We start from the raw sequence: 288,358 nt of genomic DNA, 5'->3' as shown, positions 1-288,358 counted from the left end.
AGAAAGTCAGCTGAATGTCTGTGGGCAAGTCGTTTAACGTTACCTGACACACAAATCATGGCTGGACTAGTGTTGTGTGGCTCGGTCCGAGCCACTTTGTTTGTTTCCCATTTACAGAGCTGTGTACTAACACCGGATTATATTTCAGTTATTTTTCACACTGAACGGACAGCTAGCGGACGGTGGGGAGATTTTCGCTGAATTTCACAAGAAGATGTGTATTGGATTAAAATCGCAAAAAGTATATCTGTGACAGCAGAAAGGCAGTTGACAGGAAAGATCTTAACATGTAGTGATGCAGTTATGTATTCAGAATAAATGAATCCAATATCTGACTTTAACTGAAACTGACACTGAGTAGCCTCTACAAGTCTGAATCTACTATAAATTGGTTTCTAGGGTTGAACTATGTAAATTTCCTGAATTTTCCTTGGAGACAGGACGTGTACTGCTTGCCCTCCTCCTTCTCGGTTAGGAGCAGTTCCCTCCCCCATCGGTCAGTCATATTGATAAACTGTCATCTATCATGTGTCTGAAGTAAACAATGTCCTTAAGGCCTCTAAATTTAATCTGAGACTGTTGAGCAGTGTGTTTCCGAACATTCAGCTTCTTTGTCCTTCCTTTACCTCTAAGTTGTTGTTGGCAAGCTCACATGATGATATGCCCACAGGAGGTGAAATATGCCCCAGAACATCAGCGTATGACTGAAATTCAAGAAAACAGGGGAGGCAGGCTGAAAATGCAAACTGCAGTGTAATTATCTGTTGCATCAGTATAATTAAAGATACATATTGCAGCTTTTAGGTACAGTCATGTTTTGTTCCTCTAAAAGAAGGATATATAGATGTCCACATTTGGTATCTGCACTTATACTTCCCAGATTCAAAAGGCTTCAACCTCGAGCTCCAGCCAAAAGCCACACAGGCGCCACACACCAACGCGCACGCACGCAACACCGCTGGTCTGAGGCCAGCTTCCTGCACTGCCTGTTTGTGCCAGCGCTGTCATCGCCGCTCCAAACACGCTGCTTGATAACGCCGGAGAGAGACAGAGAGGGCTGCTGCCAACACAGTATCTGATCTAACTATCGCTTCATGCTATTAAACCACAGTGATCGTCTTATGTAGAAACCTGGCATTAGATGGTGTTAGAGGGGGAGGTGGGGGAGGGCATGTAAGTCATTGGGTTATTCGATTAGGCTCCGCCCATCACAGATGCTTCATTGATTTAGTCCTGCAGCACCTCCAGAAGGCTCAGCAGTGATTTTCATTATTTCACTTAATAACCTGTGACACTTTTACACAAGAAAATGTCTGTTTTGCTCTTTTTTTTTTTACAGCACTGGAAAATCTTTGATAAAGGTCCTGAGGAACGTCTTTGTGGTTTCTGTGTGTAGTTCGGATGTCAAACTACCAAATATCTTATATATTTTGATTAAATTAATTAGTTTTTTGCTTAAAACTGTCATTCTTGAAGATATTTGGTGGAAAAAGTGTCAGCCTTCAAAACCCACCATGTATAATTCTTGAGCAATCAAAGTACATAAACTGCTCCTCAGGTTGTTAAAATCTCAAATTCCCAGAAACAATACTGAGAACATGACCTTGGTGTCCTCAGTGGTTGTTGTTTTTTTCAAACTACAGTGCTGTAGTTTTATAGGTTGGACTTGGGGAAAAAACAGTAAACACACGAGGCCTTCTAGGTAGTAAAAGTAATTAAATTTTAACATTAAGATACATTTATCAGTGACATTTATTGATAAACTGCTGTCTGTTCGTGGTTTTTATTTCTTTGCCACTTAAAAGTATTTAATAATGCTGCTTAGTTGTGACTAACGTTGTGTTCAGGTGCTTGAATTTCACCAAACAAGACCTTAAAAGGGCTATAATTCGCTGTCCAAGTGAACTCAGAAGCCCATGTTCAAAAACCATGTTAAGTTTCCTAATTTGTCTGGAATAAAAAGTAGAAGAATTTGGGCATTGATAGCTTTCATGGGTGAAAAGAGCGCAAAACAGAGAATAGAGCGCCACCTACATTTTTTTCCCTGTGCCATTTTGTGTAAATGGTGTGAAAAGTCTAATTCAATCAACCAAATTCCAAAGATGTCACAGTCCCACCCATACCCACGCAGTTTGATTGACAGCTCATCCCTGGTATGAAGCTTTAAAATGCAGCCTGATAGAATTTAAAATAAATTGCTGAAGAAGACTTTTAATCAATCTACTCTGTCTCACAAAGAGACAGCTGAAACAACTAATCCTGATGGCTGGACTGGGTTGCAAACTATTCTCAGTATTGACCTGAGTATGCAGCTTATCCTCTTTCCTTTTATTCATTATATTTACAATTTTTCTACACCTTGCTCTCGACTTCTTACTGCCTTGATCTGCGTGTAACCTTGATTTTCGCTGTTCTTATTCCTTCGATTCTCCTGCAGCAACTTCCCCTAGCATCATTAAAGTTTAATCCCATCGGTATTTGCACATTCCTGAATGTTTGGCAGGGAGAGATACAGATGTTTTGTTGCTGATATTGAGCTGCATGTTCAGTAACTGCACACACACAGACTGTAATTTGGTTGACTCTAATTCCAGGCTCTGACTCTCTCTCTCTCTCTCTCTCTCTCTCATCGTGAACACAATGTACTTTCTTAAAGGGCGAGTGATGCTAATCATATCTGTGTGTGTGTGTGTGTGTGTGCAGCAGAAAAGCGATGCCTGGTTCACCTTCTCCTGACTGAAAGGAAAAGTGAAACAAGGACACAACATGGCTGCCGTTTGTGCTGCAGCTGGCAACACTCTCTGTCGGGTTAAACAAGGCCAAAGGTCATTCTGTCTATCCATCTATCTATAGTGCTCCTAAAATCGGTCTGGTCTGTCTGTTTCCATCAGTTCATCTTTCATGGAACGACTGGTGGGTTCATGTTGGGTAAAAAGGTTGACACACACACACACACACACGCTCACAGAGGTTGAAGCAGAGCGAGGCTGACAGCTTTACAGCCTCGCTTGTGTACAAACAGCGTCCCGAAGCATCAGTGACCTCGAGAGTTGTTTATCCTTTTTAGATATTGTCACCATTGCCACTGTTTCTTCAAATGAAGACCACGTTTCCCATCAGCTCCACTGATTCTTTTCTCTGCTTGTATGAAAAAAAAAAAAAAAAACTTTTTAAAAATATGATATTCTTTCAAGTCAGCTTTCCACCACCTGCTGTCATCAGAATCTCAGAAATCTTTATGTTGGGCAGATCAATACCACACTAGATGAATACTTTGATACTCAATGGCTTTTGAAAAGAGATGATGGTGAAGGAATGCTGCCTCTGTGTGTGCTGTACTGTCCCACTGTCCCTTATGGGTGGAAATTACAAATCACTGAATTGTTTAATTCAGTTCGTCAAGTTATCTGCAAAGAGACTGCAACAGAGTTATCGCATCATGGTTGTTTCTGTGGATTTTGGACTTTCAGTAAAATTTTTTTACATCACAGACGTGGGCTAAAGGAAAAGATGGCTGACATTTGATCAGATAACTTTTTGGAAACTGTGGCCTACCTACCTGAATGTGTTGTCTTTTGAGGAGTTTCATTTTTCTATTTTTTCTATTTATTTGGCAGTCAGTGTGTGAAACATGGGGAGAGAGGGGGGTGTGACATGCAGCAAAGGTCCCCCGGCCGGGAATCGAGCCGTGGATGTTGCGACGATGTGGTGTGCGCCTTAACTATTAGGCTACGGGGCTGCCTGCCAAACTGAATTTCTAAGAGCACTTTTTTTGTGTGCAATGACAACAAAGTTTAATCCAATCTAATCTGATCTGACAACGGTGCTTTTAGCCACCAGTGAGAGGAGCTAAAATGCTCAAAACTACTGATTCGGACAATGACAATGGTGATTCAGTTTGTTTGTCTATGTATTAAACACCTCTAGAAGCTCTTTTTTGACATTGCGTACCTCAAAGTTTCACTTGAAAAGAGAGCAAGAGTGACCTTTCAGCCACAAAATGAAGATTGAGAGCTTAATGCAAAACATTTGTGAAATTAAAAACCTTGGACAGATGAAAACCATCAGACGGCAGTCAACAAATGCACTTTTTATCAAAGATTGCAGCTAAACTAGAGTCAGAAAGTTGTGTATTAGATTTTGCAGCTCTCTCCTTCAGCTGAGAGTAGAGCTAAACTGATGTGATGTCAATACAGAATGTGTTTTCTACAGACGATCAGACTCTTCTTATTACACACGTCATAGTGGAGGGTTTGGACGTTTGAACCGAACACGACTCGACCTTGTGACCCCTGTTCTCGAGGTAAGATTCAGCCTGTGCCGCTCTGAGCCAATTCCCACACGTTAAACTCTGCGACAGACGCTGCTGTGAAAGCTCGTGTCAGAGACCAGGGGATTGGCCCGTGGTGACGTAATGTACCTGATGAATGCATCCGGCTCCTCCTCCTCCTCCTCTTCCTCCTCGTCCAGGCAGCAGGCCAGGCAGCATGAGCTCATACGTCCTTGGGAAAAAAAAGGGCGGGGGTCATCTTTCATCCTTAAGTAGCCCTTTGACAAATGAAATGGGACTGAGCCACTTTTTTTCATAACACTTCAGAGAATAAGAGCACTGCTCCGTTAGGCTCCATTTACATCTCCGTGTGGTAGTGAGAGACTCTTATCAAAGGCAACAGTAGGAATAAAGCTGCAGTTCCTGCAGCAACATCATTTGGAGCAATAATAACTGAAGACATGAAGCATCAAAGCAAAAGCCAACAAGAAAATCTCATACTTACTTGTTGTATTCACCTGTTACTTTTTGGAATATTAAGATAAAATTGTATCACTGAAAAGAAGCAACCACATCTAATCTCAAATTTATGTCACTCTAATTTGAGCTAGTGATCCTTTATCAGTTCATGTAGTTGACACTTGTCACACATTATTTCAACACTGTGAGGTACACTGTCAAAACATGTACATCTTCACAAGTCACTGGGTTTATTTCTAAATACTAAAATACCTAATTTACATTAAACAAGTGGGGAAATCTGCCAACTGTGGGATATAGTCACGCTTTCTCACATTCGTTTGTCTGGTTTTATGAAAACGTTTCCATCATTTCTGCATTCATTTCTAGAAAATCCCTGAACAAGTGAAACTGCCCTGCAAACAAGAGGAATCATCTCTCTCCACTGGCAGACTTTTCTGCTCTTTTGTTCATGAAAAATAAGGTTTGAAGACAGAATATGAACCTGAATGAATGCTGGATACGTATCATTTGATAGGAAACTGTTCACATATTCATCTGCTTATGTAGACACTTGAACAGCCTGTTGACCTTGACACTAGAGAGTTATATTGAATGATGAATTTATAATGTTTTTTCCCTCAAATAGTTCATCCAAATTACAAAAGGAATCTTATTAATACAACACCAGCTATTAATTTGCTGAAACACAGTATGGGTAATAAATTCTTAAAGCTAAAATAATTTAGTTATCCCATCTGAATGTGAGTTCTGCATTGGAAGCATGATATTTTGTTAAACACTGACATCTGGTGGCTGAATATTTCAACTACACCAAAACACCAAGCGTGCTGAAAATGAATACACACTTTAGCTCAAACACTGTAACATCATTATAACACAAAGCATAAAATTAACTGTCCGTACTGGTATAATAACAGCTGGAGTACATGTTAATTTATGTAGCAATAAACTCACTATATTTTAAAACAACACATCACTCTCAAATGGAGGAAATAATCTGTGTGATGAAATACTACCACCTAGTGGCCAAATTAAGTCAGCCTCAGAGTCAGAATCAGTTTTATTGCCAAGTAGATTTACACATACGAGGAATTTGCTTTGGTATTTTGGTCCAGCTGGACCGCAGCCTCCTTGCGTCTGAAACAGTTTGTGTCCGGGGTGGGAGGGGTCAGCCACAATCTTTCCTGCCTGCCTCAGAGTCCTGGAGGGAAGGTAGATCGCAGCCAAATGATGGTGCCCAGGACGCGGAAGGACTCCACAGTGTCAACAGGGGAGTCACACAGGGTGATGGGGGCGGGTGGGGCCGGGTTCTTCCTGTAATCCACAACCATCTCCACAGTCTTAAGAGCACCGAGCTCCAGGTTGTTCTGACTGCACCAGCTCACCAGGTGGTCAATCTCCCACCTATAGGCGGACTCATCCCCATCAGAGATGAGCCCAATGAAGGTGGTGTCGTCCGCAAACCTCAGGAGCTTGACGGACTGGTGACTGGAGGTGCAGCTGTTGGTGTACAGGGAGAAGAGCAGAGGGGAAAGAACGCAGCCTTGGGGGGAACCGGTGCTGATGGTCCGGGAGTCAGAGACCTGTTTCCCCAGCCTCACATGCTGCCTCCTGTCAGACAGGAAGTATGTGATCCACCTGCAGGCGGAGTCAGGCACAGTCAGCTGGGAGAACTTGTCCTGCAGCTGAGCCGGGATGATGGTGTTGAAGGCAGAGCTGAAATCCACAAACAGGATCCTGGTGTAGGTTCCTGAGGAGTCCAGGTGCTGGAGGATGAAGTGGAGGGCCATGTTTACTGCATTGTCTGCAGATCTATTGGCTCTGTGATGGCCTTGAGGTGGGACAACACAAGGCGCTCAAAAGACTTCATTACCACAGAGGTCAGGGCGACGGGTCTGTAGTCATTTAGTCCTGTGGTCCTTGGTTTTTTGGGGACAGGGATGATGGTGGAGGATTTGAAGCAGGCTGGCACATGGCATGTCTCCAGTGAGGTGACGATGTCTGTGAACACTGGAGACAGCTGATCAGCACAGTGCTTCAGGGTGGATGGAGAGGCAGAGTCTGGCCCAGCTGCTTTGCAGGGGGTTCTGACGGTGATGCATGACGTCACAGCCTCATCCAGACTGTTGGTACCAGTCCTGAAAACATCCCAGTCAGTACAGTCCAAGCACGCCCGAAGGTCCTCCATAGCTTCACTGGTCCACTGCTTTGATGTCCACACAACAGGTTTACAGAGCTTTCATTTCTGCCTGTATGCAGGAATCAGGTGGACCATGACGTGGTCAGAGTGTCCCAGTGCAGCGCGGGGGACGGCCTGATAGGCACTGCTTACTGTAGTGTAACAGCGATCCAGAATATTCTCCTCTCTGGTCGGACATTTAATGAACTGTTACCCTTGTTAACGTCACCGAGGACAGTAACTAAGGAGTGATGTTGCAGTTTGTCAATGTGGAGCCAGTTTTTAGATACTTTGCATACTACTGGGTAGATTAGTAGTATAGTACTGCATCATATCATACAGGCATATCGTGTGTTTTTTTATGTAAGTGTCAAATAAATGTAGTGGAGTAAAAAGTACAATATTTGCCTCTGAAATGAAGTTGAGTCGAGGTATAAAGTATCAGAAAATGGATATACTCAAGTAAAGTACACGTATGTCAAAACTGGAAGTTCAGTACTTGAGTAAATGTAGGCTACTTAGTTACATTCCACCACTGAGCAGGATTATGAATGCATGGCTTTTTACTTGTAGCAGAGTATTTATACAGTGTTTTATTGGTACTTTTACTTTAGTAAAGGATCTGAATACTTCTTCCACCACTGATTACTTGAATCTAAGTCAGTGTCCTGACCTTTGATTTTAAAACACAAACAACTGAATTACTGCTGCTTTCCCTTTACGTTTCCTTCATTTAAAATTGGGAAACAATATGCTAACATCATAACACATTACTGCCCACCAACAAGTGTCGAACAACACAAAATTAAAAAGGCAATCCCAGGTTTTATTTATTAAGCAGTGCCGTCAGTGCAGTCAACGTTTGGTCACGTGCACTAACATTAGTGATGAAGCGGAAGCATCACAGGTGTGCGGACTTGACAATTAGCAACTGTCTAACGTTACAGGAAATAACCTGAATAAATATTAAATATATATCGATTTAATAAAGTCCGTCATCTTTTACGGTCGAAGAAGAGCCTCTTTATCGACATAGACACGACCTGGAGTTTGGTGAGTTGTTTTATATGACCCGTACAAAATGTTAATTGTTAACTTATTTATAGAGTTGATAGTAGCCATGTTAAACTTTGGCTAACTTTCCCTAAACATAGCACTTATTCACAGTTATACTTAACGTTAGTACTACCCTAAAACAGTATGCTGATCAGTTTATCTTAAGTTACATAACCATAATACAACAAATATAAGCCCAAGCAGTGGTGGAAGTATCAAAGTGGGTAAATACCCCATTAAACTACAAGTAAAAGTCCTGCATTTAAAATATTACTTTAGTAAATGTAAGCCAAGTATTATCACCTAAATGTACTTAAAATATCAAAAGTTAAAGTACTCCTTTTGCAGCAAAATGGCTCCTCTCTGTGTTTACATAAATATGTTATGCTATTGTTTATTATTACTGGGGCTTTAAGCAGCATTAGCTGGACAAGTTGGAGCTAATTTCTAACTACTTTATATACTTTTGAGTGGTTTAATTGATAAAAAATGCATATTTTATAAGCTCATCATGTGTGTTAAATGTCATTCTGCAAAGTAAGTGTTAATTTAGGCTGTCAAATACAATAAATGTAATGGAGTGATAAATACAAAATGTTTCTCTGAAATGTAGTGGAGTAGAATTAGGATAAAATGGAAGTACTCAACTAAAGTACAAGTACCTCAAATCTGTACTCAAGTACAGCGCTGGAGTAATTGTACTTAGTTACTTTCCACCACTGCAGTCTGAGTCATTGTTGGATTAAAAAAAACAAAACATTTTTTTGTACATTTATTTTCTCAATTGTGACATTAAAAAAGAAATTCCTATAGGAAAAGGCTACATTTTAATCTGGATACAAGCTAGATACATATATTGTGTAAATCTAGAGTAGCTGGTAGAGTACCTTAAGGAAGTAAGTATTGTTCTACAGATTTGTAAGTCTGTTATTGCACATTGCACTTGTTAAAACCCATTTTTGATATGGAAATAATGAATCAATCACCCCTAGTGCACGACTGGAGGAGGGATGAGTACACCATACCTGGCTTGAATTTATCTCCTGTTAACAATGATCTCTTGATCACAAGGCTGCAGATTATCATCATTTTCTCTTTGTTATTCTATAATGTAACTGATACAGTATCTATTTGTTTAAGGGGGGAAGCCCAGACTAAGTGAGATGTCGGATTTGAGCGCCACATTATACATGTAATAACAGTTTAAGGATACAATCAATCACTGCTGTCCTCTGTCACATCAGCCAGTGGAGGAAGGAGAAAAAAAAGTTGATCCGTCTCCCTGGGTCATCGTTTTTCAGCATATTAGATGACAAATAATTGGTCATTCATCAATAGCAATAGATGAAAGATGAAATGATTTATTGCCTTTACAACAAAATTGGGCTGCCCCTGCATGGAGCTCTCTAGTCAGTCAAGCAGAAAGAAGAGAGGGAAAGGAGGGAGGTACATAAAAAAATAGATGAGAGCAGGGAAAAAAGGGAGGAAGAGAATAAGGGAGAGGAAAAAGTGAGGGGACAGACAGGAAAGTAAGGAGAGGAAGAAAGGAGAGGGAGGAGAGGCAGTGCAGGAGGGAAGAGGAAGAAGAGAAGTTTGTGATGGAGGAAGAAGAATAAAGGGGTGTGGAAAATGAAAGAAGAAAAAGAGGTGGATGAAAACAGGGAGCATAGAGAAAAAGAAGAGAATGAAAAGAAAAGGTAAAGAGAAGGGGAAGAGGAGAAGAAAGGAACAGGGATAAGGCAGAGATTAATGGAAAAAGGGAAAAAAGAGACAAGGAGGAAAATGAGGAACAAGCGAGAGGAAGGAAGGTTTAGTGTGGACTAAGAGGAGGGAGAAAAAAGAGGAGGAGGGTCAGAGAAAGATGACAGAAGAAAAAGCAAAGAATACTTAGGAACATAATTAAATAAGAAAACTGTACATGCCTGCACAGTATAGCACTTTGAAGTGGGATGTTTTAATTTAAAAAAAAAATTGTATGTTGCCTTAACTGACCTTAATTCTCCCATTCTTAATGACCATAATCTCCCAATAAAACATGATAAACTGTCAGTGCAGTGAGAATATTTCAGCCTGTTTGCAATAGAAATACACTTGTTTCAGGAATTGGTTAGAAATGAGTGTCTTGAAACAAGATAGAATACAGTGCAACGTACATACCAGCAGTGTGGGACAGCATCAACTCATTTAGAGCATGTCACTTGATGCCCTTAGTGAACACCAGATGGTCAGACAGACAAAGTAGTCAAGGTACAGGAGCTGGGAAGTGCCAGTCAAGCTATGAATTTGATTTAAATAGCAGCTTTTCTGGATAGATGACACTGTTGGTGCTGGGAAATAGTGAGTGAGAGTGGCGTATCCTGACACATGTCATCCCGAGTTGACGTGTGTCAAAGCACCGCTGGTGTGGGGGCTTACATAGAAAACAATAGGTGTGGGTGTTTTGTCCTTGAGGCAGTTTGCTGCAGCAGAATCAAGAAAAATTAAATGTGATTTCTGAAAACACTTAACACAAGCTGATCATGTTAGAGACAGGTAGAAATATTTTTAATGGAATTATTTTCCTTATTTTTTTTAAGGACTCAATTACAGAAATACAACTCTAAGGAGTTTTTACATGTCAGTTTTAAGTTGACAATTTTATGTTCTTTGTCTTGGCTTTTCCTGCACACTTGGCTCTTGATTTTTTTTCTCTTTTCAGACAGACAAACAACACACAACTTCTCCAATAGCAAGATCCTTTGAAAAGCACACACACTATATTATACCTCTTTCACTTATTTAGTTCCGGCTGCTCTGCCATTGACCATCGTTCTAGTCATGATGGATCGCCCCAACCTGATAATCCTGCACAGTTGCAAGATGTGAACACAGTGCAACCCTTTTATAGATCGCTTCAGTGAAACACAGATTCCCTGCCTGATTACCACCTTGCTGTGATACTGACAGAGGGCTCTCCATCTTCTGCTATCAGAGCTCGTCCCCTGGGACTGTTCTGGCTGAGGTTTGGGGTTCAAGCTGGGTGATAGACTGAACATGTGAGGGTATCAACATGAACAGTCACTGGCTAACTTAATTTTGCTCATGTTAGTATGAGCTTGTGCTTTCAAAAGCTGTCAAGCGTCATCCATGCACATGGTTCTGCCACGCCATTTAAAGTCCTGTCCTGTCCCAAGTATTCATGGGAAGAAATGAATGGGGATTCATGGTGAAAAAGATCCTTTAAAGGTCATAAAACAATTAAACAGATGTGATTGAAATATCTCAGCAGTTAACAGTATTCACTTATGTTATTACAGTTACCTGTAACTACTTAGCACTGATAAATTGGAACACACAATTGGTTTGGTGAGCTCATTAAGCCTTGAACTTCATAGACAGGTGCATCCAATCATGAGAAAAGGTATTTAAGGTGGCCAATTGAAAGTTGTTGTTCTCTTTGACTCTCCTCTGAAGAGTGGCAACATGGGGGCCTCAAAACAACTCTCAAATGACCTGAAAAAAAGATTGTTCTTCATTATGGTTTAGGGGAGGCTACAAAAGTTATCGCAGAAATATAAGCTGTCAGTGTCCACTGTGAGGAACATAGTGAGGAAATGGAGGACCACAGGCACAGTTCTTGTTAAGGCCAGAAGTGGCAGGCCACATAAAATATTGGAGAGGCAAAGGCGAAGGATGGTGAGAACGGTCAAAAACAGCCCACAGACCACCTCCAAAGACCTACAACATCAACTTGCAGCAGATGGTGTCACTGTGCATCGTTCAACAATTCAGCGCACTTTGCACAAGGAGAAGCTGTATGGGAAAGTGATGCGAAAGAAGCCTTTTTCTGCACACACGCCACAAACGGAGTCGCTTGAGGTAATGCAAACACACATTTGGACAAGCCAGCTTCATTTTGGAATGAGGTGCTGTGGACTGATGAAACAAAGATTGAGTTATTTGGTCATAACAAGGGGCGTTATGCATGGCGGCAAAAGAACACAACGTTCCAAGAAAAACACTTGCTACCCACAGTAAAATTTGGTGGAGGTTCCATCATGCTGTGGGGTTGTGTGGCCAGTGCCGGTACTGGGAATCTGGTTAAAGTTGAGGGTCGCATGGATTCCACTCAATATCAGCAGATTCTTGAGAATAATGTTGAGGAATCAGTCACAAAGTTGAAGTTACGCATGGGCTGGATATTTCAACAAGACAACGACCCAAAACACTGCTCAAAATCTACTCTGGCCTTTATGCAGAGGAACAAGTACAATGTTCTGGAATGGCCATCCCAGTCCCCAGACCTGAATATCATTGAACATCTGTGGGGTGATTTGAAGCGGGCTGTCCATGCTCGGCAACCATCAAACCTAACTGAACTGAGATGTTTTGTAAGGAGGAATGGTCCAAAATACATTCATCCAGAATCCAGACACTCATTACAGGCTATAGGAAGCGTCTAGAGGCTGTTATTTCTGCTAAAGGAGGCTCTACTAAATATTGATGTGATTTTTCTGTTGGGGTGCCCAAATTTATGCACCTGTCTAATTTCGTTTTGATGCATATTGCACATTTTCTGTTAATCCAATAAATCTCATTTCACTACTGAAATATTACTGTGTCCTTCAGTTATTTGATAGATCAAAATGAAATTGCTGATCCAAACACCCAAATATTTATAAATGAAAATCATGGAAATTAACAGGGGTTCCTAAACTTTTGCATACAACTGTATATACTGTGTCTGCTGTCCATGGTTGGCCATAGGTAGTTAGTGGGAGTATAGTTTACTCTAGGTGAGGGAAGATTTTGTATTTCTGAACAGAAAACAACTTGCTGGCAGCCTTAAACTGTAGAAAAGATTTGCTTTTCAGACAGCAACAGGACAAAATGTGTACACATACAAACCACGCCATCAACAAAAAACAAAACATCCCACATGTTTAAAAAAAGATGCATGAAACTTGAAGTTAGATTAGTTGGGGAAATGATCTTGGAAAGAAGCTATGAACAAATCTATTGATAGAAATTTGATGATTGATTTACATTATACACACTGCAAATGTAAGATTAACCCAAAAAGGACCAAAATACATCTAACAATTAGATCAACAGGGCAAAAAGAAAAAAAATCTGGATAAACTAATTTTGTAACCCTGGAAATTTGGATTATAAGGGTTGGAAAAACCTAAATACAAGATACTGGTTATCAACGTGTGTGATTGTCACCTTTTGGGATGCATTTTTCTTTAAAATGAAATAATCTAAATGTAAAAATACATTGGTTACATAATGTATGGTAGCTTTTAGAATATAACAATGAATTACATTGTGAGAGCAGTTTTTGTCATGACAGTCTGCCATCAAACTGTGCAGTTGGATGTACTGTGTAGCAGCCATTTTGGTAGATGATCATTGAGACTCTTGTCTTGTCAAAGAATGAATAAATAAATCAGTGGACAAGCCTGTTCAGATTTGGAATAACATACTTTGTAGAAATTAAATGGGTCTTTTTATCCACAGGATTTGGCTGCATGGCTGTTAATGGACAGAAGTTATGATGGAGTCTTCCTGGCATGAAGATCAATCTTGTGAGTTAACATGACAGTCCCTTTAAACAGTAGACTGCCCTGCTCTCCACTAACACCCTGAATTTGATTCAGGTTGATGATAAGTAAATGTCCTACTTTTATTGTGGTTGTATTCAAACAGTTGGCTGGCCTGTTTGTCACAAAACTAAATGCCAGGTGAATAGTTTGCGAGAGATGTCTACAAAACATTTGAAATGATAATGTCAAAAAAATCCTTGCTGTCACCAGTTGAGTGTTTGATTTTCTAAATCTTCTTTTTTTGTATATTATTTTATGTTTTTATAATAATAATTTTTAATCAATGGATAAATAAAAAAAAAAAAAAAGCTGTAGCCATTTTTCCACACAGTCAAATCATGGATAGATCCTGTCAGGTGCTTTAAAAATACTCAACAAAACAACAGAAAAGTTTGACACCTGACTTTCTGTCCATAAATGGTACTGCAGCTGCTTCCTTCCTTCTAAAAGTCAGGGAGACACATTTCTTTTAGCCGTTAATTTGTCAAAGTACTTAATAAATGTATAGTGGCAGGGTGAAAGGGCCTCAGTCCATCTCAGAGCTTTTTTCTCATCACCGTCACAACAGCTACTTGATCTGAGCTGAGCGCTCAGCCAGACAGTGTGTCGCAGTTATCAGAAGTCATAATCTCTGTATTTATCTGGCCAGTAGCCGAGCTGGCATGTCTTCAGTCACAGAACAAACTGGATCCATGACCTGCCAAAGCATCGTCCGAATCAATAGATCCAGTTACAGTAAGAGGCTGTTTATCTCGTCATCTCGGGAGGAATTACAGCCAGGCTCGTTCAGTCACTCTCTCGTTGCATTCTGGGAAAGCTGACAGACACTGGGAGCTCTGTGGTGGACTGTTGTTGGTTCTCTAGGTAGCGGTCCAATTTTGAGGATGAGTGATGGAGTGATTTTACAGCCATGGCAAGAGGCGGCTGGCAAATCATGAAATCTGAGAGGTTTCGCTTGCCTTCTTTCCTTACTTCTTTCCTTCAATGTTTCTGCCCTCGTTTCACCTCCTTAATCCACTTCATAGCACTATATTTCCTTCTTCCTGTACATTAAATCTTTATCTGCCCCCTTTCTACTCTCTACTCCTATTCTTCATTGATTTATTTTCTCCATTTCCTTTCATTCTTCCTCCCTTTTTTCCTTCCTTTCTTATTCTCATTTGTCCAATTCTGTCATTTTAGCTTGCTTTCTTTCCTGCTTAAATTGATTCCAACCTTCTATTCTGCCTTCCTTACTCCCTCTGTCCTTTACCGTCTCACTAACCTCCTGTCCACTCCCTTTGTCCTCCCTCCTTTCATCTGTCCTTCCTCTTTCTTTATTTATTCATTATTCTTTTCTTCCTTCCTTCCATCCATTTCTTTTGACAATCTCTCCTTCTTGCACCTTTTTGTTTCCTCTGTCATGTCCCTCAGTCAGCATGTGACCATGTCCATGCGGTGGCCTGTTTGTTTAAACTTCTTTTAACGTATTAATTCAAGTAAAATTAGTTTTAACATTCTTTCAGTAATGCGGCAAATTGTGAACTTTGCAACCAGCAACCAACTGTTCCTTAAATTGAACTTTTCTTTTATTTCTCTCCATTCTTTTTGAATTGTTATTATTTTGTACTGATATAAACAGCATAGCAATAAAGCTTTTTGAACAGTGAAAAAATGTTTTCACTCGCTCTGGAATATAATATTAAAAAATATATTTTTTTGTCATCTCATAAAACAGATAAAAGATACATAAAAAAGTGATAAAAGTCCAGAAGCAGTACCCTTATTCAGTTAACCTCCCCTCAAATATAAAGACATTATAAAGAACATTAATACTCATAAATAAAATCAAAATAAAGGAAAAATAAGAGATGCATAAAACAAACAGAGCAATGCAAAATCCATCAGCTGATAATCATATATAATGTCTTAACACTTTTTGTTTCCTTATTCCTTTGATGCTTATATACATCTTTATGAATGTTATTGTGGACCGGGGAAGATTTCTGCCTTCTTTCCACCTTTCTTTCCTCCCTCCCTTGTCTCCTCACTCCTTCCCTCATCTGTCCTTGCCTCCTCTGCCCCCGGTGTCATTTGGACTTCCTTGCAGATCACAGTCTCCTCTCTTCTGCTTCTTTGACTTCTGTAATTCTGTTCACTCTCCCTTTCCTGAGTAATTGAAGTAATTTCCCACCTTGGCTATGATGAATGTGTCCTGCGCTCCCGCCGTGCCCTTCTACTTTAGCCGGCCTAATTAAAGAAAACACTCCATGATTGCCTATTTTTCCTCGAGCGTGACAACCTATTATTCTCCCCAGCACCTGATTAGAGAGTTATTATGCTTAGATTTAGATTGATTTAACCGGGCAGCCTAATAAAAGACTACTTGGGGTTTGATTTAAAGTGGGGGAATTGCAGGTTTTGGAGCCAGTCATGGTGTGTAATTGTTATTACTGGTTCATGATATGGGCTGATTCGCGGGGAGGGGAGTTCTCGAAATTGAATTAGAAAATTAGAAGGTCACTCTGCATACAACAGGTGACATTTTGGGACATTCTTGCCACGATAGAGCTGTCAGGAGAAGGGGCGTTCAGGCACAGATTTGTCCGCAATGATAAATCACATCCATCACAGCCTGCAGAAACTGACATATTTCTATCAAAGCAAGATTAATCTCTCCATCAAATGCAGATCATAATAATCCACCGGAATTGGATGCAAAATGGGTAAATTGACTGGTGTTTGTGTTGTGGTGCTCTGCCCTGGGTTGATACTGTCTCAATAGAAGCTTTTGTAGGTTGGTACTAAAACCCTTTTGTAGATGTTTTGTTGTAGTTCAAGGGTCAAAGTGTCTCCAGTTTTCTTATAGTGCTTTTTCGCAAGAGACTGTGATCGCATTGGAAAGCTTCCGTGTTGGAAAAGTAAATAAATGTAAATAAATAACAGTATGAACATGCATTTATGAAAACTTATGAACACATATCATCATTTTAATAAATTCAAACATTTATTTCAACTAAGAGTGCTTTTTAGGCAAGCCACAGTCCAGCCCTTTTGTATAAGAGATTCCAGTTTCCTGCACAGTCAACATGGAAACTAACAAAATGGAGCTGTTTTTAAAATGAGTTTTTATTTAAGATGTTTTGGCTGGATACTGAATGTTGCATAACGAAAACCAGTCCTTCCTAATCTGTGCCTCAGTAACATACACATCTTTAAGTATTAAGTATAATTTTTAAGTATTTAAAATTACCTAGAGTAATATACCTAATATATAAATACTAAATCTAATATATTTTCCGATACCGTATTGCTGCTACTGTCCCCCTACACATCTGCAATTGTGTAGTCAGTTTTCAGCATCTGCCTTAAGGACACTGCAGCAGGGTGTGTTATTGTCTACACAAGTGTTTAAAACCTAATCTTGCAGTTAAAGGCTCTTGTACTCTGTATGCTTGAACCTCAGAACACTACACTAAAATCTGCCTTTGTCTTGTAGTTGCAAAAAGTGACATTTTAAAACTGGAACTGACACTGAAAATATTTGATTGGTACCTACTGTAGCTAAGATTTGTTTTGGACCCCCCCCAAAGCTGAATCATGGTTAGTCCTCTCCATGGCCTCGCTCAGATCTAGTTAGCATAACTGCACTTACTGACACGGCTGAGCAGCATTTTGATAAATGGCACGATTAGAGGTAAAATGAACAATTTGACTCGGGCCATGCCATGAAAGCATAGAAGCTTTACACTTGCTGTCAGAGGGGTGAATCAAGTCCATCTTTCATGTCTGAAATCCAGCAGTGTCAGAGCGAGCTCAGTGTAAGTTGTCTTTGACATGTATTCACTGTTGAGACTATTGGCAGTCACTTCTTCACTGTCACTGTGAGTAATGGCTACGTACTGTAGTGCAGCTTATAACTGCATGGATAGATTGATATATGAATAGATGAAAAGACTGATGTGTAGATACATAGATACTGTAGGTGAATGAATAGATATTTCAAATAGATTAAGTAATATTATGTTTGAAATAGATTGATGCTATGGGAATTGCACAATCAAACAAATCCATTGATTTGTTTTTTTAGACACTGTGTCATCCTGACAGAAAACAGAAAACAGAAAACAAATCTTGGTTGAAGTTAAAAAATGTCAGTCTTGTAGATGAATGTGTTTAAAATTGCTCATGACATGTTCATTAGACCGAGGATGGGATGAAATATGTTGCATACACATATAAAATATTTTCACACAATTCTTTGTTCAGCTCGGTGTCCATTTAGGCGTTAAGCTTACTCTTAGGAAGGATTTGACTACAGTTCCTAGGACACAGCTGTAAAAGCAGGGGGTCAAGGGTCAGATCTACAGTATATTGCCTTGTCAAGCCCCACATGTCTTTGCTGTACAAAAATGTAACCCAGTATGTTGCAGTCATGGGTAAAAATTAAGTTTTAGTAATACTGGGGAGGTGTTTTTTGTGGTGTATATTTGAGATAATAGTGTATTACTTCAGAGAGTGGTTGCAGAACCATTTGCATTCCCAAGTTAACCCTTAATTAGGGAAATGAGTAGTTACTAAGGTTAATAAACTAGTTACAAAACAACTGCTGTCTACAGCAATCAGTTGAATCCAGTGGCGTTTAAAAATGCAATATTTCCATCTGAAATGTAGTAGAATCAGAATAAAAAGTCTTGCAAAACTCACATACTCAAAGTGCCAATAATTCTTCTCAATTTTACTTGAATAAATATTGAATATGTACCTACTTTACAACTTTCCTGCATGATGAGATCTCTCAAACATTATCTCATAATTCTCATAATGAAACAGGAATGACTTTATTATTATTTTTATTTATGACATGCACAACAAAGTCAAGATTTTTACCAAAACACACATGACAGGCGAGATCCCCCTCCACTGAGGAGTTGGTGTTCATTTGGAACCAAATCGTGTGAATTGCCTGGCCAGCCAGCCTTTCTTCTTTTTTGACTTTTTTCCCAACATTTCCATCATTCTGCACTCAAGATCATCCATCCTTGAGCCCATGTCGCTCTCCCTCCCAGACCACTCCTGCTGCTTCGCCTTCAGTATTTGCTGGAGCCCTTCAATTGCTTTCCGGAGAGAGGACCTCTCGTCCTGCCACTGTTTCAGATGGACCTGCAGCTGCTCCTCTGCTTTCTTCTGGGCTGCTGCGACTTCAGAGTTCACCCTTTTCAGGTGCTCCATCTGAGCCACGTAGGAGGCCCGTGTTTTTTCTATCTCCTCCTGAGCTTCCTCTTTCATCCTCAGTAGATCTTTCTCTAGCTGTCCTACTTTTAATTGTGCCTCTTCCACAGCAAAATTCTCTTTGCAAAGCTCAACCTCCAGTTCCAGGGCCATTGTCTCATTTTTTATTCTGAGGGCCTCTTCAGCACTGAGTTTTTCTTTGAGCTGCTGTATTTCAAACAGAAGAACATTTTTGTCGTTGTGGTTTTTGCCAGCCTCCTCTGCCAGATTCTGTTGATCTGTTTTGAACTGCGGCTCTGAAACAGCAGCATCCATACCCCGCCTCTCTGCTGTCTCGTTGAGCTGGTCAGTCTGTTGCTTATGGTCCCTGTGGGTTCTGTACCACTGGTACTTTGTTGGAGCCTTTTTCTCCTTCCTACTAGGTTTCAGACTCAGGGCATGCTGCAGCAGCTGCATATGAAGCTTCTGCAGCTGGAGATTCATCTTCTCAACCTCTTCAGCCTGTGCAGACTGGGTCCTCTGGCTGGTGCATTCGCCCTCAGTGTTGCTGGGAACAAGCTTGATGGCCTTTTTCATCAGAGTTACTTGTTCCTGCTGCAATTTTATACTGAGATCCATGATGCCCTTTTTCAAGGCCTGGACCTTCTCTTGCTGCTCTTGTTCAGCATCCTCAGTATAGTCCACACTGGACTGGAGTTTGGCTGTGCACTTCTCCAAATCTTCATAAGCCTTCTGCAGCTGCAGAATCAGCACAGAGATATCGCACTCATGAGTCTGTGAAGCCTTTGTGCACTGATTGGCGGCAGAAACCCTGCTTAAATTTGCAGCAACAGCACTTTGCTGCTTCTGTTTTGCCACGTCCATTTTGGGATTAAGACTGGCAACTTTGTTTTCAGAGTTGACCAGGTCACGGCGTGCCTCCTCTAGCTGGGTCTTCAGTGCCGTGATGCTCTTCTCTGCAGCTACTAGTTTACAATCAGAGAGGTGCTGCTTGAATTGAGTCTTCCAGCTGATCTCTTAAAAGAACATTTTCTTTCATCAGCTTTGTCAGTTTGTCCTCCTAGACACAAGAATCAGACAAAAGACACGACCTGACAACCGAACTCTTTGGTGTTTTCTTATTGTGGCTTCCAGTTCTTTCTTTTGCTGGCCCTCGATTTTTCGTCTCTTTGGTTTTTGTACTTTACGGTTTAGGAATCATTGGCAGTGAAACTACTGACTGAGCAACAGAGCTCTGCACCAGTTTAGTGCCTCAACATTCCATCTGCATCATAGAATGTGAGTTCACAATCTGTGGATTCTTTTTTAGAATTCATTTTGAGTGCAGATGTTAATTTATTTTTAAACAAAGTTGTGCACTTCAGTTTGCTCTGAAATCAATAATCAAAACGACATATCTGCATCAGTCAGGAGTTTGTGCCTCATGTTTAATCATACTTTTCATATTTTTAATTGATAATTACATTCAATTATTGTATTACTGTATATTACATGTTATCATCAATGCCAGATATTCCAGTATCAAAATAATAATCAGTTACGAGCCACAGACTGAGACTTTAGCTGTATCTGTATTAGTACCAGTGAGTACCAGTGAGTTTCAAATCAGTCTTGTTTCAGTTATTTGTGCACCAGGCACAGCCCCTTAATCCTGTGCGAGGTTTCACTGTGAAAAGAGACATGAATGTATGTGTGTGTGTGTGTGTGTGTGTTTTAGGCCTGTCACCTTTTTTATTTGAACTTTTGTTTGAACACAGGAAAACATTTAATATTCAAACTGTAATGACCTGTCAAAATTTGCAGTCTATAAGCGCAACAGACCGTTGGAAGTAGTTTGCCTTGTGGTCCAGCAGAAGGCGCTCTTAAAATTCACCATCAGCTTGACCATGCATGCCCCACTGACCTGATCAGTAAACTAAACTAATAAATAAAAATTGAGCAGGACACGAGCAAAGATGTGCAGATCGGATAGTCACGACACTGAAGCATCTTGTGTGGAGGTATTTTTCTACACTTACAATTAAGGCTGTTTTCAGACAGAATTACACAGTATGGGTTGTGTTGTTTGAACTTGACTTTTTGAAAAAGTGACAGCCCTATTGTGTTTGTAGCCTATAGCCAAATTGTATTTTGAAGATAATAATAATAATAGAACACAAAGTTGCAGAAGCATTTGATTTTGGGAGGTTATAAAGCTTGTATGTATGGAAAGGTAACAGGAGTCAGTAAGTTTTGAGGTGTATGTTATTTGCTCTGCACACAAGTGTAAATGTGAATATTAGTTGTCAAAATACATGAAGATGGCCATTTATTGATTTTTGAAGTTTTAAACTTAAGTCTGCACTTTGTTTTCCTGTGTAGGTAATTCAAACCCACAAGCATGTATTTCTTATGATGGAAATGTAAAACCGTGATTGTTTTCCCCAATTCTTTGATTTGTAAGTTTTTAAAAATAAATTTTGTCTCAGCACCTGAACAAATTAAATTGGTTTGAAGTGGAATAAATCATTGCCGGTACAGTAGACACAACTCCTCATGTGTAAAATAAAAACGTATATAACTTATTTTGTTTGTTTGGTTTTGATCACATAAATTCATGTGATTACAATATGATTCCACAGAAAGTTGATGAATGACAGTACTGAATTACTGACCAGCCCTAATATCATGCCTCTTTTCATGTTCATCCATGTTCTTCTCGTCTCACTGTCTGTCTATGGTGGCGTCTGTGGCGTGGGTTGCCAGTTATGTGAAAGACCTGGTCACATTCCCCCACAGTTTATTTGTTACATTGGTTATTAAAGCTGTCTGCCGCCTGGCGACAGAATGAATGGGAAGAAAATTGTGCACAGATAGATCCTCTATTTGTCCAGTCAAGCAGCAAATATAGACTTGAAGTGGTGTGAGATATGGAATGAAGGAGGGAGGATGGTAAAGAACGGGAGATGAGAAGAGAGGGATTGGAAAAGGGGGGAGGAAAGAGGAATGAGAACGTGGGTGAAAACAAAAGCACAGGGTGAGGCAGGAAAAGAGGGCGAGAGATGGGTGAAGGAAGAGGGATGGAAGAGGACATGAGGAGGGTGAAAATAGAGGATTTGGAGACAGCGAGGAGGAAGAAAATGAAAACATAATGCATTAAAACAGACAGAATATGCAGCATAAAGCTTTAAACATGCAAAGAAACAATTAAAAAGAAATTAAAATAATTAAAACAGAAATAAACACAAGTTAGATTGAAATGTAAGTACACGGTGGATAATGAGTGATTAAGGTTCATTCAAAGTCAGCGATGAAAATAGAAGTTTTTAATCTGGATTTAAAGTTAGTCAGAGTCCAGGCAAGTGTTGTATCTTCTTGATGTTTGTTTCAGCTCTGAGGTGCATAAACTCTAAATGCTGCTACTCCATATTTAGTTTTAACTCTAGGAACAGTTTACAGACTATCTGATGTCCTTAAACGGAAGGGTTCGTATAGTTGGAGATGCATTCTATGGTCCAAAAATGTATAGATATATAGACAAGCAGCGGCACTTCAATCTCTATTCTTTGGAAAACTGGAAATCAGTGCAAAGGACTGAGAATAGTGGTGTGATGAGGCTGAAAAAGGCGAAGAGATGGAGGGTGAAGAGAATGAAGGAAAAAAGAGGGAGAGTAGGGGAAAAAGGAAAGGAGATAGGAAAAGGAGGATGGTGCAGAAAGAAATGAAAGGGGGAGTGGGATTATGAAACGGAGAAAAAGGTTGAAATGGGAGGAAGGAGAGATGAGAAGGAGAGCATGGGATAGAGGAATGAAGGAGAAAATGGAGAAAAAAAGAGGGTGGAGGTGGAAACACAGAAAAAAAAGCATGAAAACAAAGGCAGAAGAGCAAAAAGGCATGAAGAGGGAGGGAGGGATAAGAAAAAGTTCAGTGGTATATGAATTTGGGGAGATGTAGGAAAGAAATTAAAGTAAGTGACATCGGAGTAAAAAAGCAGAAAGAGAGAGAGACCTCACATATGCATGATGTTTATTAAGTCTAAGGGTAAATGAGATGTTGCAGCAGCTGGCTGGACGATAAAGCTAAACATTAAAAATAAAGAGATGATTTCTTTAAAGGATTAATAGCACTCTGAAGTCATTGAATGATCACTCACTGAAGACTTCATTATTCCAATTAATGGGCCCCTCCGCTGCTTGACCCGACCGTCAAAATTAGTGGCAAGGAACCTTTAAGTCAGATGGATGAACTGCCACAGTCTCAGCGGCTAATTGGCAGCCACAATCAAGAGCGAATATGTATCAGGAGAAGAAGAGGCTGAATATATTAGCAAAATAAGAGGAGAAGAAGAAAAATGAGGCTGTAAGCAACATGACAGCACCAACTGTCTTGATGTCAGTGGTGGACAAATGGTGATGGGGGAGGAGATGGAAGAAAAAAATGATTAAGAAATCAAAGAGAGCAAAGCTAATATTTTCAAGGAGTTGATCAGAGTTTTGAGTATCATAGACATATGTCTCAGTGTTGAACAATTTATAATAATAATAATTTATAATTTTGTTCAAACTTTTCATTTAGAAGCAAACTACCAAGGCTGCACTCAAAATCACAAAGCCTCATGAATTTCAGTATTTTCTAATATAATAGCATCTAGGATAAAATCCATCTACTTTCTCACTTGGAAGTGAATATGACAGTTCTTATGCAAACCATAACAACACCAATACTTGTGGGGTGTCTATGTTGCGAATGGTTAATGAAATTCAGTCACAGTTTTTATGTTCTTACCTACAAATAGGTTGGTCAAATGATCGGATTTCTATATAAATTTTTGTTTGGACAGGACAGATGATGATGGCCATGTTTTTGCGAGTGCTGTTCATAATAAACTTCATAAAAACCTTTTTTTAATACATAAAAATATAAGAAAAAATTGCCTATGAAAATATAATAAATACAACGAAAGAGGGAACAAGAGCCCATTTTAACATAGAACATTTTAACATAAAATGACTTAAAATTTTGGCACGGTCAGTTCACAAACACTGGTGTCTGTATTGGCCTCTGAACGTCAGATACATGGCCCACTTCAGCAGCAAAGATTACATATGAGAATATTGCACAACACACACCTGCTGCTTCAGTTAGATGCCTGCTCTGTAAGCGATGTGTAGGGGTCGAGTTGATACTACCAGTGTGGGTGGTGCATTCAGGGCCCTCAGGGGCTCCACAGAGCAGAGATGAACGGGGCCCAGGTGAGTCGTGTTGCGTGCAGACGTGAGCTTGTTTCCCCGCTAAAGCAAACATAACCGATGGCCTCTTCGTGTCCTGCCATCGATTTTCTCTTTCAGGGGAGAGCGGGGAGGAAAGGGATAAAAAATGGCAGCCCACTCTCCTTCTCATGCATCAGACAAGTCGGGCATAAAATAGTCCGTTTGGATGGGTGATCATGAACTGGCAGTAACCGGGGAAGTTTACTAGAGCTAAATGGATGCCCAGACTCCACTTTTTATCTGTCTTCCACCTCGCCTTACAGCTGTAATTTATGGTAATAATATCCGTTGAAATGGTGGGGGGAAAAGAAGCAGATGAGAAATGGGCCTCCTCACAGCATCTTTACATTGCCTATATGTTTGGGGTGGGGTGCAGGACTTAAAGCGCTGTAGGGGGGAAGCGGTATCTCCTCAGGTTTCAGTGAGCTTTAGCCATTAGAAGCATTGCTCAAGTAAATTCAAATGATCAGTGGCCCTGTTTGCTGCACTCTTCTTCTCAGCATGGGCTGTCTTGTATACCATGTTGTTACTATCGCTGACTTTATGTTTGTATGCTGGTCGTGTGGTCACTGTATCAGCTTATGAGCATTTTTTTTATCATTTTAGGGCCTCACACAACACATTTTTCTGTTTTTGTAAAGTTTGTGTCCATGTTTGTATACGTGGTCTTGTCTGTTTCTTCTACTTTCTCTTTCTCTGTAAAGCACTTTGTAAGTGCTGTTATGAAAAGTGCTTTAAAATAGCAGATTACTTAATCACCAACTATTGATGAGCTTGTGTAACTGCAGGTATTTTTCCTAAGAAAACAGCCAAAATGTTAAAAGTGCAGTAGATGATATCTTCATCTGTTTCCAGTTGATCGAAACTCTAGTAGACGTCGTTAGGTGATAAATCATGTAGGTTTATCTGGTTGTGAGCAGCCCACGCAATGCACACAGTCACCTGAATGTACAAGCCTCTCCTGTCTTTAACTATAAATGGATCTTCTGTAACAGTAGATCCTACTCTTAATACTTAGTTTTTTGACAGTATCATAGCTCTTAACCATTTCAGCCCCAATTTCCTCAGTGAATATTGCCAAATTTTAACTTCCCCCTTAATTAGCGTGCCACATTTTACAACAATGCCTCATATATACAGTGATTTAATAGGTATTTTTGCAATTTCCAAAATTATGTTGTTCAAATTCATACAGCAAACTGTCATCAGCATTTTTACTAACATATTTTTTTACAACAGAAATTACATTTTTGTTATTATGGAAAGAGGAACGTACCGATACCGTTACCTGGAATTTGGTACCGTTGGGTAACTGTATCGGTTCAAATGTTAATGGTACCCAGCCCTAATATTTACGTACATCTGAGAAAAAAAATCGTATTAATATTGTCGTATTGATTTCAACCATATTGCCCAGCCTTAAAATACAGTATAGTCTGTATCTGCTTGTTCCAACAGTTCATTGAAGCCTCATCACACAAGACAAAACACCCTTTTTTGTGGCTGCATCACTATGTCAAATTGAAGATTGATGGTCCTGTGCATCATTTCTTGCAAAATTCCCAGCATGGCATATGTCATATCTTTGTCAATTCAATTCAAGTCTGTTTAATGAACACTTTAATTGAAAGCACCTTTCCGCAAGATAAATGCATAATGTGGTAGGCATGGCTGGTCTGTATAAGAGTGAAACCACTCTGGCAGGGTTGTGGTCTTGCTCTAACCATTGACCAGAACCAGTTCATCCTGTGATCTCAAAAATGGCATTTTTAGCAAAAGAGAGTGACTCATATGAGTGTTGGAGGATCCAGCGCATCAAGTGCCTCCCTTCTCCCCATCGTGGCCCTATAACTCGTGACAGCAGACAGAGAGCTAGTTAAGATCATTTACATCCTGGCCATCAAGAGTTTGAGATGGCTCATTAGCCTCTAGCATGTAGATAAAGCTCCAAATTGACAAGTGCAAAGTATGGGCTGCTCCTTCAATTTGGAGAGAACAGGAGGAGGAGGAGCTGAAGCCCAGGAGATTGATGATCTTAACGTCGTCTTGGCTCTGCCTTTGCTCTTCCAGAAGTCCTGTGGCTGGGCTTGGTTGTCCGTTGGCCATGTGGCTGCTCGTACAGACAGACCGCCACCATCCGACTTGAATGCTTTCAGACAGAAGGCCAAATGTGCTCTAACTGTAACTGCTCCATTACTATGGTGATTTATGAAGTTGTCAAAAACTCCAACACCGATGCCTCTCCCTCCTTGATTTTTATTTTTATTCAACCCACTGCCATTTTTTTAAAAACCATTTTCCAAAATGTTTCATCAAACTAATTTATTCTGATTATGCACACCGCCTACTTCTGTGCTGTGTTCCCCAACACCCAGCTCCCCCCACCCTGCTCTCCTTAAACCTTTTGGTGCAGATTAACGTAACAAAAAGTCTATTAATTAATGTTTTGTGGCTTTTAATTTCTGGCAAGGATGCCGTCTTGATGCAGCTGCCTGTCGAGGCCCGTCACTGTTGAACCCGTGCCAGGGAAGTGCAGATGTAATTCTGTTATCGCTTGCTTAGTCGTTTACGCAAATTAATTTGAACAATTAGCCCTCTACCGGCCTTTCATGAATCATGCAAGAGAAGCTGCCAAAAAATTAATTTCTATTTCAAAATGAGATAGCTCCCATTTTGGGGAAAAAAAAGTTACACCTGCTCTGGTACAAAATTAAACAGATGTTGGGACTCACAAAATCACATGTGGTTACTCTAGTCCTTGGTGGATGAATGTGAATATGTCTAGAGGCTCAAATCACTGGATTTAAATTAAATGATGAAATCAGTTAATAAACATTCTTCCTATGATGACTGTCTGAGACTGATGGGCTTTTCAAATCACCTGTGTGATACGTTGAGATTTACTTTATGAGGTCTTTACAAAAGAGAGGTTTATCACCAAATACCGAAGCAGATGAATACTAAAAAAAAATAAATAATTAGAAGCAGGGAACAATGTATCCCTGAGTTTCCATTATACTAATTCAAATAGCTGCTATCCTTAAAGGATTTTAATTAGTCTGTGTTTTACTGTCCCACAATGGTCTTAATGCTTTATCAGGAGCTTTTTCACCCCAACAAAATTCTGGGGTGTTACCTTGAATGGTAGTTGTCTTTTGCATGAAAATTGTCAAATATAAATGTACTAAATATCTACACAAAATACCATCTAACGTCACCTTAAAAGATCATGAAATCATAAAAGCAAAAGAGAAAAGAAATAATACAGACATTACTTCCAATCATTTCACCATGTAAGAATGTGTGACTTTTCCTCTGTACAAAGCTCAGATCATGCGTAAAAAGGTTGGCATAATTTTCCATTTCCCCTACGAATTCGCAGCTTTGTTGGCCTTTTAGTCAAATCTACTTAACATACTGTACCTGCAAAACAAAGAGGAAATAAATAGGTGTAATCGGTTGGTGTAGTGTTTGCATAGGAGAGGAAATTCACCTCTAGAAATAAATTCCTATCAGGTGCAAACTCATGCATTTTCTTTGTCTGCTTTTTTGTAACTGTGTACATTATCTGTGGCAGAAAAAGTAATATATTTGCTCGAGTGGTAAAAACGTAAAGTTTGAAATGTACTACAAGTGTGAGGAGAATAATGTTGGATGTAATCTTTCCCCCAAGATCATGCAAAATAGTAGATTTTATTAATGTGAAATCCTGGAAACAGATTATAAAATAAATAGCACAAAAATAAATACGGATGAGTTATTTTCTCCAGTGACTTATTGCTCACTGCTAATGGCTCCACTTCCTCTGATATAGATTCTGTTCTATCTAAAGGACGTCACTTCAGATGTGTAGTGAAATAAATATGCATCACTGATGTCAAAATTACTGAGAAAAATACAAGTACTTTAAAAAGCTACTCGGTTACAGTGAGAGAACAAGCTTATGGTGATTGAGATCCACTTTTGTTTTGGTGCTTTCCTTCTAAAGGCCAGCAGAGGGCGGCTTCCCTCTACTGCTGAGCTGCTGCTGTAGCTCTACTCAGATCCTGTCCTGGCTGCAGTAGAAACAGGCCTTTCTTGGACATGGAGCCGCAGTGTGTGTGTGTGTGTGTGTGTGTGTGTGTGTGTGTGTGTGTGTGTGTGTGTGTCATTAATGGCTGACTTTCAAGCTGTCAGCCCTAACGAGCCGATTGCAAACGGAAATTAAGGTTTGAAATGTAACTGAATAAGCAGATTCTTGCTTTCACTGAGTGGAGGGAGGACAGGAGGGTGGGCAAGACGACACCCCAGCATCCTCCTCTGCATTATCTTTAAACACGGGGCTAACCACATTTTAAAAAAAGAGGCCATTAAGCAACAATGAGTGGATCCATACGATCAGCTCAATAATGACATGTAATTTTGTGACAGTTATGCGTTCTTACGCAAATGTATGGGCCAAGGCTTCTCTCCTGTAAGTGCCCGCTAACTCAATTGTGCTTGTGTATTTCTTCAGCTCTGTGTTTAATGCCCATTAAGAGTTGAGAGACGGTGACTGAGGAATGTAATGGTGTCCTGTAGCATAAGCCTGTGGTTTTGTTTTTTCTGTTACAGACTTTTAAAAGGACAATTTACTGAAAAACCTTGACTTGTTAATTGTATCATCAATTACACAGCATCCGCTTAGCTTTTTCAGGGTTATTCAATTAATAATTAACCGCATTTTGCTCACATAAAACAAGCCAGTTGTTTAGGTAGGATTGATAACCTCAGTAAAATGCCCTTTCAAATGCCCAAACAAGTGACCTGCATCACATACTGGAGGGGTTTTGTTTTTCTAGGCAGGAACTTATTTGGATGTCCTTGACTGGTGCTGCGTAGAGCAAATAATTTCCAGTGACATAAATTTGATCATTTTCATGCCAGACTAATACAGAAAATGACATGGATTCAGTGTGGATTCAAGAAATTATTTGTGGTTCGTCAATATAGCCAGAATTTTGAGAGAGAGAAAACTTTCTATAATTTGGGTGTCATATCACCGCAAGAAAGGATTCAGTTTAATGTTTGTATGGGTAACGAGTACTTTCTGGCTAAGTATCTAAGTATATGGAACACGTGCAAGAGGTCAGAGGTGAGTAGAAAGTGTTGATGGCAACCTGAACTCATTAAATTCAATTACAGTTCAAATTTTCCATCAAATTTGTATACTCAAAACCAGAAGCTGCTTCTTTTATCATGCCCATTAAAGTACTCAGCATTCAGTGACATGAGAAGAGGGAGCCTGTTCTCATAAAGATAACACAACCTCAGTTACTCACAGTATAATTTTTGTCCTCTTGACTTTTGACTTTTTCATGTTGGTTATGTCACTAGAAACACTACGAAGGTCATAGATGGGAAAGTAGTTTCAGTGGACAGATGTTTGTCTTGGTGAACTCATCAAACAGTTATTTCTAACTTAACTAAATTAAGTTCTAAATTTGAGGAATAGATGGCAATTTATGAGTTGTAAAAGAGGAACAATTCTTTAGATGTTGAAGACGTTTCAAAACCAACTGCAGAATCTGAAAAATTAAGGCTGGGGCTTTAATACATACAAGGTTTTCAGTGTACCATGAATATAGTTCAAAGAGTACTTTTTTAAGTATTGGTGGCCCCTTTGGCAATTCAGGCCATAACCTTGGCAGTGTTAGTTCTTTACTCTGTTTGGAGAGCTCCACAGTGAATTCAACTTCTGGGCTTTGACTAATAAAGTGAAGCTGATATCAACTTTTTATTGAATATCAGATAAAACTAAGTCAGTTTCGTCTACCTCTGATCTGATGCTAGATCATTCGAGAATGTATTTATAAAAGCAGTGAAGAAAATCCTAACAGGACATTCAACTGAATTATTGATTTATTTGTAAAGAAATTATATATATATTTTATGGAACCAAAAAGGCAGTAATATATCAAAGAATTTGCTCTACTCTTCAGTTTTACTTTAAGAACTTCCAAAATGTATTTCATTATTGCATGTCAGGAGGCTTGTAAAAATGTAATTCAATAGCATGTTTATTAAATGACAAGTCCAACTTTCACCACAGGCTTTGTGAAGTTTATCGAGAATGGTCATTTTGTGAACGGTGTGAACAGAGCAGATTTGTTGTCTTTTGAAGAATTTAATTATTCTTGGATTCAGTGGAAACTGGTTTTAATGCTGATTCACAACCAAGCTCATATTTTTCTACTTAAAACTATAAGAATTAAAATAATAAATGGCTTCCTTCATTGGCCCAAATCATCCCAAATTAATCAAACGTATAATAACCGCTAACCTTGGTATCTTGACCTGGTTTGAAGGCTGGCGTTAAACGAACAGTTCACAGGAACGCTAATGACAATGAGCAGCAGCAAGCCATAGTCAAAGACATAAATACACTCCTACCATACTCTATTAAAAAATAAGTGGAAGAATAAGATCAAGCCAAATAAAGTGCATTTCTAGGTAAGATAGGTACGCAAGTCTCAGTATCAGCTCTTGCTCTCACCACTGAGCTGCACACCAGCTAACACCAGTCCAGGTAGAGTAAATGTTAGCGTATCATCATCTCATCATTAACATACACAACACCGCTCAGGCTCTTCTCATTGACTGTAATCGCCTTAATGCAAAAAGCTGATGAAGTTGCCAAGGCGCAGAGTGCTCTGTCTCAGACCTTTTCTCTTTTTTGTGTGTGTTTTTGTAATGGCACTGTCATAACTGCTCTGCTCCGTCTGGGCTTAAGTGAATCTGAGGCGCCATCTTTTAAACGAGGCTAACAAATGAACACGTTTTCCCCCCATCAAACGGCTCCTGACAGTGATGCATGGGCTTCCAGATGAGCTCTGAAAAACTGATGGATCTGCGACGGTACAAGCGCTTAGATAAACTAATGCATGTAATTACGTTTTCCATTCCCTCTCCATTGCGAGGCATCTTATTACAATATCATTAGTTGAAATGGTCGGCAAAAAAATGATATAGTTTGCAAATTTCTTTTTCTTTCTTCCTTTCTCTCTTTCTTTGATTTTTTATTTTTTTTTGCCATGTGGGGTAATTACTGGAAGTTTATTTCTTTGACTGGAATAAAAACGAATTCAATTTGTTTGCTTCTCGGGAAGACATTATTGGGCATCTCTGTGTAAGTGTTAGTAATTGTTGGAAGTCTTATTCACCGCTGTCGAGAATAAGGAGATCATCGAGATGGTTAGAGATGCCCTGTGTGGGGTGAGCCACATACATGAGATAGATGTGCAGTGGGTGTGATGTAGATGTATCAGGCCTGATTCTTATCCCATTTTTATAATTGATTTCAGTTCTTGTCATATCCTCTCTTCGATTCTTGTCACGTAATCCGTGTATGCAAAGAAACCAAAATAGTCCTATGTTAAAAGCAAAACACACCTTTGTTTTCAGCAGATGTAGGCTGCCATGAACAGTTTTTTTGTCACAAGTTATGATAAAATAATAAAACTATATAAATATTATCTCTCTTGCGATGCAGAAGTTAAATGTGTTGGTACATTGTAGTATTAGCTGATTCCGGGTGATTATGGCTGAGAACATCAACAATGCTGCACTTATATGCCAGACTTTGTGATTACATTTCATTGTATTGTCACTGTATTGCTAAGCTTAGCCACATTTTTGGAGATTGCACTGGTGCATGATGCATGTGTAGCTGGTAGGGTGGAATTTTTACAATCGACTCAAAACTGTTGATTCATTTTCTGTTGACTAATAAATCTATGGTTTCAGCTCTATTAACCGGTGCTGCAGAGTAAGATGTTAAAAGGTCCTCTTGGCTCCTAGTAAGAAAGATCTGACCTGGGGCTTGAGTTGGTCTGGGTCCATTTTAGATTTGTTGAAATCAAGTCCAGGTACAAATCAGGTCCAGTTAGATTATCTCAGGTCTTGGGTCTGTGTATCGGAGAGTACGAACTGTGAAGTGCAGAAAAATGACGTGTGTTGCTGCTCTTTCCGACTGAATCATGCTGCGTTGTCGTTATCGTTCTGTTTGGATCTGTTTCTGTTTGGACCAGGTTTCTGTTCAGGCGATCTGACTTTTATTTTGAAAATGAATTTATTCACATCAGGTGATTAGTTTTTGATCAGACCCATTAATACTTCAGAAATAATTTGGGTCCATTTGGACACAGGTGTTTTATCTCATCCAAGTTTCTACACGTTTTTATCTCATACACTCAGGACTGTGTAATGTTCTATAAGTCCATGCTACAGATGTAGTGTGTGTGTGTGTGTGTGTGTGGCTAGCGTTTATAAGTGTGTTTATGCATGCATATTGCATCTCTCACTCGCTCCCTCATGCTCTCGCTCTAATAAATGCTCTCTCTCCCCGTGTTGGAGTTGGCTATGCAACAACTGTGAGGTGTGTGTGTGAGTGTAAGGACTATTTTTGCATCCATGTACATATGACTGTGTGTGCTTGTTAGTCTCGGACTGTGTTTGTATGTTTAAACATGAATACTGCTACTCTCTAAGTGTGTAATGTTCGTGTTCCATGCTGCAGCTGTGCAGAGTGTGTGTTTATATGTGCCACTGCTCTCTCGCTTGCTCCGTCTGCAAGTGTGTGATGTTGTGGAGGAGCGAGGGCTCATGTTGGAAGCAGTAGTGGAGCTCATTAGGGGAGTACCAGGGGAGCTTGGCTGCTGCAACCCCCGGCTCCCAGCGCTCCTCTCCGGGCCGCCGTGCCGCCTGGCCGAGCCCTTAGCCGCAGCCCTTCATCTGCACACATCACACTGAAGGCTTGTGCACGGCACAGTGGCAATATGCTGTCATATGGTGGGTGACGGGTGCACTTCACACCAGCGTCAGGCTTGTTTGTAGTGTAGATTCTGGCTGGCTTTTGTGCAGGGTTTCAGAAGAAAAATCTAATCTTACGGAATTTTGAGCAATGAGCAAGGTGTTTTTTAAAATTGAAACAAATATGTGTTAGAGCGGCAATTAAATATTATTTTCATTTGTCTTTTTAATCTGGCAATTACTTATTAATCATTTATTTGTTTTGTCAAAAAATTTAGGAAAATAGTGAGAAATGTCCTTCAGTTTCCCAGAGCTCAAGGTGACTTCTTAAAACTGCCTTTTTGTCCCAACAACAGTCCAAAACCCCAAAATAGTCCGTTTAAAATTATACAAATCAGAGAAGAGCAGAAAATCCTCACATTAGCTGAAATCAAAGTATTAGATTTTCTTTACTTGGCAAATGACTTAAGTGATTAATCATCAAAATCTCTCAGCCGATTATCTAATCGATTAATTGGGTAATTGCTTCAGCAATGTGGCAGAAAGTTTTGCCTATCAGGAAAGATTTTTATGGTGGAGTCATAACTAAAACAGGAAGTAGATTACAGTAGAAAGTAAGAGTTTGGAGGTTGGGTGCAGGGAAGTTTTCATTTTCAGAGAACCACTTTTTTGACCTAAACCTAGACTTCCTATGAATTAATATGAAACAAGTTATTTAAGATTTTAACTTTTATCTCACATCACCATCGCCCAGGCCAAAATGACTCAAGTGTTTAATTATTGAAATAGATATTTTTGGCATTATTGGTGTCCGCACCACAAAGTTTCTGTAGCAGCCTCCCAAAATTATTCTTTAGAGATACAGCTGATGTTTGTTGATGGAGAGACAAGTGGTTATTTATATAATTTAATTTAAATATTTTGTAAATGCGATGACAAAGGGATGTGGGGGAATTGGGTCACCGCAGCATTGGCTAATACAAAAAAAGCAGGACATGAACAGAAAAACGAATGAATAGAAACGTGTAGCTGACTAATTAAACACTACAGGAGGTTTGCATGCTAATATTTTAAAGGAGTAATGCAGCACAGCAGGAAATCAGTGAAATATCACTGTATACTGTATACAGTTGTCCATCTCTATCGTTGTCTTATCCATCACATGAGCCAGAGCCTGATACAGATCGTCATTGTCATTTTGTGATGTCATGTGATACCATTGGCTGTGACAAGCATGATGGAACTGTGTTACATTTGGATATTCATGAGCTCAACAGAGAGAAAGATGAATAGTTTTCTTATTCAGTTTTTTTTTTATGTTTCCGGGTCGCCCAGTAGTGAGCTGTTAGTGGACACTTGAGTCTAAAACCCTACTCACTTGACACTGCACTGTTGTAGAGAGACCTGTTTTCAGGTCTAAGCCTGGTAACAGCTTCTTGAAATTACTGTGACATGCTTAGTCCAATATCCACTGAAACATAGGCATCTCATTGATCACAACATGAATGCATCCAGTAATGGCAGGGGCCGGAGGTGAGAACACAATGACCCAGTGAGAAACAAAGTCATCCTGTTCCAGACTTCATTTTACAAGTTTTTCAAAGATTGTCTTCTTGATATTGTTAAAGCTCAAACGGCTCCAAAACATCTAAAATAAACCGTGCTGAAGTTTAAAAGCAAAATAGAGCAACTTATTCACTCAAAAAGTTAACTGTTTCTTTGGGCATGATCTTCAGGAAAGTCTGAAGCTGTTTTATTTATATATATATATATATAATTAAAATATTCCCCAGCCCACAAGTCGAAGTGTCCTTGGGCAAGACACCGAACCCCAAATTGTTCCCGAGGGCTGTGCCTTCGGTGTTTGACTGTGTATGAATGATTAGTTACTTTGGACTGATGAGCACTTGTTATGCCATCAGTGTATGAATGTGTGTGTATGGGGTGAATGTGATATGTAGTCGAAGCGCTTTGAGTAGTCAGAAAAGACTAGAAAGGCGCTATATACTATATATGTACTACTATAAGTACAGTCCATTTACCATTACCATTTATTTATATATACATATATAAAAAAACAGTGTTACGAATACAAACAACTGTTATATTATGGACTGAACTGGAAGCTCTGCCTCTCTCTTTGTTTGACAAATGAGACTTTCATTGGACAATTATCGTTTTAGGGATCGCAAACGTGCGAACAGAATTTGTCACTGTCACTTTGTGTGTTTAAGGGCATATTAATCAAGTGATTAATTGCCAGATATTACCCACTGAACACGGACTGTGTTTCCATTCAAGTGCTACTTTGCCTTTGAGCGTGATAGGTTAATGATTACGTTTTGGGTTTTGTTTGCAGAGGGCTGAATAGATTTATTTAATGTTTACTGGCATGTCTGAGGGCAGCTCTACATTTTGACAATTTTTGATATTACAGATAAAGACTGGAAGATATTTTCATTTCCTGGACTGAAAACTGGGAGCAGCATCATGTTTTGACAGTATTTTCTCTAATCATTTAGATAGGTCCACTGTTTGAGATGATAGAGGCTGAGTTTCTGATGGAGCAGCGATTTTTGGTATTATAGCATTAATTACTGTTCCAGTTGTAATGCAGTTTTATGTTGTGTTAAAAGAGACATTAGTTGGTAGCTTAATGGCTGGACAGTTAACGTCTTTTCTGAATTATGATACTGAGAAATTAAGATAAAGTTGGTCACTTTCATCACAGGTTTTAATTTTAGCTACAAATATGTTGCCATTGTCCTTTTTAAATGTGTACATTCAGTTGTCAGTCACAGTTTATCTTTCTAGTTTGATAACATTTGATCTCATGTAACAGCGAAAACACTCCTTAAGGGCTTCATCTCACTTAGGCTTTAATTGTACATCTTTAAAAATAGCTGTGCAATACTGGCATTAAGTGTCCATTAGATATTTAAAATTGAATCACAAAACCTTTTTTCAACCACTAGGTACAGTGAATAGATATCAAATTTCTCCAGCTCATCTTCTCACTGTTTACCCGGTGAAAAGTAAAAGTAGATCAACTTTTAAATAAGGAAGAAAGAAAATAAAAACCTGAATACATCACTGGAGTTGCTCCTAGTGATAAATGACATGACGAAAACGATAACGAAACATGGACACATCGAGCCACACTTCACCCATTACTTTGCTTATTTTTAGACACTATGAAGTAATAGCATGCAGTATTTTTTAGAATAAAACCTTGCTATCACAAGAAATCGGGCTCTTTCACGCAACTACATTAGATCCTATTACTTGTATAAGCAGCTTATTTCAAATAATAAATTGTTTGAAGTCATCCTGAATCATCCCTAACCCCTACATGTCCACATTTGTCTTACTTAATAATGAAAATTAAAACATGTAGTACTGTAGAAAAATTGTACAGTAATATGTATACATTTTTATATGTAATATCTGGTTGTATGGTTGGATTTTGAAAAAGCATCACTGCTCTAATTATACACTAGAGGGAGCTAAGCTAATGTGTGATGTGAGCATTTGGAGCAGGCCTTCCTGTACACACAGAAACTCTCTCTCTCTTTCACACATACGTCAACACACACACTTAGGTTTTTCTGCTCCAGTTCAAAAAACAATTCTAATTGGGCCTTTTTGCTCTCCTCCAACTCTGCGAAAGACGCGTACATCTTCTCTCAACCTCCAGTCTTAGTTGCACAATTTAGTTTTGACAAATGTGATGTTTCAGTTAAATTGTTAATGGTGCTACAGGACTCTGCAAGCCAGACATCAAAGGGCATACATTAATACATACCGCTCATGTTATTTCTTGTTCTGTTTAGTCTCCCGGGGAGAGGAATACTCTGTGTGATAGTCTAAGAGATTCTCGGGGGTTTTTTTCTTGCCGTTAATAAACCCTGATATTTCTTTTCCTAAAGGTAAAGCACCTCGGCACGCAAATGAGGAGTTGAGCTGAAAAAACGAGGGGGCCAAGCCGGATGAACCGCCAACGTTAAGATGCGTGCTTTGAAGAAAATTCCATCAAAGGAAAAACAATAAGTGAAGCGGAATGTGTGTACGGAAAGCTAGTATTAAATACCTCGTGTTGTTCAGAAATGCTTAAAATCTCAATTGGCTCTGTTAGCTGGCATCTGGAGAACAATGAGTTGAATCTGGTAGGGGTTTATAAAAGGCTTTTAGTGTTTCCGTCTTGTTCCATATGCTGTTGCATGATTGCTTTGCATCTTCATATTAGGCTGCACACCTTGTTTCCTCCTGCCGTGGCTGGATAACGAACGTTGGGGGAAATGTGTTTGAGTGTGGTTTCTGATGTTAGAACAGCACGAGGCATACTTGATTTACGGTGTGGCTGGCAGCTTCAAGAGAGGACATGCGACTTACGATATGGGAATTAAGTGCTTCTCACATCTACTATCTAGACAAATTGATACGTATTTATTATACTTCACAGTTACAAATAGATATACAATAGGTACTATTGGTTCTTAGGATACTAAGGATACTTAGTTGGGGCCCTAAGGGACATACACCTGGGCCTTTGTGCATCTACATTAGATATACAACAGTTTCTTTACAGTTATGAGTGACAGATGTACAAATGTGACTCCACGTTTTAGGGTGCTGTAAAAAAAAGCGGTTTTGAAAGGATGTGCAAACCTTTTCATTGCCAATAAAAAGCCAACTTTGAAGTTAAGCATCTTGATGAGAAAATGTTTCAGTACAATCTATTTACATGAAGCTAGTCATCAGCACTGGGGAGAGAAAAGCTTCCTGCCTCTTGTTTAGCAGATGTGTGGAGGAGCTGAAGACATGTTCATTTCTGACATTTTCCCCAACCTGCTGTGACACAAATAGACTCACTGTCACATGATGTATAGTCAACGATACATCAGGGACCAGGAAAAACCAGGGAAAATGGTTGTTGACTACGAAGAGCAGTAGGCTTTTATAAGACTATGTGAGAAATTTATAGGTGAGTTATAATATTATGTAGCAACAAAACTCTCTTTTTGAAACCCAGATGAATATACCCAGATGAATATATATATATATTTTTTTTTTAGATTTAGCTGCTCTTCAGTGCAGGTGACCCACTAGGGTACTTTAGTGCCTTTTTAAATGAAGAATTACGTTACCAAAATGATTCCTAAAGACAAAAATTAAGTCAGTTTTTTTCTGTAGCTGTGATCAAGAAGTAACATTCCTAATATCTACAAATTGACATTTCAGATACCTGATTTTTAATAAAAAAAGCTAAAATATGTCAGTTTAACCTTAATATCCCTTATTTCCCCAAATGTTTGGCCCGTGTCTGCTAGATAACTTTTTGTTTGAGGTAAAAAAGGCCCATCCTTGTTGGTCTCATCTTTGTCTTCTGAGGTCAGCGTCAACCTGGAGGCTATATCACCTCCTCCGCTTGCCGCTGTGCTTACAAACGTCTCGCCAATGAGCCTGCCAACTGTCTTAAGCGTCTCTTAACCAGGTGAGACATGGACGACCTCCCTTGCAACCTCCACATCCTCTTCATGACAGGAGAAGGGCTTTGTGTGTTTGCGTGGATCATGTTTGGCATTTTCGCTGTGAATTCTCGGACCTCACTACAGCGCCATGGGCCGTTACCCGTCAGGTCTGAGACACCGTCGACGTTGATGGGAGTGGGAAGGGGCCAGGTAGAGATGAACCTGTCAGCGCTGATTTGTCAGGCCTTCACTCATCGCCAACAGAGGTATAGCTGCAGTTTCGTTGGAGTCTGCACTTAGTCAGACGCACATCGACGGTCATTTGTCTCCTCTGTGCTGTCCAAACAAGAGAGAGTCTCTTGATGAGTTAATTTATTGCTGTCTAGGTGGATCACCTTACGAGGCAAAATAGCAGAGGATGGTATGGTAGAGCAATACTGCTGTAACAGTGTGTATAGTGTTGAACAATTGTTTGATGGTTATGATAGCTTTGCAGATAACGTATCTTCAGGATAGTTCAGTTTTCCACTCAATCATTTTTGCTTCAGCTGAACCTGCACTTTGGTTTTGTCGTAATGTTCTTAACTGATGAGAATATTTATTTAGTTTTGAACTGCAAATGTTTTGTGTCTTCTAAAAGACATATTTCTTTGCACTGCCTTTGGTGTGCATTGTTGTTTTTAACTGCACCATGAATTCATGGTGGTGGAAATGCACTTCATAAATGACAAGTAGAATAATAAAGACTTCCTCAACAACTTCCTTGAAAGCAATTGTATCCTGCAGTTTGAGGATAACGAGACACTCTCATAACTGCTGTAACGCTGCCAAGATGTGTCTGTAGTGTTGTTTATGTTACAAATCCACCTTGGTGGACCATCTTGGTAATCATAAAGCTACATTGGGCAGCTACGCATGTTTGAAAACCTTAAAATGTAAACTTGAAAACCCAGAAATAGTTGTGACTTCAGCAAACTGCATGCTAATTATTACCAATACAGCTGCACTGTGACGTTTTATACTAAGAGCAGCCAATGAGATGAGATGGAGGTCACATCTTTTGCTGTTTTGATTGAAGTCTTTAAATTGTGGTTTGAGTCCACACTTGAAAAAAGTCAAGTGGCAGACAGGGTGACTCTGCAGGATCTCGTGGGAATGGGATGCTCTTCTCTTGCAGCATTACTTTGTGATATTAGTCTGGCTGGACTTGTAAGTTTGTTGATTGAGTAAATACAGTTGCAAATCATTATAGATAAAGACTACAAAATAAAATCAAAACAAATGTTTTACATGTGAGACATTTCAGAAAACAAATGTCTAGGCAGGCATGTATCTTCATTTTTTTTTCAGTGTTGTGGTCTGTTTAAACTACTCTGGGATCCGCGCTATAACCTTTTTTAGCCATTCAGCCCTTCCCTCCCTCTCCTGCCTCTTGATTTCCCCAAAGTGCTGTGTTTTATGTGTGCTTTTCTTTGGAATTGGGGAGCTGGCAGGGTCGAGAGGAGCAGAGACGACTGTCCGAGACGTGGGAGAATGAAATGAGGTGGCTGTTTATTCTCCCCGCCAAAGCCACATACCTTTTTAGAGTGGCTTTGGAGTGCGGCCTAAAACAACACCAGAGGCCATGTACACAAATTACACGTCTCGCACAGAGTAGAGAGTTGGATGGAAGGATGGAAGGATGGGAGGATGGAAGAGTGTAGTTCCCAGTAAAAAATTATAACTGTCAGATTTTTTTTTTCAATACGTAGATGTTCTGAGTAGCTGTAAGATCCATAACTACTTTGAAAGATTATGAGACGAATGTGCCAAATTAGCTTTTCTTTTTCTTTTTTAAAATCCCCTTTTTTTTTTTTGTTCACATCCATTTTTTACTATCTTCGGGCAGGGTTCAACTGGAGGCCGCACAAGATTATACAACATGAAGTTAAGAGCTCATGTTTCATTTTACAGAGGAAACGAACGGTGACTATGATAGATTACAGCTAGGAAGAATTGTCCTAATTGAAATGAATATCATAATTTTTCTCTCATGATATTTTTCTTGTCTGCCCTCAAAACCAGACAAATAAGAGCAGACCCACATTGTGTTCACACTGCAGTAATAACAGAGGTATTAGTAATAAATGCCACACCAGTGTTGTGGTTTTGAGATCTCTGGGGGAAAATAATAGCTAGCATGAAATGATAGGGATAACTGAAAAAAATCAACTTCAAGTTACATTTAATTCTTTTAACACATTATATATATGTTTCTATAATTTGATCAGAAGTTATTACTATGATTTCTTTGCGAAATTTGCACCAGCTATACCTTTCTTCCACTGTTTTTTTTTGTAGAGTAATCTGGGTGAAAATGATTTTTCTCACTGCAGTCTTTCCCGATCATGAATATTCAGCTACAGTACCAGACACCTTGTGGGCTTTTTGTTTGGGAACTTCATTCATAAATGTTTTAAACATTTGCTTTGTTTGCTTATGTCAAGGAAATGCAAAGACATTCTGTAGTGTTTACCTACCCTGAGCTGTGTACGGGGCTGTCCTCTTTTCTTCTGTAGCCCTGTTATTAATTTGTGTCTGGCTTATTTATTATTAGGCTTGTTTAAGCACTTTATCTCAGCAGTGAAAACTGCTGTACCAATAAAAATGTATTATTATTGTGACTATTCTTATTTACTTTGCGCTTAAGTAACCTCAGGAAAAGTGACAATTCCTGGAGTGTTTACCCACATTAATCTGCTGCACTCTGCTGTGTGAGCTGTGATCCAGCCTCCTACCCGTCCTCCCCCATGTGACTGAATGCCTGGACCCGTCCTGGGGCTGATGGGGGCAGGAAGGGGTCAGTGTGAAGCAGGAAATGGAGGTTCCTCAACGCCAAGCTGATGATGACCAGCGGCCTGGAAAGCGTACGCCCATCCATCACGACAGTCCCTATCTTCCACACCGAGGCGACACGGCTCAGGGTATGAATCGATGTCCACAGTGTGTGAGCAGAAGTGTAGTTTGTGTTGGGGTGTTGTGAAGTCAACACTGCTGATTGCTGTAATTATAGACTTTCTACTATTCCAGTTCAGAGAGAGAGGGGAAGAGAGTCCTTTGCTGTTTGGTAATTGTGTGTGAAAAGGTGGAAAAGCAGGGTGGGTGATATCATCCTTCCTTGGAGAGATGAGACTCAATGTTCCCTGTGTGTGTGTGTGTGTGTGTGTGTGTGTGTGTGTGTGTGTGTATAGGCTTAGTATTGTTTGGCAGTCAAACATTACATTAGTGGCGCTGTGGGCTTTGACACACCCCAGCTGTACTTCGTGTGAGAACGCAGGTTTGTGACTATTTTGGATTTTCCATCCAGGCTGCGGTGCGCTGAGACGTAATCACATAGCCATAGCAGAGCCCTGGTTATTTATTCTTTTCACACAAAAACACACACACATACACAGGAACATTCAGTTACACTAAGAAGGAGAAACATGAAGCTACAAGAACAACAACGGGAAAAAAAAGAAAAAGCCAAAACCCATGCACAACTGCCCAAAGGCCGCGCAGAGGCGGCCACAGCTGCTGGCTGGTTGAGCAGGCTGGGTGCTCTGAGGCTATGCAGATGTTTGGACCCTGCAGCCACTTTACCGTACCTCTTAATCCCACCCCCACCCTGATTCCGCTCCCATCCTGCTCAGCCACAGCCGTCTGAAAGGGATGCACACACGCAATATGTGCATACATGCACACACACTGTTGTTTCAAACAGAGAAACATCTCTGCTGTTGGAAAAGAGAGGGATGTACGTGACGTTCTGTTCTCTGGAAAACACAGTATTATGCAAATTGAACTGTGTAAGACAGGAAGTGAACTGAGAGACCTACCCTCTTCTATCTTACTTGTTTAGTTACCCTCCCCTAACACCTGGGGGTCATATTGATGAGCTTATTTTCTTCCTGCTTGTTGCTTTTGCTGTGACCTCCTGCTCTGTGGTCACTGGCCCCACCTTGACTGCCTCAAACAGTTCACTGCTGCCCACAGCTCTATGACAGCCACAGAAAATTGTACATACGGATGCAACTAACACTTATTTTCTTTTTGAATGGATGAATCGTTTTGGTCTATGAAACGTGTGAAAAATAATCATCACAATTTCTCAGAGCTGAAGGTGATGTCTTCAAATTGGTTGTGTTATCAGACCAGCATTCCAAACCCCATTTCAGTTTACTGTCATACATGACAAACAAAAGCAACAAATCTTCACAGCTGAAACCAGTAATTGTTTGGCATTTTTGCTTGCAGATTCATTTTCTGTCAATTAACTAATTGACTAAGACCCTAGAATGCACTGAATGACACTGGTGCTCAGTTAGACTTGTGCACAGGGTCAGAAATCAACACTGGCTGTTAAAACCCATTTATTTTGTTTGTTAACATTTTAGGATAATAAAGCATTCAAACTGCAGCTATAAATTATTAGGTCTTGTGAAATTTAAAAAGTTCTTATGTCTTTTTCGTCATGTACAGAGGTCACATGTATGCAGACAGGGAAATATGCAAATGTTTGATGAACCAAACGAAGGCAACTCAGACTACAGAAAAAAAACACACTGTCTACCCAAGTGGGGCGAGAAGCAGAGGAAAAGCACCAGGGTGGGCAAACAGCCATGAAATCCCTGATGCTTCCTGCCAGTGTGGAGATAGGCCCCGCCAACTGCCCAAATCCAGAGCAAGTCCTCATTCCTCCAAAGCTGGGGCACACCGCTAAAGCCTCTCCCAATGTCAAGTGGCATTTATTAAATACAAGAAGAGGAGAATATTTTTATGTGAGGGTCCCCGGTGATCTGTGTGGTCCAAGCAGGAGTGCCAAACCCAGAGCTGCTGTCTTTCTCCCCGTCTTAGTCGCGTCTTCTTGCTGGTTTTGATGCCGGTCCAGCTTTCCGGTAATCCCTCGCAGGCCTGCATGAGACTCAGGTACACCTTGCAAACAAGCAAAATGTCTGATAGCACATGTGGCTGACGGCAACGATAAATAAGCCATTAGAAGACACAATACATCTGAGAGATCCATTCAACTCTTCCAAATAGACGTTTCATGCCACACTCTGAGGACTTGAGAGGATTTGGGTGTTATTTTTCTCTCCTCTTTTGTGTGCTGTAATGTTTTGGCGAGGGGGTAGAGTAGGGTGGCATCTTCCATACCCGCCCAGTGGAATCATGGGTGGTAAATCTTCCCCGCTAGAAATGCGGCAGTTAAAAATTAGTTGAGGTCTCCTCTGGGGCCTCAGATTAGTTCTATTTTTTACTTGTTAGGGCCGTATGGTGTTGTGACGGCCCTGTGAAGTCACCGGATCTTATTTTCTGCCAGGATAGATGATACTGGCTACAGACCCCAAGTCAACCGCTTATTGTTCATTTTGGCTACAGCTGTCCAGCAATCCCAAGAACATGGGAGTTCATATCCAAGGATAATCTGTTTTTTTCCCCCCCAGTTGCCGGCGATGTTTAATGCCTTGTCTCGGGTGTATCCTAGCTTTTGGTCAAAGAATAGAACTGGTGAAAAAAGAGGGAGGGTTACAGAGAGAGAAGAGAGAAAGCGAGTTTAGGAATACAGCAGCCCCTAATCCTTGGGTGACCACTGGTGAGACCCAGATGAGCGCTTACATTAAGGCGACTGGAATAGTTTTCAAAACTACCGGGACCGTCCTTTTGTCTTTTCAATGCGCCGAAGCCCATTAAGCAGAGAGCTGGAGATGAGGCGGGGCGACATGAGAAGCTACATTTATCAGTTCACAGTTTCAGAGGATATTGCAAATCAATTTATTAGATTATGAGGCTTGCTTTGAGCTCTGCTTTTTCTCCCCCTCTATCCTCTGCCTTCAAACGTAATTTTAAAGAAAACTCTGTTTCCAGATTATAGAGCACTTTATCGCAGAACAAGGAAGTATAAATTCTGGCCCAGACATCCTAAATCCTATTTTCTCTCTTTCCCTTACAGTAACGTGTCTTCATCTTTTTCAAGGACATTCACATAATAGAGTTTGTTATGCTGTGGTCTGTATTGGCCAATTTAACCTTTCAGATGTGGATTCCTGTACAAACACAAACTAAACACAAACAAATGTCAACGTTTATATCTTTAACAGAAAAGTTTGACACAAGGTTGTTGTTTTTTTTTTTTTTTTTGTTACTGAAAAAACATGGCAACCTTATACAATGCGTGCGTCTTCCTCATTGACATTAAACTTTCACTCAAAGAATAAACAATCAATTTAAAGACGCTGGGAAAAAATAGAATTGGCTAGCGCTCTTCCACTGATGGCGATTTGTGCAGCAGTCCAGTCCACATGAAGTATAAAGTGTAATAACACGCAGCCACAATTAATCTTCCAGCAAGTGATCCAATTATCCAATTGAAGCTGCAATTTATGAACGCTCGGCTTGTTATGTGCTAAGATAAAGCTCGGACTTCTCCAGGACCAATGAGACGATTTCTTAAATGGTATTATCCATGTTTGGAGACTGTTTCTTAGTGCAGATTTTTCTCACTGTGTGTTTCAAAGCGGCTTGCGCATCCCTGCAATGAAAAAGATAATTCACAATGGTAATCAGTGCTCTTTAATTCCGCGCCTCTCGTGTTGGACTGACTTAGGATAAGACCCTTGAGGGGAAGCCCCGCTCTCTTCTGACGAATGTCCTTTTTTTGGATCAAGATTCTTCTAATACTGAGGATTAATGGGACTGACGGCTCAAAACGGGTTGATGGTTTGAGCCGTCATATCAAGTGCCAGACAATTTTAAAAGTTAACGTATGTTATTCATAAGGGGCAGCAGAATCCAGTCAGTGATATAATAATAACTCGGTGCTAGAGGGCAGAAAACTTGGTTTCTCAGGTATGACAGCATATAGCAGATTTTTTTTCTCCGTAATATAGCAATTTTGGCAGTTATGCAAGCGCTTCTGCATATTTTCCTGTTAAACTTAAAACTTTTAAACCTTTTTTCTGAACACTTTTGCTACATTCTAACTTGTTACATTTGCACATTTCTAGGTAAGTGCAAAAGAAGCGAAAATTGTGTTCTGTGTTAGTTACTCGAATTCTCTACTAAAGAAAAAGTACGAATATGAATGAACAATGGTAAGCATTGCAGAGCTTACTTAAAGTAAGTAGTAAATGTGTATAGGAATTGTTCTGTCCTCAATGTAAATTAGGCTTATCATTTGACTATATATACATACTTTTATATTGTAATTGATTACTTCATATACTGCTGGTGTTTTTAACCTTCAAATAAGAGCGAAAAACAAAACTAAAAATAGGTTGATCACCAAATAAAACTGCTTAGTCAAATGGAGCTAAGACAATTATAGAGGTAGGGTTTGCATTTCAACAGGAAATGCATACTTCCTAAAAGATAAGTGAATCTCATTGTAAGAACTTATACATTATGCATATAATATTCCAAAATAACTAGAAGGTATAGCAGATATAGTAAAAAGTATAGTATTTAGTTATTAAATGTGGTTTAGTGAAAGTCTAAAAAAGTCTTACCACCTCTATAAATATTTACCTTAAAGTAGCAGTTTAAATATATGTCAGGTCTAGATTGTGCAAGTGTTGTCATTTTTTAACCCAAGGCTGAGAAAGAAATCTTTCACTTCCATAAAAAGCAAAACACAATTGCTGTTTTATAACAGCAACCTTCATAGCAAAATCATTAGATTAATATAATTAATTTCATAAGTGAGAGTATAACAAATTGTCAACATTAGTAGATCCAACACAAGTCAGCATTTTGCCTGTTTAGCCCACAACCATCATACCTTATTGAACACTGTAGATAGTGTTGAGCTTGCTACACGTCGCTACAGATCCCCATCAGCTCTATCAGAGGACACCTTTCAATCCAAAATATAGACTTAACACTGGAGTAGAGTGTTGCTTTCTGTTCTTTGGGATACACTGTGAATTAGCTTTACAGCCCAGCCTCACTGAGTGGCCACTGGTTTGTGTGTACCTGTCACATTTTATCCTATTAAAGCCAAAAGACCTGAGAAGAGAGACAGTTACTCTATGCATAAAGCAGTCCCCTGCTGCTACTGTTTATCCAAAACACTGGCATTTTACTTCTGCTAATGGACTGGGACTCAATTCAAATCTGACCCCTAGAATGAGAGCAAGCATTACCAAAAACAATATAATAATTAAGTTTTTTCTCTCTTGCTAAATTGCAGCACAAAGCCGGCTTCCATTTGATGAAATAATTTTATTTTTAAGGAACAAGAGGATAAGGACAAAACAGAGATGTTGATGAAATGGCTTAAACGCCCTTCAATCTACAGGATACGCAAATCCCTTAAGGTGGATTGTATTGATATAAACATTTGGCTACCTGGCTGTGCCACCATATATGTTGATTTAACAATATAACTGGCTCAGTTTACCTCTGGTGTTTTTATAAAGACATAGTCCTAATAATGATAACCCTGTAAAACAAACTATAATTTCAGTTATAATTTGTTTGCTTTTACGATTTCTTTTGCTTGTTCTCCTAGAATAAGGATTTATGTCTCCTGCAACCTGTGGTAGAAGGTTTTGAACAGATTTTTGGGAAATAAAACCAGACTATTTAGGTAAGAATAGGACTTTAGCAATTCAGTAAAACAAGAAAAAAACATGTAGAGTATCCCAGCATCTTCAGCACACTGTCAGTGAAGGGAGGGAAAACTGTCAAGTGGAGGGTTTTGAAACCAGTTTAGTGAAGCAGCTCACCGATCAGCAGGTAAACAAGCAGCCGTCTGATTACTGAGGCGAATCACTGAAAGCATGTAGAGAAAAACTGACCTGCAGTTTAGAGAAGCTCATCCATCATCAGCATACCTCACCTCTGGTGGAGGAACCATTGTGCATGCAGGGACCTTCAGCACTGCATCATTGACTTTAATCAATGTGGGAATAGAGGCGTGTTGAAATATACCTGGGTAGATATAATGACATACAGGTGATATTGTGGCAGACATTTAAATAATAATTTGAATTAAATCAGACCAAAATTATACAGTTAATAACAGTTGATACAGTTGAAACAAGAAAAAGCTGGCAATTGTTTTTACTTTCTCCTACTAACAAGATATTGTCTCGCTTCAATATGATCATTAATTTAAGCCAGTCAGGACTATTTTGTTTCCAGAAACCTAAAGCGATAGTTGTAGATGTACAGTACTAACATATTTCCTCTTCCACTGTGTTTTTGACCCTTCCTTATAATGTGTACTCAAAAAATGTATGTCACAGAAGATATTAAAGATTTAGGGCATGCTTTTAAATGTAACAGGATGGGGAGAGATAAAAAAGGCACCTGGGACCTGATAAAATGAGTGAAGCTACATATTTCTATCCTTTTTTAAGCTTTTAGAAACCTTTTTTTATTTTTAAACTTGCATGAATTAGTGGTATCTCTTTCTGCTTTATTTTCATCCTGTCTGCCACTTAATGTTTAACCACGGTGGAAATAACCTCAGAACCAACTGCAAGCTTATCAAAAACCCAAACATGTTCTTGGAACTGTGCTCTCAACTGTCCACCTTAAGGGAAAGTGTAGAGAAAAAACACCAGGAGAAGTAAAAAGAAAAAACAAAAAGGAGGCAAAGCTGTTGAAAAGGACGTTATTAGCTTGGTCGCGGTCGGAGCCCATTTGCGCCCATTTGTATCTGGGCTGAAACCTGCAGCTGAGAGCATCTCGGCAATGTATAATGACCGGTTGTCACAACAACACGGGAGGTGGCCCCGCCGGCAAAATGACGGCCCTGTCACTCCTCCGCAAAGACGAAACGCTGGCAACCTGTAATTCCCCTCGCAGCGTTCCTTCCTTCCTGCCTGCTGCCTGGTTAAATGGCACTTTTGAAGGAAGTAAATCTACAAAGTTGTGTTTAATAACATTGCTAGAGCCAAATGTTTGACGGGGTGAGGTGTGTTTGTGGGGGGTGTAGAGCGAGAAGCTCACAGGGTTAAGAGGGATTTGTCATTTGTTTGTGCTCGCAGGCCCTAATCTGTTCATTGAAACGGCCCATCTTTTCAGCTAGCCATGCTCAAAGTAAATGAAAAACAATTATACAGTGCATGAAGAGGAAGCAAGGCAAGGTGGGATGTCGCTGGCTCAGTGTGGAGGGGGTATCGAAGCTGGATCCCCTCTGATAGTGTTCATCTATCCCTAATGTGGATTTTGATTATTTTATTTATTTTTTAAACCACTAATGCTTTTAAAATGCGAGTTGAGGGAATCAGAACATTTTTATGTGCTATGCATGTATTAAAAATACACTTGCATTTGCACTTAACCATTTGTACTCAAAACTAAATTAAGATTGGAGACGTTTTAAGAGTTTGCATCAAAAGTTGAGAGGTAGTTTGATAAGTCATCTGCAAACACAGAACATAAAACTACAGCTACGTACATCCTACCTTGAACCTCCTATGAGACCAAAGGGAATTAACGGTTATTCATATCACTGTGTAAATATATTGTCATTTACCTATTACATGTAAATCTCTGAGATCTCTCTAGAGCACAGGTACGCTATCATGTATCATCCTCAGATGAAACATTTCACCTCCTCTGTCTGCTTCCAAGTCACTCTGACAATTCTTTTAAAGAAAAGTGAAACTCCAAAATAGATTTTATTGTTTGTAATGAGTCAAACACCAGAATTGACTCGCTTGGGTTGCAGCCCCCTGTTTCTGCAGATGTGAATTTGAAGTGACACATTGATATGCAGGGAGAAAAAAAAAACCCACTAAACACTAAAACTCACAACCAAAGGCCTCCCCAAAAGGCAAACACATAACTAAACCTGTGCGAAGAAGAAGCAGCGGGGAAATTAGCGACAAAGCATTATAATTTGTCACTGATGCATAAATCTTGCTGACGTGCTCAGTCACTTTAATGGTGCTGTGGCTGTTCGGTGGAAGGCTGTGCAAACTTGCGCAGTTGCAGAAAAACAGAAAAACTATATGTTCGAACATCACCTTATTTGCATAATTTACCAAAAGCCAATGAGGCAGCTCAAGGAGTGCGGGTGATAGTAATAAGTGTTTGGGAAAGGCAGAAAGATCACTAATGGTTTGCCTATGGGGATTTCTCCACGCCATGGGGGAGGAAAATGAGAAATATTTTTCAAACAGCGGGGGTAAAGGTTTTAAAACTAGGAGCACATGGGGAGATAAAGATGTTCCTGCCACGGGGTGCTACGCGGGAAAAATGCAACGGCGAGGATGACAAAAAGAATGCCCCCGTAATTTCGGCATTAAGAGGTAATAATCATGTTTCACCGATGATATTAAAAACGGTAACCCGCAAAGCTGGGGTAAAATAGATAGATAAATATATAAATAAAAGTGCCGAGGGAGAGAGGGGGAGGAAAGAGGAGTGGGCCCATCAGGTAGAGAAGGTAATGAGGTGGTGGGTAGGTGGGGGAGGAGGAGGGGCTGGGCGCCCCTCACCAACTCTGTGTGAGAGTAAACAAAGAGTGAGGCAAAGGGGGGAGAAAGAGTTGGGAGATCACGACCGAGCCGCAGATCTGTGGCTTCCTGCTGTGGAAAAATAAAGGTCTCATCTGGTTGAAATGTGAGAGAGAGAGAGAGAGAGAGAGAGAGAGAGAGAGAGAGATGTACACTGTGTATGTACTGTACGCGATGTGTATGAAGGCCTTCCATGATCATGAATGACGATACAGCGTCGCATAGAGACCTGTTGTAATTAGCTCACTGAAGGATAACGCTTGTAGTTTTTAGGGGTTTACGGTGATCCTGCATGGGTGAACACATGGAGAACATTGTCAGGTGATCATCCCATCCGTATTGTAAAACTTTATAAAAATGCACAGAAATATGAATTTTGACATACATATACTGTATATTTATAGGACATTAAACAGTGAAGTTTTAAGTGGTTAGAAAGCTAAAATATAATTAGCTGCTTATAATATTCTATAAAATGCATTATTAGGTTCTGTCTCTTGAATTTTTAAGTGTAATGCTTTGGAAATCCATTGTGTTTGTAGTAAATTAGAAAGCTTTGTCAGTCACTTCCTGTGTGCTTTAATCACAGAGTATAGAAAGTATTAAGTCCTAGGAGTTCGGGATGGGAGGGTGAAAACATGAGAAATTGTCACATGACCACCTCTGTCTTCCTGATCGTATATATATATATAACTCAGAGAAACCACAGAGAAATATCCATTTCTACGGTATAATGTGAGGTATGTGTTTATGGGACCTAATCATTAGGGTTTTGTAAAGCTCAAATGTAGTGTTTTATAAAGTAACTACTTATAATGTTCCATTGAATATTTGTTACGTATTTATTTATGTAAATATACTGTAATGTGTACATAGATTTTATTGGATTTATACTGTATTTGTCTGACTCTTGATATATTTAAGTTATATTTAAAAATTAAATGCTTTAGAATTCAATTTTACAGCTTTATGAGCCATAGTTTTTCTGTTTTATGTAAAAGGATTAATTCCAAGCCACCACAGGTGCTTTTATAGCCAATACTTAAAAAACTGTTAAATTAGCCGGCAACATCTCAGCATTTCTTATTGTTGTTTACAGATTGCACTGTTAGACTTTTAGTGTATAACTGCACTACAACGTTGTCCTATTAAAAACCTACAGTGTAAAAAGTGTCAGGGTATTTCCAACATGGAGGCCTCTCACCAGTGATGGCTGCTCCTCAAATGTTTCAAAATAAGACTACTGATTTAGATCAGTATTTTCAACACTGACGTCATGTTTCTCTCAGGCATGACACTACACATCAACACTCAGCTCAATGTGTAACAAACACCAAAGACCGACACACAAGCAATAAACTCAAAACTACAGAACTGACTTCTGAATGACGCTCTACGAATATGTTTGTCTGACATGCTGAGGACGAGAGCTGCAGCGGGAGCTTGGTGAATGTCAGCAGACGCCTGCCTTCAACTTCCCATGAAGAAAATGATAAGCAGGGAGCCGGTTGAGACGGTCGGTCGGCGCAGTACATTGTGATAATGACATTTGGGGAGGGATAGTGTTGCAAAGCTGTTAAGCTCTTTCATTGCACCAAGAAGATTAGTCGACGAGATGGGGCTGAATGACAGCGAAGGTAGCGTCCCCAGCCTCGCCTGCAGAGGACTTGGCATGCAGAGGTCCGTTAAAAGCCAAGCGCTTACTTTACACCGAGGACCAATTGTCCTTCGCTCGCAAAGTATTGCAAACCCCCACAAAGCAAGGGCATTCTGTTGTTTGTGTCTCTTTCATCTGGCTGTTGATGTTGCTGGATTTTCCAGTGATTTCCACTTTTGCACTTGTTTTTACCTTTTATTTACTTTATTCCTGCTCTTTCGTGGATGACTTTCACTGAATTATCTAAGTTTTGTTGCCTTTGTAAAGCTTATGTTTTCCCATTGTGCCAGAGTGCAGAGGTTTATATACAGCCGGTGTCTGGTGAGGCTGTATTTAGTTTATCTACTCACCCAACCCTCTCTCAAACCCCAGTTGGTTGCAAAGTCACCACATTAGGCCTTGTTTGACCGCACCAAAGCAAGAAGCGGGAACTCTGGACAGCTTGTCCTATTATCTGGGACACTGGCCTGCCATGCCTTTAACTCTTTGTCACATTCCCTATTCCCATTATAAGCCTTTGGGGAGCAGAAGGCTGGCCGCCTGCATCCTAAGTGTATGTGTGTATACATCAACGTGTGTGTTGGTCTGTGGTTTTAACCCGAGTTTCCCTACAGGCTTCTGGAAACACTTTGTCCATCTCTTCTCTTCATCTGCGTCTTGGCCCTTCTCCCTCCGCCCACGCAGGAGTCATTTTTATTTATTATCTCCTCTGACAGCAGAGGGAATGATGGGGAGTCGGAGAAAGCGTTTTGTCAGTTCTTAAGTGTCTGACAATCCGAATGAAGTTTAGCATGTGAAGAACAAGAGGGCGTCCTATTTTTTATTTATTTTCCTGCTGATGGAAAGATGGGAAGGGCCACAGAGAGATGCAGAGAGAGAGAGAGAGAGAGAGAGAGAGAGGGATGGAAATGACAGAAGGAGCGACAGTCACTGAACCCACCAGTGTATTAAGGAAGTGTCCTTTCTGTCATCGTGCAAGCCTGGTGCTGTGGCGATAGGTGGGGAGGTAAGGGAGGGCCCGGAGCATGGTGCGTTGACCTCCAGCACGTCCCCCCACACGCAGGCTGCCAGAGTGACAGGAAAGTCATCTCAAGAGGGGATCCGTCTCAAACATGGCGACTCCTGGCCTGTCAGCCACAGTTTCGACACCACCTCCTCCCCTTTCTGTTCCTTGATCTTGTCATTAATGTTGTCAAATAAGGGGACAGGAGGACAGGAGGTGAGAGATTTGAGAACTGGATAATTTGGTTTAGCTGCATCATCTGGGCATCAGCCTGATTAGTGCTGAAACAATTAGTTGATTCAGATGATAATACATTTTACATTTTTTAAATTCATTTATCAACCAGAAATGCCAGATATTTTCTGGTTCCAGCTTCTCAAATGTATGGATTTGCATTTTTGCCCTTTTTATGTCCGTGCACATTGATTACACAGTGCATAGGCTGAATTTTACAGTAATGAAAGGCCTGATGTGTGTGTGGCTTTACCTTTGGCCTTCTTAAGCTAAAAAGGCTGTGGATTTATGTGTTTATTTGGATCTCTTTTAGCCCAAGGCTAGTCTCCAAGAAGTCCAAGAGTCTTATAGGTGGTTGTGTTTGTTTGTCTTGAGAACACATTTGGCTGTGAGGACACATCTGTCCAGGGTGATGTTTAGTCACAGTCTCTGTCTGAATTCCCAGGTGTGAGCTCACACTGAGGCTGAGGCCCTGAGTGCCGTCAGGACGCTGCGATGTGCGACTTCAAACCAGCATGTTGTTTGGAGGGTACAGTGAGAGAGGAGAGATGTTATGTGATGCAAGTTGTGGTTGCATACGTACACTTTGAGGTGATTTTTAAGTTTTAGGTTTGCTGCAAAAGTTTTAATGCTCCACTTTGTGTATAGAAATATCCTTGATGTTTGTGTTGTCAACAAGCTACTACAAGAATGTTTTTGTTTTGCTCCTGGAAAGTTGACATTTTGATTTTCTGTTGACTCACTGCATGCACACTTGCAAGACTGCACACGCAACTGCAAAAACATATGCCTGTATGCAATCGTGTTGTTGTCAGGTGAAAACTGAATTTTCTTTGTTGTAGTGTTTCTTTCTTCTAACTTTGGAGATTTTACCTTCTTATAACTACAATATGTAAGCATACATACAAATAAACACATACAGTACACCTTCATATACACATAGATGCACAGAGTCATACAAGCAGACTCTGCTTGACTTGCCTCAGCAGTTACATAAATGCAGTCCTCTCCGTTGTAATTTGTGGCCTCAGTGGGTTTCTTGTGTTTTTTTTTAATGTGATGTTTATCCCTGCAAACACAGCAAACAGATTCTGTGAGAGCAACGACAGCCGTGAAAAGCATCGGCAAGCACAGCAGGTACTCCTGAGCTCCGCTGTAACAAATACCTCTTAAAGACTCTTATTTAAATGCCCCATCTGCTTTGACAGGTGCTGTTTGAAATCTAACCCCACGGGGGACAACCTTGTAACTTTTTACGCGCCTCTTTGTAACCGCGCAAGGAAAAACAACGGGGAGTGATCTCTTTTGTCAACCCGTCGCACTTTGAAAAAAATATACTGTAGAAAAGGAGTGTGTGTGTGTGTGCGGGGATGCTGATGCCGGGGTGATGCTGATCTCCATGTGGTGACTTTCCAACTCAAAGACCACTCACTCCACACACACACACACACTCTCCACACACACACACACACACACACACACACACACACACACACACACACCCTTGAGAGCATAATAGTGAAGATCATTTCTTTTTGTTTACGTTTGGATGTTTGTCATTTCTCCTGTAAAACCCTGATTTGATAAACGTGACCGCCCGATGGATTATGACTAATAAACCAGCCCTACCTGCTTTGCTCTGCTTTCACCACGAAGATGAATTACCCATTTAATAAATAATGACATGCAGTGCGCAATGACAATTACCTGACTTATTTTTCATTTGGGGAGGGGGTGGTGGGGGTTGGATGGAAGACACCTTACGCTGTCACGGATGGCAGAGCGTAAACTGCACGCTTTAAGCTTTAATTACCTTGTTGTTTTTGTCCCTCCGTCACACTGGCCCCTGCACTCAATCATACTGCTGCCAAAGCCACGGCTCCACTCCAGAGACCCCTCTTACACCCCCCACCCCCTCAGTCCACTGCAACACATTAAGAATCGATTAATAAACAACATTAATATCTTATTTCCCCTTTGTCTCTCTCTTGTCCTGATTTTTTTTTTCCTTTTGCTCTCCAAAATGACGCCTTTTTCTTTATTAAATCTCCTTGTCGGTCCTTGTCATCAGGCTTTGTTCGCCGTTAGAGGTTCACCAAAAAGCATTGCATTTAATTGCCCGCCACCCTTGATTGCAAGCTTGTCGCTGTGTGTGCATGTGTGTGTGTGTGTGTGCGCGCAAGAGAGGCCGCCGCCATTAGAGCCTCCTGAAGGATAATTGCTATCAGTGTAATGATCACAGCGCTTTCATGTATCGGGCTCCTCCATCTTCCAGATATGTGCCATTAAGAGCAAGGTTGTCTTTGTTGCAGCTTATGCTTGGACATAGGCCAACCCCCACACACACACACACACACACACACACACACACACACTGTTGAAGCTTAGACATATTTCTAATATGCCAAGAAATTCTCCTTGGGGGGAAACGGTAAAAACAGAGACCACGGATCTGTTTTATCTCATCAGTGGAACAGGCCTGCATCATCAAGGTAACATAAATAATTTATGGCGTCATTGTCGAGCCGTCATCTGCAGCTGAAAACCTATTACCGCCGTGAATTAAAATCAATTAAAGGATGGCGCGGAAAAGTAACTCCTGAGCCAGGTAGGACAGATTTTTCCAAACAGATTCTGGTGTCGCGACACTGCTGTGGTGAAGAAGTGACACCGCTGAACTTCACATGAGAGAAGAAAATCTTAATTGTATTATTTTTCAACATTAAGAATGCAAGAGCTCCCAGAGAAAACAAAAGCAAGCAAGGAGGAGAAAAAAGCACTAGCCAGACATCTTGGCATCTGTTACCATTAATTTACTGCTCACTGCTTTCAATGTGATTTCCTCCCATATGTTTCAGATGTGTCTTTGCCTTCGCCCCCTGAAAACAAACGGCTTTTTCTCTGAATTATTCACTCCAGCTACCCCCCCAACACACACATACACAAAGACACACACAGAAATACACACCCGTAAAAGCACCATAAACAATTCATCCGCGGCTTTATCATTAAAAGATGTCACACTGACTTTTCATGAAAGATACTCTTGTATTTTGGTCCACATGTTGTGTTCAGTCTTGTAAAGAAAAAAAGGCACATGCACACACACTGACACACTCATTGAAACACACGCAACAGTGACAAACACACTTTTAAAACACACAAACACACACACACACAATTGAGGACCTTGATATACATGTACATTCTGACACACACGCACACCGAAACACAGAGCTTATGTGATCACATGCACACAAATTGCAGAAGAAAAGTACTTTGACATTTTGACACACTTAAACACATAAAGTCAGTTCTAAAAACACACAAATAGAAAACACTGCACACACACACACACACAAAAACCCCACTATCCTCCAATATAACGACTCGGCAGGATGCATTTTTTCAGGACATTGTAGCCGGTTCCATTTCCCATCAGATAAGCCTCAGGTGTGTCTTCTTACGCCCTAATATGTTTAGTCTGAACTCGTTCCTGAACACAATCTACTCCGATGGCTCACAATGAGACAGGAACCGTCCCTGGTAGCCTTTGGCTGATAACGGTCTCAACTGTAATGGCTCTCCATTGTTGTAAAAACACAATACTGTTTCGGCCGTGCCACTCTGACAGCGTTGCAGGCCGAGCCTGACCTGCCTTTTGAAGTTTCCTTTCAGATACGTCTCAGATGACGCTGATCAGGAGAGGCCACAGAGAGCGAAATGTAGATTTGCTGCACGGAAGGCAGAGACCTGGTGCTCAGGATGCATATTGTTCCAGTTTTGAGATCATTAATATCTTTTTAACTTTTTTTTTTGAGTATATTTTGTGGGTGCAAAAGCTTTCAAGTCCAAAAAATGCTCTTACGTCTGTTTAAAACATGTCATCATTTAGGAGTACACTCTGTTGTTGTGTTACAGCATCCTCCCAGGTCACTGTTGACAGCTGAGTTTCAAAACATTAATAGGCTGGCAGGAGATTAGGCAGTATTTTGGGGAACAAAATGTGCAAGTTTATCTTCAACTTTTGCAGGAAATTCCAATCTAATTACACCCGTTTACCCAAATTAATTTTGTATTAGATTTATTTAATTCAAGGAATAACAACGCACTAGTGTAGTGTTCATCTTTTTCCAGTTTCTGAGTCAAAATCACACCAGTTTGTCACAGTCAGAAAAAAAATCCTCCCACTGTGTGATTTGCTACAGGTTTGCTCAGAGTCATGTACCCCTGCTGTTTTTGAAAATATATTAGAAAGAGCTCACATACACACATGGCCTCACAGGCTAACAGCTGACAGCTAATGAGCTCGATCATCACCATGTCTCAGAAAAAGAGGTTGTATAGATGCACTGGCTCTACATTTCAGCACACTGCAACTGACGACTTGAGGTAATCGTTGCAAAGAATGGGAAGGCTTCAGTGCAGTGTTAATTTTGGCAGCTATTTTAGATTTAGTCTTAGTGTTTAGACGGAAATGCTTATTAGTTTTAGTCATTTTTATCCTTCATAGTTTTAGTCGAAGAAATTACATTTTAAAATGTGTAAAATGTTTTCTCTCTTTAAACTAATTCAGTTAGGCTGATACAGGTATTGGAAATTAGAAACAAGGTGACAGCATGTGTTTCTTTTTAAACCTGCCAGACAGATTTATCAGGCTGTTGTGTAGATTGTACTTACAAATATTACCAATAAAATCACACTAGTGCTGAAACAATTAGTCGATTTATATGCCTACCTGGCCTTAGAGCTAAGAAATCACACACAAATATCTTCCAAATAAATTGCTGTGTAATCTTACAAACAGCAGTTTGACAAGATCAAGCTTAATTACAAGTTGCGTGTCCAAATATATAAATAAATAAACTTGCAGGCTATAAACATTATAGCAGCAACATGTGATTTAGACACACTGGGGAACAGGTCTGAAAAGCCAGTTTTTTCCTCATATGTTTCACTCGAACGATGATACAATATTATATAATATAATCCTTTTTTGGCTTTCAGCCAGGCTAGGCCAAAGTGGCTTGCTAGCAAATTTGCCGCAAGTTGACATAGCCGACTGCCCAGTAACACTGACTTAACGTTAGCAAATGTATATGCTTAGTTAACATTAGGACATTAGGGCCTTCAAGTGTCTTTTCTGGTTGGTTGTATTCTTCCCACCTAATTTGTAGCCACAGGACGTCTCCCGTTACTACAGTGCATTGTGTTTTCCTTTCTGCCGAATTCTAAATAAGTGTGTCCATAGATCTATTCTTTTTTTCCCCGACCAAACCCTTTTTGCGTTGAAGCCATTGTTGTTGTTGTCATTAACTCGCTGTCGGTTTGGGACATCATCTGCACACGTCACATCAATCTGCACCACATGTCAATCAATGACAGGGATGCATTGTTTATATTTTGACAGAAAAGACTACATGCACAATTGGGGGAAAATATGCATATTTTGAATGTCCGCTAGCCTACCACTAACATTTTAGTCCCGTCTCGTCAACGAAAACAAAACATACATTTCGTCATAGTTTTTATTATCTAAGATCATGTTGTGTTAAATGTAAATCATGAAAAGCGCGAGTCATTCATGAAGAGTGTGAGATACATTTTCCTGTCAGTATGTAAGCAAGGATAGATCGAACTAGTAAGAAAGTTGAAAAAGAAAGCAGTTTGACGCTGAAAGTGAATCTGTGGAGACCATTCCCTTAAATCTGATGATCCAGCTTCAGTTTCCAAATCTCGCAAGTGTTCAAATGTGAGAAGTTAATCAAACTATTAGTCGCTTAAACTTAACAAATAAACTGTGTCTCACTCCTGCTTATCTACTTACTATGAAAAAACGGTTCAGATCATATGCCTCTCAAACTTCCAGAGCGATAGAGGGATATGGATGATGCTCCTCAAATAATAACAAAAATGGATCTCAACACAATTGCCAAATCCCGCCAAAACACACAAGAGCATCTTTGTTGGTGAAGCGGGACTTTCCAAGCTCTCCTGCCCTGGTAAGTGGTTGGTCATGGGGATGGTTTTATCAGCCATAAAATAAGGCCAATGATAACAGGCGGCTGGTTGTACTGGGACAGAGCTCAAGAGAAACACTATTCAGTTTGCAGTTTATTTTAGCTTGTTTCCACACCAATACAAGTACAGAGATAACAAAATTATGCCATCATAATACTTTAGAAACTCAAAATAGAGAAACACATTCATAATTTGATCAGATAAAAATAAAAAAAAAAAAAAAAAAAAAAGGATCCAACTGATAAAACCACTTAGAACAAAATAGTAAGACAGAAAGTAAACAGGTCTTAAGCAGACAGGACAAGGAAGTTTCTTCTAGTTGATTCAGTTCGTCGCAAGTAAAACACATAGAAAATGACCTGAGCTTTTAACTTGAATGTGTCCTTTTATCGTCTAATTTACTCAATTTTAGGCAAATCTGTACTACTGAACTTTTGTCTTATCTCTCGTGTTATTTTCTCTTCTCTATTGATGTATCATAGTTTACTCAAAAAAGTATTTTTTCCCCACTCTTTTTGTCATTTATTCATGTTTTGCAAAGTTGTAGTATAGTTTTTTTTTTTCTAGTCCAGTCTATTTATTTTATTGTACTCATCTATTGTCATGTATTCTACTCTAAGTCTAGTCAAAGTAAGTGAAGTAACTGTCAATTTTAAAGTTTAATGTAAATTGTTCTTTTGCACTTTAATTTACATCATGACTTTCAGAGTTTAATCTTTTCTATCCTAATCTATTATTCTCTTTTCATGTCGGCTGTTACTGTTCTGGTCTACTAGTCTAGTACAATTTGGGGAAGTAAGGCACATTAACATGGGGATCATTGTCACGTTTATTCTTATGCTGTTAGTTGTCATCTATTCTTTTATAACTGTACACTTAGTACAGTGTGTTTGTCAGTAGTTGGACTGTGCAGTCAGTACATTTAGAAGTTTCTGTCTCCAGCATCCACCCAGACAGCCCTAATGAGAAAAATAGATATTTATTTTTTTGCCACCGATGTGACAGGCAGAGAGACGTCTGGGGGGCAGATGATGTCATTTATTGATAAGCTGACAGCCTGTCCGCCAACAGAAGGACCATGTCACCGTTTTTTGCCTCAACTTATCCACCCATTTACCGTCATTGCTCACAGCCTTATCAAACAAATGGAGATGTAAAAAGAAATGAACAAAGTACAGTACAGATCTGATTTTCTTCGATTGGAAACAGAGAGTTTTTGGTGCAGTGAGTCATCGCGCACGGCCCACTTCCTTTTGATGTGCGGCACAGAAATGATACAAATTGCATTTTGCCCCTGTGAAATACAATAAGTGGTTGGTATGATGGAGAACATATTCATTTATTAGCATGGAGCTTTAAGCGAAGGGCTCCCATCCTTATCTGAAGGGACTCATCAGCTTCCGTTTTGATAAAAACCAAAAAGGGGAGAAGCACCGGCAGTGATGGCGATCCCCCTGACTCAAAGTGCTCTGATTTACAGACTCGCTGATTCCATCAAGATGTGGATTAACTCAGGAAATAAGATTGAGAAATAGAAATAGAACGATATATCTATTTTTAATTGTAATATACAGATAGGCATTTCCTATTGAGCATAACTGATATCATTGATTATTTTATTCAGTTTGTCTGAACTTGTTTGGATTCAGTTTGTAAGAGAGAGGCCATGAAGTTATCTGTTTCACTTCTTTTCATTGTTGGTTTTAAGTTTGAAACTCTTAACATACTGTAGTACTCAACAACACAATATCTGACTACTTATTTTTTATTTCTGTCATAGTTGTAAGTACGTATGCTAAGAAGAGAAGTAACCTTAATAATGCACTTGATTATTGGCTGTAGTAGCCATAAACCAGCTAAATTCCCATTGGGAACATGTGTGAACAAATTGATTTGGTTTTATATTGTAAAGCAACAGCAGACTAACTGCTGCTGCTGCCTCTGCTGTCTGATGTATTTTATAAAGGGCATGAGCTCGTTGACAGTTGTGGTCCTCACCCCAACTTTTCCACGTGTCCCCCAGGCTCTTGAATGTTTCCCATTTGCTAATCACAGATGCATTTTAAAGATCCAATCAATTATTTCCCCTACTTTTTATCGCTTTGTTTGTTTGAGATCATTAATTACAAACAAATCAGAGAGGCGTTGAGAGAAAATTCCTCGCTGACCCAGAACAGCTTTCCTCCTTGCCTTGGTCGGTGAGAAGAGAGGTTTTAGCCTAAACTTTTGACCGCCCGTGACTGCGATTTGATCTGGAATACGTCTGGATGCCAGAGGTTGTTTAAGGGTCACAGCCTTCAGTAAAAACCATGTGACCTTTGGGCCTTGATGGCTGAAATTCAGTTTAATGAGGGTTTATTTTAGGAATGGGTGGGAAGAATGAGAAAGTGCTTTGAATGTACTTGACTTCCAAAAGAGAGATTATTTGCAGGGTGTTATTCAAAACATTTCTACTTTGGGGGCTATATCACTATCCAGTAGTCCACGTCAATATCTCAGATGTACAGATTATATGGATCTTCAAACAATAGTTTTTGGTAGCTGCTAGCATTCTGTTTGTTTTCATACAACCACAACTAAAATGTATAAGGATTTAGTGTTTTCTGCACTGTCAAGGAAGAAATTCAGGCACAAAGTCTCTGAAACTGTATTCAGACCAGCATGGACCAGCATGAAACTGTCCACTAAAACCCTGTAGGAAATGCTAAAACGTGAATACAAACTTGATCGAAACTAGTAGCAGTAGTTTACTTTTCAGTTTTTTTTTTAATGTAATTTGTCAAACCGCATCAAATCTGTTATGTAAGGCGATGACAATACTTTCTAGATGTAATCCAAAATATAAGACCAAATATCAGCCAAACATTTCAAAAAACAAGTTAACCTCAGGAGCATTTAGAGATACATACCGAAAAACACGAGCAACACTGAAGAACGCAACGAAAGACAAAGAAAAAACATGAAGAGATTTAGCTAAGTCATTATCAGTTAAAATACACGGTTTGGACTGTTGACTGAGAATTTTGCAGGATCTGAAACTGACATTAGCTGGCTTTAGCATCGCAGAACAATGCTGTTACCTTGCATCCATCCGATAATGCAAAACATGGGTCAGTTTTGACTTGAATCACACAGACCCTGAGCCCCTTCAGTTGCATGTGCATGACACTACTGCTACCATATGATTCCCACTGGGGCCCAAGCCCTGCTGAAATGCTGAAATTCAAGCTTGATTTGCTTTGGATGTCTGAAAACAGGTACATGCCATAAACAAGACCAGACAGTCATTTAAAGACATCTGGTCTTACTGCTTCATAGTCAAAAGCAGCACCCAAAACAGACGCTCTATCTTCTGTGTGAAAAATGACCTCATCCACTCAGAGAAGATGTTGGATAGATGGATGGATAGACTGAGAAGCGAGTACACATTTGCTTTGACCCAAGGTAAATATAAAGTGACAGGCCAGGATTTCCCTTGAGATTGTGTAATTGTATTTTCACATTGTCATGTCAAAGTTGAGCAGATTCCCCCCGAAGCGTCCGCAGACAGATGGGTAGTACTGCATATTTTAAAGGTGACAAATCTCAATCTTTTTTTACATATCTACTTCCTATAGCATCCCTTCACTTCATGGCTCAGTGGTGTTCACCTCTCAGCTCAGTACTGTTTCAACAAACTGCTCAACCTGGAGCTTGGACAATGAGTATATGTGCTCTGCAGATCCCTCTACTGTTCTTTATTGAGGCACTCGTGAGGAAACTGGTGCGATGTGAAGTTTACTGTGTGTCATACAGTAGATGTGGTTATACAGTAGCTGAGACACAGTGTACACAGCCTGGAGGCCAGCATTACAACAATGCAGGATCAGCATTCTTAGAAATTGTGATTTATACCCTTTAGTTTAATCATTTCAGATGCCATTCCAGATGCCAAATCTCATTTATGAAGAAGATAGATGAGGCATTAATGAACACTTAAGATGGTTTGCCTCAGAATCTAAGATAAGAGGGAAAGGGGGCCTGCAGAACAGCTATTTAGAGCATTGACCTCCACAAAAGTTAATTAAAAAAAAAATTAAAAGCAATTTTTGTTGTTTTGCAGTTTTGATAAACAAATATAAGCCAGGGTGTTTTTCTGACTGAAATGTAATTGAAAGGAATCAACTGGTACTCAATGGCCATGACAATACAAAAAATTCTACAAAACAATCCAACATACGAGACTTTTAGGAGATAATAACCACTGAAAAGTTAGTTAATCATTACTGAAGATAGAATGTGTGATTATTTAACACTGTTAAGCATCTGTATTTGAAAGAAGTTTGAATCTTCAATGGCCCAGTAATCAGTAATCAGGATTGTTCTCTGGCTGCATCTACTTCCACTGTGTGTACGTGTTGTGTGTCATCCTTCCTGACAGTTCAGAGGTACATCAATTGAGAATGACCAAGGCTAGCATTAATACAGTGTCCAGATGACTACGACTGAAAAACCTTTTCTACGATAGAACACTCCTGGACGAATGCTTATTTTGTGAAACGTGTTGTTTCATCCGACAGTTTCAGAGGTTTCAAGGCTAGGCCTCCATCATACATTCAACTTAAACATAATTTTTTCATTTTCGAAGTGGTCTGAAGGGAATCCATTTTGACAGAAAACCCTGTAATTAAGTGTATTGGTTTGCCCTCTCGCTAAGCTAATGGCTTTATTTTGACAGTGTTAATTGTCATAATTGTCAGAATGGTACCTCTGACACTCAGCTCGGAGATGTCGGCGAGGAATTGTTGCACATTGATGAAAGCGTTGTCATACATACTTCATCTCAACAAGCTAATGCAGCCTGCGTCTTGCCTCTCCCCGTCGAGCCTTATGGGACGCTGCAGCATCGGCTTTCTAATTGCCTCTAATGAAACGCCAGCAAGGGAGGTGATCTACTCCTATTTAGATCTCAGTCTTTAAAGAGAGATAGAGAGACAGATGGAAATGAATAGAAGAAGAGAAAAGAGATGGAGGGAGTGAAAGAATGAGTGTTGACTACACCCTAATGTTGATACAGAGGGGAAAACGGACAGTGAGTAAAGTAAAAGAAATGGATGAAGAAGGCTGAGGTAAAATGAGAGGTATCAAGGGGAAATGAGGCCTTCTTAGATACATCTTCATAACGATGGCATGCTAATTAAGGCTTTACCCTCTCAAACTAGTGTTGTGGAACTTGACACAGTGATATGATTTCACAGTGAAGTGCTGCAGGGCTGCCTGGCTGTTTGTGCATGTTGTTTCGGAAGTGGGTTACTATTGTAATAGAGATGTTCGGACAGCAGATGGTGCTGTGCGTGGCCCTGCCATTCCACAACATTGTACACCACAGTACAGACAAGTTTCTGCTTCATGAGGTCTCTTTCCAAAATGTTTCTCCTAGTGTGTGACTCCTCCTCTTGCAAAATGCTTCTCAAGTAATTAAAACACTGGGAAAAAAAGTATGAAGAAAACAGCCATGTAACAGAAATATAACAACAATTAATTTTTAACGAGGAAAACAATCAAGATAATGCAAATGTCAACCTTAGTTCTTGATGAATTTTAGACCTTTCTAAGGATCTGCATGGTAGAGACATTTAATGTTGCACACAATTAAATCTAGTTACAAAAGGTAGTAAAGTGTGTTTGTTAAATCACAAAAATGCCTACAAAATAGATTTATTGAGACCTTAACATCATTAAAGAACAAAATCAAAGTGGTTACAAAGGGTTAACAGCAACCATTTACCCTTCAGTGTGCAGTGTTGTGGGTTTTGTTGATTTGGCTTGTAACCCTTTATTGCGGAAAAATTTCTTCTTGCCACCCCGTGTTTCTGACTGCATGTCTGAATTATGAGCAGTTCAAATAAAGACTGATTTTTCCCTTCTCAGACTTTTTGATCAATTTTAGAGGCCTGAAAAGATGAAAAAATATAGTATTTCCCAAGAAATGGAAAAGGAATGATTAGAGAAAAGTCTTAATAATAAACATAATGTCATGTACAGAATTCAGTATTTTCTTATTTCCTTTTCTGGTAAACATCTTGCGACCTCCAGGTAGGAAAGCTCTGCTCTAGAAAGATTTAATAATGAACATGAAGTTATGATCTCTGTCTCCGTACAACTCGGAGATGTTGAAATAGCTCAACAAATTGCAGCCGAGGTGGATACCAAAACCGAGAACCCAGAGGAAGAGTCATCTCTGACTTCACTGCAATAATCCAAGTGCAATTATTGCAGCAGCCTCAACAACAACAACAACAGGGTCACAGAACAGATAATATGCACTGGAAGTTCAAAGGCAACGATTTAGATGAAACTGTGTGTGTGCTGGTAAACAGCACCCGGATTATCCGGAGGAGGAAAATGGAAGGAGAGGCGAAACGAGACGTAGATGGAGAGTGATTCCTCGGAGAGCTCCTCTCTCCTCAGCTCAGGTCCAGATAAGAGAATTATGGCACGACAAGAAGAGTTGACAGAGCACGCTAAGTCTGTTTATTAGCAAGCGCACTTCATTAGAAACCTAGATCAGGTTGATAACCAACCCTCCCCCTCCTCCTGTTAGTGAGTAAATAAGCATCAGTCCTCCTACATGGCTCTACTTTTTGTTTTTGGAAACCTCTCTCCAACCTGGGTGAGATTCATAATCACTCTTTAAATGGCGACAAAGTGTCAAGAGGAGCATGAGAAAGGCTAAAAGAAACAACAAAAAAAGCACCACCAAGGGTTTCTTCTTCTTTTTTCTTTTTTTTGAAAGATTGATAAATATGGTGGAATCTCAATTAGGCGTCGGGCACGAACGCAGATATTAAAAATTTGGTCAAGAATCTAATTAGCTGGAGGTAATTAAACAGTCTCACACAGGGTCATTAATCTTTCCCGTGGACCTTTGATGTTTTGCATACTGTCTTGCAAGTCATTAATAAAATTCATAACGCTTTTCTTTGTGGTGTTTTATCATGGCCGTTCCCCCCTCCCCTTCCTTTTCTTTTTTTTTTTTTTTTTTAACCCCCCTTCCCTGTATCCTCCCTCCTCCTCCTTCCACTCTTCCCTGTAAGAGAGCCCAGTGCAAGTGTCAACACATCACAAGGGCCTCTCCTCTTGAGTTAATTTACTTTTTGTGCATATTACATTTTAAAGTTGCACGCACTGCGACCTCTCCCACCCCAGCATGCTTCAACCCCCTCCACCTCCTTTTTCTTTTCCTCTTTCCCTCTTTTTTTTGAGAGCACAATTACAGCGGCAGATCAAATTAAATTCTTCTGCAAGCACAGCTCATTTGGAGTGTAAAACATTCCTCGGCAGTGTGCAGCCGAGTGTGCGGCGTGTCAGCGCCTCGCAAGAAGGGAAGAGAAGAAAACAGAATTGTGTGGCCATTGTGTCCCCCGTAATTAAATCCCCACAATCAGTCCATCTTAAATCAGTCACGCCGTAAATATGAAAAGGGACCGGGATGAGCTTGAGTACTTACTTGCCCGTCAACACAGCAGGATAATATATGTTATGTAAATGTGTCGGAGATTATAACGCCACCGACTGACACGGTAACATCGCCGATGTAAATATGATGCTTAAAAAAAAAAAAAAAAAAAAAAAACTGTGTATGTGTTGTGTGTCTGTATAGGTACAAATATGTATGTGTGTTTGGAAAAAGAGCGTTTGTATGTGCATGTACAGACAAACTATAATGGACAAACAAATATGGGTATGCATGCAGAGTGTGAATAATTTGAATAAATGTATGTGTGTGTGTGTGAGCATGTGTGTATTATGACCAAGTGTGTGTGTGTGCTGTTGAGTATGTGTAAATATGTGTGAGAGAAAGGGTTTGTGTGTGTGGCTGAGGGTGTGAAGTCAGCCGTGTGTGTACTTTGTATAAATGTCGGTGTGTGCGAATCATTTGTGTGCGTGTGTGTACTTACATGCAAATGTAAAGATGATGTTAAGTGTGTGTGTGTGTGTGGCCATTAGCGTGCAGATAGCAGATAACACTGTGTGGAGCTGTGTGTGTAAGTTAACATACATGAACAAATATACGGTATGTGTGTGTGTGTGTGTGTGCGCTTCCTATAGCTTCTTGTGTGTTTGCAAGCAATGTTTGTGTGACAAAAATTGTCTGCACACATATTTGTCTCTATGTGTGCATGTCAGAGCACTTACAGGCATGTTGAGTGAGTGTGTGTGTGTGTGTGTGTGAGTGAGCAGAAGGCAGTGAGTGAGTGACATTAATGCACAGCTATCATGGTGAGCGTGTAAGTGTTGCTGAACCCCAGGAGGACACGTTTCAAACACTGACAGCTGAGAGTCGCTCTGAACAAAACAAAATGCATTACTTAGTCCGCTGAGTAAAACACATCCAAATACCAGTTTTTACATTTTTTACAAGCCCTGCTGAAATGGAATAAGTGTTTATTAGGGAAGGTGAAAGGATAGCACCAGTATCTCTATAATGTAAGTCCATGTAGAAATCACAGTGTTTAAACACAGAAGACCTGAAGTGGTGGGAATTGTATTTTTTATGTGATGACAGTAAACACCCCCACCTTTGTAAGTTTGGACGCTGATGATGACAAACACTCATCTTTTGTGAATTTGCCTTTAACATTAGAGAGTAAACCATAACGTTACAGTCTCCTGTAAATTAATCCTGTTTGATCGGGGCTTTAAAAGACGGTTTCTGTATAGTGTATTTTTTCTCCCTTTAATTTTACCGACATCTATGTTATTACCATAAATTCTCAAATAAAGAGTCTGAAATTGTCACTGGGGTTTTGGCTGGTCCCTAATGTCATGTTATACTCTTTTCCTTTTTTAACAAATATACAGATCTTATTCATTAATTACAATCAAATCTAATTTGCCATTGGGTGTTAAGCTACTGTCAGTAAAACTCAACACTTCCTGCAGATGTTTCACATTAAAAGCCTGCCAGGAAAGGGAGAGACTATGCCATTTGAGCTGCTGGATGGCAGCTCAAACAGCTACGAATGTGAATGTGAAACATCTGTGCAGGAATTGTTCAGTTTCATTGAGAGTGGCCTGGAATGACTTGATTGTTGTATAGTAATTCTGTGGAAATGTACATTATCCTAAATGTATGAAGACAAGAGGTGAACATGGAGAAAGTGTTGAGTGTTCATTAATTAGAAATGAAGGCCTGTCTGTAAATAAACTGTTTCCAGTTTATTAGACCTAATTAAAAATAATGCAGTATAAAACAACAGCTGTGCAATAAATGCTACCCTACTGAAGGTTGTAATGTTTATAAAGTTTTTGTTGAAACTGTTTTTAGAGAGGTGTTTTATGGTCATTTTGGAGGATGTAGTTTGTGGTGCTCTTGGATTTTATCCTGTTACACTGAGAGGTGTTATTAAGGCTTTGAATTATTTCAAAAACAGAAAGAAACTAAGCATTAGTTTGTTAAAAGTTTGGATCCTTATGGTGATCTCCTGTTAACATGCTCCAAACTAATAGTGGATGTTCACTAGAAGAGGCTTTGACAAGATTTGGCCCCAATTAAGCCTCTGTGCGCAAATTTAGCAGATGGAGGGGGGCAAAACTTTCATATTATACTTTGGCTCAGAGGTTTCTCTCTCATTGCCCCAGTCAAGAGAAATTTGGATGAGATGGCAAACTCTGCGCCTAATTAGCTGAGGAACTCTTCAAAAACATCTCTGCATCCATCCCTCACATCCAAACACAGGAGAGAATCCACATAATATTTATCATGTTTTACTAAAATGTTAAAAAATAATGTTTTGGTTAATGTCTTTCAGCAATTAAGTTAAACCAATATCAACAATCTGAGTTAATAAAGATCATATCAAGGTCTGTTGTTTTTGTTGACATGAATGCAACATTACGTCTTCATAGGGTTCAGGAGAAAGCAAGTTCTTCTTTGACACTCAGTGGAATACTGCACACACAACATTTGGTATTACACAATTTCAAGTAATGATGTCTTAAGAGCAAATTCATCATTTATCTTGATAGTCTAATAAACTGGAGAAATTAGAGGATGAGGCTGGATTACTGAAGTCTAAACTGTCACACAATTGTAATGATCATCACCAATTATCAAAGTTTAAGAGCAACAACAAAATCCCTCGATATTTAATATCTGGTGTACAGGGTGGACAACACAGAAGGAGCTTTTTCTTGCTTCTTTGCTTTGAAGGACAAAAAGTAATGCCACTTCCTGTGTTTCCTAGTGGATATTTTTAGTCCAGGCAGAGGGAAAAAGTCCGCTACATGCACGCACACACACACAGACACTTTTGGCAGGTTTTTGCTGTACAGGGAAGTTACAATTAAGGCATTACTGTTCCATATTCTGTAATTATAGTACAGTCAAAGTGAGGGTTTGTTACATTCTTAAACCACTTTGTTTGTAATAACAATGAAAATATACCCTTGTTAATCTTACAATCAGGACTTCAAAGCATCAGAAAATCAATATTGAATGAGGTAAACCTACAATAGCACAAACAGTAATGTATTACTATTGTCAGCCAACTAATTAATCAATAATAATAAGTGTGAAAGTTGGACTCTCTAGTGATTGACTGTAATCTTACAGTACCTATAATCCTGCACAGCCATTCCTTTATATACATAAAATCTGATTCCTACACTCGGTGTAGTTATACTGACAGACACATTACATGCACAGTCAGTCACTCACACAAAACTCTGACAATAAAGTATTTAACCCTCTGATACGAAGAATATACAGTGATGCCAGGCATGCCGGCTCCTCCTCCTCCCAGTTCTTAGTCACAGAGGTCATACGTGGTGCAGCTGGTCATGGGAGAAGCACTCCAGTCTGCAACCATTATATCATTTCCTGTTGTGTTTCCTGTCGACCTCAGCTGCCAAAAGAGAGAGGAAAAAAAATCCCCTTAATGGGCAATTTCCACAGGGCAAAGCGGTAAACCAAAAGGGAGCATTTAAAACTTCTTTATACTGAGGAAACAAAAAATGTCGTCCGGTGAAAAAAAAATCCAAAGGTGAAAAAATAGGCCAAACATTGGTATTTCTGACACAGTATTTCTATCTCGTAGGTACACCCGAGCAGTTTCATTTTCACTGCAGCAAGATAATCCGAAAAGAGATGCCTTTCATCCTCACTTGTACCTTTTCAACCAGCTGGTTGTGCCCCCAGAGGCCCTTTATGTGTCATCCTCCCTCCTTCCTGAGATGGGAAAATGAAGTGGTATATACTGCTAAATATAAACTGGCAAACAGAGGGGCGGTGGCGGCAGTCCTCAAAAGCACATTTCATACGGTATCGGGGGGTTAAGGGAGGTATTCGCTTACCTGATAAAACGACGATTGTCTTCCCTGAGAGCGCAGGCAGATAAAATTATTTTGAGTGGGAGCACAATGGTGGAGGTGCTTATGTTAATCCTGACACTTCTTTAAAAAAGCGGCAAATAAGATAAGCTCCTGCCTCAAGGTAAAGGAATGGGGAGTGGGGGCCCTGCCGCCACCACTGCTGCCACCGCCTCCTCCAGCCTCCTTCACGGAATCCCCATCCAAGTTTGTGTCAGAGCATTTATTTGCATAATTCACACCTACTCCCTGCCCCCCCATATTGGACCTGCAGTTTTAAAGAATATTTCTTAGTGAAAAGAATAACCTCATTGGTTGAGGTAAACCTCAGTAGGTGGAGCTTAAGATGCAGTCCTCATAACGTTAGGCTGAAGCCCAGTGATGTAAGAGGAAGCACAATTCAAACCGATAGATCTATCATCTGCTAACTTTAAATTCAACTAATAGTTATCTGTTAAGTAGCAATGACATAATTTTCATTATGCTGGAAGATCAGCAGGCTAACTAAAGAGCTTCCATAGCCAGCAAATGTGGCTGGTTTGAACCGGTTTGTATTAGATAATTTGTTTAACTGCAATTTTGGACTGACCAGACAGACAGACAGACAGGTGGTCAATCCAGAACAGTGTTCCTCTGTCACACTGGGAGACACGTCCACCAATGGCTGATTTAGAGCTTTGGCAACCAAAGACAGCCTGCATCAAAATTCTAAGTGTCAGAAAATTCATTACCAAACTCTTTCAATTTCAGCATGTAATGATGCAGAATGTACTAGTCGACATTGTAAGCACCCATATATACATATACATATATATAATATACGTACATACCACATTTGTGTGTATGGTGTAAGCACCATTTTTAACTTTAACAAAACGTGAGCGCTGCACAGATGTATGAGGCAACTGGATTTTTTTCTGGTTTGTATTGTAATGCTAAGATTCACCTGGCTCAATCTGACATGCCTCCAAATCGATATCGTACAGTCCGATTTGTTGTTTAATCTCGAACAGCGTGAACCTGCTGTTATGGCATAGTGTTGAGGGACTTTTAGTAGTCAAAATGCTAAGCTTCATATCAGCTTCCCCCTTGACTTGCTCACTGAAAGTTTATCTGATGTCAGAATAAAATGCCAAAAATAGTTGCTTTTAGCTTCTTTCATTATGAACTCAGCCAGTCATGTTTCTAAATTTCTCTGACTGAAATGCTAACAGAAAGACTTCGACATTTGTGTAATATTCTCCTCACCTTGTTTGTGAGCCTTTTGAAAAGGTTATGTAACAGTTGGGGGATAATTTGTTTTGTGCTTTGAGACTCCTGACGCCCATGTTTTGTTTCCTTCCTTTGCTGTCATGTTTTAGGAAACCCAGGAGAGTCCCTCTCCGGGGATCAACGGTAACTAACTGCGGCAGTGGCAGCAGCCCGGCAGGTATTTTACCACACAAAGAGTGTTTGTTTTGTTTCACATGGACTATTTTTGTCTGTCTATCTTTGTTTCTTTCTTCTTTTATTTTTTCCCCAGCTTTTTTTCACTCAGTTTTCCTGTTTGTTTGCCTGTCAAAATGTCCTTTTATTCTTTCAGTCTTATTTTCTTTTCCTTTCTGCATTCTTTCTTTCTTTTTTCTGTCTTTCTTGCCCTTCTCTCTTCCTCCCATTTTAATAAGATGGGTTGGAGGGGGATTTTATTATTTTGTTTTTAGCTCCGCCAATGGTCTTGTAACTAGCATAATTAAACGTGCTTGTTAACAATGGCAGCTAATGAGGAATACAACAGTATTAACAATAGAAGCTGATTAGACAAAGACATGCTGATAAAGCTTAGCGGAGAGCTCACAGTCGGGGGTTTCTCTACCTGGACACCTGTCCTCTGACATTTTTTACCACATAGAGAGAAGGAAGTACTTACAGCCTAATTGTTATAATTGCTGCTAAGTCATCACATCCTTTGTCTCTTAGAAGTGCTTTTTTGTACTTGGCAGCTTTGTGGTAGTTAATCAGGATTTTCTATAAATTATTCTTATTTTTCTGTGTTTTCACGAGCAGTCATAACATAGTCACAACTCTGCTGCATGCAGTGATGCAGTAAAACAAGCATTTTTTATTCAGGCTCTGAAAATGAATAATGTTCGTGTCACAAATCAAGATGTGAGTCACTGAAATACACAGTATTTTTTTCTCCACATGTCACATACAGTCTGGAGTTATCTCACTCAAACTGACCTCATCTCATTTTAAAATCTTTATTCATCCAGAGAAGGTCTCTTTTCTCTTTCACATTTACACCTGGGAGCTGCCCAGTATAGCAACCGCTCTCTGCTGCTGGCCGCTGGGAGCTGAACTTGAGCCATATGGGAGGATTTAATCATTTACCCAAAGGCCTGCAATGTATTAATATGTTGACATGGACAACATATTGCCCTGGAAGAAGAAAATGCAGCCCTGTCAAGACAAACAGAAGTACCTACATGAGCAGTGAAACCAAAAAACTATGACTGTGAGGAAGTGGTTGTATGTAAGCGGATCCTGTGTAGTTTGGCAGTATTCATGGGTGTGATTATTATTGATATGACGTATCAACACACAGCTCTGTAGGCCTTATACCCTGTGGTTGACATACATTACAAATGTTTTAGGAAGGCAGATTTTAGTTTGGGCTTTATGACTAATCGGGCCAAATTTGACTGAGTCTGTTCCTGTTTGGGTCAGTTAGTGTTGAGAGTTGGAAGGTAAAGTTGTACAGTTTTTATCTCGTAAAGATTCTAATATTGTGCCTTCTGATCCAGTCGGAGCTGCAAGTAAAGATCAATCTATCTTGTCATCAAATCTGGCCATGAAATAAAACCAGCACCACATTTTGGATTATTAAAGGGTTTATCCTCATACTTTAGATAATGCTAGTATTCCGTTAACATACTTTATGCTAAATATTACCATTCATATCAGAAGGCTGTGTCTTTTGATGCCAATCCTCTTGTTACAAGTTGACTAGATGGACTAAGTGGCCAAACTTCCACAAAGTCTGTGTAGTCGTTTAACATTGCAAAGTAAAGTATGCAAAAAAAACGTCAGTTTTCGGTGTTTTTATCATAGAGAATATTATTGTGGATTTGAACCCAGGAGCTGTTGTGTAGCAAATCGAGAAAACCACTTAGATTCTATTATGTAGCAGTTTGTTCTTACTGTGTATGTTACACTTACAAAGAAGTAAAGTGCACCATAGAGGTTATTTACACCATGTTATTTTCCCCTCCCTGATATGGAGAGTGGAGACCTTTTGAGTGATACAATAGTGCATTTACACGGAGGAACAGCAACCTGACACACCGTAAAGTACTTCTGAAAAGCCCTCAAAATACGCCGAAAGTCGGCGGGGAAATGAAGGAGGCTACAGATAAGAGTCGACTTGTAAAACATAATTATATTTCTGTCGCCGGGGTGCACAGCCATTGAAAGGAATGCATTTAACCTGTGATTCATGCATGGCAAGAAGTTGTCGAGGGAAAAAAAGAACACCAGTTAAATTGTGGAGGTAAGAAGCCTTGAATAAAGTGTAGCTAAGGTCATACCATCTTATGAGAATAATTTGATTTGGTGCTAGTCTTCTCTCCTGCAGGCATTTTTTACAGGGAAAAGGATTATATCTTTCTACTTTTTCTGCTCCCAAAGGATGGGAAAAGGTCTAGTGTTATTAAAATCCTGTGAGCAGGTTTGGGCCTGAATAACTCCAGAAAGTAAAAGGTTGAACTGTCGACTTTGTTCCGTGCCACAACTCTTAAAGCCATTTCCTGCTTATTTTATACTATACACTTGATTGAAACTGGATTCATTCATTCAAAATTGCTCCCCCAAAGAGGTCAGTTTCCTGTTGGCTCTTGTTTAAATTAAATCACAAAGGGTTCATTTGACTTGGGAGGAAAGTACAGATGAGTATCAACACTTTTGTATATCAAGGAATATTTAGGTTTTTTTTTCAGAAGCTGAAAACATTTTTACAGTGAAAAATAAAAACAAGTGCAGGATGTCTTATCAGATAAAAAAAACTGAGTTTGTCATGCAGATTTGAATTTTATTTTCTCCTTACTGTACGTATTGCTTACCTCCTCAGTTTCCGTCTATTTTAGTGCAGTAAAATACACGGTAAACAGAAATGTTTGGCTGGCAGTAAAGGGAGAGGTTTCCCAGGCACTGACTAATATTCTGCTGCTCACATCCGGTTCCTTTTGTATTGGTGGGATATCAAAGCAGAAGGACATTCCTGACTTCCTTTTACCTACTTTATTCTCGATAGCTATCGTTGTCTTTATATTTGTTTGGTTTTTTACATAGGTTAAAGCGTCCATCTTTTTTACTCAAAACATGTCTAAATCTTCAATTGTGCAATAAATTAGAAAATATTATTTTTATCCTCTTCAGTTCATGGTTTGTTGGCCTTGTCTATAAAGAAATGTAGTGTCTTGGTCCGATGTGTAGGACATCAAATGGAATCTGGATGTGTTTTGAGAAGTTGCATATCTCTGAAAGTGAAAACAAAGACGAGAGATCATAGCGCAATGTGGTGTGTTAAGTTTTCAGAATGTTCTGGCAGGTGTGCTCTGATTAACACACCCTTGTAGCTTGCTGTAAATATCAACATTCATAAAGTGGCATAAAGGATAACAGGCAATGTGTTGGTTCTCAGTTTACATTTGCCTAAGTAAGACATCATCCTTACATTTTTATATTATTGCCTTTATTTGTAGCTACAGTAGCTGTAACAGCAACTTTGTTGTTTTAATGTTGTTGCTTGTTGTCCAAGCAGGAAATATGAATTTTCATTAGTTTTTTTGAAAATACAGTGAATTTGGTGAAACCTGAGCCATCTCTCTCTTCCTCTTTGTTGTACTGGTTAAATAAAGTATAAGATTGGGTATTGAAGGAGGCCCCACCTAGTGAATCTATAAGTAGGTTGCTGTCTCCCTGAATTACAGATTAGTTGTTTACAGAAACTACAGCTAAAAATAGTTTGCATCTTTAGTAGGCATGGGACAATATGCAATTTTCATGTCACGATTATCCTGGTCGAAATAATTGCGATTTACAATATTATCCCGATAATCATCAAAATATGCTTAAAACTCTTGGCAGAGAGAATGGCACTAAAACATACAGGAATTACTTTACCTTACACATTGTTAAGAAACATATTTTTATTGCATCCTGTCACAGATAGGACACACATCTTATTAGTAAGCATCCTTTTTAGTGAAAAACAAACAATCTAATCTACAATTTAAATAAGGTAATCATAAGGTCCCCCTGCATAAATAAAGGATAAATAAATAATTAAAAAATAGCAATATTATGTGAGTCTTAATGATAATTCCTGTATTTTTTTCAAATCAGGATCTATTTTTCACTTCTCTACCATGATGTCAGAAGGTACAGACAGCAATTTCATCAATTGCATCAGTATATATAATTTACCCCTGTCTTAAGAAATAGAGGAATTATCCTTTAACAAAAATAAAGTCCAGCTGGCACTGACATTGGGCTTTTCAAGTCATTCGTGAAGATATTCGCGATTCACGATCACTCCGATAATGGAAATTTACCACGATCAACTTATCTTGAGTGTTTTATCCCGATCCACGATAAAATCGTATATCATCCCATCCTCTTATCTTTAGTTACCACAGATGATTTGTTGTCATTTTTTTTAGAGAGTAAATAGTACAGAGCAACAGGAAATATGTGGAGAACGAGACTGGGAAGTCTACTTTAGATGTACTAATTTTGATTTCCAAAAAATAGAACAATTTTTACAGGCAGGCTTTGAGGTTATTTTCAGGTAATGCATCACAGCTGGACTTGATTTTGAGTCGCCCCTCTCCAACAAATGTCTGAGCCCTTCCAATCAGGCAGATTTACAGTACTTGAACTGATACTCCATCTGGATCGCCTCCACTAAGCAGGCTGGCATCATTTGAATCAGGGGAGCTGCTACTGTCTGCCAATATTCATACGTAAGGAGAACTTCTTATTCAAATTTATTCAAGACTTATTTTATTACCTAAAATACATCAGAAGTAAAGCACATTGTTCTAACTGTGAGGGAAATATATGAAAACAGTCAAGAAGTGAATATTGGGGGACCTTTGAAGTACATTTTAGGTCTGTCAGTCTATCCTGAAGAGATATTATTGGCACTGTCTGGTACAATATCTGTGAGCTAGATGTGAAAGATCAGAGCGATATCTAGCCTTGCGGGATTCTCCAACCCTGTTGGGACTTCAAATCGAGGTTAACCTCTATAGCTGTCACCTTCATCTGTCCCCCCTCTCCTCCTCCTCCTCCTCCTCTTCCCAGTGCTCTGAACTCTTCCTGCCAGAGAGTTTCTGCTTAAACCGCACAGTGCCACCCAAGTTGGCCAAAGTGCACTCGCAGCCGGATCAAAGTCGTTTATTCTTTGGCTCGGTGGCGTGCGAAAGGTGATAACATTGCTTTGCGAGTCCTCCGGCGCTTTGCTCTGCGGTCTGGGCAGCGCCGTTTGCCCCACACCAGCTTCCCCGTCTAGAGACAGAGGAGGCCTCGTAAGCCTGAGCGCTGCATTTCTTTTCTCCAAATTGTAATTAAAAGGGAATAATTATTTCTCAGCGGTCGCAGTCCAAACAAACAGACTGACAGCTCTCTTCTTTTTATTTCCATTCGGCGAAGGCCCACAGTTGATATCTCCCTGGTGTCTTTGTTTTTTTTCAGTGGCTTTCTGAAGCTGCCACTTCTTGGTTTTATTATCTTTGTCTCCAGCCCTGGCCCTTCGTGCCTGTGCTGGCGCTGTTGGCACTGGCCTTGCTCCTGCCATCCCTCTGTTCGACGCTCAACTTTTTCTCTACATGAAAGTAGCTGCCCGCTGAGAGACCCGACCACGTGGCCTGGACCATACCTTTCGCTCCCAAACTTTCCTGACCTAATTAGCGCTGAATTAAATCGGACAGGATGCATTCATTATTAATTTCCTGGGTTGGGGGCTGGGGCTGGGGTCTTGAAATAGACATTGGACAGAGAGAGAGAGAGTTTCAGAGCTGTGAGGTTGAATTAGAGGCTCTCGGGCGTCGACTCTCCCTGTTAGCAAAGCAATACTAAACACAATGCAAGTTAATCAACGCACTTTGCATGTGACTGTGTTCCCTTTCTCTGTCTTTCTCTCTCTGCAGCTTTGGATGTGCAGCCTGCCAAAAAACTCTCATCTCCATGTGAAACTGCATGTTCTGTTTCATGTCTGTCCTCTCCGGCTGTTGTTAACCTCAAACCTTTTCTTGATGGCGTCTTTCAACAGCAAGGCCCGCTTTCAACAGCAGAGCTTAAGTAATCAAAAATATATAAATAAAAAAATTCAGGTTGTATTCCAAATTGCTTTTTGGACTTGCATTCATCAGGTGAATACAAACACGACTCCAAATGAATGCTAATGCTGTTGCTCTGCATCTGCTTGATGAGTAAATAGGCAACTGCCATATCGAATTAAAAGGTGATAAGTCAACGTTTTGTTTACAGCTTGTTTCCGCTGCCCCCAAGTAGCCAAAAAACTGTTAATATAGGTTTAATGAAGTGTCCCAGCAGATATTTTAATATTGAAAAGATGTAATGACCTGTTACAGCATTTAAAACATTCACAAATATAGCGCCAAAGTGATGCTTGATCCAAAAATCCACTGTTGTAAATTGCTGCTATCTGCATTATTTGGAAAAAATAACTTTTATCCTACACTTAAGCATCTTGAGCTCTGTCATCAAAGTACATTTGAGAACCTCTACAGTTATTTAGCAACTTGTTGGCAAGTTTTCTTTTTATTCCTTGTGCATTTGGACTTGGATGCAGTCATAGTCATGAATTGTTTTTCTTTAGATGTATGTTAGATAATTCTGCCCAAAGTAGGTCTGTAGATGATTGATCTTCTAAAATTTGTAGTCGGAGTGATGTCCTAAAGTACTGTATTCTCGTGTATTGTAAAAACACATCAGTAAAGTCATACCGGAACACAGACATTTTTTAAGGAGAACATTCACTTCTGCAGAGATCGGTTTAAGGTGAAACTGCTGATCAGTTACACTCGCCATCACTTTCGCCTCATGGTGAGAACAGAGCAGTGGTGAGGCCTTTGAGTCCTGCTCTGGTTTTTGACTCCGGCTAGCTGCAGGTCCTTCGTCTGAAGATCAGTTGTGGGCTTGTGAAACGCCGCCAGCGGCTACCTCCTGTGGTCGACGAGAAGAGAGCTTTTGACTTTCCAAGTGCTGTTTCTCTGTGATCCTTGGGGGTGGGAGGTGGTGGGGGGTGGAGGTTATCTCGTGGTGCAACAGTGAAGGCATGAAGACAGATTATTTATGAATTTAAAAAAAGAAGTGGTTTATGCATCACACAATACTTAGCAAACAGAAGAATAAACAGTTTTAAAATCTATGGTCAGACTGGGTGTCTGCATGTAATCGTGTGTATGTTTTGAGGAATTTTGAGGAACGAAAATACAAACCAGACGTCAAGCAGAGAAGGAAAGTGAAGGTCAACTGAGCTTTGGCAGACTGTAGGCTAAGCTAATTAAAAGCTCTTGAGTTTGGACTGAAATACAAATGTAAATGACAGCACGCTGGGGTACATTTAGATTTGAAGATGTGTTTAATTGATTGGACTTGACTTTGTAGTACATGGTGCACCCTAAGACTTCCATAATAGAGAAAACAACAATTCTCTAAAGTGATAATCAGCATACTAAAATCCTTGTTTTATTCATCTAGTCTTCATTTTATAAACTAAGTGTTAATTGCTGCTATGTCAATCAATCAAACCTTTCAAACAAACTGAAATTTTGAGTTTGTGTGGGACTCTTAATTGCTGTTCATGCTGAAGACCAACCTCTTCTACTACTCTTCTTCTTCTACATCACTTTGCGCATCACTCTGCGCTCAGGGATATATCAAGGTTCCAGAGAGCAAACACGAGTAAAATCTTTAATGACCTGTCTTATAGGTGGATCTGTGGTGTGTTAATTCAAACGCGTGATAGAGTAGCAAATTAGACATTTCTTATTTCAAAATGTAAGAGATTATAATAGTATGGTTTTACTAGTGTGTCTTTCTGTGCTTCTTCTTTGTTGCATTAAGTTTAATGTAATTTCAAGGCATTACTGTGAAATTTGTCATTTAAAAAAATTCTGCATTTAGCCACCCTCATAATCTAGCAATGTAACAGCCTTTGCACTGTAGCCTATTCTCTCAAACATTATTGCTGAAATAGAAATGTTGAAGTACTAACCATAACTATAATCTTCTAAAGAGCTGCTGATTTCCAGTCTGTGGAAATTGGATGCCTGAATAGAGAATAAAATTGAAATCTTCCAGCCCAACAAAGCTGCAGTAGTACAGCAAGCTTGTGATACAACAGACTTCCAGATGGTTCCATCTGCAAATGATGCACTGAATTCTTGTAGTCCATTTGGATAATGTTGTTTTGACAGTATATTTGTCTGTTTTTGTTGCTTTTCAGTGTGTTTTGAACCTGGACACATTGTGTTCAGATGTTAAAATTTCCCTTTGTCTTGACATTATGAAGGTTGTAAGTTTAGTTTTTGAAACTAGTGGACACAGTGTGTGACACAAATGGGGAATTCCTCATTTTTATGTATTTGTCTGTCTCTGTGTTAGGGGAGGGCATTTAACAACATCCATGTTTTCCTAGTAATGCATTTCATCTTTCCTTGTTTCCTCTGCTAGTGACCCATATTAGCCCAAAAAAGGTTCAAAGACAAAAATCTGGCTTTGCCAGTGATATATTTTTTTTTGTAAAGTGCAACACAGATTCGAACTTCAACAGTGGTTCTTAGAACAGGGTTTATAACATTTTTAAATTCCTAAAATGCTTGGTTGTTTATTTCATTTTTCAGATAATGAATAACTTATTTTACTGTTTCACCAAATCCTTGTGGTTAAGGCTTTTACTGTCTGAAATGCCCAGAAAAATGGTGTGAAAAACACTTCTGCACAAAGCAAACCTGAGCGCTAACGTGTGTCGAACATCAGTGTGCATTTTTGCCCGACTGTAGTGCGAGTTATCTGGAAAACTGACGAACACATCAAAGCAACAGAGGTGTCATACAGGCTGAGAGGCAAAAGATTTTCCAAGTCATCAAATCAGAGTTAGATTCAGAGGTAGCCAAAAACTGTACTCAAGTAAAAGTACTGTTACTTTACAAAAACAAGTACTCAAGAAGAAGTAAAAGTAGTCATCAAAATAACTATGTGAGTTATAGTAAAAAATTATTTACTGAAAAAATGACTTGAGTAGCGAGTAACTTAAGAAATATTTAAAAACAATTATTTGATGTGGATATGACTGGAATTATTTCAACCACAGATGGTCTTCCTCAGGTAAAGGTAAAGAAGTGAACATACACCTGTATTTATTTGTGATGAAATGACAAGTCATCATCACCTGATTAGATAACTTGCCACATATACACCAGGACAATATTCTCAGTCTGTATCTCTCAAGTGTGATCACAAAATATTACATTAATATTATACTCTATTAAAGGTGGGGTATGCGATTCTGGGGGAATCCAATGCCATGACAAATATCATTATAGAGAGCGAACACAGCAAGTAATGTAACTAACGTTAGCTAGGTTGTGGGTTAGCAAACTGTCGCTACAGTTGCTGCTGAACAGCTAACAGCCAGAGAGGACGAGACGGTTTCCCAGAGCCAGCACAGCAGCTCCAGACAGCGATACACACAACTCTCCTGCTACTATAGCTAACATCACAACAGCAGCATATCTTGCCAAACTAGAAAGTAAGCTGAATGTCCGTGGGCAAGTCGTTTAACGTTACCTGACACACAAATCATGGCTGGAATAGTGTTGTGTGGCTCGGTCCGAGCCACTTTGTTTATTTCCCGTTTACAGTGCCAGGTCTGCGTACACCGGAGTTTTTTTTCAGCGCACACACTGAACAGACAGCTAGCATATAGTAGCAGATAGTTGCTGAATTTGACAAAAAGACATGTTTTGGATTAGAATTGCATACCCCACCTTTAAGTAGCCTACACCAAAAAGTAAAGAATTTATTTAAAATTACAATCTTTGCTAGTTGTCTCCTATATAATATTATGATTTGGCAAATAAATCAACAAATCGTGTGCATGTCCATAATAAGTCGTGTCTGTTATGTCAAAAGTAAATATAAAGAGTATCAACATGTTACAGTGTCCTTAAACTTTGATAATTCCAGTATAGACGTCCCAAGTCCCAGTTCCCATCACAGACAGCCACAGATCAACAGTCATGTCCACATGAAATAAAAGTAGGGTTTTTTTCGTATGTATAATTTGGTCTCTATTTTTCTGTTTCTCTTCATCAGGCTATAAGAATGACTGTCTAGTTAAATGCACAGCGCTTGCACACCGTTAGTTTGAATATTTACATTACGACAGAAAGCCAGAGTAGTAGTAGTTTTGAAGCATGATATACTGTGTGTATATATTATTAAACTTAACACAACAGGCACACTTACTGCTCTCTGTCAGCTGAGTGGCAGCACAGTTCTCTGATGTACTGACCTCAGACCAGCGTTCACAACTGGAGCCCGCTGCACTGTGCGCTGTTAATTCGTCTGGAAATATTAGCTGCTAGCGCTATTTGAAAACCATACTCCTGTTGTAGCTTCAGCCATTGTGCTGCTTTGAACAGTCAAGTGGAGGTGTGGCTGCGGTAGGATAACAGGGCACCAGCAGACCTGGGACCAGCTGACCACCTGCCTCTGAACGGAATGTGCATGAATGCACTAAATAATAAATAAAGGTAGCCCAATGAATGTATCCAAATGTAACGGAGTAAAAGTAATGATCCACTTAAGTAAGAGTAAAAACTATGCTGCATTAAAACGACTCTCGGCAAGTACTATTAACTCAAAAAAGTGACTTTAGTATGTGTACCGGAGTAAATGTAACTTGTTACTACCCACCTCTGGTTAGATTCAAACATGGTACATAGTCTGAGTGCAGAAAAACAGAGAGAAACAGAGACACGAGGAGTGATATGTAAAAGAGAAGAGATCAACCGTATAGTCATGTCATAGCCCAAGGCAAAGAGCTGCAGATGTAACAAAGACAGGGCCTGCGATTGTCAAGAGGCATGGATAATGATAGCTTTGCATGTAGGGTACAAGGCAAACATCAAGGCCATGCACATCGCAGTGCAGGACTTTAAAGGCTGTGGCGAGAAAGGAGGCCATGGGAGCGAAGATGGCCCGAATATGGCCCCCAGTGGCTCCCCCTCTGATGGCAGGGGCAGGTAACTGGGAACAAAGCAAATTGGACGGGTACAGTGTGGAGCCAGTGTCAGGGCTTGTCTCTCTTTCTTTATTTTGAGGGATTTTTGTGTTGAAAACTTTTCTTCTTCTTCTTCTCTTTTGTTTGTTTGATCCTCCCTGTCCCCTAGCATGCATCACGCCAACTCCTTCTGAGTGGACGAGCCGGAGCTGCTCTGCTACATGCGGCACTGCAAATGAGCACATACAATGTAGAATAAGTCCATATAAGGCTCTGTATTGTTGGAATTTTTTTTTACAATTCAAAATGTTCCAGTACAACACTCCAGTGTCAGTACCAACAAGTTCTAAAATTAAACAATATGCAATAAAAAATATGTAGTTTGTCATTGCTTTCTAAAACATCACATTTTCTGATCTGATGCCTCTAAACAGGATGGCAGCTTGTCAGTGTGTTATGTCTGCCACCTATATGATTAAGGTTCAATAAGGTTAAGGCACAAAAAGCACTTGCTTATGGTCAGGGAAAGGGTGTGGTCATGGTTAAAAGAAAACGTCGACTTTTGGTAGGAAGTGGTCCTCCCTTTCAAAGTCAAACAATTTGTTGACCCATCCATCCACTCAGACCTCCTCCCTAGGAGGTTTTTGGCACTAATAACAACATCATGATACTTTCACCTTTGTTTCTGACAGAAAACAATAATCAGCCCATGTTAGATAAATGTAAACATATGACTTTTAAGGTATTTGAACAAATGACAAATGCTTTTTTTTATTGGAAAGACAGTCTTTTCAGTACTGATAACAAAACAACATTTTCAATGCCTACTTTGAGGAATATGAACATGCCCAAAACATTTTTTTTCTTTCAACAAAATAAACCAAATTTCTCAAATGCATCAGTTCTTAATGCTTTGCAAAACACAAGCAACTGTACAAGAACTTTGCCTGAATAAAATACAGTCTAAAATAATAGGCTTAAGGTCAGAAAACTGATAACAGAAGCAGAAGACTACGAATCTGACAATGAGTTCCGTGCCATCTTATGGTACTTGATTTTTAATAGTCAGTGCCATGAACACATTTTGGATGGTACTCTTAAAATAATGAGCTAAAATATCCAACTCCAAGTCCATGAGACTTTAATTATATTGGTTTTGTTTAAAATTAATGTCATCTTTTCAGTATTGAGTCGCTTTTGGGACCAGCTAAATTAATAATTTGAAAAATAAGAGATTTTAGTCTGATAATAGTGATATTTTTCTGTTGGTTGCATTAACTCAATGTATGACACAGGATGTAATATGATGGTATATATTCAAAATAAAACTGTTTTTCCTTGCACATTTGGCCCAGGAAATATGTTTGCTCTCTTCACAGTTGGTGCATTGCTCGCTATATCATAGACTTCAGGAGCAATTAATGAAATTATGATAGAGAGCTGGAGTTAGTTCAGGCAAGCGTGCAGCATTTCCCCTCTGAGTATTTATGTCTTGATTTTGTGTGTATTTTTGGTAAAGAGTGCAACTTTTCACTTGGCGGGACTCCTCTTAATGACCGTTGGCTGCCAAATGTTTCTTCAGAAGCCATAAACATCATTTTTCCACAGCCTGTTCCTTGAATATGCACAACAAAAATAACCATCTAAACTTTATTCTGTGTCCAATCCAATTATGAATACTTTGAAAAGTTCATCAGTAATTGTGAGACACTGCACTCTTCAGTCAGGGCTGCTGAAGGGCAAACAACAACAGCTTTTTAAACTCTTACAGGCAGTAACATTTATTTGCCCGCGGGGTCTGGGGATGATACAGTGCAGTACATGACCCCGAACACAAAACAATACAATTACAGTGTTGTTACAGACAGCTCTACAGATGTTGTCATTGGCCTCCAGCAATTTGTTTGTATTATATTTTAGTGAACAGAGAGGTCACCTGATGACACAGATCCTGAATCAAACTTGCTTATTCAGCTCTAATTTCTTTGTGGCGCCGATGTCGGTTTCTTCTTGACAAACAGTTTCCCCTTTCCCATCTTTTATGAAAATTGGAAGCAGTGGTCTAATGTGTAGAGGAAGGTTTTAAACGCATTATTAAACACATTTTGCATTATGTGTGAATCGTGGAACACACAAGTTGGGGAGGTGTTAACGCAAGTAACGAGCAACTTCCCAGAAAAGGGTCTAAATGACAAGGTGAGGTAACTTGTCAGCTTGTCATCAGTGCAAGCATGAATAGCATAGGCGGACTGCACACAGATTTTTAACAACTGAGAATAAAGACTCAAAATATAACAAAAAGGCAAACATATCTAACCCCAGCACTGATCTGGTGATTTTAAGGTGAAAAGATGCGCCGAAATTCCCCAAGAGACCAATGCCACATGAAGGCTCCAGCCATCAGGAGGGGGTCCAGCGTGACACCCAGTAGGGGTGCCTGTTCACCCCCGGGCCAGTGGTTGATCTGGCTACTGATGGTTAAAGCTCAATCGATGACTGAGGCCTTGTCGGCTAGACGGGACCCTGACGAGACGTCTGGGTCGACAGGAATTTGCCTCACACATGTCTCGTTCAAAGGTTAAGCACACTATTATGGGCGTCTCACTGAATTCAGCAATTGCGAGCCGGGCCGATGGCCTGCGGTGTTTTCTTCATGATTACACTGGCCCGTCTGACTGGCCCACTCATGAATCTTTGAGAGCTGAATGCCAATGAGGTTGTTAGTGGGAACCGAATCTCAGAGCACAATATGTTGCAGTCCCTGTATAGGTAGCACATGTCCAAAAATGAGCCACATCTGTCTCAAAACTGGTGTTGAGTCCTTCATTATTTGACATAATTTATAGTTAATCATCCGTTAAAGAAATAAAATGAATTCCTATGACTGTAATGAGCAGAGCGTTAGGTTGTTTTATGAACTTTTGTGTGTAGTAGTGTGATTGGTTGCTGAATGTTTACACATTTAATTAGGATAAACACATTTCAAACATAGCAAGATTCCAGTGATTCAGTTTGGTTTAGTTGTGTTCCACTAATGCATGTTTTTCTACAGCCTTCTACAGTCTTTATGATGACCTGGAGGAGCCATGGTATTTCCCATGAGGCTACAGTATGTGCCTTTCCATGGCAGAAGAGCCATATTTCCTCTTTTCCTTAAAGCTACACTAACCAGTATTACACTTTCATCAACTGTTGTAATTTTTAATTTTGTAACTAGTAAGGATAGTTGGAAATGTTCTGAATCTCGGTTTTAACGCTGGATTTATTCCTGTGGACACTTGCTGTAAGTGGTTGAATGAGCATCACCTCAATTAGGTGGATGGGAGTCACTTTCTCCTTTTTAAGAACCTTTCCTAGAAAATTCTTGGACCATAAATACATCCAAATATCTAATTTAAAAACAGGAATCAGCCTTGATACTGAACATTAAAGACCTTAAGGCTGACTCAGTAAGGACCTATCTGTGTCTCTATATTTAAACTGGGCTCATGATTCTCTTGTCCTGCTATTGGAGTCCATTTAAGCTGTTATATTGTAAATTTCATCTTTTCACTTGGCTTTTATTGTGGTTTTTGCCTGTTTGCTTACATTGTTAGATGAAGTCCACCTGTGACCACTTTGTTTGTTGTTATGCGGTTTTTGAGGTCAAGTGCCACCTAAAACAAAACTTCAGTCTCAATAAAACAATCTTAAAAGGATGTAAGTAGAAATAAATATACTGGGATGTTCTCCCTCTCTGCAGTAGTATTATTATTATTAAGGAAAAATGTGATGCACAAATTTAGGTGACACTTTCACACCACTTAAAATACATTCCTCAGTTGAGCGTCATCAACTGCCATCATCATTATGCTGCATTCTTTAAACTGTGATGTTGACTCATCCTGGGTTTTGGCCTTGATGTCCAGATCGGGAGCAGACGGCTTCAGTCGTCTCAGCCCTGGGCCAAATTAAAATCAAAACACTTAATTACTCAGAGCGTTTGCTTCAGGCTGTCTGGATACCCAAATGTTTTGCATCTCTGACACATTACGACTCAAGTCAGGCAGTCTTAATAAATGTAATTGGAGGCTTTTCACATTGTATTTGGAGCCAGGTCTGGCATATAACTCGTGCCCAGCACTTAAAACTGGCATTGTTTGTCCAGATTCTTATTTTGAGTCATGACAGATGAGCTTTTTCTGATTTACATATCCCATTGCTCCCAGTGTATACAGGCCTTTTGCAGCATATAAAGAAGTTCTAGACAAATAAGTACAGAATTTATCAACTTGGAGGTTAGGGTAAACAGAGCTTGAAAAATAAATAAAACACATCAGAATTTGTTTATAATCCATTTGGAGGTCCGTCTGTGTATGTACCCCTATATCATTGAATATAGAACAAGGAAAAGTTCAAAAGGTCAAGAACATAAAATACTGTATTATGAATGTGGCATTTTATATATTTAAAGAGTTTTGGAAATAACTTTCCAACATTTGCTACCGTATTTTTCTGAAAGCAGCCATTTTCATCTTCAGAAGATGCTTGCATTATTTTCATATTCTTAAAACTAACTCAGCTATTTAGATGTCTGACACAATTGAACATGACTGCATTTGACCAAATAGGTTGCTGTGTGAAAATAATCCATGTACAGTGGCCCCTGTAATCTCTCCTTCTTCATGTCTAATAGTCTGATTGATTTTCACCTTGCAGCGGTGGATAATCTTCTATTAGGAGAGTTAAGACTCGCCATACAATGACATCAATTAAAAATGCATCCCAAACGCAATGGTGCCTCAGGGATGAGTGGGGTGAAAGGGGGTGTGTGGTTGTGTGTAGGCAATCAGAAATGTTACTCCATAATAAGCAAGGTATAATGTCCACTTGTTTTTTTCTGGATTAAAATAAAAAAATGTATCTTACCAGGTAAATGTTGTTGATAACTGAAGTCTAATTTGGCATTATACCAAACCACTAGAGATAAGCTAATTTATATTTCAAGTAAGAATCTCATTGTTTCGGGCTGGATCTTTATCACCAGAGTCCTGTTGAGACTATGAATGCATTTCTTCAGTTCTTAAGTATTTCCTAATACTGTAATATGAGCATTAAAGCAATCTTGTGACTCTAAAACTATGATTCATTACTAGCAATTATAAAGGAGGGTAAACTAAGATAGTCAATGATAATCATTATGCAGGCAGCCACAAATTGAGAAAGACAGATCTATGCTTTCACAAAATTCACCATTATCCCTAAAAGACACCTAATCTTTCAGATTAAACACTTTCAGACTTTATTTGATGCAGATACAAGTCACAAGTATTAATTTAATCTTTATAAGAATTTACTCTAGTTGGACCTGCCTTTCACCAAATCATTTTTATTACATAGTCAGAAGAAGAAGTGAAATATCCTTCACAGAACAAATTTAAATGTATGGCTGAATTGTTGGAATCATTTAATTTAAACACCAAATTATTTCATGTTTTGATAATTTCTTGCTTGCGTGCTATAGCAGCCTCAGGTCCTTCACTTTGAATGGCTCCAAAACACACATCATCATGCTCATATAAGCCTCTCAGTTTTCATCTCTTTCTGAAGGGGCACAGAGACTCATTTTACACAAGAGCCTCAATTTCTTGCTTTTCCAAACCAGCGCAAATATTTGGAAAGGTGATTGGTTACGGCTATGAAGTGCCTGCCTGGAGCCAGTGAGACCTTTTTGATTTGAGACAAAATGCTCTATGATTATGAGCGGCATCAGAACAAGGAAAGTTGCACGGTAGCTAAGCGAGAGTTTACTCATGTGGGACTCCTCCGCTGATGAAAGTGAGAAGCCTCTACACCCTGAATTTGTGACAGGACCCCTTGAAAGCAAGAGCCCTTGTTTATCAATTTGCTTTTAACATCACAAAGATGAGATGACGTGCGTCACAGAGGAGCGGTTTGTTTTATCTCACTTCAAAGCCCCCCCCCCACACACACTTTTTTTTGCTTTTTTCCCTCTTCCATTTCAAGTGCAAAGTAAAGGTTTGCGTAAACATATGCAGAGCATCACCCCCTTGAAGAGAAAACAAGTCCTTGGATTCATGTCTGTATGTCTGATTCTTTATCCTGTCTCTCGCCTTTCTTTCCCTCTCTTTTGAAAGAATCATCTCTCAAGGCTTATGTACACAATGAATAAGCCTGTTTTGACAAAGCAAGGTGGAGAGCAACGTATATAACAAGCTCTTCTCTCGTTCTCTCTGTCTCTTCTTCCTTTCTCTCGGCAGCTCTGTACTTTTTGAGAGGCCTTTCTTTCTCTGTCTTGACAGGGACAGCTCCCTGCCCATTTGATGTCGGCTTGACGGTCAAGGATAATGGTGCGTCGTGGGACCGTTGTCATCCCTGTCAATAGAATGGTCGGGGGGGAGGGGAGGCCCCTGTGAAGCTACCTTTTTTTTTGTAGCTGTGCAAGAAGTGCAGTTCTTATGTATGTATGTATGTATGTATGTAAGTGCATTGTCTTCTACGGACATTCGTGCTGGTCACTTAGGTCACTTTATTTCAACTTGATGCGTCTTTGTGACACCATGTACAAACCTGATTTTCTGACATGCCACCCTCGAATGACTTGTCTTCTTTTGATAATCCTCGCTCTTCTTCTCTTCCTCCGAGCCTCTCTGCACGACAAACTTCCTCTCTCCTTTTCTATCCCCTCCACACACACATACACACACTTTCTCTTCTTATTTTTACATTCACGTCTTCTCAGTGTCAAACAAAGCCTTGAAAACTACTGATCATTTTTTTCTTTTTTTGTTTGGATTGAATCTAACAAGGATCCTTTTCTCTTTGATGTAATTAAGCTCCTGAGGCTTGATCTGGGCGTCAGAGTTAATTTTTTCCCAAGCATCGCGGGGAGCTATCAGAAGACTTCAGATGTCAGGCACTCTTTCAAGCTTCACGGCACCTCGTTTTTCCTCCACTCCGCATAAAAGATGGGGGGGGGGGAGAGGAGGGAGTGTGGAAAAACAAACGGACTTGCCTGACGTGGTGAACCCCCCGCTGCCCAACACCTCCATCACCACCCTTCCCTGGTCTAATAGTCCTCCTTATCTCGACGCCAGGATCCCCCAGACCCCCTTTTGTGCAGCCATCAAAATTGCCCACCTGTAGCCTGAGGACAAAAAGGGAGGGGAGACCCAAAGATGGTCTTTTGTGTGTTTTCTTTTAATGGGAGTTGGTTACTGTTGAGCGAGCAACCTGTGTCACTTCCACCTTCTTCACCACTAATGACGTGTCAGAGGACACCCACGGTGAAAGCGCCCTCGTTTTTATGTTCCAACAAGGCAAGGTTGTCCGTTGCCACCACTGAAATTGTTGACGCCAATTTGTATATATGGTTCGGTACTCACAAGGAAGGAAGTGTCCTTCAGGGAGGTGCAAGACCCTCAAAGGAGTGGGTAGAAGATAGAGGCGAGGCTCAGTTTTTCCTCTCCTAAAGCTCCCTGCATGTGTAGGCCGAGCAGCAGAATAATCAACCCGGGTCAGTTTCATTTGAGCAAACTAACTGTCTGCCCGTCTGAAGGACTGATCTCTATTTGCTACCATGACTGGCCATTGTCCTCTGTAAATTGAGTCAAAGTTCAGGGGTGGATTATTTTTGTGGCTTGATGGTTGTGGAAGAAAAAGAAGGGGGAAAGAGAGGAAAGGCTTAGAGACAACGCCGTGATTTGTCTTCTAGTTTCAGCGTTTAAAGTCGTATCCCCCTCTCTCTTTCCCTCAACTTAGCTCAGCCCGACCCTTGGCTGACAGACACTCAGCCTGCGTTCAAAGCGTAATCTTCAACCTCTAGGTAGCGCCGCTCAAGCTTGAAAACAAAATCTCCATAAGAGAGAGAGAGGAGGTGGAAGAAGACAGAATAGGGGGGTTGGAATAAAGGCACATTAGACAGACAGTTCCTCTCAATTGCTGAAACAATAAGCCCTATTTATCGCCCATTTGAAAAAGGTTTGACGTGGCGCCGAAACAGAGGGGGCTTTCATCTCCCTGGCATATTAAACTGTCACAGTGCTTAACTTTAAATTAAGGTGACACGCCAGTGACTTGGGGATGTCACTAATAGTGCAATGGCGACCTGCTAATAGAAGTACAATATGACACGTTTGCTTTAACTAAAACCTCTGCTGTCAGATTAAACCAGTGACATCTTAAACTTTTCATACATTAACGTGACACTTGGAACAAATGCAATTTGGCATTGAGATTGGGACAAAAGAAGGCGTATGATTCAAAGCATCGTGAATGCTATTGTCATGAGGTGTCTCGGCATAAAAGGATGACATTTTCTTGTATTAGGTGATTGTAATAAATCACGTGTGGTAAGCGCCATGTGAGAATCGTGCCCTAGTTGTTTGCAACATGTCTTCAGAGGTTTACAGGACTGCTGGTGCAGAGCTTGAGTTTAGTGAGTGACTAGGTGGAGTGGTTTCTCCAGTCATTTTACTGTAGCTGAGAAAGTAGGCTACCTAAATATGTGTAAATATGTAGGTTTTCAGATACATATTTTAAATTGGTGAAATATTAAGGGGACTTACTCTTCATTGATTGGTTGTGTTGTTCCTGAAAGACAAAATAGTCACTTTCCTTTGCTCTCCTGCAGAAGCGTGATAGCTTGGCCTTGTGTCAAAAGGCCTTAACCTTGGATTAGACTCGTTGAAATATGTTCCTCTTGTTTAAAATGTCACGTAACATTTCTTTCATCCTAACACACTGAACAATACATGTCAGTACTGTCAAGGGATTATGGATATCATTGTGGTGGTGAGTCTTGTTGTGAAAGGATGACATTTTCTTGCAATAGGTGAATGTACAACAGGAACGTGCATGTTTTATGAATAAGTACAATATGTATGTCTGCATTGATATTTGTAAAAAGCAAGTTCAGTGTCAACATGTACTATGCTCATGATTTAAAAAGTAGCACCTCAGTTTACATCCAACAGAGATCAGGGTTCAAGCTGTGTGGTAATGCAGAAGAAGTGCTAATTTGGTTACCGTTGTATTCATGATAACAAACACTCGTAATAGATGTTACAACAAGTTTTGTTGTATCTATGTATCTATATTTTCAAAGTCTCATGAATAAATTGGCTAACTATTCTGTTTAGCAGCTGTTTTGTTCAGCTTATTTCAGGAGTCCTGGTTAAATGGTCCTGAATAAATTAGGACAAACTTCATTTCCAGTAGAAAACATGTTGTCATGAGTTGGGCATTGTGCCTGGCTCACTAATCCATTACTGGTAGAAAAACAAATTTCTCGTACTTTTTTGTCCATGGAAGCTATATTTAGACACTGCGGTTCCTTTCCACGAGGCTGAAAGCCATTGAACAGCCCTTGTAGGGTTCGTCTTTTACTGAGCTGATTGCCTGGCTGTATACTTTAAGGACTCGACTCCATCCCTTGAACTGACTCATGTGTCCTTCACAACACACCCTCTTTTAAATAATCTGTACAAACAGAGACAATTTTGGTCGCATGTGATTTAAATTTGCTTCAATAAAGTCCCCTTAGTTTCAGAGACAGGCCTCTGATTAGAGCCCTGACGCTGACTCAACAATCTACGTTTCCAATTAACTGAAGGAGGCCTGGGACGACATGGGCCGCTGCTCTGTTCCCCACAAACACACATACACTTAACTTACACACACAGTTTTTTTTTCTCTCTCACATGCTGACATGCACGCAGAAATACACATACTGTGCAAAAGCTCTCGTTTACCCCCATATACATATGTGTTTACATCCACGTGAACGAAACAGGAATGCACACCCTTCAACCACGTACCCTAGTCACGAAACTTCAGCCACACATCCACAATGCCTGGGGTCACTGAAACAATCGGAAGAAAAGATTTCAGAGCAGTCAGTTTATTGCAACACGTCAGTTTACAGCTTTCCATTGACCTAAATAAACAGGAAGCATCCAGAAATACCAAAAAGTCAAAAATCAGTGGAGATAATCACAGCTCTCAACAACAATGGAGACTTTGTGAAATGCACAATTTAATACGTAAATATTTGATGGAGGAGAGGGTGTGGGGCTGTTATAGGGCTATGTGGAAAAAAAAACCTTTTCCAAATGGTTTTATGTATACTGTGTTGTTATGTACAACGCAAAAGCACTGTATGAGCGCACTGATGAGGTAAATCCAGGCAAAAGCCTCTAACTGTTATTGATTTCTTTTTTAGATCTAAGTTTTCACACAAGAGACAGAGGCAGATGAGTTAGAAGAGGATTTTAAAGTAAAACAGACTGTAACCCCATATGCTCCAAAGTCGTCCCTAAATGTTGTGCTGTAATCATGTAGTAATGAAAATGAGACATCCTGTTTAATACACCTCCATACAAAATGACATGAATTTCTACCTGGCTACATGTGTAAAAATCTCAGCGGACTCATCCCCCTGCTTAGCGTCAAGGCTAATTGGAGAGAGGGGGAAGGTTGGGGGGGGGACACAGTAAAATCCCCTAATTCCTGGATTATAATTTAAAATATTCCAAAATGCTAATCAGGGAATTGCAACCAACAAAGGGATAATAAGACGGTCATCCAATTACTGGCATTTTCTCCCCCTGTTTGGAGGGGCCTGGGCAGACCTGGAGCCTGAATGCGCCTTGGTTTCCTTTTTAACTGAAGACAGAGCGACGCTGCTCAAGCTGTGAGCAAACACGGGAGCTCCGGCTAGGCCCTCCCTGCGTCTGCCTGTCTCACAAATATGTTAATTAGGGTCCAGATATTCACACACTTAATTAGCCGGGGCCTAGGTTGTTTCATTTCGACTGGGGGGAGAAAGAGAAAGGGAGAAAGACAGGTTTAAAATAGAAAAAAAGAAGCGAAAGAGGGTTTACTTTTCAATGGCGAATTTAAATATGGCCTCAAGGTAATGAGGAGGTATTGTTAACTACTGTACTCAAATGAACTTTTCTCCCCCGTTTCCTACGGCAGGAGGGAAAATCCAGTGTGGACGAGATTAGGCTGTCATTTGCTGGCGAGCGTTTCCATTTGGAACATGAAGTGATTGCGCTAATTGAAGTGGCATTCATTACATTAACATATATTATATGTCGAAAATGAGTTGAGGCCGGCCCCTGTACCTACACACTGCACCGCAGAAGACACTGAAGCCGGGGTTAGGGGATGGAGGGGGAGAGCGTTGTTCAGTGTTCTAAGAAAATTGCACGCCGGCTGCCTCAATAGGCATCATTAGACATGAAATTAGAAATTTTTCGGGATGAACATACATACATACATACATACATAAGAACTGTAGGGATTTGACACAAGCACTTTGATGGATACGATTTAGCAAACGTCTCCTAGCCGAGTGTGTACCCAGGTGTAATGGAGTACAACATCAACATGGCTCGCGGTCAGAGTGTTACTGTATGACTGCAACAGGGAAAAATAAAGTTTGGAATTAGTGTCATGAGGAAATAAGCCTTTATGAGTGAAAGCAAAATAAGTATAAGAAAGAAAAAGTTTGCCCTGTGAAGGCCCCTCTGCTGTCCTGACTCTAAAATAAGCTTTTAGAAAAGCAAAATTCAATTAGACAAAATGCTTAACAGTGAATCTCTGTTCCACCCACTCTTGCCAGAGAGAAGAAATTAATTTCTACATTTGTGCTTTCAATTTTCTTATTTAGTTTCAATAGGGGGCAGTCAATTATTCAATTCATCTCAAAGGCATTTTCTTTCACAGACGGCCCAAATATCAGTTACACACAAGAATATTATATTGCTCATGTAAATCTCTCTTTTCTTCCTTAAAAATAAAGAAAGCAGCTTGGCATATTTATTGGTGAGTCGTGCTGAGCCTCTACCTCCCTCCCAGATACCACCACCAGCCCCCTCTAACTCCCACCGCCCCCGAATCCCTCACACAAATACAATGACCCAAATACAGTAGGAGGGATGGAGGGTCCCGACGTGGTTTTCTAAAGGGGATCCTCCCTGCCCTGTGGCTCAATATCAGCCTCAGGTATTTAACATAAACATATCCCGTTGCTTTTCAGTCTTCCAGGAAAGACGCAGTATGTTTGTGTGTCACTCACTTCTGCTTATTGTCCTTTAGCTTCATTGTTCAAATCGGATGTTATTTATGAAGCACTTTTCATACCACAGTGTACCCAAAGTGATTTAAAATTGTGTTTTTTAAAAATGGTTGAGAAAGTTGAGATAAAAATAATGATAGTAATTGTTAAACCCTCGTGAAGTAGTTGATGGGTTGATGCAGGTTAAATGTATTTTCCGAACTTTGTTTTTGACCCATAAAGACCCCCTAAAACACCTGCAGTCAAGCCTATTTACATGTCTAGAGGTATCTGTTATAAAATACTACATTAATACCTTTATAACTTGCAGCACAGTACCAACCCTTTTAATGTGCAACCAAACCACAGTACAGTATGTACTGTAATGCTGCTCTGCACTCCAAGCTGTCTGACCCCGTGGCAGACATCCACTACCATCCAAGTTGCGAGACGTACTCAGAAATTCCCTGAATTTTCAGACAAAATTTGACATTGGTCCAAAACCAATCCCCTGGCTTTGAGAGTATGTAAAACATGTTCTTTTTTCCTCTTCTCTTTACCTACAGCTGACTGGAGCACCAGCTGGTGGCGAGCAGCCAAGACTGCAAGGCATTTGCTTTTACTTGTAGGCTAACTGCACTCCTGAACTGCTTTGGGATTTACTCTGCATTATAGAAATGGACTGCAGTATAGATTATTAACAGGACAAATGTGTGGGTGTGCAAGCTATGGCCCCTTTTTCCTTAGTTTGTGTTGTACTTGCTCTTTTCATGCTTTTCTCTCCTTTTTTTTGGTTTTAATTTGTATCTTGTTGGTTCTCTGTACGGTATTTAGTGACAGACCTGATTGTTGGTAGTACTTTATAGATGCATTTAAGTTCCCTTGCCGGGTTACATATGAGGACAACATCTTGATCTTTGTAAAATTATACTGTCAGATTTGAAAAAGCCCACCTCGAAAACTCTTTGTTTGGCACCACAGATGAAACAGAAATAACCAAAATGAGATTTCTGTAAAACCGTAAGACATATTCGAACCGTATGATATGACTGTTTATATTTCAACAATGCCTGTTGTGTTTTTTCAAATGTAAACAAATGTAAATATGGTGTAATGATGTCTGACGCATCACAAATCTGAAATATCCATGATTTATCCTAAACCTCTCAAATTTTAAGAGCAATAGACAATATTTTGAATATTTAATGACATAGGGCAATGGGAAAAGGAAAGAATTGAAACTCTGATGGTTTTAGCATTCAGTCAGTGTTGTGTTTTGGCATCGTTTAATTGTCACTCTTAACTTTTGAAGTCTGAATTGGGCCACAATAAGGAGGAATGTTGGCACTGTATCTGTACTGTGAGCTTAAGCAGCTCAACTATAATGAATTCAGCAGTTAAAAAACAGTAGGAATAACAACAGAAGATATGGCAGCTGCTGTACTGTAAGTTAGACCTCAAAGATTGTACAACTTGGCACAACAGATAAAGAAGAGCAGTACTTCAGCTGAAAGTCTAAGAAACCAGCAGACAGGGAATCTGGATGCATATTAAATAGGTTTATTCCTACTTTAATTTGGAAGATGTGAGAGTACAGATGTGAGAGAAGAACACACCTCTTTTCCTCCATCTTCAGAATATGCATGTGATATGATTGGGTTGGATTTGTGTCCATCAGTGGCAGTCAGGAATGAGCGAGCTTGTCTCCCGTCTTGTCAAACCGCAAGTGTATTTATATGTTGATAGGGCAAAATAGAGCAAGAGGGGAGGAAAAAAAAAATCTCCTGTCAGCTATTCTTACATAAAATATTAGAATTCTCATTGTTATGAAGACTTGCGCTGAGAAAGCCTAAGCCTCTTGACTTATGAATTTTAAAAGTATCCAAAGAACTGAGAGTGGGGAGCCTTTTTCCCCCCAATGACCTTAATCTTAAATAGGTCTCAGAGACAGGTAGAGTGATAAATGGACTAAAGTGATTCCAGTTGAAAAGAATAGGAGCTAAGCCCACTTTTTCAGAGGGCTTGCATAGGCTCTTATCGCTGGCAGGCGACAAACAGCTCCAAACTCCAGGTTCCACAGGAGCGTTTGGGGCGCACTGTGCCAGCTGGGCTAATGCATAGATTAGTTTACAAGTTTGGCTCCAATGCCAATTGGATTAAGCCTCATCATGCTGGGGGTATTTCCACATTGTCTGACAGTCTACATACGGTCAGCATCAGGCAGAGAGCACGGCAGTGATGGACTTATGCTAAATCCTTCCTTTTTATGTGTTTATCCAAACACATTGTGACCGACAATGTCAGCAGGGTTGAGCAGTTTTTATGCACGACGTGTTGTGCTTACTGTATAGGGCTTTAGAGCAACACCTTCAGCTCCCGTCCACAGCGGCAGGAAGCGATTGTAACCTTTTATTCCTAAGATAGGGCCCATCTTTCGCCCTTGGGCTATGTCTTTAATATCAGTGCTCTTGTCACCCCCGATCCCCCGGTTCAAAAAAGACCCGTGTCAATATGAAAATATCACTGGCAGAGACTGTATCTAATGCCTCTACACTGAGCTATAATCAGAGTTATCACTTTGAACTAGTTCACAGAAAGGCGCTTTATTTTCCAAAGCAAATTGGTTTGGTCTCCTTTAAGACTCTGAGGTTTATTTGATTAAGACTGGAGCGGAGCATGCGAAATCAAGGAGGGGGACTTCAGTGGCATTCCTCAGTAATATATATACGAATCCCTTGACTTGTAAATCATTTATGCACTTTCCCACTCACGTTTGACTCCAAACCTCAGAGTCAAGCGCGAATTAGGTCTCGTAATAATAAACTAACCTCCTGCTCAGGCATTGTCTCTTGTCAGATCAGAGGAAGAGGGTCAAGAGCAACTGGACCTCTAGGGCACCCCAGGGACTACCCCAAAACCCCTAACAGCTCTGCGGTGGGACCGCCGCAGTGGCCTTTAATTGTTATTTCAGCACCCCCCACTCCATCTTCACCCCTCCTCCCCCACCGCGGTGTCCGGGCAAACAGAATGGTCCTGATAGCTTTGTAATGAGAGGCAGTGTCCGGAGGGAGCAGGCTAGTGACTTCCAAATACATTGCCCTTGTTAGCAATGTTTGGCGCACTGCTCCGTTGTTACAGATGTCGGTAATAGAGCGCTAATAGAGATCCATTACCCTTAGGTTGGTTGTGTGTGTGTGTGTGTCTGGGGGAGGGCAAAGAGCCCCCTAAGATTACTACACTCGTGGCTGACCTCTGCCTCCCTCTAAAACTGATTATTTCATTTGATCAAGCCCAAAGGTGGCGGCGGGTCCGGCACCGGGTTGATGAAGACAGTGATTTGATTATCCTCTGCTGTCGTTAGCGATTCACGATTATAAGTCAGCTTTGTAATGGAAAATATTAGTAGAGTGGAAGCAGGAAAGGAGTGGAGAACAATAGAATAACAAATTGCATGTTGCCCTCAGGACAGAAGGTAGGCAGAAACATTAAATTAATGAGCCCAGAAGAACTTGGTCACAAATGAATCGTGTAAATACATTGATCTTCTCTCCTCTGTAGTCTATTTTCTTCTTTTCCTTTGCTGTTTTTTTCCTCACTCCTTGCCAGTTTAATGATTTCTTCCCCTACCATTTTTACATTGCAGAGGAAAGGAAAAAACCTGTTCTGTTTTTCACCGGCGCTGCCTCTCGGTAAACACTCTTCCTTCTTATCTGCACGCTGCCTTCTCCCTAGGCTATGGAGCAGATTTTTCATTTAGCTAAAAGCTCGGTAAGAGGTCTATGAGAATGATAATCCTACCACGGGCCGCAGCTGGCGTTTCCGCGGTGCGGATGATTAGTCGGGAACGTTTTGCATTCGACCTGGAGAAATTCTCTCAGTGGGAAGTTAGCATCCGCTTACTGTCTTTTTCGGCGGGGCCCCACTCATGGCCCTCACCCCTCCCTCTCTGTCTACAGACATACACACACACTCTCCAGAGGAGGCTTTTATAATGGATGATGAGGGTAACATCTAGCATTTACTTCCCTCTCTTCCTCCCCTCCAAATACTGTCACTCCTGTCACTGTGCATGACGCTTGGTGACCTTCGTCAAATATATTTCAAATTGCATTTGACGGTGAATTGGCACCCTGCTGGTCCAAAGGGCCCCTTTTTCGAGTATCACAGAGTGATGCAGATATCCCACTTTCCGCAGGTATGGAGAGGGATCCCCTCAGACGGAATTAAGGCGGCGAGCGGGAGGAACAGGTCATGAATGCACTTATCTCATTTGTCTGACAGGTTTAAACGTTTATTAAAGGCCTCAGCCCTAATTCCCTCAAGCAGGTGTAAGCTTCCGTTGAGGTGTGAATTATATCCAATCGAGCAGATACGCTCATAATATGATGAACGCGAGCTAAGCTTTTCCAGGTGGAAATTGAATAACTCATGGTTTCTGGGCGTAATCCATCCGTGCATTGTCAAAGACAAATAAAAGGAAAGCATCGTTTCCTCTGTCTTCAGCTTCAGTTGCCTTTGTGCAAAAACACTTACCGCAATAAACTGTGCTAGTGGCTTTACACGCCTCTCAAATTACACAAATACAAGTGCATGGAATCCAAATTCTACGGTTTTGTATGTAACATGGTCATGTCTGGGAATCCTTTTTATAAAAGTACCTCTTAAAGGTTGTTAATGTTTGTTTTCCGTTTAGAATTCAACCCCCAACAACCCAGTCTGCATTAGTGCCATTTAAAGATACACTGAAGGAACACATGGAGCTTTTTGCACTTTTGCTGCCCCCGGTCACATCACAACAGGCCCACAGTTGATGGACAATGTTCACCGATGCAACAAACACAAATGGGTATTTGCTTTCCTCCGAGCATCATCTGCCACCTGGCTTTAGTTGTGAATACAGCCGTGATTATTCCTGAGAGAATTCATATAAACAATATAGACATAAAAAATGAATCCCATTCAACTAACTTTTAATCTGAATTCAGTCATTTGAATAAAGATTTCCTTTTCTACTAGACAGTAGTAAAATAGTTTGTTTATGGAAGCTGCAGTACAACCACAGTAGCCATTGGTGAAATAAAAACACTCCTATCACCACTTATGCCTATGGACCGTTTAAACTCAACAGTAAAATGCCTCTACTGTCTCTCCTGCTGTCTCCTTGAAGTCATAGTTGCCCTTGGCTTCAAAAAGACATTTAATAAAAATAGAGAAAAACAGCTGCATTTTAAAATGTTATCCATCATCTGACATGACTTTCATGGAACCATGTTTGTCCTTGTAACAAAATGTCTATTTTTTAAAACTAAATGTGTAGAGATCATTGTTCATGCTTGCCTCTAACTCGGCTCAAAAGTTGATTTTGACTTATAGTCCACGCTAATAGAAAATGAGGGAATAGTACATCAATGGAATAATTAGCTGCGTAATGGAGCTATGTGTAGGGAAAAATTGTGATAGACAATGTTTTAGTTCGTTAAGGCAGCAGTTTGTCTCTGAGCTGTTTTTAATAGATTTTTTTTTGTACTACCAGAAAAACAACAGCATCTGTTGTTTGTTCAAATGCTTAAAATTGACCTATGATCTTGCTTTTCTGACAAGCGGCCTCTTGTGGTCACACAAATAACAACTGCTGTCTCTCAGCACAAGCGGAAATAGAGTTGTCACAGCGCAAATCCTCAACTCCTCTTGTGGAGGAGTTTTGGGTGGATGGTTGGCATGCACAAAAACATGTGGCTTTGACACCAGATCCGCAGTGTGCATCCTGTTTCCTACCCACAGTCAATGCTGGTTTCTGTTTATCATGACTATGATCTTTCCGTAACCTTAACCAAGTGCTTGTAGCTGCTTAAATCCACCTTAACCACAGAGGTGGCAGACTAGAAACACTTGTTTTGGTAGGCACTGACAAACAGCCTATTTGTGTAATTTGGGTATGACAACGTTTTGGATTTTTGGGAGTGAATCAGCTCAAACCTGCAGGGGAAATGGAAGTATAGCAGCATCTGACTGTGGCAAATGATGAATAATGATAACTTCTCCTTTCAGTGCATTGCTCAAGGGTAACACGATGACATTGCAGTTGTTGGCCTTTCACACACAGAACAGGAATCATGGAAGTGGAAATCAAACTTGTGTGGTCATTTCCGAATTGTGTTTTAATGCATGTTTGTACTTTGTAAAACTAATTCTCAAAACTATTTGAGGATTTATTTTCACAGCATTTGACACAACTGTGTTTGGAAAGTCTAGATTAAAATGGTCAAAGTGACTTAATGGCTCATGAAATGTATAATAATTATTTCTTTCATTTAGAATCTCCAACTCTTAAAAGAACAAAATGTGAATATGCGTTGTTAAAAATATTGTCATAAAATACAAGTTTTCAATTCTACATTGAAATGTGTCCACTTCTATTGTACGTAGTAGACTTAACTTAAAATGACTTGTGACCGCGTAACAAATGTTTAACTGAAGGGGGAAATTCTGACAAGTTTCTCCAATACTGAAGCTCCATTGTCATCCCGGGTTACAAACGGAGACAAAAACATGTTGGATGAATACACTCATGTGACCAGAAGTAATGACAGCCATGACCCATTTGCGCGATGATAATTAGCCATCCACAGCCACAGGGCGCTGACCTCCAAGCAGGGATGAAAACAAACCCACCGATTTAAAGCTCTCTTTGTCATGCAGGAGAGCAAGCCGATATCTAACATGCTAGGGGACTTGCTCACACTCCACATTGTGTAATATGTTTAAATATATTGTTATACATTTATATATACTGTGGGCTGTGTTGAATAGCGCATGAATAGTTTTTTGTGTGTAAGCTGAAATGACTGTGTGCTTCCATGATGTCTGACCTTGACAAATTTCAAATCATCGTACCAATAAGTTTCCATCAGCTGTAACAAAGTCAACCTTAAGGGCCCTTTGTGATCAGATTTAACAACATCGCACATCAAACCAACATAAGGAGAACATTATTTCTACTTTTTGATTGCAACATCATTTCAGCTCTTCTCTAGGGCGATGTTTGACACGCAACAAAAGATAAAGACTTCTGTCCTGCTCTGAATCATTTTTAGCTGCAGTTGTGTAATCTGTTTATTTCTCCATCAGATGTAAATGAGTTCTCCATAAAGTCACATGAACTCTGAACTTATCAGATTTAAAATCACTTCACCAGCAGCTCCCATTTAGGGTGATGATAGAAACCTTAACAAGCTTGTGTGATCCTTGACTCTTATCTAATTTATAATCGTGATATTGAAATTCTTTTACAATGAAGTGAAACAGCAGATTAGAAAAAGTAATTTTATTTTTTCATCTGAACATCTCTCCAAACCTTGAGGCAACATCTGATATGTTGTCACACGGACCTCTCAAAATACTCTTTTCTCTTTTTAATTTAACTACATAAACGTAAAAACACATCATTTTTATTTATATGCATTTGTGATCAAAGAATTTTAATGCAGACATTGTTAAAATGTTGACTTCTTAAGGGTTTTATGTGAAGTTAAACCATTCTTTTCATTCAATTATCCTTTCAATGCAGCACTTTTAAAAAAAATTTGAAACATAATGAACATTATTCTTGATCTGAGCAAGATTATATTAGAAAAAAATCAGGAAAGCTTTCAGATGGACTTCCATCAGTTATAACTGAACAAACTTGTACAAAGTTGAACCATAAAACAACTTAATGGAAACACAACTCCTTTAGTTTTGATTTCTGCATCATCTTGAACCTCGAGTTGTGGTGAGAATTTTTGAGTGAGAAGGAGAAGAGAGAAGAGATTAGAAACGGAGAACCTGGTGCTGCTGCGGTGAGCTATAAGCGCCCAAGCCCGACTTCCTCCGCCGCTGTCTGCGCTGTAAGTCGGTTGAGTATCGCACCTACCAGGCAGATAGAGAATTCAAACACCGAGTGCCAAGATCTTTATGTGGATTCCCTACTTCCAAATAGCTTAGGATAATTCTCCGTCTAAGCTAATACCTGGTGAGGAAGTAAAGCCTGAAGGATGGGATTATTTAATATGGCATTTTTAATGTGTGACACGCTAATCACATCTCAGAACAGGAATACTTCAACCATTTAACTTTCGTCAAGGGAGGAGAGACGTTTTTTTGGGGTAGTAAGCCTTCAAAAGAGACCCCCTTCCCTCCTTCCACCACCACCTCATACCGCAGAAACCTGCTGCAAAACCACGATGACAATGACACATTGTCATGCCTTAGAGGGGGAAAACGAGGGAGGGAGGACGACAGAGACAGAGTAACCTCGAGTGCATGAGTGAGGGAAGTTTTTATTCTGACTGTTGTGGTGAACGCACATGGCGACACAGGGAGCCTTTCCTAAGCATTACACATCAATCCCGGGCCTAGACGGCAGACAGAATTACTCTTCTGTGTACCGATAATGATTTCACAATCCTCGCATACCGCCGTCTGAATCTCCCGCGGATTTGCGGATAAAGCCGAGTTTTCTCCCGGATTCGAAAGTTTAACAAGGTGAAGTAGACGAGCTCTTGACCACTCTGAGCCGGTGACAAAAGTTAATGCGTGCTCAAACACTGCTGCATGCTTGACAGGCGACTCCACAAACAGGAGTAAAAGAAGTGTGATTTGACAAGGGGGGGGGGAATGGGTGAGGAGGGTCCAGACGCACTCGTCTCTCTATCTCCGTCATCTGTCTGTGATCATTAATGGTTAAACATCTGAAGCGTTACTATTATATCAGCATGGAAAGTTATTAAAACGCACACACACACACACACACACACACACATACCCTGCCCTCATGTCTCTCTGCCTTTAAGGATCGCGCTCTGATAGTGGTGAGGAAATCAATGAAGGGCCTGAGAGCAGCCGGTCTGGCAGACTTGACACGCAACAGAGGAAGGTAAATTATTGGAACTTTAATTACTTTGATCCGTCATGCATTGTAGCATTGTGTCAGGGAAGTCAATGCCATGACAGACGCTGAACAAAGGCCAGTGCCGCATTTTCATAACATCTTCACTCCCTTTTCCTAATGCCTGATTAAAGCCGGGGTGTCGAGGACCAAAAGCCCCCAGCCCCTGTTTTTTTCTTCCTCCCTCTCCTCTGCCTCTATGCACTGATTTAGAAACTAATTTTGGAAGCTCTGTTTACCCAACTCATTACTGAAGTCAGGGATTGAATGCTGGTCTATTATGGGTGTCTGCACCACGGCTTTACAAACAAGCACAATGCACCGTGCTATCACCATTATCACATTGCATGACCGTAATGTATCGCGCTGTTTTCCACCCATAAATATAAGTCCATGTTTTCAGCTAAATTAAGAAGGATTTTCCTCCACAATGAAGCCTGTCCTTTTCTGAGTGGCCGCACAAGAAAACAATGACAAAAAATCCACAAAGTAAATGAGCACGAGTGAGAAATTCCTTTTTTTATCATTAAAGGGTGTACAAAATGACTCCTTTTTTCCCTATTTCATGAATATTCTGCCACTTAGCGTTGGGATGAATCTGCAGGATTGTTCTCGGAGCTGATAAATGGCCAGCATGTGTGGTAATTTAGAAGCGCACATTAATCTCCAATCGTGGCCTAAGAAGGGAATAAATAGGAAGCAGAAAAAAGGTAATTGATATCAAGCAAATGGGCAGACCCCCTAAAAAAGTTATGCAGATATAACTAAGGCAATCATCTGCATTATTAATTGCACAAACTGCAATATGTGAGCTGAACAGGAAAGAAAAGTGCTTTGTTTTCATTCTTCATTCATACGTTAAGTACGATTAAGCAAAACTGTTGTTTTGAGAAACTGAAGGGAATAGCTCAGAGAAATTGTCAGCTGTCATCAAGAAAGGAATGCTGCTCTTGACTGGAGTCTTAATTCATTAGCGGATCAGGGATTTGCTAACTTCAGTCCTAATCATCCAACCAGTGTTCCACTGATGGTTTATATTTCTGTCTCTGAGTGATTTGTATTTTATTGTATTCTGCAGATCGGGATAATCCTGCACAATGTGACCAAATGGGCTTTGAGACACTTTCTCAGTTGTAGAGGACAGTGAGGACATTAGCTGTCGCTTCTGCTGTTGTGATGTTTCCATGTTGATGTGCTGTAAGCAGACAGCCATTCACTGACACTAGCTAACTGCGACAGACATGCATGTATAGACTCTTTCTATGCACATAAACAATACACATATACATTTTTTAAATTTTTAGGAGAAGGGTTTTCTTTCTTAACCAGGACCAAACCTTCAACCAACACAGTAAACACATTGATGGAAAATAACCAAGTGCATTTACTCAATTACTGCATGTCAGAGGGAAATTATTGTACCCTTTATTCCACTACATTACAGATTTTGATTTTACATACCATACAAAACATTATCAGCTTATAACCTTCACCAGCAGCAACATTAAAAGGCTGCTTACATATTAATGGATCACTAATACTAATCCTATAATGTAATCTATATATACTTAAACACTCTGAAAGGGGCACTTTGTCCACATAATAAGTACTTGATTTTGCTCTAAGTACCACCTTTACATAAGGAAAGTGTGAATGCAAGACTTAAAAAAATAAAGTATAAATAAAACTTTAAAAATAAACTTTATAAAATAAAGTATTTTTCATTGTGGTATTGTTACTTTTACTTTAGTAAAGGATCCTAAATATGAACGTTAGCTACCATTATCACATGATGATTCTGCTTTTGTCCCAATCATTTTAGGATCATTTATTGGGTCTGAAGACTACCAATTTGAAAATGAAAAAGATATGGCGGTGTGTAGTTAGAAAGAATTGAGGTTACCAGACCTCTGTAGCCTGCAGGCTGGAGGCTCCAGTCTGCATTAGCCGCTACTAGCATAAAGCACCTGAATTGCTGACCAAACTGTCTGCGGTTGAGTTGCATTGTGTGTAATGTAGGCACCAGGTTTTGACAAGCAAGAATAAGACTTCCAATTTTGCTCTTGTCATGCTTGTAAACATACATTACTATAAAGACAAGCAGGCTGACATGTAAATCCACAAACGTTCGTTCTTTAAAGCAAAGGAGTCACTTTTCCTGTTGAGAAAGTTTTGAACCCAAACCGCTGCTGTAGTGTGAAGTGAACATTAGTTCTCTGTGTAAAACTTCAAATGTTAAGACCCTCAGACAGAGGGAAAAAAATCATACTTCTCCCTTAATTTGTATTGATGGCCTGGAAGAAACCAGCATGCTTTGCAGTTCTGTAAGGGGAAGATGTTTAAGTGGAGATTAATTCAAATTTCTGCTTGCTCAGTACTTGTAAAACTAAAGCAATTTATATTCCTTCTCTTAACGATCCCCCCTTTCTCTGATTGCGGTAATGTAATCTAATTGTAATTATGATACTATCTGAATCATGCAGACCTTAACATGATTGGAGCTACTCATTGCATTAAAAACTAATTTTTGAATAATGATGAAAGGAGCACTGGAAAATGTGGAAGTATTACATTTTTTCTTTATCTCTGTTTTGTGGGGGGATCTTGTTCTCTCGCCCCTCACTTCCCCTCCCTCCCCCTTGCCTACAGTCATAGTTGTGGTATAAATGACAAGGAGGAGTGGATCCAAAGAGTGGTGGGAGAAGGTGTAGGGGGGAGGCTGGATGGGAAATGGACCACCCCAATTAAACATATCAGGCTCATCAGTGGCTGCAGGATAGCAGCGTACCGCTGCGAACAAGTTCATGTCGTCCCACGAGGTTTAGCTTATCATTCGCGTGTGCCTCCTACGCCATGTATCACCCCCACACCCAACACCCGATTCACCTCGCCCAAGAGGGGAGAAGGGAGGAAGAGCTTTTCCTGCTGGAATGATAAGACTGAAGTAAAACAGTTGTACAAGCCATGGAAGCAGCAGTGCTGGTGATATGGGCTCAGTGTCACAGTGGCAGTATTGTTGGATGAATCTGGAGGTCCATCTTAGATCGACCCAAGTTAGCAGCGATATTTACGAGAAGATAAACCAGAAAGAAGGACGATTAGAATTTTTTATTTTACTCTAAAGAATAATATTTTTTAAAAAGAGCATAAAAATAAGAAAAAATATTAGTTTTTTATTTAAAAAAGTGTGTCTTTTTCACAGTTGCTGCATTAGCGTCAGTGTCATAAATGGAAATAGCTGGTTTGGGATCATGACAGAGCAGTCTTAATTTTCCTCTGAGGCAAAAAAAACCCTCAAAACCTATTTGTTATATGATAATGTTTCATTTTATGTTCACATCTTTACTTGGATACAGTAAATCAAAACATACTCATTTTATTTGTCGACTGAGATAGACTAATATTGGTAGCTTCACCTTACATGTAGTAAATCATTGCAGAACTGGTGCTGATGGCAGCACGGAGGCACTTTAGGACCATTTCAGCACTAAAGGGATAAGGAAGGTGCTGCACCTGCAAGCCACGTTAACTGTAAACTCCAGGGTTAAGAATAATTCTTTATCAGAATATGACTCTTTTACAATCTCATTTGAGGCGCCAAAAACCCACGAGTATAGACCGCAAGGCTATTCACAGCGGTTAAAATGAGGCAGACATGGGGCTGAGGTGAGAGAGCAGGAAAGAGGGAGGGAAGGACAGATAACCCAACAGCTTTCACACTCCTGAAAGTAAAGCATTTAATGTATGAAATGAGGTAGTAATGCAGTGGCTGGCTGGGTGGCAGGGGCTAATGGGCATTGAGACAGTGTGAAAGTCTCTGTAGCAGAGAAGGGCTCCTTAAATCATGCAGGGGAAGATAATTTACCTGCATCTTCCTGGTGCTCAAAACAGGTAGAGCCCACACTCCCATAACAAATCTGCTGGATATAAACTGGAAAACGGAGAAGGCAGTCATGTTTACAGAATTCAAATATGGTGTTTTTAAAGGTCAGGGAAATTTGCTCAACACTCAAACGATCATGTAAACTCTCTGTTCAAGGTAAAGAAAGTGGGTGGGCATCCAAAAATTGGAGAAAAGCAGTCAAATCTGAACTGCCACAGCTGGCAGCTGTTGGATCAGCTGACTACTTGGAAACTATTAAAAAGTCAAACAGGTCAAGGCACCAGTCTCCCTCTTACATAGATCTAATGCATTTGAAACCAAATTTCAAAGTGCTGATGAGCATTTGTAGAGACTGACCAAAGGCAGTCACGCAAAAATAATCCCTTTTTATTTATTTTTTTTCTTCATTAGACGAGCAGTAGTTTGAGAGTTGGATTCTCAAAAATTATACTCGCTGTATTTCCTTATATAACTCTAGTCCAGTGTAGAATAATGAGTAGAGCAGGTCACTAGTCAATATGGCATCATCTCTTGTGACACTTCAGTACACTGGCACCAGTATGGCAATATCTGTCCCTCCTTTACACCTGACTTTTTAACTCTGTTCCTTTTAACTGCTCTGCTTTTTGCCAGTTTGCTCTTTGACACTGGAAAATTATGGTTCACTGTGTAACCGCTGTGTCTCTGTACACTCTGTTGTAATGTAAGTTGAGTTTTCAATAATATCAAACTGAAAGTCATTTGTAGTTCAGTGAGTGTTTTGATTTTTGCTTTTCAAAAATGCATTATTTAAATTTGTTTCCTTTTTCGGTTACACAGGTATCCTGATGCTTTGTAGATGCACATCACGTAATATTATGTCATGAGTTACTCGATGATTGACGCCCCCAATGCACTCACCACTCGTGGATTTGTAACGCACTTTGCAAAACCTTCAACTCAACTTTTTTAAAATTTTTATACTGCTTTAAAATGTGAAAACAATTCGTCTCACAAAAGTGAATAAAAAGGAAGCGAAACAATGAACATCAACAGTAAATTTCTGTAGAAGAAAAAAAATTTAATTAAATAATGATCCGTAAAAGAACATGCCAGAAACAATGAAAGGCCAATAAGTAATATAACAATATAAGAAATATCTGATGCTTTGTGGAAAACTTCCACTAGCTACAAATGTCACCATGTATCACCTGAGTGGCACCTGACTGAAGCAGCTGTGGCATGACTACGGTCATGAATCCCTCTGCCAACTATCTTTAACATTGCTGAAGGATATGTGATTCTGCCCCAACCCTGAAATTCCATCTGTGCATGTATTTTTTTCTTTCTGTTAACGCACAGCCACACTCAATTTGTTCAGCCATGGCAAACACGCACAGATCTCCGGCTATTCCCCTTTTCCTGATGCCCTGCTTCGCCTCCTCTGTGCCACCTGGGTGCTCTATTGGCTCCGAGGCGAAGATGTGCAGGACATGGGCAAACTGTGTGAGTGTGTGTGTGTGTGTGTGTGTGTCAGTTTGTTTGTCTGCTGAGGGCATGAGCCATATTTTCATCGAAAGACAGAAAGACTTGAAGCCGCCCTGTGTTTTATAAATATGTCAGAGGAGGTAAAAAATGTATAAACATTTTGTAAACTGTCACCTTATCAGGAACTGACAAAGTTTATTAAAGGAAACTGCAAAAGTTTTGAGTCCAGTCATCATCAGATATCTTAGCCCATCAACCACTGTATAATCATGAATATGTAAGTACCCAGATTATTTAAAAAAAGCAGAAACAGTTTAAACTCATCAAAGTTTTTACCTTAGTTTACAGTAAATAATGTCTGATGAATAGAAAGTGAAGCATAAAATTGGGAGAAAATGAGCATTTTAGTTTTCACCAGAGACCCTCAAAGAAATTTAAAAAGACTTTTGTTGGTAGTGCTATGTGCAGTGCGGTTGTGATATTGATGCTGTCATGTTTGGTATATGTCTCTTTATATTTGGGGGGAAAAAGAATGAAATTTTGTTTAAAAAAAAAAGACAAAAATGACAAATAGGCATGTTTGTGATATTGGTATTGGTAAATTGGTGTTTTTTAATCCAATTTTCCCCATTTGAAAAAATATTCAAAATAACCAGGTAAATTACAGATTAAAAAAACTTAATAATAAAAACTTAAAATAACCCTCAGCAATATGGAAATTAATCATAATTGAAGATATGACTTTTCCTCTCCATTAAAGGTTTACTTCTTCAGAGAACATTAAAAACCCATTTTCTTCACACCTTTTTAGCTAAAAGGTCATGTTTATTTCACATTTTCCAGGTAAAAACAACTTAATACTCCATGACTGCTTTTGTAGTTGCTGCCCAGTTTAACTCCTGCAGAGCAAAGAAATCAACAATCAACAGTGATAATCTTGCGTGCACGTGGTTCAGACCTCTGAATGCATCTGGGGAAAAAAAGCTTTGAAGTGACCTGTCCAAAGGTCCCATTTCACAATGATTGGAAGTGCGATATCATACCCTCAACATATGGACCTCAACATAATCTCCTGCCACTGTGAAGGAGCTTCCATTTCGTGAATGAGCCTAATTCAGACAGCGGTGCCTGAGCCGTAGGTGTAATTTACTGATGATACCAATCTGACCTCATTGTATTTCCTTAAGTACCCAGGAATTAGTTTCCGAGGAGCTGTGCAGGGAGGTTTTATTCAGCGTGGAAGGGTCACAGGAGAGGCAGAGCCTTGATGAGACGGGATGATCAGGTTCTGTCTCTCTTAAGTCTCAAGGGTTTCATCTCTTCTCAGTATTAAAGACTCCCTGATTGGACTCTGGACACCCTGCAGATGTTACCAGCTGGCAAAAAGGGAAGTCACGTGAGCCCTCATCGTGCCTCACTAGTCGTTTTAAAACTGCTAATAAACGTGGGCGCACACATGCATACGATTACATATGTTCAGCCGGAGAAATGCAAAGGAATCTACATATGCGCAGTTATTTCATCGCTCAGCAGAGTACAATGATTAAAAGAATCTAAACCCCACTCTGCATGAAGAAACAATATTTGCAAAAGGAGAATGACATGAGAGGTGCTTTGAGGAAACATGTTTGTACTTTCTTTGGGCAGGAAGGCCTGTGATGAAATGAAAACAATTAAAAGAGAGTTTTGGGGCCTCGTGTGTCAATTAATTTCACCCTGGCAGAGCAGTCAGGAGGCCACGCAGGAGGAGAGGTGGGATTGAAGGAAAAACCCCACCGGTCTCTTAGCAACAGAGCCCTCCCCTTCCCAACCCTCCAACTCCTCTCAACATGTCAGAAACCTTTGCCCCCCTCCGGCTCCAGGAAGCACAGGGAAAGTTTCCCTAGGTGTCTTTTACACCACTGCTGCCTTGTGATTGGCTGAGGGCTTCCACTGGCTGTCAACTGCCTCCCTTAAGGGAAACTGGCAGATCTCGAGGAGAAGGAAAAACACAGAAGGAGGGGGGGGGGGAGAGAAATCAATTTTAAGCTCACTTGCCCCACTGGGTGCCAAAGCCACTTCGGGGATACTGAAGGATGCCCGAGTTGACAGGATTTGACTTCCAGAGGTAGAGAGGTGACAAACTCTATCACGGGTAGAGGGCAGCGCAAAGGCCTGGGAGGGCTAACCTGTTCTGAGGATGGCTGACCTGCTGTCGTATTGAACCTATCTATCTCTCAACACCACCATAAGTACCACGGGGGAATCTGAAAGTGAAGGGGAGGGGATTGGAGGTGAAGAAAGTTGTTACTGAAAAGAGAGACAGAAGCATGGCGAGGGGTGAAAAAAGGAAAAAAGTGGCAGAATTCAGGGGTGTAAATGATGAATTACTTTTCATCAAGTGAAGGGAAACATACTCCGGAACAATCCAGAAAACGGAGCAGGGAGACTCTGACCTCGTGCTTCAGAGCAGCCAATATCTTCATTCAAGAAGACAACCATGAAATTACACAGAAAATGGGATTGTCATGAGCGGGCCCTTGAAAATCTCGGTGTACAGTCATTATGGCACGGGAAAGAGCCTTCATCCACACATCATACCCTGTAAGAGAAGGGAAGCAGGGTGTGTATCCACAGGGACAGCTGCTAGAAATGAGAGGGCTGGGGTTGGTTTAATGAAAAGAATGATTCTATGTTTCCCTGTTTCTTACTGCGAAATATTCTATATACAGTACGTCTGGTATTAAGTTTACATTGAGACACATCGTCCTGTAAACTGCCCTGTATTTTATTTGTAGACGACCACATGCATCCTCGGAGTGTTAACAAATGTTGGCGAGGCGGTGTAATTAAAGGGAGAGGGTTGTTTCTCTCACATATGAGAAATCACACACACAAAAAAAGGTTTCATGAGCAGATGCATGCACGGCGAACACAGCGCCTAATGAGCAATCAAATGATAATTAGGAAAACCAAAGCAGAGGAAAAAGAGCAAGGCTTGGAATACAAGATGTTCAGGTTAACCTCTGAAATAACTTGGAAAAGGACATTTTTGAACATTCATAAAACCTAATGCTTTCCAGTATGTCGAAATCAGTTACTTACTGTAAAGGTGCACTAGGGAAAATATATGCATATGTGAACATGTATGTGACATAAATTTTAGAACTGAACGATTTACAGGAAAGGTTTTGTAAAATACCAGACAAGGTGTTTTGAGACTGTCAGTATAGGCGATACATTCGACTGTGTATCTGCATAATTGTATGACAGTGATGGTAATATATAACCATTATGACAAATTATACAATAACTGTAAAATATGCAGGGAAGTAGTTAAAAACCTGGTTAATTGACTCCATGCGGAATTTCATTTACATGACAAATCATTTCTATAACAAGATCGAGATGTGCATCTTATTTTTTGCAGGAAAGACCTGAAAGAGTAAATATTAAAAGTTGAAGTAGTAAAAGCAGGTAGCTCCTTTTGGTTTATGATCATCTTTGAAGGTTGAGGTCACTATCCATCATGTCACAGTGAAGAGTCTGTTTGCTGCCACAGATTGTGGTAAACCAAACTATCCTTACTTTGCTTCCTGTCTATAGAATCACCACATATTTTATGAATAAAATATTTTTTAATAAATGTCAGCTATAAGCCAGTAAGTGACATCCATCTCTAATCTTATGTAGGACTCCTTCCTGTCTATAGCTGCAGAACAAATGTGAAAGCTTTGCTGAAAATTCACCTTTTCTCTTCTAATTGTAGTTATTCAAGTTTCTGACGGTAGTAAAACGTTTCAGAGCATTTTCTGGCCAAACGTAAACTGCAAATGTACACATAAAGCCTCTATCTCTTTGTCTTATTTAAATATACTTGATATACAGTATTTGGTAGTGGCAGGTCCAATACAGAAGTACTTATTACTTAAGTCCAATACTTAAGTCATTATCACTTTAATTATGAATTATACAAATGCACAACAATTTCCTTAGGGGTCCATTAGAAATGGTGCCTGTGGACAGGGTGAGATATATGGCATTTGAATATCACACTGTAGTTATACATTTAGAACAAGCGATGCATTGTTTCCAGTGTGAATGTCGTTTTTCATAGAAGTAGGGGGAAAAGTTTAGGAGAATCCTGTTAACGATAGAAAAGTGGAAAGTTGGGGGGTGGGAATGGGAGGCTATTTCCAAATTCTTCTCCCTGAATGCCGGCTGTACTCTCAAAGTACAGAATTAACGAGACGAAGAAAAAATAGGACTCCATGGCGGAGAAGCGATGTGTCCATGGAAAGTATTTTGAAGGATCTGTAATTTTCAAAGTGCTCTGCATTTAAATGTCCCTTTTATTCCTAAACAGCCTTAAGACACTTTTCAAACTGCTCGATTCACATAATTAGATGGGGCCAACAGATGACTCTCTCACTGTGCCACACAGCCATTAGAAAAGGGGTCATTCTCTTTGCAGAATGGCTACTGTTCTCACTTGTCATTAATTTGCCACTTCAAAGCAGTGAAAGCATGTGACACCACCGACAAATGAAATAAGTTACACTTATCTCAAACAGCCACCATTACAGCTGCAAACTTTTCAACTCCAATCACACTCTCGCTTCTTAACAGTCTTTTCAAAGCGCGCTTATGTCCTCCAGTTTAAGATGGCATGTCAGGGAAAAAAGGAAAAAACGCTGCTCTGGAAATCAAAAACTCATAATATCTTCTCTGTTGAGTCTCCACTGGATGGGGTTCGTGAGTGGGGAAATTCATTTACTTTCCAGCAGAATTAGAAGAGAAGTAACACACCTTAGTCTTATAGTGTCTCCATCTCACTGTGGTATTACATATTTCAACCGTTTCTAACTTTTGCCAGGTCAATTTAAAAACACCTCTGTCAAAATTGTACATTAATGCAGCTGAACATTGTAGTGACGTAGCATTATTTAAAGTCATGTCCTTTATTTGAAGTCAAAACATCAAAATGACAAAAATTAAGGTAACAAGGGGGGTTTACATACAACATGTGACACACAGAATTTTTTTTTCAAGCTTTCAGTTGGATGTCAGGGTCAATAAAGTGCAGTAGCATTCACAATACATTTACTCCTCACTAATATCGTCAAAATACAGTACATTTTTATAGTGGGGTAAATGGGATAGAGTACTATAAAAATGTATGCTATTAATGTACTTTGTCTTAGCATTTATAGGTATCTTAGTTTAGGCATCTTGGAGTCCTACTTTGTAAAATGTGCATACAGTACAATGTCTTTCTGTCCTGAATAGCAGTTTATCAGTATCCCCTCCCCTTGTCTGTACACATAGCCCTTTGTCAGTGGACCGCTGCACCACTGAGGCCCAAGTTTCAATCCCGCCAAGGTTTCCTTTTTCCTCCCCGGAATGTTTGAAATGCTATCAAAGAGTTGGCGTCTTCATCAAAGAGGTAAACTTTAAAGGGTTCCACCTTTGCCGTTGCCTCTCCCCCCCACCTCTTCTTCCTTTAATCTGGCAGGGGTTTGGCAGTCAAAGGTAAATAAGTGTGAAATGGGACATGTGTTTTCCATCCTTTCCCTTTGTCACACATGTTCTCCTCTCTCCATGATTAACATTCCACCTACTCCAGGTCCCCTTTCTTGGCGATCTGCGGGCCTCGCTCAGGTCGGCCTGCCAAAACACTCCCTGGCCACCTGGAATTACAGAGCTTTCAAAGCCTACACTTCCTGTCCATCTGAAATCCATTGAGCCTATCAGAAGCCCCCCCAAGTGTAGGATGACAAGATTCTGGCATATATGTTTATTCTGGAAGACGTTGCTCTTTCTGATCGACTGTTTATTGGTCTTCGTTAGACAGTGGTAATTATTTGAATAATAAGCCAACATGAAGATGAATGAACAACAAGATGAATCCTCCATGAATTCAAAGCTGCAGCTCTGATCGGTGCCAGTGGCAACATCTTGAGAACATCATGAGACAGGAAATAAAATAGGGGCAAGAGGATAAACAATTTTTTTTTTTTTTTAAATTACCCAGTTCATGAGTCACATGAAAAAAGAATAAAGTCTTTTTTCCCAGCTTGTCTGAAATAAGCAGTATTCCTTCGCCGTGTTTTCAGGCACAGGATGGAAGAGCAGACTGCTTGAGATTTCCCTCGCCGTCGGCAGCCGCCAAGTGAGTACAGGCCTGCCTTGGGGCCTGAGGTTGGCAGCGACATGCCAGTTGTTTTGTTTACCTTCCATCCAATGTCCAAGAGACGTGCTGTCAGAGGTCTTTTTGCTATTGCTACTGGTGCCTTTGTTTATTTATATATTTCCTTGTTTGTTTTGGCATGCCAGTCACATTTGGGACTGTCTAAATAACTTCAGACGTCCAAAAAAGCATTTGATGGACATGAACTGTGTTTCATGATGAAGACTATGATTTTTGAATGGCACTGATGAGATTATTACTGCACTTTAGGCCACTTGGCTGACGGCAGTAGAGCAACTGTTAGACCCACCATGCTAAAAGACTGGTTCGATTGGCATTTGCTGTCCGCTTTGACGCATTTAAATTTTCAGTGTTTTTAGGATGTGCTGTGCATCATCTGATATAAGTGAGGTGATGTAGGGCACAGAGGAAAGTGACTTCACCCATGTAAAAGTTTTCCAAATCTTTTCCATATGGGGAAAAACCCGCTGTCCGTTTGTGTTGTAACTTTTTCCTGATAATTACTTCCAATGCTTGAATGAGCAGTTCTATACCATTGTCGTTCTTTACCCTAAAACACAGGAAACTGTGTGAAAGTATTTGTTTACAGACCTGACTTATCTACTTTAATCTGTAATCATTTTTGAGCTAAAATTAATTTTGCAAGAGTGGTGTTTTAAAAAAAAAAAAAAAAAAAAAAAGGTAAATCTCTCATTTTGGATCAAAACAGCTCACATGTCCTTGAAAAGGATTCAGGAGCCGCTCAGGTCATTATTATAAATCACAGCCATGTTCTCTTCCATTCGTTTGGAAGCGAGCTGCTATTCTCCCGTCCCCGAGCGCTTACCTCCATATTTTGAGTCCTTGTACCTTGGCAGCCGGGTCCAACCATATGGCAGAACTAAGTGTCGATTATCAACCAATCTCATATATCACACACATATCCGATAAAGCCGGATATTCATCACTCATGTAGCACTTTGGGTTTTTTCCCCCCACTCACTGTTAAGTAATGACAGATGAACAGCCTACCTACAGCTTCACTGATCCAGAAATATCAAATGTGTTTTAGGGCTGTGCCAATAGTCTGTCTTTTTGTCATTGAGTCACAAATGTTACGTGCTGGTTGCAGAAGTATTGCATTGTCAGATTTCACATAATTTTCACTTAATTATTTTGTTCTTTTCAACAAGATTTCTGCAGAAAAGACAGCGGGACATGGAACTGGGATAATGCTGCTTTTCTTCATTTTACTGTGTTATTGTGGGTCCACAAAAATACCGGAAAATCAAGAAAAAGGAAAACATACAGCATAAGCATACAGTCTGTAAAATTATAATATTCTGGTCAATCAAAGATTTATATGCCTGCTACTGTACTCTAGGGAGAATTCTTATTTAATAAAGTGTTTTTTCTTAGAACAAAAATAACTTCCTAAAAATCATATTAGCACAGCTATCAATTGCTCTGTGTAGGTAAGAGTAGGTTTTGCTGTTTTCAAATGTTAGTCATTTCATGTTTCCAAATATAATCTAAAATATGCAGCAGCCTCAGCATGTAGATTAGAGCATATATTATCATATGTCATGTCATGATGATCAAAAAGCTTAATGAGTGACAGAGATATGATGATTACCTATGTGCCCGTCTTTGTACGGCAGCAGAAAGGCTGCCATTGGGCTTCAGTTATTAATGCAGCACTTAATTAGTCATAATTTTATACAACTAATTTACTCAGGACGCATTAAATAAACATAGATGTCTAATTAGAATATTGTGTTAAACTTGTTGGATGGAGCACAGGCATGTACACACTCACAAGCACACTCAGACATGTTGTGTTCATTATCAGGCGAATACCTTAGCAACTAATACTGCCTTAAGCATAATAGAGTGAGAGTGATTTGCATACACAAATACTCCTGTACTGTGTATGTATGCATTTCATACATTAAGTATGAGTAGTACAAGTGTAGAATAAACTCTAATTCCTGGATCAGTAAGAAGGTAAGCAATATTACGGAGGTCAAGGGTTAACGCCACAATACAGATGTTTGGTTATTTTTTGTCTTTTTCATGCTGAATAAGCTTTGATGTTTACATTTTGAAGCTTCACTTCCTTTTACTGTCTATTGGGCTTCAGGAGAATGCTTTCAGTTGTTTTTAAGCCATTATTACAGCCCCTTTATCACTTATAACCACAGATCCATCCATAAATCAGCAGGCTGATATTCTCGGCCAATATTAGCTGATCACAGATACATAGTGGCACATACAGTTACATCGGTGTAGTATATATTTTTATTGTGTCATGCACATACAGCACAAGTCCACTTGGACTCATAGGACACCAAGCAATACCGTTGCAGTGCTAATATTTGTTTGTGTTGAAACACAAAATCTGCAGAAAATTAGTTTTTACTCTCAAATAAAGATATCAGCCTCAAAAATCCAGTGCCAGTCAGGTTCAGCTGTTAACACATAACAGTGAGTGTTCCAAGTTGAAGTTTTTAAACTCTTATATCCAGAAATGTTTTGTTGTATTGTTTAAATGTAGTGTGATCTAGCTTGTTCTGGAAGGAGCACTCACTTGCTTCTCCTTTTTAAAAGACATTACAGATTTTTCTCCTTAATATTGATTAATCACTTCATATTTGGCAAAGATTTCCTGTCAGAGTCCATTTACAAGCAGAATTTAATTTGGGAATTTGAATCTTCTCAATCAATGGGTTTAGGCTCTGTACTGTTGGAGCCACACTTTCTGGTTTGGACTGCTGTAATGTTTATCCCAATTAGCTATTGGAACATCAATACAGCGTGATTGAGCACTCTCTCCAGCGTTATCACATCTTTTTATGAGCAAAACTAGTCCCGTATCTCGCTACTCAATTTCTTACGTAAACAAATAGAATCTTAACATTTATTAAAACATGTTTTATTACTTTATACACTCAAACTACCTGCAGAGTGAAGCTTGAAATATGTCTGTCACATATATGATATGATGCCAGTTATTATGAATAATAGAGTAGCGCAAGCTACACAGCTAAGAAAGATACATTCTGACACATGCATAGAGAGGCTCCCTTCCACCTTGAATAAGTGTGGTGTTTTACAGTCTGCAGCATTCATCAGCAGGCAGCAGCCGGCAGGCCGTGGTGCAAGCGAGCAGTAGGACAGTGCATTAATGAAATGTTAATGGCTGAATTAAGACTGAAATAACCAATCTAGCCTGGACTCCTGCACAAGTCCATTAGCATCAGTGCGCCACGCTGGGGCAAATGACAACACTGCCCCCCACTACCACCACAGCCTCCATCCAGGGCAGGGACCATGGGGCTGGGGGCCCATGCAGGTAGATGGCGTTGGAGGGTGGGGGTGCAGAGACAGTGCTCCATCTGCCTGACCTCAGCTTGTTGGCTGCTGGGAGAGAGTCAACAAATGATTTGCAAATGAAACAGGGTGGGCGATGCGCGATTGGGCGTCTCTCTCTGTGATTGATGAATGACATCAAGGACAAACTCTGCTGTTTCCCCATGTTGTTTTGATAGTGGAATTTGTTTTTTGTGTTTCAATTGCAATGTTGCTTGGTCCAGTGGTGTTTAGTGCAATGTCATATAACAGTCTACAGGTTTTCAGTTTGACCAAACCAGGACCTGATATCACACAACAGTATCTCCAGTTGCAGGAAACAGTGGGAGTTTGGCAATTTTGCTTAGGACGTGGTTGCACCTGCAGATTTCTTTGGTCTAAGTGGATTTTTTTCAGTTTACAGTTTTGTGTTTCATTTTTGTTCACAGTTAGGACAATTAGTAAACAGAAGTCACATGAGTATCTTGTGTCAAGAGTTTTTGTTTATCTTGTTTTTTGGACAGCATATTTGTAACCTGTCAGACATGTTACAGATTTTGTTATTTTGGCAGATTCCAAATAATTCCTCTCTCTGATACATTAACTCTGCAGTCTGTGCTACAGTGAAGTGTGGAACAGCTGCTGTTCCCTGAACCATCGTTATCCTTTTTGAAATTTCCATCTAAAAGTTCATCAGCAGTATTTCACAACACAGAGTTATGGGAGTCCCCTGGATAATTGAATAATATGAGGCTACTTTAAATACATCAGTTAAACATGTGTCATTGCACCATAATTATCCCTAACCTTAATCCCATATCCAAAACTGATCCAAAATCTCCATCTTGACTGATCCAAGTTCCTGCATATGTTTAGCAATTTTCTACTGGATTTACCGTTATCGTCACTATTAGTTGGGATGCAACAAAGATTTTAAGTCGTTGATTGACTGTTTAACTCAGTGCTCTAAAGGAGTTGTGGTTCGCTTATCATCTAAACCTTGTTATGTATTCAGTGTTTTAGAACCCTTTTTCTCAGTGAATCACAATTTTTCTCATCATTTTCATAATATAACAAAAAGAGTTTCATGTAAACTTTAGTGTTTGAAATAATGAAATGGGCAGTCAAGTGAAATTGGAAATCTGAAAAATAAAAATAAAAATCTGTTCGGTGATATGATCCAGCCCACTCATTCTGTGGTGCAGTGCTAAGACTTATTTGGTGTTGCTTGAGTTCTCCCTGAGTTTAATGTTTTTACACTTTAACTGTTCATCTGAACTGAGGAAACTTGCCTCCTAAAACGGGTCCTGAATTTAAAAATTGAAATATCTGTCTTCAGTGACTGCAACCTTTGGACTCTGTCTCTTTAAGAATTAACCAAGAGGTCAGTGCTCTCCACCATCCGTCTAAATGAATGTAGCTCAAGATCACTCGGGTCTGATCTTGATTTGGATTTTATTTAATTACAAGTATATGAATGCATGTCTTGCTTTGCTGTAATGCTGTTATTCTACATCATGGAAAGTGTAATTGAGACCACACAGGGCATTACAGGGCAACATTATGGCTGAGGAGCTGAGTGATGTGTCTGTGCTTGACGCGCTGCTCCCTGTTTCTTAATTAGAAACTTAGATCACAGTGGCGGTCCAAGAATCACACTAGCATGTTTCGTTTACATCTCGGGAGGGAGAAGGCAAAGGGGGTGCCATGGCTGGCCCTTCGAGCTCCCACATAGCAAAGTATGTCAATAAATCTGCTTACAAACGTCCACAGATACTTCATGAAAAAAATGTGAGGAAGATGCATTTGAGCTCTTAACCTGGTAATGTCCTCTAATTGGGGGAAGCTGTAATTGGTTTAAGCATTAATCAGATTTGAGCCAGTCATGGTTAAGTGTTGCGAGGTTTCCTGTCGAAGTATGAAAAGAGTTTTTGTTGGAAATAAATGTGTTTGTGCCTCTGGGGGCCTCTGGAGCACATTATGTGATCATGATGACCCTTAGATTCAATGACCACATATGCATTTAGTGATTGTAATGCTTGTAGGGTGCGCTTTGTGGGAAATTTGTCTCTCTAAACATGTTCAGGGAGGGGATTTCATTCTTGTGAGGGGTTGTTCCACCTTATATATTATGCTGGTTTTATTGACATTGCATTTAGTCATTTCAATAATGACTAAATGCAGTGGCAGATTGGAATATCTGTTACAATAATCTCTTTAAACTGAATAGGCTGAGCCAAATAACCCCCATTTCTCGTTGTATGACATCAAAAGCGCACTAGAGACTGGCTTATTACTGTACCTCTCGTTAGCCTGTTTCAGTTTCCAGGTGCACACTTGTGGTACAAGCCTTACAGTTGTAAAGAGCAGGTTGGGGGTGGAAGACTTCTGAAACTTGGTTAAATATTGTAAATGTCGATGTGTCCCATCACATCCTTTTAAGTTACTGTTGATGTATCATACATTTAGGACCACATCTTACCGTAAGTGTTTTCAGTCGCCTAATACAACCAATACAATTTATGTGTACTATTGATCATTATACCCATATGTGATTGTTGAACATCTCATTCAAAAACCATGGGCATTAATCTCCTTCACTCTTCAGGGAAAGCTTGCCAGATTTTGGAACCTGGCTGCAGGGATTTGCACCCATTCAGCCACAAGGGCATTAGTGAGGTTGTACACTGATGTATGGCTATAAAGCCTGGATCGTAGTCGGTGTTCCAGTTCATCCCAAACGTGTTGGATGGAGTTGAGGTCAGGCCAGTTAAGTTCTTCCACACCAAACTGAGAAAACCAGTCTTTATGGACCTGGATTTGAACATGAAGCATTATCATGTTGAAACAGGAAAGAGTCTTTCCTAAACTGTTGCCATAAAGTTGGAGGCATGCTAAAAATATCATTGTATACTAGAGTATTCATAGGAACTAATGGGCCTAGACCAAACCATGAAATGGTATGTGGCCAGTATGTACCTTTCCATGTGTTTGGTAATTCAAATTAGTTGTACATGAATGTATTTTTTGGGAGGCAGGATTGAGCCTGCTGATCCTCCAACATGTTGCTACTATGGCTATGAATGACTGAAATTGGTTTACAGCTACATTTTGGCCACAGTTCTTAGCTGTTAGCTAGATTCTGCTCTGAAAACTGGTTCTTTTGCTCTCACTGAGGTTAAGTCAACCAATGAGAAAATTTCAGCCTGCAGAGCAGCTCTGCCTCTGAGGAATGTTTGCATAATTAAAACTCTGATGTACAGTGTCGTGTCTTGGCTGGATGGTGACATACAGTACAGGACGCTCTTGTGGGGATCAAACTTGTGAAAGACATGTCTCTAGCTACAACCCACTCCTCCACTGTCTTAAAATGTTCTTTGACATTGTCTTGAAGCAAACGTCATTTTGGACAAAGGAAGGGGGAAGTTTTTTACATAATGCAGAAAGCATGTAGATTTGAAGGGAGCTTTCACTGTTGTTGAAATTCCAAGCAGTGACTGCCAGCAATGCACAGTGGTATAATAGATGTAACGTCACCATGGCTTTCAGAAAACAAGACCTGGGGTGAGGTGAGGGAGTCGGAGGGGGAAAACATCATATAGATGGAAGAAAAGGTTGTCACCTTCACCTTGCGTACTTGTCATTCGCCCAGCGTCAGGTCATTAAATTCACATTAGGCCTCTCTGAGGGACCTTCAGATGCTGTTAGTGCACCTAAAGCTGTGTGGCAGTAAAAAGAATCACAACTTCCTCCTCTCTGCGATGGGGGAAAACACACACATAAAAGCAGCTATGTGGCACTTTGCATTCTGACACTGGATCATTATGGTCTCTCATGTCGCTTTTTCCTTTTTCGGGGGTCGATAATGGAGACCGAGGGCACTGGAGAGATGTTGACCATGTCCATTTGTCCATCCCCTGGAGGACAGAGCTGGATCTGAGTCAAAGTTTTAGATCGCTGCCACTGAGATGGCATTAACTCCCAGTCTCCTGGGTCAGCTGCGTGAATCATTTATTAACAGAAACCTGCGACGGCCAGTTTCGAATGTCAAATCACGTTAGGGCCATGTCCCCGGATTATTCATGGAAAAAAATAAAAATAAATAAGGTAGCTGGGGTGGCACTTTGTCATATGGAGTGCTTACCTCATGCCACAAAGGGCAAAAAAAAAAAATCTGTCACAGCTGTGTGACTCTTCCAAGGTGCATGAGCCAGGAAAAGAATCAGAGAAATAAAATAAAATCAGACAGCTTACAGTTCTTTGAAACTAAGAACCAGTATATTGCAGTTACAAAAGCCTATGTCAGGGTTTATACAAGGCCAGCGTTACATTCATTCAGTACATTTAGAGAGAGAGAAGTAAAGAAGAAGGAAAACCAAGGACCAATGTTTTCAAAAAATTCAATTTGCCATCACCTCATTTAGGAGGACCCTGGAGTGTAGGTCTTCTGTGGCTCTGGAAGAGCTTTGTCTGAGAAGACAACCCTGGTGATGTCATCAGGGTTATCACAGCTTGGGCTCAGAGTAAGGCTAGGCAATGTAATTGAAATCATTATCACAATATTAGTTTCAATGAGAAGCTGAATTAAATTATTTTATATTTTCACAAGCTTCAAAACTGCGAGACAATTACACAGTTATTTAGAGGAAGTGGCTGGGTGGCGATGATGACCTTCGACGTGTTCATCTGGCCACGTCTGACATTGGCCACCCCATTTGCCTCCATATTATTGTTTATGAACAGGAGTCGGGGGGGTTTATAGGTTGGAGTTGGACGGACAGCTGCTGTGTTTGGCTGTTGACCAGAGTCCTAATAACTACGGCATGAGAGGGACATTACCTGTGAGCAGCTGCCATCCAGTCGCATGAAACTGTGCCCAACAATAACTGTTCAAATGTGAGTCACTAATAATGATTTGAGCTGCTCAAGTTGTGTGAACTTGGGTTTGTAACCTCTGGTCACATCCTGTATAGATGGATAGGAGCTTTGATAAACAGATAAATGATAGAAAGAATAAATATATTTTCTTTATTATACTGTCATATCGTAGTATGGTATAGAAGTGATCTTAAGGAAAGCTCTTGACTCTAAATCTAAACTTTCCTTAAGATCTGATTGTTGCAGCACTGCAGAGTTTTTGACTTCTGGCAGATAATACTCAGTGTTATTACTTTTCTTTTCAAACAGTTCTTCTCTCTGCTGCTGGTTGTGTCAAATGTTCATTGTATTGGTTTATCCCTTTTGCTTCTCATTTCTCATCTTTACACATGAGTTGATCGCAGCAGCTCGATCCCCCCCCCCCCACCTTCAGCCGTGTCCTGTGAGCGAGACAGCTGTGAAAACAGTGTGGAATCTGTGCAACCGGCAGAGAGACCGGCTCGTTGCTGTATCTTCCAATTTTAACAAGATTTTCCAGGGATATTATAGGAAACAAAAGATGTGACACCCCAGTGTTCCACCATTCAAAGCTTCACCCGATAACTTTGATGCAAGATTCACTCTGAATAAAGGGAGAGGGGAACATTTTGGATGGCTTCCTTACGTTTAAAGTGAGGTGACTCTTAACTGGTCCATAAATTAGCATTTTATATTGCCCTCTTTAGCATACATAATAAGGAAACCTCCCTTAAGATGTGAAGATCTGAAACTGAAAAGATTGTATGCATGTCATGATAAGACTCTTTCCACATGGCTGTCACAGAAAGAAAACAAAGAAAAAAACTTTTAAGCTCACTTAACAGTTTTTTGTCACTTTTCCTTTTACCCCCATCACAAAAAAAGTCATACAGTTTCCCAGCACACAGCATCTGTACAAATAAATGCGAGACATTTGTCATGGTGACATTGATGCAGAGGCATACTGATAAAGTTCATAACAGAAAATGACACAGCATGCTTTGAGACTAATAGGATCTCACTGACAGTAAGAGGAGAGAGCATACAGTACAGTTTCTGCATTCAAGTGACAATACTATACAAATAATGGAATACGATGGGGGAAGAAGAAATGTTCTTTGATGCACAATGATCATCATATATATATATATATATATATATATATATATATGAAATGATGTCGTCAATTACTTGCCTTGATACGTATTTGCTAAAGTGAAAAGTAGACCCTACTTGCTTCCTCCAGGTACTTTAACAAGATTCTGAACTACTAGTTTTTACATGTTGCTTACATGTTAATTATCCTCAGCAGCCTTAAAATCAACTGGGAAAGTGAATTTTCTGCGATCACAAGTTGTGAAGGTGTTGCTTGTCAGTCGATTCAAATACTGCAATTAGTGTTGTTGCTGTTGTTATTTAAGGTATTTGTCTAACTTACCTTGTGGAGTTTGTGAAAACTATACAAGTCTTGGCAAATACATCAATAAAACATAAAGATTATGCGCAGGGAAATTTTTTCCTTTTAATTCTGCACTACTAGATTTCTTAGATAAATCAATGAAAAAACACACATTTCGGGGTGCATCTAGATATAGTTTATGACCAAAAGCATTTAAATGGGCATCCACCCAACAAGAGCTTCATTTGATAAGAACAGGTGTATGTGTGTGTGAGTTTACATTATTGATTAAACATAGCACGCACTTGTTAAAGCCTTTTGAATATTTTTGAATGTGTATCTTGTTTATTTAATACTCTGTTGCTCTCAGTCAATCTTGCATTGTGTAATATCAGGCCACAGACCTTGAATCCACCCCATCAACCAAACAAGTGGACCTAGTTAACAAGACAACAAGTTGGAAAGTCTGTTGTAAAGCATCCTACCAGACGTAACTTGTTCGAAGGCACAACACAGTGTAGGTTAGGTACAGTTTCACTCAAGGCCAGTATCTTTATCATCTCAATAGGTGTAATCATGTACATGTAGTATGTAGTAGGTTGACTAGGTAGAGCAAAGCACACTTCCAGTGTTTGGGGTTCTATTTTCAGTGGGCCCACTAATACAAAATATTCAAGAAAGTATTCAGTTTGGAAGTGTCCATATTCAGCAACTGGCATTTACAGTACCAGTTTATTTTATGTAAGCACACCAATGTCACCAGACGAATTCCTGTAAATTTATAGTAGCAGGTGAATAATGTGATTAAGTCAATGATTTGCAGTAAACCACCAGTCACTCCACGATAAGAGACCTCCTTAAATCAGCAAGAACTGAAAAAAAGTTGTCAAAATACAGTGCTCCCTCCTTGCTGGTGGATGGGCACAGACCTCATTTTATTCCAGCCCATGTATAAAACACAATGTGGGAATAGGTTTGACTGATCTATCCCATCTAATATGCGACTTTCTCTTCTTTTTTTTTTTTGCTCATAAGTTGCAAATGGGTTCATTAAAACAAAAGCACGACCATAGGGAGCACATAAAACATGCTGCTGCTACCTAATATGGTATTTATGACCAGGGCTAAATGTAGAGTGAATTAAACTTTAAAGGATTGCAGTCAGGTAGACTCGCCGACGTTTGTGGAGGAATGTCCATTAACAAGATGAAAGAAGAGGAGTGTGTGTACATGTGCATATGTGTGTGTGTGTGTGTTGGTGGGGAGCGTTATTCCCCGATGGCTGCCGGTGGAACGTCAGCTACTCAGCTAGACGGCTGGCAGGACCTAGACACCTTACAGCCACACGTGAAATGAAAAATCGACTGACAGTTTCGCCCAGGAGCCTCAGCCTCCTGTATTTACAGAAATAATTAAAATGTAATATCAAAAGTGACTTCTCCCACATTCCCCCATCCCTCCCTCCACCCCTTCACCCCTTCTTCACCGATTCTCCTTGTACTCATTGCCTTGCTCTCTGTGACAGAAGTTTCATCTGCTGGAGAAAATAAACCAATTAACAGCTGATGTAGTCGAGATGCAGCGAAAGGAGCTTTATGCCAACCGAGGCGTGATGCAGAATGCTTATTAGAAAACAGGTTCAGGTCTAAATAATCACTAGACACGCTTGGAACCAATTCTACATTCATCAGCTCCTGGATTTCCCAGTGGGGAAATACACAGGAGCAAAGGCCTCGTCAGCTGCTCTGGATGCCCCAATCTTAACCTGGCCGACCTGCTTTAGGTGACACACAAACAAGCTACAGTAAAGATTAAAACAACCTAAAGTCTATATTTCTAGGTGCTTGGGTGGTTTGCTGATTTTCTAACTTTAGTGGCTCTGTTGATGTATGAATGTAATATTTTGTTCAGTAAATCTCTGACTTACAGCAAGGCTGTGCTACTGCAGCACTTAAGTGTTAACAGATGGACTTTTTAAAGTCACCATAGTTTCAGTTTCACTTCAGTACCTCAGTGTTTTTTGATTTTCTTTTTCTTCTTCATTTTTTTTTGGGGGGGGGTATTTTAGAATTCCTTGCACAGCAGTTTCTTGTATATATCACTGCATAGATATACAGCATAATGACTGAAAATCATTGATACTTAAAAGCTGCACCAACTATGTTTGTATGTAACAAAACCTCAATGTGACAGCAGTAAACTGCGTGGAGCACACTCATGTTAATCATGCTATTAATGTTCAACCAAAACCTGAAATTTTATAATGTGCAGATCAGAAAAAAATAGAATGTTTTTAAAATTTTGATGCCTTTAAGTTGTCTAAGCTTAGAAGATCTTGTAAATGAAAGCTTGATGGGCTAGTTATTTAGTTTTAACTTAGATTTTTCCTGTAGGTTGCAATTACACATGGTTTATTAATAATGTATGAATTTTGCTGCACACATCAGGGTTTGAAAATCTGATATGTAAGTAATGTGAGCTCGTCTTTTTGTAGTATTATTTAAAAATATTTATGCTGCATTCTAGAGGGTTTATATTTATTTGTGGTGTCTTGTAAACCCATACGATTTGACCATATTGCATAACGCAATAAGAAAAACTTGGCCATCACTTTCCTCATCATTAGAAAAGAGAAGATTTAAGGTTTTAGGATTCAGTTCATCACTTCCTGTTCAGAGATTTCCTTAAAGTGACCACTGTGATAGCAGAATGTAATCTGGGTAATCTGGACAATCTGGTTAGGCACACTTTGTGGTTTAAGCTTATGAGAGGATGCATTTTTGAAAGTATGTAGATATGTTTCCCAGAGCAGCTTCGTGTTGATATTAAATTATTTATGATCTGAATTCATATTGTATATTTATGTAGTGTCAGACTGATATAGGGTAAGTCAAAATAAGGTCTAAAGAAACTAAACAAATTATTCTCCTCAAAACATATTCATATATTCTTCTTTATATTAGTGTTTGTTTGCCTTACGGCGATCACCGACTCAAGTTCAAAGTTGACCCAGTTTCTGATTTACCAGTACAGATGTGATCAGTGTAGGAAACCCACTCAGTACTGTCAGTGTGTGCAGAGATCCTGCTGCAGTCATTGACCAAAAAAATGCTGTTAAAAAGTTTCTTACAATGACCTGTGAAGTAGTTCGTTGAGGGACATTAAAATCGTGGATTCATATTTTGTAATATGGTTCTGTCTTTGTACAGAACTGTCTGCAGTAACAATGTAGGATGATAGCAAGGTGAATGCATGAATGCATGACCTTGGCTACCACTGCATCGTGTGACAACTCCATTTTGTCCCTTTGCTTTGCTCTTGTCAAAAGCATCATAATTTATAGATTGAAGTCACATCTTGTGATTTTGCATTTGGGATACACAGGTAAGAGTGTACATGGCCACAGGGATCATACATCTTAGATAGCTGTGTGATATGCACAACTATAATGGCTTACATCCTTACTCTCTCTGCTCTCTTCCCACGAGGCTCGTCCACCTTTTTAACGTTTTAGCTCACAGATGGACGAAAAAGGTTCCCTTGCTTTCACGTGACCTCTGTTGAAGGTAAAAATTTGTGACACAAAGTGGCACAGTTTCATATTTGTTTAGCAGTGACTGGCTCAATGCACCAGCGTAATGGCACTGCTCCGGTAGCCAGATCACCGGAGGCGGTGTATCAGGGGACAACCTGGGATCACCGTGCTGCTGATTTATGCATGAACCATGTGCTCACTTTGCTGAGACAGACGGAGCCGACGTTAACAGAGGAGACATTCGGACGGGAAGACATCCCCTTTTTTTTCGCGATGCTGGGGAAACAGAGACAACAGGGACGGGTGAAAGCCTTCACAAAGAAATTACATATTCTGATGTTGTATTCATACCAGCTACCTGTCTGTTTGAGCCATCTGTCATGTGAAATGTGGAACATGTAGAAAGCAGAAGGGACTAAAGTAAAGTTATCATCCAGATGCATGGAATCGTCACTCAGTCAAAAACCTCAGGTAACTAAACGTCACTTTTTAGGAGAAAAAAACAAACAAAAGCTCACATTTGATTTTAAAAATGGAAAAGAGATGTATAATTTGCACGAGGTTCAGCAAAGCCACAAAAGTGCACAGCTGACCAGGCGTGGCATGTTCTCAAAATCTTTACTTTTCTGGTCAATTTTGCAGCAAATGAGCATAAAGTTTGTTGTATCAGTTGGCATTTATTAGGTTTTTCCTTTGAAACCAAACTTTAAGTTCTTGATGGTTTCTTTTTTGGCAATTACTTTTTAAGACAAACCTCTTACATTATACAGCTTTTCTTCAGAGCACAGACATCTCTCACTTAGCCTTGTAGGAGAATTGTTTGAGATCAGTCAGCATGTAAATAAACTGAAAATGAAACTGTTTTGTTTTGTTAAACCTGCTTTCTGGTTGTTATTAAGTCTGACCCCTGAAACTTCTCACTTGTGACTGCCTGCAATATTGATAATATTATGAATTATATATTTTAAATTAACGAACACAAAACAACAGAGAACAACAAAACAAAAAGGTTTGTTTTTTCCTCCGATACCCGTGACATGTCTCATACTTAATGTATGAGCTGTCCATCCCAGGTGACCCTGTAACATACTATGACCTGCGGACAGCACAAACAGATTCGAAAGCACTCGAACCTTACTGCGTTAATACTGAGCATGTGATGTATGATATGATGTTTTGAGCAAGTATTAACTTCCACCAGGGAGTTACTTAAGGGAATGGGCCTACCTATTACAAAGCAAACCTTGCATTTTTTCAACCATGCTCACTCATTCGGCATTAATTCCAATACAGGAAAGCTGCATGAAAATCTGCATGGAAATCTAGCCCCTTTGAGCATCCCTATCCCTGTTTATCTTGACAGCGCTCTCCTTAAGCAGGCCGTGTATCCATATTTGAAGGCGCCAACGGCTGCGTAGGTAAAGATGGGAATTTGTAGTGACAAGGGGGGGAGGGCATCACCACAACAGAGGTACTTAAGGAAAGAGACAACCTCTTCCAGCAAAGGCAAATAAGACATGTCAGCCGGCAGTTGGTGCAGTAATTATAAAGGGTGAGTTGAATTTCCCAGGGATTCCAGGAGAATGGCATAATGGAGAAAACACTAAGAATTTTATAAGCAAAGCTGGGGAAATAAGAAAGGAAAATCTAACATCCACTGAAGTCTGCCTTTACAAAAGAAACATTAAAGTTGTTTGTGATATTTAGGAATCCAGTTTCTTAAGTCACTTTGCTACTAGTAAAACAGACTTGCTGATTCTGTGAAACAGCAGTAGAAATGGCTGCTGTTGTCCTAAATTACCAGTTAAGTTGTTGCACATTGCCTCAGTAATTTGGTGGATAGCAGGTGCACCTGCTTGTCTAACCCTTCTCCTTTACACTGCTCTGCCAAAAACAGAAAGCAACTTCTAGCAGCTGATGCTGTGATCATGCTATTTTAGCCAACCATTACCTTGACTGATAGCACGATAGCTGGAAAGATGACATACTATATTAATCCCAATGGGGACTTGCAGAGTAGCTTGGTGTTGGCCATCATTAAAAATGTAGTATATCTTTTTGAAGTTATTTTTAAGACTTCTCTAAGTCCTCTTGAAGTTGTTACATTTTCTTTATTTAATGAGACTGACAGATGTGTGAGGCCATAATCAGTGCATACTCAAGGTGATTATTGAGATGTTTTTGAATAGATGAGGCTTGGAATGTAGATTTAGGTATAATTTTGCGTCGTTTATAAGAATCATCAAAACGTTTTTGCATGACAATGTTAGAGGAATAAAAATCTCAGTATCAAAGTGTGTTATTGCTTTAGGAGCAAGGGATTTGTTAATGATTGTCATATTCTAATAAAGACAGTAGTCAAATAAATTTTATTTATATAGCCTAATATCACAAATCCCAAGGGGCCTCATGGGGCTTAATAATCTGTACAGCATACAACACCCTCTGTCCTACACCCTCGATTTGAATAAGGAAAAGTTCACCAAAAAACCCTTCAACAGGGGAAAAACATGGAAGAAACCTCAGAAAGAGTAACAGAGGAGGGATCCCTCTCCAGGAAGGACAGACATGCAGTAGATGTCGTGTGTACAGAATAGACCAACATAAAATGACCGGATGGGCAATCAGGATGACAAAATTATAGATATGTAAACATGTATGAAAAATATGGATCCGGGAGGACGTCAAGCAACTTCCAGGTGCTGCCAAACAGATAAGACCTGAGCCACACGACCTCCTGGACAGAGGACAGACTACACAGACTCACAAGAGGCAAAGCTCAAGCACACCATTCACACAGATAGGAGAAAGGAAAGACACAGCACACAGGGAGAGAGAGAGAGACCGAATAATCTTCAGGAGGCTCATGCAAATACATTCCCTGCAGGTGCTTGATAACAATTATTTGCACAAAAGTCCCAAAAATAAAATACATTTAATTCAAAACAGTATCATGTAAGCGTAGAATAAAAGAAAAATTTGGAACAAGAACGATGTGTGCAGGTATTTTTCAAACTTTTTGAAGAGAAAGAGCCAAGAAGGCTAGACAAGCTTTGTTTGTGTCTGGAAGCTCACCATTTACATTACATTACATTCATTTAGCAAACATGTTTTTTCAAATGACTTGAATGTGCATTCAGCCCCAAACCAGGAATATCTGTTTTGAGCAGTGGTTGAGTGACTGAAGCAGTTTTAGTATTTAGTAGTTTGGCATTGGCCAATACTGCAAGAGAACCTTCTGTTTTTAATATACAGTATTATTTTATATTATTAATTGCCAGTATTTCGTAGTGAGGATCTGATTTTACTTTAAACTTTCAGAGGTCAGCCTTTAAAACCTGCAATGAAGGCTGAATCAAGGAGCTGTTAAATGAATTTCAATAGCGTAGCTTTCACTGGAGAATTTTACTGTCCCTCAGTGATCTTAATGCTGTTTCAGAGCCTTTTCCACCTTGACAAGAGTAATCTGTGGGGAAAACACTGAATACTTGGAGTTTCTTTGCATGTTAATCGACAAATTAATAAAAGGTATTACACATCAGAACATATCTTTTATCAGCAGTTTCTATTCCCAAATGACTCTAGCAGTATTTGCTTTGAAGCACCCAAACAGTGTAAACACAGCTCTGGTACTAGGTATCCTCCAGCTGTATCGGTGTATCTCTCCCTCTTCCTACAAATATTTCCCCAGGCCAACGCTGTGAATGTGTTTCTACTCAAATGTACCTTGTTAAAAAAGGTTAAAAATGAAGTAAAAGGAAGCTAGTTATTTACCTATTTGCTAAAATAGACCTCAGGGATTTACTTTTTCTGTAGATTGATGTGTACTTTATGTTTATTTACCGACCTGAAACACTGATGTATATTTGAGTCTGACAGTTACATCTGTTCAGGTATGCACCGCCTCGAGCAGCATCAGTGAAACCGCCGCCAACTCGCTTTGCATCCCATCGGTGTGCTGTGAACCTTTCCACGTTTCTCCGTTCACCTCCAGACCTCGCTGGCCCAGTCGACCCTCCCCGGTGCGATCCCTGCGACCCCCATCACTTCAGAGAAAACAGATGTAAACCTCATCCTCCCCGTCCGCGTCTCTGGGACACACCGAAGCTCACCGCCGACTCGGAGGTCCCTCAGCGACAACTGTCCTGATTTCGAGTGACATCAGAGTCAGTCTTCAGTCACTCTGATCCTGTCAAGGAGTCGGCTGAGATGAACTGATGGCGGATGGCCTATTTATACCCCAGTCACCTGATCTCTCACTCCCCCACAGGCCAGGAATATTAAATTGACAGCAGCATATTCTGAAATGTGTGATTGCCCTTGAGCCGGCAGATACTCAGCGTTATCTGCTTTTTATTTTTAACTTACCTTGATAAACACATGGAGGACTCTTCTGCGGCCCATACTACAAGACACAAACCCCAGGTTGATGGTTTGATTCCTTCTGGAGTCACCTGGGCTAAATATGAATGTTCTTAACGCTCAGTTGATATAAGGATTTCTCAAACTTGATATCTATCATAAAATAGTGATTGACTGTTAATGATTGGTTACCCATTTTCCTCCTTTATGCTGAATATTTGTCCATCCATTCAGTCAGGATAATCAGATTACTCAATGATGCTCGGATTGTTTACCTCGTTCTTCCTTCTCTCTTCCCTGCCTTCTCACTGCCAGCAAATTATTCAGCTTTCCCTTGGTTGATTTCCATCCTTCCTTCCTTTTTTTCGAACTTTGCTTCACTTCCTCTGAGAGATTTTCATGATTCTGTTTATGTCCATTCCTTTTAGAAAATGCCTTGTGTGTCCATTCATTCACTCATTCTTCAATTCACTCACTCACTCATTCACTCCCTCATTAATTTATTGCCAAGCTTATCAGTGACTTACCAAACTGATGACACTGTTTGACCTTCTATCATCTTTCCTTTTAGCAGATTTCTTATTTATCCATTCATTCACAAATTTTCTCATGCATTAATTCACTCATTCATTCATCACCCTGACTGGTTTCCGTCTATCCTCCCTCCCTTGCCCCCTAACAGACTCATTCTTCCATTCTTTCATTTACCTACTAATACATGACAAGCTAATCAGCGTTGTATAAGTCCTCATCTCTCACTCCTTTCCTTCCTTTTCAGAATATTAGTCATGTATTTATTCATCCATCCATCTATTTTACTTTAACAGTGGGTGGTTTTCAGGAAGCCCTGCAGCCTTGGATCTTTCCCTCCAAACACAGGAGAGGTGTTGACCGACGTTGAACAGATTGGCCGGGCATTGGAGAAACTGAATTGCTGTAATCACATTTACTTGGCCCTTATCTGCATGTTTGACATTTTGTCTCAGCCGCCGACAACCAAAGTGTAGGTCGAGCTGAAACGCGAGCTGTCAAAACTCGCCGCTCGGCCCGTGCCATGTTAAACACCCAACATCTGGGTCCGCCGTAAACACTCAGCCCCTCATAATCAGCTCCACATGTGGCTGCGTTTAGGCTGCACGTGCAGCTATCCAGCGCCTGGACGTCAGGGAAACTGTCAGGTCCATCAGAGCGCTTTGGCTCGTGTGAAACAGATACAGCATCAGGATTACAATACGATATGAAATATTTGAACTTCAGCTCTCCTCCTATTATAATTAAGGCAGGTTTCAAACGGGCCCCCTACGTTTGATCTCCACGCCATCCTGATACCGAGCTTAAGATGGGACATTTATTTAATAATAGCTGCACCGCAAAACTCCAGCAGCTGGCAGTTAAAAGATACTGGATACTGTTACCCTCCTAGATATCATTAATCTGTGATTTCAATGCATTCCAGGAGTTATTCTGTGATGAAGTGGTTTAACTTACATTTCTAGTGGATCCGCTTTCCCTCAAACTGCCTTTTCTAATTGTATTTCAGTTAGTTTTCCTACATTACATTTCCCAGAATAACTTTTGACAGCCCCCAAAGAAGGGGTGTGACCCTGTTGCTTAGATACAGCTAGCTAGCCAAGTGCTTCATGAATTTTGGCCACAAAATCTGCAATCGTTAAAGCCCTTCGTACTCAAAGCCCAGTCTTTGTTGTGGCTGCATTGGATTCTGGTCTACGGTATTTCCTGCTCCTCTGGGTGCAGAGCCAGAGCAGTCCTCCTCCCCTACAGTAGGGTTTTTTTTTTTTTTTTTGTATATTTTTTGAAAAGGCAGATCTAAGAAGTGCTTTGTCTTTTAGTCTCAGGGACTGACACCAAAATTGGACTTTTACTGTAAATATGCTTTGCTTAAACATTTTTTTTGCTATCAAACTCCATTGTAGCTGCTGGAATAAGATAATCATAATTGTTTACAAGCCAGTTATACATGAAAAAGTTACCAAATAACGAAATGGAGCTACAAATAAAATATGTCATAGACAAAGGTTTAGAGTGGATTTTCCCTTTTTAAAAAGGCAACGTGCCTTTTTCACATTATTTGTGAAAATTAGTTTTTATTTCATCTTGATGACTTCTACATCTGTTATAGTAGGTAATTTAATGGTTATGACAGGATAACACATTTACTGTAAAGCCTGCCTGAAGGTTAAAAGAGTTCACGCTACTTTTGCAAATTAACTCTCAAATACACTAAATGAACTTGTTATACACCTGAACTCTGCTGCTTGGTATGCATGCAACTTCCCACAACTCCTCTGAGTCTCCCAACCCCCCTCAGGTTCGGGGCAGATGTTCTCAATACGGAGATCAATGAGGGGTTCATTTCACTGTCTTTGTTCCCTTCTGTTCGCTGCAACACCCGTGCTACACGTAATAATTCAAGAAAGTAACGTAAATGGCGTGTACAAGGCCATGTGGTGCCCCCGATGCATGAGACTGACAGAAAGACAAGAGTCTAGAGAGCAAGAGATAGTGAAAGAAGTAAAGAGAGAGGTGAAATGACTTCCATTTAAAAATGCTTTATTTCTTCAGCTTCCAAATGCAGACGCATTGCTTACATTACCTGTATCTGTTTATTCAGGATAAAAATAAGAACATATGACAAATATGCATAGACCCATACTCTAACCTTAAGTGTTAGTGTTGAGTTTTTAACCTTGGGCATGTTTTGATGCTCTTTTTATAGCACTTATGACTAACAAACCTTTTATGAATTTAAAGTTTTACCAATATATTTATATTTACATTTATTATTAACCTTTTAACTGATAACGGGAGATGTCCGGTCTGCAACAAAGTTTTAACACATTTTTGTTAAAATTTATTTGCACCACATCTTTGAGATGTAGTCTGACACCCCTCTCTTAACTCTTAACCTCATCCTAATTTTAACCCTAAAACTAAGTCTTAACCCTCGAATGAACCTTTGAAGAAGTGAGCATTCGCCGAAATGTCCTCAGTTTGTAAAAATGTTTTCACTCCCAAAGTAAAAAAATCAAATCAGTCCTCACAAAGACACAGCACAAGACGCACACACACACACACACACGCACTTCCCTCCACTCACACAGATACCCGATGCTTTGATTCCACTTGGCACTGGATCAAGATCACACAGAAAAAATAAATAGAAAAGTGACACTATGAGCTTATCTAGCTTGCCACCTGAAATTTATCATTGAAGCGTATCTTATTAATTTGCTCCATAATCTGCCATCTTACATCAGGTTAAGTGCTACTAGTGAGCCTCAACTGAAGTCCTCCGATCTTTAAACATTGGCTGTGTGTAGTGTGTTAAATTCAGATGGAAGCTGCACTGAGCAACATTTTTATGTAAAAACACAATGGGAACGCAACAGAGAAAAAATGTACTACTAATAGAGAAGATATAAGTTGTTTGTTCAAATTAAATTTGATTGGCACATATGTTCAGTTGCAGGAAAATTTCTGGCAACAGGAAGTAACAAATCCAAGTCAAATCCAAACTCGGTTTAAAACAACAGTGAACCGGGACTCAATAATGTCAGATCTTTCTTCTTTGCAGTCCTTAAGGTGTCAGACATACAACAAGTTTTGTAAACATGAACGTGCTTGTGGCTTTACAGGTTAGGGAGTTACAAAACTTTGCACTTTTCTCACTATTTGGAGCTATGAACTAGCATAGGTGACTAGTTTAACTTTAATGTGACAAGATCTTACTCCAGGTGTCTACAGCTGCTTCCATGTACAGTATATTGATTGATACTGTGGATTGAATCACTCTTATAGAACATAGTATATTTCTGTATATGTTTTTTTTAGTTGCAGAAATAAATATTTAATACAATTGAACAGTTTATATAATGTGAATGGATGTATTTTCCCTCTCCCATCTGAATCAGCTGGTGATAAGCTGTACTGCTGCTGCTCTACTGCAGCCCCCACCTTTTCATACTGCGACCTATACATTTCTACTTAACCTGTTTCATGTTGAAATTATCTGTTGTGTATGATTTTGACCCTGTCCTTATTCTTATCTATGTCCTTGTTTTCTTAGTGCTACTGCTGCTATTATTTGCTGTTGTAACATTCCAGTTTCCACACAAGGCTCATTTAAAGTTTCATCTTATCTGATGAAAGATGTGTTACCACATCGACATGCTCTGAAGCTCTGTGCATCAGCGCCTGTCGACCTAAGTGTACGTATGCGTGGATGTGTGTATTGTGTTAGGGCTCCTCTCTCAGCCCAAACCTATACATCATCCCTGGTGACGACATCTCCGAGCACCGGACCGGCTCAAGACGGCTCTCTGGGGTCAATCTCTTAAATGAGATTTCAGCACCACTGACCCGTGCTCTGGTCCTCTCACCTTTTGCCAGAAGAACAGGAATGACCTTTGACCCCTGGATCTGTGAGCAGCCACCATCTTCCTCCAAGTGGCGACCTCTCAACTGCAGCCGACTATGCCTAAGCCGGGAAGACAGAGTGAGGAGATGAGGCCTTGGTGTGTGGAAGACCACAGAGGTGTGAAATGAAGAGTTCACTTGCAAAAAGAGATGTCCACGTTTTAGAAAAAGTAACACCATCTCTCACAAAAAGAAAACAAAAAATTTCAAGTTTCTTAATTCTTAGTTTAGTGACAAAAAGATGAATAGAAAGATATAGTGGATACGTCTATGGGGGATAAACTAAAGAAACTAAACTAAACTAAATAAACTAAAGTAAAAACTAGAGTAGGAATGGATCCTCTGATATTTCACAGACCCTGAATGAAAAACTTAATGATTGACTCATGAATGACAGGATAGATATATAACGTTTTGGACATGAACTCTTTCAGATGGCATCAGAGAAGATGTACTGCGTTAAAAGCTACAGAAACCTTAGACGTAACGTTAGAATTGTACTTTCTGTACAAAAAACTACATTTATAAAATTGTAATAATATTAAGCCCCTTGTTGGCCTTCTTTTACAGCCCTCAGTCTACTTGCCTTTCTACTGTCAGAGCTTTCTGTTAGGGTAACTACAGTATGTGAACAGTAGGCACAGTATACATAGATCTTTTTTGTCAAGTCAGTTTTATTCATATGGCATAAAATCACAACCGTAGAACTTATACGCATAAGCATAACTGTGCTGCCCACTGTATAACGCCGCCGGAGATCAGCTGTTGGGGTCAGATTTTCAGCGGTTTATGGAAGAGACAACAAATACAAGGAAATTTTAATATGAGCGATTATGACAGCAATGATGAAATGCTCTTCACTGTGGAGACAAGAGGATACCTTTATGAACCAGAGTATACGGAAGGAAAACTTTTGAAGATGGAGACTAAACGGCCGGAAGAGAGGGAGAGAAGAGAAACTTCTGTGGAAACTGCATTTCTTTACTGGTTGTTTGATAAGTCATTTCATTTATTTGTTGTTATTTGGCGCTATCTTACCTGATGGTTGGGTACAGCAGTGCTCTCAGTGTTGCACGTGGTGGAGTGTTGTTTACGGTTTAGAAAATGTAGTGCCAAAGAAAGGGCGGTCTGATGGAAAGGTAAAGCAGGGAAAAGAATTCTAAATATAGCGTACACTTAAACTGATATAGATTTTTTTAGGTGGGCCTTTTTTAGGTGGCTGAAATACATTTTGTGTGCTGTGTGTACTCCGTGTACTCTGATTCTCCAAACTGGGGACGTGCTGACCGCCATCTACTGTAGGTAATACAGGATAACTAGCTCAAAAAATCCAAACTATCCCTTTAAACCCTCAGTTTGGATAAGGGAAAACTCCTGCAATAAATGGGTGAAAATCAGATAAAGAAACAGTTATACAAAAACCTTTAGTAAAAAAAAAAGAAAAAAAAGCAGACCCTTGGCAGTGTATACACTGCTAATGATTTTTTTCTTTTTACCTACTTTGAAGGGCTCTAGTATATAATCAGCAGCTCATCTGCATTTTCTGCCCAATTTTCTCTTCACTTTCCCCTAACTAGAAAATATTCTGAGGTTTGCTTATCACAAGAGGACAGCAAACAGCAGCATTAACGAGTGGGGTCATAAAATCATAGTGAAAATCTGATTAAACCAGTCTGCTCCATTATGAGAAATTAGCGTATTTACTGTAAAAATCTGCAGAAACGAAACAGAAATATTCACATTGACTACCGCTGTACCTCATGCTTATGTAATGGAAAGATAGACATCCATGTTTTCTATTTAGTTATGTCTTATAACAATTCACAGTTAAGTCAAATCCTTGTTGAATATTTACTCACAAGTGCCACCATTTGTTCCTGTTTGATAAGCTGCAGTGAAGTTTGTGTTGAATGTATAGCAACAGTGTTAAGTTCAAAACAGGTTACAGTACGTTACAGTGCATTAGATATGTTAAGGCTCCAAGGTGGATAATGCAGAAGAACAGAGTATTTCCCAGAGGCTGGCCTTAGCCTACATACTGGACTACATTCATGGAAGTAGAAAAGCTGCATGTACACACACACACAGACTTACTGTATAGAATGGCCTTTAATGTGCGTATGTGCAGTTGTGTGTTTCTTTGTTCCTGACATCTTGCAAGTGCTGTATGTATGTCATTAATTGAGTCTCCAGCTCCCTGGAGTGGTTAGCTCTACTTGCACTGGGAAGATAGAGGGGGAGATGCTCTTTGTGTGTGTGTCTCAGTGAGCTCTTCACACACACACACGCACAAGCCCTGATCGCCTGATGATTATGCTTGATCAGTGTCAAACACAAGCTACTGCAGCGGGTGCTTTTGAAAAGGAATATATTGTGTACTGAGGCTTTTTCAGACCCTTAGTGGTGTTTTTACAGAGCCCAGTGATTTATCCAATTCACCCAGATCTGAGAAATAAAATCTTTTTGGATTTTTGATACAAGCAACACAGACTGCATATCCATCCGTCCTAATTGTTAAGAAACAAAAAAAAAAATCAAAGTACAAGGAGAAAAAACAACACCTTTGGTGTTTTATTCAGAGAGAAAAGATCAAATAAAATTTTGTTTGCAGAGATGTTTAAGGCATACAATAAAGAACGTACAATCACAGCACCCACCACCTGGGAAACATAAGCTGATAAGACCAGACAGGCAGTCAATACCTCATTATGGAGCAATAAAAACTCAATCATCAGTGCAAAATTTAAAGTACTAGAATGTACACAAGGAGCTACATTAGTTCATTTGTCAATTAAGCCATAAATGAACACTTAGTTAAGATTAGGTATTATGTAGCTCAGTTGCACACTGGAGCTATCGTTATACAAAAGTATCTGAGAGGCGGAAAAAATCTCATTGGTTTAGTTAAATGTCAGTGGGTGGAGTCTTGCTAACTGGTAAACCTGAACAGCAAAGAAGGAAGTCTGGTCAGAGTCCATCCATCCATCCATCCATCTTTTTCTGCTGCTCCGAGTTGCAGTGGCAGCAGGCTAAGTAAGGTAGCCCTGGTGTCTTCTCTCCCAGGCCTTGTCATCTAGATGCTATTAAGAGGGATTCCAAGGCATTCCCAAGCCAGATGGGATATGTAATTCATCCAGTGTGTTGTGGGTCCCTTCCCAGTTGGACTTGTCCCAAATACCCCCACAGGGAAGCATCCAGGAGGCATCCTTTCAATGTGAATGAGCTCCGAGCTCCTTCCGGATGTCCGAGCGCCACACACTGACCCAGAGGATGAGCCCAGAGGTGAGGGTCGGAATGTCAATCAACTGGCAAATCGAACCCTTTGTCTTTAGATTTGGCTTCCTTTTCAACACAACAGTCAGTTACAACACACACACAAGTCACCGTCAACGCTGTACCAGCCTGCCTGTTGATCTACTAATGCCCATCTTACCCTCAGTCGTGCACAAAACCACAAGATGCAGCAGAATACCATGGCCTTGGACTTTTCTGACTCTCTGTCCAACCACTTCACAAAACTGCCCTAATGTGCAATGGAGCTCACAATCTGATGAAGCTAAAGAACTATATCATCAGCAAACGGCAGGGATATAGTATGTTCAAAATATAAATGGCAATGTTTGGCAAAGGTAGCATCCTCACTAAATAATTTATTTGCTCAACACAGAGAGGTTTTGTTCTGATAATCAGATAAGTAGTCTCCAAACTAGCTCAGTCTGATAAATGTATGCATAAATCTGTTAGAACTCCAAATTGCAGCTCAAACTACCTTCCATGGAGTACAAGAAAGTGGGGAATGACGTGAACTTTCTTTACCAATTGTCACTTAGTACATTGACATGTATCTTTAGGTTGGTTTAAGAAAAGGAAAAGAGACTAAATGAGGGCTAGTTTTATTTGTTTTCCAGGGGCATTCAAGCCAGGCTTGGCCCAGTCGTGGCAGGGCAGCCCTCAGCGCTGAGCTGAATGCGATAGGGGTAAATATTTGTATCTCAGCGGTGGACGAACAGCTCTGAGGTCAGTCGTCTGGAATCCCCTGGTTGTTTAGAGACCACTGTTGTTACAGTTGGGCTTTTTTGGATTTAAAAAGGAGGCATGAGAGAGACAGAGAGAGTGTGCTTGACTCCCGAGGGAGAAAATTGAGCACTAACACTAAAACAAAAGAAGAGAGAGGAAAAGAAGTGTGAAGTCGGGGGAGAGAAATACGTGTCTGCTAGATACTAGAGAAACCTCTGCAACGATGCCATTATATACTGAGTGTCATTTATCATACCACAAATCATACTGAAAATAAATTAAAACAAAAATCCTGTAAATCTTTCTAAATGTTAAAAACAAATTTAGCAAAGTTCATATGACATAAACTGAGGTCTGGCAAGCATCACTTTCTGTCTATCCATTCACACTGATATATATATATATATATATATATATATATATATATATATATATAATAGCAAACTGTCGCTGTTGTGAATGAAAAATATGGCACCATCGTGATTCTTGAAATGTTGCTGTTTAACTGAGCTTCAGTAACATAACATTGTCTAAAGTGAGCTTAACTGCTTTAGCCTTGTTTGGCCCAGCGGCAGCTGTGACACACTGAAAGCTGTGTGTTCAGCCCTATTCTCAGAACCCTGCTGGAGTTTGCAGGCTTGCATACAGGGAGTGCAGAATTATTAGGCAAGTTGTATTCTTGAGGATTAATTTTATTATTGAACAACAACCATGTTCTCAATGAACACAAAAAACTCATTAATATCAAAGCTGAATATTTTTGGAAGTAGTTTTTAGTTTTAGCTATTTTAGGGGGATATCTGTGTGTGCAGGTGACTATTACTGTGCATAATTATTAGGCAACTTAACAAAAAACAAATTTATACCCATTTCAATTATTTATTTTTACCAGTGAAACCAATATAACATCTCAACATTCACAAATATACATTTCTGACATTCAAAACCAAACAGAAACAAATCAGTGACCAATATAGCCACCTTTCTTTGCAAGGACACTCAAAAGCCTGCCATCCATGGATTCTGTCAGTGTTTTGATCTGTTCGCCATCAACATTGCGTGCAGCAGCAACCACAGCCTCCCAGACACTGTTCAGAGAGGTGTACTGTTTTCCCTCCTTGTAAATCGCACATTTGATGATGGACCACAGGTTCTCAATGGGGTTCAGATCAGGTGAACAAGGAGGCCATATCATTAGATTTTCTTCTTTTATACCCTTTTCTTGCCAGCCACGCTGTGGAGTACTTGGACGCGTGTGATGGAGCATTGTCCTGCATGAAAATCATGTTTTTCTTGAAGGATGCAGACTTCTTCCTGTACCACTGCTTGAAGAAGGTGTCTTCCAGAAACTGGCAGTAGGACTGGCAGTTGAGCTTGACTCCATCCTCAACCCGAAAAGGCCCCACAAGCTCATCTTTGATGATACCAGCCCAAACCAGTACTCCACCTCCACCTTGCTGGCGTCTGAGTCGGACTGGAGCTCTCTGCCCTTTACCAATCCAGCCACGGGCCCATCCATCTGGCCCATCAAGACTCACTCTCATTTCATCAGTCCATAAAACCTTAGAAAAATCAGTCTTGAGATATTTCTTGGCCCAGTCTTGACGTTTCAGCTTGTGTGTCTTGTTCAGTGGTGGTCGACTTTCTGCCTTTCTTACCTTGGCCATGTCTCTGAGTATTGCACACCTTGTGCTTTTGGGCACTCCAGTGATGTTGCAGCTCTGAAATATGGCCAAACTGGTGGCAAGTGGCATCTTGGCAGCTGCACGCTTGACTTTTCTCAGTTCACGGGCAGTTATTTTGCGCCTTGGTTTTTCCACACGCTTCTTGCGACCCTGTTGACTATTTTGAATGAAACGCTTGATTGTTCGATGATCACGCTTCAGAAGCTTGGCTATTTTAAGACTGCTGCATCCCTCTGCAATATATCTCACTATTTTTGACTTTTCTGAGCCTGTCAAGTCCTTCTTTGACCCATTTTGCCAAAGGAAAGGAAGTTGCCTAATAATTATGCACACCTGATATAGGGTGTTGATGTCATTAGACCACACCCCTTCTCATTACAGAGATGCACATCACCTAATATGCTTAATTGGTAGTAGGCTTTCCAGCCTATACAGCTTGGAGTAAGACAACATGCATAACGAGGATGATGTGGTCAAAATACTCATTTGCCTAATAATTCTGCACTCCCTGTATAGTAAAAACGCACATATGAATAGACAAGAATGCATATTCACAAGTGCACTCGTCACATAAATCTTTAACGTTTAGTAAGTAAGTAAGTAGTAAGTCTTATGGAGCTGCTGCCCCTAACAGAATCTTGTATCTGAATTTAATGGGGAGTTTCAGAGCATTATAATGGCCTAAATGCTGTTCCTAACCTGACTAGAGTAAAAATCATGAGGAAACACTGTTGTATATGTCTTGCTAATGGCTCCACCATGCTTTTATGATCATAAGGTGAGCTAAGGCTCAGACCTATGAAAGAAATCACCACTACTGACTCTCCCCCGCTTATAGAGAATGTAGCTGTAGCCGAGCCGTTTGATAAAAACAAATCAGTGCGACTAGTTCTGCCTTGTAGGGATAGAGAAGTGAGCAACATTAGCGGGGGTGTCATGTTTGATTGGGGTTTATTAGCGCCGCCTGTATTGTTCCTGTTCGTCAACAGACTCCCAGGTAATGTGGTGATAATCGTTGCGGAAGCTTCCATCTGCTCATTTGGGGGAGGGGGGTGGGCAGCTGCCCTCGTTTCAAATCCATTTTCCCAGGTGCTGATGGGAGGCCGCGGGGTGGAGGGGGTGGATGTTGGGAGGGGAGGAGGGAGTAGTGTAGAGCCCTGTTTCATTTACCCAGGAGTGTCGGCGCACTCAGCAACCAGGTTGTCTCTGCTTGTACCAGCTAATGGTTCAAACCCAGCTGGCTTCAATTGGGAGCTGGGCTCTTGAGTAATACATTTTGCACTTTGGCTCGCTACCAAGTGTACGGCATTTCGGTGCTGCACGCTACACTGAGTTCATCGCTCAGGTGTTTGGAGAGAGCGCCATAAAATCCATAAACAACCCGGTCGTTGCGGCTCCAGGTTGTCATTCGAGGCATCGGGGTCAAGGTGCTGCATATCGGGGAGCAGGTCTGGAGCCAGCCAGCGGTGAAGAGCCGTCTCCAACTTGACTGTTTGTGAGAGGCAATTCTGCACGCTTGTAATTACACGTCTTTAATTGATAACGCGGAAAAACTGCATTGATTTGGTGTCAGCCGAAGGAGCACGGCGGCCTGGCCTCTAATTACTTCTCAGTTCTGCAATGTCAGGTTCGGTTTCTGGTGTCGCATCTGCAGCAAAGATGCAGCTGATGTGATCACACCTGAGCAGTTTGCTCCTCTGTCCACTGCATTTAACTGACTGGAATAAGAAAATCAGTAACATGCAGTTCCATGTTGGAGATTTACAGGAATTCAGGGTGATATAGTGAGTAGGAGGCAAAGTCAAGCTCCTGTTTGAAAGCGTAGCCTTGCTGAAGTGTCCTTGAGCAAAATGCTGATTTCTTACCAGCTCCAGGGGTTGCAGTTGTTTTCTTTTTTTACCACTGACCTCAATGTGGAGGAGGGGAAGAGGAAAAGAGGTTCTCTTACCATATCACACTGTTATTATTTAAGAAAATTGAGGCAGGAAGGTAGATACTTACCTAATGAATACCTCATTTTCATCTGGACACAGCAAACTACAATTTTGCGTAAAATGTTTGGCTCAAGACTGACCTTGTAAAAACAACTAACAAAATGTGCTTCAAACAAATGCTGGGGCTTCAATCATATTGCTAAAAGAGTGTTCAGTTTTTGGGGAAAAAATCAAAGGTACAACAATGGCAACTTTGCCCTGAGGAAGGAGAGTTTGGAAAAATTATACATTTCTGCAAAGTTGTACTAGAAAATTGGAAATAGATCCAAATGATTCGTGGTGAGGAAAACAGCAGAGCCTTTGGAACCAGTTTGACCCCTTTTCGTAAAGATCTTTTAAAATGGTCAAGTTCAGTGTCCAGACAGAGGGATGTAAAAAATAAATAAAACAAACAAACAGATGAAAAGAACAGGAAGTGGACCAGACTTCATGGCCTGTTGATCTCCCTCTTCCCTCCTGCTTGTCAGCCTTTTAGTCAAGCTATCACTGTAAATTTCCTCTTCAGGCTAAATCAAGGCAAGAGGAACTGAAGTCTTGTTACCCGATAATTTTTGGAAGTGTATGAGAGGGCTGTTGCTGGGGTGATGACAGAGAAGGACCAACTGGCTTTATGTGGGACTTCCTGAACAGCTAAATGGTTTTAAGGTGGAGGACAACCAGAGTTTTTGTTTTTTTGAAAGCTTTAAATATCCTGGGAAATTCAGCTGAGCTCCTTGCTTTTTTCCAGCAGTGTTCTGTGTTCTGCTCATTTGTAATGTTAAAGTATTTGAGGTTTCAGTGCCATGCTTACAGTAAAGGGACAAAAGCTGCAGTATTTTTTCTCAATTTCTCAGTTTCAAACTGATGACCTTTTGTACTTCTCTTACCTTCCATCTACTATTGCCAAAAAGACTTTTTGTTTGCTTTGACCTGGTTGGAATAGCTTTCAACATTCTAGCTAGTTTGGGGATTAGAACCAGTAACTTTCTGGTGAGTAAAATCTCAAGGAATTTGCCAGACAGTCTTGGCTACAAAGACTCAGGCGTCTTCTCTATGGACACAATAATGTACCTTATTTATATGTTGACCAGGTCAGACCTGTCAGCCTTAGTTTTTGACCAAATGAGAAAGTTAGAAAAAATCCTTATTTATAAATTAGTTAATAGTTTAAAAGTCAAAAACTCATCTGATCTTCTTCAATAGGACTGTGTTGTGTCTCCTTGGCAACATAACCCAACAACTTTCATCACTTTTTTGTTTTTTTTGTTTTTGTTTTGTTTTTTACAATTTTTAAACTCCTAAATCAAAGTGAAGATCTTACTTATTTATAAACCCAGGGAGTGAAAACAAGTATACCACTGCACATCTAGTATGTAATATATATCACTAATATCTGTGTATGTCACTAGAAAAGACACAAATGCTGCATTTTATGTTAAATGTTGTTGTTTGCATATGTATTGTCAAAAATCAACTAAAATGTGCCCATAAGAAGACACAATATATATAAGCCTTTATTAATTTGTGTGTGTGCAAGTTTCAGTTGTGCATTTGTACTTGTGTGAATATATTAATGTTGTGCTTGTGTGTATTTCTATGCCACTTACAGTTTTGTATCTGAGTGTCTGCGTTTGTGTTATCATGCTAATAGAGAGATCCCGTCTGTGCTTGACACAAACAACAACACTTAAAAGCAGTTTAATGTGGTTTTAATTAGATTTTAATTGCATTACCTGATCTTAACAGACCAAGAGGGAGGCAGGATGCTGCTGTAATGTTCATGTTGTTTTTTTCCCCTGTAAACTGTAATCTACATTAACATGATGCTTAACAGAAAGATGTGGAAAAAAGATCCCTTTCTGTCATCAGCACATAGATATCATTCACGTAAGAGCTGGAAAAGAATTAGTGTGTGTGTTTTTATATGAATGAGAGAGAGACATAGAAATGGTGTGTGTGTGTGTGTGCACATATTTGTTTGAGTGTGCATGTGTAAATTGAAAGATTGTGTATGTATGTGCATGAGAGAAAAAAATGAATTGGTGTATGTTATAAAGGATGAAAAGTGTGTTTGTGTGCACAAGATAATGTGCATGTAAAAGTGTGAATGTGCATGATAACTGCAAGAATGTGTGTATGGCAGTTCTTGTGCAAGAGTGTGTGTGAGAGCATGCATGTTTTAAAGCAAATAGGCATTTTTATGTGTCAGAGAGAGAGAGAGAGAGTGTTTGAGGGGAAAAAAGTAGGTGGGACAACTTGTATTTTTCAACCAGAGTGTGTGGTAGGGAAGGAGAGGGGAAGAGTGTAAGTTTGTTTCCCAGTGTGTGTGCGTTTGTGAGAGAGACACTCTGAGTGTGTGTGTGTGTTTGTGTGATCTCTCGGCCTGTAGATGGAGCTGCACTCTCTCTCTCTCTCTCTCTCTCTCTCTCTCTCTCTCTCTCATATCCTCCATCTGCACACAATGAATGCATTGTCTCCCCCCCCCATACCGCCCCCTGACACACACACACACACACACACACACAGAAACTCTCTCTCCTCCAACAGATTTGGTATTTATGTTAACGTACACCTCTGTGGATCTCTTGCCTCCCAGTGGTTAGATACCCTGTTGATATGTAGCTTTCCTTGTGTGTGTGTATGAGTGTGTGTGTGTGTGTGTTGTGGGTGGATATGAGCTAAAGAGGGAAGCTGGAGGGTTTAGGGAGTCAAAGGACAATTTTCTGAGAGTTTTCCTTCCCTCCATAAACCAGAGAGAAGAAGAAAAAGAAAAAAATCCTGGCACTAGATGGACAACTGAGCCGTCAATAAAAAGCTTTAATGCTTTCAGTCGGTGTTGTCGTCTCTCTGAGGCAGGCAGGATTTGGGAAAATTAACTTAACTAGGCTGCAGAACAGTTATGAAGTGCTTGATGATTTGAGTCTGCACACTCAGCATGACCAGAGACCCAACATATCTGTGGAGGTACAGAATGAAAATGTTTGACCTCAAATAAGCCAAGTTTTTTGTTTCCTGTCAACTGTTTTAGTGACCGAGACCCGACCTATAACAGTAGTCCGGTCGTTCCAGATTATATTCAGTCTAATTGGACTGCGTAGTGTCCCCTTCTTTTGTTGCAGGTCTCAGGTCTGTGTGTCTATTTTTCTAATACCCTAATGCATCTCAGCTTTGATCGCATGGTACATCACAATCAACACAGAAAAAGGTTTGTTTGTTTTTTAGGGAGAGACAGAGTGTTGGCGTTCTCTCTATTTCTATACAAGTTGCATTTTGGATCAGATCATGGTCTCTTACTTTTTGGAAAATGAATTAATGATGTCGGCACGGATAGGTTTGGTCCAGTTAGGATCTGGTCCAAAAGTGAGGACCTCTATCTCAGTTTGTCTGTCCCACATGGCAATATACCGTATTTATCAATGAAGCATGGCGTTGCGCTTGTATTAACTGATTGGCATCAGCTGTTTCATTCATGCTTCACAATCACTGGCTCATTCATCAACTGTGTGACTTTCAGCTGACTAGAAACATCTAATCATATTCATGCAGGTGTACAGCTTGGCCACTATAACATAACCCTTCTCATTATTACTCTGCTGATGCAGAGTAACACTGTTTGCTGCCACAGCTCTCTCCACCACCCAAACCTCCTCCTTATGGGCTGTATTTTTGTTATTGTTGATTTAACTAAGATTTAATAAGAAGGCCATGTATGTCTATAAAAGGGGGACTATTTCTCCCAGAAGAATCCTTGTTGCTGCTCGCATTTTTTTGAGGGCTTTGAGAGCGCTACGTCTGTATAAACAAGTGCTATAAGTGGTCAGTTCCTTGATGCAAGTATCTCCGACTGAAGTAAGTTTTAAAGCAAAACTACTGTCTTTACATGTTGTGGGGCATTTTAAATTCTAATGTATACAATCTTCTCCAAATCCTAGGTGTATAATATAATTCTTTTAGAAGAAGCTCAACCACCAGGCATTTTAGAATGTATGTAGTGCATTTTTAAAGGTTTTGAAAAAGTTTGTGTACTAATTAAAGAGCCTGTCAGAACTGTTACCAAAACTGGAGTTTAAAAGTTTTCAATCAACAGCAATGAAATGATGATATGATATTTAGGATGATAACATTGCTCAGATGTCTTTAAGCAAAATACTTTTTCTCTTAGTAATCTGTAATTCATTGTAATCAACAGGTCAGAGGAAAAGGAAAATGTATTATTTCCTTTTATGTTGGCTCCTTTAGTCTCCATCATCCCCATTTTCCATAACTGTATATATTACATGTGATATCATAATATTTTAGGATAATATCATGGCTCATAGTATTATTAAAGCAGTGTGCATTACAGCAGGGGTAATTCTCACCACTCAAACGGTGTGTGAAATAGAGCTACAGTCAGGTCATTGTTGATCCCCACCTCTAATAGAATAATCAATCTTGCTTTTGGCAAGTCTGTGGGATTAATTATTAAGGGCTAAACATTTACCAGCTAAGCACAGTGCCGCCTGCTTGTCTACCTGCCTTGCCAGACTCGCTTTGCATCCTCTGTTCTCCGCATCCTCCGATGAAACTGCTCAACCCGGTGTGAATTGATTATCTACCCGCTTATCTGCTGACAACAACCACCACCCCTCCATCCCTCCGTATCCCTCCACCTTTAAAACAATAATATCTTTCCAGTTTGTCAGTCACAGATTTATTTCATGTAGAACACTCACAGAAGGAGGATTAACGGTATCTACTTATACGCTTGTGATAAACTCTTATCTCCTGCCTTCCCCAGAGCACTCTGTGGGTGCACGTTGACCTGTTTTCCTCTTCTTCTTTTTTTCTTTCTCCCTCCTTTCTCTGCTCTGTACCTCAGGGATTTAATCATTTAACCGTGTATAATCTGGGCCCTCTACCAATTTGTTAACTCCTCTTGCGGTGGGCACGTTCCTCTTGGAGCAGTTTGGGCTTTTGAAGACCTGCAGGAAGTTTATATGTGAAAAGGTGAGAGGGAGGTGAGGCAGTAATGGATGGAATTCATAGAGAAATTAGTTTGAAAGGACAAACACACTGAGAATGAACTGCAGCGTAATTAGGCACCAGTTTATAAATGTGTCAGCACGGAGAGTTTTTACGATTTAGCAGGTACGATACAAAGACGACAAGAGGTTGAGGAAAGGAAAGGATGTAAACATGGCCTGTATGTGTGTTTATATATGTGTGAATATCTGCATGTGCGCTTGTGCTCATACTGTACGTGTGTGTGTTCATGGTTTACATCTAGCAGGTAAACTTTAGGCAGCTGCAACGTCCTGTACGCTCAACAGAGGTTTACACAGCATAAACGCATCACTTCCTCCTCATTTAGCATGATGTAAACCGACCGTATACCCACCAGGACACCAGCCTTCATCCTGTAAAAGCAGGAAAAGTGACGTTACCATCGGCCCTGCACTCTCTGGGTGGCACTGCCATGAGGTGGCCTGGGGATTAGCCTGATGACAGTTTGTATCCATTAGGGTTATGGTTGGCCATGATGTAAACCATTCACATCCTCTCACAGGCTCTTAAAAGGGCATTTTTTTCTTCTGTCACAGGGTCACCTGGGTGAAATATTTTGAAGTCTTTCTAAATATTCAGAGCATTTGCTTACTCCTGCTTAGAGTGGGTGGTTCTGCTGTTCCAGGAGAATACCACTGTCATGTAGAGTTACAGACCATTTACTTCTGTTTGTCTCATTTACATTTCCTGCAGTGTTTTTGCAATGCTTGCTGTATGTAATTAGATTTTTCACAAACATATACATGTTTTTGTCTTTTTTGTAAGCTAAAAAATAACCATGCAAAACCTAACCAATGACAAGGAATGCAGCAAATGCTTGTCATAGAAGGTGGAAAACTTCACTGTAGACAGCTGGCACAAAACTAAAAAGAAAATCACCAGGTTTTTTTTCAAAACAACCCTTATATCTAGACAACACATGAGTTCATTTGTCAGTGCCTTCTAAAAGGAAAGCCAGATTAGAGAGAAAAAGAAACACAAAACAAAAATGTTTTTCCTTATTAATCAGCCTGCAACCCCTCAGATTTACATTGTGACTCTTTGAGGGTCCTGATGCATAGTTTAGGAACCGCTGCTCTGTACCGATGTCACACTACTTCCTGCTTTGAAACAGGGTCATTTTAGACTGTTTGATCAAACAATATTCTGGAGAGTAGAGTGTCTTTAATTCCCAGCAAAGCAAAAACGACTCCACAACTGAGTGTACTGTGTATTATTTGGAAGAATAAAACAGTATTTGGTTCAACCAAGGAAACATTTTTAAACACAGAGTAGCACAATACTACATGGTGAACCTTCACTCCACTCTTGAATAATTTCAGGTATGGAGATGATTTTTTTTAACTCACTGAAAGAGTTTTTGATTGTAAGAGAAGGTGTAGAATGAATTGTACATGCATTAGATTGTAGGTTTTACTTTGGCCCCCTGGAGTCTCACTTTTATATAACACAAACTATCTTTGTTGGCATTATTTCAAGTGTATTTTCAATACATTTCTATAATTTTTGACTTTTTTGTATTTAGGACTTCTATGCAGCTTGTGGTTTTAACCGATTTTATACTTAGAGCTCAGTTTGTACTGAACATATGATAATTGTGCCCACTTTAGTATTTAAAAAAATGGGCTTTGACCTCAGAGGGGTCTGTACAGAAATGCTGGTGGAAAACCTGCCTGTATTTTTAGTTATGAAGGATTAGTTTGTTTTCCATGCGCAAGACAAACTCTTCAGGAAATCTATGCAAATTCAATATAAAAACCACGGATGGAAATGTGTAAATATAATATATTCTAAACCGGGGCTTTAAGTTGAAGCTTTCTCCATACATACACACCACAGTGAGGGGGAAATACACCTCTTCTTGTATCTTAAGAGTGTGGGTAGCAAAGGATGTATGTAACCTCATTCCACATCCAACACTCAGTGACAAATACATAGTTTGGGGCAAATTTCCATTTCATGTTCGACTACACCGCACATCTCAAATTAAGAGCGCAGCATTATCATCGACAAGGAAATACATCGCGTTAATATTCTCGCTTCACAGTTGCCAAAGAATTAGTTCAGATCTTCGCATAAATTAACGGTGGCACAGTTTAAAAATCGGTAGCTCAAGGCCATGCTCTCAGAACAAGGCAGTGAGTGCCGTGCCTTAATTCACCATTTGTTTTGATGTCTGCATTTGAAGAGTTTGTTTCCAGAACGTTATATATGCATTTTTATGGAGGGGAAAAAAGAAATCTCATTACCTGAAGCTCACCATGCTGTATCTCTAGTAATGCAGAGGAGCACGTCTGGGAGTGCTCAACCAAAAACTGACATTAACTGCTAGTTTCTCTTATTTTTGTGTTATCAATCACCTTAAGGTGTCTCTGTCAACAAAGGATTCATAATAATAATAATAATAATAATTACTACTTCAAATTACCTTTTACTTATTAGAATTTACTTTGTGCTTTCAATGACTGCATAAAAAGAGATGTCACTTTTCTGAAGCTCTGTATAGGCTGATGGACATTTCAAATATGTCTTTTATGTCAGTAAATTTAAGTAAAGTTAATCCTGTTGATGAAGATAAACACATGCGTGGGATTAGGTTAACAGTGGGATTTTGAAAAGTTTGAAAAGACTGGACTTTGTATCATAAAAGATGTGTGTCAACCCAAATAGTGGTTCCTCCTTTTTCTCCATATAAATAAAAAGTGACATAAATTTCAGCTTCTACAGACTACCTGAAAAGGCCTCCACTTGGGCTGATGGGACACTGTGGTGTTTCAGTGTTTTCATCTGGCTTTCACAATCCCTTCCCCTCTCTCTTTGCCGAGCCGTGTTGTCCGCTGCATGTTGAGTGCTCACCTCAGAGGTGGCAGGACTTGCCGTAACCCTGCTTTGTATTCGTCAAGACTCCTCAGCTGCGGTGCCAGGTGCATGGCTTTAGCACAGCAGCGTCTCAGTGATGATTTAGTGGGGATAAAGAGCTCTGGGGCCTTGAGGGCTCCTGTGTGACACCTCTGTCTGATCACAAAGAGCCACAGTTAGTCTGCAAAGAGGCAGGACAGGACTCTCTGCAGTGTTCTGCAGAAAGTAGACATGAATAAATTTAATTTTGAGCTCATCTATGAATGAGACAATTTATTTTGGAAAACATGGAAGTGCTAAAGCAGCAGCTACTGTAGATCAAAAGTATAGATAGACTTGACTTTGGAACAAAAATGATTACACAGCATCCATATGCTATGATTAAATTAAATATGGGAAAAATACAGTATTTATAGAGGGGTTGGTTATTTCACCAAGGAGAATCGTTATTTTAGCTGTAACTTTAAGGTATTATCCAGGGAAGGCTTACAGATTATATCCAGTTTTCCCATAGTTTACCAACCACCACATGTCTCAACTATATGCCGCTAAGTAGGTTCACTGTTGGATGAAGTGTCTTGCTCAACAACATGTCATTGCAGAGCATTCCTCCCATATATTCCTAAAATCAATCATCAAAATTCTAAATTTAACTTTTTTTTTTTACTTTAATTAAACACAATTTCTAAAATATATTCAAATATATACTGTGGCATTTTTCAACAGAGATCTTAATATCTTACCTCAGTTTTAATGCCCATGATGATTAATTAATGTAATTTACATGTGTGTCAGCCAAAAGATGTGAGTCAAAGGAGGATTACACTGCTACATGCCTGCACAGTGCACTAAATGTTTCCCCTCGGACATCTTTACTGTTTCGATGTTTGTAGTGTTGCCTTTTTAAGAAAATTAAGCAGAATCTATCTAGATGAGAATATAAGCTACTATAAATGCCTCACAGGTAACTCATTGGAGTTTCTGTACCTGTCATGCAGCACTAGTTTCCCCTCATTCACTGTCTGTGCTCAATGTCGAGGGGAAGTGCTCTCTCTGGGGCAGCACAGAGGTTTCTCTTCCTGTCGCATTGTATTAAGTCCTTGACGCGACCTGTTCATATTACTCAGCTCCACGTCTCTCTAGATCCATTTCCTGTCCAGTGAAAACCTTGAGTATTGTCGAGTTAGCAAGAGTTGGATGTTTTTAGTGTAGGTGTAGATGTGTGTGTGTGTGTGTGTGTGTGTGTGTGTGTGTGTGTGTGTGTGTGTGTGTGCGTGGTGTGATGGGCTGTCAAGGCCTCGTGGTTCATTACTGTAACTGGACAAGACATCAGGGGACTCATTTTGTTTTCTTACTTTTTTATCTGTCCAGTGAAGGTAGATTAAACCTGCTTGGCTCAAAAGCAGTTTAGTCAGAGTTTTACACACATTTGGAGACAGACTACACCTGTGGCATCCTAAGTGTCACAGAGGATGTTGCAGTCTGTCAAACTGTCACATTATGACTGTTAAGCCGATTATGGATATGATTTGGGCGTGATGACTGATCTGACCAGGTTCCAGTCTGGGTCAGTTGGTGTTGACAGTAGGCAGATAAAATATTATTGTATACAGACCCAGTCACTTCCAGTCTTTCTCGTAAAGATTTTTTTATTTAATTTTATATTCGCGACTGACATCGGCAACTGACGACGCCACTTGTGTAAATAAGCAGCTTTACCCAAAATTACCTTCCTTTTTACAAAGTTCACTCACCCTCTGTAGGCTAGACTGCGTTGCCCACGCCTCTCCATCCAGGATCTCTCCCAAATTCTGCGTTTTTTCCCTCCTTTTTTGGCCTTTTCGGTGCTGGTTGCTGTCCATGTTTGTGTTGGTACAAGAACGTGACAATTTGCGTTCTCGCAGGATTTGTGGGGGCGGTTACTGCCAGAGCTCCAGTTGTTACTGACCAGTTGTTCAGTGTGTTGTCTATTGTATTTGTCAAAGACTAAAAAAACTGTGCACTGGTGTGGTTTGTCCAGTCTTTGTAGGTTTCAGCTAGTGTCCAGGTTCGTCCCAAGCTTAAGAGACACAATTGTGTGTCTTCCACTTTGACACACCACATGAGATAAAACAACAAATTGTTGTGACCGACGTTCAATTTTTTTGGGCTGTTATATTTAATCTGATGGTCCTTTGTAAGTATAGTAAACATGCAAACTGCCTTGTACTACCTGAGGTTTCCTGATAATACCGACTTAGTATTCTGTTACATTGTATAATATTTAACATTTACACACTGATCTATGTGTAATGTTATGCCACTGTTAAGACAACATCCTGCATGAATACAGTGACTGCGTGATGGCCGTGGTGTCGATGTCAAACCGAGGGATTACTTAACAGAAAGGTGCTTCCTGTGTGTGTGTATATCTGTGTAACTGTATTATAAACAGCAGCTACCTGCAAAAACCTAAAAAACTAAAAAAACTACACTGTAAACTTTGGAGGTGGCCGGTCAGTTATATAAAGCATCACTAATTTAGCATATAAAACAACATGTTAGATTTTTTGGGGATTTACCCAGGTGGTGAACATGGTCTGTCTGTGTGTGTGTGTGTGTGTGTTACTGTGTACCTTTAGTTGTACACAGTTGAATTGTTCCCATTGTGGTTGTGGAAGTAGATTTTAGGTTTAAGGTTAAGGAATAAATGTAGTAAATTGAAGATCCTTACATATACCAAAATAAGTGTGTGTGTGTGTGTGTGTGTGTGTGTGTGTGTGTGTGTGTGTGTGTGGTTGCCTGCACCTCTGTTGGCCTTCCTGTTGCTGTCAGTGAATAACCAACCGCCAAGCTGACACACTGCGACCAACATGTCAGGTGCTGTTACATCACAGACACACAAGGGCACACACACTCACACACACACACACACACACACTTATGCTGTGAAACCGCTACCAAAAAGGTAATCAGCCACAAACCTGATTGCTCCCTTCAGCTGTTTTACACTGACCAGACGCCTCAAATTATACCGTCCAATCTGCTGCAGGTCAGAGGAGGCAGACAGGTGGAGGATGGAAGGAAAGACGTAGAAACGATAGTTTTCTTTCCTTTGCCATTCCTGCAAGACAGAACAGGGGAAAAAGAGAGAAAGGAAGGACAGGAAAGAAGATCACATCCTAAGTCCTTCTTCCCCAAGTTTACACTTACACTACATCCACGGGTCACCTGTCGAAAATGTGTCGAAACATGATTTTCCAAAACATTTAAAAACAAGAAAATCGGAAGATTGGCGGTTCGACCCCCGGCTTGCCCCAGTTGAAGTGAATAAGGATTAGTTTCTTTCTGATGAGCAGTTGGCACCTTCAGGGCAGCCTCTGCCATCAGTGTATAAATGTGTGTGTGAATGGGTGAATGTTGACATGTGGTGTAAAGCACTTTGAGTGGTCGGAAGACTGGAAAGGCGCTATATAAATGCAAGTCCATTTACCAAAATGCAGTCCATCCTTTTTTCCCACTGATCTTGATTCATTGTCATCTAAAATAAGGTGTCTACTTATACTCGTACTCATAAGTTTCTGAGCCCTAGAACATTAAGTACATTACAGTGGGCTTAACCAGTCCTACTGTATGATACAGTATACTTGACAATTGAAAAGAACTTAAAAAATGTGAAGTAGCTTGGACCATGTAGTACCTTTTCATAGCTGTTGTGTTGAAAATAGCTGTTTTAACTGGTTTTTGACATATTGCAGTTATGAGGTGGTTTAAAGTAATTCCACACTGCAGGTATTTTACCCTGTTCTTCTGTTGTACTGTACATAGCGCATGTCAGTTTATAAAACATATATGACAGCCAATGCAGACAAAGGACAATGAGGTTATGACAATGAGGTTTTACCAGACTAAATATAGTTGATCAATTAAAAATACACCTTGAACGGGTCTGATATTGACTTTTCAGGTCAGTTTAAGACATCCCCTAAGCAAAATACACATTATCATGAAACAAAGAAAAACTTTTTATCATTTATCATTTTAAATTCTTCAGTTCTTTTCATGATCAATAAATTTAGCAAGAAAAGTGACAAGACAAGACATTCCAGAGTACAAACACTGTACAATTCCCAGCAAATTAAACTTATTTCTATGCCTTGCTCAACCGCTACATCTCTAGCCCCTTTTGCTATTAAGTCTGCTAACTTGTAAAGTGAGTGTCTAGTGGCTGAAATTCAAGATTCAGATCCCCAAAATCCGATTAGTGTTATCATGATCACCCTTCCTTCAAAACAGTGCATTAAACAAATGTTAAAATGAATATGACGTTTACTCTCACTCCATAGGCCAGTAGTGCATGCTAAACTGTTAGCATGGAGCCAGCTATCACTCAACATTATGTCTTTGAAAATGATAGCATGTAGCGTCAGAGCCAGCAGTCTACAGAGGGGACACATGGGCGATTAGATTGTCTGTTTTCATTTCTTAACAAAAAAGTATTTCTTTTTAATTATCTCAACTTTCCTCCCCAAGCTGTTCGCCTGTCAGCAACTTTAGCTTCGGCCTCATGCTCTGCTGAACATCCCTCCATCCCTTCCAAGCAACTTCAACTTGGCAGAGGCCTAGAACTTCTCTCCGAGGGGGCTGACAGCACTTTGTTTCTCCCTGCCCCAGTTTTGACTGGAGTTAAACTCCCTCCTGGGCCGAATGAGAGAGACTCAGAAAGAAAGAAACTCAAAATAAACAAGCTAAGTTGTTTCCAGGTACTTTGCAAGAAGTTATGACATGTTCTGGATGTATCAGTATTTGAAGAATTATCATTTCCCAGGAATTTATAGATTTTTCATAATTTTTCATTTGTTCCAGATGCAAACAACAACTCACCAAAGAGACATGCATAGTACTGTCACAAATTTACCAAAAAGCAGCAACTTGTTTTGCTGACAAGACTTTTCACAGGTTCGATCCTCCTTTACGTCCACTTTTAGAGACACTGAATGATGAACTTAAGCTTCTTAAGGCATCCATGGTTTCCAAACAGGCATCTAAACATTTCTCTGTGGTATTAATAGAAATGTTGAGTAGACTTTAATCTTTTCCAAGAAGAAAAGGTTTAATGTCTTTGCATTGTTAGAAACTTTATTCTTTGTATTTTAGAAGCACTCTTGAGCTATATATATATATTTTTTTTTTCTTTTTTTTTTTTTTTTTTTTCTTTTGTGATACGAGAGGCAGATGTGTACATTTTCTGGGGAACATAACTTACAGCAGCTTTGCTTCTAACTTGACTCGCATTGTATTTCAGCTTATCTACAATTCCTCAAAAAGATTTAAGCAAAAATGACTATTCCAAGAAATTTTCTGGCCCCCAAAAGATGTAATCGTTGATATTAACACATTAAAATCACAAACATTGATTTTATAAATGATTAACCCCGTAAACGTTGCTCTGCAGCCAAACTTGGTTCCAACCCTAGGAAAAATTCTAGTGGAGATCCCAAAGTTTCCAAAGTATACCAGATATGTCAGAATGGCATGTCATGTCTGAATTTCGGTGATATGTGTACAAAAGGATGCACATGAATATTTCTCTCATTGTAAACATATAGCATCAATTAAAGAGATATACAGAATATGCATAATAAGTGTGAAAAAAGATTAATTTAAAAACCCAAAAGCTACTTAAGGGGAAAACAAGGGAAAGCTGTACATTAGGGGTTAAAATAATAGCAGTATATACATTTTGGACAGTAAACTCTACATATGCAGATTTCTAAACACCTGTCACTCAGTCCACCCACCTGCTGGGACTTTGTGACATTTTTAGTGTCTTCAGGCATTGTCATCACCTAATTACTCCCTTCAAAGGTGTAACTTGTGGGGAGCTGTGCGTTTGGTAGAGAGGTGGGCTTGGTGGGCGGTGTCTCTGTCAAACGGACATGTTTTTATGTGACACGAGCTCCGCCTCCGTCCCACGGTTTAACACAGGAAGTTTGATCAGCTTTTTGTCACAGCATCAAGGGGGGCAGGCGGGTAAGGTGGGGTGTGGTGGAAAATTATAGAAGTGTCACCCTTCTTTCGTCGCTGTTCATTCAGGAGCGATCCTCAATTTGAGCAGTCGGGGAACATTTTCATGCAAATAACGGCGTCGCAATTTTTTCCCTGGCGTTTCCCTAATAGCTTCTTACAAATGATGTGCCATTACAAGGAGGTTTATTTAAACAAATTTAATACGTCTTTAATCAACCCTCGCCGAGCGCCTTTCAAAAGGTCACACGCCACATCAGGACGGGCTCAATATAACCCCCCCCCCACACACCCCTCACATCACAGTATTAGCTCAAGGATGGAGGGGAGGAGGATGACAAGAGGGGCGGGGGTGGGGATGAAAATTATCTCACGGACAACTCATTTCAAGCAAATCTTTATTTACATTTTTATTCAGTTATTAAATTTTATTTCATCGCGCGACAGAAAGGGCGGAGGCCTCCCTCCTTTCACCTCCTCTCACACACACTCACACACACACACACACACTCATTTGCTTATGAAGTCATCTAATCTGAGAGCAGGAGGGTGTGTATGAACCTTTAGTGTCACGTCTGACATGGCAGGTCCCTTGATCTTTTATGGTGTGTAGAGAGACGGATACAAAGGCGTGTGCTGCACTTAAACTGCACACAATAAATATATGGAGAAGCTATTTAGCATCATTTACAGGTAGTACATAAAAGTATTACTAAACACAATATTTGCTCTCATTTTAATGCAGCAAACAAAATGCACAGAAAAGCACTGCCACTGACAAAAAGCATGTTTGAATTTAATCGTGTGGCTTTGTTTGCAGGTACACAAAAGAAACCTCTGAGCATTACTGCATTTAATTTTAAACTTTCTGCTTCTATGATGTTACATACCAAAAAAGGACATTTTAGTTAGTAGATAAAACTTTTTCAAGCCACTTTATCAAACTAGATAATTCAGATTGACTGTCACATTCAGTTGTTATTATATGTTGTGCCATGTCATTTGTTCCAAACTGCACACGGGGCTGTCGTTGTAAAGGATACATACTTAACAGATCCCACTGAATCACTTGTCCTTGTGCTCTTGCATTCTCTTAACTCTTGTTCTGTTGTTGTTTCATTACCGCTGGCACACGTGCGACCCCGACTAAAGTCAATAAACAAACCCATTTAAATATGTACGGCAGCCAAAGCCGACACCGTGCTCCTGAGATGGAGATATTTCAATATGCAAGATTGGGAGTGTGTTGTATTACCTCGGCGTTATGTGTTGTATCCCATAAGGTGAACGGTGCCTCCTAGCGCCACACCCACTGCACATTGCAGGCTCAGAGCTATGCTGCATGTGTATTTAACATGACGGTAAAATATTAGCCCTCCTTACCGCACAAACACAGAATCCTCTCTGCACTTGGCTTGTTAACCCAAGGGTGCAGTGTATGTTTTCATCAGTGTATGCTTGATATGCTTTACTTAACTGTCCATATAACTGTGTGCATTTTACAGTCTGTAAATACAAGAGTCACTCATGTGGAGATCTGTTGTTTGACAGCATCTGAGTCATCAATACTCTATTACTGAATTCCAAGTGTGAAGATTCATCTCTGTTTATAATAGCAATAGCATTATAGCATGGCCAAACCTCACACCTCAAAATAATCAAATCCCACATGGCTGTTTTAGGGATAAAGTTATTCAGGGGACTCTCTGTGTGTCGGATCACGGCAGCTGTGCTGAGCAGAGCATCTTAATTTTTTGGGGGGGTTAACCCTTTCCACGCTAATGCCTTTTTCTCAGGGTGGCATTTACACAAAATGAATTGCTTGCTTAGACACAGCTAACTAAATAAAAGACAGCGGGGGCTGATACTATGAAAAATGGATTTTCATTACTGTTTCATTGATTCTAGTAAATAAGGGCCCCAGGCTTGCACCGCAAAGGCTGCAAAACGGTAATAATTTAATCTAAGGTGACACAGACCAAAATGTATGTGGACAAAAAAATCATCCCTGAATATTAAACAAGGGCCCCGAGACAAGAGAGAGAGGGGGGGAGAAAGTGTTTGCAGGCGCATTTAAATGTATGCAGATTGCCGTCCAACCTATTTAAAAACAAGAATTAGGTATTCCTGTCATAAATCACGTTTTCCGCTATGGATATGCCTTGTTATGTCGGTGTTTAACGGAAACCTGAAAGGTTAAAATACTCGGTGCATTAAATTGTACAAGGATAATTAATACTTTTCTCCTGGCTATTTATAAAATATGGAAAATAGTCAGCTGAACTGTGACAACACACTCGTTTGAGGAGGAAGGCAAAATAAAAAGGAAATAAACACACAGGCACATAACACAGGATATCACAGCACTAAAAGAACAAATACCTTCTAGTTTGCACATCGAAGGGCACCTTTTATGTTTATCTTGTTATAAACAGGTAAAAGGAAAACATAGTACAACTGGGATACTTTAATTTGTAGACACCTCAATTGATTTTCAGTGAAATTCAATGGACGCTCAGCCCCTGAGGGCGGCAGCAACCTGACCAAATAATGTCTGCTCCCTGACTGCGCCGATGTGTGCTCTCCTTGTGTATGTGTGTGTGTGTTGGCGCACTGTGTCACTAATCAGTGCCTGTTAGTGGTAAACTAGTGCAAACTCCCTAATTTGACAAGTCTATTCCAGAGGTGTTGACCTCTCACTCACACCGGTGGCAGCTCCGTCAAAACTGGCACCTTGTGGAACGACTTGTCGCGTCTACCTGGCTTTGTTGCACCTTTCCTGACACGTTGTGTCATGCCTCGAGTGTCAAAATGACTGTCTGAGTACTTGGAGTGTATCAGACAGCCACTTTTAAAGAGCCAATGTGTGAATGCAAACGTGTAGTTGTTATGTAAAAAAACTGTGGGTCATTTGGCGAACGGCGGCCCTCCGTGTGAGCAAAAGGCGACTTGACAAGTGTCCGGGCCCATTACGCCATGTTAGTCTATTCACCGACTTGTGCTCCAGTGGTTATTATGTGCGCCTTTAACATGCGCCGAGACGATCATGTCAAGCCGTGGAGATAATAGCCTCAAAATACAATAGCGCAACATCTGGAGCGCGAGGGAAGATTGTGCTGAACCGTAGCGAAGGTCCATTTCAACTGGGTAAAGGTGGAAGCTTAATAGCCTTGATTATATAGGTTGCATGCTTGGTGCACAATTGTTGAAGACTTTTATCCTCCCCCCATCTTTCTAACTCACTTGCCTTGCTGAAGGTGTTCAAGTTTCACTGGAATTCTGTTAATCCTTCCGCCTCTTAAACGTCCCTACAATCTATGCCTACGATATTGCGACTGCTTTCTTTGCTTACCATCCATGCAGGAATTTTGTACACTTCTCCTAACCGGGTGCGCTGCTTAGTCACTAGTCGACCTCTCAAACTGTGTTCATTACAGCACAGGAGAGAAAAGGGAGGGATCGTTAAACTGATGACGGTGCTGCACTCTGAGCAATGTTTCAGTGAACCGTCAAAGCCGTTCAGAACTGTCCATGTTCCCTCCTTCGCCGCAACCACAACTGACCTTTTCCACATTTACCAACGTCTGAGCGCCAGCCTTTGTCTGTATCATTCTGATTAAGCCGATTCATTATTGGAATGCCACGACACTGATTCCAATGCCTTCTCCATTCAGGGAGAAACAAAATGAAAAAACAAATGTTGGTAAAGTCAAATGGAAAAGGACCAAAACTGAATGGTGAAAAAGTCTGATTCAGGATGCCTAATAAGGGAGGGACCCAGGATACACTCACTGGCTCTGGCCCAGTGCAATATATATATACACAAAAATGTATGCAGACTCACACGCAAAAGCAGATACCTGTGCATTCACGTATGTAGGCACACACACTTTTTGATACACTTATGTTAGGACTGGGAATTTAAAGTCCTTGCACCAGTCTCAACCCACAGGTGTTTTTCCACTTATTTTGCCAAATTAGACCTCTCCTAAGGACTGTGTGGGCGTGGACAAACGGACTTTGATTGACAGCTCCATCCCTTTCCTGTTAGTTTTGTTGCATCTGTCTGGACAGGAAAACTTCATCTTGGTTATTAGTACATGGAGATTAGTCTTGTAATTTCCTGCATAGCTAACCCCACTTTGAACCTGAGCAGTTTAAATACTGTCTAAGAAGTACAAGAGAGAACTAAACTGCATACTGAATCGCAACTACTTTTGGATCGAAACTTCATGGATTTGAGTGTCTTCCTAGTTATTTTGATAATAAGAAAAGTAATAATAATGAATAAATGTACTTTAAAGAACTTAATCTTTTATTAAAGTTCTTCCTGAAATAGAACCCCCCCCCAAACATGTTACTTTTATCTGCAGATTTAAAAAGATACTGACAGTGTGTGATCCCTGCCCTAATTTTTAATGTCACATCAAAACATGCCAACTTTGAGTGACTTTCTCCACCCAGATGTCCCCAGATTGAATAGAGGTTTGACCCAACAACCTTCACAGTGCACCTCCTCTTGCACTCCTGCAAAATACAACATGCTCTTTCAGTGTAAATCGTGTCAAAACACTAAAGTCAATTTCTGTGTCTTTGTGAACACGCTCATACTCAGGAGATCATTTCAAATTCAGGTCACTCCTTCTGTGGGTAAAGTATGTTCCTGAAGTTAATAAAATATTTGCCATTTGCTTGCACCAATTAGCACAAGATAAACACAAGCCAAATTGTTCTTGTTTCTGTTAATGGAGCTAGCCTCTGGCCACGCTATAATTATTCCTATTAGCAAATTAAGTTGTTACCTTGCCTCCTTCCTCTTTTTTTATCAAGCAGTGGAAATTACTTCAAAATGAACACAGAGCTCCAGTTGATTTGTCTGTTAAGCTTCCGAGTGTCCAGATAGAGGACTTATAATGATGGATGCACTTAATCAAACTGCAGGCTGCACACATTTAAAGGTTTCTTCATAAAACATCACCTATACAGTATAATATTGGGACAGAAAATTCTACTTTACACTTAAAGTATCTGAGCTGCTTTTGTCTTTCAGGGAAAATCCACATCTAATCTTTTAGTCTCACGTTCTTAAGGACAAATTCAAGTCAAGTCACGTCTCAAATCCTCAAAAGCAAATTGTCAAGATAAAATTCTATCAGGTCTACATGCTGATGATTAAAATCATTTTTTCTACATCGCTGGGACCAAGTACTTTCAAAGCAGATGTATGATATGCAAGCTGTGGGGCTATACAAGGGCTGTGTTTTGCTGCCTTTTATTTGTTATTGTTCCAAGATTGGATTGGAAGTGAAAACTTGGGCATTTATGCTATACAGCCAAGATTGATCAACATATAACAGTTTCAGTACTTTCAGGCCACAACACAAAATGTATGTTCCAAAGTTCATGTTTAAGTCTCAAAATGTTGTGTGCACTGACCAGTGTGCTACGCCCGTTTCTTTAACCATGGCGGTCATGCTCTACCTACTGATCTATGAAAACTGATCCTCCAAAATTTTGCCCAATGGGGAGTCCAATTTCTTTGTGGTTTGTGGTGTAATTGCATAAGAAAGGAGCCCAGGCCCTTCCAGGCCCCAGGTATCCTCTTATGTCACAACTGATGGGAAGTCTACCAACCACAAGCCTTATATTGGGCAACTTCAGTGCTTACAGTGGGACATCACACCTTCCTCAAAACGGTTGTATCTATTCAAAGCTGTGGTGGAAACACCTTTTCTTGATTTACACGACATATTCAGCACTTTCTCATACTTAGACAAAGGCAACAAAGGTTCAATTTCCCCTTTCTGAATGTGGTAGACGTTTCAAAAAGAGGCACTGCTAAATGTGTGCACTCATGCATGTTTAGCAGGTGTCATAATTTAGTGAGCATTCAGTATTCACTTTACAGCCATATATGGAAGCAACGTTTTTACTTGAAATCTACGATGCATAAATAGTGTTATACCTGCATTTATGTTCTTGAAAGCACTTGACTTTATGAACATTCAAGGGGATGGAAAGTTGATGTGGATGTTCTAAAACCCATATTTATTTCTGTCTTCAAAAAAATAATGTTTTGCATGGAAAGGCTGTAACTAATCATATACTTTAAATTCTTTGCCAGATTTTCTTTTTCATATAGGGGAATTTTTACACGAATTCACATCATAGAAGCCCTACTCTCCTTGATACTGTAAACCTAATGAAACATCTTGAGGCAACTTACAGACTCAATCCTGACCTTCTGACTAATTTTTAGCGACACATGAGCATAAGTGTCCAGTTTCTAAGAAATAATAATCATTGACAGTATGTGTTCTTTGAAAGCATGACACCGCGTGGGGTTGTACTCTCTCTGCAGAGCCCACTTACTGTATATTGATTCACTTGGGTCCTTCTCATACCACAAATCAGCGTAAAAATCACTGGAGCCGGAGCTCCTGATTCCACACGGATAAGAGTTTTTATGAAAAGCTTCCTTGTCACTTCACTGCGAGGGGCACCGAGGATGTGGTCTAAGGCAGGAAGGGAAAAAAGTACCATGCTTTTGCTTCTGTTATTTTCAGATTTTTTAAGTAATTTGTCATGTACATATTAAACCTGCTTCAGCAAATTCACAATGTCTTTTTCACAATGCCGCTGCCACTACCACTACTGTCTCCTAATGATTAATTGACTGGCCCCTTGGCTGCAAAACAATCGGTTTGTTTGTTGGTGATTGGCAGCTGAAGGACATGAGGATAGAATATGTGATTACAATGAAAAGGAGGATGTACAACGGCTTTTAGTACAACAGATGCAAAATTGGTATAGTAGTGTCCTGACATCATACAACAACCAAGAGGAGTGTTGCTTGGAGATGGTCAAAATTTGTAGAAACAGGTCCTGATTGATAGATTTTAGCCGTAATAATTTAAACAAACAATAATTACTGACCTCAGGGGTAAGGTTAAAAATAATAGTACTTTTGCACGCCAGTAGCATGCCACATGGTGGGTCATATGAAAGAAATATAAAAAGAAATATAAAAATAATAGTTTAAATGTAATATTATGATGTCCTCCACTATTAGGTATCTCCAGCAGTTATTTTGTTTTCCCTGAATTCACTAAGGTTAGTATCAAATTTGACGCTGCTGGATGACCTGACTCTAGTTGGGAAATTACCCAAATGCTTATACATTTTGGCTGCAGCTGGTCGGTTTGCCAGCCTTTCTAGCTGCTTTGGCAGAACACTAACCATCATTTGGATGGGCCGCTCTAAATCTAGTTGGCTTGAGAATAGCAGAAGGGGTTGGTGAACTCTGGAAATGACCAGTTACTGTTTGGAAAGGTGAGCTTCCTGCCCTGTTTGTGAAGGGAACAGCTTTATGTGCTATTGTAAATTTGCCCGAGCCAGCGAGATGACTTTTCATATTGTTTGTTTCAAACTTAGTGTGTTGATTGGTGGACTGTATCAATATTTAGTAGGTTGTCTTCAAACAGTTTAGTAATGACAGTCTTAGTAAATGTAGACTCGCCCAAAACAGACGCAAGCTTCTTTGTCACACCAAAAATAATAAATAAATACATTCCCAATGACAGGGTGGACTAAATCTTTGCCCCAGTGACCTCCAGTGGTCTATAAGATGCTGTGGTCTTTGTGACCTGAGGTTTCTTTCCCCACATTGTCATCCCATCTTCCAATGTAGACAGTTGAGCTGTTCTATACAAAATTACTTACCACAAATGTTTCTTAAGAATAACTTGTGTGATTCTTGGGCCTCTGTCATGATGAGTTACACCTCTTGAATGTCACATTTTTGTAAGCAATTGTGGTTTTGTTCGAAATCTTGCACCACTGCTGAATAACCATCTACAATCTACTGTACCAATCTACTGAAGACAAATCTTTATGTATTAGTTTAAGCCTTGTTCTAAGCAAGGAATTGTTAACTAAAGTCACACAGAGTCTCTTGTAGCTTGTTTAGTAGCCAGAGGTGCGATATCATGACATCCATTACAGTTTTTCTAACTTTAGCTAAGTATGATTTACATTCTATTGTGTTCACACAAGTTAGAACACATAAAGAAACGATTCAGTATGTGTGTGTCCTCACATCCTTTATCCCTTGTGTTTTGGGGTTGTTTCAGATTGTTTTCACTCCTAACAAACCCCACTACAGTTTGCTTGGAATAGGATACAGATCCACATTTTCAGGTGTCTCGGTGCCATTATGTTCTTGTTCTCACCTGGCCAAACAAACAGAACCAAAGCATAAAGCACTTCAAACATGCATGGTGTGAACCATCCTGAGTGGTAAACGTGTATCTTTCCGCTGATATTACAATGACAGAGTGGACTGCATATGCATAAAACCTGGCTCCAGTCCCACATTAGCATTGCCTGTCTGCTGATAGATTGTCTCTGGCTGCATGTGCAATGCGTTAAGAGGCCTCCCGCCGTTGGTGGAAAGACACCTGCATGATTGATGCACGCGATTTAGCAGCGGGAAAGAACAAGTGCACCTCCGCTCCAGGGAGCGTTCGCCAGCACCTTGTACTGGACAGCTGTGGGTGGCCAGAGGGTGATGGAGAGAGAAAGTGAGGAATAGAGAATGAAAGAGTCAGGAGAAAGGCAGAATGAAAGAGAAAAGGTAAAACATTTAGGGATAGAGCAAGAGAGAGAAACTAAAAGAGAAAAACTAAGATGAAATGAAAGAGAGATAAAATGGATGTGTGAGAAAAAGAGCAAGCGACCTACATCTGTTACTCATTATCCTCCTGGCCCCCTCTCTGGTAATCGCTCCATCTGACATAACTCACAGCAGACCTCACTTTGACTACAGATGGGAGTCTATGGGAGGGGGGTAAAAGTTATTCAAGGCAAAGATGCAAAAGGTACGACTGATCTTTCTCACACTGAACACAAAGAAATAGGAAGCAGAAAAATCCCCTCTGCCCCCGTTAGTACTGTACTATTAAAGGGAAATTCCAGTTTCATACAACTTGGGACTTTTTTTTGTCCCAGTTTTGGATATCATTCCATTTGGTAATAATAACATTGTACTCTCCAGGTTAATTGCTGAGATTTGGCAGTGCTGGAATATAAACAGAAGTCTGGAAACACAAGCAGCCAGATGAACAGACTGTCTACTACAAAATAAAGTGGTATAGATAATATGCTAAACTGTGTCCTACCTGTTGGACTTTGATCTCGTCATATTCCCGGATCTCTCATTTCTTCGTAGAGTACAATGTTATCATAACCAAAAGAAATGATGGTCAAAACTACAAAAATATGACCAAAGATGTAACAAACTGGAATTATCCTTTAAGCAAGGCACTCCAGCAACACTACTCTGTAACTGACCTCAACCTCTGACATGTCTTTGAAGTGGAGGGGCAGTAAAAAATTCTTAAACTTCCTCAAAAGAAGGGTGTCCCATAAAATAAGAAATTACATGTATGCAAATGAAAAACGGGAGGCAAATAGTGTGTTATTATAATCAGATTCTCCTCAGTATCTTGCAGGTCATTGAATTCTTGAGGATGTGCAGAGGCTGTTGAGGCTTCTGCCTGCACTTAATCACGATGTCTTGAAATGAGATCCGTGGTCGCTGTGAGGAGCTCCCGGGGGCCGGCGGCCTACTTGTAGACGCGGGAAGGTCAGGCCCCTATTGTGCTCCTCGATGGTCAAGTGCTCTTTTTTAATCACGGAGCTGCTCTCGCTCAGAGTATTGCCATCATACAGTTACCAGAGTCCTGTTGTCAGAGTGGCTGACCATAACAGCTTTTGAATATGCAAGGTGTTTTTTGTATAATTAAATTGCTGACAGTGTGGAAGCAGGTGTAATATTTGGCAAGTTAGTGCAGCTTTCAGCACATGACGTCATTCTGCAGTTTACACACAAATATCTCAGCTTTCACAATTTCCAAGAACAATCAGCCTTCCTTTGAGCCTAGATGCAAACATTTAAAATTATATCTATCCACTTAAAATAATGACATGGGGCCTTATCTTACATCCCCCAAACCCACAGGCTTCTCTGTTAGATTTCAATTAAAATTTTGTGCAGCAATAAAGTCAGAGAAGTCCCCTGCTCTCCATCAATCATATCACAATCCCCAACTAGTTGTGTAACAGCCACTGCTGCCTTTTTCAGCTTTAAATGCCTCATTGTAATCAAATTTTTTAAGGGTTTGCATCTTCTGATGAAGGAAAAAAAAAGGAACCATATCTTAAATTTCCTGTTGAGGCAACACTGCATCAGCAAGCATGCAATAAAATGTATGTTATCTGTAATGGCTTTGTATTAAATGATGGAGGAATGGAAGGTACTACTGTTGATCAAGAAAGCTAAATTATCTTGTTCCGTATTGTGATGGAGCTTATTAGTCTCTTCTTATGCTTGAAATATACTTTATATATTCCGTTTTTTGTTACTGGAACTGAGAAGCAAAGGCACCAATTAAGATCAGTGAGTTTCCTTTTTCATGTGTTTCTTTTTGTGTACAGAAGGGTACAGTCTCTTTTAAAACTTGGGTTAGTAACGTCCTGGCTTTTTCATCCCAACTCCTGTGAGAGGATACAAAAGCGGTTTCCTGCATTTGTAATATTCTACAATTAGTGGTCTACACATACATAAAAGAGACACCAATACACATGCAGAGCTACACACAAACCAAACGGGAGGCCGATTTGAGATGATTGGCCCACCTAGGCAAAGAAGTTAAGACATATTTCGTTTGTTAGTTTTTGTCAATTTCTGGCTCTAATCTTTGTAAATGGATGTCTCCGGTTTCTACCTCGGCCCTAGTCTTGTGAGATAGTCCAGGACTGAGTGAGTTTCTGAAGGTGTATTTTGAAGCCGTTGCTGCCAGCGAGTAATGGGATCAGGCAGAAATTTAACGGAGTAGGGGAAAGGACTCCAGTGAAGGCACCTCACAGCTGTAAAAACACACATAACACAGAAATGAGCAGGAGACTTTGAACGGTGGCTCCAGGTGACTGCACACCTTGACTTCCATTTATCAAAACCCTGTTTACTCTAGCTGACAAGACCGAGCCGCACAGCAATCGACTTCCCGGGAAAGATGGATGCAGCCCGCTCCACAGCTGTAAGAAAAGCCTGGCAGCTGTGGCCAGAGGCGATTCCCAAAGATTTGGAGGAGGATCGGTGTTACTGAGGTGGCAATCTGGTATGAAGCACTTGTTGGGAAAAAGAATATATACCATGGTTTAGAGAAATGGCATTTTGTGAGTACATTATATATTAGTTTTTTTTATTTAAATTACAGGTTTTGCTGAGTGTGAAGAACACACTGCTCCACTTTCACACCTGGGAGCTGTCCATTTTAATATAAGTCCTCAGATTTTGCCAGTTAGGAAAACAGTCTTGGGGGAAAAAGTGAATGAGTAATGCCACCCACAATATGGTTCAGATGCCCTTAGGCAGGGTACCAAACTCCAAACTCCAGTTGCAGTTGCTCAGTGACCTCCCAGAAGAAAACCTTTGTTTGAGGTGTGAAGTCATATTTTTTAAAGTAAAGAAGGTCACCACAGACAGATTTAATTAAATGAATAATTGAAAGCAAATAAGTGTTTCTCATTGACTTTCCCAAACCAGAATTCATCAGAGATTAAATAGTGATAATCCAAAAACAACCAGTAATTGTCTCAAACCTGTTTCTGTATCCCTGAGACTTTATGTATCTAAACCTCACTATACACAAACATGTCCGGTCCTCGCGGTCCCTGTGGTAACAATGTGCTGCTGGACCTCCCTTGTCTGCACACTTTGCAGTATCTACTGTTTTCTATGCTGGAATACTACCTTGCAGTGTGATAATTGGATTAATCAAATAACACAACACTAATTTGAAATAATGAAAGTATTAAAATTGGATTTTGGAATAATCTTCAACATGCAGTTTCAGGGTTAGATAATGAAAACGGATGCTTTAAGGCTTTTATCATGTCAGCTGATATTGTGCTTTAGTGGGGCATATTCACAAAAACTCAAATTAAATTTACACAAACCAGTTGACATACAGTAACCTCAGAGCTTACAGGGCCCCTGGACTTCTGGGCCCCCCCAAGGCAATTGCCCGTTTTGCCTGGTTAGTAATCCAGGCTTGTTCTGAACAGCTAGAGGTCAGCTCATTCCTTCTACAAGGAGAGAAAAGACAAACAGAAGTAAGATCAAAGGTCAGCAGTACAGTTTATACTTCACTGCAGAAACAAATTATGCTCATAAATACGACTAAATGATAAATAATCCTTTCCTGGAACACCGCTACTTCCTGTTGGAGCAGGAGATCAGCTCAGTTTCACTGCCCACACAGCTCACACTCTTTGGCTTTTGTAGGGCAGCAAACATGTGACACGATAATGTAATAAGGTAAGCTTCACTTAAATACAGGGGAGACGTATTAGATTTTTTATGGCTTAAAAAGAATGCATAATAACATGGTGCTGAAATTGCCTCTGGGAGTTGGATAGGAGTGTAGGAGGGTGGGAGAGAATTGTACAAAAAAAAAAAAATTCTCAGCTCAGATAAGCCAACATTTCCTCCCTGTTTGGGTTTATTTTCCTATGGCTTTAGAGTCAGGCTTCATATCCCACGCTACAAAGCCTCTGCTCAGTTGAAACTGTAGCCTAAAACCTGGACTGGTGGTGTCCTCTTGCATGACCCCCACCTCCAGTGTTGACCCTCAAGCTGATACCCCCTGAAGTACACAGGAAGCATATACACCATCATGAGAAGTACATGTATAAACCATGTACATAATTAACATTCCACTTGGATTTAGAGTACATTTTTGCAGAAATGGCACAGCAGTGAGCGCTGAGAGACAAAGATGGGGATGAAAAATAAGTATAAGTGGACTTTTAGAAGAAGTGTCCCTCATCTTAGTTTATAACATTTGCTTAAAACCTATGTAAAAAAAAAAACAACAACAACACCCCAAAAAAAAAAAAAAAAAACAAAAAAAAGAAAAAACTAAATACTCTCAAAAAGACAGATGGTAAATCTTTAATTGTTTAAAGCTGCACTAATTCTTTTTTTAAGCACTATGCGGCACCTGTGAGTGACACCTTTCACATCCATCCATTAATAATATAAAAGAAATAAATATTGATTACTGCAGCTTTAAAGCTTCTAGTTTGGTATGTTAATGTTTTGCCTTTCAATTTCAATGAAACGAACAGGGGTGGCAGTCGAACAATACTAATAAAACTTCAAAGAGTACCTTAACTGTGGTCGATCTGCGGTAACCTGGGAATGGCGTGGGTGCAATCTCACATATAAGCTGGTATTTTCTTTTTTCTTTTTCCTGTTGCTGAGGAAAATAAACCACCGTGGAGCCCCTTTCCCCCTCAGGCTCTCTCCCACGTTTAACATGTTATCCTCGACATCTGTAATAATAAGGGGTCATTTGTTGTGATTACGACTTTTATCTGCAACCTGCATCTTACATCCACAACATCCTCTGTTACACCTTCCTCCCTATGCCTGCGTGTTTACACTCACAACGATAAACCCTTGTCTAGGAAGGCTACGCTTAATTCACTGGTACTGTGACAGATTGTAACATTGTACAATAATCTACAGTACAGTGATAGGTGGAGTAAAATCCATACTGATACATTTATCCTTCAGCTGCTGCTGTTCTGCAAGTGATCTTAAGTGTCCAAAAAGAAAAAAAAGAACAAATCTGACTATTTAATTGTTTCATTATTTACTACATGTACTGATACTACAGCACTGATAATACTTTTACATATCAATAATAATCCTAGCATTTACTGCAACTACAGTTCCAAAAATTATCAATGCTATTAGCAATACCTGTTACGACTGGAGAAACCAGGTCAGGAGAACGCTCTAGAGAGGCAAACTGGTCCTTGATGGGGTCTGCCAGCCCATAGTGGAAAGCATCAAACAGGGAAGGAGAGTTCCAGCCGCTGTCAGCTGCCAGGGGACGGAACTCGATGGTATAGTGGGAGACGAGACGCTTGCCCTGGCATAGACCCATGAGCTAGCCTCTAGCTGCGTCTCAGCCAGGTGTTGTGTCTTGGAACATCTTGCGAAGTGTGTTGTTGAAGAGTTCCAGCGAGAATTCCTGGCCCACTCGGCCGTAGCCCAGGCTTCAGCTCTACCGTTGAGATGGATGATGATGTAGGCTACCTTGGCACGCTCTGTCTGGAACGAGGACACCTGCAGCTTGAAGTGCAGACCACACCTGACCAGGAAGGACCTGCAGTTCCCAGAGTCCATGGAAAACCGTTCCGGTCTGGAGAGGTAGCGAACCGGGGCTGGCATGGGAGCTGGAGCTAGATGAGGAGCGGGGACAGGGGCCGGGTTGTGAGCAGGAGCTGGAGGAGAGGTGATGAGAGTTTCTAGGCGGGCCATGAGCTGCTGGAGTTGGTCACTCAGGTGGCAAACCTGGCTGCCGATGGAAGCCTGGAAGCTTTTGCGCCAATCGGTCGGCTCTCTCTCCCCCATGCAGACTGAGGTGAGTTGCTCGTCATGGTGGTGAATCTCTATCGGAAGGCAGCTTGCAAAGAATCAGTCGGCTGAGTCCATATTGGCCAGTTCGTACTGTTAAAACTGGAGAAACCACAGGCAAAAGGACTCAATAGAAAAACTCAGAGACAGGAACTTGATTTAAAAAAACAAAAACCTTTCTTTACTTGCCAAAAAGGGTTCGGTAAGAGGTAAAGGCAGACAAATCCGGCAGGGAGAGGGTTAACACAAACACAGACTAAATACACTAGGGAGGGAAGGATAATGAGGGACAGGTGAAACTAATCAGGGCAGGGCAGACAATTAAACAGGTGGGAAACACACATGGGCAGGAAGTGCAGTTGTCTGAAATGAGAGGAGAGGTGAGTATATCAAAATACAACAGGAAACGATGAATGAATCAACACAATGGAAAAACATAACCTAAGGACCAGGACGGGATATGACAATACCACTCTTCAAATTATGAGTACTGCTACTACCAATGCAACTGCTACTAACACCACTACTACTTGTGTTAATGGGGGGGGCGAGGGTGTATGCTAATCGTGAACTGCATCCAGCCGGGGACCTTTGTTGCATGTCATTCCCCATCTCTCTCGCCAGTTGCTCACAAATCATCTTTTCAAGGCCATTTTGATGTCATCAATTTAAGGCTTGAAGGAAAATGATTCCAGTGTACAGCAGCAGAATAAAAAAACGTGTTTTTACCCATCAAAGTCTTAAAAGAAAACAGCACAAAATTTGTGTAACCAACTCTTGTATAATAGTTATTGTATGAATAGTTATTTTGTAAGTGAAAAGTAAGTCCATGAATACACCGGCACAGTTTAAAATGTTTGGTAAGAAATATATTGATTAAGTTCCCCCTCTTCTCAACTGTTGGCCAGTTAAGCTAATTAACTTAGTTAGCTGGCTGTTTGGTTGGCTGAACTTCTCGTTAGATTTCATTGTTTGCTTTAGCCATTGTCAGTTTATAGACCTTTATTGAAAATTGCAAAATGATTACATTTAGGTGAGTAAGACTTTCAGAAAGTTGGAAATTTATGTACAAAATTTGGTTTATTGTCCAGCTGTAACTACTAATAATCACTGTTACTGTACAGTATGTACTAAAGTATTCAAAATCATGTCATTTACCGCACATCCGCACATAGATAACTGTGGCATATTTTAGTCAAATGTACCTTATCATTCATGGCAAGATACTACTTCTACCAATGATGACAACTACTACTATACTGCTTCTATTACCACTGTGTTCACTATCAATGGTATCAGTATTACTCTGATGAACATCTCTTTTTAATATCATAAGTTTTGTTCAGTCACACTGGAATTAAACAGAACAAAAGTAAGAAAATCCATTTGAACGTAGTGTGTTTGTGAGTTTGTTTGTGTGGTTACATGTGTCAACTTTTGTCCAGCCAACACTTCATTGAGCCTCAGCAATCTCTCAAAAGAAAGTGATATCTTTTGTTGGCGAGATGGAAAACATTGGGGCGTCTCCCAGATTTGGTTTGAGCACTGAGGAACTGTCGGGAGACTTGACAGTATTGTTGGAAGAATAATGTAACTTGTCAAAGTGGTAAACAGCGATGCGAGGAGTTGTCCTGCGAGGTGACGAGCAATAGTAACAGTGTCAAAAATGTCTGTGGCCCTGACATAATAAAAGGCTTCTTCATGAACTGGCATGAGGATGGCTGTATGAAGAGAAAGTTTTATAGTGTAGGAAAAATGTATTTTTTTCTGTTTTTCAGAAAAAAAGAGCATGAAAGCAACATAAAGATAACTTATTCATAATTCTTTTGTCATATTTTTGCTCTTATTGTCTTATTATCAGATTGTCTCACGGGCATATTTTATTGTTTATTACGTTGTCTCCATAATGGTTTTAGTGCTGTTTTGAGATCTTTATAAGCTCATTTGTCTTTATATTTTTACTTTTAGTGTCACTTGCACACATTATGGGTGCTTCTTTTTTTTCTTTTTTTCTTGGCAGATTTTATGTTTTAGCACCGTTCAGTGAAACCTTCACTAGAGAGAGGCATAGTACTTAGTTCCTTAACTGCACTGCGCTCATATCTTCTTCAATCTCCATGATCCCTTCTTCCACACCTTAGAACAGATTAGAGTGTTGCTTGCTATCTTCATCCAAATCTAACAGGATTATGAGATAAAAAGCCACACTTTTACATTTCCAGACAATTACCTTCAAAAACCCCACTTCAGTTCAGTTTATCCGCTTTTTTGTTTGTTAAAAACGATTTCTCCCACCTTTTTCTCAGCAGATCCAAATCAGTGATGCAGTGGTGAATCAGAAGGTTGGGTGAATCCAGGCAGTAATCATCACTTAAACAACCATCAGTATGAATATAGGTGGATTATATTTTAAGCTTTTATTTACTCCTTAAGAATCACTATTGCCGTAAGGGTTGGTTCACCCAAATTACAAATAAAAGCATGCTATATTTTCTCTCTTACCCCTAGTGCTATCTTGCCATGCAGAGTCAGTAGTTTTGGTTTCTTAGGTCCAGATTTTGAGATATTCACCTCTGGGACTTCTGTCACCACCCCAGCATAACAGAGGTGAATGTATTTTGTTTGTTTCTGGAATGATATGTTGCTGTTGATTTTTTTTAAATGTCACAGTGTCCCCTTTACTCTGGATTATCCACAGAACTCACTGTCACCCGTTTCCTTGAGGACTACTTTTTCAGTAGCCAGTTCACATCAGTTTACTTTACTAAAATATACTTTACTTTAGAAAGGTAAATCTGGTATTCTGTGAATAAAAAGTCAGATTTATCCCCCACATCTGATTGTCCTGCTCGAAAACCTCTGAAGCACTAGTGCAGTCTTGCTGCAGAATAAATACAAGAATAGAAACATTTGTTTGTATATTTAATACAAAAATGTTGTTTAGTTTAATGAAACAATACAGTAGGAGATTTTTTTGCAAGATCAGATATGTGATTGTTGTAGTTCTGAATGTGATTCACGCCAATAATATGTTTCTAAGAAATAATATTTATATTTAGAGATTAATATCATATTTTCTTGGTCTGACACACTCAACATCAGTACCCCTTTGCTCTCTCTCACACACACGTACACACACTGGCACTCCTTGCCATGTTTACACATTCTTGCACATGTAGCGATGTCATTTAAGGAAATCCACTCACTCACTTTCTGTACATTTTTGAAATACACTTTCTAAATTGCACACAATTTAGCATATATTTACCATACGTGTAGCTTCCTTCTTTTTGCATTATACACCCACTGAGTAGATGTACACTTAAGTCACACACATTTCTATCTCTGTGTTCTTAGACCTACAGTGAGTTGATTTTCTGAGAGAGGGGAAATAGAATTAGGCCAGTCCAGGTGGTTTGAGCCAGACGAACCCCCCTCCTCTTCCACACAGACACACACACAAACACAACACGCCTCAAAACAGCCCTTGCGTTACTTCCCTAAACCCCCATAACCATCCGACTGCAGACAGTTACCCCCTTTCATTAAATCCCAGCCCTAGGTGAACTCCCTCTTGGCTCAGGCCACTGCCGCCTCCTTCAGCAGCAGGACAGAGAGAGACGGGGGAGAGAGGTGAGGTGATGGTGGGGGGCTTCCGCCTCCCTTATTGTTTCATTCATTTTCCCTGAATACTAATGGCAGCACCAGCCAGAGTTATCAACAGAAACATGTGGGAATAACTTTTACTTTGGCAATCTAAAGTAACAAATGCAAAATTAGCAGTTAACCTAGCGCAGTTTGTACACTTCAGATAAGTATTGATGTGTTTTTGCTCTCTTTTGATCAAAGTTGAAGTTGTTGGCTTACAGACAAACTGCACATCAGTGTTCAGATGCTGCACCAGCATCTTTATGGCCTGATGGCTTTCAAATGATGTAACACCCCTCCTAAACAGTTTCCTAAACAGTGGTGCTGTTGTTTAGGACACACAGAGACACACAAACCACTCACAGGTCACTAAGAGGATATCTGAAGCCACCAAGCTGTGACACTATTGTTGTAATTTCCAACCGTGAGAGGCTAGATTTGGTGTGAGCCTCAGGGCTCTATATCATTTAACAGACACATACTGTATCATCTTCAGTCCAGTTGATGTGATTGTACCCACATAATGTGTAGTCATTGATGGCTTCTTTTTTGTCAGAACTGCAGGAAAAGGGTTGTTTTGGTGCTGCATTGAAATAATGCTGCTTTATTCCACGCTTGTATGCTTATATTCCAGATTGTATGATAGAGGAAAACGAAATAAGTATTCAGTTCAAAACTTTAACACTCCAAAGTTTGTTTCTTTTCCTATTATCTCAAAAAGATTTGGATGTGTGGAGTTAGAAAGATGTGAGCTTACCAGACCACTGTAGCCCACTCCTCATCTCTGTTGCAGCCTAGAGGCTCCAGGCTATATTAGCCGCTATTAGCATAACACACTTCCTATCATTGGTCGAGTTGTATTGTGGGTAATGTAGACGGCAAATTTTGACAAGGAAGAGGAATGCATAGAATGAAAAATACGATATATGTGGTTCTGCTTAATCAATTTTGATCCTTTTTTATTTTAACTGTCCATTATAAGTCTGACTGTATTATAGGACTGCAAGGCTAAATCAGTGGAGAACTGTTTTAACTTTAATAAACAATAAACTCTGACTTACTATGGATGGAACCTTAAATTATGCTTTAATTCCTTGGTCACCACCAGTAACGTGCATCATCGACTATTGTAGGGGGTGTTATCAGAGTCAGAGGTTGTAGCACCCCAAATGTGTATATTACAAACACTCCTGTGACCCTACAAAGATCAGTTAAGATATACAGTATATGTAATAGACATGTAATCCTTTAACCTGGAAGCCTTTTTTAACTATTGAATTACACAAAATAATATTGTTGCACACTGTGCAAGATGGCACAACTAACTCGAGGTGAGTCATTATAAAGGCGGCTTGTGTATATAGGAGGCATGTTGCAAACTTGAGACCTTTGACCCTATAAGATTTTCTTTTTCAACAAATGTTTTTTTCAAGAAATATCTATAAAGCTTAGCTAGAGACTGTGGACATTCATTGCTGCACAATAATACATTTATTTAACCACCAAGATTAAAAGCATTATAAATGGATACATAATTCATATATATTTTTAATGTTGCAAAAATCATGCTGTGACCCTCAAACTACCCAAAGTTGTCTTGTGGCCCCTCATTCCTGTTTGGATCCTCATGTTGAGAACCGCTTTGTTAATGGAAACCAAACAGAGAGAGAGCAGACAGAGCGTTGCTTTTGAAGTAAGTTTGAAAAGTGAAAAAGTAGACAAACAGCACATCAATAGAGCAAGTTCAGCAAACTGAAGAAAATACAAACAGAATGAATGTGTAGTTCACAGCAGGTGGTTTGCCGTTTCTTGTCTTTTTCCTACAGGCATAAGAAACTGTATGGTTAAGTGTGTGTGTGTGTGTGTGTGTGTGTGTGTGTGTAAAGACAGAAAGTGTGTTCTTGAACCTCCCCTGCATTCTTTTCTCTGTGTTAGCAAACACATCAACACGCATCCTTGCATGTAAGGCTATGTGTGTGTGTGTGTATTTGTGTGTATGTTTCATTCTCTCAGGCGCTGAGGAGAGGTATGTATGTGTGTGTGTGTGTGTGTGTGTGTGTGTGTGTTTGTGTTTGTGTAGTATGGATTGGGTCAGTGCAGCCAGGCATGTTTTCAAACGCAAGCTACCAGTCAGATCAGGGTTCCTACACAGGTCTGTCAAGTGTAGAAATGTATGAAAAAGGAAAAAATATGGTTATGTCCAGGTCTTCATGGGTTTGAATATTGCAAAAACAAGCTTAAGGGTCATATGAAGGGACAGCGCCTTTGGGGAAAAAAAAACTAAAAAGCTAAAGCATATTCAGTGGTTTGTTGTGCTTTTCTCTTTAGAACAAGGTTCATAGGTCGTAGGAGTTGTTATCTCTAGAAGGTATTCTTAATTTCGGTGTGAGATAAGAGTTTTACTTTGAGCCAATGACTCCTCTGCATCCAGGTTCTTCAGGTTTGCTCAATAAGCTGCCAACACATCACAGGTAGGACGTGATATCGAACCTCAATATTTTTTTGGTACCAAACACAAAATGTGTTCACAGGACCTAGAATCAAAACCAAAACATACACCATCAAATGCTTGCTCAGATTTAGGCTTTTCTTCTTCAAACAACTCCAGACAGTTTTTGATGAAAATCATAGTTTTGCCCATTTCAGTCTGTAATATTCTTGTAAGGCTGCTCGAGTTTAGCATTTAACATTTAACATGCGAAAGGTTTGGCTTTTTTGGTAGAAAAACAAACATATTTTTATTCCTCATTGTAAGGTATTAAAAAGTACATCTAAACTCTGGTACAGAACTGTATGGGCACTTGTATCGAAAAATTGTAAACAATAACAAGCCCTAATCAGAGAGCAGATTTGAGAAGCTAGATGGGCATTTTTGCTTGAAAAATGGTTTTCTGTCGATCGATCGACTGATTGATTAATTGACAGCCCCCAAATTATGTAATACAAATCACATAATAATATCAGTTGGGGTATCAAGTCAGCTGCTGTGAATCGATCCTCCGCACTGAAGAATCAAACTGCAAATTGTTTACAGCCACGTTTCAATCTTACTACAGAAAGTGAGTGTTTGATACTGAAAAGACAGATAATTCAGATGAAGTATCATTTCAACACATTTCTCATGAGCCCCATTTCTTGTTTTCCCTACTTCTTTTCCCGAATAGGACAGCTATGTTGGAATTCTTTCACTCCTTCCGCTCGCTGTCTGCTGTCACCAGAAGCTCTAAAATCTTTATTTCCGTTTGCTCTGGAAAAACAGAAAAACAGCGCCCTCCTCTGTTTTGTGCCGTAAAGCAGTCCAGCAGGTTTCCCTCTTAATCTGAACAGGTGGCTCATGATGAAAAATTAGTGTAGAGACTGTTAGACAGGCTGACAGTTTTATCGTAATGCTCTTATTTTTATTGTAATGTGCCAAAATGTATTCTGTAATGAATTAGTAATATTAAAATCATAGTTAATGTGGCAGGCATTTAATTTCAGGTAGAAGCAGAGTAGGTCTGGCCCCAGTGCAGCAGCTTAAACACTGCAACAACTCTTCAAAGTGTTCCCATAGAGTTGCATTGAGCAGTGTGTTTGAGAGCAGAGGGGGACTTTAGCACACCAGATGGACTCTGTCACGCTCCGGCTCGAGGCCTATCTGCCGGCCTCAGAATTTCATTAGTAGCTTGGCCCCAGTCGCAAGTTTGAAGAGCATAAGAGGTTCGATCAAAGGATTAGCAGCACATCTGAAGCAACAAATGGTCCATTTTTTTCCCCTCTCCTTCTTTTTTTCCCTTTTTGCACCCTCCCACCTCCACAAAGTGCTTAGACCTGGCCAAAATAGAGGAGGGTGGTAAGAGTGTGTGGCAACACAGAGACGCACCAGGGTCTTCTTGTCTGTGGTGTAAGAAACTGTCCAAATACAATTCAAATAGAATTTGTTATAAATGTGATTATAGATGAGAGGATTCTTTATTTGGTATATTACAAAAATGTCAGAGAAAATCAATATTACCTGAATCAGATATGGCTTTGATTTTGCTCCTTTCACAATCAATAAATCAATATAAAAATCTGTTTGTTAAAACCCTTGTTAAGTTGAGCTGTTTTAGCTAAAAATAACCATTTTCCCCATGCTGGGTGCTTCAGTAGTGTCTGACTTTCTTGCTTAGAACTAATTCCTTTTATTTCAGTACTATCATCTGTGTTAATTCACTACAAAGGGATGTTTTATGCTAAAAAAGCTCAATGGTAAAGTAGCAGAGTAAAGTGCTAGCTGACAAGCTCCTTTTGAGGTGCCCTTAAGCATGGCATTTCAACCCCAAGTGCTAAAATAAGGTGGCGGAGGTTAAAATCAGCCTGCACTTCGCAGGTTGAACAACATGAGCGGACTTATTTGAGTTTGTTGAGTTGCTTGAACGCACAGTTAGGTAACACTATGTCCTGTATTTTATATATTTTTTCCGTGTGCCTCCTCCTTCTCTGTTTGATCAATGAACTCAATTACAGCCATGTCCTGAGGTTCCTCTCACCACGGCACTCTCTCTTCCTCTCCTTCCTTCTCTCTCCGATGATGCATCACATGAGCCACACCTGACACCTCCACCGCCGCCCCCTCCCCCCTAAAAATCTCTTCAATAAATAAGAGGGGCATGGTTGGAGCACCCAGGCTTTCTGTTCCTCTCTATCTCTCTGTCTTCCCACCCCAACCCTCACACTCTCCCTTCCTAACAGCTCCAGCGCCCAGCCTCCCTCTGATTCCTCTTCGCAAGGGTAGCCTCTAATAGATTCCCCCAGCTCCCATGTATTATTAATGCTTACTGCTCTCCAAGGTGGCAGTGACAAATAGGGAGCAAAATTCACTGACTAGCAGTGAATGTACTTTTTAGTCATGCTTGAGCTTTCCCTAGTCCATACTGCTGCCAGTTGGAAGATTTCTCTCTTTTCTTCCCTTCCTCTCACTCTTCATCTTTTTTCTTCTCTACTTTTTCACCTTGGCTGCGAAGGAGCGCGGAGAAGTTGACCACAGAAGAACTCAAAAGCGAACATCCCTCTTAAAAAAGCTCATGGGAGTTCAGTGTAGCATACAAAAGGTGGAAAAGAAAAGGAAAACTATGTTTGAGGGTTTTATTTTCTCTTATTTTTTGTTTTTGGGCCTCCTATTCCGAGTTTGAAACAATATTCCGCTTGCCTGTGCGCTCCTTAAGGCCTTTTAGGACAATTCATTTCCATGCCATTTAAAAAAATAAATAAATACAAATGAATAAAACAATAAAAATAGAAGGCAATATTTCACACTGCTGAAATCAGTTTTATTCGCCAGTCACGAGTGATGTCACATACGGCAACGGCTACAAGAAAACGTAACAGTTGTTGATTACCTCATTGTTTGTCTTGCAGCAGCTAGTGATAAAACCCATAAGTTCACAGCAAACAAGCTCTTATAAATAGATGCTTAAAAAGTCCATGAAGGTACTCAGGTGCTGTCACCGGTGTAGTTTTAAGCTGCACTAATAAATATTTTTATATCAACAATGGATCAAAAGACTATATCCAATGTGAAAGCGGTTTCTGATAGAGATGAACCCACAGGTAATTGAAAGCTGACTCTGTAGTTCCCCTCAGCTCGATGGAGCATTTTAGCATTTTCCAGCTCCTCCTCCTGCAACTTTACTGTTTTGGTTCAGTCTCACCTGTTAGTATCAACCCTGTTTCCAGCTGCAGCTGTTTTCAGTGAAAAAGCACTGATAACCCCACTATACTGCACCAAACAGCAGACAAAAAAAGTTAGCAACTAGCTAGCGAGCATAGCTAAAGGGAGACTGAATATTGGACTTATATTTGTCAGAAGCACAACCTAAGTTTGCTAACAAGTTAACCATATCAACACTATAATGTGATAGTATGTTAGTGTTAATGGCTTGTTTGTATGACCCCAAGTGGCCATAAAAGTCAAGTAATTCTTCTTTTAGCTCAATATTTATATGGTAAAAGTTCAAACAGTTCATTAGCCACAGACTGTAGACTAGAATCATCTAAGCAGGTCAAGGCTACACAGACTACATCTATAGCCTATGACAGTGGGTCTGGGCTAGTCTTTCCCCTGGCCGCTCACACATGGAGTGGCTTTTCTCAAATGTATTGAAACTGTCGAATCATCGCCTTGTCCTTTTGTGGTGTGACTGGGGTAATTAATTGTCTTAAATTTGTGTCATATTCACAATGTAAATACTCATGAGATTCCTGCAGTTTGTTTGTGATGGTAAAGTCTCAAGGTTGTGTGGGGATAAAGGGCAGGTAGGCGTGTAACGGACGTCTTTTCTGAGCTCTACAGTTCACAACCAGCCTCAAGGGACAGCATCTGCAGAGGTTAACCCAGATTTGTGTGTCTCCCTGGGCCGTCACCTCTCCCTGATCCCTTACCTGGAAGTGACAGAAATAGGAGCAGCAAAACAACACTCTGTTTGCCCTGAAAAACAGCTCCGCTCACAACAAATCACACGTTCCTAACCTGTCAGGCATTTTTCACAGATGAGACAGACTTACCTGGAAGTGGTCGCTGGAGTCTTGCTTTGTGTTTTCACTGAATGAAAACTCAGCGAGTGACAAAACATATGTCACACGGTCAACACCTTTATCCACAGTGCCTCCTGGTGCTTTGAGGGTGTTTATTTGTTTATTTATTTTCGGCATTGTGAGAATGGAGATCCTGCTTCACCTGTTGAGCTACACGGGGCATGCAACCTTTAAATGTGACTGTTTTAGGGTTTCTTTAAGCTTTACTGTTGTGAATTTGACTTTTTATCTAATTTGATTTCATGAGTCAGATTTTGACACAACAGCTGTGTGTCATCCTTCAGTAAAGAATATTGTTTTCAAAGTTTTCATCTGGCAAAAAGCTTTATAGGAAACCAGTAAAAGTGACATCCTACTGGGTTCTAAAATAGAGGCTTGAAAGTGAATTCTGAAAGAAATCTCAGCATCCAGCCAAGTCATCGCTGAGTCATTGGTATTGATTTAACAGCCTTATCAAACCCTCCCCCTCCTACAGAGAGATGCTATGGGTAGAAACACCCTTACTCCTATTCGTTTCTCCTTCTTGAACATTCAAAGAGGAGATCATACACTGATCAAAGTGTCTGATACATCTGGCACAATTTATTTTGGTGTGTTAATGTCCCCATGTCGTTCACAGATGTGGATAATCAAATTTAACAGGGAATTGAACCCCTAACCATGGCAGTGCCTTGCTTTACATCATAGGACAAGTCATCTGCTTCAACAGAAATATGCTTCTATATATTCTATAAACTGAGTAGCAGCAGACCTTTGTTCGCAGCATATTAAAATGTGTTGCCAGGGGAAAAAAATGGTCTGTGCATTAAATATGAACCTGTTAATATCTGTTTGATCAAGGTTTAACACGAGTGCTCCTCCCCCGACTCTGTGAAGGCATCGTTCACAGGTTGGCACTTTGGTTCCGCTGAAATAAGTAATTACAGCGGTGGGTCAAACCTTTTCTCGGTGGTTTGGAGGATGAGGGTGGAGGGTTCAGTGCTCTGTAGTCTCAGAGAAACCCCTCATTCTCCTCCCCCCAGTCCCCTCCCAGCCTCTGTCTTCATTCGCAGAGCGCCATGACACGAAAACCCACTCTACAGCTGTTCCCCTGTTGATCAATTAAAAACATGCTTTGGTGAAATAATTAGCTGACATTTGCTCCTACTTAACAGATGTTTCTGTGGATTCTGCCTGTAAAAAAGTACAGAGGTGGAGGAAAGGGTGTGTGTGTGTGCATGGTGTGTGTGTAGTGTTGGAGTAGGGGGAGGAGGGCATTTGCACATCATCTGCACCAAAAAAAGGTTCTTCTGCTTGCATTTCAAAGTTGTGTACATGTTTTAATGCAATTATGAGAGGTGGGCCCTTCGCTGAAATGATTTGAATGCTAATTTGAGCGTTGATGATCATAGTTAACCATCGTTTACATAATTACCCCGTAATTAGCATCACATTACAGCAATATTATTGGCATTAAGCAATTAATTAAACCCAAATATGGATTGTTGCATTGCATTGTTTGTGTTTCTGTCTGTTTGTGTTTGCCTGTGCTTCCATAATCATATTTTTTTGTTTTGAACCAAACCAAATCCAATGCTCCTATGCTTCGATTGCTCTTTTCCAAACAAGTATTTTCACTTGGCTACTTTTGGCTGCCTTTGAAGGCTCCTGGAGTTGGAATATTGATTTGGATCCCACTTAGAAAACAAACAGAAACAGTATATAAATGTGTGTTTGTTTGTGAGAGAAAGAGAGTCCTAATCATCCACCCTACACAGTGTCCTCCTTAGCCCCTTCCCTCTCATCATCATCATCATCATCATCATCGTTAATCAAATAAATACGCTCATATGCCCTCATCCTTTGCATGACATTTTCATCACCAAGATGAAATTCTTTCTCCAGTGTGAAGATAACACACACGGAAAGAAGTTGAGTGGGAGTAGGTCCAAGGTGGGAAGGGAGGTGCAGCATCCCTAATGGCGGACGGCTTGTCAGGATTACGGCAACAGGGGCTGTAAAATCTACGCCTGATGAGGTGACTAGCTCTCCCTCGCTCCAGCGCCTTACAGATTTGCTCACCTCTCTGGAACTTTCTCCCCTCACGCCACCGCTGCTGCCGTGCTCGGGTGCAGTTTTCAGTGCATGCTTCGATGCCATCCATCCAAGCTTCCCAACTTTATGTTTCAGGCTAAATTGACTGATTTCATTGCCATTCAGGTGAAGATTGTGGGGTGGGGGGTGGGGGAGGGGGTTCTTCTTTTGGAGTTCTTCTAAAAGCAGCTTCTCAAAGCCTCCTCTTTAAAAAAGAGAGAGAAAAAAAAGAGCAGCAGTGGGATGTCAGCACAGGGTGAAGCAGGTGCAAAAGGTTTAACCGTTGCCAGCCGAGACGCCAGGCCAACTCTGGCAGCTAATCCCCGAGGTATTTAATGAACTTTTTCTCTTAAACCGCCTCTGCTAATACTCAGAGGCTGTGCTCTTACACGTAGCGAGAGCACTGGAAGCCACAAAGAAGACGATAACGTTTTTTTTATACCTGTAATAGAAGTTTTAAGGGTAGGTCCTCTATTTGGAAAATGAATGATTTAAATTTGCTGCTCTCTTCAACCTCGGGCTTGTCTGTTTTTTGTGAGGATAAACACTCAAATTTAAACAGTGTATTAATATTATTATTATTATTGAGAGATGGATTGCTAAACCGTTTTGGGAAATCCAGTGGATATGTACTTGTACTGTGATGCCTGCAGTGCTGGAGATATTTGAGCTTCCCCTAACCTTTTTTGTGGTCTTATTTTCATGATTTTTATCTTTTGCCTTGTCTGATTTATTAGCGCCCTTCCACACTTCCACCCCTAGCTGCGCACACACACACACACACACACACACACACCACAAACAAACAAAAAAACCCACATATGCCAAAGGAAAGATCTCACGAGCAACTTGGCTGTCAGAACAATTGGGAGCGCTGGAAAATAAAGCTTCCTTGCTGGCGAATTACCTTTCTGCCTGTAATTTTAAAGGTTTTACTGAAACATTAAGTGAACAGGCAGGCAGGAAAGAAGACAAAAAAATGCTTGAAATATCCCTAGGCTATTTCTTTTTGCTCCAGACGTAGAGAAACAAAATGAACTCCCAAGTTCAGGTTGAGGCTCAGCTTAGCCCCGAGGTTCTACCAAGTGTGTGTGTATGAGAGTGTGTGTGTGTTGTGAGGAAATTCGGTCTGATTCCCCCTCCCCTCTTCTCTCACCTCACACACACACACACACACACACACACACACACACACACACACACACACACATACACACACACACACACATACACATATCTACCCATCCGCTGAAAAATGAAGTGACAGGACAATTTGCATTACTGCCCTTGACTTGAGCCTAGCATTCACACAGACAAACATACAGTCCATGCACAGACTCACACACACACAATTACATGCATGCACACATTAATCATAATGAGCACAAAATCAGCACTTGGTTTCTTTATTTTACCTTACACGTGTTCTCCGTCTGACACCATGAATATGTAGCTGTGCGTTTTTAAGCAAAGTAATATTCAGCAAAAGGGGGGGTGCATTAGTGTTTATGCCCGTTTGTACTCATGTGTCACGTCGGGTTTGGATCTTTCCGGTAAAGCCTCAGGGTCAGGTGTTAGGTTCAACACTTGTGCAGAAATCAGGATGACCTGTACAGCCTCAGGGCTGCAACACCAAACACAACAAACTGACAGAGGCAGGGCGCTAACACTGCCAGGGTGGAATCATGGGTAGAGCAAGGCATTAATTATATCTGGGTTAGGTATTTTATTCTGCGGGTTCAATTCTTCACTATAAGAAAAGCCTTCTCCACCAAATAGATTTAACTTATGTCCTTAATATAAGTGTTAATTTCATTGACAAAAATTGTCTGACAACTTATTTTCCATGTTGGAAACAAAGCGATGGCCCACTTATAATGTCCGCCATTATGAAGTCAGACTTTGATGCATCTTTTTGATAAGCCCCAATAAGAGCTGATGGCTGTTGCACTGTGAAATTGACACGTGATTGAGGACTCTCTGGTGGCCTTATGAGCCCTTTCTGCAAATGATGGAAGGAATAATCCAAAATCATAAAAAGACACACAAAAAAAAAAACAGGAGCTGGCAAGAACAAGTTTAGCTCTTTATTATATGAGGACTTAAGTGCTTAGGGCCTTGGGTTGACATTGGAACTGGGCTGATAAAATGAAAATAAGACAAGATGTATGACAAAATATATTACAGTTTTCACATTTTGTAATTAAATAACATTTTTTAGAAAGATGGACAGAAGTGAAGAGTCAGTTGTATGAACAGGTAAACAGAACCACTTCGTTTAGCTAATCTTGAGCTAGACAAGAGCAAAACATGTAGCCATAGTGTCAATATATACCAAAGATGGTGACTGTGGTAGTCTTAGAAAGTAGTCTTTAAACACCTAAAGATGTAAATGTGTCTATCAAACTGTGATAAACACCAGCAGTGTCTAGTGACATCACTGGGGTAAAGGATGTGCTTGAGTGGGTTAAATTTGTTCACGTCTCATCACGCTGATGATTTAGCCTTCCTGGATATATCTGCACTGAATGCATCGTAATGTTCAGGCTGTTGTTGGAAGACGAAAAAGGGCTATCCTGTTGCAATATGAAAAGTGACTAAAAATGTTACTTGACAAAATGTTTTAAAAATGCATGACTTAATTACATTTAATCTTATAAAAACTTAACCAACTAAAACTAGATGAAATCATAAATTTCATTTGATTGAAGTTAGCCTGAAATGGACATTGATCAAATGATAAAAACTAATATAAGTTTTTGTCAGACTCAAAGCTAAATCGAAATTAGATGTCACATCTAAGAAAGCTTAATACACAGTAGATTCACACAGTAAGTGTGTCAGGATCTGAAATATGGCGACAGAGAGCAATGGACGCATGACGAGGCCCACAGAAATGAAGAAACCGCCAGAAGAGAATGGCGTCAGCGCCTCTCTGGCTGTCCACCCGTGGCAGATCAATAGACTTGCCAAGCGTCCAACACACTGCCTTTCTGACGGAGGCGTGCTGGAGCACAGGGCCGGGAATAAGTCGAGGGGTTCAGGGAGCGCCGCTCCATCATGGCGTGTCATGGCGATGAAATGAGTTGTCTCCAGCCACCAGATCGATGGCTGACATAAGAGCGTCTAGCCTCTGAGTTTGGCGGATGAAGGGAAGGAGGAGGGAGGAAGAAAAGAAGGGGAGCGGGAGTCCTGAAGTTATTACCTCCACCTCGCTGTCAGAAATCACGGCGTGATGCATTACATGTGTTCCCTGTTGTGTAGTGTGTGTAAGGGGAGCACAAACAGAGGGGAACGGGATGAAAAATGCAGTTTCCGCTCCATTCGTCTCCCATATACCACTGTGTTCTCACGAACAGGCGCGAGTGTCCCAGCGTACTTTTGTTTGTAAATAGGCATCACTCACGGCAGCATTTCTTTCACAACAGCAGCCAAACTGAAAGATTTACATTCTGCATATGGAGCTTTTAGACGTCACTTTCATTCATAGTGAGTATGATAACGCTGCAGCAAAAATAGCTTTAGTTCTTGGATCACAGGAATAAACAAACATCACCATTATTAAGTACACACCTTGTAGTTAAATGTCACTTTTGGCTGTGTAACTTGTACTGTATGTCAAGAATTATTTTCTTTTTGGTTACATTTTTAGCTTAATTTGAATTTTACGTGGGGGGGGGGGATTCTGTTTTATTTTCAGAATCTATCAATTTCTCAACAAAAACAGGAGAGACTAATCCTACATTCTTACGTCAAAGGAAGGAGATCAACTATCAGAGTTACATACCACACACACACACACACACACACACACTTGACTGGTCAAAAACAAAGAGAGAGTGAAATAAGTCTTTAGTACTAAAGACATCTCAATAACAATCCACTAGTTTTTCCTCTGTGCACGTGATGATGAATACCATTTAAATAAGGGCAGGCCACGCCCCTTGAATCATTTGATGACGATTGGTCGTGGCATGCTAATTTTTCAAGGGTAATTTCCAAAATGCGCCTCACACGTAACGTCTGGACCTATTAATACAAACGACGGGACTTCGTCTCCATGCTCCCACCCCGCCTTTGGCATGCGACGTTGTTCGTCTGCTCCTGGCAACAATAAATCAAGCTGTGACAAGTGCCGCACTCTTAACCTTGATGGACTGAGAATCAACGACCCCCTTCAAATAAAGCCTGATTACGCGATTGGCATTGATCATTGCTCTTGTCTGCTTCAATAAGGAGATGCTTATTTCGCCTCTTTGACCCCGATGTCCGAACCAGAAATAAATAAATAAAATAAATAGCCAGGACTTCCGTTTAAAGAACCTCTAATTCCTTTAATGACATACAGAACAGCAGGAAACAACCTCCTCTTCTTAACAAGTCATTTCATTGTGTTTATATTTCAGTTATTCTGTTTATACTTTATAGTATAGTACAGTATAGTTTTCAAATCTTATCTACATATTAATGTTCTTAATGAAGTTTTTATACAAATGTGATTTACTTAAATGGTTAATTGTAATGAAATTCAATGAGCTTTAACTCACTGAAAAGGAACCTGCTGAGTGATGGCATTCAATTCAGATGCTACAAACTGGCCTGATTGGATGGATATCAAAGAGTGTCTTCACTAAGGAAGTAATGAAGGGACCAATCAGGACTGAGTCCATCTGTGATGACTTTCGTGGAATGACCTAGTCTAAAACTGCCCGAAACAAAATGATTTGTGAGAATGTAGAAACTTTAAACTTTAAATTTGAGTTTTTTCGGTCAATATCCAATTCTAACAATATCTTAAGTACATTTCTTTGATCATATTCAGCACATGTATTAGTAGAGGATGATACTATAAAAGAGTTATTTTTTATATATTTTTAAAAGAAAAACGTATGTGAGGTCAAGGAATCTTTCTTGGTTGAAATTTTTGTGACATCATTTTGAAGAAGTAAGACCACTTTGATTCTAATAATTGGTGAAAATGTTTTAAGCGAAAATACATTTCAGGTTTGAAATTAGGTGATGACTCATAAAACTGTTTTAAGAGAGACCTCTTTGGCATGTGAAAGAACAAAAGCAGCGATGGTGTTATTTTTACTTTTATCTCACTTCCACCCACCCACCCAGGGAGGCCAGGGGACCCACGGGTGCTACCTCAGGTCCGGCGCGCTGACCTGTCTGTCAGTGTTACTCACAGGGGTTTGAATGCGCCGTGACAGGTGCCAATCTGCGGCGCCTGGCGATAACAGTGTCACCCAGCCGGCGCTCGGAGGCAACCTTAGCAGCCGCCTTAACAGATGCAAACATTTGAAGTTGTCGGATAGTTTAGGAATAACAATGGTGTTATTGCATTTTGGTGAATCCTGAAATGTGTCTCCTACATTCTTTGTGGTTGATTTATGGTTTCCGAGATGAAGTGATAACCTGTTTAATGCTTGGATGGATTTTTTTGTGTTTGTGTGACATTTACCTTTGCTGTCACATGGTTTATGCATGAAGCTTCTGATGCTTTTGGACATAAAACAGTTAAGATGCTGTTCCTGTGTGCTGTATTCATCATATTTACATGGTCATCATATCCCTCTTTCAAATCAATATGTGTAGTAATGTTATGTCTTTTTCTGTAGATATTCTGTTAATGAAGTTTGGTTTTCTGTTTGCTTTGGTGTGCCTATTTGACCTCCTAGATGGTGTTTAAAGCAGCAGATGTCAAAGCTTTCATTCCCTGGATAAATGTACAATCACTACAGTGTCACAGCAAATGCTGATAAAGATAATTACAACATCACCTGGTATGAAAATGTAATGGGTTATCAGTTAAATATGAGTTAGGTTATGATGCAGTGCACTATATGTCAGAGGGGCTGAAACAGACACCTGTTTCCCAAAGGACAGAGTTGGCATTTCTGTTCACATAACCCTCTTCCTGTTTACATGGCAGTGTGTGTGTATTTATGTGTCAGGGGTAGTAACAGGTGTCTGGAGCAATGACACACACAGCAACACACACGTACATGCATATATTAGTAGAGTACTGTACAAGCACACAGGCTGAAGCATGTACATAACACACACATAAATTATGCACATTTGCTCACATACAATTAAGAACACATGCAGGTGAGAAGAAAGCGCACATACAGACAACAAATGCGGATACTCTAAGCATAGACATACAGGTGGCTTAAAGTATAATGTAAACACCAATAAAAATGGCTTTAATTTTATGGCAGTTGCAAGTGTATGTTAATTTGTTAAACATTATATTTTTTTAGTTTGCAAATATTGACGATTTTTGAGTTTTTGTCACAGATGCAATTTGCTCCTTTTAAAACTCATGAAAGTGATGTCTGATCTCATATTCACCATACGCAATGGACACCATATTTACTATATACTGTATATTCTGTATCTGCTTGTTACAGCACTTCACCAAAGCTGTATCACACCCAGTTTTCAAACCCAAAAAATCATTTTTATGCACCATTACTTCAAGTGTAAAATTAACCCTTGCTTTTGGCATTTTTTTAGAAACCATGGTATCTTTTAGAAACCATTGGGATTCGTGACTAGTTAAAAAGTAAATACGAATTCAGTTCAAATCAACTAAGTACTATTCAGCCTTTGAGAACAGTTGTATAAACTGACTCTGGAGAAGCTCCGTCAAGTCTAGGAAAATAACCTGAGCAATTATACCAGGATTATCTTGGCTTGTGCTCAGACACTGCAAAGTTATAACAGAAAACCTGCGTTACAAACTTGGGATGTGGAGTTTGAAAGATTTGGGGATTTACCATGCAGAGATGGTCTAATGAAAGAGTTGCATTATGGGAAGTGTAGTATCCAGTCTTTTTAGAGCTTTACCAATGCTAGGTACTGGAACAGTCAGGATAGCCGGACCTCTGCTACATCAATTTTGACTGTTAACCTGTCTCTCACGCAGGTTCCCAAAGTTTCTGGAAGTGCAATACACAACCACTGAAGTACCCCTTTAACTACAACATCTTTACTCCTGAGCAGTAATACCACACAAAATGAGTGATTATCATGACAAGACACTTAATCATCAGCCATCAGAAGCTGAAAGGAGTTCATCTGCATTTGTTCTTACCTACAATATCTGACTAACATCTGTTAGAATAGTTTCTGGATGGGTGCGATTGTGTTTGTTCATTGACTATTACTACACACACACACACACACACACATAGAAAACCTGAAGTCCAGCCCTGTCTTCTTCTTCATCTTGTTTTCCTGCCCTCCCTCTCAGCAGATTTCCTTTCAGACGCCTCTCTGCTCCTCCCACACACTGGAGATCAATTTGTCTTGCCGACAGGAATCCATATTTTTCTCATCGCAGGTACAGCCTCTTCCAGGACCCCCTACTCGCATCCCACCCCCAGTCCACCCCACCATCGCCTCTCTGCATCTGTCCATCCACCTCCCCGCCCTCCGATCCCCCATCCAAGTGCAGCTGAATCAGCTCTCAGCTGCCACTGCATGGACAACAGACTAACAAACGCAGCCAAAAACACAACATAAACGCCTTGCTGCTATATACTTATATAAATGAATGTCAAAACCCTTGAAAAGACACACTCCACCACACATCCTTGCCCACATACGTTTGCATACACAAACACACAACTGTTCTCCTGTTTTAGTTCAGTTTACAGTGTCTGAATGGTGAAACGCTGCCGGTCGCTGCAGCTGTTTCCCAAAGGTGTTCCATAACTCTGCGGCAAAATCTGAAGGGGAAAAACAAATGCACTCAAAAGTGGGTAGAAGAAGAAGAAAAAAAGCAGCAGCTTGATATCAACAGGGGAGTGGATGAGGGAGGGAGGCATTTTACAACACGTTTTTCTCTCACCGTTGTCTACCTTGGTCCAGGGAAAGACCGGCGGGCTCCCTTGTGGCAGCCGCTGCGATCAATACTACACAAGAGTTGAATTAGACCTCAAGTGGAGTGCACGTCTACCTTGGTGGAGGCAGGGGCCGACCTGAAATCCCTTGAACATTTACTTTCTTTCCACCGAGTTAACCAATAACTGGATGAAATGAGAGGGAAAAGAGCAGCTGTCTTTCCTATTTCTTATCTCTTTTTTTTTCATCCTCTCCCTCTCTGTCTCTGTCTCTTCTTCTTGTCCTCGCTCCTCGCCATCGCTCTCGGCGCTCCAACTCTTAGTATCTGTTTTGCCTTAAAAGAGTCACTTGAGCAGAAATGAAATGCACAATTAGCAGATATCCAGAAGAAATGGGACACACACACACACACAAACATGTGCAAGGAATGAATGCATGTGTAAGCAATGTAACTACACACACATTTTTTCACATATGCCTAATCATGTACTCTCATTGACGTTGACTCATGCTTCAGCAGCTCCCAGGAACAAATGTTTTTCAAAGCAATAAAATTGAGACATCATTGCTTAATTACAGACATGTTTGTCTTTTCAACTTGATTTTTGTTCTTTTTGCACTGTTTACCTGTCAATCAGACAGTGTGGGCAGGGCTGTGACACCTCGATCTTTAGATTTTGGCTAAAATCTTGGTTTGACACGTGTTGTAGCGTGGTGGACATTCAAGGGTTTTGGAAGGTTTTGAAACTCTGCTGTCCCATGAACTGCATTCTGCATGCAGAACAGCCAAACAAAAGGCAACAGGCAAAAATGTGATGCGTGATGGATCATACAGATTTGATTAGTTTTGTCAACCTTTCACGTACATTACACATGAATAAGGCTCATTGTTTGTTTGTTTTTTTGTTTGTTTATTATATTTTTTTTGCCAAGAAATTTGCAGATAGAAAGAAGCATATATATATATATATATATATATATATTAATATAATATGATATATATATATACTACTGTTATATGTCACTCAATGAATGACTGAACAATGTAATAAGTGGGGAGTGATACTGATTGGTTTTTAACTTGTTCGGTTGGCAGGACATGAGTGGTGTCTGAGTTAACCACTGAGTATCATCGTCATCTTTCCATCCACCCCTCATGCATCTGCCGCCCCTTCTACTGGTGAATCAGGTAGGTGCCTTTTCCCTGCCAGATGCCTCCTGCTGAATTTGGGTCAGGAACACACACACACACACAGTCCCTCTCCTGGATCAATAGGAAACACTCAGTGCAGCTGACGCCCTCTCACACCTGATACTTTGCCCAAACACCCTACAGCGCCCCCCACACACACACACACTCCAACCTGGCGAGGGACCAATTACACCAACCGGAGGGAATTACCAAGAGTCCCCCTCTTGTCTGGAGTGATATCTCCAAGGATTACAGGTACTTAGCTCCCATTATGTCTGCTCTATTACCTGCCCGCCGCCTCTACACACGCACCAACCTCCTTTGTGTTCGCCTGTTTGCACAGCAATCCCTCCTATTGGCCTGCTACCTTTTCACTTCTCAATGGCCGCTTTGTGAGGTTGAGAAAGGTGTGTGTATATTGTGTGTGTGTGTGTGTGTGGAGGAGGGGGTGGCAAACAGGCGCGCACATTTTTTCACTCCTACTCACTTCTCTCTCCAGGTACATGCTGTCTTACTTAGCGCATTTTCACGCTTACAGTTTTTATGAACACACAAATGTGCTCCCTTAGTCTCTCACACACACTTACCCTCTACCCCCCACACACACACACACACCTGCCCACTCACACAATCTTTCTGTATAGTCAACACACTTTTCAATTAATGATGCACTTTTTGTAGGCTAATGCAGACAAATACACACATACTGTACACACACAGACATTCAAACAGCTTTCTTTTACACAAACACCCATCACGTCAACCCACCTGTACGCACACTCACCGTTCATACATCCACTTTCTCTGCACACTTATACAAATTATCTCCTTGTTGCCAGACACACACGCTCATTTTATCTCTATCAGAGACGCACTTTTTCTGAGCACACACTAATAAACATTCAGTCAGTGCACACACACACACACACTCCGAGACAAGAAGTAAGCTGATCTCTCTGACAGACCGACTGGCAGCTTTGAGAGCTGAGGGCGCTGAGAAGGTAATTACCCGTGACAGACGTACCTGTGTAGGTTTCACCTCCTCCTCCTCTTCCTCCCTCCTTGCCTCCCTCCAACCTGCACTTATCACAGTTACCATCTCACCGCAGCCACTGAAGAGATTTAATTGGAAGATTAAGGTGTTTTAGGCATCGATTTCATGTCGACACTGTTTATTTTTTTCCCCTCCTGGGTGCAGAGGTACTTTTCCACCACTGAAGGCGCTGTACTGTGTTATGTGTGGAGTAATGTTATGCTGTAAGGCTACACTTCAGAGTGGAACTATGCTGAGGGCATTTTATTTTTGGGGACATTTTATTGAGATTAGGTGCTGTAACATCAGGAATTTGCTGACAAAATTACTGTATAATGCTTTGAAAGAGTGGTTATACATTTTTGGAATGTTCTTTCAAACAACCAGTATTGTGGAAGTTTAGGGTTGATGTGATCCATTATTTTCTAAAGCATACTGGCTTCTTGGGAGAGTTGATGTGATGTTTAATTGGTGACATGTTGAGTTGTGAGCTTTTGTTTTTATTGTTCAGTTATTTGGAGTCATTTGGATATGAAGTTAGTCTCTTTGTGCAGGTAGGTTATAATGTGACTTAGTGTTTATCACTGTCACATCATATTAAGAAAGTGTCAGGTTCCATTCCCAGCTTTGGTCTGTTTGAAGTTAAAATGTTCTGCCCATGTTTGCATGGGTTTCTTCTCACTGTAGAAATACAAGCAGCTCAGGTAGACTGGTGACTTTAAATAATCCTTTGGTTGATTGATTGATTACAACAAGAACAACCAACTGGTTAACTGTTGTTTTAAATATAGAAATAATTCACAAATGTCCATCTCTGACATTTCCTAGACCCAATTTCTGCACAGACCAGTGTTGTCACATGCAGATCACATAAGTTCAAAACATAAATAAAAAGCTTGCTTCTCGCCATCTCCCCTTGAAGGATTATTTAGACTTCTGTTGGACCTTGAATGTACTCCAAGTGTGCAGGTATTGCTTTGTGCTCTGTTAATTTCGGTTCAACACAGGATGAGAAACTATTTTAACATACAGTTTAAACCACAAGTAAACAGAAAGGTGCAACTTTCCTGGAAGTCACACTTGGACCAAACAGATATTTGCACATTGAAACTGTGTGCGAAAAGCATGAAAATGTACACCTACTGTTCCTACACACATTTACATACTGTTAATAATTTCACAACTCTTTTAGCCAGGTGTTACGTGGTCCCTGAGGTCGCATTTCATCAGGAATCAACAACCTGTTATAAACACCAACTACCTTCCCTTTCTTTCCCCCGTCAACCGCAACCATCTGGCATCAGGCCACAAAAATAGACTCAAAATCGTTGGTAACAATTAGTAGTCGCTGTAGCCGGAGACCACACAACAACCCACCTGATTTTCATACCCTGTATTTCTTTGCCCTCCTCCCCCACCCTCATCAGGACGCTATCAATAGCCAGACACCTGTTTCCTGCCAACGCAAGCTAGGCCCTCTATGGCTGCACCTGTATGTGCTTACACAAGAGCCTCAAGAGGAGTATTTATGTGGATGGGACTGCAGGGCTGATATCAGGCTCTGCTAATGCAATCACAGGAAGGACAGGGAACACTTGACAAGTGTGAAGCAAGCCAACGGTGGGGTGAATTCACTCGAATCAAATCAGGATGTGGATTTTCAAAAGAAGCTCAAATGGGAAATCTTTTGACCCTAAAATGACTATTCAGATGATTCAAATGATTGACGTGCATGTAGGCTAGTCTTGGAAGAAAAGTAGTTTTAAAGGGACAACGAACATTAGGATGAGTATTTGTCCAGGGATGTTTATTTTTCCAGATGCTGAAATTTGAAACCAACTCGTGCTCCACTTGACTCACCTAAAGGCATTTTCTGCTGCTACATTTGAAGATGTTTAAATGATGAAGGCTAGAAAGCCCTGTTTGCAAACCAAAATAGCAAATGTGACAGCAGTTTTATCTCAGTAAAATACTATATAACCTCTTTACTAAATTTTGCTTCGTTTGATCATTGTTGTTGCAAACCCTGCGTTACTGATAACAAATACTTGAAATGAATCTGATTTCATCCCAGTGTCATAAGATCAGTTATTGTCTGCTTCTGCAGGCAACACTAGCTTACTGTCAGTTGTTGTTGCCTGAGTCAGCCAGCTTGGCAACCAGTCAGCCACATATATAGCTATAAAAAACTGGCAAGAGTCATTCATTGTGGAAGAATATGCTAGAGTCAAGCATGGGAAGGCAAGGCCTGCATCAGCTGGCCTGTCTACCAATCCTTACGTCATCTTAACACTATCCAGTATGAGTTATGAGTTAGGTCCACATTGGATGATTCCGCACCTCACGGTTTTATCCAATGCCAACATTCAGTGCCAGCTATTCCCAGGTAGCGTGCCCTTTATGTAGCAAGGCAGACATACAACATAATGGTGTGGAGGTCGTTATGGAGGTTGGGCATGTAGTACATCTGACTTTCCTGCAGGAGACAGGAGTTTGCGTTCTATCACAGACCTGGAACTAACATTTGCTTTTTTGCAAAACGTAACCATGATCTTTCCCTAACCTTAACGTAAAGTGAAATGCTGTTATCTTTTTCTGGCACTTCTGTAGTTTGTATTTTTTAGTTGTGTATTATATATATGTGTCTCTGTAATCTAAGTCATCTCTACTAGTACTGTATTTATTGTACTTATGGCATCATGACTGTCTGTTCTGCAACTGTCTGTTGCTCCTCCTGAGGTCTATCTTATCTTTTTCACATCTGGATCAAATGTCTATGATAATGGGTCTCATATGCGATACAGCTCGTAAAGCCCTCTGGGTCAGACTTGTAAACTTGTGATTTTGGGCTACTTGACTTGACTTAACAGTTAACCTCTCATTGTAGATGGTCATTCAGCCCTGACTGATGACTGTCTGCCTCAACTCAACTAGAAATTCAGCCAGTTATTCAGCAGGGAAACCAGTCAGTCAGTCTCCCACACAGCCAGCCATCCATTACCTCTAACCCAAACAGAGAGCCAGACATCGAAGAACAAACTGCAGAGTCAAGCATGGAAGGGCAGGTGATTAATGCCAACGCAATGTTTCCCTGTTTTTGGCCAAAGTGTTATTGATTTGATTTTGGAGGGGCGAGAAAAGGTTAGCGTTTGCAGGTCGTGATTTGAGGTCTGTGGCCTGTTATGGGAGGAGTAATGACCCCTCCCTCCTCGGTGGGAGCTACCGAAGCGGTCAACCAGGAAATGGAGACAATCCCCAGCCAGGCACCAAGCGACGTTCTGTCCTTTACACCGCCGATATGTGTGAAGTGAACATTCACCGGCTATTGAGTGCCACATACTCCTGCACCTAACAACCATTATAAGTTTTAAATGGTCAAAATGGCAAGACGGAGTAGTATACAGTGTGAGGTGGATAGTACAGGCTAATATCGCTGTGGGTTTCAGCCATGACCCATTTTCAACTTCCATGAACCCAAGAGGAGGTACTAATGAGAGAAATAAGTTGGCAGTAGAAGCAGTAGCACATTTGGTCACATTAATAGCACTTAGCACTAGAAACATTTAAGATTAGACCAACATTAGTTTAATATTATTAGCCTTTTGCCAAAGGTTTTTGTGTCAGCCCTGCTGCTACTGTACTACTATTAGCAAACAGGCTTATCACTTACAGGCCCCGGGACCCAAGTGTCAAGGGGAGCAGGATTTTGACAGCATCTCCTTATTTCCAGCAGGAAAAAATTATAATGTTTAGGTACAGTTTTCAGGAAACAGCAGCAATTTAAACTTATAGTAAACTTGCATACTGTCAAAAAAGCAGAACAACTGCATGTGACGTGTTTCTACCAATTTAGAAAGAAAATGAATTGATGATCTTTGAAAGTAATTATGTTTTGTAATAGTGGTATTAGTTACATTGTGTTGATATGTAGAGTAAATTGGATTCAAGGATTGTAATCCCAGTACTGTTGGCACTAATTGAATTGTTTTGGTGATCATTATACATTTTGGGATCCTGCATGTAGCCCACACTTTGTGGATTTTTCAGAAGGTACCAGTGCATTTCTAAAGTACAGTACAACAAGGTTAGGTAGGGTATAAGCATTTCTAGCATCACTGTTCTGCTTCAGTCACTTCTCCTCCTCATGTGACTGGAAGCTGTGATCTCGCTACGCAGTTACCCACATAAATTAAATAACTGCAAAGCATGAAAAAACGTAAATAAATGAGATTCATCCGAAGCAGGGTAAGACATGTTCCCGTGTACATCAGGTACATGACAAGATCACACTCCCAGAGTCGAGTTAATTTTCGTAGGTGCTGTAGCCATATGACAGTAATTAACAACTGACAAAAATATCCCCTCCCTTAACATGAGGTGGGAAATCACAAAAGCCGGAGTTATTTTCTCATTAATTTACCAGCTCTGCTCTCTTTTACACTCCAAGACAGCAACGCAAAACCTGAGGTATGAGTTTAATAAGGCACCGTACTGTTTGTTTGTGTGGGGTTTTTGGGGAGAACTGCTGCTGTTGACGTACAGTGTTATCCTTCAGGTTGACTTTACTGTAGATGACTTCTCATCAGGATTCAGCATTTTAACTGTCAGTATACCTAGGATTACTTTGATTAGGCTCCCAAATATATGTGGTAAGTGGTAAAAGTCTCCCTTGCATCTGTCCTGCATTCGCACTTTTCTCCAAGATTCAGACAATATTTTTGTTTATTATGTGTTTTTCCAAGAATTTGTAGGTGTACAACTTGCATTTTTATGCTTTAATAGTTATATTTTGACCCCTTTTAAACCGTTTGACCCCTTTTAAAACCTTTAAATCACAGCCGGTATGACTACTGAGTGTTTCTTGTTTCATGAAATAAAAACAAATGTATGAAATATCAAATTATCTGTAACAAGTGATAAAAAGGAGGACAGACTCATCACCTATGAGGTCTTATATTGCATATTCATCAGGCGATTTCAGTTACTTTGTTATGATTTCCCAGAACTAAAATACATTAATCAAAGATGCACATTGTTCATAAAACGTAGTCTACCAATGCAGGTCTCTGTGTGATGTGATTCAGTCTGATGAAGAGCACTGTGGTTGAAACATAACTTGCTGATTTGTTGTGATAATAAACAGTGTTGTTACAGATCTTGGCAGCTGTCGCAGACTTTATTGTTTAGATTTCTGCAAATTTTTGGTTTGGCTCCTGGTTTACTTTTTTGTAAGATGTGCGTGTTTATACATTTTATGAGCCATAAAAAAGTTGCGAATCCTGTATGGGTAAAGTCAGTTTATGTATGTTTACCCTCAACTAAATCTCTGCATAAATGACATGTCCATGGATGTCCATACATCCATATCTTGTATGCGAGGTTAGTCATTTGCTGCAACCATGCTGCACTCTCAGGGACAGACAGATGGTTTGACATTCACAGATAGCAGACTTTCTTTTTCTACCCTCCCTCTGTCTCTTTGGCTACCTCTACTCCCTTTAACTTTCCTTTTGCCTCAATCAATAATAGGATTTGACTGATATAGATTTTTGAAGTCCACTCCTTTCAGATTGAAGTTGGCACCATCCCCTTGAGCATCATAAAGCAGTATCTGGTGCATGTATTTGCAGGTTGGCACCTCGATTGTTAAAGAAAATCCGACACTCACCTCCATCATATAAATGGACAACTCTGATTTGGCTGATACCTGATTTTTATTAAAGGCCAACATCAACCTGATAATATCAGTCTAAACCACGTATATAGCCTTTTTCTCCCATAGCTCTCTGTTTTATTCTCTCTCTTTGTTTCTCTTTGCCATTCTGGCTATGTCTCTCTCACCGCCAGAGAGCCAGACAAAGCCTCATCACAGCCATAACTACATACAGAGAAAGAAACACACCTCCTGGCTGCCTCAGGGAAGCCAGAGTTTGTCATTCACATGTTTATTCTATAACAAGATGGGAAAAGGAAGACAAACGCCTCACTAGCCTTAAGTGAAGCTACAAACCCCCTTTTTGCCCTAAAATACCCTACCGCCCCATCACCCCCCTCTTTGCTTCCAAGCAGTGTTGCATCAGACTGAGGGGATAGGTGCCATTACGCCTGCATATTAAAAGCCACCTAAATGTGTGGAGCAGGTGGCGCACAATGCACTCTTGTTGTTATTTGGTTCGCACAGTCAAGATGGCAGATTTCATAATGCTTTCAAATGGCACATAACAGGGAGAAGCCTCGCAGGACTGCCAAGAACAATTTAGCCAGGAGCCAAAGAGGAGCAGCAGGCTGCAGCCCATACCTTTTCAACAAAGAGAAAGAGGAAAGGAGGATGTCTCGATATGCACAGTGTGGGATAGTAAATCACCTGTTAACTATCAAGTTTGTTTGCTGAATTCTAATAAGCTTTTTAGTAACAGGAAAACTGTAAATGAATCAGTCAAATCCCTTGTAGCAATGCCAGAGTAGTGAAATTAGAAAATTTTATAAATACAAAACAGGTAAAGTCTACATAAAGAATATGAGGCCATTTTTAGTTTGACAGATTGAAGCAAATGAAGAAGTTTGCAAAAAGTAGTAGTTGAGACGACCTTGATTCCACAGTTTGGTGCATTTCCTGTTTAAAAAAAAAGGATGTTTGGGTTTGCAAGGAGAGATTGTTCAAATGTGTAAACCAATGAGATATCAGTGATGAATTTGATAGGTAGTTGGATTTGATGGGAAGGGTGGAGAGATGGGACTATTTCTGCCCACTCTACAGCATGACATCACCATTAATGATTTGCTTTTCTTAGGAGGAGAAATTAATGGGACTCCAAAGAAAAGACAAACTGCAATGTTTTGGTATTTATTGTTAAAGGGGCGTACATGATATTGTGTGGAAAATTAGCCAACAAGGTGAACTTAAGTCATCTGTTGATGTTGGGAGTACACTTTTCTGGACTTTGCTTGCACCTTAATTTACAAAACTGAACTAAAATACTTCTGGTGATCTCCAAACTCACACCATTAGGAGTACAATCCCTCACACCCTTCCTCTACCCGTCAAAGTAAATTAATAAAAAAATAATTTAAAAAAATTATCTCAAACTGACAATCTCCTCTCGGTCGGTCTCTTGGCGAAGCCTTCCTGCTCCGTGGAGGAACTCGGCAGGGACTCGTGTCTCATCCACCCGTTCAAATAAGCCCACAGATGTCGAGAGGACTCCCCCACCAACACCACCGCACACACGCGCGCACACACACACATTCGACCCACCTCCAACACTGTTTGTAATGAAATCTAACACTTGGAAGAGGAGAAGTGGACGGACCACCTGTGCATCCAATTGTTCGGCATTCGCAGACACACAGGAGAGAAAAGAGAGAAGAGGAAGAGGGGGAGAATGGGTAGAGGAATCAAAGCTGCTCACGCGAACACACACACTGATACACACATGCAAGCACGGAGAAGAAAGGAATGCAAAACATTTAGGAAATTTTAAGAAAGAAAATTGGTTCACAGGATGTTAGTTAGTGTTTGTGTAATGTGCATACACACATACACATATATATGACTTGCACAAGAACAGAACAGCAGCTCCTTAGACATGAAGTTATAACACTTTATTTAAACCTGCCCATTTAGATGTATAGATGTATAAGATGTATAAAACATAATAATTGATTTACAACACACTATAATGTATCTATGAATTAATGTAGTATTAATGTATGTCAACAGCTATACCTCCCCCTATAAATGATCCATAACTGGTGTATAAATGTATGTGTTTGGGTACTTTGTAACACAATATTATTACACACAAAACATTTATAGCTTGTTATAATGCATTTTGTAACTGCTTTTACAAGGTAGAAAAACATTTACAGGCAGGTGTAAAACTGTTTATATTAAAACTCACAAAGAAATATCATTATATATGATTGCTAACTATGTTATGTTATCAAACATTTATTACCTTTTACTATGCAAGTTATGGCTGTTATAGGAGGAGTTGTTGTAAATACATCAATAAACACATACAAATGTTCTTAAACTGCTTTTAACATCTAGTGCTTATATACAGCTTATAAACGGAGGTTGAATGGGGTAACATGTTTAATGTCGTGCCTCAAAGTGGAAAAACCTCTGATAGGCTACAATCTGGCATGTTGATTCACTTCTGATGAGAGAGATTTTTGTATTAAGTTGAATGGCTTTGAGTACAGTGTCTTCGTTCATTTTTGCCTAGAAATGACAGAAATACACACAGACAAAGAATATCAGCTACTAGGATTTATTACAATTAGAGTAAATTTTTTTGGTTTTGACCATTAATTCTATTTGTAATAACACTGGTAATTGCTGAGATCTGGGAATGCGGCAACATCCTTAAAAGGAAGTTTGAAGGGTCAAGAAACATAAGCAGTCAGATGATCAGACCAGACAGGATGGGGAAAAAACCGGTTAGCCGAACTTATTTGGAAGAGAAAAGGAGCTGACAGTAAAAGTATTGCCCAAACTGTCCGTTGTTAACATCCATCACAGCTTACAGACCGACTTCCTGTTTCAACTTTGACCTACTGCTCTTACCGTAGTTGTGTGAGGGATTATTAGATTTCAGGTGTTCTCATTTCTATTTTAACTCCAAATTAAGTGGTTTAGATAATCTGGATAAACCTTTTGAGATCGTGTTACTGCTCGTTACTGCCCTGTTTGACTTTGTTGTAGCGATGTCCCCATGTTTCCATATAACTTGATGAGTGCAATGTTATTATAACTGATAGAAATGATGGAGAAAACTATGAAAATAGAATCCAAATTGTAATAAACATTAATTTTCCATTAAGGAAAGAAATTATGTTTAAAAAAAGACAATGTAGAGAGAGATGCATTCATGATGCGCACACCTTGTAAACACACATAAGGTACACACACACTTAAACACAAGAAGGGAACAATGGTTTCTTTGAAACAAAGCTAGAAAGAGACCGAGAGAATGGGTATAGAAAGATGCCAGTAAGCACACAAGCACATGCAAACACACAAAACAACACACTTGCAATCACACACCCACACAAATGCACCTACACACACTGTTTCTCTCACACACACAAACAAGAAAGGAACAGCAACTACTTAGAAATGAGCCCTGACATTGCTTGTCACAGTCAGAGGCCTTGATCAGGATTTGCTCACAGGACCTCCTACTCAGCACACACACAAACACATGCAAGAAATGGGAGGGAGGGGGGTTAAAAAGCTGAGGGCCATGTTGGAGGAAAAAGGGGAACCCAGCAACATCTGCAGTCTCCGTTGTTGATAGCGTTGCTGCCAGCTTGGAGTCAGATCACAGGGCTGGAGATGCTGCAGTCTGGGCTCTACCTCTTGGCCAACCTCCCCCCCTCTTCAGATCCATACTTCCAAACCTCCTAGCTACCACCTGTTAGTTAATTTTCAGCGACGAAAAGGACACCGTGATACTATGAAGTCAAACTCCTTCTCTCTTTCTCCTCTTTTTTTCTGTCTGCATCTCTCTGCATCTCTTTCTTCCTCTGTGTTGATCCCTCTCTCGGAGGTTCAGTACACCCACGACAGAGTTTTCCCGGACTTGGAAGGGTTCAGGGCAATGTTTTTTTCCCCATCTTCCCCCTGAGTTGAAGCTTTGATGTGAGAAGACTGGAGTCACAAATCCTTGTCCATTTACCATCAGAGATCATCCCCTAACTCTGGGCTTGGCACCACCCCACATGGCTAACGATTTGAGATACTTTAATTAGGCCAAAATGTGTCTAAAGATGCAGTTGCACCCCCAGACTTCCAGTACTTCCCGTGCTAAAGAGATAAATAGACTAAATATCTATGTAGCAGAGATTTTAGAGGAGTATTTTCTATCGTTTCATGTCTATCAGCGTTTCGTAATTCCCTGCTGGAGGGCCTCATGTGGGTGTGGCTCGCATTTTTGGAGCAATCCTTTTGGATCTGATGCATCATAGAGGCTCAGCTGATGATTTGATGATTTGGTGAAAATCTAAACGCTCTGTTGAATTTCAAGATCTATATATAAATGCAGCAAAACATGGCAAAGCAAAGATATCCTGAAGATGTACTCTTTTCCCCAAACAACACTTCAGTTCTACAACATCTGTTGCAAAGCAACATTATTTTAGTTCACCACTTTCAGTTTATATCACTTTTTGGAAGAAAGTCTTTACCTGATGGTCATTGTTCAGTAACGTGTTTACTTTGTCTAAAACTGACTTCTTAAAGCGTTTACAGACTTAATTTTGATTTTCAAAGTAGGTTATACAAGAAAAGATGGGAGAGAACAAAAAGTGATCATAAACCTGAATTTTCCATACCTATTAAGACAGCATAGTTAGCTGTGTTTCATACACGTCTAATTAACTCTTAACACTGCAGTTGTTAAAACCTAAGGTCCCCTTCTCCTGCAACAAAGATGAAGTTCACAGTGTTGTTTCTATGCTTTAAGTTACAATTTCACATCCATGTGGATTTCCAGCAATAGATAGCACACTTTTTTGTGTCAGCATTGATTTTTTTCTCCCCCTCCACCCCATTCTCCTTTTAATAGAGGAGTGGATGCTTCAAAGCCCCCTGTTTGCCCAAAGCAAGCTTGAAATTCTTGCCTTTTAAAGCGCCATTCCTTCTTTGTAGTTACGATCCCCTGTCTCATCTGGTGAGGGCGAGGGAGAGACGAAAACTTCTGAAGGTACCAAAGGTAGCACATGAAACCCTCCCATGTAGGTGTGTGAAGTTCTGATAGTTGTGTCCGACTTGGAATCGATGTGCTCCCCCCCCTTAAGCCTGAAAAGTATGTGTTTGTACAGCCAAAGACAAGGTATTTTCAGACCTTAAATCAAAGGCCTCTTCTTCACAGATTCTGCGCCAGACAACTTTCTCAAGCCAGGCCAAACAACAGCGCAACAACTTCAGAAAAGTGTTCACAGAAGTCTTGAGTTGTTGTTACATCCAGTCTTCTGCTGTCTGCTCAATTACAAGTTGTTGTTTCTTTCTCTCTGTCTGGCTGTCGCCCTCTCTGTCTATCTCTCACTGTCTCACTCTCCTCTCAGACTACTGTGAGGTGTTAAAAAGGAACCAATGGGGGATCTGTGCTCCATTATGCAGGTCTGTTCCTGTGCTGTCTGTTGCCGCCTCTTCGCACCTCATATTGCATTTTTTCCCATTGAGACACACACACACACACACAATCTTTGACACACACAACCACACATCCGCAGAGGGAATTGAACTTTGGCTGCCTCTGTGTATCTTGTGCCAGGTGTAAGGCTAAGAGGTGCCTAACTTATTCTCTGCCCCCTTAGGCCATACAGGCATGTTCGAAAAGAAAGAAAAGCGGTTGTGTGATCCAGCCATCCATTACATGCTGTGTGGGCGATGCTGCTGCTTGTTTTTTATTCTTCTCTGGCCCGCTTTTGCAGAAATGGATGGAGTCTAAGTAGAGGTGCTACATGTAGCCTGGCATTTGTAACGATCAATATATCATTGTCAGATTAATTGTGATACCTTGGTGTGATTACACCATCAGAGAAATGAGACTGAGGTGGAGATGGCTGATAATGGTGCCTTGTATCTCAGACCGTGGTAACATTACTGGTAGTGTTTCTCAAAAATCGGCATTAAATCTGGTTGCTTTTTTCCATCAACCTTTTGCTTTTCTACCATCTGCCACCAACTTTAAGGAAAGATTTTGGGTCATAACTTCTTTCAGTCTGAAATAATCATTAGTTTTTGATCCCTTAAAATTTTGTGATTAAAGACTTAATTTTTACCATAAAAATATTAAATAAACAGACCAAAAGCTCTATGTATCAGTTATATGTTTACTTATTCCACCTAATCCTACCTGATGAAGGTCTACCGACCAAATCGTTGTTACTCAACAAAGTGAGTACAAGTGACCCACACTGTGCAGGATTTCTGGTTGCAGATCAGTAGGCAGATGAACACTGCAATGGCTTGAACAAACTGGTTGCAGTTAGGTCTTCACTGGGTTGGGAAAAGTTGGAAACCCCAGGTGTAGACTAAGCAACACACCATGGGTCCTTGGCGCTCATGCAGGGCTGCAACTAGTGAATATTTTCATTGTCAATTATCTTTTTTTAATTCATTAATTGCTTCATCTATAAAATGTCAAATTAATGGTAACAGTGCCCATCAAAAGTTCCCAGAACCCAAGGTGATGTCTTAAAATTGTTTGCTTTGTCTGACTAACAGTCCAATTTACAATGATATATTGAGGGAAAATCCACAACTGAGTAGCTTGGCCAATTAAAGGTGTAGTGTTTCTGATTGATAAATGACTAACCTGTAAATCAAGTGTCAACATGTTGACATAATAATAATAATAATAGATTATTTTGACTAATTGTTTAAGAACTATTCTAATGTGTGTCCATGATTTTTTTCTTGTAATGTTGACTGAGAAATGTAACCTAATTCTTCTCTTCCACTGTTTCTAAATTGCTCTGGATTAAAGTAATCAAATTACATTAAAAGCTTGTGTCAGTGTAAATGAAGATATTTTTCCCGTCAGGGTAAAAAAGTGATCAAATCCTGCTTACTGTCAGCACAAAATGTATTTAAGAAGCTACTTTTTATGTCATACACCTTCATCATCCAAAGCCTGGCTTTACTGAATGCCATTCTGACCAACAGATGTGCATGAGATTATATACAATTTAACATCAGGATCGAAAAGCCTCTGAAACAGTGTTCAGAGCATTACATGGCACCCTATACCCTACTGATACCCTAACCAAGATGTTTTTTGTGCCCAAACCTAACCAAACCTAATAAGCTCAACTAATAAGCTGTTGAAATGTTACAAATACTCTCTCTCTGTAGGCGGACTGTCTGAATAAAGTGTAACCAGAAACTTACCACAGAAACCCAGGAAAACCGAATTCTCTCAGGTAGTTTAGCTAGGCAACACACTTACTATAGATACTGTATACTTACATATTTTCATTCACAGTGGTATTTTATTTCTCTTGTTGTGAAGCAACAAGACTTTGTTTTGATAAGTGCTCTATAAATAAAGTTTTATTATTATTATATGCTCAGTATTATACATCCATTTTTGTAGTTGCATCTCTATCACTATAACTTGAGTATCAAAGCACACTGGAGGATTCATTGTAAGATGCACTTACAGTTTCAAACTCACACTGCGAGTGCTCTTGAAGCACAGTATCTCCCGCTTTCCCCAAGTTGCACCGCCAGGAAATGGAAGTTGACATTGACCAGCCTGCCCACATCCAAACCCACTTGTACGACTCAACAGGAGCCGCTGTACTCCTCTGACACCCCACCCCCATCCCTCCCTCTCCAACCCTTGTATGAATAATACATGGCGCCCCCGCTACCTGTTTCTATGTGTACATGTGGGGTCGCGCAGGCCGAGCTCACACACACATGAAAACACACACACAGTCGACGCAGGAAAGCAGCCAGCGAGCTTGGCCTCTCAGGTCTGACCCTGCGCAAGTTTGGCACACAAACACACACATGTACAAACCTCACATGCACTGACATGAACACACACGCAAGCACTAACATCTACTGTACACCCATAGACATACATGCCATCACATTTATATACACACACCTACTTTCACACACGCTAAACACACATAGTAACATACACAAGCAGTAGAGACAGATCACACACATACACACTTGCAGAGACACGTGAAAAGCACACACACATACATACAAACACTGGCAAACAAAGCCCACACACATCCACTGTGTACCTTGGAGGCAAGGTTGGGGGTTGAAGTGAGCACTGCTGGCAATAAGGTGAGCAGCTGTGCAGTGCCGTGGATGAAAGACGAGCATCAGGAGGCCTGCTCTGTGTGTGTGTTTGGATGTGTGTTTGAATGTGTGTGAGAAGTATTTTTGTGTGTTTTAAAGTGAATCTGTGTGAGTTGGTGTCTGTTACAGAGGCTATTTGAGAGAAGATGTGTGTGTGTGTGTGTGTGTGTGTGTGGCTTGAGAGTTTTGTGTGGTACTGTCAGAGAACCTGTGCATGTGGAGAATGATTGTATGCATGTTTCCTGATTGTAATTCTTTAAAAAATTAATGCAACCTTATTTCTGTGATTTTGTTTGCTGGAATATATGCAGTTTATGTGTGTTCAGTTTTTTTGTTTTTTTTTAAGTAATTATATTATTGTGTATTTGTGGTTGCATTCTTCCAGTGGTGAAAGTAACTCAACTTTTACTCTACTACTTTACTTTTTATACTTGAAGTATATTTTGCTGCTAATACCTCTGTACTTTTTCTTCCATTTCATTTTGAATGCAGTACTTGGTTATAATAGAACGGTTTGACATGGTTTGTTTTAGTAAAACATCTGAATACTTCTTCCAATTACATACATATATTTCTGCTTAATGGATAATGTTTGCTTGCACATGGCTTCTGACAAACTGAACACTGAAACACGTGTATGTGTGTTGTTTTTCTTTTCTGTCCATGTTATCTGTCATTCAGTTTGCAATTGACTGCAGTATGTACTGTACATGTGCTTGCATACGGTGTGTGTGTGTGTGTGTGGTGTATGGTTGGGGGATGATGTGCCACGCCTGGAGCTATTTCCTCGTTCCATGCAACCTGAATCCCTTTGGAAAGGGAAATGAAGTGTATACAAGTGAGATGATCAAATAAATCAACTGGATTTGTCTCCTCTGTCTGAAACATGAATATTAAGCACATTAGGATCATGGGGCGAAGTAAATATGTCACGCCCATAATCCCCAGTGATGCTGGTCAGTTTGGGTTTGTGTTGCAGGAGAGATGAGGAGTATTTACTCGAACATGTGAGGCGTTTAGGTGACGCTCTCATCCAGAGTGATTCAGTGATTGTAACAGTAAAAAAAGGCAACAGTGCCCCACTCCCACACATCTTCTGATCTCCCCCTGGGCCAATCAGTAACAAATATGTCAGTTTGTGCTGATGTGTAATTGTAGTACTCCCCTGTGACAAATAATGTGATTTTGAAAAAGCCAGAATCCATCATTTTGTCAAAATCTAATCAGAAGGGTTTGAAATAAAACTTGGCAGATAAATTAGCAAACTAATGAATGTTTTAATTTATTGGATGATGATTTAATGTAAAAATGAACCTGAAATAGGCTGATGTTTTTAACATTAGATTTTACCAGAATCGGCTTTGACTTTTTGTGTCTGCATTCATTTCCATCCCTGATTGTGTTTTCCCTGTGCGCTTCTGTGTTCTTAGTTTGTCTTTGCGGACACGTAAAAGGCAACCGCACAGATGGGTCAGTGATGTAGGTGTGAAGTACAGAGAGAGGAGAAAGGTGAGGCCAAGAACGACGGCCGTTGGCATGCAGCGCTCATTAGCATGAACATCCACGTTTCCCTCCGGCCTCCAACTGCTCCGAATCACTTCTCTCCATCAAAAATAAAGAATCCAAACCACAGATCAACATGAAAGTAGAAAGAGAGAGAAATTAAGAGTACATTTTAGCTGGTATGGGTACTTGAAGGCTTCACAGACCTGCTGATCTGCAATATTTTACTTTTTATCTGAAACAGCATTTAGATCATCATAGGACACTGAAACTCTCCACTGAAACCTAGGCTAATAAAATTCTTCTTTGTGAGTTTTGCAGATGTGGTAAAGCAGTCTTGAGGGTTTCATAGACTGGCACCCTGAAAGTGTTGAATAAATATGCCTATATCTCTTCGGAATAATTTTCCTTGTATACCATTTGGTATTGAATAGATAAAAACAGATTACCTAGCTTTAAGGATAAAGGGGAACCTCACTCATATTGCAGGTTGAAATATATGTGTAATACCTCATTTTTGATTTTTTTTTTTTTTAAACATCACATATATATTAATCAAATTCTTGCCCAAAAACAAAGATCAGATGTTGCATTGAAATATAGAATCAGGCTTAAATAAGAAAACAGACAGTCTGCACTGCTAAGTATTTGCTTCCTCCCTGTGTCTATTTTCTCCCTTTCCAAGTCACTCCTGGCTGGCGGCTTCGCCACACAACAAGGCGACCTGTGCAACACCTTCCACAGGCCAGATGGCGGTGTCGAAGGCGACAGGAGCAGCAGAAATCTGCCAGAGCAGTCTGCTGCGAGCAGGTGTGAGCTAATTGTCTCTGAGGCAGCGGCAGGCATGTGCCAGCGCTACCTGAGTGGAAACAAATATCTTCATTTACCCCCGGTTTGTCGAGGGAACGCTCTGAAACATAATAGGCCAAGCCCAGAACAAGAGGGGAGCGGTGAGCTGGAGCAGGCAGCCGAACAAGTGTACCTTTGTCAAACAGAAAAAGAGCCACAATGCCTCTCATAGCTACTGGTGGCATAACACTCTTGACAATCTTAATCATGCTTAAGTGGACACAGAAGGAAGAAAAAATGTACTTTGGCAAATGGTGAAGGAAGTTGTGTATGAACGTGGTCCAATATTTAATCAAGTTTAGTGTTTTACACGTAAGAAGCCAAGAGACAATGCTTTCATTCAGAGAAAGAGGTTTGATTTTTGCATTTAAAGAAGTGTTTGCAAATGAATGTATCTATTACTGTGTTCTCTGGATGTGCCAACAATGTCCTTGAAAGGATAATAAGATCTATGTTACTTCATAAATGCAGCACTGAGGCAAAGATGGCAGGTTGCTACAGTAAGGTGAAACAGTGATTGAATTAGGCCTTTAAACATTTACAAAATATTTAGTTTATATATTTAGCAGCTGTACTGTATGTTGTGCATCAACCTCTAAGATGACATTGTTTTAAGCCAGTGCAACATTTCCCTTATTATGCCCGTGAAGCCCTCAGACACCGTTCACACATGGGTAAGGAGAACGATTTCCACTTGCGCTCTCTGATTTATTCAGGTACCGGCTCGCTGCTTCATAGGTTCTGACATTCCCATTGTGTATTTAGACGAAAGGAGGGGCTCTGGGAAGGGATGTTCAATCTGACAACAGAGTTTCTTCTCCTTGTCAAGAAATCTTTCAAACGGAGCCCTCTGACTGAAGAGGGAGAAGCAAAGTGCCTCTAATTTAAGTGCTTCTCTTTTCACAGATTTCTCAGAACAAGTTGTTGTAAAATCAATCAACCTTTACTGATGGTACTCACTAAACATTTTAACATGGACCCATTTGGTCTCTTAATGCCTTTTCTTCTTCTGGTCAGGTGTAGATGATGTGAGGTTGTGTCCAAATATTTTTAGTGTAGCTGCAAACATGTTTGATCCACTTTTTCCACCAACAGCAGCCTGAAAGTGTACCAGAATGCAATGCAGCCTGATAATAGAAACTGGATAATCTCTCACTCCACTATCACTACTGTTCTCTCCACCTACAAATAAAAACCCAGCTGAAAGTAAAAGGTTTACGCCCTTTGAAATGTAGGAAATTACAGTGAAGTAGAAGCAGATGAGGTAAAGTGTGTACACCAATAAAGTTAATTACAAAAGTAAATTACAGAGCTTTTACAAAATCCCACCAGGAGTGCATTGAACATCACAGTGAAATGATATATGCGCAAGAACATCAGCGAGTGGAAATTTCTTTTGAGCTATGGGACTGCTGCTGCCCGTTGCGTCAGTCCAGATGCATCCTACAGAGAGCTCCCCGCTATGGGAGAAGCGAGGCCGGCTCTATTTTTAAATCTCAAATAAGAGTTAAAAGCTTCCCACGATACCGATTGATCCCCTGACCCGGCTCTCCTCAGGCTTTCCCCTGGTCCATTAAGAGCTGTGTCACCGGAGGAGTTATAGCATTACCATGTGTGGCCTCTGTTGTTCCTAAAGCAGGAAGTGCCCAGTCAGGTTTAAGTGTGTTGTTTCCCCACAAGCCCCCGTTGAGATCTGACTTAAACCCTGCTTCCTGCTGTTTGCAGCTCGTAGGCTAAACAGCCTGGGTCAAAACTCTACAACCTCTCTGCTTTCAGACTCTCCAGCTCCGTGTTCTGCTTCTTTTGGGCATTTTCTTTTTCACTTTTTCTCTGTATATTGAAGGTTATTTCGACAAGAGTAATAAATAACAGTAAATAGCTGTATAGCTTGTCAATGTTATAATGGTTTATGTGTGTAGGTTCCTTCTTTTTTGCTAAACAAAACTGCAATCCTTTAAAATGACTTTAGAAGTCTTAGAGATTCTCATTTTCACAAAGTTAAAACATTCTCTTATATAGACTCATATATGTGCTGACGTGTTAGCATATGGAGCTTACCAAAGGTAGGGACACTCCCCAAAATCATGAATTTTTACACGATGATAGTTATGATTTAGCATCCCAATGTGTCCATGCAGACATTAGCACTGGAAGAAAAACCCAGCCCATTCACTCAATCGTTCATTCACTTCAGTGAGAACACTGTATTGGAACATTGGGGTGCCGCCGCAAAAAAAGTTTAACCTTTCCCAATGCAACATCATTGGATACATGCGGACATTACTGGTAGTTCACTTTGTAATGTGAATGATAAAATTTGTGTTTCTGTTATAGTGCAGGGACACTTGAAGTTGTGTTCCCTCAAGATTTTTGGTGCTGCCTAACAGTGCAATTCAAATTATAGTGTACCTGCCGTCCAATGTGTTGTCCTTTGTATTTGCTCAGTCAGTATGTGCTTCTTTCCAACTGTGGAGAGCCTAGTCTGTGGTGATGAATGCTGCAGAATAAGCATGGAGCAATAGACAGGAATGGTTTGTAAAATTACAAATTTTCTACTTTCACATGCTGGCCTACGGTAACCAGCTTGATGAAACACTTGAATCTTCTGGCACAATATTCAGCTTTATTTTCCTCTCTGTTGCATTCTGTAAATAATTATCAGCAACTGTAATGATGGGTCCGTGCAGGAAGAAAGCATAGAGGATAACACATTTTGTCAGAGAGCACATTAAAAAAACAGCCAGGGATTTGGGGAAACCCTGTCTACCATTCATTCATTTACAACAGTGTTTTTATCCTTCTCTTTGTACATTTGAGTGTCATTTTACTAGGAGACCATAAAATGCAGTGTTGATCCAGTTATTTTACACCATTTTTTATATGACAGGCTTTATTGTGCATTATGTTGTAGCTCATTCCTCAGCTCCATACAACAGCTAGCCGGTGTGTAATTACAGCTTGTAGCGAGCAGCCAGACGGAGCGATACGTGCATGAGAATCTGTGGGAGCGCTTGATTTATGAAGCCTTGCCGCGCTGTGTCTGGAGTCCCAATCTTCTTGCTCACCTTATCTCTGGGGCATGACGCCCAAACATTGTGGTGATTAGTGAGGTGGAGGGTGTTGGTGGATGCCCAGAATCATGGTTTGGATTGAGACTGGAACAAGACTGGTAGACAGTCCTGTCCTGCGACAGTGTGTCGCTCTTTTTCTTCTTCTGTCCTCCTCTTATGCTCATGATGATAAACCTCCTGAATTTCTGCCCAAATGTATAATGTATTGGCCCAGAAGAGAACGGATAAATATAGAAAACAAACAAACCCTTGCAGAAATTTAAAAGACACCGAATTTAGAGATGCCAATTCACATGGGACTGAATACTTGAAGATGACCCCTGGCTCAGTAAAATATGGTAGATCATTTGCAGCGGAATTTTAATTTAGACAGATACATGACAGAAGTAGATCAGATCAGGGTTAAGGACATGGACAGTGTCTACAGCTGTTAATAATAGTTCCATACAAACAGAGCTGCAGATGATATTTATTATGTGCTGCATTAAACAAGTCAATCCAACAATTGAATAATCTCTTACAGAGGACAGATAGATGACGTAAATCTATTTTGGAAACCTTGCTGCTCATATTAGCATTTTAATTGTGCGCTATTCATCTCCCTGCTACCTGATCATAACACTGTAACATTAAAAAATCAGGGGCACTAGCTCATGTTGGACAAGAGGTTAAGCCTTAAGAAACTGAAAAGAAGATAGATCTGAAGATGTGATTTTGATGAAGATGCAGAGTTCTTCACAGGTCCAAAGTTTTAGATCAGATCCAAAACAGGCCCATGTCAAATTTAGCTGAACCTAGCAGTGCAGTACAATTTATATACAGACCTGAGGATAATTTGTCCCGATCCACAATGTGGTCAACCCAAAACAGATCCAAATAGAAATGGGACAACACTCTCAGTATTGCCTTAAAAAACAATTTTTTTTCATGTGATGATTATGAAACACTGTGTGATCAGAACTTATAGCAAGTCCCTTTGGAGCCACTAGGATATTAGACATATAATTATAATTGGCCAGACACAGATCCCACATTGCGTCTTGGTTACAGTAAACCCACTGGACCCGTAAAGACCTTAACTCGCAGGGAACTAAATGAATTACTCATATCTGAAATAGACAAATTAATTTGCTGATGCATCTCTGTATTGTAATTGCATCATGGAGGTTTGGTAGGACATTATATGAATGCTCAATGCTCAGCCCTGATTGTTTTGGTTTTTACCGTTATAGTGTCATATGCGTCAAGTGCTGCTACATCAACATCATCTGTAGATAGGTTCACTGTATGTACCTTTTCTAGAGCTTTACCAATTGCTAAACAAAAATACATTTAAAAATTAGGTTTGTCAAAGAATTAGGAGATCCAACAGGCCTCCTGGTTTACATCCTCAGGCACTTTTTCAATTTAACACAATTTACATTTTCTAATATGTTTCTTTTCATAATTGAAGTATGATGACGATGCCATAAGCTCGCCGGACGGCACAGCTGTGTGTGCCAGCGCGCTCGGCTGGAGATGAATCAGTGTGTTTAACTGTTTGTCCTCACAGTACCTTCGCCGCATCGAAACAAGTCAAGTGCATCAATCCAATATGGTGTCATCTGCCCCACGCTCGGCACAGGTGCTGCACAGGAAATGCAGTGGAGTTTATAAATCTGCTTGTATGTAAGGAATGTTGGGCAAAATACCGCTTTAAGTTGGTGGGCGAGTTTTCTTTTTACTTTGTTACTGACAATCAAAGGTTGTCAGTCATTAAAAGTAACTCCTACGGCTACTATTGTGTTTAGTTGATTGTGTGCATCATCTGTATAGAATTAAAGCTGTGACTGGTTTTGTTAGTTACTTGCTCTCTACCACCTGCCTCATATTTTAAATGTTCTTTTTTATTTCTTAACTTCTTCTAAATAGATACGATCATTCTGACATTTAGTTTCTGCCTTCATTTTGAGACGCATTTTTGTAATTTTCAAAACATGGATTCCATCTTGGCCAATATACTTGAATCTCTTTCAAAAAGAAAAGATGGTGTGGTTGTCCAAACTCAAATTATGAATGAACCTCCTTAGGTGGCTTCCAGTGAAAGTTTATAGACCGAGTCGGCATGGGGGAATGAACTTTCTGAAGAATGTTGTTTTGCTTAAGTGTAGTGAGTGGAATTGGTGCAGTAAATCTAAAAAAACGACAGTATCCTGGAACATCAAGTACACAGACTTAGCCACTTCATTATGCTTGTTATTGATGTTGCAATACACAGTAAGCCACCATCCATTCAACTTACAATAAAGTAAAAAGAGCACACTTGTTAACAGTACAGTATTGAAGTACAAATTTTCTAGTACATGTAACTGTAAATCAGACTTAAACTCATAATCATTTAATTCCAAAACTTATGACATTATAGAAAGGAACTTTTGACTGCGCAAATTATTTTCAGTTTATACATTTTTTAACTAAAACTATGGAAATGGCACAGACTTTACAAACTATAACTTACAGTGCCATGCAAGCTCATATGCTTTGAATAACTTTAATGTTGAGAATATTGTGATTCATGAGTTATACATTTCATCAAATAGTAAATAGCAGAGCTTAACGAGCTATAGTGGACAGTCTCTCTTTTTCTTTTGCCTACAGCCCTTTGCTGTAATCCACTCTTTTCAAGACTGTCGTTGCTATGGCAGCGACCGTGCACTTTCTGGTCACTACCCATGGAAGAGCAATGACAGCATGACCACTGTCCTGTTCAGCAGCCCCCGCTGATGAATTTTCATCTGCTAATTGGCGATGCGTCGTCGTCGACATTTGCTCTTGTGAAAACAGAGATTAAAATGTATTTGTCACTCATAAAATGTATTCATGTCCCTCGCTTTGCCCTTTGAGTTGGCCCCTCGTTTTACGAATCACTTGTGGCCACAAGACCTTAACAAACCACGAGTTGGACATCAAACAGCCTTTGGTCTGACCTTTGATAACCCTCATGGGCACATTTGACCAGACGGCTTAGTTAAAATCAGCATTTCGTCCACTACAAAATGATCTGATGCCATTGGTGTCAAGGCTAATAATGGGTTTGATACAGGTGTTAGACCAGAGAATGAGCTGAACTTTAATTGTCCAGGTTGTAAAACGTTTGTGTGACCTTTCTGACTGAGCGTGAATGAGTCCCGACTTCATGATGAAGAAGCGCAGATGGAAATTGCCTCTCAGCTTGTTTGATGCAGGTGGAAAAACCTAAAATGTTACAGGCTTTCATGCTTGTCAGATGGGAGAAACTGCCATGCAGAAAGCTCTTAAATGTCATTTGGTGATCATCAGTAACACAGATGATGAAGTTTCCTGAGCATGTGTTGTAAACTTTATAGACCATTTTGACCGTGGAATGCTTGCATTCAAATTGTGAATAAATCTACAGTACACAACTCATTAACTGAGACGTAACAGTTGTCTTCAGCACACCTACCCTCACACATCAAACTAATTTACTCCCTGTCAGGTGTTTCTTTTCAATCTTTACTTGTTCACCCTACCTTGAAGGGCTTCAGATGAAAAATGTAGTAATCAGGTGGAGTAATTTTAGTGGAGAATATTTGCATGCCGTGATCATCTAAATGTTGTTCCTGCAAAACCTGTTAAAATACAAATCAGTACTAATAACATTTAACACAACTGATTTATTAAAATAAAGTACAGTAAGTATTAGTCACAGCATCTACCTTCATTAATAACCTTCATATCAGAAACTTAAACATGTTCTTTTTCCTGTTTTTCTCTCTGCTTTCCTCTTTTAAAGCTCTTTGTTACAAACTGACTTGTTAACAGCGTCTTATAAAGACATGAGACTTTTTTTTTCTTCTTCTACTCAGCATACAGTGCTGGTTAACCGACAGCTCTACAGTCCACCCCTACTCAATTTGACTCCCACTGTGCCCCTGAACGTACACTAACTCTCTGCAGTTCCTTCCACAACGATTTCCTTCCCTGGCCTCTTAAGAGCTACATGGCGATTATACAATACCTCACAGTTGGCTGGGAGTCGCTGCGCTTTGTGTGACTTAAGAGGGAAGGATGGAATAGAGTCAAACAGTCATTTCACTCTCCGCTGACTCTTTGGCCCTCGGATGAAATGTGGTCCTTCAGTAGAGCTGGCTCTTGTCGATTCCAGCCCACTTTCTCTGCATTGCTCACACTCTGAGAAAAGTTCTGTGGTTCCTCCGACACACAGATAGTCCTGGTTCTAATTATATGCGTCGATCTGGACTTTCCTTAAAGTGTCCTAAAGGATATTAAAATTGCTTGTTTAAATCCCATTCTAAGAAACTTTGTTCAATAAAGGGAGAATATTAACTGGTCTCCTTTTCCTTAAAGAATTACATGTCCTTGAGCAATGTTTTCAAAGAGTCACTCAGGTAGAGGTGCAATTTTATCAGCAGTCAGGGAGGCACATACTTAAATTCATAATGCAACTAATTTGCACCTGCTATTTTGTTTTGGAGTTTATGTAATGCTGCCCAGATTACATTCACTGACAACATTTTGCTCCATAGAAAGATGTATAGATATGTTGTCGGTAGATGGTTGAGTGGGAGCACAAACCCAAGTCGCCCTCTAGAGCGTCATATCGAAGAGTTTTCTGATCTGACGCCCCTATCAGCAGGACGACATCATTTGATTGTACCTTCCAAAACCATTACAAATCTGTTTTATGATGTGACAACCCTATGATTAAAGTTTGGTTAGGTTTAGCTGCAAAACCGACTTGGGTATGTTTAGGGAAAGATCATGGTTTGGCTTCTTTGTTAAGTTCTTTGTTAAGGTTAGGCAAACATTGTAGTTTGGGTTTAAATGACAACTTTGTTAAGCATAGTGGACCTTCGTTGTCATGTTACAATAATAAACACAAGGTTAAGGTTATGGAACGATCATGGTCATGGTTTTAAAAAAAAGCAACATTGACTGGGGGTTGGAAATGAACAGTGCTCTCCCATGTTGAAGTCTGATGTTTTGTCAACACAATCTCAGTTTAAAAGAAATGCAAAAGTCTTGCAGTAATCCAGAGAACCTTAAGGTGCTCTTGAAAATGACAAAATGGAGCTGCAATTGCTCTAAATAATGATAATGAGCTAAATTCGTAAAATGTAAAGAAAAATGAGTGTGACAAAAATGCTTTATTTTTTTTCCAAAACGTCTAAAAACAAAACCTCAGTCCCTCAGTCTTGAAAGTACATTAAACATGAATACCTGGCAGTGGCTTATTTTCATAGGCACCAGTTTTCTCTGCCATGACTTCACTTTTCCATTGCCTTCTACTGTAGCACACACATCATGGAGCAGAGCTACAGATACACACGCTTCATAGATTTCTGCAGCTCTTGTTTAGGACTATTCCAACTGCAACAATTAAAGATGCACCTGAGTTACCTCGCCTGACACCGCCTTGCCCGTAAAAATGACTCCCCATTGATTTGTACTGGTCTTTTCTGTATGAGAGCCATTTAAAACAGGAGCCCCTTTACCCGGCTGCATCACCCATTGACCCTGCAGTTCTGTCGGGAATTCGCATGACTCGATTGTTTAGACAAAGGTGAAATGTTTATTCCTATTAGCCAGCTTCCACACAAGATACAGTATTGACCCGGAAGAACGTCTGATGGGCTATCACAAATTATAGCTGCTGTGTCGACGCCGCTCTGCTCCGATGCTGCCGAGGCATCAGCGAGCAGTGCGGGGGACATGCAAACACAACCTAGGAAGAAAAAAATCAATGGAGTCTAGTCAGATGTTAGGTAAGTTGTCCCCGACGTTTGCTTTAGGGACAGTCACAGTTGTTTAATAAGACCCCGAGCATCTCCAATCAATGGGAGCCTTCCATTTACCCGTTTTGAAATCAATGGGGCTGCTTGATGCAACACCGCTGACTTCTTGAGAGGTGTCTTCATTGCTGGACCGCACTGCAATTGCTGCACTTTACTTGGGTTTTGATTGTGTTGTTTTTTCTTTCTTGAGGTATTGGAATGAATGCAGCTCTAGAGTAACACAAATACATCTGTGGCATACAGAATTTACAGTCCAAGCATTTAGCAGAGGAGAGGAACCTGTAGTAAGTGCAACACTGGAGTGAACTGAGATACATAAATCCATCAGTACTAGACTAGACAGTTATCTTTTTGTCTTTGTCTTTTTTCCACAAAGGACAACAGCTGGTGGTTTAAACAGATTTGTTTTTATAGCAAAGTAAGTTTGTGCAGCTTTTGACTTTATTTCCTCTAATAATTATATAATTCCACAAAAGTGAAAACAAAATCATATATAAATCTGTATGGAAATAAATTATGGGTGTTTTTAAGGTAGTATAGAAGTATAATCTACAGTACAAGTATCAGTAAAATATGGAAAAAGCAACAATTGCCCATGTCTAGTTTGGTGTGGCAGGAGACCAAAACAGCAAGATCAAGTGAATTTGAAAGAAAATGTAAATTATTTCAAGTGTGTGTTTGTGCATTTCTGATACACATAACCTTGACTCATACAGAGAAAAGAGGGGGGAAAAAAACACACACAGGCAAAGTATAACATGCTCTGAATGTCATGAAAACTGTTGTTTACTGTATTTTAATCTGTCCCTCGTTCTTCCCCTCATCCTCCTCCTCTCTCCCTCCCCTCCCACCCCTCTGCCCTCCCCTGTCGTATTGACGTGCGCCCCCATGTAGAGTCCCTTGCACTACCAGGTATGACTAACCGCTATCTTGCTCCCGCGACTCTTTTGTCATTTATCTTGCTCCGCTATGCCGGCCGGCTGACTGCACAGCACGACAGCATGTGGTGACAATAATTTGCACTGATCGGACCCCTCTGCCTACCCTGCTGTTACAAATGGCAATCGATTATCATGCGGTAGTGCTATCGACTGTCCAACACTCGTATGTGTTTGTGTGTGTGGCAGTGGCTAGATTTGTGTTGGTCGTTGCTGAAGTGTAGCAGTGCCTTCTGCAACTGCAGATTCATCTTTTGCTGTTACACATCACAGACAATCATAAATGAATCTAATATTTAAATATATATACTGAACTGTAAATACTGAGATTGAAAAGTACTTCCTTTATTATTGCATTTCATGTGTATGTCAGTTAAGATTTGTGACATAATCTGGGTTTGGTAAATGTGTCTGATTTTAATCCCGATCTGGTGGCTAGTTGTGGACGAACAGCAGAACAAACACACACGTGAACACACATACACACTTTGCCACAACAATGCAGATGTTTTACTGTAAAGTTTTGGGGTGTAATAGGATAGTTTTATGTGATAATAAACTTTTGGGGTCTGACACTGCTTAATAAGACTGCCTTTCTACTTGGTATTTGATTTGTCTGGATATGTTATATGGATTTGACATCTCATCACAGGGATTTGCTTTGACGGCTAATATTAGTAAGTGTTCTAGTTATTCTATTTCTTTCCACATTGTGATTGTTTATCAATATGCAAATTGGGTAGGTGTAGCTAGGGGACTTGTCAACAAATATGGTGCATCCCACGTCAAGGGAAGCGATGCAGCTTCATACGCTCTACGTTTTTCCCTTTGCTTATATTTTTGCAGGGCTTACTTGAGATAGCAGAAAGAGGCAAAATTCAGGCAGAATTTTTCTTGAGGATGTGGCCTCTGGACCAGATAACTTATTCAAATACAGATCCTATATCAGTACCAGATGTATGGAGTCTAACTTAAGGCCCTTCAGTATTGCCTACTAGTATGATGTACTGGTGCAAAACGGAAGTGTTGCATCTTCAGTTTATAATGAGACAGAAATGATAAAAACTGCAATCCACTGTGATCTGCAAACCCCAGGCAGCGCATGCTTGCTTATTGTCACCAACAACATAATAAATCAGCTAACAGTTGTTAGTTCATTATGTTAATAATGTGTCGGTAACAGGATAAAAAGGACAACAACATATCAGATTTGATCAAAAGCAAAGTGAGCAGTGACCAACAGGTTAGCCCAGCAGTTAATCATCGACCCAAATCCCCTTGAAAAAGCGCTCACTTACCTCTTTAAAGTGCATCTGATGAGCTTGGCATAGTGCAAAATCTTCAACGTCCTTTATATCTCAATTTACAGTTCTCTCAGTAGATGGAATGATCTGACTATTATGTGCTGCTCCACAATTCCTTTTCATTAGTTATAGCTTGCAAAAGTTACAAGTTGTTGTTGTTACATTTGTGTGCCGGCTGCTAACTTCCCCCCTTTTGATTTCCCATTGGAAACTGCTCTGCATTGATATTACAGATTACCATTACAATAACCATTACAGATAGAGGTATAGTTAATGGTGGACTCAATTAAAACTCTAAAATGTCAGCCAAAGAATAAGGTGATCCCATTTTTTAGTCATGTTCCAGTTTATTCCATCTGATTGGATGAATACTGAGTGATGCTCAACAATAAGCAGAAGTCTGAGGATTGTTTAATGATTTCAGTGCCAAAACATTTCCTGAGTCTGTCTCTTCCGGCTTGTTGCGATGGGATCACAGGTTCTCTGGCCCCTGCACAGCTGCACTATACTGTCTATATTTCCTCTGTATCAATCTACTTCACCAGCACTGTGACTTGAACATTGGTGTCCCGCAAATAGAGTGTGTATAATATTGATGACCGGGATATGTGCCGTTTAATCAGCACTATCGACCCACTCGGCACCGTTGCCTTGTGCAGCCGGGGTGGAGGAGCGCTTAAAACAAGAGGGAGCGTTTGATTCCCCTGTCGGAGCTACATTAACAGCGCCCAGGCCCTCCCCCCTCAGCGCTCCTCTCTCCACCTTTCCTGTAACTGCATTGTGCTTTCGCTCAATCAATACTTGCAGCAATTGCTCAAATTAAAAGGAAAAAATAGGTTTGCTGAATCCTCACCCGGTGGCTTCCTGCGGACTCCTGGCGGCCGATGTGGATCGCAGAGCACTTACAGGAAGTGGGGGGGAAAGGTGTTCGAAGGGCTGATTGATGGGCTGTCTCAGCACGGCGCTCACCCACTCAGACTCCACCAGACTGCCAACTCCCTCTTTGTGCAAGACTCTCCTGATCCACAGCTCCTCCATCAGTGGAAACATACAGTAGCTCCTAATTTCCACCTGTACAAAGTGTCCATTTGAACATTGGGGATTTTCTGAGGCTTACCTCATCTATCATACAACATCTGGGGTTTAACACAAAGGCTTTTTATCAACTTTTATAATGTTGCCCACTTTATTGTTGTTGTCCTGTGTCTGCAGGTTTTCAGGCAACAGCGCATATTTCAAAGGCATCACAATGTCACTGTTTGGATATAGGTGATTTGCAGGATACAGTTTCTCTTTTCCTTTTTTTTTTTTTTTTAACCCAGTCTGTTACCCAGTAATCATTCAGCGAATACCTTTTGAAGTCAGGGAAAGTTCAAAGCGGGTGTCAGTGAGGCTGTGGAAGACGACCCCTACGCGTTCCAGTCGTTTTAGGTAATTGGTGCTGTCTACCGTCGAGGCTGAGCCGAAGGAACATGGCCTTTATTAGTACAATCGCAGGCAGGTTTGGCTTACCGACAGTAATATGTTCCAGGCACCACAAACACACATTTATGTGCATACACGCACACATGGTGCATCAAACAGGCAGTGTCAAATCACCGATGGGTGGGTGTTTGGCTTAGGAATGCAATTACTGTGGTACGAGGAGAGCTGCATACATGGAAAACACATTTGGTGCAATAAGGTGAGCTGGTTTACTTTGCTGTAGGTCTTCCAAGGTGGCACAGGCAACTTTTTTCTTCTGTAGCAGGCGTTTGATGTATCTGAGAAGGAGCAAATGACCAAGTGTAACTGCATAAGTCCAAACATACACACTGTTTACAGTATAATGTTACAGCACGGTTAAAACGGCATTGGAAACTTTGTAGCAGACAACAGATGTGTGATAGATTTCATTTGCAATTCAGAAATGTCATTTTGTGCAATTTAGCAAAGCTTGGTAGATCTGTGTTTTTTTTTTTTTTTTTGCTATAATTTATCTTTGTTTGAATTTGACTAGCTACAATCACATAAAGAAATAGACCAGAAACTGAGTCTCATACTCATACTGCACTCACATAAATGCATCCCAGTGCTCTTGTTACAGGAGCAAAACTTCCATTTTTATGTGTCTCTCTGCTGTTACTTGGTGACACATTTCTTCAGGGTTTTTTTTTAGTATTAAGTGTTTTTGTATTACTATCATTATTTTTGTCATTATTAACCTCTCACTCTGATGGCTTTATGTGACCAAATTATTGATTTAGTTGTTCTTGGAAACATCCCTTCCATTCCTCTCAGGTATAATTGTTTTTCTGCTGATTGCATGATATGTCCTTTGAATGAAAACTCTCAGAAGGCTTCATGCCAAGAGCAGATTTGTCAATTTGTTGTAAAGAAACTACCAGGCAATGATCAAGTAATGTAGTGTCACCCCTAATTGTTTGCCTAATTATCTTTTTTTTGAGATTTTAATTTCAGTTTTTTAACCACTGAACAGAATTTAAATAGGAAATGGCAGAGTGCAAAATACAGTGTAGGGTTTTACATTGATTACACCATTATAACAATTTCTCCTGATAGGGAGCTCCACAACACACAAACATACATGTGTGATATATGTGTCCTACTTCAGCCCTTTAACAATGCTCACTCTCAGCCCTGCAGCTCAGCATCCGGAGGGGAAAAAAGCATCACGAGTCAAAAGGCCCATTCCCTAACCCTCATAAATTGCACATAACTTGATTACAATGAGACGATTATACCTTATTAGCAAGGATATTATGGCGTCTTCTTACTGGGCCTCATTATATAGACTCGCATCTGTGACTGAACGTTAGCACTTCCTTTCTGCCAGTGTGCATGTGTGACCTGCCAGCCATTACTGCAGCTGGAGGGAGAGGTGGGGGGTAGAGGGCTGATCAGGATTCATGTGGTTTGGTCTTTTGTAGGCAGTTAAATTCAGTCTCAGTGATTTGACTTTAAACCATGCTTATATTTTATGCATTTATCTAAAACTCTGAGTGGGCTTAAAATTAACAGAAAAGAAAAGCTTTTTTTTTTTTTTCTACTTAGAAACATTACAATCATATGCAATTAGTGGTGGTATCAGGGATGTAATGCACTGACAGTCGAGGTAGTGTACTGTTTCTGTGATTAGATGGGAAAATTTGAAGGAGAATCAGAATCAGAAATACTTTATTGATCCCAGAGGGGAAACTCTTTTGTTACAGCTGCTCACTGTCACATCAGTGCACACAGAAATAGAAGTACTAAGCAAATCAAAATATAATACACTGTAATACAGGTAAGATAATTAAGTACAAAGTGGATATAAGTATAAAAGCTAAAATAAGTGTTAAGTGGATTTAGAGGTTGATAGGTTGATAAGTATGTACGGTATAATAATACAATGTAATAATATAAGTAATAGTGCAATAATGAGTACTGTGAAGTTAAGTGTAGCTTATTTAGATTATGAGACGGTGGATGTTGCACAGAAAGATACAAAAAGAGTTTTGTATGTATGTAGAGGGGATATATCTTTTCAGAGTCAAAAGGAAGCAAACCACATCTGAGATTCGTAGAAATCTTGTAGGTCGGCAGCATGTTTGCTGAAAGGGGGAAAATCCACCTTAAACATTTTAAGACTTCAAAAGCAGCTATTTGTAGAACTTTCCAGCAAGTGTCACTATTTGTTTTGCGTATGTATATTACAAGTGATAGATGTTATCATCATGTCCTGGGGTATTTGAAGAAATAAGTGTGTATATTTACCATCTTATTCTAAATGTAGGCACATTTATGTCATATATGTTATAATCTTACTAGGTTACAGATATGTTTTATTATCTTTCCTAGTCACCAGATTGTCTATCTGTATATGCAAAGTTAGTCAGTGCGCAAGCTCCACCTAGGTTAATTTTTCATTCTGTTGTTGATCAGGGCTGGTACGCTTGCCGGTGAGTGTCTGTAAACTGGCAGTGCTAGTAATTCAGATTAAGAATTAATGTCTCATGATTGTGTAATTTCATTAGTTAATTCTGATGTTTGTTTTGTGTTTTCATTGCAGGTTTACAACTTAATTGATTAGTTAATTGACGAGCTAAATGTTACACATAACTAGCTTGTGGATGCTTATTGTGTATGTGTGCACACATGGCTCGAGTTGTGTCCGCCGTGCTTGTCCTGAAACCCTTCCAGTGGGGAGTTTATTGAGCTATATTGGCGATGCATTTTGCATACCTGGGTCAATTTATTTATTTATATTGTTCCTCTTGTTAATAACTATCCAGACATATGCATGACGAGATGTGCAACGTCCAGCATTGAGTTTGAGTGAAAATGTCAATACACTAGAAGAAAAGAGCAAAACCGTCCCTCTATCTTCATTTATATGCTCATACGCCCACATTTGATTGAAATCAATATTACAATGCCCCCTCTGAGGGTGCTGTCCAAAGGCAAAACTTTGGAAATCATTAGTTGAAGTAGAAGTAGTTGAGACAGTTTGAAGGAAAGGGGCTTTGCCAAAAATGTAAATGACCGAACTTAAACACAAAATAACTAAGAATGCACATAGTTTTACAGTAACTGTTACAACACCTGCTAAGGCTCAGTGTCCAACTCAGAAAGGCCAATTGGACTCGGCAGCGTGCAAGTCTAAATATGTGTAATCATCTGAATGCAAAGCAGGACAGTGCTGCAGAAGGATGTGCGTGCTCAGCAACCCTTCCTCGGGTAAATAAAGGTTTGAAAAAACATCCAAATAACAGCCATCCGTGATTACAGAGGCGGTTTGCAGCGCAGTCCTCCGATGGGCGCGTATGTGTTGTGCAACTTCTACACCGCCAACAACAACATTTTCCTGCATGTCAGCCGCCAAAATGAGAGCAACTGCCATATAATCTGTTTCTAATAGATGCTAATGCAGGAACACCTGTCATAGCCACGACAGCATTTTCCCCCAATATAATCCTAAAGAGATTACACGTTGGGAGCAGGTATTCTTGGATTAATTATTGACAGACTGTGAATTACGTGTTCTAGCCGAACGTATTTTGGTAATGTCATTGTATACAGTATGCCTGTGGTTCTAGTATTCGTTAATTCTATCCTCACCCATAATAGGTTGCTCAGGAGATAGTATTCTCCTCATCTGACTTTAATTGGGCCCAGTTGTGATAAGGCTCATACCTCATGCACTGAAAGGCTGTATCATTAACTCTGATCAAAACTTGTACTAAAATTTACTGTTTGTTCAGCAAAAAAGTTAGGAGGAGAACTGTTTAGAAATACTGGATGCATTTTGATGAGAAATAGCGCAGTGTTATAAAGCCACAAAACCTTTTACAGAGTATGTTGGGTTTGGCGTACAAAGCGTCTGACACAGGAGACCACAGTTTGCATCTCGTCTCCTACCAGTAGTCAAAGTCCATTTCTACTAACCATGATCTTTCCCTAAACTTAACCAAGTAAAAATCCTAAATTTGAGTTTATATTTTTTGTAAAAAACTTTATATGGCAGAAAAGAAAATGCTCATATGAATATGTTTTGTAACAGTCATTTTGGAAAGCATTGACAACCTGTTATCATTTAGGTTAGAGGACTTGTTGCAACAGTCAGAAGAACATTAGATTGTTGCGCATAAAAATCTCTAAAGGCAACAAATTTGGTGTTTTCACCATTTGAGAGGAATAAACTGCAACGTAATGCAGTCCTGCAAAGATCGGTACATAGTATACATATGGGATAGCCAACATTAAGTCATTATTGAATGGTGTATCGCAGTTGTAAGATTGATTTTTGTAAGGGATCATGTGCAATATTAAATATTAATGTTACCATTTAGCTTAAAGCTTAAAGCTATTTTACACCTGCAGTCCCATGGCAGGTTTAAAACATGTACACAAAGACATGGAATGCTAAAAAACAAAATGAGAAACGAGCTTTGAAAATAGAGCTTTGTAGATGAATATTATGATTTTTCTTGTCTCTTCTTCTTATGTATTCTGATACGCTGCCATCGTTAGTAAATTCCTTCGTCTTTAGAATCTAAACTTTTCTGCATCAACTCCACCACCACCTTCACCCCACCTCACCTCCTCCCTCTTTTCTCCCCGACTCCCCTTGGATGACAGCCGGAGCTGCAAATGAGTGAGGCTCCACCTGACAAGCCACCGAGGGGGGTGAGGACACGGGTATAGGTACAGCAGAACTGGATGAGGAGGATGAGGGTGAGGGGGTTCTGCTATTTTAGACCTTCTAAGGAGCTCATTAAGCGAAAGTGTGATCAGCACACCTCCGCTTAGGTGATGCTACCGGCTTCCGCACCTTTGCTTGCCACACCGCAAGCGAGTCAATTTTATTCACTGTTAAAGGAGGAGGAGGAAGAGAGAGAGCGAGAGCATGTGTGTGTGTTTCTGTGTGTGTGTGGCAGGTGGGAGGGAGCACACTTAGCCAACAGGCCCTTTTCTTTTCCCCCTCCGTCTCCCAGAAGGCTCACCTCGACTTTCAATTGTCAGACTTGTTAGTGAGCCTGTCTGACATCAAGGCCGTCAAGTTATCGGCTAGATTGCACTTTATGACGTGTGGTATGATAATATTTTTACCTTTTCACTGAGCGAAGAGGGGGTTGCTCTTCTATCTGTAATTCCCCTCAGCCCCCTCCCGTCCCTTCTTTACCTCTACTGGAGATTTTTTTATTTGACTTGAGAATTTACTCTCGCCTCGCAGCGCCATCCTTATTCCCAGCAGCACAGGAATCACACGCCAAGGAGACGTTGACGGATGTCTTCTTCCATCCGCCTGAGAGCTGTCGCCCCGGACAACGCCGACGATGACGAGGAGCCTCTGACACGCTCTACTCCAGCTCCTGTCTCTTGACACGTGCCTCCTGCCGCCATTGCCAGCATGGGCCGCCACCAGGGAGGATGCTGGGATACGCTGCAGTGATTCACCTATTACAACTGGCTTTGGAAATGTGTCACACACACACACACCTTGACTGTGGTGTACACACATGCACACACCTCCTGGATAAGCTGCTGCCAGGAACAGCAGAGGGGGCAGGCCTCGTGTGCACAGAGCAGATGTACGAGACAGGAGGAAAGAAATGAAAAAATGGGAAAAAAAGAGACAGCAAGTGTGTGTTATTCCTCAGACAGCTGAGAAATACACACCGATGTCTAAATCTACCTTCCTCCCACAAGCACAATGGAGAGATTACTTGCAAACTGCCAGGTAGACAACAAGACCCGAGCCGTCAAACCCCTCGTAGCTCACCGCCGCAAGAGCTAATCAGGTTTGAAGCACACCCAGGTACACTATCTTTTGCTTTTGAGTGCACACGTTTCTCGACATTAATCCCCTCTAAGCCTTTGCAGCTAATGTAATCTAATTAATGACTTTTTTTCCCTGAGCCTGCTGCAAACCTGAACTTCACAGACTATGTATCTGTGTTTTTCTATGCATTTAAGTGAGGTGTCTGCCCACTAAAGCACAAAAATTGGGATTGGGATTGTGACAGCACAGTTGGTCCAACCAACAAGCTTGTTATCCATTAACCTATTTAACAACAAATGAAACAAAACAAAGAGATAATCTTGTATATTAATATTAAATTCCCTTTTGCTACCTGAAATGGGCGCATTCTTGCTGCTCACTTCTTTCTGCACCTGTAGATTTACAAAAAAGTCCAAATAAAAATGCCATGAGGCAGATGTTGTACCAGTGGTGCAATGTAGGTACATTATGTCCCACAACGTCTACCATTTCCTTTTCCTAAGACAGCATGGTTGTATTGTGTCGCTCAAATTCATTAATTTCTTAGAATATACAATTTGTGCAAGTTACAAAGAAAAAAAAAGCTTGGACCCAACTTTGTGTTTTTACTGCACCTTCATGAACTTGAATGCCAGAAGTATTCAGAAAAAAATTACATATTTTCCTTCCAATAAGAAACGTCATTAAATACCATCTAAACGCTGTTTGCTTGTGGCTTTAACAACTCCTGGAATTCCCCCAGAAACAAGCAAAGAAATGAACCTGGATCCCAAACCTACTTTCAATAAAAGAGATATATATATATATAAATATATCAGACTTTACCTTTTTGCCATGTCCCTGACCTACCATATTCAGGTTTCCTCTCATAATTTCCCATTAGACACATATTCTAGTCATGCCATACCTCAACAAGGCTTTAATCTCAGCATAAGGAGACTGACATTATAATTAAAGTTGGACCATGCTTGGAAGCATCAATCTGTACCAAACACAAATTTTCCCAAAAAGTATGTACATGCTGGTTATTTTGTGCATATTTGGAAGACTAGTAAGCAGTGTTAATATAGAGCCACAGAGCCAGAGGGGCTCGTGCTGCAAGTACCAGGCATCAGTTGTGCTGTAAATATAAATAATTCAACACATTCAGATTAGGTTATGTACCTTAAGCACGAGGTCTCTAAATATTTCATTAAAACGTGCATTTTGCCAAATTAGTCTGAGCTTTCATATATGTCATAAAGCAACACCAGGTCGTTCCAGGTTTACTACCTTATTTACCTTCTTTTGCAACATTAGTTTCTTGATTTCTGAATATTGCTTGGATGATACTCAACATTAGGCCTCACACATATAGAGCATGTTTCTTGCATTGTTTTCCAGGCTCAGATAAATGATGTTTTACTGAAGCATATCTTGTGGTTAGCTTTGGTCAGAAGCACAAGAACATCTATCTTTGAGCGGTTCTGTTTAGCAGCGTAAGAGTAAAATGCCCTGGTAACACAACAAACATTTACAATCGTGTGACAAATTCAAACCGACATCATGACATTTTGACTTTCACAAGATAACACAACTTAGACTTTGACTGTTTCTTAAGGCAACTCATGAAAAACAGGATAGTTTAAAGACAATATAGAGTATAATGATAATAGTGCTGACATATATGTTTATATTCTATCATAACCTTTGACTGTTTGGGGTTATTGACTTGTCTTGCTGTGATCTTGTTCTCAGATCTATGTTGCAGAAGAGATGTTGATCTTAATGAGTCTTCCTGCAGAAGTAATTAGCTAGCTAACTAACCACCATGTCAAGTCTTGTGATATCATCACCCTCATTGGTGCAGTTGAGCTATCAGCAGATGCATTTGGTGTATAGTAGTTACTGTTTCTGACACCTTTACCTCCTCCTGATGACGATTGTAATGTAAACCTGAAATCTTAAAACAGCAAACACACCTGTCATTGTCTGTGAAAACTGTCAATTCATGCTGTCACTGGAAAATAATCTTCACATATTTCCTGTCAATGGTTTACAGACTTTTGTGATACTGTGTTTTGGAAAACAGAGCTGCCCTTTTGCTGCTACTGTTATCCGAAGTTTTCTCTTTGTAAAGGTAAAATGAAACATCCACTTGTTCTTGTCCCTGGGCTCTTCAGGAAAGAGTTGTGACCATAGACCTTTGCAGTGAACACACTTCTACTTTCTTTATTCTATGACAGGAGCTGTCACCATGGATTGAAGTGGCACACCACTGTGGAGCAAAATAGATTTTCAGTTCACACAAATACCATTATCCACGGCAGGTCTCTCTTCGCTGGCTCTTCCTGTGAGCCCCTTTTCCCTCCCTTAGTAATTTCCACAAACGAACATTTTTTCCCTGCTTTGCACAAAATAGATCAAGAAAACACACAATTATCTCTAAAAACTGGAACAGATTTTTATTAAATTAACCTTATTAGTGCATTACGGTAAGCAAATGCCAAAAAAAGGAATTCCTCATTTGCATTAAGATAGATTTTTCAGGTTGGCTGCACAATTTAATTAAAGAAAAGATTAAGAATCATTAACCAAGCTGCTCTACCTTGCAGTAGCGACAGGCTCACATCTGACTCAGGTTAACAGAAACCCAGATGGTGGCTCTCTAACTGTTGAATCTCCGTAACCGAATCAGAATGATCCCATTAGTTTCCAGGGGTGGTGTGGGGGAGAAAAGTGAGGGAATTCTGGAAATTTGCAACACTTGCAAATGGTGCAGCCGGTGGCCAAGTTTCATCTGAGGTCCCCTGGTTGGCTTTCTTAGTTTTCTGTCGTTGGGGAAAGGGGGTCAGGGGTGACTCAGGTGGCCAGGGTTCATTTCGGGCCTTAAAATCAAAATGGGATTGCTGTACAAATTCAAATCTAATTTGTAACGCTTTGCATCCATTTTGGGAAGTCACACCTGAAGTTCATGAAGCAATATTTTCAACAAATAAATGATCCTGTATGTAAGTGTGGCATCAAATAAGGACTTTAGCAACCTGCCAGAAATGAATATAATTTTTGTAACAAAACCAATGAATTATGTTTAAGTGTTTTGGAGCATTTGAATGGGCTGATCTGAGCCTAAATGTACCATAATTAAAGTAAATCAGGTAGTGAGTGATTTCCTGCCTTTCTCAGACTGATATGCACTTCTTGACGTATGGTCACATTCCACTTTTGTCTTGCGAGTGTTCCCTCTGTCTGCCATTCACTGCAGTTAAAGCACGTTGTACCAACAAATTTAACCACAGTTGGCCAACAGAAACACTGATGTTAACACTGTTTGGATATGGAAGAGTCATTATTCTAGCAGTGTGCAACCACATTGTCTTGTACATTATTACGCTACCAGACCACAGAATGAAACATTACTCTCAATATTTATTCATCATCCATATCAGAACCGTGCAATCACTTCCGTTTTCAGGACCGAGTGCAGGCCAGTTTCAAGAATGGAAGATTTTACTCTACTGGCAACTTGAACTGTATCTGCATTAGACAGTGGGCTATGTCCTTCCGCTATGAGAATGCAATTTGTTTCTCTTTTCCATTAAATTTCTCTTGAGTGCTCAACATGGGTGCAAAATGGCAGCTAAAGAAATATTTTTCCTCCCTCAGATTTTCAGGGACTGTGCCCAGGTTTCACCTTTACTGTTGCAAAAATGTTTCTTTGCCATCAAATGTCAGTTGACATGTTGGATAGTACATTGTTCACATTTGGCCACGTTGTCAACACGAAGCAAAAAAAAATACACCACCACTTAAATTAACCCAAAACTCAAAGGCCATCACAGTGTTGGGCTTTACAAAGGTTAAAGGGGACCCAACTTGTGCAATCAGTTAGTTATGGCTATCAGAAGTATCAAAGACAATCATAAATAACTTGAATGAATCAAGTCCTCGGGGGCGCCGCTCTTCTTAAAGAAGAGAAATGATACCCAATTAATTGATTGAGTCTCAAAATACACTACACAACTTTCAATTTGGAACTCTGATTAATAATTAAATTAATAACTATAATTAAAGGATTTGGAGTTCAACTCTTGTGCATCATTAAAGAAACCAGCCTTGGTGCTGCTGTTAGCAGGCGGCCAGTCTATTGTAGACGAGCCAAGCTGGAAAGCTCAGAGGAAGCCGGTCGCTCCGTCTTTGTTGTCCTTACAGAGTTCACAGTTCGGCGTTAGCTGGCTTCGTGCTCCCGTTAGCATGTGAAGTTAGCTGGTAGGCTTTGGGCGGTAGCTGCTGGCGCTAATTAAACGGTGGGGGACAGCAAGCAGCCGTCAGCTGCGTGCTGGAGGCGAAGCCAGGTGCAGAGAGAGCTTGCTCAGTCTCGGTGAGCTAACCCGAAATCTTAAGACAAGGCACGCGCCTGTGTTGCGGCCTAATCCTTTGTTCTTCGTTGGAGAATCTGTGTGGCGAGGAGGAAAGACAGATTACAGTGAGCGCTGACCCCTTTTATTGACCTGGTGACATCCGGGTCACAGATCAGACTGGCCGATGGTGGCTGGGATGCTGCGTTCAATGGCTCTCGGGATTGTGGGACAAAAGAGAATACTGTTTCCTAATAAAGTTCAGTTAAAAATCACACAAATTAATGAATTCATCTGCGGAGTCCCAACAACAGAGAGTTGTTTTTTTTTGGTGGATAAAAAACTTCTTGGATTTCCAATGATATAGGCAACAGATATCTGCCATGTTTGTATTTACAAATACACACTATATGAACGTGATAAAAAAATAGTTGCTAATGCTGCCATTGCCAAATTTTATGTGGGTTGAATAGAGATTTGTCAACGTTATAAGCTACCAAAAGTGAAGAATATAGAGGTTACTGCCACCAAACCCTGCTGGCAATAACAAATATTTGTGTCCCTGTAAATAATTACACTGTATATGAAAAAGAAGTTACAAAGAAAAGAACAAGAAGCAGGGAGAAAGGCTAGTTTAATATTAACCTCTTTCATGTTTGATTTTAATTTTTTTTTTTAGATCTGCTGTGATGGAACTAAGTCAGCGGTCACAGGTCTGATGCACACACAGAGCAAGCCAAGTGGAGAGGATTTGACAGTCCTCTCTGACCACCGTAGGGTTAAAGAATTTGGTATGCAAATTATTCGGGAAGGATGTTGTTAAAAGTGTTAGAGAGAAAGAGATAGAGAGGGGGAGAGAGGAGAAAAAAGGGAGGTACACATCCAAACCCCCCTAATCCTCTTGCTTTCGCCAAAATGACAAATGCAGGAACTGAGGCATAAAAGAATCACTCATGTATGGCACACTTGAGTATTACTGCAAGGCACCTGCATTGGAATGAACAGATACAAATAAATACAAAATAATGCAAGGGGGAGAAAGGGGGTGGGGGGAAATCACTAAGAAGCTTAAAAGAGTCTTCGGCGTTTGAATGCAATCAAGCGCCATTGAAATGATACCAGGTGCCTGGCAGGTGGAGGGAAACAGATGCGCGGGGTTGGCAGCCTCGGCGGCGTACAGGTGTGAAAAAACGTGCCTGCTCCCTAATTACCGATTTAAATGCTTAATTTCTGTGTTTCAATATTGATTGCTACCTTTCTGCTCCTATTTCCCCACGGAGCGGACCGAGTATTTGTAGGGAGACCTTGTCAGTGTGTTTTCTTTCCTTTCTTCTCTTTCTTTCTCTTTTTTTTTTTTTTTTAATACCCCCAAACAAATCTCGGCTTTTCTCCTGAGCGTTGCTCTGTGTTCATGTTTGGATTCCTTCCCAAATCATTCCTGAGTGATTAAAGGGGGGGATGTCTTCGTTATTTGATGGCAGGGCAGCAGAAAGGCCCGCTCGCAGCGTCGCTCCTCTTTTCCCTTTTTAGATTGGATCATATACTGGTAATGGGACGCACAATCAATGGCCGCGTATTGATGCCAAAGCCCCCCCCTCCCCCCTTTCAGTGGATCCAGATGGATCTTTATCTGGCGATGTATTGATGAAAATCGCTCCTCTCATTTGCTGGCCCTCCTTCCTTCCTCCACAGGCAAATGATAGACTCATGTACCTGCTGTAATTTGTACTTCAGTTTGAGATTTATAACCTGCTGTGCTTCAGATTATGAATGAGCAGGCGGAGGGTGATGATGGTGAGGATGAAGATAACGGTGACACTAATGATAGCTGATGAATCTGAATAATTATATGTAGGGTAATGTGTGTATGCACGTTGAATGTTAGCTGGATACCTATATGCTCTTGCATGCATAGTGAGTGTGTGTGTGTGTGTGTGTGTGTGACAGCATGGACACCACTAATCTCTGTCAACACAAAGAGAAAGAATTCTCTTTCATATCTCCCAAAGCCATTGATTGGTGAAACCTGTCATAACCCTTTTACCAATGGCAACGCCCCCAATTACCCGACCTCCCTCCGTGACACTTATGTTGTTTATGTATTTGTGAAACATGCGACAAACCTTTTTTATTTAAGATGCCTTACAAATAAAGTTGGTCAAGACGTCTCATAGAAAATATTTGAAAATATTTGTTTCAAACTGATAAAATGATTGAAAACACTAAATGTACACAAGCTGTGATAGCTTTAGTAGATAATAGTTATGTAGTTGAGGAAATTCAATCATTCTTGAAGTCTGAAATTTGCATGGCTCATATTTTCATGACATTTAATAACGAATGCTTAATTTAGATATTTTGGATAATGACTTCTCAAATTTCTATAATTTGTTTCATCCATTAAAATGGTCAATTTTTTTACATTTTCTCAAAGTAAAACAAACAAAAAGAAACATTGTTGCCTCAAAGTACACATTTTATGTGATAATTTTAAATTGTATACATCCTTTGGTGGAAATATTGTTGCTGCCATGAACATAAAAGTATTGCATTAGATATTGAATGTGAATGAAGCAAGTGGCAGCCTCTACAGCTGTGAAGTGAAGCAGATGTTGTGTAAATGCCTCAAGTTGTAGATCTAGGTTTGAAGAGGAAACTGTACTGAGGTACTTTAAAAAAAGAAAAAGAAGTGTGTTTTGGAGTTTGCTTGATTGACAGGTGCTTCATCACTTGACCCATCTCAGCTCCACCCAAATTCGTGATTTCTGGCTCCAGCAGCAATGATTCCAAGAAATACGTCAACCCCAAACTTGGGCTTTAGAACGATATCTTAGAAACCTGTGTGTGCATGTAACACGTTACATTAACGTTAAAGTTTTCTACAGTTTGTGGCGTAAAACTACACATGATCTAGTTTTTGAAATGTGGCTATGTGGAAACCATATATACCCCCATGTATACCCCTCAGCCAGTTTCATTGACTTGAGCTAAGGTCAATTATTATTATCTTTACTACAATATGCTTCTTCTTTAATAATTATCATGCACTTACTGTACTGAACTGACATGCATGTGAATGTACGCATGGTGTCTTTTAATATCTTGCAAGGCATCACTTCAAGTAAAGAGTAATGGAAAAGTTTACTTTAATCCCAAAATGTATCCCAGACCATTACAACTACCATTATTTTTCTTTTCGTGCCCCTCTATTTGATGGGAACTGTTTTATTTCCTGGAGGTAGCATGTCAGGAACACGGCAGGGCAGTGCATGCTGGGACCGGTCCAGGCCCACCGCGGCGGATCCCGTTGCAGGCCAACAGCTGCCTTTCCCAGGTGGCCTGACATTTGAGTCGCAGCCGGCCAGATTAGATGGAAGGTGTACGAAGAGGGACAGAAGGCAGGAGGATGATGAAGGGGGGGGAGACTGGGGGAGGAAGGGAAGGAAAAGGGGAAGGCAGGACGATTAACTTAGTGCCAGGTCCTTGTGCGTATGGGGTTGGAAGGCGGGGTAGCCCAGGGGACAACCTGAGCCCCTGGATTTCAGTCCAGATGGCTAGTCAGGGCACCCCAGAGGACCCCCTCTTATTGATTTAGGAGGGAAAACAGAGAACCTGGCTTTGCTTTGGGCCCCGGCGAGCAACCAACTGTACCATACAAGCCATACATGGCTGCTCGTCTCCTCCTTCCTTTTTTCTTTTTCATCCTCATCTCAGGTTTTCTCCGCCGACCTGAGGGGAAGTGAGCAGAGGATGTGCGAGGAAGTGGGGAGCGAGGGCGAGATATGAATATAAGTCGACTGATTTAGCAGGTCGGATGTAAAACGGGTCACACTTTTGCAGGTCTAATCCCCTTTTCTTCGCGGTCAAATTGTGCGCTGATATGAGACGGTATCGGCTCCCTGGAACCAAATAGAGCCTGAACGGTGCAGGTCTCTGTTAATACAAAGAGCTTCTCAGCTAGTGAGCAGCCGAGAGGAGATGTGCAAGATAAGATTTATAGAAACACATGAAAAGGGGACATGGGTATAAATATGTATGGATCCCTTGGAGTGGAGCCCTTTTTGTATGCCCATTAGTACAGTTTTGTGATACTATCTGTCTGTTGTCAATGTGGTAACGCATATAACTTTGCCACCCAGTCAATTATATTCCCTACGTTATATTACAATAGGAAGTTTAACTGACTGAACATCCAGTCAGTGCTGCATAATATGAATAATTTAAGGCAAATCATACAGACATCATTCCTGTAAGACTGGACACTGTTTAGAAAACAAATGAAAGAGAAATATTTGAGATCTGAGGAGTTTGACACCAACTCTGACAAAATAATTTATAGTACACAATAAACTGTGATATTTAAGGGGGGAAAATAGATGATTTGTCTACACAATCATTTTATTTTTTTATATTTTAAAAATACTCTTGACAAATTTTTTGGTCCAAAATTGACCAACGGAATACGAAATGTAAATATTTCAAATGTAAAAACTGTTATTTTTATAAAAGTTATTTTTAAAAGAACAGATGGTACTTTAAGCCTGTTAAGAAATTTTTTATAAAACACTTGATCCTTGAGATAGTAGATGAATATCGTAAACGTTTTTCTTAGCCCTATAAATTCTGTGTCACCTAAAATTCCATAAGCACATCAAGCTTAAACCATCCTGAGCACCATCTTTGATTATATTACACATATTATAGAGAGCTTGCAAAGAGTTAACTGCACTTCAGCATATTAGAATCTCGTAGCATATGATATTTGTCAATATTGTCGATTAGCTATGAAACAGATCCCCTTCAGCGAGGGACAGGAGCAGGGAGGTATCTGTAACCGGACGCCCACGCACCGCAAAGACTATTGACTGACAAGGTAGACCTCTTTGTGTTCTTTGGAAGATGACTACATCCGCATTGTTTTTGTGTACTGGGTCCTGTGTTGAGCTAATGAGCCTAATGAGCTTCTGTTTACATGTTTGTGCTTCTCCGTGGCAGACACCTTAGGCATGAAGGGATTTTTGTGTGAGTTGTGTAGGCACGTGCATACATCCATTTATTCGTATGTATGGATACATACACCTTAATGCTCACTTGTGTCAGAGCCTGTGGATGCATGGTGTGTATGGGGTGTTGTGCGCTTGATAATTAGGGTTTATGCTCAATAAGGCGATCATGCTCATTCCTGCCCTCATCAGATATTTTTTTGGGAAGGCTGTTCACATCTTTTAAATGATGTAACCAACATCAAACAGTGAACTAATTTGAACGGTTGAGAGACGACATGCAGAGTAGAAATAAAAAGTACCTATAGGCCCACAATCAATATTTATCCTTGTTGAGATGTTTCCTTTAACATGTCCTGGTTGTGCTATAACGGGAAATGAGACTCAGAATCTCTGCTCTCAAATCAGACTACATATTGAAACCTGACCAATCAGAGCTTGCAATCTTTCACAACCTGCATGGCGTGCAAAGGTGATTGGGCAGGAAGGACCAGGCTCACAAGGCGAGTGAAAGCAAACAAATATTCTGACATGCTAGCCTTTCTGTCGGGCTCATCATGAACACAAAATATGTTTTCTTGAACTCACTACACAGGATGAAGCAGCAGTTTATCATGCCTAACACTCAATTGTGTTTCTGATAGCCTGTGTATAATATTCTGTTGTTTTTGTGTAGTATTTGTTTAGAGCGTGAAGTTGCAAAATCCAAGTACTTCCTGGCGAAAAAAGGACACCTAACATGTACCCTTTCAAAGAATATGTATCAAGTGTGCAAATTTAGTCCATATTAGACCCAGTACTGCATATGTTATTCATCTGAGGCTGTATTCTCTTTGGGACCTCGGAGATAGAGGATGCAGTCCTGATTCCTGTCCGTCTTGTGCAGTGCTTGTTTTCCATCATCAGCCGCAGAATGTTTCTTCAAGGTTCCACTAAAGGAAGGGATCTCCCTAAATACCAGAAGAGGCAGCTATTTGACTTTCTTTCTTCTGTTGTCTCTTGTTTTCCTCCATGCTAACATGGGCTCAAGATGCCATGGGATCCAGTTTTGTTTCAGATACCCATGTGTTCCAGATAAGAACTGTAAAATGTGACTGTTCACTGATTGGAGAGACACAAATCTGAACTAGAGTCTGTTTTTCTTGAATACATGCTCACTGGTGTCAGTAGCTATGAGAAATACGTGCTGAATGTGTATCTCTGTGTGTGTGTTTGTGGAAACGTTTAAGTGAGTGTGTGGTGATAATTGAAGCCCACTTGCTCCTGTGGGAGTGCACTGATGTGAGCCTCTGGCTGCAGTGTGGTTTGATGCTGAAAGGTGTGTATTGTTTTATCACTCACAAGCGTTGCTGTGGGATGAGGGTGTGACAGTGCTGCTAAAAACCTGAACCGAGTTCAGACCTGTTTGTGGACCTCTGGGGGAAAACTCAGAACAATGAGCAGTTCTATCTTTTTTCCTTTTTTCCCCTTGTTTTATTTGCACCTTATATCTACTAGGGGAAAGGTCTGCTGATCACGGATGTTGCTTCACATTCATGTAGGTGTACAGCTTTGGATGTGTTAGAGAAGAGATGAACGATAATAACTTTTCGCTGTTCAAACTAACAACCATCAGGCCAAAACATTATTATTTCTTTTACTAGCAGAGGTGCATTACATATTCTGTGATTTCCCTTAATGGTCATCCATTTTACAGAACATTGATAATTTTCCAGAAGTTCAATTGAGAACCATTTAAAGATAAATTAAGCAAATTGAAATGTGAAATCTAGTGAATAAAATACCTGAAAAATCAAGGTAGGCTATTCTATCACCGTGATTAAAAAATCCTGTTAATCCAATATCCAAATCAGTCCTGCTCATTGATTTGCACCATTGCCTACAGTATGGCCTAATACAGTCGTAGATATTAAAGGGATAGCTACCATGTAGCGATCTGCTTTCACTATCACGGGAGATATTATATTTTGGCTCATCACACACACACCAGTCGCTGTCTCAGGCACACCCCCACTCGTAAACCAATCCATTCATTCATCTTCTTTTAAATGGCGGTGATGCTGAAATCCAAGATGGCGCTGTGCTACGAGGAAGGTGAGACTGTCCTGTCTGAGCAGTAAGTTGGCTGCTTGGCATCTGTCTTCTTCTCTTGTTTTCTTGCTTATAGTCCGCATGTACATAAATCCGTTTGTTCCCTCGCTGAGACCATCCTGTCTGAGCATTCTTCTGACCTTCCCTGGAGTTCTGTGCTGCGGCAGCTGCAGCCGCTGTAACCGCGACTGGCTTGACGGAAAACACGGACTGGACTTGAGTGGACTGACATGACTCACAGGTAACTCCAGGTTGTGAGAAGTAAATTTTGGTTTCCTTTTTTTTTTCTTTATTCTTTTTTGCATTTGCATGCAGAATTCAGCTGAACTGACTGTGGAACTGGAAGTGAATATTATTTTGTTTTGGGGATTTGGGAAATACAGACTAGACTCCTGGGAGTAACTGCTTTCAGTTTTTTGCCAGTTTTTGCCTGCACTTGAACTGTTGAATACACCTAATTGAATTTCAATTTATCCGTTGTGGTGTTTTATTCTCAATTGAGAATGACTTCCGGATGGGAGCCGAAACGTCTTGATTCTGAAAACAGTGTCCAGATGACTACGACTGAAACCTTTTCTACGATAGAACACTCCTGGACGAATGAGGGACTACACCGTCCTGGCAGCAATTATTTCATGCTAAACATGTTTGGCAAAAGAAATTAATAGTATATGAACGTAATTTGTAGGAGGTTGAAATGTCTACATGCTAAGTAGTGGAACAATTAAACTATGAAATAAAACCAAAAGAGACAAAAAAATTATTTTTTGTTTAATAATAGGCCACAAAAATCATTTTTGAAAGTCATAAATCACCTGTCAAAGTAAATTGTTGACACACTGGTTTTGTTCCAGAGTCTATCGTCCCCTTCTCCATCCATTATGGTTATTTTGTGCTACAGGGTTGTAAAAGCGCTGCTTATTTCCCCTGTAATGCTGCTGGATGCCCCCTCCCTCCCTGTGCACTGTAAAGCTAAAGTCTACATGGCAGTGTGTTCAGATATGGGATTTATAGGTCACAGCTGCAAACACAGCTAAGGGCAATATACTATTGTTCTTTATGCCTCAGTACAAGGTGTATTAAACACACATATGCTCCTAAATGAATATTTAGATTACTACCCATTATTATTAGTCTGTCCTGAAAACATTTGAATATCACCTCAAGCATTGTTTTGCTTATCTACCCCGCCACCACCGCAACCCGCCTATGTCCCTCTTTTTTTCTGGGGGGAAACGCCACAGTGTGCTCAGTGATGTATAATCACCTTGAAATTAATTAATTGTAACACAACAACGCCGGCGATAGCATCAGTGCCCGTGTGGTTCCCTCTTTTGTCTGGCCACCCGCTCTTTCTTCAGGTTGCTGAGGTTGCTGTCCTGGACGCCATCGAGCTAAAATGGCTGCTATCTCTGAGTTGTACATGTGGGGTCTCGGCGAGTAATTAATCTCAATGAAGCCCGTAGCTGAGGTAGGTATGACGGCCCCGAATTCAATTACCCCCACTGCCGCCTCCATCGCCAGCGTGCACCATCGCTTTAACGGGAGGAAATATGCCGCCTCTATTTTCCCAGGTTAATATGAGCCACCTGAGCCTTATCATCATTTAACCAGCATGGAGATATTGTCATAACACATGCAGGCTCCTGGTTTTACTTTAGTTCTTGTCATTAGTGGCCCTTAATGCATTTTCAATTACGGCTCAAATAACACTTTGCATGTACTTTTTCACTCTGCAGAAAATGAATGTTTGCACACCTCTTGTAATGTGCATATATCAGTGAGTGATATGCACAGTATACTCTGCAAATGTGTTTTGTACAGTTTTTCTTTGTGCTGTATGTGAAATCTTGTAGTCCTTATACTGCCTATCAGTATGTAATATTACTAATTCCAAATTCAGTATACATAGTGAAATAAAGGAGCAGATTAGACTGGTCCATCTAAAGCTAAAAGTGGCATTTCACTATGAAATACAAGCTATAAAAACAGAGCACATTCACACACAGTGCGAGCGTGCATCCAATGATGGGTAGGTAAACGCTGAACTCAGGATATAGGTTAGATTAGATGAACGTAAATGACGCAGAAATAATTAAATTAATGTTGAATGAATGAACTGTATTCCTTTATTGTGCATTAAATCACACAAAACTCTTCACACGGGTAAAACAAAAGGTTCAATAACAAATTTCGTTTGTTAATTACAGAATTTTGTAGAATTAGAACGTGATATGAACACATCACATCATCACCATACAATTCACAAAGAGTCGATCAATTATAATACTCTGTTTAACTTTTCTTGCTTTCCGCTGATGCTGTTGCTGTGACCAATTGCTCTGTGGCCACTAGCCTCAACTTGTCCCAGTCATGCCCACAGGAAGTACATACATATTCAACACAACACACCCAACATAGACCTGCTAATTTATAGTTAATAGGTTGTGAGAGGTCATCCTCACTTTGCTTTTTAACCGCACCGGAAACAGCTATTAGGTGGTGATCAAAAGTGATCAAAACATCCCACTCTGTAGTTGTTCCTTTAAATGTTGAAGGCTTTGTTATTCGAAATGATGGCTCTTCACTCAGTTTTGCCTGCACAATAAGCTGACTCTGTCTTCTGGAATGAACACTACTGGATATTGATGAAAATTTTCATCCTTATTGATTTCTGGTTGACAGTACACTGTATTTCCAAATTTCCACTTTAATTATTTGCATGGCTGCTTTTTGCAGAGATGGACATCAATATCACGGAAAGTAGTGAATCACACCAAACCTACAGCTCCTGTGCCAGTGTTCTCTGGAGATGACACATATAGTTTAAACAGATAAATGAAAGGATGACTTCCAAAAAGCATCTTTAATTTTCTCAAATTTTTTAGAATCTATTTAAAGAAATATTTTGACACTGTTTTATTTTGGCATTTACAGATACAGCAAAAAACTGGCTGAAATCTGAAGGTGAAGCGCCAATGTGTAGTCAAAAATAATAAACCGCTTGTGTTTGTGGTAGTTTTGCCTTGAATTAGATACAATATTTTCTGGACAGAGTGTGCGTTTATCTTGCAGTTTAGCATCTCTTGCTCTTCTGTACTCACTGTGTGCAAAGCAGTTTTTCAAGTCAAGACCACAAACCTTCTCACAACTATTTGGTGTCACAGGGATGTACTTTATATCTTTTTTTATTACATAAAAAAATGTTGGAACTACAGTGGCTTTCAATGCAGTACTGATGTGCATCACATAATAAATACATACAACAGAAGTGATTTCTTTGTTGCCATAGGAGTCATTGACTCTTGCAGAAGAAGAGCAGTGTATTCCCACAGCACCTTACCTTCCTATCAGTGCACATTCCTGCAGTACAGTCAGAGGCCAATCGGGTTTTAGTTCAGCTAAACACTGACGGAGCGGTCAACGACAAGAACTGACGCCCTGTGATGCTTTCGCTTTAACCTCTAAAATCCCAGCAGATTTTTGCATATATAAGGTAAAACGAAAGCAGAAAGGTTGCTTCAGCAGTGTGTGTGTGTGTGTGTGTGTTCGTATGTGGGTGGGATATGGGGGTCACATGTCTCCAGATGAGTTCTATGCAAAACAAAAACGTTAATACACGCAGTGAGCGTGACGGCAGGCGGTGCACCTTCCTATAAATCACTGTGGTTTTAATCATACCTGTCTCGCCGTCTCTTTGCAGCCATCTCTGGAGAAATTGTTTCGCCTGCCCGCCTCTGTCTCTCCCTCTTGCTCTCTCTCTCTCTGTTTCTCTCTTTCTCACTTGTGCTCAATTATCTAGCAGCTCTTTCGGTGTTTATTTATTTATCCAAAGTTCATGTACAGTATGCATGCACAAATTTTCTCCTGGGGGAGCGAGAGCCGCTCAGCAGAGCGTGACGGCTAACCACACCGGCAGCAGTGAAGGAGGAGGAGAAAGAAAAGGAGAGGAGGGCAGGAGAAGCAGATTAGAGGTTTAGTCGAAAATGTTCTTAGAGGCAGGCCTAAAGGTTGCTGGTTTGTTTCCCAACACCCACTGGGAGAATATCAATCCTCTTTCAGCAATCATTGATTAGTTGCCTTTGAGCAAGGCGCAACTTTCCAACTTCCGCAGCTGTGGCGCTCAGTCCCAAGCTCATAGGTTCTTACTGAAGACTTAACCTTTAAAAAAATAACACAAATATATAGTTTCATTTTTAAAAAGGCTCAATAATTTCCTAAAACAGCTGGGCACCGTGGTTTTTAACAAAATTTACTCAAACAGGAGGAAATAGTGCATTTGTCAGGGACTATTTGCAGCCATGTATTAATACACATTGAATGCATGCACATTGAAGTATTGATGGCAGCAGTATGTTCTGTGGCACAGTGAAAGATACATCAGGCTTTGACTTCACAGGCAGTACTTAATAGGATCAATTTATTGTTGGCTTTGGTCTTTTCATGGAGTTTGTTGACAATAAGAATTCAGCCTTTAATGTAGTTTTGGTTTCTTCAGTCTTGAAAAGCTGTTGCTGCTCATTCTTACTACCTAGTTTCCCTTGTGTTTGTTAAAAAATCTCATAAACATACAGTTAATACATCACACATCTGACACAAAGAGTTTAGAAGAGCAGCTGTAAAAGCTTTTATGAGGAGAAACAGATTGAATTACTGTTGTGTAATCAACATCACATTGACAGAACAGGCTTTGTATTTACATGAAAATGTCAGAGTAATACGGGAAGAAACAGCTGAATCTTCCAGAAAACAATGAAGAGAGAAAAGTCAGGAGGAAGTGAAGTGGGGAACACAGGGCTGTAGTAAAGAGAAGAGAAGAAGAAAAGGGGGACTAGCAGAGAAGCGAAGGGTTACAGACATTTAAAAACACAAGGGAGTTGATGGTTTCCACTGAGGGAGAGGCAGGTAAAGGCTGCCTGGAAGCTAATTAGAGGCCATATCACAACAGCAGCAGGGCCTGAGCCACTTTCACTCAGCACCGAGGTAAACAAAGTGCTTGGCTGCTTGTTGCTGTGACAGGCCAGATAAAGTGGTATTTACCTTTCAGTTGTTGGTTTCTTTTACAGCCAGTACTGCAAGTATGTACAGTGTGTTTGCTGGCATTTATTTTGCAACACAATGTCAACAGAGAAACAGAGAGAGAGAGAGGAAGAAACCGAGAGAGAAAAGTGGATGCACAATGCAATTATAGACTAACTGGAATGGACATGAGGGAGACAGAGACCAAGGCGGGAGAGGAGTGTCAGCAAATCAGGACATTGAAGTCTAAAGCCGTATTTGCACAGGAATAATATTACCTGGGGATGTTCAGTGATTTGTAAAAACTGCAGAGACAGCAGGGGATCCCATGTAAATGTGCTTAATCTCTCAAGTAAAAATTCAACTGCTAGTTATTATCTGCCGTTTTTGGTTTTTCCTATAGCTTGATAATAAAACTCCCTAAATTTGGCCAACATGTATGGTTTCTTTCCTTTTTGTTTGTCATTAAAAAAGAGGGAGCATGGAATCTAGAGAGCAAGATTTTGGATGTGATTTTGGTGCAAAGTTTTGCTTTATATTGGATAAATTAGAGACTGAGGGATTAACTGTAATATCTCGACTTCACCGGAATGACACTATGTGCTCAATACTATTTCTTGACCGGGAGCAGTGACTTGCTGCCGTCCTGTTGTTGTGAGGTTGTGAGGCAACCAGCGCACACTCAAGGAAATCACTGCACCAGGCCAATACATTTTCAGCCACATACCTCTCCCTGTAAAATCTCATTATTTTTACACTTTGGTTTTCGTGCGGATTAAACAAACAACATATAACATGTTAATTAGTGAGCTTTAGAGGTGCTGGTAAGTGTATTTTGTGTCCTCTGGACAGGGCCTTGCTAGCTGTTTTCTCTTGTTTCCAGTCTTGTATACAGACATGAGAGTGGTATGGATCTTCTCATCTCACTCTCAGCAAGAAAGCTAATAATTCTTAATAATTTTTAAATTCCGGCCCGTAAATACTTGCTTTAATGAACTTCTGATGCCTTGTTGATCTTCTCTTAAGTCTCTGGTCTTTGGTTTAAGATTAAAAAGATTTCATGAAAGTGTAGAAGACATTACTTAAAGATTTTCCTTTGCACTAAAGTCAGGATGTACTGTATACATTTGACCTGTCAACTTTATCAACATCTATGTATTAATTACCTCTTCTTTGGCCTTGCCTCTTAATGGTCTTGAAAAGGCTCTCGAGCCTCTTTGCGTGGCTTCTCTGCGACATCTGTCTCCCGTGTTTTTAACTTGAGAGAATAGCACTGTCAACCGTTCACATAAACCATGTCAGAGCCGCCCGTGGCACCTATCTCCTCAGCAAAACAAAGGCTCCCGGCAATTAAGGAGGGCTTTTCTCACAGCCGACAGCTCCCCTCCTTTTTTTCGTCCCCTTTTTTTGCTTTATTCCGACAATTTCCAGCAACTCTAGCAGACACCTTAAGTGCCACTAAGTGATCAAAGAGGGGAGTGCATATTGGATAACGCAATTAGGCTACCACTGAGAGAGGAGAGTAACAAAGAGAGAGACAAGAGAAGGACTCTGAACAGATAATGGCTTGAAAACAGAGGACATTACTTTACACAGAGATTATTCAGATCCTGACCTGACACCGGATGCACCAGGGTCTATTAGTGGAGTCATACCCAGTGGGAGAACAAGACTGGATCACTTTAGTTAGGACATGGAAGAAAATGGCTGTGTGAGGATTCGTTCTTTTACTAAAAAGTTGATTCTCAGGCCCCTCTAATTGCCAGTATTCAAAACAAAACGGTGACAGGGAATGCAAGGATATTTCATCAAAGAGGATTTCTTTCTCTCGCCCTCCTCCACCCGTCCTCACATTCTTCCTCTCTGCTTGTCATTGGTATACTTAACAAGAGGACATAAGTGGCTCCTCTCATCATAATGAAGATCCGAGAATATAAAGAATGTGTGTGTGGTCGTGGCGGTGAGAGCTGAGTGTTGTGGTGAAGAAAGGAAGTGGTGGTTTTCTCCACCCCTACCCCCCCAGTGTTAAATGACTTGGGTCAAACGGTCAAAATGTAATTATCACCGAGGACGGCAGCAATCGGCAGTCAACCTGCTTACCTGACATTAACCCCAGTCTGAACTAACAGGATGCCCTTGCTGCCCCGGGGAGCCAGACGCTAATTTGAAGCAGAGTTTGCAGTTGGGGGGTTTGGGTGGGGTAATTGTGGAGATCTAATGGGGATCAGTGCTGTGGGAGCTCTCTATACATCTGCCGTCTGGCTAAGACCCACCGCACCTGAGACTCACAGGCTTGGCTGTGGTCGCACTCCCCTGTAGGCTTTGAAGTTCGACGGATGCAGCATGGCGCCACTGCTGGCACAAGTGAAGTGTGTGTGTGTGTGTGTGTGTGTGTGTGTGTGTGTGTGTGTGTGTGTGTGTGTGTGTGTTGTGGTTTCAATTCCAATTTTAGTTGAGTGAGGCTGCATTCACAATGCAACTGAGTGTCCCAAGGCTGACATATCTGATGTTTTCTAATCACGAAGCTCACATGAATTCATATTTTTACCTCTGTAAGTTTTTTTTTTTTTTTTTGTCTATTTTATTTGTTATTTACAGACAAGTGTCCAGCCCACACGAAGACATCAAATATATGGTTACACAGGTGGAAAAGAAGAAACAAAAACCTGAAAGACAAATGACATTCCCATCAGCCTCAGCTGTACTTTGTGTTTGCTACTTAGCAAATGTTAGCATGCAACACGTTATCATGTTGATGTTAGCAGCATATATCTCAAAGCACCGCTGTGCCTTGGTACAGCCTCACACAACTGCTAGCATGGCTATAGGCTTGTAGTCTTGTTAAAACATTTTTACTAATTTCTTGTGATCTACTGCACGGTACCTTTCTTAGATATGGGAATACTTGATGTCTTTTTGCTCATATACTGTGACCTGAACCTCAAACACTATTCTAGAATATCAGCTGCTGCAAATGTCTACAGTGAACAATGAACTATAAAAAAAAGTGCTCAGGTAAAATAATCTTGTACTTGCAAATATTACGTCCTGTATCTCCATGTAAAATGTTTGACTGTGTAAGCTCTGACATTAGAGTCCAGTGACTAGTTCTGCACATTGGCATTCCCACCCAATATGGAGAAGATTGAAGAATGATGTGAGGGGCAGTGGAAGGCCTCAGCCCGCTTGTAAGGCAGATCACCTCTACACTTGACTCCTGTTCGCTCATTGTGTCGGTGCGATGAGGATAAAGGCCCAGGGAAGCAGCCTCCTGGTCATCTTTAATTCATGCGATTAAATATGCAGCAGAAGCCCTCCTTGTACCAGCTGTTAGACGCCGTTAGTAAGCCATAATTCAAGAGTTCAAATCCAAGCAAATTGAGGGCGAGGTCGGACAGAGCGCTGGCCGGAGAGGCATTATCCTCCAGCTGAGGGGCGAGAGGCAGGTTCAGTCAGGTGCAGCGCGAAGCCGAGGCTTGTTAATCCTCACGGCCGGTAAAAGATAAAGCAATGCACTGCCCTTAATAAATGTACATATAGGGAAAATAGGCAGTGACAGAGACACATGCTGGTTATTTCTTCCCCTAAAACCTCCCTGTCATGCAGCGAGACAGACATGTTTATCACATCCTCTGTTGCAGCTTTGACCTTTGTCCTCTAATATCATCACTCTAGGTCTTGAAGCTTATTTGCCTGCATTTGTTATCATTCACTACATTCTTGTATACTTATAAACATTCTAGCTGTGTTGCTGATGTACAGACCTTTGCTGTCAAGTGAAAACCTTGTATCTCTTAAATATAAACATCCAGAAATTATGTAAGAAATTTACCACGTTTTCATATAGATCACAATACAATTTTGAGTTAATCCAGTTGGGTTTTGAGAGGGCTTCCTGAGAGGGTTTACAGGAGTTTGTCAACTCATAGAGGAACATGCAGAATCAGCAGGATTTGAGTTATGAGGTTTTTTTCTTTACAAGAGCAGCAGTATTTATATCTATGTAAACTCGGGCTACACCATTTGAAATGATTTCCTTCCAGCATTTCCTTCAAGAATGTAAAACACTTTTCCCCCACATCTGCATAACTGTTGCTGTTGTGGGAAAATCTCTTATCTCCAGTTTTGATGATTAATGTTGTATTTATGTTTGAAAATTAGTTTAAAGACTTAAATGGTCTTTACAATGGCCAAAGAGAAACCCGAATATTTGAGTTTTGTATCAGAAATAAGAAAACCCCTTTCAAAATCGCATTTGTAATAACACAAAGTACTGAAAAGCAGCCCTACAACATGACCTCGCTCAAGTGTATGTCAAGCTTTTCAACCCATTTGTTTAGACAGGGAGGGTACATTTTAAAAACTAAACAATGTCATGTTGTTGTTTATTTAATATTTCCAGTTTTAATGGCTTTGAATAAAATCAATTTTCTCATAAATCAAAGACTGAAGCTCTCTTTAACCCACTGTACATAAATGCGTAGAATCTGTTTGCGTGTCTGTCTGTCTGTGTTTGAACATGTACATATGTGTCATACATACATGACTATCTGCACGTGTGTGGGCTTACACTGAGAAAAGGCACCTCATTGACACAGTGCACCTGCATGAATATAACGTGTGTGTAGAGTTATATAATATGTGCATGGACAAATATGTGCCTGAATGTGGATCAGCATGTGTGTGTGTATGAGTGTGCACGTGCGTGTCCGTAGAGGAAATCACCATTTCAATGTAGCTCTGATTAAACCTCCCATTTACCGTTCTGAAAGTACACAGGAACCTTTTCTTGGCAGGTTGCCTCCTGCAGAAGGCCGGTGCCAAGCTCTTTGAAACCCAATCAGTTTTCGGTTCTCAGATCACTATCCGCTCCTTAGTCTCTCCTCGCCTCTCTCCTCCTAGATCGGCAGCTCGCATTGCAAGCTGGAAAAAAGAAAAAAGAAAAAAAGAGGCCCGTGGTTGGTCATCCATCAACACAGCCAGCTGGCGTTGGATCAACACCCACCAAGTCCAGCAGGCACCTGTTGGGAGTCTGCAAGGTGCAGCACACTGCAAAAAATAGACAGCCTCACACGGCATAGTTTCATATGGAGGTTTGGAAACTTATTTTCCTAAAAATAAGTGAAATATCTGCCCAATGCAAAGGATAATTACAATTTCCTGCAATGCAGTTTAATGTGTTTCAAGACTCTTGCATGAAAATAGCTTCACATAACAAAGATCAGTCTACTGGGATTTAGTATCATCTCGTTCGTTAGTCATGGGTTGAAATGCCCCAGTCAATGGAGTCAGATATGTGAAGTTCTCTACACAGTCACTATGTACCAGTGTTCATTCAATAGTGTTTTAAGAGTAACAGTAGTGTACTTTACTGCCATATACAAATGATACTATATGTTTGCTGATAGATGTGAATCAAACTGTAACTTTGAACAGCTGCTGTCATTTTCATTTTCCACGATTTTCCATGAGCTCTCACCACCATCCACGATTAGTTTTAATTATTTCCAGCTTTGCGTTACTCACTTTTCATTGCGTATTACATAGTGGTACAAAGGTGGCCATCAACACCACACTCAAAAATTAAAAAGTTAATTTAGTGTACAGACCAAGGTCTTTGTGTAATGTTAGTGTCTCTGTCGCAGTAAAAGACTTGACACTTGTCTTTACATTTGAATCACAGTTTGTGCCTTTAAAATAGTTGTAAATTAGCCCAGATTTAGGAAGGAATAACAGCATTTAAAAACCTCAAAATCACACTTGTTTACAGCATTTAAAATGGAAAACAATACCCAGCATGACAAAAACACATTAGCGCTGGTGCAGAAACAGAGAGAATGAGAAAAAGAGAGAGAGTAAGAGTGAGAGTTTGACCGCAGTGACCAGGGGAATTAGAGAGAGAGCTTATCCCTATGTCACTATCAACATGCATAAGCCCAATGCTCCATTTCAACCCCAGAAACCTGCCGTCCAATCCATCAAAACATGACTCCCATCGACATAAAACCTCCCTCTATGCCTGTATTTGTCTTCCTAATTAATTACTTCACATGCCACAGTATGTTTTTCAAATGATAGATGATGGAAAATTATAGCTGCGGTATCCCAGGCACAGCCGGCGGTAGATTTGTGCAGTCAGCTTCCAGCCTGCATTACCTGAGTAGATCTGGCAGAATGCCTGAGCACTCAGACAGGACGGGACAGATTTGATTTTTGCCGTGTAAGAGGCTTTTTAAAAAATGTTTCTAATGCCGGATTTAGTAGGTAAGCACAATCTGTCGTGTTCACCTACGTGATATTATCCAGCAAGGACACCGTGACACACAAACAGCAAAGGAAATTCAGTGTTCAGGAAATGTCATTATGACTCAGTAGGTTCACCTCCTTGTTAAGGTTTTATGGGAGAAAGAGACAAGAAAATGTTTATGATTGTGATCTAGCATCTGGAAAACATGAATACAAGCTAAATAATCCCAGGTATTTGGACATATTTATTTAGATTTTCCTTTTTTCCTTATTTTATCCCAGCAAATAGGTATATTTATTTATCCAGTGGATGTTTACTGTGCTTCATAATAAAGTTCTATTTCACATTTACATACATGGATTTTACATTTTTTGCCTTGTTGTACTGATACACGGGTTGTTGATGGTTTATTTCAGGGCTTAAACAAGTGTTTTCATTCGTCATTTGTTTTTTAGAATAATCTAGTGCTTGTTTAGTCTATAAAATGTGCAAAATGCCCATCCCGAATTCTTAGAGCCCAAGCTCATGTCTTTACATGCTTTGTTTTGTCTGACCAACAGCCCTAAACCCAAATATATTTGATATAAAATAAAAGGAAGCAAATCCTCACATTTAAGAGGCTGTAAATAGTGAATGTTTGATAAAAGATGATTAATTAATCACAATGGTTATTGATAAATCGATTAATTGACTTAGCAATTCAGCACTAGTTTATTTGTCAAGGTGAAAATGTATATTGTACAAAGTTTAGTACATATTTCTATATGAAATGTTAAGTCTCTGGCATTCAGTTGTTACCTTTCAGTCAAGATGATGAGATTTCAAACTCTGCACAAAGATTTTAGTCGTAGCCTTATTTTTAGCAAAAGAGTAAACTCTCTGCGGCACAGAAACGTTACGAGTAATAAACAAACAAATCGACAGGAGCCTCACTCTTTTTTCATTTTTGATCAGTCATACTGCCTAAGGCCAGGTTTTTAATACAGATTCCAGGCCTTTGATTCACAGCACTGTCCGGTTTTAATAATGCAGGCGTGTTCGCGGGTGGTTTGCCCCCCGCCTCGGGGTCCGCCCCCCCCACCCCTCCTCCTGAAGAAGGCTGCTTCCTCGCGGCGATGTGGAAACGGCCGGACAGGAAACGCTCACCGTGAGAGAAAGTTAAGATGGGAAGACTGGGAGCAGTGGGGGTATGAGAAAGAGGAAAAGGAGAAAAAGTTTTTTTTCTTCACACTGAGAGCACAAAAGAGCATATTAAACACTAAAGTTTATCAGTCCAAATTAAGTCTTGAATTCACAGCTTCTTTAATCTTTTCGCATCTGAAACCATTTCCCCCCACCCCACCCCACCCCACCCACTCCCGCCTCCACATTTCCTCCTGCTAAAACAGTGAAATGAAATCCAGCCCGTGCCGTTGACTCTCCCCATGTTGAAAACACAGACACATCATAAAAAATTAATTACTCCTCCAACCCCCACCTCCTCATTTCCATAAGATTCCTTTAAAAATATGTAAAATTCATTTAAAGTAAGTGGTGACGTTGTCTTTGAAGATCACGACAACTAACATGGATCAAAGCCGAGGTTCTGTACGGATGAGGGCCTGATTAGCATAATGAAATTAACTTAGAGACAAGAATCTCTAATAGGTGCAACAAAAAAACGCATTAACAATATTTAAGGAAAGCACTGTTTGTGCTTGTAATACAACAATTATGGAACTTGTATTCAATTAACAGTTTGTTGATTAACTTCTTTTTCATACACAGCTCATATCAAGACTGCTTTTCATTTTGGAAGCATTATTTCTTCTCTTTTTTCGCCTTTCACTTTTCAACTTGACACACATGATGATTCTTTGCTGTATTGTTTTTCTTAAATCGTTCCATGAAATCAATCTGAATTTGCATATTCACAGTGATAATTGCAAAGCTGGCAGATAGTTGTGCTATAATTGCAAACTAATGACTGCAAAATTATTTGTGAACTCCCAAGATATTGAGTTTTTTTTTCTGCAGCACCTAATTTGAGTGACAGCTCCAGCAGGTTAAAAAAAGGGTTTATCAGGAAATTCCCCTTCAAAATGACTATTAACCAGAGTCATGGTATCTTTACTGTCACAGCGTGTGATCTGTGTACTACAACATCCTGTATGAGCTGTTGAGCTTGTAGTTTCTGTTGGCTTTAATGCATCCTCCTCTTCCTGAAAGAGAAAATACAAACGGATGTGGAGTTATTAATCACAGCTGTAAAAATACCTGAGAACACTGAAGTCCCAGCTCTGATAACAGGAAGTAAAATAACTGCTAGATTTACCTAGATACCTTTCTCAAATTGTAATCTGATCAGGATTGTTGATGCTAAATTCTGACTGTATGCAATAACTGTAAAAGCTATGAAACAAATACACAAAAGTGTGCAGTTTGACTGAATTAGATTGACTAGATTAATCCGAGTGAAATCAATGATCTTTTATTAATTTTAGCAAAGTCTGCACCTGAAGAAAAACAGTTTAAATCCGTGTGAGCAAACTTGAGGAATTGTGGAATTGTGGATTTGGGCAGCACACCTGACTTCACAAGTCTGCACCTGTAGAGTCTGTGAGTCTGCATGTGCGGGAAACTACAGAAATCAGGGCCCAGTTCCAATGTTCATGCTTACAGATTCACAGACGCATTGCTCCTGCGAAGAGCCTAAGAGCTCAGGGCTGTGCGACTGTAAAGTTTTACAAATTGGCGTCACATTTGTCAGCCGTTAGACATTCCTGCACTCAGCCACTTAATGTATGTTGACCACACAGATGACATCAATTGAAGTCTGGGGAAGGTTCAGTGAATATGCTATCCAGACAACTCGGAACTCGAAAATTTCCAAACCCCTACTAGAAAAAGTACAACGGAACACCACTCAAAGCTGGAGTTCCTACTTGTGAACTCAGGACAAATTCATGTACCCGACTTCATGAAGAAGCAGTTGTCTGACGTCACACAACAATGGCAGCACCCATGGAAGCGCACATTAAGCTACATTTCAATCAATAGGGGAGGGGGGTAGGATGTATTTGTAGACTACAGTATTGTATTAGGCTAGTGAATGGAAAATTAAGATACATAAGATAGTATAAAAGTGCCGTAAAATAATATGGAGAACTATGATGGCGTTTGTTCATGCGGTCGTTGTTTCCTCCTCTGTTTCGTTTATGTATGCAAGGAGGCTGCACTGCTGAGAGTTTAAAATTGTATGTACACTTGCCAAAGAAACATCAGTTTGCCACGGTCAGCCATGTTTTTTGTTTACGTTTGACGTCATGCACCTGGAACCCTTGGAGGTCGGAAGTAGGAAATTTCAACTGGGAAATTCCGACCTCAGACATTGTCTGGAACGCAGCATTAGTGCTCAGGGTGGACATTGGATGTGGGCATTGGATTCTGCTGCTATCGGGTAGCTGTTTTCCTGCTGCACAGGAAGTGATATCTTTTAGGCTTATGGCTTGTTCAGAATAAAGAGAAGAAGAAGAACTGAGCAGTAAATGAGCTGCACTAGATACCAACAAGCAAAGACGACCACCTACAGAAACTCAGGAATGAAAAAGGAAAGAATGGACATAAAATAGAAAACAAATATTGATTATTTCCCAGTTTACTACTTCGGTCAAGTGAAAATTGGGTTGGGTGAAACCCAACTGTGATCACACTAATATCAGGAAGTGTGTCCAGATATTTTGTAGCATGAGTCTTTGTGTTGTTTAGTTTGTAATCTGACCAGCACTCCTCTCAGTGGGAGTCGGGTGTATCCCCCTCTCACTGATAGAGACAAGAGCGCTGTCCTCTTTAGACCTGGCAGTAATTGAAATAAATTACAAAAGCGCAGCATTGTTGTTATCTGTGGTTAGCTAGCAGAACCTCCCTCCTCTCAGGGAACGGTAGGATTCAGGGAGGAGGAGGAGGAGGAGGAGGAGGAGGATGACAACGAGGTTCCAGTGACCCAGATTTAGTCTCAAAACATAAATAAATTATCCCCCCCACCTTCAAAGTTGTAAATGAAGTGGAGATTTACTCACATTCCTGAATGCACACACTCACATACATACATGCATGCATGCACACATACTTATGCACATTATGTATCGAATGCTAAAATGTGTAGTTGATTTCTCAAATGTGAGGATTTACTGCACTCCTCTCTTTTACATCATTACAAACTGAATATCTTTGGGTTTTGGACTGCTGCTCGGACACAAGGAATCCAAAGACGTCACCATGGGCTCTGGGAAACTGTGATGAACATTTTTCACAATCTTTGGACACTTTTCAAACTAAACAGATACTAAATTAATTGAAAAAAAAAAAAGGCAAATTAATCACAAATGAAAAGTCCCTATTGCAAGAATTAATGTTTTGCCTTCACTATACAGTATATTATCAATGATATTTAATATCTGCATTGTCACAATTAGACTCTGATCTTTGAAAATGTATTGACTTTACATTTTGACCTTGAACACATTACAAAAAGAGAACTACATACTATATGTTGCCTTAATCCGTCTGAGCTACTGTTCATGAGACCAGATCCATGGCCAGATTTACCTTCTACGGGGACATAGGGCAAAAATTTGTTGTTTTGCCCATATTGACCTCAATATACTTGGCAGCTTCATTATTTTCCCAGACACCAACCAGTTGTCCTTTACCAAGATTTCTGTGCGTCAGTTACTTTATAGCTATTTGATACAACCAGGCCTGGAATTTTGTAATTTTAGGGGCAAGGCCACTTGGCCTGCAGCAGGACAATTTTTTTGAGGGCACAAAGGCCAGTGTTGTGCAAGTTCAGACTTCACAAGAGCTAGCTTAAAGTTCAGTTCACACAAATTAAAATGAAGTAGTTCACATTCATAGTTAACAATTTTTAATTTAAGTTCACAGTACAAAAAAATGAACTAGTTCACGTTAATTTCTTCCATTTTCTTCCTTTATAAAATGCTGTGAGTTTGTCTTGGGTGGAGGAACTTTGCAACATTAACAAAGGCTCGTCTTACCCTTTGTTAATGATTTCTTGTCATCATTATTCACTTGCAGATATTAACCAAGACTGGTTGGATGCTTCCGCTCGATATGTTGTTTCTAAAATCTGTGACCCACCAGATTCTGTGACCCAACACATCGGATGCCGGGTGCCCGTAAAACACAGTGCGTGAGCGTCGTTAACGCTCGTTCATTAGTTGCAAACGGGTACGTTCAGTTCACGGTTCACCAAAAACATGAGCATGTTCAATGATCTGTGCTCTTTGAGCGCTTTCATGCACAACACTGACAAAGGCCATGTGCCAGGGCATCAGGGCCATAAGTTAAAAATAGATAAATCCATGTCTAACAGCATTAATGCCTTTTTAATGAACAGAGAAATAAAAGCACAATTTTTATCAAAAGAATAATTTATTTGTCATTCATGTTAGAAAATGTCACACACAAACTAGTAACGAATCAATGTACTTGGTAAATATATTGTTAGAACTTGATTTGCACAGGCTATTCGTTGATAGTTTTTCAAATGCTTACCTTTATTATCAGGTCGTCTTCAGAATCACTGAAGGTCAGTAATGTGCATGTGCAACTCTCAACAAAGTTGAGAAGGAAGCGAGATGGCTCACTCGGTAGCTACTTCCATCATCAATTCTGTGTTTAATTCAGAATGTTATTGATTAAGACTTGAAATGGATGCAGTCTGATGAGGTAGATGATATGAGTATATATGGTGATGAATTATATTTACCTCACATCTATAAGCATATATGTGAGAGACATATTCACATAGTTTACATATTTTGTCGTCAGATTTATGTTTGGGATTGTTCCCTATAGAATAATAGTCAATAGCATTAATTAATAACATTAATAATATTTAATCAATGACATTCAGAATTAAACACATTGTTACTAACTAACGAGTGAGCCATCTCGCTTCCTTCTCATCTCTGTTGATAGCTGCACAGTACCGATTGGGCAGGATGTACGGCTTCAGAACGAGAGCTCTGTAACGAGTTTTATTGGTCGCACCACATGCAGACTTGACAGGAGATGGCAGAGAGGCGGGGAAGGGAACGAAAAAAACAAAACAGGCAGAGAGCACGGCACCAAGGCCACACTGACCGATGGGCATGCGTTTTTCAGGAGGGCATCATGGCCAGACAGAGGGGCAACGATGGCCATGGCCGGCATGGCCACCGGTGAACTTCCTGCCCTGGATACAGCACAACTTTATTCAGTAATAGCCTGGTATGCACCACGTAAACTAAAATTATTAAACTGCATTTTGGCACAGGGCCCCAGGGTGGTTTTCAACTTTTAACTTTGTACCTTTTTGATGTCTGTGATTGTTTCTGATTCAGTTTATGTACATACTTTTGTGTGATTGGCTGTTTGTCTTCTCTCTCTGTACTTGTTTTGTCTGCTTACTTATGTCTCTTTTGCAAAAGAGATTTTGATCTCAGTTAGATTACCTGATAAAATAAAGGTAATAACAATATTCCAGAAAACATATTACAGCTGGTCTGTGTCCTAATTGTCGCCCCTAGATGAAGAATTACCAACATCAGAGTCTGAACTGACACCAGTAAGTAGTCCTCTTTATTCACACTTCATTTGTTTGGAGAACATCTTGAGAAAACAGGGTTCTTGTCCTTAGAAAACAAAGTCATAAAAACAGCAGAATCTGAGACAGTGCAGGAGTGACAGTGTTTTTAAGCAGGCCTGTCTGTCGTGGCTGCGTTTTAAGAGTGTTCTCTGGCGACTGCCGTGACACTGCCATTCCCATGCCCTGTTGAATTCTTTCCTCAGATCCCAGGCATTTAAACTGCTCCCTCCCTCCCCTACGCCGCTCAGGATGTAGCCAAAAGTCCACTGACCTATGTGGGAGTGGATATTTTGGAAGACGGCCCTGGCTCTTTCACTCTCTATTCCTGTCCTCGCACGTTCATTAGCCCGGCCTCGAGAGTCAGAGTGTTTACATGTTGTTATCATTCCTCTCCTATCATTTTTCTTCCCTGTTTTTTCTCTCTTTATCCCTCTGCTGAGGGATGTTTTTTCTAGGTGGGGTCATCTGCATGCATGTCACATTAGAATTACTATAATCACCAAGTAGATTAAATATACATGTGTTTACCCTGGTGAGAATGTTGGAAAGGCTCTTTCAAAACCTGCAATTTTTTTCTAAAATACACAACAGCACATAGTGTGGTTGTGTGGAAAGAGGCAGTACATGTCCATTACTATACAATGCATGTAGATTTGTTCTGTTTGAGCTATGCAAGTTGACTGTGGAGAAAAGAGTCCTGTTGATGTTTCGTAAAATACATTTTATGGATATAAAGTGTCAGACAGTTGACAGACTAAAAAAAGATAGTGTTATTGAAAGTACTATTTTGTTATTTACTTCAACTTTATTATTCCCGTTATTATCCTGAAGGACATTTGGTTCGCAGCCAGGCGTTAAACACGTTCACAGGATCACAGTACTTCACTACTGAAGCAAAGAAAGAGGGTTAAGGGTTTTTGAATGAAGGGGAAAGGAAGAAGGAAGAGTTACTTTAATATAATCTTTGTTTGTGGTAAATATTCTGAACACAAGGTCCCCTTACTTAGCTGTTCTTTCAATCGTATCTTACAGTCTTCTTTGTTGCCATCTTGCCACAGTGCCTAATTTGTAAGAAAAGTAGATTTTTGTTACCTTTAACTGACACTTTCACGGTTATCTGAATAGGGGATGTGTTTGCTGTACATCTGGATTAGATAAAAGACAAAGCAGTGCCATTAATGACACCCAATTTTATATTTTCTTTTGTGGATGCCATGACACACACAAGACGAAAAACACTTCTGTAATTGACTTTATGGAAGAAGTCTGTAGTGATCAAACGTTTCTGTTTACAGATCGCTGTTGCCTTATTGGTAGAGGAATAAGTCTGTTTCTGACAAAGTCATTATTTACTGTTGATTCAACACAGGGAAGTTTTCCAGACCAGGGCTCGAGACTTTCACATTACAGCGCAGCAGAGGAAATAATGACCTATAGGTGCTCAGCTGTTGGAACGAAATTGGTGTTTCTTTTCTATATTTTATTATTATACTCCAAATCTGCCGTGGTCTCCTCCAACATCCCTCCTCCCGCCCTCCAGTCTCGTCTCCCACACTGCAGGCTGCGGCACTGTTACATCACTGGAAATGTTCGCTGCTTTCTTTCTGGAACTTATGAGCTTTTTCTCACCTTTATTTTGTCTCTCCACATGCCGTTGCTGTTTTGGAGAAACCTCATCATTGCAATTATTGCAAGATTCCTTTTTTTTTTTTTCTGTAGCTGAGCTGGCGTGTTACATATTTCTTCCTCTGAAGGTGGAGGAGGTTTGCATGGTTCTTAATATGGCTCCTTAAAGTCAGACCTCTGTTCAGTTTTTAAAATGCATACACATGTTGCAGCCCAGTCTCAAGACATTTTGTGAATGAGCTCACACTGCAGAAATCTCATTCTTAAGTCATTTAAACTGTAAGGAGTCCTTAAAGTCAATCACGTGAAAAAAATCAAATAAGTCTATTTGAAATTGATTCCAATGCAAATTCACTTTTTTTCAGATATTTTCTAAAACCAAGTTTTGTTATTCTTAATTCTAGTGCAGTCACCTGCCTTATTCTTTCTTGTTTTGAGGTACAGACACTCGTTTCTGGAAAATTCTTGAAACAAGTTGTGGAAACAGGTTGAAATATTCTCAATTATAGACATAAATGACGTGATAAGATGGAGATGTTTTGCACTGCAGTATGAGCAACAAGCTCTGTGCACAAATATTGAGAGAAACAGCCCCGCCCCTCTTTCAGGCCATTATACAATGACAGATGTTTTTCAATATTCTTAGAGGTTTTAACCTGACAGCAGTGATATTTTCACTTGCTCCTTCTTTCCTTATTCCGTATCTCCCTTTTGTATTCCTCCAGTGGCCGGTGGATTCAGAGGGAAGGTTCTTGAGAAGAAAGAATTCGAGTGGTTGTTAGAAGCAAAGATGATTCAGGGCCCAAAGCAACTAATCAGCGTATTACTTGTGTCACACCAACTTAAATCAACTTTTCTTGAAGCCCGTAGATATTCCCTCGTCATCTTTGAAAGTTGTCCTGCGAGACCCGTAAAATATTTAAACTATTTCAGTTACCTGCTGTTTTAGTAGGTATAAAGCAGAAAAAAAGTATAAAGTTTGTCTTTCATGCGTTTCTGATGGACTGTCACTCGCTCAGTGGCACAAATGTTCATATATCAGGCATGCAGCGGACATGACTTTTCATCGCTGCTAATCAAAATGAATAAACATGCATAATTGCACAGAGTGGGGAGAAGTTAGGGAAATTCAGAGGGAATTTTCAATGCCCTATGAAGTATTAAAACGAAGCTTGGCCTAATTTTTTTTCTTTCTTTTTTTTCCCCACCTAACCGTACTTCCCCACCTTCCCCACCAGCTTTCTGCCGGCTGCACTGGCATGTATATCTCTGATTTTCATCACATGTGCTTTTCTCAAACACAGAAACCATTAGGACAAAATATTTACTTTTTCACAGATGTATTCCCGTTTTTCTCCTAACTTTGATATTCCCTTTGATTTCCAGCACCCCCCTCCCTCCCTTTTTAGACATGTAGAAGTTTATGAAAGCTGTGGGTTTGATGTGATTTTTCCCGCCTTTGTACATCATAGGCAAACATGAAAAAAAGTGCATTAACAGACAGGCAACGAGCTCAGGCAACAGTGGGGAGCTAAGATTGACATGTTTTTTTATTTTGACAGCGTTCACCCTCCCTGCCCTTGGTTTATGATCATAAATAGTGCATGCTGCTTATTAGGAGGCTGCTGCCATGTTCCCAGCTAGCAAGTGTGTTGCTTGCCGGTGTTAGCAGACAATTTGCCAGTACACATGTGAGACATTATTAGCGTTTCCCTTTCATCCTGCGCCTCACTCTCCCCTCTGTCTCTTTTTCCAGTCCTGTGCCATCCATGCAAAGCACTCTGGGATAGGTTGTACTCACTGATTCTGCACGCTGCTCGTCATGCAGCTAAATTTGATGGGAAAAGCGCATAATTTGCCTCTTCTTAGATTAAATCTAACTAATGTGATTATGTGGCACAGACACAGGAGTATATGCGAGCACACAAAAGCTGGTATGATGACAGAATTTCAAGATGTTTCACGTAGCTGAGAGAGAAAAAAGAAAGGCCGGTGCTTTTAATGTTGCATGGAGCAACATCTGGCTCCAATTACCCACTGTGAGGTAGGTGCTCTATTATAAAGGGAAACTCAAAGGATTTCCTCTCTTAAAATACACATTATCCTTTAATTCCTGCCTAAATTACCACTTAAGCAAGGCCTGTAATTCATAAACCCCGGTAGTCCAGGTCTGTGTCCATGCTGGCTGCAGGAAAAACTAAACTCTGTGTCACCTTGACCGTGGAGGTAGCTGTCCTTGGAGAGCAGTGACAGAGAGTGACATGGGCAGGGCAGAGCGACTCAGAGAAAGAGATTAGTGGCGTGGTCGCACCTCTCCTCCCCTCAGATAGCGCCCCGCTGGAGTGGCGAGAGAGGTGGGGAGGGACATAATGGCCGATGGACCCCCTCTAAAAGGATGTTTTGCGAGAGGTGGGAGAGGAGGTGGGGATGGTGCGAGGGCTCCGGGGTCTCGGGGGATAGATTTGCAAGTGGAGACAGTCCGATTCACCTCTCCCTGACACTGACGCCAGGGGCCCGGGGCGAGCAGTCAGCCTGTGGTCAAAGCAAGTACGACCCCAACCCCCCACCAACACCCAACCTCCAAACACATACTGTCTCTCAGAAACACACACATGGAGAAAGTACAGGTCTGGGCAGAGAGGTAATTTGATGCTAGGTTCTCTCCTGAGGCTGGCTGTTGTGGTGCGAGTGCCGGTGTCACTGGGTCAGAGCTGAAGTTTTCCACAGAAGCTTTCAGAGTCGATTAACAGGGAACGGTGGCCTGCTTGGCATCGTACGGTCACAGGAAAGAGACAACTCTTAAGTACAGGATTAAAAGCCTCGGCTAGAAGCACACACAACCACCTGAAATGTAAAATGGTTTCCATGATCTTCAAATAATAAACTTTAGAACAATATAATATAATAATATATATGTTATAATATTCAAAACTGTGCTGTGGCCATAAAGATGAATGATTTCAAAACATATTATATAACATTCTAACATTAGACTAATACAGTAATCATCCAAATGCTTTGCCATCCAAACCATTTTTAAGAGAATTAAAAGCCATTAAGACATCTGCTTATAAAATCCAATGGTCTCATCCAGTCTTTAGATCTGGTTCAACAATATTTAAAGTGAAATTATGGTTTCATACAGCTTGGCTTATTTTCGTACGTTTGACCATCACTCTTATCGGTAACAGAAAGTTAAATGTTGAAATGAAGAAACATGGCCAGTTTTCAGACTGACTTTCTGCTTCAAGTTGACCTACCATACTTACCGTAGTTCTGCACACAGGTTTTCTGTGCAATGAGGGATTATTACCAACATTTCAGGTGTGCTCACTTTCAGTTTCCAAATAAACTGGTGTAGATAATCAGACTAAACTTTTGGCTTGTTTCCAACCTGCATGATTGTCTGACTGCTTGCGTGTATTGCCCCATTGGACTTCAATGCAGCGATGCTGCCATGTTCCTTGATCTCAGCAAACACTTTTGTGAGAAAAATGTTATCATAACTAATAAATTATGGCCAATATAAGACCCAAATTGTGATAAATGAGAATGTTCCTTTAGTAATGGTTAAATGTATCAAAACAGCTCTAAGGCATCTTCCCAGTAAACCAAACGAGATAGCCAGCTGAGTACATTCTGAAATGGACCACAACTAAGAACCATAAATGAAGCAGAATAATATGTCCTGCCAATATCATACAAGCATGAGATGTGAAATATGTCACAATATACACTATTAATATACATGTGAGGATATTTTACTGCTAATAATGAAATCTAAAACCTACCATAACCTATTTTTTCATATTATGCATCAAAATTGAAGTATATGAATGCTGCAAACGTTAATTAAAAGTTAAAGAAGTTTATCAGGCCGCATAAGTGAAGGTTCAGCGTAATGTTGTATATTTACACACAGCTCACATGAATAAACATTTTATAACTTTAACATAGATTTATAATCCATAGTTGTCACTTGGTGTCAGTGCTTGTATAAAAGTTCACTGTGAAATCCTTGGCTCACTGAGTTATCTCATCCACAGACAGTGGATGAGATAACTTATTTTCCTTGAATAACTGTATTTCTCAGAAGGAGGAAAATTAACCGTAACCCTCAAACGCTGCTCCATGCCTGGACTCCCGTCATTTTTTAAAACCAGAAAGTGTCGAAGGCTCTGTTAACATTTTTCCGACCTGGAATTTTACTGACCCAGGAGTCCTGACTGAGCAGGTATTGGCACACCACAGCCTGATTTCACAAGGTTTCGGGTGGATTTTTAATTTGTGGAAACATCAGTCTGAACCTATAGTCCAGCAACCACGAGGGAACATCGTCTCCAGCAATCTGCCCCAACCCTGTTATTAAGTGGTAATTCAAACAACTCATTTATTTCATCAGGAACTGCCCAGAAAACACCAGATTCTTGGAGTGTCTGTTCTTCAAGTAGGAGTTCTTTCAGGGTTACACAACCTGCATCTAAGCTTTTTTGAGTACATGTTCTTTATCTGATATGGTAAGCCATCGTAAAGATGTCATCTGATGGGGTTCACTCCCACTTGGGCACAATTCTTTTGATTTAAACAGTATGACTGATCCAAAACATACCTACGAAGTAGCCAAAATATTATTTAGCTAAATTCAGGAGCCAATTTTCCCTGCCTGCAGTAACCCAAATTACATCAGATAGATCCTTTTTTCCCAGCAACTAATCATTTTACTTGCCTGCATATGAACCAACAGGAACATTTATTCCACTATACTTTGTATTTCTTAATGTTTTGGGTCACTGTGATTGCTGAGGCCTTTTCCACAAAGTAGGTTTTTCTGAGTTATCTAGCTAACTTGGCTGTGTAAGACCTGGAGCTGGTCTTTTAACGTCAGTCCAGATCATGGCCAGGTTAACTCTTTGGGGCGACCCGGGGCAAAACTTTGCTGTTGGGCCCCTATTGACCCATGGGCATTGCCTGGCCTGAGATTTTTTCTTTAGCCCTGAATAATTCTCCACTGTGATCGGCTTGTCACTAAAAAAGACGGCAGTGTTGTAACTTTGTATATTCATTGAACGTAACAGAGCATAGGCAAGACTAATCAGAGAGGGTTTACAGGAAAATACGTGGAAATACTTGTGTCTTATTGGGTGACAGGTCTGTCACTTCTTCACAGCAGTGACACAAACATCCTCTCATGTTGAGAAAACATTGTAAATTTCTGTATGAGTTCCAAGTTACATGAACATGATATGAGCAGACCATAAGTTACCGGTATATACCGTAGACTGTATACAGCTAACCTACTTTGCATTGCACTGTAGCCAGCTAAACCGTTAGCAATGATAGTTGTGCTAGTGACACCAAATTAGCCTAGTTTTGTTTTGGGGTGAATTTTGTCATTTTATTTTGCTAACTTAACGTTAATGGTCTGTGTCGGACAAGAAAAAAGACCAGCTCAACAATAAGAGCACTAGTCATAAAATATAGAATAGCCTTTGAGATAGAAAATTTAAAAAGATATGGTAACTGTTAATAATACTTTGAGTGTTACAGTAATCATAATACATTTTAAATAAATTAGAATTTTAAAGCGCCTTTCACAAACTCAAGGACACTGTACAGTGTAAAAAAAGTTGTAAAAAGGAGAGTAAAAAAGTCTGTCAGAGGCGCTTCTGTCATTGACCACCATAAACTATATTGCAAATTAAATAGCACAATAGTAAGTAGCAGAACTGTAGTCCAGAGCAAAGTAAAAGTAGCTAGTATATATTAAATTTCATTATTAATGTTAGTAGGTCAGCCAGCAACATGAGAGAACAGGCATCCAACACAGCAAACAGCAGTGCAATGCAGAACAATTAAATTAAATTTAGGCAGTACAAATTAATCAAATTACTATAAAACAAGTGACAGTAATTGTGGGGCTTTTGGGGCTCCAGGGCAGACTGGGTAAGTTGCCTTCTTTGCCCAGTAGTTAATCCAGCCATGGTCCATATTCTTGATGTTACAGATTTGAGGGGGTTTGAGGTTTACCTTAGCCAAGTTATTGATGTAATTCAGTAATTCTCGTTCTTGGATGAGGCCATTGACCTTGATTTCTTGCAGTTTTCTAACCAAACAAATCTGCTGCAGCCATACACATGCTCCCAGTAAATCAAACAACTTAGCACAAGGCTGAGGCTGAATCACACTGAATGTGATTTTGACCTTACGCTGAAGAATTTATTTCTGTTGCGAGTGGAAATGCAATCCCTTCTACAAGCGCGATAAAGTCCTCAGGTTCCTAATGACCATGTAAATGTCTGCTTTAAAAACAAAATGCAAGTGTTTGTTTACCATCAGAGCTCCTGAGCTTAAGTACGAGCTGAACAACAAGGTTTGGTCAACGAAATCAGTATCATCTTTTAAATCACTTCTGAATCTCACTTTTATAGATTTGCTTTTATGTGGTGATGTTTTATTCATTTTTCCTGACGCCCGTCTTTTTATGTGATGCTTTTATGTTTCTTGCTTTGCTTACAACTTGTTTGCTGAAGTGCTGATGCACTTGTACTGATATTTTTTTTTACAGACTTTCAACTTTTATTCTAGTAAATTTCATAAGAAAATGTACAGTGTACTTAATGACCATAATTTTAAACTACCAAAGAGTATACAGTAAGGAGAAAAAACATAAAAATGCTTCATAATTTTTATTGCATTCATAATTTAATGCTGTGAAAAGAACAGATTATTTGTAATGAGTGATACTGATAATATTTCTATACTTTTTTCTCAAGTAAAAGCTTAAATTGAGGACTTTTAATATTTTTTATGTCATCATGGTGTTTCTGCTCTTTCTCAAAGGATTTAAGCACTGTACAATACTAATTTGATTCAACTGTGTAACATTTAAGAACTCATTCTCTTCAATGTTAATGTGGGATGTATGCAGCATGAATACAGAAAGAAGGACCTTTCCAATGACTACCAGTTTAAGCATCTGAATTGTTGCATTTCTACTTTCCTGTTAAGTTTCATTCAGCCAGTATTAAAGTTACATCATAAACTAAACTTTCCAAAGCACTGCACAGACAAGCATTAACTTCCAAGTTGATCAATCTTTGTGTTTACCTTTTGTAGTGATCACAGCATGTAGCTGCATCTGTGAAACACCACAAATATCATTTTTAAGAAGGAGAAAGGACGGCACAGGTCTCTGGGAGTCTTTTGAGGTAATTTAACACAAACACAGCGAGGGAAACAGACTATTTCGGAAGGTAGTCATCCATCAAACACTGAGGAAAATGTCCAGTTGGTGGCTCCAGCAGGCTTAGAATAGCCTTTTGTTCAAACACCTTTAATAATTAAACACCTACTCAGCCCCTCAGGCTTCACAAGATTGAAGACTTTCGCAGGGGGAAAAAAAAATCTCCTTCCCCTCCCTGTGCTGTTGCAACCTGGAGAGCTTGGTGGAGATGAGGTGCGCCGTATCACCTAATGCCTTTTCCTTGCGCTGAACAAACCCCCTCTGACTCCTTTAGTACACTCATAAAAAAGAAATACTTGTAATACATCTGTCTCTCTAGCTCCACAACACACATTTGTGGCACTTTTCAATGCAGTTTTTATTTCAAAACTACAGTTAGACTGGTATGAGTTTCTGGGACTGATCTCAGTGTAAGTATGACAATATTTCCTGCCAGTAATCAGTATCTGGACATTTGACCTTTTTTTTGTGCCACAATAAAGTGAGTCATCCAGCATTTAGACGGTCACTGGAAACTAAAACTTAACACTGAAGTCCAGGCAGGTGAGACTCTGGAAAACACAAAATATGAACAAACAGTTACATTAAATGTGCAAAGAAAGTTCAATGGAATCTCAGAAGTGTTTTTGTCTATAGCTGGATAATTTAAGGTTTTTTATTAAAGAGGGGGTATTAACCCCTCCCTGTTTCACCAATTATTTGATGTGATACAGTACATTGCATATTTCAATGAAGCCATTCCAAGTTAGGCCCCAGTGTGAAGTCACAACTGGGAAAGAAAAATGAAATTCAGTGTCCGATATGGTATACCAGAGTGAAGTATAGTGGATCACAAATAATATATATTAAATAATAATAATGCTGCAGTAAAGACTAAACCAAATTACTTTGAGTGAAACAGAAATAGACACATAGTACATAGTAGACATATCACTTTGCCACAAAAATAGAAAAATACCCCACTTTAAAGGCAAATACAGCATTGTGCCCATTTTCCAATGTATTTTAATTCCAATAACTCAGTGGGATTCTTGCATCACCTGAAAAGTGTTGGATTTCGTTCCATACTGTAAGATGAATCTCTATCTACTGCTGTTCTTGATAGTAACATTTGGTCATCTCACCATCTGAACAAATGTTAAACAACAGCAACGAATGGGCGTCCTTGTGTCCTAGGGGTTTAAGGTGCCATTAAATGTAACGTTCCCGGTTCTAGTCACTCCGGGGGGGCCTTTGTTGCCAAAAATATGTAAAACAAACAAACAAAGAAAACATTTAAAAACCAAACCCATTTATTTCACAAGGCTTCATTGGCGTGCTGTCAGTGCCTCTTGGGATATGTTGTTGCGAACAATCTCCTATTGTTATCTCTGTATCAGACTGGTAAACCACTATTAGTCTCACCCCAATAACATGCATTTAGTGACACCTATTAATACACATGTATTGGAGGAGCAGCGCAGGGATTGTTTGATTAAACATGCAGTAACTTTGTGTATCAGCTGTGCACTGTCCTGAATGGGTCACAAGCTCTTAGTTTTGCTTCCTGCCACATTAAACACTCACCCCGGCCTGTTCCTGATCCCGTGGGACCAAATAATGACTAATGCAAAAAAAAAAAAAAAAAGAAAGGGCGGCAGATATGCTGAGAACAAGCACCTGAGAGAGAACAGCTGTCTTGTAAAAGGTCAGTCTCCCACTGTTTCTCGGTCTCTCTCTCCATTTCCGGCCTCTCGGCTTCAAGACCCATCTCCCCTCTCCTTTCCACCCCCCACCCGTTTGACTCCAAAGTCACGTATTTTGGCTTTTTTTCTCACACACATTGCTCTCACTCCCTTTGCGCTGCACCTAGAGGATTCTTGGCAAAGCCTGACCACCTTGTAATCCCATGTAGGGAAAAAAAATGGAGTGGGTGGATAAATGTACTGCAGTCTGGTTTATAAAACTTCCCTGCGAGTGGATATATGGGTCTCTTGAGGTGTTTGTTTTTCCTGAGTGTAGTGTAGCTATCATTGTTATGCACATGTGGACCCCCCACCCCCCACCCCCAACATGCACACACTCACACACAAACACACACTTACACACAAGCACTTCTAAACATTGACAAACAGTCTCGAAAAGGCAAAAAATAAACATAAATCAAATTGGTTACATTGGGGCTGTTTTGGGGAGAAATTTCTCACAACCCACACGACGAAAAGAGGCCGCTGCAATTTTGCAGACAAACAAACAATGTTTGGAGTGATCGCTTTCAATAAATGCCCTACTCACATATTTGAGTGCTAATATTTATCATGAAATCGGCGCAGCCGCCAGACCGACTAAACAAATACCAAGCTCCCAAGTCTCTTATACCAACATACATGCAAAAACCAACAGTAAACACACAAAATGACACTGCCATGTCACTGAAAGTAGCCTCAAACTCAAACTGTAAGTAAGGCAGAGTTGGTGTTGGTCAGCACCCATACTTCAAGCTGCAAGACTTTTTCACATTAGCATGATAAATAAACTGTATATATTCTACAGTACCAGTATGTGTGTTTAGACTGAAACCCCCCCATTCCCTTGAAGTTGGCCTTTCAATGTGACTGAGGACATTTTGGGGCGTTAACCATTTCCTGTGGGCAGATCATGTGGGCGTGGTTGTCAATGAGCTTGTTATGGTTATCAAGGTGATGCTACTGATGCAACAACAGCAATGGAAGAGAGGAGGAGGAAAAATTCCAATCCCATAATACATACTAGGGGTATACAGTATATGTAATATACAATGTATGTATTCCTAAAAGTATGTGGACACCTGAACATTACACCCATATGTAATCTTCTTCCAAAATCATTGGCATTAATATGCTGCTATAGCCAGATTTTCCACCAGATTTGGGAACCTGGCTGCAAGGATTATCTGCCATTCAGCAACAAGAGCATTAATGAGGTCCAACACTGACGTTGGGTGATAAATTCTGGCTCACATTTGGTAATCGTAAAGGTGTTGGATGGGGTTGAGGTCAGTCAAGTTCTTCCACACCAAACTGGGAAAGCCATCTCTTTATGGAGCGGGCTTCGTTCATGTTGAAACATGAAAGGGTCCTCAATTAATGTGACCTTGGACGATCACTGGCAAATAAACTTTAAAAAGTGAGAGTAAAATTTTATTTTTGATTTTCTGAGATCTTCCTTGGGAGAGTGTCCATCAACATATTTTCTCTGACATCTTTGATACTCAAAACCTGCTTAGAATTAGTTTGTTGTGTGGAATTAGGCCACAGCAATGCTCTCAAACAGCCATGCTTTCAAATCAGTAAGTTATATCACTAGAGCTTTTTACTTTGTTTCATTCCTCCAGCGTATGTAACAATGTGTGTATTCTGTATGTGTGTACCTTAGTGTGTGTGTATGTACAGTATGTGTGCATATGGCCTGAATATCAAAAGCCTTGGAAGAGCCCCCCCGGGGGGCTGAAAGCAGGTCTCAGAGCTCTGACTTGATGAGGGACACTGTAAGTCTCTCTACTGTGATGACTTTGCCCTCTTCTTCCTCTTCCTTATCATCTGCATGCAGAAACAGGGGTGGATATGTGGATGGGGTTGTGAGGTTGGCATCAAGCGTTGGGGGTTGGGTATGGGTGCCACAAGGGATGACCAGGGTTACATTATGGTCAGCACCACAATCAGGGTCACAGCTTTTTAATTGTATTTTCAGGCATTTCAGAGTAATAAGGCCTCTGTCGTAATCTCTGAGAAGAGTCTGGAAGAAAGGAAGGGAGGAAAAGATGGTGAAATGAAATAAATCAGCATATAAAATAAGGAGGTAATGATGGCAGCGGAAGGGAGGGGGGACAGGTCTCCGCGGGTATTTCAACCAACTGCTTGTCAAGAGTGAGGCGGCGGCAGAGTGCGTGACAGCTTTGACAAGAGTTAGCGGAGGTCCTTCAACGTTTCTCTTTTGTCTGACAAGGGGAGGCGGGCAGGGAGGGCTGTTCGGCAGCTCAAGACAGCCGAGGTCGCGGGAGTGGTTTCCAGTGGGTCGCATTAACGCCAACCTGCCTGTCATAACTCATGAAGTTTGCTGGTAACAAGAAAGAAGGCAGACCTAGAAGATAAAAAGCATGTTTCAAGTGGTTACGGAAGGTGAAGCAGGCGAAAGGTGAATTAGCTCTACATGTGACCCAACATGTTCTTAATCCTGTGAAGGACGTGAATCTTATTACCTATTGCGTGTAGTTCAGAGCTGCCGTGTGAAGGATGGATGTTCATGGGAGTAGATGGTAAGCGGCGAACGGCAGCTGGCTTCTAGCTGATACAGCCATCTTTTATCCATTTATCAGCCTGTAAGCACATGATAACTTATTCCTCTCCCTCTGATGCAGCAAGGTAGCGGGGAAGAAAGTTCTGTGTATTCAATATTCAATATATAACTTCTCAAATGTGTCAGTGTTTAGTTTTGTTCTAACACAAATCAACTGTAAAACAAAAACTTTACCTGAGTAGAATTGTCTAAAATGACCAAAATAATGACCACACAGTGATAATGTAACACTTGCAGGCCTGGTATTCACTGTAACAGCAAGAGCAAGAGTCTGCTAAATGATTTTTATACTGTAGGGAGATAAAACCAATGGCAATAGGGAAAAAATCTATATACAGTTGTCATGCACGCCTTAAAAATTGTCACCAAAATGTAAAGTGTACATGAGTTGTTGTAAAGGAGCTAAACACACAGGTATGGTCCTATAACAGACCGATACCGGCTGTAACTCTTATCCAAACCAGCTTGCTCAAAGGTCTTTGTTTTATATTTTCTCATTTTGAAACATTTGTTTCTCTGCATGCTCCCCATTTGCTATTGTCTTCCTGCAGCCTTTCAACCCAGCCTCACAAATGTATTCTCTAAACCAATTGTCAGTAATAAGAGTTCAGCAGATTCAACTATGAATATGCATATTAATCTCTCACCACAGCACATTGCTAGAACAGTCCACCAAAAAAAGTTTTCATCCAATTATATTTCTAAATCAGCAATAATTACAACCCTATACATCATCTGCATATTTCAGTTAATATTCAAATCTTGTATAGGGTTTTGCATGCAAATGTATAATATATTCAGGATTAGGTATATTACAATTAAATCTATCTCTAGCCAGCCTCTACCTTACTTCTCCTTAATAAGCTGTGTTCCCTGGTAATGTTCCTGAACTTATTATAATGCAATATGCTCAGGCATAAGAATCACACATCCTTAATATTATTTCTCACAATTAACATGGAGCCGAAAATACAGAGGGCCTCGTTCGTTAATTTGCACAGGCACTCACATATAATGCAAAACAGAAGGGGGGTAAACAGGTCTCTGTCTGACTTCCACACACGCACAAGTCAGTCAAGTGTTACAAATCTAATTTAAATATATGAATGTTTTGCTTTGTCCATTTCCCTGAACTTGACTCGGCCGCATCACATCCCTGTCGAATAGGAAATGATGCTGCTTAGTATTGTTGCCCAGCAGTCAGAGGGATGGCGAAAAAGACACTGTAAGACATTTGTCAATACTTTGTGCATTCGCTATCTGTCCAATTTATATGTTCTGTACCCTCAAAGCTCAGGAGACTTCAATTAGACAAGTACCTGTATCCGCTCCTCCGGTCTACAGCTCCCAGGAGCCCTTGTGCTCTCATATTGAATCATGGAGAGACAGTTAATATTCCAGTGGAAGGGAGGATCTATAAAGTCGCCGCCATAAACTTGAGAGGGGCCTTTGTAACATCCAAATAATAGCAGTAAATAAAGAGCTTACACCTGTACACCGATGCACTCTGCTGGCCCGCAGACAGCTGTAAATGCCCTGAGTAAAGAACAGTGAGCACTGTTAATGGATAGGTTTATTTTAAAGCATCCCATCTGTCATCAGTCACCCAGAAGTATCGGTAGTGGAGAAGCAAGTTAGCTTAAAGTCCCCTCTTCGTTCTTCTCCTCTTTCTCCTTCGCCAGGAGCCCGATAAAGATGGCGAGGAGGTGGGGAAGAGATGTCGGGGAGGGCAGTGGTGCTGGTACACAGGATCCCTGAGAGAATAAAGCATCAAACCCACTCAGCAGCACCACTAACAATAATAAAAATGCCTCGGCTTAAAGGTGACATTCCCAATTTACGATTATTTGTGTCTATAAAGTGTATTCCTCGGCTCCTGACTCATTCGCGCCCCTCCCTTACAAGAACATTGCATTAAGGAGGGGGGTGCCGAGGATAAATGGAAATTCTATCCATTTTATTAAACCGACAGGCACCACTATACCTGAGACTTTCAATTTTGCCGGCGTGACCTCCAAGGAGACATTTCTGTCTCCTCTCTGTCTACCTTCGCCTCATTCAATTCCCTGTTTGCCCTGACTGGCCCTCCAAGCACCCGGGGGCCCGCAAAGCCGTTATGGATGAGCTCCAAGGCAATTCTGAAATAGAGAGAGGAGAGGAGCGTAGATCTCCTCTCCCCTCGAAAAGATTTACTTCAGGGTGTAAGATGGATGAAATCAGCCTTTGTATCTCTTTTAGTGATTGTTTTTCCTTTCGTTCTTTCTGCCTTTTTTGTGTAAGAGGAGGATGCTCAGTAGGATGGGAAATGTGATGGATTAGGAGGCCGAGATCAGAGCAAAACTAACAGCGGCGGTGGAGATGTGTGTTTTGTGTTAACCTGAGTAATGCTGTGATCAGGGCCAGCTGATACGACCGTGGTGTCTCTTCCAAAAACGTATACAGTACCGAGACTGAAAGAATAAGAGTGACTTGATTTGTCTCATGTGTCATAGGTGCAGAGAAATACTGGCCAATGCAAGACAGTAACAGTTATGAACTGTGTTTCAAGTAGGGATGGACAAAATATTTGAAGTGGTGATATAGCAAACTGTCATTGGCCTTCTATTTAATCTCTGCAATCGTCCAGTCATGTCGTCCACAGCTACTTTGATGAATTTTCATTTGCTTGGCCTTTATTTTACATTAAATAACTGTTGGGGGAACAAACTTGCCGAGGAGTAACCTAAAATAATATCAGTAGTCTGGATTTAAGAGTTGAAGAGTATCGGTGCAGTTTCAGAGAAGTATTCAAATCTTTAGTAAAAGTAGCAATACTACAAAGTAAAAATACATCCACTGTATTCTCAACTAAATGTATTCAAGTCTTAAAATGCAGAATGGCCCCTCGAGTTCATTTTAATGTCATAGCAGGATTTGGACCTTAAACCACCTTCTGTACTGTTTGTTAGTTGGGTAATCTATAAGAATACATCATATGGGCGCCCTGGTGGCCCTGGAGTTCAGCTGGGGACATTTGCTGTATATCATTCCCCTCCAATATGAAAACATAGCATATTTATACAAAAAAGCATCATATTGTACGAGAAAATCTTAATTTGCAACACATTTTGTAACAAAATGGCTGTCAAGGAAATTTTCTGGAGTAATAAAAAGGGAATAATATTTTCCCTCTGAAATGTAGTGGAGTAGAATATAGAAGTAGCATGAAATAGAAATGAAGTATTGTACATGTACATCATTGTACTTAAGTACAGTATTGAGTATAGCACAGTAAGTTACTTTTCACCATTGCCCTTAACAAACAACACCATCTAGAAGGAACAGAATACTAAATATTTGAATTACAAGATATTTAATATAAGCAGAGCAAAAAGCCATTTCAGCGATATTTCAGTATCAAGCAACTCATAGACAGGTAACTGTCAGGAAGTTAGTTATTTTTAAAGGAGCAATTACTGCTGAAAAGGCCAGTTGTGGCAGCATTTAGTGACATGTTTAATTGATAAAAAGCTATTAAGATCTACCACGCTATCATCATTACATTTTTCATGGATCTCAACACAAGCGCAAATGGTTCAAATTTGATGTCCTGCCAATAAATGCAGCCTGGCAAAGTAACAAAAACAACGTCCAGAGAGAGCAAACCGAGCCCGTCAGCAGCAGAACTTTTATCAGTACACAGATTTGTTGGAGGAGAAAAGTCTCGGCTGCTGAAGGGAAGCTCCTGGACAGGAAACAGACATTACTTTTGCTTCACTCTCCATCGCAAGGAGGTGATGGCACATAAAGTATTCCCGTGAAGGATTGCGGGAGAGAGGAAGCAGCCTGAGATGCAGCCAAGTTTCTATTGAGTTATGGACATTTTCAGCCCTCAAGAGCAGTACTCCTCAAAGTGACTGAGCTCACACTTAGCATGGACAATATAAATGGAATTGTCGACATTAGTATTTCCTCATTCATTTTTTTTCTTCTTGTTTAATCTCTTATTCCTTTTTTATGCCTTTGAGGCGTATGAAGAATGACTGAAAAGCACATGTAGAGTATCAGATGACTACTGTGCAGCGAGGGCGCAAAGTATAAGGTATAAATGAAATTGTATGAAGCTTATTTAACCATCTGTCATGATTGGAGCGCTGGGATCATGAGAGCATTTCAGTGACAAGCGTGACATGATGTAGCAGATGAATTATTAAAGAAAGTCACATCATATCAGAGGATTGAAAATAATAGTTGTTTGGCAGTTTGTACCCAAACTTTGTGCTATCCTTTTCAAACGGAGGGATACTGTATGTGATCGACAATGTTTGGAGATAAATGATGATGTTGATTTGGACTCTGTAAGTCGCTAACCGCTGCATCACTGATGGTGCTATAACCGTGGCTAATTGTATGTCTAAACCCTCTTTGGGATGAGCGGCGCGTCGGGAACAGAGCGGCTCTGGGTTTGACAGTGATGGTTCATGGGATGACAAACAAACGCCACAGAGGATCAAAGTGAAGAGGTCCATCTTCAAAACACTAGAGAGACGGAAAACGACAAATCTGATCTTCCGTGACAAGTGCCCATGTCTTCTCAGAGAATTCAGCAGGGGTACTTCTGCGTTTAGGGGATATTGTTTGCACTTCATGGGGATAATATAAAGAGTTTTGCACCAACTACACCAACTATTTGAAAAAAAAAAAAGGCTATGACTAACTTTTGACAAGATACGGTACTTTTTTAAAGGACAAAATGTTAAAGTTTGGGTACTTGGGTCCTATGATAACACTTTATTTCTAGATTTTAGAAAGAATAAATACTGAATTTGAAAATGAATGCACACAGCGGATTGGAATGGTAATTCAAATTGCTACTACGTCTGTAAATAAGCATGGAGGATGATAACTTGAAGGAAGTTAAAGCAACCCGTGCTGTTAGAATAGACAATATATGAAGCACGTCTTGCCTATTTCAGCATAAAGCCGCACTGTCTGAGGGAATCACTGAGTCAGTGAAACGGTGAAGTCTTCAGGACAGGTGATTCAAATCAGTGATCTCACAGGGCAGTTAACATGAATGTAGAAATATAATGTGTAGAGAGGTCACTTATAGCCAAAACTCATTTAGCATCTACATGTGAGAATCAGAGTAAGTAGAAAAAAATGGATGCATCCATTAAATACATTTAAAGTAATGAGTTTACAAAAGAATAAAATATAGTAGACCAATCAAGATTATTCAGTACAGCAGTCTCAAAGTTAAGTAGTAAAAGAGCAAATGTGTGTGTTATTAATATCATTTAAGGTATGTTGTGAATATTAATGTATAATATATCGAATCAGAGTAAAAACTACAGAAAATCATTTTGGTGCTTATATTTAGATATAATATTTAAACTCTACAAGAACAATAATCAAGATGCAGCAGGCTGGGCAGGAGGGACTGCAACAGCCAAAGAGGTTGGTGTGTTTACCTGACTCTCTGCATGTGTATGTATATATATACTTATCTCGTGCACACGATTAGTGTTTAGATTAATCAAAACATGGGTACAAATTTTCTTTTTTTTCTCCCTATGGCCACTCCAGGGAACCGTAAAGGAGAAAGCAACATGTGCTGGAACGTTTTATGGATTAAGATATAACCGTATAAAGCTTGCATGAGAGTGTGCGACCCTTTTCTTCTTCCTTCAGAAGAATAAGTAATACAAGACTTTCAGAAACAGTTTCTTTTTCAAACATCACATGAGAGCAATGCTGAGATGTTTTCCAGAGGGTTGAGGGACAAACATTTTCTACCTGTGTGAAATAATGGGCTCAGAGGCTAAATGCAATACAGCTTAGACGTGTTGTGCTAAAAATAAAATGCATCAATTCAAAACATTTGAGATCATTTTTCTCACTTTCTACATATACTCTCCCTGAGGCCCAGACAATCTGCATAAACCTGTTGGATCTTACTAACAGACTTTTTTGTTTATTTTGTTTTAGGAATTTTTTCAGTTCCAATTACTTTAAACAAAGACTAATCACTGGACAAATGAGCGACTGTACCACCAAGTACAATTACTGGAAAAAATGGCTGCTTTGTGCCATTCACTGATTACATCAATAAGATTCTCCTCGGTAGGGGCCATCATTACATCAGTTCAAGCAGTAATTTTACTCATTTATATGGATTTTATAATGTAATATTCCCAGCAAAGTAAACATTTAGATGTGTGGGGAGGCAAAACAAATGCATGCATATGAAAGTAAAGAAAATATGAAGTTTCTTACAGAACCAAATTGGCAATCACCATCCTTCTACCCCATGGTCATAATGAAATTGCGTTAGCAATGGTTGAAATAAATGACATAATTCTATGTACACACAATTAAAGGAGAAAGCTACAATCGCACATTCAGCTCAGAGTTAGTTTATGATAGTACAAAGCAAAACCAAACCTATAAATAATGAATACGTCCATAATTATTCTGTCTCAGATTTGCATAATTATTGTTTTTTTCTTGGAAGCATCTGTTAACATTGCAGTCCTTTGTTTCAAAGAGGACCGCCATACCTTCCTGCAAAAGTACACACATGGATGGGAATAAATTGGCATTATAAGGAAATGCTCTTCATTTATAATTAATAGGGTGGTCACAGTGACACAATGATATTGCTGCAAATGCACCACTATTACTCCAAATGAGTATTCCTGTTGCATTGGTAATGCTCAGCAGCACTGGATCCCAGACTTTATTATTTTGCTAAAAGATTTTATTCTTCCCTCTCATATGAAAAATTAAGGAGGCTTTGAGCAAGCTGTGCAATTGATGTAACCTGATACATCATCACAAATGGCAACAGTTTTTACTCCTCGCTTTAAGGTGAGACAAAATAATTCAATATTTCCCCCTTTTCACTGCATTTGACCTGCAAGATGCTCTCAATTACATAAGGAGTTAAGTCTTTTTACACCTGAGTGTGGAAAGAAGCAAAAGGTCTCTCATGAAGGAAATTCTCAAGAGCAAAAAAACAACCCTTTTTTGAAAGTTAGTTAAAGAGTTCCCCAAATGTTGTCCCAAAACATAGAATTTAATGTTACGAGTCTTATCTCTTATCAATTCATCAAGCAAATATTTGTTGTACCTACTTTCTGTTTAACAGAGAACTAGTGCTGCAACTAGCAATTATTTTTCATTATTGTTTATTGTTCATATATATATTTCTAAAAATAACAAATGCCTGTATAATTTCCTAGAGCTCAAGGTGATGTCTTCAAAACTCAAAGATATTCAATTTCTAATTATATACACCAGACAAACTGTTGCATTTCAGAAGCTGAAACCAGGGAATGCTTGGCATTTTTGCTTGATAAATGACTTAGATTGCTGTCTATTAATTTTCTGTTGATCAACTAACCACTTCAGCACTACGGAGAACCATATAGTAGGTGTCAACCTTCTCACATCTCATTTAGGATCAAAACTCCTCATTTCTCTCTTGTACCTGGTATTTGACCAGTGTTTGTTGAATGTTCCTGGCTCACAGCCAAAGTGGCCTGTTAGCTGCTCTCCACCGACCCTTGAGCTGTGTATAACCAAAGAAAACATTAACCAGGTGACTTATCATGGAAGTCTGTGGCTGACCTTTTAATGCGCCTGTCATTGATTGCATAGTGTGGTACACTCTGTCCATCCCAAGGTGATAGATTATTCAATTAACTATTGACCTTTCCCGCAGACTCATTTGTCGATGGAAATGCTTTTATGACAGCAGTGCATTTAGAAACCAAAGGATGCTGAGTTTGGATTTTAGGATTTACTGTGCGCATTATGATTTTCCTCCCCTCTCTCCTCCCCTCTTTCTCGTGTTGATTTTTTGATTTACATTGTGATATTATGAAGTTTGGCTCTGGTGCTGCTCCTGTGGTGGATAGCAACTGTCGCCGTACGAGGAGAAGGTTTTGCATGTCTTGGCAGGCCGGCGGTGCCTTCTGAATTTATCCTACCTACTTCTCCTTTATTCAGACACATTTCATGACCAAATGCAGCTTGTTAATGTAGCCGTGAGCTATTTGTTGAACTTGAGTGACGTGCATTTGTATTTGTTGGTGCTTCAGAAATGCGTACCTATGAGGTGCCCATTCGGCACTGCTAGTGTTGTCTTCATCTCAGTTGTCTGTTGCTGTGGCAGTGATTACTCACTGGTATCAGAAAACAGACTCCGATGACGGCTTTTACATTATTTCTTGCATCCAGCTGGTGCTCCACATTGTCAGACAACTGCAGTTAAGCAGTAGAAGAGTCAGATATAGTGCTCTTGTGTCATCAGAGACAAAAACCCTATAGGATGTAGGTTCTTAATTTTTTTTTATTTACAGGGATCACTGCTGAGCAATGGGAACATTTCTTTGAAAAATAGGGCAACATGTGCAACAGAGTTTATCTTATCAGCAAGAAGTGACAATTTGGGATCAATGCAATGAGTTTTTGAAATCTGTTCAGTACTATTACCCAACTAAGCTGCCAAGCATTTGAGCCACCTGCTTTTCAGTGGGATGTGACTCCTTGAGCCAGCAATGAATCAGGCAACTTTCTGGGCAACATTCCAGGGCAACGCACCTTCCTGCTCAGGACTTCAAGGACATGAAGTGAGAAACATGGCAACATACAACACATTTTTTGTAAAGTAGCAGTCTGCTGTGTCTCTGTTTGCAAATATCATCTATATAATATCATATTATTACCACATCTCAGTCATCTAAGATACAACACAATTCACTTGTAATTGAAGTGTTTTCATACTTGATGTGACTCTTAAGGATAATTTCAGGGCAACATGACAGGTCAACATATCTGCCAGCATCAACAGCAAATGGCAAAATATAGACCAGAAATGAGCGTGAGGTTGCCATGGAGTCACTGCGTTGTGTGTTGAGACATCTGTTGGGGTAATGTTGCCATACAGCATTGCCCAATAAGTTGTTCAGTCAGTCACTACACTTTGATCCATTTCTGTCAAAAAACTTTTACTAGTTTTATTTCTTCTTTTATGCAATGATCAGTAATTTTAGGAGGCATTATTTGCTTCAAATAAATAAGAACATAAATCAGTGTAATACTAAGAAAGATAACACTAAAGCACAAAAGTGTTACTTTTGCATATTTTAAACTTTGTAGTTCGGATGGTTCTCAAAAGCAACGTGGTCTTTAACGTTATGCTCCTAAACCCAAGGTAGAAGAACTGTTTATTTCTGTACTTGCATGTTTTGTCTTTAGTCACCACTTTAAGACTAGATCTTTTTACAGATTAACAGAAGGGTTTTGATGGGTTGTTTTTTAGATGCTAACACATTTGTTCAAGATTTAAATGGCGCAAAAATACAGTTTTCAATGCAGAGATTTATTTTTACTAAACTGTACCTTCATACTTTCCTATAACCACGTGAAGCAGCCGTTCTTAGCCGTGTGCCATCAAGGCCTGACAGAATTCTGATTTTCATCTCAACCAAAAGATTTTAGCACCTAATTTCACCAATTAGCTCTTCCTCTGGTAGAAGTTGTGCTAATCAGTAAAATCAGCTGATGTCGTGTTTAGTTGAACTGAAAAGCTGCAGACACAGTCTACACTCTGAGTCTCACTGTTCTCCCCTCCCAGGCAGCTAGACCCCACCCATCTGCCACTGCACGCAGGTTAAAACAAACGGTACAAGTTAGCTGCAAATCCTCCTTGCCTCAGGTTAAATACCCAGTCGTGACTTGATGCTGCATGGCATGTCTAGCCAGTGCCAGTTTAAGGACCCACCTCCTCCTCCTCCTCCTCCTCCTCTGCCCGTACTCATTGTTGTTAAAGAGGATGTGACAAAGAGCGATATCGGTAGGATGAATATTTAATACCCCCTCCCCCTGACTTATTCATGTTCCTCGGGCGTATCTGCCTTGCACATCCCTGCTCACTACCTGTCACATTCCCTCTTACCGAAGAAGCATGGAGTCATCATGGCCAAGTAATAACTTTACTTTCAGCCTGGGAAGTAGTAGAGGAAAGACATCTTGATCAAGCAATCCTTTAGAAATGATGTAGGCTTGCAGAGAGGTGATAGATATCTGTTATCTGGAACACCTCTTAAATATCATCCTCCCCTTTAACAGTCTTGACAGGGACTGCTTTCCCCCTTGTCAGAGCCAATTGGTTGAGGGATCGAGGGATTGGACATCTACGGGAGGACAAGAATACTGCAATTACCGACAAAGGAGGCAAGGGGGGTATCTGTTAGTGATGTTTGATGTGATTTATCCGACAGCGCGGGGAGTGCATTTAAACCGGGCCCTATGACGCCGTGACATTGACGGAGTCGTGTTATCAATTGGACTCCTCCGAGCACGAGTGGCTGAGAAAGCTGCTGTCAGGATCTGACTGACGGTTCATCAAAACTACCTCATTCGACTGCCCCACTCCTGTTGTGAGAGAAGAAGAAGGAAGAGGAGAGAGATCTGAAGGGGGAGAGGCAGATAAATCACCTCCGCTTACAGAATATCAGGCTTCTACTCAACTGGAATCATTCGCTGGAGGAGTCTGACTTGCCAGATCTCTGCCTGTTCAAAACTCCCATAATCTGAGAACCTCGACATGTTTTCTCTTTAAATGGACTGTAGTCTATATATAATGCATCAAAATCTAATGATTCTGAGGGTGATTTCACACTGTGAAGGCTTAGCTGCTGACAGTTGAGAGCTGTTTGTTGAAACTTAGTAGACAAAATGGCCTTCCATGACTTTCTGTATGAACATGTACTGTAGATGTTCAAATTTCACTGACACCAAATCGCTTTAAGTTATTCTTTATTTCTGCACTGCTTAGGAGTGGTTTTGGAGCAAATGGTGCATTTCTAGCTTCTTCAGGTTTGCAACACCTTAGGGAAGAAATCTTTTCAGTGAGATTGGAATAAAAAAAAATTCCCACTATTTGTGTTTTTAGAGATCAAAAATCATGGAAGTAAAATGGGTTAAAGCACTTTCATTTGTGTTTTTTTCCCGTAGACCTCCAGTATCTTTTGCCTTTATTATTTGTTTTAGCAATAGAATGTCTCTCAATTACTTTCTTTATGAACATACATACAATATGAATGTTTTTTACACCTGCAAGGAAATAGAGGTTACACTCAAATTCACACACTTTAGTTGCTTTAGAACCCCAAATCCTTGGAAAGTCATATTACAGTATCTTTATATTGATTTGTTTTTCATTTCCTTATTTTATGCCCTGAGAGTGAGAGTGAGTTCAATTCAAACACTGAAGTTTGGTCAGATAAACAAAAAACTGATCCAGTCTCTTCAAATCACATTAACTTAGATTTCATCATTGAGCAGTTAAGAACAACAAAGCAATAAACTCTGTAAAAGCAAGACAGAAATGACTAAATCAAGCAAAAACAAACCAAATACTATGTGGAGTCCTTAGTCATTGTGGTTATCATGTGCAGAGTTCCACAGACAACACATACAGTACAGTCATCATCAGGCAACATCTGTGTGCTGGTCAATAATTCACAAATCTGAGACAGTGTTTCAGTGTAAGTTTTGAAAACAAGGATAGGTTGCACTTATCCCGACCTGTAGTCATGAGAAGGGTTATGGAGCCTTGTTAACATTGCATGAGAGCCACATTTTGAATCCCCACCACCGTTCATGCATTTTTTAAGGAAAAATACTTTGCAGAGAGATGGGTGGCTAACTGTGTTTTGTCTAAAAATAAACCCCTATGCATCTCTTTACTGTTGATCCAACGTAGCCTTGTAAAACTGACACCAACGTGGGTGAGCTGGGAGCGAGGCCGAGTGAGTAACAACTTCTTGATGGATGCGATTATGACTTTGAGCTTTGTTTCTTTCTCTTGCACTTCTCCAACATACATGATAACTCTAAAGACACATGAATATTTATATATGCATATCTGTATTTGAACATTGACATTTGCAGATTGAGTGCTTGAACTCTGACCTTTGACCCTCTTTACTGTTTATTTACTGATTATTTTAATGTGTCCAGTGCAGGAATTAGAGCTTAGATGACTCTTGCATGCGTATGGTCAGAACAGCTCTCGAACAGCTAATGCCTAAAATGGAATTAAAATATCTAATTTGCCAACTTCTGCTCAGAAATATATGTAGTTTTTATGCATACATTTGCTTGACATACAGGACCACACATATAGTTTGTACATGCAGATAGCCAAAGAGGGTAAATCATAGTTTAGAGGGGAGCTGCAGTGGAGGATGTCTTGATGAAGTAAAGAGTAGCCTAAATGTCTTGGTGAATTGCACGTTGGCAGAGGCGACTGTTATACATTCATCCGTAATGCTTCCAGGCTGTACGAGTTCTATTTATTCGTTTATTATGCATTGTAAATATGATGCTGCCATTATGAAGCATCTTCTTCTCTGTATGACTGAATTAACAGTGGACTTTAAAGCGCAACTTAACACCAATAGTGAAACAGTGCCTCTTCAAAGGGGAACTCCACCGATTTTACACTTCAGAGTGGGTTTATAGGTCCTGGGGAGTACTACTGCATATGTGAAAAAAAGTTGTAAGCCTTATTGTGGCTCCAGAGGGAGCTGCCTGAAGTCTGACAAATTGCCTCAGGTGATGTCAGTTGAGTCATTATGTTGGGGCGGAAGACTACAAGTTTGAAAATGAAAAAATCTCTGATCTGGGTGTGGGGAGTTAGAAAGAAGTGAGCTTAGCAGACCTCTGTAGCCTGCTCCTCATCTCTGCTTGAGGCTAGAAGCTCGAGGCTACATTATCCGCTACTAGCATAACACACCCGAATCTCTGACTGAACAGTCAGCGGCTGAGTTGTATTGTGAGTTGCATAATATAGAGGCAAGGAAGAAGAATGATAAAAGATGATATCTCTGATTGCATTGATTTTGACTTTTTTTTTTTACTGTCCCTTGTGAGTCTAACAAATCTTATAGGAGTGCAATGCTAAATCAGTGGACATGGTATCTCTGGTCCACTGCTGACAGATTAGCATGTAAGTAAATGGCAAGTTTTAGCAGCTCTGGAGTGAAATTGTAAGTAATAACAGTTTAGGGGGGTTCTGGCTTAGAGGGCCCCTGACCCCTTGGGCCCCTGGGCTTGTGCTTGGCAGGCCTGTCTGGGAATCCATCCATGTTAACCATACTGTAGCTGCAATGCCCGTTTTTAGAAAATCAAATATCATACAAAAACTGTGGCTGTGAACATGCATTGAACTGAGGTTTTGCAAAGCCATCCAATATCAACATTGTGTTTGGCAAGAGAGTTGGTAATATAACTTAATATGCTGATAATTCTGGCAGTTTAGGAGCGTTATAGGAGTAAAAATTACACAAAATATTATACAAAAGTAAGGTTTGGAACTTGGGGCTGCATTACCTGTTAGGGAAGAAAAATGGTTAGTGACAAGACCTTGGTCCTGGCTAAAAATCACCACATCACCATTCTTTTTTTTTTTTTATAAATCTACAAGTCGTGTCATAAAACCCTATCAACTTGCAGCTGGACCAAATAGCCCACCAAGGACACATGGATGATTTTTATTCCATCAGGCCTGTCGCCAGAAACAAAAAGAGGATTTCTTTGACCAACAGAGGGTAGAGTTTCAACATGTAGAAACCAATAATTTGCAAAAAGACTAATGTTGCAGAAAATGTAAGAATATTCAGCTTTCTCAAAAGCTGTGATCTACTTTCCCAGAACTAAATGTGCTATTCCACCAGTTATTCAGATTTATTCAACAATATATCCTGACTGTTTGACTTTGTGTCAACACTCCAAACTCTGTGGTGCTCGTGTTGCCGTTCCTGGTTTTAATCATTTTTGGCTGGTTTCCACTTCCTGTCTGAAAAGTGAAACAGCTTAGGAATGTCATTCTTTGAAAAGAAAACAGAGAGGATCCACAGAGGAAGTCCTCCCACAGTCCTCTGGTCTCCATGCACACTCATGTCACACACACACACACACATACACACGCTCTCACACCCACACGTAAAACTCTCCCACACAGTCAAACATGTAGGCACACACACTGACACACCCAGATTCTCACACACACACACACACACACACACACAGAGGGCTACAGCAGGACTTGCTGGGAAACATCAGACACCCAGGGAGGAAGGAGGACAGGCTTTTCCCACATTTAAACTCCACGGATACTTCAGATGTCAGGCTAAAAATAGACTCAATGTTAAACCAAACCAACAGTGAATCAACTACAGCAACAAGCTTGTCTGCTCTGAACCACTACACTTTGGCCCAGTGTTTAAATACTAAAACACAGCAAAATTGTCGAGATAATCGATTGAGTTTATTAAATCTTAATAGTAGTGTATTCTGATTGCTGCATTTTGTGATAATCTGCCTTTTAAACCTGTCACATAAATGTCATGTAAAACACAGGAAAGGTGATGAAACTGAAAACATAACATGAAAACAAATTGCGCTTACGTCGTGACAGTTTTATTTAAAGTAACTTATAATGATTCCAATGCAGAAAAAACTTAGTTGCCATGTTTGGACTTTGAAAACAGTGATAATTATGATGGACAAATGAGCCCATGGTGGAAGTGATAGGTCACTTTTATTAAGTGCAAGTTGTTCTTAAAATGAAAACTTAATTTTCCATCAGCCCTTTGCTTCCATTCCTTGTTGACCTCCACGAAGAGTATGTCAGCCTTTCTCTTCTTCTTTTTTAATATAAAGAGACTCTATTAAGAGCCTAATATTTCCCAGAATGGACACAAATGCACACATTTGTGTTTATGCTGCCCTGGGTGTCTGCATACAGTAATTGGACATGTTCACACTGGAAGTCGGCACGGCCATACATTTTGGCTTGCACATGCGCCCTCATGGCTATGCGGACACAGAAAGTATAATTTAGGCTGTAAGAGTTTTACTTTCAGTTATCTATTTTGATCTGTTCTTACGTCAGTGACACAAAACATTTACATATGCCATTTGGTGTGAACATCACCTTCAAGTATCAAAGGCACATACATCTTCATTGTCATGTTTTGTTTCCTAACGTTAGTACCTTCCTTGGGTTGGTGAGATGTTACTCCTGGTGTATTTTCTCTTGACAGGGTGCCGACAGTGACTCATTCCTATTTTCACACTTTTTTTAAACCAATGTTTTTTTTCTGAGCATAAAGACTCTTTTCCAGCAACACCCTGCCTCACATTCATACTGTGTTTACATATTTTTACCAGTGACCTGTTCACGACAACCTTTGTGTTACTGAGCATACTGACAAGCTGCAGTTGTACAAAGTGCCTTGCTCCAGGGCACAATGACAGCAAAGTTTGTGAAACAGGAGAGCTTTGTCATTTTTCTCGGCAGGCATTTCATTTCAAACCGCTGACCTTCCACTCACAAGCCTGTCTCTGCAACTTTCAGCCACTTTCACCACTGCTGCCATTATGCAAAATAATCTCATCTCACATTCGCTCACTTCTCCAACTAGCACCAATTGTCTGACCCAGTCACCGTCTCGAAATAAAATCCCGTCTGGCCTTTTTACATGTTCTCCCAGTTGCCTAACTCAGTCCTGTTCCTGGCACCCAGTCGTGTTTAATTTAGTTCAAGTCTGCGTCGTTCCATAAGGCTGAAATGCTGTAAAAACACATACATGGCAACCGGATATTCACAACAAAGCTGAACGCATGCAGCCAGCGGACAAGATGATTAAAAGAGCAGAGCCTTGTGCAGGAGGAGTGTAACGAGATGAACCCGCATTCGAGCAATAACATCAATACTGCCTGCAACAAGCAAAAGCAGCAGAGAGAGGTTGTAGAAATTCATCAGCGTCATCATTTAGAGTCGTGTCTCGCCGTCGGTGGAGAAGTGATGTGGGTCTTCTAGTGGTCATATACAGTAACTGCTCCTAACCGCTGACATTCAAGGCTGTGGCGATCTGCTCTGATGATGTCAGGTACAAGTGCTGTTTCAATATCAGTAACATGACACAACCAGCGTCATGT

General features: G+C 40.2%; 1 protein-coding gene across 2 annotated transcripts; it reads right to left on the bottom strand.

The window, feature by feature from the left end:
* Positions 1 to 169,607: 169,607 nt before the first annotated feature.
* LOC122871790 lies at positions 169,608 to 173,339 on the bottom strand. Of its 2 annotated transcripts, XM_044187178.1 has the most exons (3): positions 172,240 to 173,339; positions 171,641 to 171,806; positions 169,608 to 170,555 (listed from the first exon to the last, which is right to left on the bottom strand). In XM_044187178.1, the coding sequence occupies exons 1-3, from the start codon at positions 172,424 to 172,426 to the stop codon at positions 170,453 to 170,455; spliced, it is 456 nt and encodes a 151-aa protein (XP_044043113.1). In that variant the 5' UTR covers positions 172,427 to 173,339; the 3' UTR covers positions 169,608 to 170,452. The 2 variants fall into 2 exon arrangements, with proteins under 2 accessions (XP_044043113.1, XP_044043112.1); XM_044187177.1 differs by lacking the exon at positions 169,608 to 170,555 and having other exon boundaries at positions 171,375 to 171,806; positions 172,240 to 173,327.
* Between the last annotated feature and the right edge of the window lie 115,019 nt (positions 173,340 to 288,358).

The sequence above is a fragment of the Siniperca chuatsi genome, linkage group LG24 (genome assembly GCF_020085105.1).
Source record: "Siniperca chuatsi isolate FFG_IHB_CAS linkage group LG24, ASM2008510v1, whole genome shotgun sequence".
In the NCBI taxonomy this organism is placed as follows: domain Eukaryota; kingdom Metazoa; phylum Chordata; class Actinopteri; order Centrarchiformes; family Sinipercidae; genus Siniperca; species Siniperca chuatsi.
The sequence above is the reverse complement of the archived record's forward strand: the minus strand, read 5'-3'. Positions and strand labels throughout refer to the sequence as shown.

What these genes read in the sequence shown, in the direction of transcription:
- LOC122871790 (XM_044187177.1), bottom strand. Translation starts at nt 172,896, where the DNA reads ATGGGGGAGAGAGAGCCGACCGATTGGCGCAAAAGCTTCCAGGCTTCC.